This window comes from Pleurodeles waltl, chromosome 7 (genome assembly GCF_031143425.1).
Source record: "Pleurodeles waltl isolate 20211129_DDA chromosome 7, aPleWal1.hap1.20221129, whole genome shotgun sequence".
In the NCBI taxonomy this organism is placed as follows: Eukaryota; Metazoa; Chordata; class Amphibia; order Caudata; family Salamandridae; genus Pleurodeles; species Pleurodeles waltl.
In genome coordinates, this window is record NC_090446.1 from 301946727 (window position 1) to 302210250 (window position 263524).

The 263524-nt window shown below is 43.9% G+C and overlaps 1 protein-coding gene and 1 pseudogene across 2 annotated transcripts; both read right to left on the bottom strand.

Annotated features, from left to right (window-relative positions):
- Positions 1-52868: 52868 nt before the first annotated feature.
- On the bottom strand, positions 52869-181692 carry GHRH (growth hormone releasing hormone). 2 transcript variants are annotated; one of them, XM_069201978.1, is made up of 7 exons: positions 181350-181692; positions 108239-108346; positions 91671-91796; positions 79560-79664; positions 70954-71085; positions 70789-70863; positions 52869-55006 (listed from the first exon to the last, which is right to left on the bottom strand). In XM_069201978.1, the coding sequence occupies exons 2-6, from the start codon at positions 108316-108318 to the stop codon at positions 70794-70796; spliced, it is 513 nt and encodes a 170-aa protein (XP_069058079.1). In that variant the 5' UTR covers positions 108319-108346; positions 181350-181692; the 3' UTR covers positions 52869-55006; positions 70789-70793. The 2 variants fall into 2 exon arrangements, with proteins under 2 accessions (XP_069058079.1, XP_069058080.1); XM_069201979.1 differs by lacking the exons at positions 108239-108346; positions 181350-181692 and adding an exon at positions 100076-100207.
- LOC138246873 (nuclear factor 1 A-type pseudogene) lies at positions 124642-125317 on the bottom strand (annotated as a pseudogene).
- Positions 181693-263524: the final 81832 nt, after the last annotated feature.

Below are 263524 nucleotides of genomic sequence, written 5' to 3' on the forward strand. Positions count from 1 at the left end.
CCGGAACAGGAGCTCAGGAAATTGCTGCTGATCTGCACCGGGACCTCTGAATAGTGAGCACGTGGAGATGGGCTGGCTCCCTTATATAGAGTCTGGCCCAGCCCACAAACCACACCCAGTCATGCTGCAGGGAAAGCTTCTAGAAGGGCCTAGAATGGGACCACACCCTAACACATTCAATAAGCTTGCAGCAATACATTGCAAATGAACAGTTATTGCAAACATCATTAATAGTGTTTTTCAAGGTTAAAGTCTTCAATGCAAAAGGTTAATATACTGCATATAAATACAATGCATGAATTATACTCTTGCATAAAGGCTGGGTTTTTGCATTTTCGTCGCCCGTAGAGCGCGCACTGTCCTGATGTTGACATCCACAAATGCAGAGCATGGGAGCAGCGCAAATACAGAAGATTGGTCTTTAGTTGGTTCAGATGCAATTTCTGTACTTATTACGATGGGTCCGCTGACACCACTATACACACGTATAAACAATAGTGGAGTGAATTCTTTGATTCAAGTTCAGAATGGGATTTTGGAAAAATCAATTCCTAGACAAGGACAAACACTGATTTAGACTAATTCTCTAATAGTTTGGCTCCTGTAGAGAATTCTGGGATCAGATCTTACAATAATCAGGGGGAGAGATTAATGTCTCTACAACAATGCACAAGCATGGCACAAGAACGAGATTTGGGTGCACAGTCTGTTTGGAAGATTTACGTAATTTAAAGACCCTAGCGAAGAAGTACAGGGAAGAAGACACAATAAGCAGAGTGAGATTGTCAATGGAAGGAAATGAACTTCTAGAAGGGACCATTGGCTTGAACAGACTTGAGTCTTATACTGAAGCTCAATATAGATATTTGTGTAAAATAATTTCCAAGGGAGCAGAGAAAGTGCACCAGTAGTTTCAGGAAATAGCAGATGAATATGACATTGATTTATCAAAAATGAAAAGTCTGAAAAGAAGTTACAGATTAAACATGGACAAGGAAGATTTTACACATGAGGTCTGCAGGGATGAAAACACATCTTAGAAAATTACTTTAGAGAGTACAGGTCTGGAGAGCATTAGATAAATAGGAAGGCAGATGGGTCAAGAAAAGAGAATGACCAAAGAAGGATGACATGACACAGGCAGGAAACTCAGTGAAAATGTTGGTGAGGAGAGAAACGCCAGGAGGAAATTTGTACATGTACAATGGAGTAGAGGGGATATCTTAAGTTTTACGAATGATTACCCAAGGTTGAGAGAAAAGCCAGTGGAGTGGTACCAGCAGACAGGTTTGAGAAGCTTGCAAAATGTCTGTGGGAAGACCTGAATAAACTTTTTGATATTGTAGTTCCGGCAGATTTGTGGATTGAACGCAAAAGGAGTGTGGATTGGCCAACCAGTGAGCCGCAAAGGGATTTGAAAACAGGTGCACCATCTCCAGAAGTAATTAAATATTACTATAAGGTTATTGAGTTTCTGAAAACAAGGGTTTCGCCGGAAAAATGTTAATTGACAACACATCTATAGGACAGCACAGGAAGGGAAGGAATTGGTTCATGCATACTATGAAAGGTTGTTGAAGGCGTTCAAACAATTTAGTGGTGTGGAAACAATTCAGAAAGAGAGCATGAGTCATTTGGTGTTTGTTGAAGGATTAAAACCATGAAATTAATCAGATGATTCAGAATTATTTAATTTGCTGGCAAGCCAAACCGATTAATGAAGTGTTACAGTATGCAAAATACTGAAGTGATGAGATTGAGTAGAAAAAAGTTGAAAGAGAAAGCAATGGTGATGTAGATTAAGGCTGCAAAGACAGGATTGCAGGGAAATTTTCAGCAACTACCACGAGGGAATGGTATGTTCCAGAGTCAAGGCAGGGGTCAAGATGGAATTATGCTTCCAGTGTTCAATAGAAATGTGGATTTGAGTTCAGTGGTGATGCAAGATGAGCAGCAAAGGTGAAAAGTGTTACCTTGTCTTAATTGCGGGGTATTTGGACATTGGAAAAGACAGTGTCCAATGTTAAATCAAGGTGGTGTTGTGCAGCAGACAAACTGTGTCAATTCACATCAGAGCATGAGAGGACCTAGAATGGGGGGGGGGTCAAAATCAGAATTTCAAGAATAATATGAATAGTATGCAAGTTTTCCTGCCTTTCCAACCAATACAACAGATATAGAATGCACAACCATAGGTACAACAAGTACAAATGACACAAATACAACAAATGCACCTGTACAGCAAATGCATATGTCGAGACAGGTTCAAATGATAGAGTCCTATGGATCAACAACATGTAATGATTTCGCAAGTCGTCACGAATCAGAAAAAGAACAAAAGTGAAAAAAACAGTTGACCAGTTTCCTTTACACTGGGATGATGAAATAAAAGATGAATGGTCATTGGATAGTTCAGATGAGGAGGAGTATGTGATGGCAGCATCATTAGAAGTGGATCAGAGAGGTTCTTATGTGAATGGTGAAGTACATGGTCATGAAGTTAATTTTCTGGTTGATACAGGAGCAACACGTTCGACAGTAAGAACTGTAGAAGTTTTAGACATACCGATTTCAGAGAGAACAGTTCAGATAGTAGGAGTTGCGAACAAACACTTGACTAACACACTTACAGAACCAGTTCTTGTGAAGGTTGGCAATTTTAGAGATTTTCACAGTTTTGTCATTTGTGATTCTAGTCCAGTGTCATTACTGGGAAGAGACTTGCTGTGTAAGAGAAATTGTTCAATTTCATATTCACGAATCAGAAAAAGAACAAAAGTGAAAAAAAACAGTTGACCAGTTTCTTTTACACTGTGATGATGAAATAAAAGATGAATGGCCATTGGATAGTTCAGATGAGGAGGAGTATGTGATGGCAGCATCATTAGAAGTGGATCAGAGGGGTTCTTATGTGAAGGGTGAAGTACATGGTCATGAAGTTAATTTTCTGGTTGACACAGGAGCAACACGTTCGACAGTAAGAACTGTAGAAGTTTTAGACATACTGATTTCAGAGAGAACAGTTCAGATAGTAGGAGTTGCGAACAAACACTTGACTAACACACTTACAGAACCAGTTCTTGTGAAGGTTGCCAATTTTAGAGATTTTCACAGTTTTGTCATTTGTGATTCTAATCCAGTGTCAATACTGGGAAGACACTTGCTGTGTAAGATAAATTGTTCAATTTCATATTCAACTAAAGGGATTGAGACAAACGGTGATGGAGAGGAAACAACTATTGCTGTCGAAAAGGAATTAGTATCTAGAGAGTTTCCTCTGATTAATTTTGATGATCAGACAAATGAAAACAAACAAACAAATGAAGACAACAATTCAGTTGACTTAATTGATTTCCTTCCAGTTTTTGGAATAAAAGCTCTACCAGTTGACTTACAGGAGATGGTCAAGTCAAAGGTTTGGGATTTATCAGGAAAAGACATTGGTTTAATTAAAGGAGTTGAAGGAGTCAGAGTGGCAGTGAAAGAGAATGTGGTGTTTCCACAAACTGCACAATATCCTATGACAAATAAGGCAATTGAAGGGATGAGACCCTTAATTGAACAGTTTTTGGAACAGGGAGTTTTGAAGGAAGTGATGAGTAGTCAGTGTAATTTACCAAGAAATGTTGTCCGGTCGTGCCAAATCCAGCTGTGCTAATGTTTCAGATTCCGTGTGATGCAGAAAGGTTTACAGTGATTGATTTGTGTCAAGCATTCTTTTCTGTGCCTCTACATGAGGGCAGTAGATATCTCTTTTGTTTCAAAATTTTGACCAGAGTCTCTTGCTGGTGTAGAATTCCTCAAGGGTTTTCAGAGTCACCATCGATTTTCAGTCAGATCTTGAAAAATAACCTGGAGTCATTGGTAATGCCTTGCCAATCGACATTGGTGCAATAAATTGATGATTTATTAATTGCATCAAAGACAAAAGAAGGTTGCAAAGAGGATGCAATTGCATTGTTGAACTTTTTAGAAGACAATGGTCATAAGGTATCTCCTACCAAGTTGCAGTATTGATAGCGAGAGGTAACATTTTTGGATTATTTGATTGAGAAAGGATCCGGGAGAATTTCGCAGGAAAGAGTAGCGACAATTATGAGAATGAAAATACCAAGCTCACAGAAAGAGTTGAGGATGTTTCTGGGAATGGTAGGATATTGTCGTCAGTGGATTCCAAATTTTTCAGCCATTTCTAAACCTTTACAAAGGCTGACGCATAAGGATGTTTCAGATCCCATAATGATGGATGAAGAATGCATGAGAGCATTTACTGAGTTGAGAGAAAGTTTATGTCAAGCCCCAGCTTTAGGTATACCTGATTACACAAAAACTTTCCTGTTGCTTTGTCATGAACGTGATGGATGTTCTTTGTCTGTCCTGACACAGACACATGGTGGTGTCAATCGACCAGTAGCATATTTTTCAGCTACTTTGGATCCCGTTGCAGCAGCCTTACCAGGATGCTTACGAGCAGTTGTAGCAGTTGACCAGAGTATAACTCAAAGTGAAAATATTGTACTGGGTTATCCTCTGACAGTAATGGTACCTCATTCAATAGAAATTCTATTGACACGATCAAAGACACAGTTCCTGACCAATGCAAGATTGACACGTTATGAGACAGTGATTCTTGAGGGACCAAATATGACAATCAAGAGGTGCACAGTGCTTAACCCGGCAACGTTGTTACCAGATGAGAGAGATGATCCAGATAAAATATACGACGCTGAGCATGATTGTTTCAAAGTGACCGAATTATGCACAAAACCAAGAGATGACATTAAAGATACTTGTCTAGAAGTCAATGATCAAATTATCTTTGTTGATGGTTCCTCTCTAAGAGATAACAGAGGTGAATTGAGAGCAGGCCATGCAGTGTGCACAATTACTGGCATACTAGAAGCTTCATGGCTTAAAGGAGTGATTTCTGCTCAGGTTGGTCATTACTAGAGCATGCCAATTATCAGATCAGATGAAAGTAACCATTTACACTGACAGCCAGTATGTATTCGGTATTGTAAATGATTTTGGGGACATCTGGTCACAAGGAGGGTTTTTAACCTCATCGGGTTCACCTGTAAGAAATGGTGAAAGAATACATTAATTACTACAGGCTGTACAGAAACCTGAAAAATTGCCTTGGTTAAATGCAGTGCACATCAGAGAGGACAAGATTATGTAACTTTGGGAAATGCTTATGCAGACCAGTTTGCAAAATGTTGTGCCTTAAATGGTATCTCATTTAAAGGAAATTGGGAATTAATGTCTGAAAATGATGAAGTGTATTCAAATTTCACAATGCAAATTGTTAAGACCTTAGACGAGCTGAAAGCCATACAGAACAATGTTCCAGAAGAAGAGAGTAGAGATAGGGTAAAACATAATTGCATTCAAAGAGAAGATGACATTTGGGTGACAATAGAAGGGAAAGCGGTTTTACCGAATAGTCTATTGACACAAATGGCCAGATATTATCATGGTCAAACACACATAGGGAGAGATGCGATGATCAGGTGTTTCAAACAGTTCTGGTATTATCCAAAAGTTAGGCAAGTTGCTGAACTGGGTTGACATAGATGTATTGTCTGCCAACAGATGAATGTAGGCAAAGGAAATAGTTGTCAACATAGGACACATAGGCATGGCAGGAGGTCCATTCAGCAGCATTCAAATGGATTTTATTGAGTTGCCTGCGTGTGCTGGTTTGAAATACGTGTTGGTGATTGTGTGCATTTTTAGTCACTAGATTGAGGCATATCCAACAAGGAGAAATGATAGCCTTTCAGTAGCTAAGTTACTTTTAAGAGAGTTGATTCCACGTTTTGGTTTTCCGGTCTATCTAGAATCAGATAGAGAAAGCCACTTCAATAACGAAGTGATAAAATTACTTTTTTTTAGCATTAAACATTCAGCAGAAACTACATTGTAGTAACTGCCCAGAAGCCTCAAGACTTGTAGAGTAGATGAATGGAACTTTACAGTCTTGATTGGCAAAAGTGTGTGCGTCAACAAATTTAAAGTGGCCAGATGCTTTACCCTTAATCCTAATGTCAATGAGAAGTACTCCTGACAAGAAGGCTGGGTTGTCCCCTCATGAAATTTTAATGGGGAGAGCAATGAGATCGCCAGCGATACCTGCAAATGCACTTGGGAATATTACATATGACATGGTGCTAGATTATTGCAAAAGCCTGGCTGATGTGGTTCAGTCTTTTTCTCATCTGGTGGAAGCAACAACTGTGCAACAATTACAAGGTCAAGGCCACAACTTGAGAGCTAGTGATTGGATTATCATATGGAAGCATGTGAGTAAGTCGTGTCTGGAGCCACGGTCGAAGGGGCCCTACCAAGTAATTCTCATGACAGCAACAACTGTGAAGTGTGCAGGGTTACAGAATTAGGTGCACACCAGCCACATGAGAAAGGTGAATAACCCAACAGAACAAGAAGAGGAGCTGTTGAGGTTACCAACAGCTGACAACATTAAGGGTAAAGAGCAAGAAAGTGAAGAGCTGGATCCTGAGAATGATTGAGATGTACCTACTCCTATGTCAGATGAGAAAGAACAAGGTTCAGAAGAGGCTGAACAATCTGCAGTCGGAGTAGAAGAGGAGTCAGTTCATGAAGAAAGAGAAATATTTTTTCGAGAGAAATTCTGATCAGAGGAGGGTGTCCTCAGATGAGAGTGATAAGAGACAATCGATTGAGAGGAGATCTACTCAGAGGAGGGTGTCCTCAGTAGCAGGTGGTTTGACATACCAAACTTAACAAAGGATTGACCCCATTGGGAAAGGAATTGAGGGTAGTCCCGCCCAAGTGGATTATACTCTTCCTGAACCAGTTGCGGGAACGTCAGAAGAAAAAGGTTCAAATTCAAGTGCAAACTCAATCTTGAGGGATTGTTAATGAAGAAGACATTAAAAGGAGACAATTACCCACAGAAAAGTTCAAAAGGTGGAAGAATAAAAGTAGTACCTCCAATTCAGGAGGAAAAAGGGTTGAATGAAGGAGAAAACAGTAGTGGAGAAGAAGGCAAAAGTAGTAAAAGACCAAAAAGAAAAAGAGTTGCAAGGAAACGATATTCTGGTCCAGAATGGGCATATGTAACTATAAATGAATGGCAAGAAGAATTTTTGAGTTATTGTTTTGATAGAGACACAGAATGTTTTATTCTGGCATGTGAAGAACAGCAGAGTATGTTTGGAAAGAAATTGAAACGGAAAGTTGTACTTAAAAAGAGACATTAATAACTGAAATTGACAAAGATAACGGAACTTGACAAGCTGCCTTTACCATTATTGACAAAGAGAGACTATCCTGCGTGGATGAACTAATGAAAGAAGAAAAAAAAAATTAGGAAGGGTTTTGATTTTTTACTTTGTTCGCTTTGTTTGTTTTTATTTTTTTATTTGTTATTGTTTTTTTTCTTCTTTCTTCTTTCCTAATTCTTTGGAGATCATGAGAAACCTTAGTAACCAAAACATTAGAATTAACCGCTGCAAAAAGGTAGGTATTGGTTTGGCAGTAGCGAGTGGGTTAATGTGTTTATTGTTATTTGTAGGAGTGATTGTTTATGAGACGAATGGAGTCAACCATACTGCAAAGAGTGATAATTCTTTGGATACAACTATTCCATCACTAACGAAAGACAAGTTTAGAATAGATGTCAAATACTTACATGAACAGAAAGAGCTTTCCTGTAATGCTTTCTATAGCTTATTGCGTGAGTATGTTGAGGTGATGGTTGCAAAAGATTGTTACGTATGTACACATATTCCGACTTCAGTGGAAGAAGGAGCTACTTACCATAGTTTGCCAGTGACTTATGCTATAAGCTGCAGTCTTTTACTAACGCGCTTTTATAACCATGAATATATTCAGTATTTCTATTCAAATTATGACATGGTATTTTCCTTTTTACCTGTCATTGGTTATTTGAATAGAATAGCCAAGGATAATAACATAGTTATTATGAGAGATTTGTTTGAGCCTACTTTAACTTTTGGTACTGCATTTGCTCACCGTAATAACTTGACATGTTTACTAACACCTGTGGAGAAGACATTTTTAGATAATACTGAAGATAGAAGGAGAGAAATAAAGGCAAGGACAGATAAGGGAATGATTAGTCGAAAACCCGGGATTTGATTATGCTTATACTGACATTACTAAACAAGGAAAACTAACATTGGATGCTGAGCACGTGGGAAAACTTTGTATATACAGGCCATGGAGTAAGAATGATAGAGTGTTTGTGGGAACGAGTGAGTGTAGACATGTTTATGTTTCGGCGTAAATGGGATTTTATGGTGAGTGGACAGGATCCACCAATGGCTGGTATTTATTATATTTGTGGAAGAAATGCATATTATTGTCTTCCCAGAGGATGGTATGGAACATGTTATTTAGGAATAGTCTTTCCAAAAATTTATCAGCTGGAAGACTTGAGTAAATTTCCTGAGACAATGAAAATTCAAACGAGACACAAGCGAGAATCAATTTCTAGCATTGTGGGGGACAATTTTGGAGCTATAATTCCTTCAGTAGGAGTAGTTCTGAATACTATTAAGATAAAGAAGTTGTCTACAATAGTGGATAACATGTTGACAAGTTATCCTGGGGCTATCATTCTTCTAGATACTATGTTGGCTGCTACAAGAGCTATGGCATTTCAGAACCACCGTGCGTTAGACATTCTTTTGGCAAGAGAGGGCGGAGTTTGTAAATTACTTGGTTTAAGTCATTGTGCATATATTTCTGACAATTTAGGAGAAGTTAGAGAGTTGATTAAAAACGTAACAAATAACAAAGAAGATTTAAAAGAACTAACTGAAACTACAGTTTGGGAGAAAACTGGCAAAGGAATTGCAGCTGTGGGAAATTGGTTTGGCAATGTGGGAAAAGGAATTATATTGACAATAATAAAATGGGAGTCGATAATTGTGTTTTGTTTAATTGGAATCTGGGGAATATATAAATTGATGAAATGCTTGAAAAGGAGAAGACTTGAAAAGAATCTGAGAAGTTTTGATATACAAATTACTAAATTCTATGGGAAAACAAAGGGAAAAAGGAAAATTATTTGAAAGTAAATGAGACCAGGTTTTGAATTTTGGATGATAATAAATACATTTATTATGGATTGATGTGATGACATAAATAGTCATCAGAGGAAGGATTGTGAGTGTGTGAATTTTCTAATACATTTTATTAATGATTTCCAATGTATTAATCATATAGTGAATTAAAATGTAAAAAGGGTGACTTTTGTAAATGGTTGCCATAATTCATTTTTGTTCTCTGTCAAAGCAAAACTCTAACTGAAGTTGTAGTTATTTTCCGTTGCTCAATGTTTACATAAAAGTGTGCCAAATAGCTATAATAAATGTGTACTCAGCTACCCCTAGCGGGTTGCTGCACTATGTCTTACAAGGTTAGATTTTTTAGATCATTATGCGAGTTGAATGTTCTTTTGTTTGAAATTGTCACTAATACGTGGTTTCTTCCTCGAGGATGGAAGTAAAAGTTTCAAGTTGAGAAGTTTCTTCCTGAGTTGAGAAGTTTAGACTAGATGGAACAATGGAGTCACAGACGAGACGGAAGAGGAAAAGTTACAGTTATGAATGTGTCCTGGTTATTGTAAACGTCATCGTATTTTAGGTTCTGAATTAGAGATACTATTGGTTAAATCGTAAACCATCCCATGTACTGACCAATTATAGACTTTTTGAAGATTACTATAACAACCTGGGTAGGATTTTCCTAGGGATCAGAATCCGAGAGAGGGATTCTGAAATTCTTAGCTTGAGTTCCTGATGGTGGTTTGAGTCATACTAGCGATGTGGGGTTAGCTGTCGATGTAGGCCCGATTCTTTGAAGACTTACCTGATGGTGTCCCTTTGCAGAAGTAGACTGCATGTTGTTGTTCTATGGGTAATGTATGAAATTGCATTAATATATGTGTCTCTTTTGCTGTGCAGGTACCAGCTGCAACATATAGTTTGAATGTTGCATAATAACAATACATTTTTTTTTAAATAATGTCCCGAGTTAGTGTGTCTTTTCTAAATTTGTGTTTCTAAATTCTTTTACATGAAGTCCAACATGTTGATGCTAATTTGTGGTTAGAGAGGAATTTACCTTCATATGCGCAAGATTCATATTCACACTCTTTGATTGTTTGTACCAATGTATACTTTACCCTTGTTGCCAATTCCGGTGTTATTAATCAGTGTTATGATACTTGAGATTATTTGCTTGATTGTTTTGATTAAACTCAGATATATAAGACGTTCTAATCAGCCACTATTGATTATATGTGCTTATCATTTGTGTTTGAGAGTCATTTTCGTGACATTAGCATTGTTAATCTAGGGAAATAAAATGTATAATTCTTCTTAATAAACTGGTGTGGTTATAGTTTGAGGTTCAGAATTTTGAATATATTGTTTACTGTTGATAGTCACATTACTCATTGATGACATCCCCTCAATCCTTTGTCGCGTCGATCCATTGACCTCTTGTGCAGAATCCACTATTCAGATTAAAGTAATAGCTAGGATTCTGTGGCGCTGCAGCACTCTCTCACCTGTTTCCTCCACCCTATCCTTCTACTTTGCTCTCTCTGTATTGTCTGCTTATCTCCCTGCACCCTCAATGTTACTTCCCACTATCTGTGACATCAGTGTTGGTTCTCCAACCCGCTTTTAAAAATAAAATGCTGTCTAGTGTTTTTTTTCCAAGCCATGTCTAGTCCTCACGTGCCTTTCTCAGTGCCGCAGCTCTCATTATGAGGCCTCTGATGTCCCATTTCGTCTGGTCCGTTGTCACAGAGACCCCATTGTTTAGGAGGAAATACTCAAGGTGAACTTGCAGTACTCATGTCTTCTGGCACTTTGGGGGTTATTCTAACTTTGGAGGAGTGTTAATCCGTCCCAAAAGTGACGGTAAAGTGACGGATATACCACCAGCCGTATTACGAGTTCCATAGGATATAATGGACTCGTAATACGGCTGGTGGTAAATCCGTCACTTTTCCGTCACTTTTGGGACGGATTAACACCTCCTCCAAAGTTAGAATAACCCCCTTTATCTTTAAAGGTGTTCATGAACCAACGCTACACTTGGGATGCTACAACACCAAACTCCTGCTGAAGAAGTACCGGTATATGGTTGGACAGGCTTCCCACCAGTATGTTGCTGAATAAAGAAAATGGCAACATTGCCAATGAGAGAAATAATACAATGGGAGGACACATATACATACACAAGACAAATGTATAATCCCTGTCTCATGGTGGAAATGTATTGTTGACTGTGCAATAGTGTGGGAAGGTAGCCTCTTTCTACCCCCACTTTTGGCCTGTTTGTGAGTATATGTCAGGGTGTTTTTACTGTCTCACTGGGATCCTGCTAGCCAGGGCCCATAGTGAAAACCCTATGTTGTCAGTATGTGTGATATGTGTCACTGGGATCCTGCCAGGCAGGACCCCAGTGCTCATAATGTATGCCCTGTATGTGTTCCCTGTGTGGTGCCTAACTGTATCACTGAGGCTCTGCTAACCAGAACCTCAGTGTTTATGCTCTCTCTGCTTTTAAAATTGTCACTGCAGGCTAATGATTAATTTCACCAATTCTCATTGGCACACTGGAACACCCTTATAATTCCCTTGTATATGGTACCTGGGTACCCAGGGTATTGGGGTTCCAGGAGATCCCTATGGGCTGCAGCATTTCTTTTGCCACCCATAGGGAGCTCAGACAATTCTTACACAGGACTGCCACTGCAGCCTGAGTGAAATAACGTCCATGTTATTTCACAGCCTTTTTCACTGCACATAAGTAACCTATAAGTCACCTATGTGTCTAACCCTCACTTGGTGAAGGTTAGGTGCCAATTGTTCAAGGCGAATTCCCCAAACTTTGTGAGTGCGGGGACACCATTACACGCGTGCACTACATATAGGTCACTACCTATATGTAACGTCACAATGGTAACTCCGAACATGGCCATATAACATGTCTAGGATCATGGAATTGTCACCCCAATACCATTCTGGTATTGGGGGCACAATTCCATGCATCCCCGGGTCTCTAGCACAGAACCCGGGTACTGCCAAACTGCCTTTCCGGGGTCTCCACTGCAGCTGCTGCCAACCCCTCAGACAGGTTCCTGCCCCCCTGGGGCCTGGTCAGCCTGGTCCCAGGAAGGCAGAACAAAGGATTTCCTCTGAGAGAGGGTGTTACACTCTCTCCCTTTGGAAATAGGTGTGAGGGCTGGGGTGGAGTAGCCTCCCTCAGCCTCTGGAAATGCTTTGATGGGCACAGATGGTGCCCGTCTCTACATAAGCCAGTCTACACAGGTTCAGGGATCCCCCAGCCCTGCTCTGGCGCGAAACTGGACATAGGGAAGGGGAGTGACCACTCCCCAGACCAGCATCTCCCAGGAGAGGTGCCCAGAGCTCCTTCAGTGTGTCCCAGACCTCTGCCATCTTGGATTCAGAGGTGTTGGGGCACAATGGACAGCTCTGAGTGGCCAGTGCCAGCAGGTGACGTCAGAGACCCCTCCTGATAGGTGCTTACCTCTCTCAGTAGCCAAGCCTCCTTTCTCAGTAGCCAATCCTCCTTTTTGGGCTATTTAGGGTCTCTCCTCTAGGCCATTCCTCAGATAACGAATACAAGAGCTTACCAGAGTTCCTCTGCACTTCCCTCTTCGACTTCTGCCAAGGATCGACCGCTGACTGCTCCAGGACGCCTGCAAAACCGCAACAAAGTAGCAAGATGACTGCCAGCAACATTGTAGCGCCTCATCCTGCCGGCTTTCTCAACTGTTTCCTGGTGGTGCATACTCTGATGGCTGTCTGCCTTCACCCTGCACTGGAAGCCAAGAAGAAATCTTCCGTGGGTCAACAGAATCTTCTCCCTGCCAACGCAGGCATCAAACTTCTGCATCACCGGTACTCTGGGTCCCCTCTCATCCTGACGAGCGTGGTCCCTGGAACACAGGAGCTGGGTCCAAGTGTCTCCCACAATCCAGTGCCCCTTCTGTCCAAATTTGGTGGAGGTAAGTCCTTGCCTCCCCACGACAGACAGCAAACCTGTGTACTGCGTGATTTGCAGCTGCTCCAGCTTCTGTGCACTTTTCCAAGGATTCCTTTGTACACAGCCTTGCCTGGTTCCCCAGCACTCCGTCCTGCATTGCCCAACTCTCTGAGTTGGACTCCAACGTCGTGGAACCCTCCTTTGTGACTCTGAGTTGACCGCTCTCCTCAGGTCTTCTAAGTGCCTGTTCTGGCACTTCTGCGGGTGCTGCCTGCTTCTGTGGGGGCTCTCTGAGTTGCTGAGCGCACCTTTTGTCTCCTCCTCCAAGGGGCGACATCCTGGTCCTTCCTGGGCCCCAGCAGCACCCAAAATCCTCAACTGCAACTCTTGCAGCTAGCAAGGCTTGTTTGTGGTATTTCTGCATGGATACACACCTGCATCCTCCAGCATGCCGTGGGACATCTTCTGACCAAAGGAGACAATCCTGGCACCTTCCGTTGTTGCAGAATCTTCAGCTTCTTCCACCCGGAGGCAGCCCTTTTGCACCTTCATCCGGGGTTTAGTGGGCTTCTGCCCCCCCGGACACTTGCGTGACTCTTGGACTTGGTCCCCTTCTTTTACAGGTCCTCAGGTTCAGGAATCCGTCTTCAGTGCTTCGGTAGCAGTTGTGGTTCTTGCAGAATCCGCTATCTCGTCTATACTGTCTTTCTGGCGTAGTAGGGTAACTTTACTCCTACTTTTCAGGGTCTTGGGGTGGGGTATTTTGGACACCCTTACTGTTTTCTCACAGTCCCAGTGACCCTCTACAACATACCCTTGGCCTGGGGTCCATTTGTGATTCGCATTCCACTTTTGGAGTATATGGTTTGTGTTGTCCCTAGGCCTATTTCCACCTATTGCATCCTATTGTGATTCTACATTGTTTGCACTACTTTTCTTACTGTTACTTACCTGAGTTTGGTTTGTGTACATATAATTTGTGTATATTACTTCCCTCCTAAGTGAGGGTATTCTCTGAGATACTTTTGGCATATTGTCACTAAAATAAAGTACCTTTATTTTTTAGTAACTCTGAGTATTGTGTTTTCTTGTGATATAGTGCTATATGATATAAGTGGTATAGTAGGAGCTTTGCATGTCTCCTAGCTCAGCCTAAGCTGCTTTGCCATAGCTACCTCTAACAGCCTAAGCTGCTAGAAACACCTCTATTCTACTAATAAGGGATAACTGGACCTGGCACAAGGTGTAAGTACCACAAGGTATCCACTATAAGCCAGGCCAGCCTCCTACAAATAGTAATAAGAAAACATGATATCCACCATGTTTTGCTAGAGTATCCTGTTCACCAATCTCTAAATAAAATCTTATTTTTACAGAGCACCATACAGGTCCTAGACAATTTATTGAAGAAGTGAAATGTCTTGCTATTCATTCATTACTGAGCCTAACACCAGTTAATTGCTGTGTACTGAGATTTTTGAAAAAATGTAACAACCTTCAATATCATTCCATGATTCAATTGCAAAACAGAGCATTTTAGCATATTCTAAATTGTATTGCCACTCCACCCTGTTTATAGTTAGCTGAACCCATTGGGCCACCACTGCCGGCGCCTCACATAGATAGTGTAATGTTCCCTACCCCCATGATAAAGTGGATTTTTAATTGAGGTGGATGGTAGTCCACCACAAGTAGTAATGACATTCTTGTTAGGTCCAGTAAAGATATCTGCAATTTTAACCTGTAACCTGAGCTTAATCCCTGGTAGCTGTTGCACTGAGTTGACAGTCTTAACTTAAGTACATGTGTAAAGCAAGTAAAAGTACCGAAGCAATTAAAAATGGAAAACACAACACAATAAAAATCCCTCTCCAGTTTATAAAAATAGAGAATATCTTAAAGAACAAAATAACACCAAACAACAAAAAAATCTAATAAGAGGGAAAATGGAATGAGGAATTTTTAAACTTTGATATGAAAATAGTGCCAAAATCACCAGTTAAGGCCGACCACATGAAACTGCAGGTCAAATACAAGGGCTGGGTTTGTCCTGGTCAAAAAGTTACCTTCTTTTCTTAGAAACAGTTTTGGACAGTGACAGGTTGTCTGGGTTCTTCGGCATCAAAGGCAGCAAGCTGAGGCCGAAGCAGGGCTAAATGGCGAAGGGTTGCAGGACGGAGTCCCGCTGCAATCATTAAAAATATGGAAAGGTTTAGCGAGAGAAAAGTTCACAATTCTTCCCACAAATGGCTTCTAGATCTATTGGGGTTGGTCGGTGTCAGTACCGTTGAAGTCATCAACATTTGGGAATCCCTCAGCAGAGTAAGGCTGCAGGGTGGAGCCCGCGAGGGGTTTAACATCGTCAGATGTGGTTTAGACATTGGTCCTGGTGAAGAGCATAGCTGGTGCTGCAGGAAGTCCAATATTCCCGGCGATGCACCCTCAGCGGATCAACTTGCAGCTGTGTCCTGGTCTTATGTCAGTTCTCTTGAAGAAAAGTTTCCTAAAAAATTAAAAGTCCCAGCTTTTAGTTTAGGCAAGATGAGTACACTTTGACATCAACCTAAGGTGCCAGGACTAAGGAACAGCACTTGGGGATCAGGACTGGCACAAGGTGAAGCCACAGGAACTGTCCAGGGCTGGTCTGGTTGAAACTGGTCAGCTGGGGTTTTTCTAGGAAAATGGGTTTCTTGCATCTTTTGGGTGCCAGCAGCTGAACAGAAAGTCAGCCACCTGACCCATGGATCCATTCCTTTGTCATAGGTATAATGGGAGCTGGGGTCTCCTCAAAGGTCTCAACAGCAGGTGCAGTCCTCCATTTGTCTTACTCCGGCTCAATGGTGTTCTGAAAAAGATATCAAGGGGTGCCACATTTCTGCCTGGTACTAGTTTGTGGTTGGAGTGACTCCTGGTGCCTCCATAACCATTTGGGAAAACGTTCAGAGGGGCAACCCCAAACCACTTTTGCAGTAGTTCCTGTATGCCAGGCAGCAAACAATCCCACATTGCAGTTCTCTACCCAAAACTAATATGGTAGGACCTTTCTTACACTTCTGAGAGCCCCCGTGTTTACCTAGAGGTGTGGCTATTTAGATGAGAAAACCCTACCACTGGTCATTCTAAACCAGCTCAGTGGCAGCTCCAGCTCCCAATGGGGTTGAGCCAAACTAACTAGGGAGACAAAAGGGAAGTAGGCCCAGGTGTTAGCTACATCTGACAGTGACCGTGTAGGCATTCTATGGAAGGGACTAGCTACAGCCCTTAGATCATCCTGCTCAAGATAGAAAGACATCCCACTGCACCCAAAGCTGTTTGTCCCCTGTTTGGGAGCAATCCACGTCTCACCTCAGGGGACCTATCAGGAGTCACATGACACATGGACACAGGCAAGAAAGTCTTTTGGTTTTGGGCAGGAAATAGATAACTTTCAAAAAGGGCCTGTTCCTTAATAGTAATTTAAAATCCCAATTCACCATTAAATAGGATTTAAAATTAAAATTAAATTAGTGGAAGTAGTATTTTCCTAGCTGTGGCCAATCTGACTTGAACACTTATTAAATGTGTAAGGTAAACCAGTGTTAGTACATGTGAAGCTAGCATTGCCACAGCAAAAAACAACTTTGGAGGTTTTTCGCTGCCAGGACATGCAAAACATTAACTGTAATGTTCTACCTTTAAATACCATGGACTGTGCCCTATAAGCTTCTAATTACTACCATAGGGTGACTTATAAGTAAAAAAGGAGATTTTAGGTCTGTCAAAAGGTTTCTTTTGACTGGTTGAAATGGCACTTTAAAAACTGCAAACCAGGTTGCAGGGAGACCTGGAGCCATATTCTACACTGTCAATGTAGTAGTGGTACAATAAATGTTGCAGTCCACTCATGACACTTAAATTACTAACCCTGGGTACACTTGGTAGCATATAATCAGGACTTATAGGCAAGTTAAATATGTTGACTGGGGGTTATAGCCAATTCAACATGTTTTTAGGGGTCAGAGCACCTGCACGGGGGCCTGCATAGCAAGTGCCTAGTGTACAGAGTGAAAAACTAGCAGCATGAGTCCAAATAAACGGGGGTGAACATGCAAAAAGAGGGATTTTCTTACACCCATCCAGACATATTTAAGCTTAACCACTTTTAGGGAAGAATAATATTGAAATAAGGCAGTGTCTGGTGATATATTGGACAGAACCAAGTGTATTTTTTCCAATTGTATTGTCCTCAACATTTATGGATACAATACAGAGAGTCTTTAGTTTGGATGCAGGGGCTTTTTGGGAAACTACGTTAGGAAAAATGGACAGTCTTGCGTCACAGGAAGTGCTATCCAGAGCACCCAAGGTCCTAAACTAAGAATCGTCAAAATCTTGAAGGGAGCGAAACCCATAGTGTGACTAAGAGCCCAGCAATGGAAGTTGGACAGGGGTGACTGGGTGATGCAGAGAAGTGAGTATATTCCAATAACTGCAGTAATGACCCAGTCCCAAGAAGGTGGGGGAAATCCAAGGGCTAGCACAGTTGCAGGTATATGGATGCAAACATAATGGGGTTTGGGGCACAGTCCAACATCAATAGGCTTGAGACAGCAAGGGAAGGGCGCTACCCTAATTTCTAACTTAAAACAGGTGCAATGAACACTCAAGCTACCAACTCCCACCCGGCACCCAGAAGAGAAGAGGCCAGGCAACCTGGTCAACTATGTGAAGTGATATATTTAAAAAAGTACAGAGGGTAGAGAATCAGGTAGCAGACCCGATCAAGCAAGATAGGCAGTCTCAGTAAGGTGTGAAACAAGCACCTATGGCACTATCCCTCATCCTTCTAGATGCAGGTTTACTGGAGAAGCCCAACTGCACGTTATGTTCCACAATTTGTACACAATATGGACAGAGGAAGAGCTTAGCTAGGGGTGCTATCAACTCTTACACAAAAAATGGCTACATGAATTCCACTGTGGTCTATAACTCCAGTAGGTACAATATGCGTTATCATGGTTTCAACAGTGATCTTGATTTGTCCCTTTCTTTGCTCCTGTTTGGTGCCTATTTATTTTGTAAAGCCTGGTTTGCCAAATGTCTCATAACAAACCCTAGTCTCCCTCTTTCCACTGCCAAGCTCACTTCAGAGTCAGTTCGATTGATCATATTGACAAGAAGCAAGTTGACGGAACATCTGGGTGATAGAATTGCCTATTCCGACTGTTCACACTAAGTAACATGGTAGCTGGTTCCAACAAACCATAGCATATTTTCAAGTCCTTGAAGTGTGGGAGGAAGAACATCTGGCTGTTCACACTAAGTTACATGGTAACTGGTTTCAACAAACCATAGCATATTTTAAGTCCTTGAAGTGTTGGAGGAAGGACAAATACTTATTCCTCCTAATGTATGTTTCCTGCAAAAAGCCAGCAGAAACAAATGCCTTGTGGTTCGTAATGCTCAGCGGCCCTACTGTTTGGCAAGTATGTTTACTTGTCTAGCTTGTTGATGTTGCAGAAGGCATGCCAAAATGACCTTTCAGTGCTAGCCTTCAGGGTGCATCCTGAGCAGGCTCTGTGGGTCCACCAACCTAGATGGAACTAAGAAAGTTTTCCTCAATAATTCAGGAATAAAAGATCTCAGAAAAGTCCCTATTTTGATTTGCTCCATTTCCCCTGGGACCTTACAGATCTTATATTGTCCCACTGACCACTTCTGTTGCGGAAGCTGAGTACAATACATTAAGAAGGTCCTGTAGATCTCACCGTTTGTCCGTTCTGAAGTCTAGATCTCTACCCTCTGCAGTGCCATATGTCTGTTAGGTCTGGGTGATCAGCTGTACATCAGATGCCATATGTCCGCTTATCCTGTCCTCTAACTCGTGCTTGGTCTACTAACAGGGAGGCCGCATTACACTTCTTCGAAGCACCTAATGAGTGCGTATGGTAGCAGGGGCAGATGTTATCTCTGTGCGTCCACATTCCCCTGCAGTAGTACATATATCAATTTCGGGTCCTGGTACAAATCATAGGCAGGCAGAATCCCAGGAGGGCCTGTCAGGGCATTTGTTGCAGCACATCTACCACCACGAGGCACTGAGAGGCATGGTCACCAATAAATCTATACCTGAGAAATACAAGATGCTCCGGGATAGCACCCCCGACTATGAAGGGGCACCACAAGCATATGAGGTAGTAGTGCAGTTAGCTGCATTGTGATCCTCAAGCATGGCCAATAGAATTATGCAATACTGCTACGGTGGTATTTTCAGCATAAGTATGGATTTCCCCTACTTGCCACACAATCCATCATCTCCATAACTTACAGAGTATAACAAAAAAAGCTCAATTGGATCAAAAGTTACTAAAATCTCTAACATGTATAGTGTTGAGCAGTAGCAGGTCACCTGTAATATGCTGATTGCTTATTTAGGTGTTCGACTTATATAAATAAGGTGAAATATTTGCCATTACAGTGTTAATATGTATAACAGTGACAAAATAGTACAGGGATATTGCTCCAAAATGTGCTGTATTATGCTGCATAATTTAAGTTAGCTTGCCTCATAACTAAGTAATTCCTGCTTCATTATTTAGTCAACCCTGTTGTATGATTACAGAGGCCCCACTCACAAGCAAATATATGCAGACATGGTGTGGTATGACCTGATCCTGGGGGTCCCATCATGTCATACAGTCTACGTTTCACACCTAACCTCTGCTGGCACTTCCCATGGAAAGCCCAGCTCTCCCCTGTGTGCCACACAGTAACCCTAGTTGTAGGTGTTGGTTGCTTTTTCTAGAGTTTTTATCCAGGGATGTTCTGCAGAGCCTGACTACACCCTATGACTATACTCTACAGTTAGCAGCATAGCCCAAATGAAGGCCGAGAACAGTGTCCCAGTGGTATCGCATTACTCCCCACTCACCCACCATATGCTACTTTAGGCCTCAAAAGAAGGGCATCCCCGCCCCTGTACAATTCAAATACCACTCACCACCAGAATGTTTACATACAAATCCTTCTCAGAAAACCACTACATCAATATCTCCTCTCACAAGTCCACAAAAACAAAACATAGCACACACACCAGCACATCAAAATCACACACCCTCACACTTTCATAATAGTTTCCATCTCAAATTAGAAATATACACACACTCCCAACCTTATGACCACACAAATAGCACGCATTCTAAACTATCTTTACTCCAAAATGTTCTATCTTTACCAACAACAAATACACCCTCACAATTCTCATTCAACCGCCTGTCATCCATTGCACAATTTAGAGCCTTAAAATATGACCTGCATGCTTCACCACCACCCTTAACACATACTCCTTTCCCCCTAAACAGACGCAAAAAAAAATAAACAACATGCCACTCTTCAAAACTTCGCCACTGCCAAAAAAAACACAGTCTAAACTGCCTACTAATAAACGCTTGCTCACTCACTAAAAACAAGCGCCACATCTACGACCTACTCACTGACACGCAGCCTGACTTCCTGTTCATCACTGAATCATTGTTGTGAGATGACATGGTTCTGGTGTTGTATGAAGCCATTCCTCCAAACTATCGCCCAAAATCATATAGGCAAAAGAGGAGGTGGCTAGCTGTTACACTCAAGCAAACAATAAATCTCACCAAAATTGACAACATTTCCATACAAGGTTGTGAGGCCCTCATCACCAGATGCAACCCTACATCGACTTCCTCCTATAGCTTTCTCCTCCTTGACAGACCACCAACTAGCAATGCAATATTCCCAGATATGTGTCTGGGCTCAGTTTCAAACATTATAACACTACACTCCAACCGATGCATTCTTGGGGACCTAGAAATTTGATTTGACAAACTGAATATGCCCCATCTAAAAACTTCACTGGCCTAGTCACACTGAACCTACATCAGATTGTACACAAACCCACACACATCGCTGGGCACCTCCTAGAAGTAATTTTTGCAAATCCAGAACTAGTCACTCCTCAAAGGATTACTCAAGTCACATGGTCAGACTACCATTCGGTAGCTTTCCAACATACAACACCACAAATCGACACACCCAAGTTCACCTTACATGCATCCTCCTATCAACCATGGAACAAACTCAATTTTGAATACTTAGAAACACAACTAACAGCGAACACCGATCTAGACACAATAAATTCAGTTCAAAAACTTTCAGTGGCTACAGAAATCTTTCGATATCCTCATACTTGTAGGAACAACAAAACAATACAAAAAAAACAAGCACCTTGGAGAAATACAGAACTAAAAAGCTAAAACAACAAATCAGAAGGTTGCAACAAACCTGGCTTGAAACAAACAGCAAACAAGGCAAAATTCACCTACTCAAAGTTAACAGACTATGCAAATCAATAATCAAAATAGCAAAAAAGAGGTACTATTCAGACAGAAGTCAAAATGCTAAATGTACAAATAAAGAATTTTATAAAATTCGCACAGAATTTCGTAAACATAAATGCACAGAAGGAACTAATCCTATTACTCCAGAATTCACAGACAAATTGGCAAATCATTACACAACCAAAGATCTGCACTCATCGCCATCTGGGATGACCTTAAAAACACAGTAGACCACAATGTGGTTGTTGCCCTACTACTCTTGAACCACTCCGCTGCCTTTCACACAGTTGACCATGACATCCTAAAACAAAGATTCTACAATGTCAGTATAGAGGGGACTGCTCTTGACGTGATCACATCCTGCCCTCAAAACAGAACAAATGTCATCCATACCCCCCTTTCTCAGTCAAACCATACTTCACTAAAACAAGGGTCCTTCAAGACTCTATCAACTCACCCATGCATTTCAACATCTACATGAAGTCAGGTAGATTGGAAATAAAGAAAGGAAGAACACTAACTTTGGACATTACTAGTTAATAAGCTTTGGATGGTTTATCACTACTTTTGGTTTTTGATCTACATGAAGTAATTACAGGCAATGATCCATGAATCTCATCTCAAATGCTACAACTATGCAGATGACACACCAATACTCCTTAAACTGGAAAGCCCCAAAGGCATTGGAATCTCATAAATCTTCAGTTGCCTCAGAGCCGTTGATCAGTGGATGACATGTCTGAATCTGAATGCGTACAAAAATAATATACTCATATGTGGCGATTGGAAACATAATGACCCATTCTGCGTCTGATAATCTGGGACCATCTCCTAAAGTATCTAAACAAGTAAGAAACCTTGGAATTATCATCGACTTCCAGTTAACAATGAATGCCCAAGTGGATAAATTAGCAAGATGAAGCTTCATCACCATGAAAACTCTGCAGCGCATCTTCCCCCCACCTGAGATTTCCACACAAGGTTCAGGCTACATCTCTCTTGTACTGTCTAAACTGGGTTACGCCAATGGCCTCTACCACAGATCATCTTTACCACCTATGAAAAGATTACACCAGATTCAGCCCTCTGCTGCCAGACCACTCCTGCATGTAAATCCAAAATTTCACATCTCCCCTGTCTTGAGGGCCTTACCTCTGCTCAAATTGGTACCTCGCCTCAAAACCCCACCATACAAGAAAAAGACAGGTGGTACAGCTTTCTCTGTTTAAGCTGCAAAACGATGGAATTCATTACTCACAAATATAAGATCCACGGATAACTATCTTATCTTCAGAAGACTACTCAATTGTTGGCTCTTACCTACATAACCACCAACAGCAAGGTACATCATATGACTGTATATTTAAACATTTATAATTTGATCATATGTACATACCTAGATATGTGTATTTCTTTTTACAAACACGTATATAACTATTTTTTAAAATGATATACATACTCTTTAGTCCTGCTTATATATTACTTACGGTTAAATATATATATTATTCTATACTTAAAGTGTCATAGGTCATTGCATAGTTTCTAAAAAAGTTGTGTGATTAGATGCTTGTAAGCCTGCTTTATTTACCTATCACAATAGGTAAATGTTATCATAACTATTTATCTACAAGGACTTCACTGCAACACTTGAACGTCTGTGTTTATACAATACAACTTTAAATCTCGATATATTACATTCCTTATACATAGATTTCCTTTCTATGTAATCATGCATCTATATATGTGTTACTTTACTCCTACTGAACAAGAGGAAAAGAAAAAAATACTCTCTCCAAGGCACTACTCTGTCTCACTGTATGCCTCTCTTAATCTATCCCCTATCTCCATTCTCTGACGCATACCAAACCTCATTCTACTACTATAATCTCCTAAATAGCCCTTCCTCAACTATTCCCTCCTCTATTCCTCCTGGCTCACTCCAAACATCAGTTTTCTACTATGATCTAACAACCCTACTAAATTCTTCCCTCCGGTATCTCTCTGTTGACTCATCACAAACCTCATATTACTTTTATGATCTCCCAATTAACACTTTCTAGATTCTTCCCTCTTCTATCCCTCCATTATTCTATTCAATCAAGCTACCAGATTCCCATACCCACCACTCAAATTAACTAATATTTCCCTATGCTAATTCACCACTGATGCTTTTGTGTTCCAGAGTAGAGTGCTGCTCGCCACAAATCAATTCAACGCCTCGACAGGGATATTAAGCGCCATAAAAATACAATTACAATTGCAAACATATTAAAGCAAGATAGCGCAGTATCATTTACATGCAGCACATTTTCCATTGAAATGCCTACTAAGTTTGCTCAGACATTCAGTTTATAATTGATAACAAGTGTGCAACTATAATGTCAGGAAATTGGGTTTAAGGAAATAAATGTCTTGATTTATTTTGAGTCTGTATTTCCATCACACTTCAGTATTACTAAAACATTCTTATTCATTTCTGCTTTCTCAACTGCTGATAGAATCTGACATGCTTGTACATGTCACTTACAGGTATTTAAATTGTGTTAGGTGTAAGAAACATTACATATCCTATACCTCTGCAAGATCTACACATAGTTCACTTTACAAAATCATCTTGCTTTACAGTGAGAGAACGTGAACACAAATCTCCATGCTAAAAGAACAAACAGCCATTAGGCAGAAGCTATTGCCTGTCATTGACCTCTGACTTTGAAGCAGAGACAATGTTACCAGATAAAAAACTAAATTTACAGTCACCTTCTGAACTTCAGTATGATTATTGTGAGGGTGCTGCAGCACCCATACTTTCAGCACCTATGATTCTGAGAACCACTGTTTCATTCTGTGGTAAAACTGCCATCTTTTGGATTGTTTCCCTGTTCTTTTTGCCTTCTGACCTCCTGTTTTTGATGGTATGCTGGACTTTGTTTTTTTCTGATTTATTGTCTCTGTGCACTTTACCGCTGCAGGTCAGTGCTAAAGTGCAAGTGCTCTCTGTGTAAATTGTATTGGTGATTGGTTTGTTCATGATTGGCATATTTGATTTACTAGTAAGTCCATAGTAAAGTGCACTATGTGTGCCCAGGGCTTCTAAATTAGATGCTACTAGTGGGCCTGCAGCAGTGACTGTGCCACCCACAAGAGTAGCCCTGTAAACATGTATCAGACCTGCCACTTCAGTGTCTGTGTGTGCAGTCTTGCACTGCCAATTTGACCTGGCAACTGTACCCATTTGGCAGGCCCAAACCTTCCTTTTTAATTCATGTAAGGCACCTATAAGGGAGGCCCTAGGTAGCCCCATGGGCAGGATGCAGTGTTTTAAAAAGGTGGTACATGTATTAGTGTGTTTTACATGTACTGATAAGTGAAAAACTACCAAATTCGTTTTTCACTATTGTAAGGCCTATCTCTCCCATAGGTCAACATGTGACTGTCTGTAAATATCTTTTAAGTGCAGTTTCCCATTTGGAGGCGATAAAGATTTGGACTTTAGGGTCTCTGAACTCACAATCTAAAATTACAACTATCAGTAGCATTTTTTTTAGATTGTCTTTTTGTAAATGCCACTTTTAAGAAGGGGGAATTTTCTTGCTTAACCATTCTGTGCTTCTGCCTGCCTGTGGAATCCACGTCTGGTAAGACTGACAGTTGGGCTTTTTGTGAAGTCCTCTAGACTGTGATACAAAGGGAGCGCGAGGATAGCCTGCAAATCCTGATGAGTCTCCTGGATTAGAGTTGGGAGGGAGGAGCTGACACCTGCACCTGAAAGGGCTGTGCCTTTCCTCACACAATGGAGTGTGTATGGGGCCATCCATGGGCAAGGCAAGATCTTGTGAACAACAGAGGATTTTCTTTGAAGTTTGCCAACTTCAAAGGCAGCAATGAGTATAACTAGAGGACCCAACACTTCCGGATCAAGAGGAACCTCTGCAAGGAGGAGATCTGAAGAGCTAGAGGAGGAGTACTGCCCTTTGCTGTGTATGCTTTGTTGAATGGCCTGCAGTTGCTTCTTCTGCCTTAAAGAGGACAAAGACTGGACTTTGCTGTCTATGCTACTTGTAAAGTTTCTCCAAGGGCTTGAAGTAGAGATTGCCTCCTGTTGGAAGTCTCAGGGATATCAAAGACTTCTGATTCATCTGCCTATAGCACTGGGAACTGTGTGTTTTGTGCAACAGAAGTACAACCACCATTATGCTGTCAACTACACCGCTGGCTGCACCGTGACCTGACGATGCCACACGGAGCTGTGCCCCATGTCGCACCTCACCCCTGGTCTCACCGACGATGCCACCTGAAGCCATCACCGAGCCACTGCTTTCACCATGACCTGTGGACCCCGCACTCCACATCCCCCTGCTCACAACGCAGTCTTGGCATCTCCGACACCCCCGCTCCATGCTGAAGCTGATGCAGCTGCCCGCACAGTCCTGAGGAAACCGCTTATGAGGCCCCTTCCCATCCCACACCATAGCCCCGGTCCACTGGCACCAATGCCATTGACTCCAGTATCATCATCAGAAGCCCCCATCTGCACCACGACCCATGGGTACGGCATGGAGCCGCCCGAGTCTACCACTGCCTTGGGCCTACCAAGGACAGTTCTTCAGCAACAATGACACCGCTGCCTGCACCGTGACCTGGAGACACTGCACATCGCACAGCCCCACTTCACAGCACATCCCTGGTCTCACGACGCCTTAGGATGCCCTCACTGAGCCGCTGCCTGCACCGTGACCTATGGGCACCGCACTTCACACTGGCCTGCTTCGCACAGCAGCTCCAACGCCATCAGCACCAGTGCTCCTGACTTCGGTCATCAGCCTGGAGTTCAATCTGCAATGCGTGTGACTTCAAGGGCCCGATGACCCCTGCACTGACCTCTGGACCCGACGCCTGCGACGCCAGCAACACCGCACTCCGGATCTCATTGCAAGGATCACAACGCCCTGCATTTCCAAGGTACTGTTTGCAGTCTTCCTCACACTGGAGCTGGCCCGCGATGCCGTGGCCCGCCTGAACTCTTGGATTTGTTGTTGACGATGCTTTGATAATCTCAGATGGAGCTATCAACTTCAAGGAACTGTATTTTTAGGTTAACCCTTGCAAAATTCATATCTTTATTATTGTATGTTGGATTTTTCTTTTTTTGGTCTTGTTTTACCTATGCAAATATTGGCTAGTTTTCTAAAACTGGTATGGTGTCCTTTTGTAGTGTTTTCACTGTTTTACTGTGTGTTATGTGCAAATGCTTTAAACATTGCTTCTGAGATAAACCTGATTGCTTGTGCCAAGCTAACAAGGAGGTGAGCAAGGGTTATCTGAGATGGGTATCTCCTTTATCCTGACTAGAGTGAGGATCCTACTTGGAGAAGGTGCAAATGGACTGCTAACTTGAGACCTCATTTCTTACATTGGTTGTCAACTATGAGGTTAGGATTTGCTTTTGCACCTGACCTACAGTAGTTAGTGTACACTACTACCATATTGCAGACCACTATGTGCCACATACAGGCTTTTTGTTCCTGTGATCTATGTCTGGTCTTAATTCAAGTGGAACTTCCTACTACATCATGTCTCAGTCTAGAGCATCATCAGTTGCACCCCTGGACTTGGTTTTTGAGGAGGATAGGTTGGAAACTTATATCATGAAGGAACTGAAGTCAGTTTGTAAAAGACTCAAAGTCCAAGTTAGAAGCCTCGCCAGGAAGGAGGAGCTACAAAAGGCACTGAGGTCTTGGGTAGAAATGCCAGTGGGCATTCTGAGAATCCAACTGGAGAGACCGTGGAGCTAAATGCAAGGGAAGATATGCTGAGTGTACAGGCGCTGCAAGGGGGGGAGGTAACCCCCGGACCAGGCAAGTGTGGTTCAAAGGGCCTGACTCCAGAGGAGCTGAAAGACAGGAGAGAAGCCTGGAGACATCAGATAGAGTTGGAAAGGCTACAAATGGAGGAGAAGAAGATGCTCTTAGATCATGAGCTCAGAGTAAAGGAGATAGATCAAAGGAGTAGATCCAGCAATGATGGTGGCAGCAATATCTCAGTGCACTGAGAAAGAATGGTTCACGTTCTCAAGAATGTAGGAAGGGAGTAAAGAAGGGAGATGGTATCCAGAAGTAGTTTCAAGGATATGAGGCATCTATCCACATGAATGTGGTCCCAGAGAAGAATTGAGGAGCAGGATTATAGAACCACTTCACAGAGTAGGGGAGGGACATATTGTTAGCTTTGGGTAAGGGCTACAACCTCACCTATTCTAACATGAAGGAGGCCCTTCTCAACAGAAATAGTCTCACTCCTGACAAGTACAGGGATCAGTTTAGAGGGAGTCAAAAACCTGATTCACAGACCTGGTTAGAATGTGTGGATTCTTTTTTGCAGGGCACTGGATGGTTGGGTGAAGGGCAGTAATGTCACTGATTTTCAGGGGCAATACAACCTAATTTCATGGGAGCACTTGTCTAGTCTGTGTTTTGCAGAACTACGCCATCAATTGACTAATAGTAAGCTGACTGACCCCTGGAAGCTTGCTATGGAGGCGGCCCGCTGGGTGAGTACCAGGGTCCACAAGAAGGTGTGTGGAGGAGACTCTGCCAACAGTGGGCAGGGTCTGAGGCAACAGAGTGGGGGGGACAAGGGTTAACAAAATGAGTTCTTCAAAGGGCTCTGGGGTATCCAGGGTAAACATTCTCAACGCCCAGGAGATAAGAAACCCTGGGTCTCTTCAAGGAAGCCTGCAGAGACGGGACCCAGTAAATGTTTTGCTTGTGACCAGGTGGGCCACCTGAAGGGGGGATTCCAAATGTCCCAAGCCGACACAGCCACCCATTGGTGGGCAGGTCAAGGGCTGGCCAGTACAGCACTTGGGGAGGAGTTGGTCCCAGGTGGGGTCAACTGGGATGACCCTTATCTCACTAGGGGATTGTGGGATGGTCCAGACAAACCTAATGCCTGATAACACTAAAACATACAGGCAGTGGTTGACCATCAATGGGCAAAGAGTAGAGAATCTCAGAGGCTCTCAGAGATACTGGAGCCAGTGTGACCATGGTCCGGTGTCACCTGGGGTCTGAAGGGCAGATAGTCCCTGGTGTATTCCACCAAGTAGTTACAGTGGACAACTCAGCGTGCCAGTGTACGGTGGCACAGGTTCAATTTGAGTGGTGAGGGGGGGTCATAGGTTCCTTGAGGGTAGCTGTGAGTCTCACCATGCCTGTTGACTGTCTGCTAGGCAACGACCTGGAGTCTTCTGCCTGGAAGGAGGTGGAGCTCAGGACGCACTTGTGGATGTTGGGGTTGCCGGAGTGGGCGTGTGTGAGCACCTGCTTAATGGCAACCAGTCAGGGTGATCGGAAGGACCTGGAGCCTGAAACAGTGGCCCAGTGCCTGCCAAGAGAAAAGAAAAGAGATGCAGAAAACCTGCCCCTGAAGTCCCCACGGTCCGGGAGTAGGCTGGCCTCGAGTGGGATGCCTGGCACCTACAGGGGAACAAGTGGCTGAACTGGGAGACCTATCTGAGCTGCCCCATTGGCAGCAAGAAGGGGGGGGGTCACACAAGGGAGGGATTCTGTGCAGAACAAAAGATGTGCCCTACTCTCATGGGTCTTAGGCAGCAGGCCGAGGACCAGGAGGCTGGCCCTGAGCCTAAGAATCACCTGACCTGTTGGGAGAATGGTCTCCTATTTAGCGAGCCTGAGGCTGCTGAGCATGGGGCAGCCCATGTGCTGGTGGTACCTCAATGCTTCAGAGCCTTCCCTACTGGGTTTGGCTTACGATGTGCCTCTGGCAGGACATTTGGGGCAGAGCAAGAACTTTGATAGGCCTGTCACCCACTTCTACTGGCCCCAAATGAGAAAAAATACAAATGCTTTCTGCAAGACCTGCCCGACTTGCCAAGCGAGTGGCGAAAGTAGAGGGAAATGTAAATCTCCCCTCCAACCTTTCCCTGTTGTAAGCACCCCTTTCAAGCGGGTGGGCATTGACATAGTAGGGCCTCTTGACCCCAAGACAGCCCTGGGCAACAGGTTCATCCTAGTCTTGGTGGACCATGCTACCCGGTACCTCTGAGATCGGGAACTTTGTTCAGGGAATGAGCTAGGGTTCACCTCCATTGTCACACTACCAAAGCCTTTACGATGCTCCCATAGCTGCTGTAGTGCACATGATATCGGTGAGTTAACTGGAGTATTACAAGTTCTGCACTGTTTAATTTGAGGCAGTGGTTGTGTGCACAAGGAAAACCCCTAAATGTATACTCCCCAAAATATTACCTAAATAGCTCACCCACTAATCTATCAACAGGAGACAGTGTTAAACCTCACTTTTATGAGGTAATGTGTCCCCTGAGGTAAGGCACCTCCCAACGCATCAAACATAAGGTCAATTAATTAAGAGCCCACACAGTGATGGTTCTAGATCAGGAATACATTTAAAATATCTTATTACAAAAATTCAAAAGATGCTGTACAGAGATAAAAAAAAAACACAAAGCATGAAGCCAATGCCATGAAGGCTGTCAAACTATGGCATGGCAGAATAATGTGCAAATTAAAATAATTCTAACTCTCAATTGAGCAGTAAAATCAACAGATAGCATCTCCAGTAGCATTGAAAGTTCCTTACAAAGTTCTGGCACACCCCCCAAATCAAGTTTTTAAATAAATTAGTTTCACATATTAAATCATTAAAACTGAAAAATCTTTGTGATCAGAAGTGTTGCATTCTCCACAAATAAGAGCAAAGTGTTAGTAAATGCAATATTACCTTACCACATTAATATTTATTGTGTCCACTGTATGCTAATGTCATCCATAGATAGCAGGACAAACTATGACATGAACAACTGCAAACAATTAAAATGAGAATATGGTACATTGAGCTAGCAGAAGATCCTTGAAATTTTACGTTTTTAGCACCAAGATAGAAAATTTTTCATCCAGACAAGAGCGCCGCCAATGGAAATAGCCATGACCGCTTGACCACTGCTTGTGATTAATTTCTTCCATCAGTTTCAGTTGATTATAAACTCAGTTCTTGAAATCCTCCACTTCATCTCGCTTTCTCTTTGAAGATCTTTTCTCCATTCACCCATATTTTAGAAACACCATTTCAGTAGATTTGAACAACAGGAACACCGCAATTGCACTAATGAACGCAATAATTGCATGGCTCATGAATAACCTAAACAACCCACAACCAAATGAGCAAACCATTCACCAACATTACTAAAGCCCTTTCCCATCTCACTAACCGAAGAACCTACTGTTCCCACAACTCATGCTCTTCTAAAGTCATGCTCTTCTGGACATCATGAGAAATATCAGTGATGTTTTGTACATAAGGATTAATAAACTTACTGTTATCGGGTATGAAGGTACAGCACGCTGTACTCTTTGAAACTCTGCTAACACCAACTTCCTGCATAAGAAGGATAAGTAGCACTATGCAGTTCTGCATAATCAATGCATGAATAGCTTTTAGTTCAAAACTAATCTGGGTCAGTGCTCCTGCTCCATTAGAAGCATGCTTATCCATAAGCGTAGATAGACTTATAATGTGCACATTATTCATAGCCACTTCTTTAGGTGGAACCATAGTTTACAATATATTTAACACTCTGTGCCCAAAACCAAATATCACTCTCTTCGATCCATCTGCAAAATTCAATTCACTCATGTGATAGACTATAGAAAACACTAACGCTAAGTAGCAAGTACCCACCCAGTTATGATATATGTTAAAATAAGAAGGCGTACAACACATACAATAAATCTAACTCAAAGTTAGTTCTTCACAACAGGTAATCACAAACTCGATTGACCTAACCTCTGTAGGTCCACAATGCACCATACACAACTCAGCTTTTCTTTCCTGCTCCATTCTTAATCATGAATGCAAATTCGAAAGTCTATATTCTTCCTCAGCCTCAATCAGCTCTGTTATCTTCTCGTTTTCCAATATCTCACAGTTTTCACTCTTCTCTCAATATTTGTTTCACAATCATGTGTCTCTTTACTCAAACTGCACACATTCCCCGTTTAGAATTTTCATGGTTGGTTTATGAAACGGTATTCAGAAATTTACCATAAGCTATCCCATTTTTAACACCTTCAGAAACCGGAAGATTCTCCTGCAAAATGTTGAAATGTTACAGATATAGCAAAAGCCGCTCTTGCCTATTAAATATAATAACAAACATTTTACGTGAAAGATCCCAAAATATTGGAAACTGAAAGTAGGTAGCACCTAACTGCAGAAGAAGGTAGAAGCTTAAACACAGCAATTCCTAAACGCCAATATATTTACATACTCACCCAACATTTTTGTACAGATATTGTGATTAAATAAACCAACTTAACTTTCCTTTTGTGGCAGTTTTTTAGATCCAGCCGTATTGTGCCCTGTGATTAATAAATTGGAGTGATAACTCCCCAGAAAAATGAGGTACAAAATATTGGTCGCAAGTTACAACCAGTACTTTTCCAACCAGAGTGCTATTTTGCGACCCGACCTATGTATCAATGGGTCGATTTGCAAATTATCATTTTGTAGTACGTCACAAACTAACCTATCTCATAAATAATAATGAGGTAGGTTGCAATTTGTGACGAAGTAGGAAATGCAGCCATCACAAGAATGGTGGCTTGCTGAGGTCAGCAGACACCCATGTCTGTGATTGCTTTTATAGAAAGTAATCTGTTTTTTTGGAATGCAACATGAAAAGGAAAAGGGGGCGTGTTGACAAAAAATAAAAAGTTCTTGCAAATTTTAGGAGTAGACGGTGACTCATGGAACTACTGCCTACTCTTCAAATATATATTTTTTTATATTCTCAAAGTGGAAGGGGATCCCTTGCGGACCCCTTCCCAATTGTGATTGCATTACCACTACAATTCTATAGTCTGTAAAGTATTAATGGTTTGCAACTGAATTCTTGTCACAATGGTACATACCATTTGATTCAGTATTTGGAAGGGACGTTCTGATCATGCCCTTTCCAAATACCGAATAAGAATTGGATCGCAAACCCTAATTCCTGTTCGGAAATTTGTTTTCAATTCACAGTTTGGTGTTTGCACATAAGAAAATTTATTTTTGGGATTGCAAATGGCCCAATTCACAGAATCTGTTACCTCAAAAACGGTTTGTACATCTGAGCCCTTAGTATCATTTTGAAGGAGATCCTGCTCACAATTTTACAGCAATTGCTCTATGCCATTTTCTATTGAGATAACAAACAAAAAATAAAACCATCAAGATTCAAAACCAAGCCTTCAATGGATTATTTTTCTTTCCAAAATAGTACACATTTTTTTTTTCAAATGATAAAAATATAAAAATCCAGCTTCAGGATCAACACTTTTCTTTTATCAGTTCATCAGACCATTAACTTAGTTCCTTATCATCTGGATACTTTTGCTAGGTTCAGAACTTTAACATTCAAAATTTTAGTGCCATTCAGATTTGTATAAGTTCGAGACTGCTCTTCTTCCAGATCTTTTTGTCAAAAAATGAACAGAGGAGCAGTTTATTAGACTGTAGACCTCTCTCTTACTTTCCTTCTTTCTCTTCAGGCAGAGATGCAAGATACGCCCACTTTGGTGATTCATACTTTCTATTTGGATTTCTCTTTCTTGTTGTTCTTTTATCAACTGCTGACTCACTCTCTCTGTTCTCCAAGTCAGAATCTTATTTGATAGACTTAAACTCTCATTCTGCCAGTGCTTTCTTTTGCAGGTTCCCTTCAATGCTTTGGGTGTTGTGACTAGTGCTGAATCTTTTTAACTCACTGATGGACTAGGGCTTTGATCGGCATCAAAACCTTGACTAACTGCAAACAGATTTCTCCCTCTGGGGTATTCTTGAGACTGGAATTTTCAATTGACGTCTTTCTCTGGATGGATGAGAACCTATTTCTTCTTGCTGCTGTGTGTGACTGTGCAACAACCCTTCACTCTGATCCTCACATTGAAACTGGCCACTGATCTCCAGGAGCAGCTCGCATGGCTTTGTCTGGTGGAGAGGGGGGTGGAGGGTGCGGGCGTAGGGAGGGGTGCACAGGGGGGCATGGGAGTAAATTAATGTAAAACATATTTATAATTACATAACTGATTTGCTCCTGCACTGCTCCTCTCCCATCACTGCTGCAGGCACAGGCTCCTAGCCTGCCCTGCGCCCAGTCCTGACGCTGCTCAGAGCAGCATCAGGATTGGCTGGGAGCGCCCAGCCAGGGTGTTCCCAGGCAGACTGGGAGCCTGTGTAGGCTCTCTCCAGCCCAGCAACTGCATTGCTGGGCTGGAGAGAGCCCTGTGCGGACGTGTGTTTTGCCGTCCCGTGATAGCGAAGCCGCACCTGCTGGTATCCTCATCAGGGTCTTTACTTTCACTTTCCTCAGCAGCTACTTCAGGAACTGGTGAAGTTTCAAATTTTTCTTCACTCCCTCCCCTCTAGATCCATGCTGCGAACTTCACAACTTGAGCTTAACTCTGTGAGTCAGTGGTTGTGTTCACCACTTTTTCAACCGCTGCCTTCACTCTTCTTGTGTGATTAGCATGAATCCATTTTGGGACTCCCAGCACACTTCAAAGCAGTGTTAGTTAGATGTACAGCTTGGAAAGGGCCTTTCCATCATTTTTGAGACAGCTCTTGCGGTTGTGATTCTTCACAAGAATCCAGTTACCTGGTTTCATGAGATAACACTGAGTTTCCTTTGACAATGCTTTTGCCATATTCACCTGATGAGAAACAGATTTCACCATATCAGCAGACCTTTGCAGTGATCTCAGAGGATGTCATCAGCTATTGAAACAAGTGTAGCTGAAGGAATGTATGTCAATCTTATAGCTCTGCCAAGTAATACTCATGAGGTGAAAGACCTGTCTTTTTATCTGGGGCCACTCTGGGACAACTTCCATACTCATAAGGAGACGAGGAGGACGATCTGGCACTTCTGAATGGTGGATGCACACACTTGAGTCAGCTTGTTTTTTATGGTCCCATTCATCTTCTGACAATTCCAGATGACTGAGCATGATAACTACAATGGAACCTATGGTCATTCTGCAGAGAAGTACAAATCAATTTGAAAATGTTGTCTTGAAAATGAGAACCACAACCTATCCCAATAGAGGTCGGCAGATTCCTACGCCACCTCTGGGGTGCTGTTAAAGTGCTGCAAAGGGGAAAATTTTTATTTCTCCCCGTATTTCCTCTTTCTATGTAAGCTGCATTCTACAGCACACATAGAAAGAGGAAAATGCTATTAATTATTGTTTATGTGCAGGAAGGTGTCCCTTCGTGCACATAAACAATCATCCCTGCAACACAGGCACCCCTGCAGCATGGTGAATGGGTGCTTGCGTTGGTGCTAGGCAGCAGGTGGTGCGCCAATGCAGAAAGGATGCAGCACGACACATCAAGCTGGCTTACAGCGACACGCTGCGTCATTTTATTGTAAATGAGGCCCTGAGTTTGATAGAATATATTAATACTCAGGAGTGATCCACATATCTTGGTAATTCTTTTTGAAATTTTGAAACCCAACATTTCCCAACTTCTTTTCTCATCATCTGGCACTTGAGATCCCTGGGTCCACTCAAAGAAGCCTGTAATGGATTTAACTAGAAATAATTAACATTTTGGGCACTTTCAACAAGAATCCTCATTTGATTCGTTTTGTCCTGTCTCCTGAGTCGTAATTTGTTCATTCAATTTCACAGTTTCATTCTCAAGTGCAACTTGATCCACATATTTATTTCCAAGCATAATCATATGATTGTTAACCTTAAGGTCAGTACACTTGACCACTGCAGTTTCTTTTGGCTGTTGCATTGCTTCCAACAAATCAAGAATTATGAAACTATTCCTGATCTGAGATTGAGAGGACGTCATAAAACCCCTTTGTGACCACTACTAAGCAAAGTCTTGGGCCACTCCAAAGCCATACTGGTTATCTGAATAGATTGACAAGTTCAAATCTTCTGCCAGTAAACAGGTTTTTGTCAGTGCAATCAGCTCTGCTAATTATGTTGGTGTTACATTAGGCAAGTATGATCTCAGCCACCAATACCCAGGAAACGCTTCAGCTACTGAATCCAACACAGCAGATAAATATGCAATTGGCCTCATGATTCCTCCATGTTTTAGGGTCAAAATGTATGCAATCTACACCCTCATTTCTCATGACAAAAGAGAAAGAATCCTTTCTCATAATCAAGCATTCCAGGGGCGGGTGCACTACATAATGTCTCCCTCCTGTCTCAGCAGGCTTTTAAGCATTAATTACCAAATGCCTCTGAATCTCTGGTATCACTGTGAGTTAGGCTTATTACAGGCTTTGCAATCGAAGAAGAGTTTGGAATTTACCAACAGCAGTAGCCAACAATTCCCAGGAAAATCACCACTAGGTGTTTGAAGGACCCATCTTTACAATTGAAGGAACCCTTTCTTTCTTTCTTTTGAGACTTTCTTTGCTCCTTTCTCACTGTGGTGACCAAGGTAAGTCCCTTTTTATTTTTATATAGTGCTGCATCTTTGTATGTGAACTGATATGTGCATTGTCAGCTAAATAATTCAATGGCATCCAATTTACAATCTACTTTTGTGTGAGACACCACCAATAGGTCGTCTATGTACTACACTAAAACACAGTTACAGAGTAACTGCAAAATTTTCAGATTTTTCTTTAGGATCAAGCTAAAAGTTGAAGGACTTTCACTATACCCCTGATGAATTTGATACCAAACATGAACTTTATTTTGGAACTGAAACGTGAAAAGAAAGTCACTGTCCTCATGAACAAGCTTGATGTAAGTCTATGACTGTATACCATTCTGCATATGTGGTAATTTGGATTTCAGGAAGAATGGAAGAAATCAGGATTTGGTACTACCGGACAACATAGGATCCCTATTTTATATAGTTTTCAAAGATCCTCCACTATTCTCTATATACCACTCTGTTTTCTAGTGCTCAGAACAGGAGAATTGCAAAGACTACCAAACACTTCCCGCAGATTACCTTGTTCTATCATTTTTTTCAATGACAGGCTTTATTTCCTCTGCCTCCTTTGAAAGTCTGTTATGTCTATGTCTTGGGAAACCTGAATTTGGTTTTACATTTATCTTGACAGGCTTTTCTCTTTTTATCAATTCTATCTTATTTTCCCATAACTTTTCTTTCACAGCATGTCTTAAATTGAGAAGTAGGTAATCTTTTGTTAGAAATGGAAACAACTAAACTCTGGAATCATGTGATTTGATTTTAAACCCTGGGTCTTCCTTTTGGGTTTCAATTGCAACACCATGCAGTGTACAATAAATCACACAGTTCATCTTACAAAGCAAATCTCTGCCCAATAGATTAAAGGACTTGAATCACACAATATGAACTGATTGTTCTATATTGATCCTTTTTAATACAAGAACATTTGCAGTATCCTCATTAACAATTTGTTTATTGATAATGCCTACAACCTGGACTTCTCTTCCAAAGAGGGGTAGGCTTAGACCCTCCACAGAACAAACTGTAGAGAGGGTAGCTCCTGTGTCCATTGAAAATGACATGGTTGGCCATTTCCCTCACTATCTACTTAAGAGTCACTTTGGTCTACCTCCAGTACTTCACCAAGCAAGCAATCCTCCTCCCTCCTCAGGCACTGTCTTTGGGAAATAGTCTCTTGAGAAAACCAAGGGAAATTATTAATCAAAATCAATTCGTTCTGCTGGTACCCTATTGTAGGAAAGTACCATCTTGCTTGACATGTTACCCCCATTTTTCACATGTATTATAAGTTTGTTTTTGCCTGTCTTACTGGGATCCTGCTAGCTAGGGCCCCAGTGCTCATAGTTTGTGGCCTGAATGTGTGTCCCTGTGTAGTGACTAACCGTGTCACTGAGGCGCTGCTAACCGGAACCTCAGTGCTTATGCTCTCTCTGCCTCTAAAATTGTCACTATAGGCTAGTGACCATTTTCACCAATTCTAATTAGCACACTGGAACACCCTTATAATTCCCTAGTGTATGGTACCCAGGTACCCAGGTACCCAGGGTATTGGGGTTCCAGGAGATCCCTATGGGCTGCAGCATTTCTTTTGCCACCCATAGGGAGCTCAGACAAATCTTACACAGGACTGCCACTGCAGCCTGAGTGAAATAACGCACACATTATTTCACAGCCATTTTCCACTGCACGTAAGTAACTTATAAGTCACCTATATGTCTAACCCTCACTTTGTGAGGGTTAGGTGCAAAGTTACTAAGTGTGAGGGCACCCTGGCACTAGCCAAGGTGCCCCCACATCGTTCAGGGCAATTTCCCCAGACTTTGGGACACCATTACACGTGTGCACTACATATAGGTCAAGACCTATATGCAGCTTCACAATGATAACTCCGAATATGGCCATGTAACATTTCTAAGATCATGGAATTGTCCCCCCAACAATGCTGAATCCTCCAGCACTCTGTGGGACATCTTCTGCACAAAGGAGAATTTCCTGGCATCTTTTGTTGTTGCAGAATCTTCAACTTCTTCCATCCAGAGGCAGCCATTTTGCACCTCCAGGATTTAGTGGGCTCCTGCCCCCCCGGACACTTTTGTGACTCTTGGACTTGGTCCCCTTCCTTTATAGGTCCTCAGGTCCAGGAACCAATCTTCAGTGCTTTGCAGTCTGTTGTGGTCTTTGCAGAATCTCCTATCACAACTTTAATGTGTTTCTGGGGAAGTGGTATCAATTTACTCCTACTTTTCAGGGTCTTGGGGTGGGGTATCTTGGACACCCTTAGTTTTTTCTTACACTCCCAGCGACCCTCTACACACTACACTAAGACAGGGGTCCCTAAGTGGTTCACATTCCACTTTCTTAGTATATGGTTTGTGTTGCCCCTAGGCCTATTGCATCCTATTGTATTCTACAGTGTTTGCACTATTTTTCTAACTGTTTACTTACCTGATTTTGGTTTGTGTGTATATTTTGTGTATTTTACTTACCTCCTAAGGGAGTATATCCTCTGAGATATTTTTGGCACATTGTCATTAAAATAAAGTACCTTTATTTTTAGTAACTCTGAGTGTTGTGTTTCTTATGATATAGTGCTATATGATATAAGTGGTATAGTAGGAGCTTTGCATGTCTCCTAGTTCAGCCTAAGCTGATCTGCTATAGCTACATCTATCAGCGTAAGCTGCTAGAAGACTACTAATCTACTAATAAGGGATAACTGGACCTGGCACAAGGTGTAAGTACCATCAGGTACCCACTATAAGCCAGGCCAGCCTCCTACACCTATATTGTACAGCATTTTGTTTTTTATGTTTAGCTGCAACACCGGAGCTATGGTCATATGCATGCAGGACTGCCCTAGATTTTGCACATTCTCCACAGAAGCTGTTTGAGCAGGGGTTACTGACTGTGTCTTCATGTGTTTCATATGTTGTTGCATCTGGGGCACAAAATCATTTTAGATCCAATCTGGATGCAGTCTACACTTGTGCTTTCAGTGCCCGATTTAATCCCAAAAATGATAAGCAGTGCTCTTTTTGAGGAAAGCAAAATTTGCATTCACTCAGCACTATTCCCAACTCCTCTTCAGCGACCTCGCATCTGTACCATCTGATTTCCCATTCTCATGCCTTGCATCAAATGCACGCCATTCTTTCTGAGACTGCCAGATGAGACGACACCCAAATCAGAACCCATCATTTGATACTTGCCATTTCCTTGAAACAGCCTCAGCTGAACAACCATACATTTCTCTTAATATTTTTCTGTTTCATATCAAAACAGTCACTATTGTATTATGACATACTTCAGAATCTCCTCATACCTTTAGTATGCCAACACATGACTTGGTTGAAGATGCAAAATAAGCTCAGGAAAGCAGATACTAAACCACTCACGCCTTCTTTCTCAGGATCTTCAACTCTACTGCGCTTCTTAAATAAACTATATAAGCCTCTCAAAATAAGCATGTACTGACTCCATCGGGGTTTGTGTAGACCCCAAGAACTTTGCCAAGTTAATTTCCTTCTCTGGTACCTTCTTTTCAAAGGCTTTATCACTGCTCTGTACTTTTCAGCAATTACCTCAGGTGGAGCGTTACTAGCTGGCTCCTCAGTTGGCCGAGAAACAGCAATATTATATTTTGTCCACAAATCACTAGGAACAACATTCTCAAACAACGTACCCTAATGGGTCCAAAGCATATTCAAAACTGTTGTCAATCTATGAACATCCTTATACCATTACTTCGGTTCCTCTCGCAATTATTGATAATTGGATGTAGAGGCTTAAAGATGAGTTCTTATCCAAGCCTTATGCATGCAACTGCCTTCGTGCACTTCTCTCCAGAGAAATTCTGTAACTGCCTCCATTTCAGAATCACTAACTGACACCTCTGCTTTCTTTCCTGCCTCTGAAGCTTTCTTTTTAGTTGTAACCCTGTTCTTCCACCTTTCATTGTATTTCTTCAAATCCCTCCATTCTTTGATTTTCTTAACTGAAGCCTTAATGTGAGCTTGTAAATTCACCAAGCCCAATTCTTTTATTTCCTCATTGGTCATATTCATTTTATATTTTCTCTGTGCATTCCTCATTCTACTGATGTCAACCTCACACTGATCAGCTAGTTCCTCAAGCATATCCTGTGCTTCATTTGTACACTTTATGATCAAATACCTCATATCACATGCACTGGAAGACATAGGTCTATTTGTATCTATTGATCACTGTAAAAGTCTCTCCAAAGTCCATTTTTAAAAGCCCAATATTAATATCTCTCTCTAAAGAAGACTCGCAGGAATGGTAGCAGACATATCATTTAAAACTGAAGAGTCAACAGTAGAATCTACTAGTACTTGACAAAATTATCAATATATTCTCAGGTGGGGCAATCACTGATATACCAACAGCTGCAGGTGCAGTCTGTCAATGCACCTATACACTTGTACCCTCTCTTGCTGCACCCATGTCAGGTACTGAGGAAGCCCGCATCTATCATTGAATCCTCTGAGTAAATGGAGGAGGTCTGGAGTTAAAATGGTCATTTAAAAAAATGATCCTCCTCATCTGAATCCTGTTCTCCACTCTGCTTCTCCCTATCTCCCTCATCACCTTTCTTGTTGTCTGCTGTTTCTTTAACTTTTTCATGGAAGAATCTCACTCTTTCTACCATATCCTCCCTCCAACATCTGTTCTGATGATCCCATTTACATTGCAACCACTGTTCAAATAAATCATTCACTTGTTTCTTCATTTTCTTTTTTTCTTTCTCCGTGACCATCTACTCCCATTTATTCAATTCCTCAAACTGTAGGTCAAAGTTGTGGCTTCATCTCATTCATTGTCTGTCTCAGGAAATATAGCTTTCTAATGTTAAAGGTACTTTCTAAATTCACATCACTAGAAGTGTATTCATGCCTATCACAAATTTAGGTACACATATAAACCCAACTCTTGTCAGCATTTTTTATGCAGACAAACCATCTACAGGTATTCTCTGTCCCACTATAGCTGGTATACTACAGGCTTTAGGCGTTTTACACACAAAACCCACATGTTTGCTAAAAATAATCGAAAAAATGCACAAAACAAGAGAGCGACCAGCAACAAATCCCAGCTAGACTCTGGAAAATCCACTAAGACTAAAGATGGGACAAAAAGTGAACCCCTAAAGCAGAAAGGAGGTGCTCTTAATTCACAACAGTCGTCTGATGTCAAACTCTGTGGACCAGGGGGAATCCCAAATTTATACATCCTGAAATATTATCTTACTAGCTCACCCACTAATTGATGAATCAGAGATGGTGTTTCGCTTCAATTTCAAGAGGCAATGTGTACCCAGAGAAAGGCACCTCCCAACTCATCAAAAATATAGTCAGTTAAATAAGTGTCTTGCTCACTCATTGAGTTCTAGATCCCAGATAAAATGTCAATTTTTAAAAACAATACATCAAAAGATGAGGTGCAAAGATCAAAAATGAAAAAAGAGGGGAGGAGCCTAGATGGTGCAGTGAGCGGAGGTGTCTCAAAGAGCTCAGAGACAGCCTCTGTCAGCTAAGATCCTGAATGCCCGCCTCACCCCTCCAAGACCTGTTGCCGGGGACTGGGAGTTCCCCCCCACCCTTGGCCCCCCCCAAAAAGATTGTGTATCCAGAGCCGATGGCCTGGGGGTTGCAACCACGCATCCGCGCGGCGAGGAGAATACGAGGCCCGGTAGAGGAGGGGATTGCCAGGAAAGAGACGCGGTGGCTCCGCGAGCCCGAGAGAGAGCGGCTACGCCGGGGCCGTGAGTGGTGGAGACAACCTGTGCTCGCGGGGCTGCCCCCCGGAAGATGCTGGGGCCAGTGTGAGATAGGCCTCCGGTGCAGGATTAAAAGAGGCGCTTAGAGAGGGAAGAGCCCTCGCGGCCATCGGAACGGCCACCTGGAGCGGGGGCCTGCTCCGGGTCCCGCGGACGAGTGGAGGGCCCGGTGAGAGGAGGGCCGGAAGAGAAAGAGATCGGCTGTCCCCGGGGGGCCTGTCTGGCCCGGTCCGGCCCCTCCCGGGGCATTGGAAGGCCCGGTGATCAAGGAAGCCTCACGTTGGGGCGAGTGAGGCCCGCGCGCCCATCGGAGCGGCCTGCTGGAGCTGGGGCCTGCTCCGGAGCCCCGTGGATGAGCGGGGGCCCATGAGTGGAGGGACTGGAAAGGAGGAGGGTCGGCTGTCCCTGGAGCGACTGGCTGGCCCGGGCCCCCCCCTCCGGCATCGGAGGGCCTGGTGATCATGGAGGCTTCGTGCTGGGGCCAGTGAAGCCCTTGCGCTGATCGGGGCGGCCTGCTGGAGCCGGGGCCATCTCCGGAGCCCCGTGGATGAGTAGGAGGCCCGGTGAGTAGAAGGGCCAGAACGAAGGAGGGTCGGCTGTCCCTGGGGTGACTGGCTGACCAGGGACCCCCTCCCCGGTGCGGTGGAAGGCCCGGTGTTCTCAGGAACCACACGCCAAGGCCTGCGGTGCCGAGCTGTGCCCGCACACCCCCGCGGATGTACGATTCACAAACGGCGATGGGGAACACAAGGGATTAAAATGAGGCCCACAAACAGTGCAGAGGTGAGAAGACCCAGAAAGTGCATAAGGGCGGTATGAGACTAGGCACATGCTAATTAAAAGCTGCTACTCCGCCAGAACATAAAGAGGGGGGACAGCACCCTATACAAAACTTGGAATCGGCGATGACTCCATAAGATCGAGAAGAGAGGCGATTCTTGCGGTGGCGGTGGTGGATCTGGGGTGGTTGTCCCACCTTGAGACCGGGCCCCGCCTTCGCCGTCTGCCCACGGTGGTAAAAGACAAGTATTCCTGCTGCGTTTATTTGGGCCTTTCTGAAACTGAGCGATACGGACAGGGCTCTGGGGACCCCAGATGGCACGAGACAAAGACCCTAAGCCACCCCGACAGGGCAAAATGGACAGATATACAAAAGTAGTACCCCCCCCGGTGCCCACGGGAGATGCCGCGCCTGCTCCAGACAACAGCGAGCTCCTCTCGGCCATACAGGCTTCCCGGGGTCCCCTTGAGGAACAGATGGGCGAGGTACATTCAGAGGTGTCCCTCCTCCATCAGGACCTTCGCAAGGTGGTGGAGAGGGTCACGTCCGCAGAGACTCGCATCTCAGAATTGGAAGATACGGTAAGGGACTTACCAAAAGAGGTAGCAGAAATCAAAGTCATCAACAAAGATGTACTGTGGAGGTTGGAGGATTGGAGGTTGGAGGATTCCGAAAATAGAGCAAGACGCACTAACCTCCGCTTTGTGGGTTTTGCAGAAGGTGCGGAAAGGCCCAACATGAACAGCTTCCTAAATCAATGGCTCAAACGTGTTATCCCGCAGGAAAAGGTCTCGACATGTTTCATAATAGAACGTGCACACAGGGCTTTGGGGGGAATGCCCCCGCCGGGCGCGTCCCCAAGACCAGTAATTGCCCGCTTTCTCAACTATCAAGATAGAGATATGATCCTGTCAGAAGTTCGCAAGATGGGAGAAGTCAGACACGAGAACACAACGATCCTTGTCTTCCCGGACTACACAAGGGAGGTGCAGAAACAGAGACGAGCCTTTGATGCAGTCAAAGCCCGGCTCCGGGGCCTCCAGCTTGGATATATGCTCCTCTTACCGGCCATACTTAAAATCCTGTTTCAGGGGAAATCCTTTTTTTTCAGTCTCCGGAGGAGGCCTGGGAATGGATTGAGGAGAGACCCCGGCTTGGCAGTGGGAGATCTAGAGAACCTGAAAAGTCGCCCAAGACAGCGGCGGGCACGAGACCCAAATAATGGTCCCTACAAGTACACAGAGGCAGGCGGAGACAGAGAGCCGGAAGAAGCACGCCCTGGCGGATTCCCAGACACACAGATACGAGAGCGGACACCACAGTCTCGGAGGGTAGCCGCAGTGTAAGAGCCCGGACATGGAGTGGTCAAGAAGGAACAAGCCCGCGGAGGCCTGAGAACGGTTTGTTGGAGGCTAATGACAGAATGGAGGTGGAACAAGAGGCACGGATTCCGCTGAGTCTGGATGGGTAGATACAAGACAGTGTTAGAAAGAGGTGGTGAGACGTCTCAATCTTAACCCAAACTTGTAAAAAGGTTTTTACACCCCTTATAGCAGGGTGGCTTAAATACTATACCCAGTTTACTCGGTTGACAGGGTGGGGAAGGGAGAAGGGGATACAGACCTCCAGTCTCCTGTGGACTAGAACTATGCAGGCACATGCTCACAGGGGTCACCGGGAGGTGGGGAGGGGGTGCTTTAGGGAGTTTAGTTACAGTCAGTTATACATTAAAATGTTATTTCTAAGTTACATGGCAAACCCACAGGCATAGACGTGAGTAGATGAGCACCATGTGACACCAGAAAGTATCCCCAAATGACATCACAACACCCGAGGGTGCCCCAGTAGGGCCGAAAATTTCGACATTGTGACTTCTATAGAACGAGATGCCCCCTGGAAGTGCAGATAGGGTGACATCTCCCAGAAATGAAAAAGGTTTTAGTGTACTCTCCTGGAATGTCAACGGTCTTGGAGATAGAGTGAAAAGATGTCTAGTCTCCCAGTACACTAAAAGACAAAAACCAGATATAGTGCTCCTACAGGAGACCCACCTCAAAGGTACAAGATGTGTTTTTTTGAGTAGAGGCCCTTATATAGTCCTCGCGCATGCAGGATACACAGCCGGCTCTAGAGGAGTAGCAATTCTGATCCGTAAACCCCCTCCCCACTTCGGATCACCTGAAAATGGGAAGACATAGATGGTCGCTTTGTGGGAGTGGAAGGGTCATGGGGACGGAAGGAAATCCTACTGGTGAGTGCATATGCTCCCCCGAGACTACAGGGCCCTTTTCTAGACAAGATTGCGAGGCTCCTATTAGCATCCTCAGAATCCCTTCACATACTGGGTGGGGACTTCAATGATGTGATGGATATAGGATTGGACAGATCAGGAGTAAGACTGGTAACAGGACAGGCCACTCAATTACAGGGGTTCGCGGCCTCACTGGGATTGACAGATATATGGAGAAGGGTACACCCCATGGAAACAAAATACTCATACTTCTCAGGGGCACACAGAGTTTTCTCCCACCTGGACTACGTCTTTGCCCCGGCTGGGGAGGTGGGAAAGGTGACCGGGGCAGATTACCTAGCAAGTGGACTTTCAGATCACTCTCCCCTACTGGTGATGATAGGTGGGAAAGTGGGGGGTCGCGGAGTCTGGAAGCTGAACTCCTGGGACCTCCAAGACCAAGAAGTGAATAGAGGACTGCGAATAGACACTGAATTGTACTGCAAAGAAAATGTAGGGACAGTGGACTCTGCAGTGACATTATGGGAAGCCTATAAGACTGTGCTTAGAGACAGCTCCCAAAACCTAGTGGCTCAAAAAAGACGAAGAGATAATAAAAAGCTGAGTGACGTTGAAAGAATGCTCCTCGAGTTAGAGGCAAAGGTGGTATTGACGCTCACACCCGCACTTCTCAGACAGATAGAGCTAGAGAAGGTAGAATATGGAGAGACAGCAGATAGAGAGGCACGTTCCCGCCTCCTGGCGACTCCACACAGACTATATGAAACTGGAGACAAGGCGGGAAAACATCTTGCCTGGCTTGGGAAAAAAGAAAGAGAAGCTAGATGGGTTCCAGAGATTGAGACCCAAGACGGGACTAGGGTAACCGCTGACGAGGACATTGCGGAGACATTTGCCAGTTATTATGAAGACTTCTATAAAGCTAGACCGTTGGCAAACGCGGACCACATTAAGGAATACCTAAACGCTATAGATGTCCCCACTCTAGATGATGAGAGACGAAAAGGACTTGAGAGCGAAATCACGATAGAGGAAGTCTTGACCGCCATGGCATGGCTTAAACCCGGCAAGGCACCAGGACCAAATGGCTTCCCGGCAGAGGTCTTTAAAAACCTCAGAGAAATACTGGCTCCCCATTTATTGAACATGTATTTAGAGGTGCGGAAACAGGAAATTCTCCCCCCAGACTTACGAAGGGCGGAGATTGCGGTTATACACAAAGAGCGAAGGCCCAAATACAGCTGTGCCTCATATAGGCCGATATCCCTGCTGAACGTTGAGGTAAAGGTCCTCGCCACAGTGCTGGCCACCCGAATGTTAGGGGTCATCTCATTGGTTCATTTGGACCAGACCGGCTTCATGCCGGGAAGATCCACAGGACACAACTTGAGAAGAGCACATGTATGGTTAGCCACAATTATGAATCGCTTGGAGCCGCACTTAGTTCTGGCCCTGGACGCAGAGAAGGCCATTGATGCCGTCCACTGGCCCTTCTTGGAGGCCAAGCTAAAGAGATTTGGCTTCGGCCCAAAGTATGCAGTGTGGGTGAGACTGTTGTACACAAAACTGATGGCGAGGGTGAGAGTTAACAGAGTCCTTTCCTCAGAATTTTCCATAGATAGAGGTACGAGGCAGGGTTGCTCGTTGTCCCCCCTACTCTTTGTCCTTACTCTCGAGTCTCTGGCGTGCAAGATCAGGAACTCAACAGGCCTATATGGCTTTAGACTTAAAGCAGACGAAAGTGAAGAGGAACGTATCTCCCTGTATGCGGATGACGTCCTCCTCTACATCACCCGCCCTCAGTGGACCCTCCTGCGACTGTTTCTATTAATTGAGGAATACAGGAGTCATTGCATTAACTGGCAAAAATCGATCCTTTACACACCGCAGGGGGGTGCTCATATGCCCACTTTGCAGATGAGGCTTCAGTGCACGAAAGAAAGATTCTCATACCTGGGTATTTATGTTACACACGAGGCGGACAGAAGCCATATCCGTGGAAGGTGATGAGGGAATGCAGCTCTGATTTCAACAGATGGATAACTTTACCTTTGACTTTGATGGGCAGGGTCGCCATGGTCAAAATGATTTCTCTACCAAAGTTCCTATACGTTCTTCAGAACACGTATTACCAACTTCCTCCAGGCCAATTTAGAGACATAGAAAGGGACATACGACGTTTTCTGTGGGAAGGGAAACACCCACGAATAGCCCTCAAAACGCTGCAGTGTAATCAGTAAGCTGGGGGTCTGTCCCTACCGGATATCGAGGCATTTTATTGGGCGGAACATCTTATCAACGTGAATGACTGGGTATTTGTAACAGACGAACATCCCATATTTCGTCTGGAACGGCTACAATGGGAGGGCAAGACATGTAGACAATTCCTCTATGAGAAGGTGGGAGACCGACACCTCACCCCAGCCATGAAAGTGACTATAACGGCCTGGAAAAGAACTAACAAAATGATGGGGTGGTATAGAAGACCCACCTGGGAGAGTGGCTTTTTAAAAGAAATTGATAAACTCAAGGGCTACGAGGGCTGGGATAGGATTGGAATATCTGAGCTTGGGGACCTGATACATAATGGGGAACTTGTGCCCTTCGAATCTCTACAGGCAGAATACGACCTAAATAGAACTCAATACTTTCCCTATTTACGACTAAGACACGCCTGGGTAGCGAAAGGTTTTCAGGGAATGGAAATCCCAGATTGCTCCCCCTTACAGGGCCAGTTGCTATTGACTAAAATAATAGCGAAAGGGACCTCGGCAGTATACAAGACCATTAATAACAATACGCCAAATACACTGACCGGCCTACGCACCAGGTGGGAGATGGAAATAGGTCCCTTAGAGAACATAGATTGGGAAACCACTTTGATGTTTCCCAGGAAGGTCGCAATTAGGATACGACTCAGACTGATACAATTTAAGATTCTACACAGAATATACTATGACCCACAGAGACTACACCGGATGGGGAGGGCCAGGCATCCAGACTGCAGCAGAGGATGTGGTGGGATGGGATCCTTTTTTCATGTCCTATGGGAGTGTCCCAAGATTAAGGTATACAGGAACAAGGTGATAGGAATACTTGCAAGAGTCCTGACGGCGCAGATCCCCCTAGACCCTAAATACATAATACTAGGCATATCTAATGACATAGACATGCCCAGAAGGAAGCTCCTGTTCTGCGGGCTAGGGCTGATGGTTGCCAAAAGAGACATAGTACGAGTATGGGGGACTGAAAGCTGCCCCACAATAAGCATATGGAAAAAGGGCATGGATGGGTTCATGATGGGGGAAAAGACAATGTATATCAATAGAGGTTGCCCGCAAACATTTCAAAAGATGTGGGGAGACTGGATCGCATACTACTCCCTGGAGATATAGATCAGACTGGAAAATGGCCTCAAGAGAGACATGAGAGAAATAGGACCAAGGGCCGTCAATGGAGGGATCGCAACTATTGATATGGGGATGAAAAGAAACGAACAGGCTGGTGGGGCTGATCAAAGGGAGGCTGGGTGCCATAAAGGTAGTTGGGGGAAGGGGAGGGCAGTAGGGAGAGTTATCTTTATTGTTGAATATATATTTGTATTTTCCCAGAGACACTATACTGTGACCCGTATGTGTAACTTCTTGGAAATGTTATGTCTCAATTTAAAGACAAATAAAAAAAAATATAAAAAAAAAAATATATTAAAAAAGAATTAAGTCAATGCCATGAAGGTTCTCAGAATAGGGCATTACAGAATAATGTGCAAAACAAAATCACACTAAGTCCCAAGTGAGCAGCATCTCTAGGTGCATTGAAAGATCTTTGAGGAAAGTTCTGGCTCACTCTCAAACCCGGGTTTTTTTATATACTATTTTAGCATATTAAAACATTAATACTCTAAAATCATTGTGGGATTATGAAAAGTGTTACATTCTCAGAAAATCAAAACACAGTTTTGTTAGCGGATAAATACCTCAAAACACCCAAGGCAGAGAAAAGGTATGAAAACATACAAGTAGGCCTTCTCAACTGGCTGGTCTTTGGCGCCTGATGCTTCAGTGAAGAAAGCACCTTCAGAGCTGTTACTAACAACTTCTACAATAGTGGCGATGGAGCAATTTTCCAAGTAGGGGTGCTGACACACGGCAACACTTCTGCAAGGATTTAGAGAAAACAGTGTCACTGAGTAAGTGAGCAAAGGGAGATCCCTATGCCTTTCTAGGCAGACTAGATGTGTTTTCAGGGTATGAAAAGCTATAGTGTCCCTACCAATCTTCAAAATGAGTTGACATTTTCTATAACTTTTTACCCAACCCTCACTGCATTCTGTGCATTTTCACCCACTGCGATACAAGAATGGAGAAAAAAACCAGTGATGGCCTAAATTTCAAGGCTAAGGCTAGTTAAAAAATGCAAAAAACCCATAAAAAACAGCTAAACGTGGTATTATTCAATTTGAAATGTGAATTTAAAACATACTACTAGAGATGTAATTACTTGAAAGTATTTTGAAAATGTTTAAATTAATTAATTATTATCCTTAATTATTACTGCCTGGTGGTGCAAAACTGACACCTAAGACTCAGTATAGAGGATTTTTCCTATAAAGACACCATGACAGTATCAGCTGCTGGATGTCCTCTAGTTTTCTTTAAAAAAGATGGCAACCCTACCTCTGATGGTCAGGGACATGTTTGCCGGCCCTTTCCTTTTCAGTTTAAAATGATCATAAGCAAAGGAAGAGAGCAAGGGCGTTATATATGGCAATACTGTATTAAAGCTACTTTTTTCAGCGGAAGGTGTGCCGTTTGAAGGACAATGATGAATAAATCAAATGAAAAAAGGAAATGTGACAAAAACTATTTGGCATTTCCTCATGTGACAGGTCCCTGTTTTCTTTAAATATGCAGGTGCTGAGGGGTTGAAGTAAGGGGTAAAGCTAACCATGAATAACTGTTCCCCTCCTGTCCTGCTCATGTAAGATTACGTTCCTGCAGAGAATATGGCAAATTAATGCACTGCTTGTGCTCTCTCTTCCAAAAGATGTCTTTACTTTTAGGATACGTGTCACAAAATTGAGGAGGTGCTGCAGCATCGTCCACACCTCCAATAGCAGCGCCACTGTTTTCACCATATCACTGACCATTCAACGACCGATGCTTACCCCGGAGTAGACACGATCACTGTATGTGACTGCCCATGTCAGTGACTGATCATCGACACTCCTGTCAACTGTCTCTATTAAGAACCTAGATACATGTAACACATGTCGTTCACAATAAATTGAATGGAGTTGTTGTGTAGCCATTTTAGTTATAGCTTCACGCATGTTATTTTGACATACTAGGCCTGCCGCTGTGCACTTTAACCTAGATATATTTTATTCGGCTTTGCTTTATTATTTTCATAATAGCAACGTTTACGGTCTTGTTTTATTTCTCTCTTACTAACTGTTTTTGCCTAGGCCAGCACTCTGTTCTCAAACAAGACATTCTTTCTCACTCTATGCTTCTTCCAAGGCTGGAACAAGATAGGTTGCCGGTGAACGTGGTATAAGTTTAGTCTATGACATTCATAAAAAATACACATCCTTAGGTAGGGACATTTTCTCAGAACATCAGCTGTTTCATTATAAAAACATTTCCCTGTCCCTTACACGTTAGAGGGAGATTCCAGCAAGAGAATCACGACTGTATGCTGATTGCCGAAAGCTTCGCTACAGCTGTCTTTACAGACTTCAGGCCTTTGCTCAGGTGTGTGGGATGGTGTCTTCCCAGGGGAACCTGAAGGGCAGAATTAGAGCTTAACACGGTGTGCTCTATCATAGCTTAGGTAGGAATTAGTCTGTTGGCTCAAGTGACAATATGGTGGCATTATTTTTATGTTTTACTCTCCTTGTCACAATCTTAATATTGTCATGTTGTATCGTCCTGGTTATTGCAGTCCACGTGTTGCTATCTAAGATGCAGTCGCTTCACTAAAGCATTATTGAAAAATATACTGCCTCTGTTTGTCATTGTGTATGTGAGACTAATGTAACTGAGAGAACCGGATGAGTCCTGAGTGACCACGGCTTCCCTGAGAAACCAGTTATGTCATGCACTCGGCTGCCCAATCACCTCTGCCCTAGGGTAGAGGTGAGGCACTGCTAGTTAGCCAGAGGAGAACCCGGATTGGAGCGACAGGTGTCACCTGTAGTGGGTCAGACTCAGTCTCCCGCACCGCAGGCGATTCTGCCACTCAAAATCCAGTAGTCTCATTAGAATGATGACAGCCTACGCGACAGAGTCACTTTATTGCTACATAACAGGTTTTATTCACTTCAAAGTTCAGGAAAATTATTTTTTTTTAATTAAATGCTAATTAAAATCGAAGGCAGTACTAACAAAAATCAAAGCTTGCAATAGTGAACAATAACACTGACACACATAAATAACACCACAAAGAAGAGTCAGGCAAATTATCAAAATAACAATTATAAATCAATACAGCTCAGTTTAACAACAAGTTTAAAATTGGCTCATTTAAAGAAAGGGGGTGAAAGTGTTCAGCCATAGCATCAACTAAAGATTTACTGAAGAGAGGAAAGCCATTTTTTCACCCTTATTATTTGGTTTCCTTTAAGTGGTGGCAACATTTTCTATTTTTTTCATGTATACCTGCTTGCAGCTTATCAAAAAAACTATTAATAAAACCAATTGGGGAATCTCAGAATGTTATAAATATCTGAAAAATAACTAAAAGTATTAATTCAGTGGCGGTTGTCGTTTACCTATGGTACTGGCACTAAGTTCTACATTCGCAGAAGAGAAAAAGGAGGGACAAAGATAAATTGAAGACATAGGTGGCATCTTTAACTCTATTTATATAAGCCTTTTCTCTACGAGTAAAATAATGTACCATTATTGTTACACCCCCCCCAGACTCTTCCAGTTGGAGCAGTACATATTATACTACTTTGTTAAAAAAATAGTCTATATCCCTGTATCTAAAGCCAAAAACCAAACCCTGGTTTACACTGATTTGTATTGATTTTGTACAGAGTACAGGTTACTGCGTATTAGTTTCCCGTATTATATCACCTGTGGGTTCAAGGTATATTAGATAAACCTTTTTTGTTCTTATCTGATCATCATAAGGTGCTTTAGTGCACTATGTGGAAATTCTTTTGACTGGTGTACGAAATCCTTCATAGGAACTGGACACTAAAATGAGGTTAATCTTATCTGGTGAGGGAATCAAATAGACATCAAGTACACACACCTAAAGATGACAGTGTAAACCAGGAAGAGCCCAATGGAAGAAGGGGAGATAAGATTAATAATAATAGATAAGCATTGAAACTTGTGATGAATAAAGATTTAATTTTAAGTGCTGAATAAAATACGCTTGTACTGAAGAAAGGAGTGTAAACCAATAATTCCACCATAACGCCACACTGACACTTTTTAAAAATAGATTATTTTATGTATGTTTAATATATATTATTATGCATTATTCTCATGTATTTTTATAACATTGTGATTTGGGATTACGATTAATTTTATATAAGGAAGATGGAGTTATGTTATGACTTTATTATTATGTGAAAAATTAATTTTGATTTCTATATTTTTTAAAGACTTTATTTTATGTGTCAATTGTAATACACTGTGTATTAAAAGGTTATGCTAAATGGAGGATTAGAATAGCGTGTATGCAGGTCTTTAAACAAAGGAGAACTATAGTTTTATTTGGTACTTTGAACCTTGTCCCCTTTGTTACTAAGGAATTATCTATCAGTCTGTGGAAGGTGGTTAGGTTCCCCTCCTGTCCTGCTCAAGTAAGATTACGTTCCTGCCGAGAAAATAGCAAATGAATGCACTGCTTGTGCTCTCTCTTCCAAAGGATGTCTTTACTTTTAGGATACGTGTCACAAAATTGAGGAGGTGCCGCAGCATCGTCCACACCCCTAATAGCAGCGCCACTGCTTCCACTGTCTCACTGACCATTCAACGACCGATGCTTACTCCGGAGTAGACACGATCACTGTCTGTGACCGCCCATGTCAGCGACTGATCATCGACACTCCTGGCAACTGTCCCTATTAAGAACCTAGATACATGTAACACATGTCGTTCACAATAAATCGAATGGAGTCACTTTATTGCTACATAATAGGTTTTATTCACTTCAAAGTTCAGGAAAATTAGTTTTTTTTTAATTAAATGCTTACTAAAATCGAAGGCAGTACTAAAAAAACCTCAAAGCTTACAATAGTGAACAATAACACTGACACACATACTTAACATCACAAGTAAGAGTGAGACAAATTATCGAAATAACAATTATAAATAAATACAGGTCAGTATAACAACAAGTTTAAAAATGGCTCATTTAAAGAAGGGGTGAGAGTGTGAAGCCAGAGCGTTTCTTTAAAATAGCATCAACTAAAGGTTTACTCTAGAGAGGAAAAGATTTTTTTCACCCTTATTATTCGGTTTCCGTGAAGCGGTAGCAACATTTTCTATTTTTTCCATTTATACATGCTTGCAGCTTTTGGAAATAATATGAGTAAAACCAATGGGGGACCCCAGAATGTTTTAAATGTCGGACAAATATGTACCTACTTTGTTGAAAAATAGTCTATGGCAAAAAAACAAACCCTGGTTTATACTGATTTGTATTGATTTTGTACAGAGTGCAGGTTACTGCGTATTAGTTTCCCGTATTATATCACAATGACAATCATAAGTTGCTTTAGTGCACTATGTGGAAATTCTTTTGACTGCTGTACAAAATCCTTCATAGGAACTGGACACTAAAATGAGGTTAATCTTACCTGGTGAGGGAATCAAAGAGACCTCAAGTACACACACCTAAAGATAACAGTGTAAACCAGGAAACGCCCAATGGAAGAAGGGGAGCGATAAGATTGATAATAATTGATAATCATTGAAACTTGTCATTAAGAAAGATTTAACTTTAAGTACTGAATAAAATAAGCTTGTCCTGAAGAAGGCAGGGTAAACCAATAATTCCATTGTAACGCCGTAAATAGATTATTTTATGTATGTTTAATATACGTTTTTATACATTATTCTCATGTATCTTTAAAGCTCTGTGATTGTGTATTACGATTAATATTATATAAGGAAGGTGGAGGTATGTTATGACTTTATTATTATGTGAAAAATAAAAAATTGATTTTTATATTTTTCAAAAGCGTTATTTTATGTGTCTTTTGTAATGCACAGCGTGTATTAAAAGGTTATACTACTAAATGGAGGATTAGAATAGCGTGTGTGAAGGTCTTTAAACAAAGGAGAACTATAGTTTTGTTTGGTACTTTGAACCTTGTCCTCTTTGTTTCTAAGGAATTACCCATCAGTCTGTGGGAGGTGGTTAGCTGTAGGTGTGGGAGATGTGGTTCTAGCAAATTACCTTTGCTGCCTATACTGGAGTGTGATCCACAGTCTGTTCAGATACTATATTAGTGGGCTTTCCTTATTTTAGCATTCTTGCCTCCTTTAAGGGGGTGTTCTTATTTACGCACAGGGTCCAGTGTTTCAAAGTGAAATCGTTTTTAAACCTGCTTAAAGTACTAAGCTGGCGTTTGAATCCTTGAGCGTTAACATGCATTTTAAATGCACTTCCATCTTGTATTCCAGTGTTGTACATTGCCCATTTAGCCTGACCGCTCGAGGAAGCGTGTTCTTGTTCTGAGATTGGCATAGACAAGTGAGAGCTCCAGATTTAGAGGTCATCTTTGGACCATACTCCACTGTATCAACACTTCAAGGTCTTCCTGCTCGCTTTCCATGAAAAGGGCTAGGCACCTGCTCGTTAGCTGCTGTGCAGACTTTTATGCCCTATCACCTGTTCTGTTCTATGCTTGCTGTATTATGGAAACTGTATAAAATAGATTGAAAAATGGAAGTGAGTTTTGCTTTGTATGCTCCAGTAACTCAGACGGCAAAGAGCTGGTCCATTGCACTGCAAATGCTCACTAAGAACAGTTTTGCTGCTCCCTTGATTTTTGGCATTCAACATACATAGACTTCAGTGGCCTCTCAAAGTCATATTTTTATTCCACACCAGGTATACTTTGGTCTTATTGCAGACTGATAGTTTCGGAACAAAGGTGCTGGACTGTTTTTATTATTTGTTTATTCTTATGAAACATTCATTTATCTTTTACATGAATATTTTTAAAAAAACAATATACAGTTTATGTTCATCGCTCCGGTCGTCCCTGCCGCTTAATGTCGAATGAAAGGCTGAGTTGTGGAAACCTGATGCTGTGCAGAGAGAGAAGTCGTAGAAGTTAGAAAACGACATTAAACTGTTTCAAGTCAATTCCATTAAACTTAATTCAATAATGAAAAGATAATCATGAAAGTTAGACGCAAATTGAGATACAAATTATAGTTAAAATAACATTAAGTTACGGCATTGCGCAGAAGATTTTTAAAAACACTTTACAGCAAAATAGACACCTTGCCCTTTTAACATCTGCAAAAAACATAGGGCAGGTTTACAGCTTCTGAAATTATATATTTTGAGCAAAGACAAACAAAAATGATTTTTTATAAACATAATAAAATTTACAAAAAAGAGAACGTGAAGCAATATTTGATCAGAAATACTGTCACAGGGTAGCTTCTAATAGGTCAATGGAATATTGGCCTAACAGGAATGGAATAAGGATGCAAACTGTAGCAATTCTGAACCTCAAGAGTAATGCTCTTTCCCATATATTATTACATTCAGCAGGTACGGTTCGATCCTGTCAGCAGTTTATAGAATAAAATATTGTCTCGTTGACACTTTTCTGAATTCAGTACACTCTCCAGCAATACCTCTCATTTCAGGAAATTACTTATTATTCAAAGACTTTTTGGACTTTTTCTCAGATTGTTTCTCCTGGAATAAGGCCATCCTTCCCAGGTTACTCATTTAATTTTTAATTAGAGTAGCCATGGGATCTGTTATCCTTTATCACAATTAGGGCAGTTTAAGATTATTTCCCGGCTGAGGGCAGCATTAGGGTTGCTCCACAGAGATATCCCTAAGATCTGCAAGGCCAGCATAATAATTTTCTCATGATACCTGAAGCCCACTTCCGTATAACAAAAGAAATGAGAACTGTTTTGGGGAAGGGACCTATGATGACAGCAAAATCTGTTGTCTTCTGTCTGAAAATAATCCCCAAACCGCTGCACCCGACATATCACTGGGCACGCATTGAGGCGTATAAACTTCCAACAGCAGTGCTAATGGTTTGGAGCCAACACTAGAGTCAAAGTTCAATACTGTCTTGCAGAATTTCTGGCACCTAACTGACACAAGAACCAGTTATTGCCAGAGCCAGAATTGAGCACAGATAGGGGCAATGCTGAATTTTCTCGATAACATGCCTGTTATCTGCCCCTTGGTATCCCCAACACACACACACACACACAAACACACACACCACAGTGCCCTGGAGACAGCATTTTGAGAGTTATTTTAGTTGGCTCTTTGAAGACACATATTGGTATGAACCATGTAACTTTTACTACCTTATGCCCACCTGTAAGAGTGAACCCCGGGATACATTATATCAGCCAGACCCTTTGTTCTACTAACTGGAGCAAAGTAGACTCTGTCTACCTCTAAGATTCTCTATGTATTAACGAATAAGGCCTAAAGGAATCTCGACTATATATACTCTAACTTTTGAATAAGTAATGTTGTATGTATACAATTCCTGCGACAGCAGCAGAACCTGAAATGTGAGCGAACAGATGTAAAAAGTACAGATGAAATGCCAGTGACACAGTTAAAAAAAAATTGCCTGTTATCCAAGAGAGTAGGCAGCTTAGATTTCTTGGATCCATTAGTCATCATATATGATTTGGACAAATTGGTTGCCAGGGCTAAATGCTCCCTGAAAGAGACAAATGCATCTACTAGGTTTTAAGACTTAAAGAGGTACTATACATTAGAAGCATCTTCGCTTTGAAAAGAGTGGGTATAAGATTACCGCTATTCATGGGTCATCGAGCCCAAAGGAAATCAAGAACTAATAAAATGGGTGCCAGGATTTAATCCTGATGTACACCCCTTTCTAAATTAAAAGAGTCAGTATAACTGCTATTATTCTCTTATCTGGACTTTCCTGATAAATTAGGGTGTGTTGCTGCTAGAAAAATAAACTATGTATATATCCACAACCATGTGCAAAAAGGGACTCCAAATTTTCGATTTATCAACACAGCCAAATGCATTTTTGAGGTCCATGAATGCTAAATAAAGAGATCGGCCTTTAGTGATACTATATTTGCTAATAGAAGGGTTAAATTTAGACACTGCTTTAAAGTGCCCACGCTCTCCCAGGAGCCATACCGTTCTGTACCTAGAATTCGATTTTCCTAGCCCTGGATCATGTCATAAAGTATTCTGACAACACTTTCACCCTTTTTTGCATTGGTGGATATTCATCAATGTGGCGAAAGATGCAGCTATTCTTTGGCTGCATACACTATTAGCCACTTTATTTAATAAAGATCCCCAGAGATCTATTTTTGCTTTATATAAATCCATGGGCACCCCATCTGGACTGGGAGCCATACCGGAGAGGCTTTCTGTTATTTAAAGGGCAATCTCACAGCATTCAAAACAAACCCAAAGGTTCCATCATTGGGACTAAAATCTGCTCTGGATTTATTGGTGTTGCCTCCCAAATGAGGACAATAAATATTACAGAAATGTGATACCCATTGGCCTTTTGAGATATGTGCCTCCAGTCTAAAACAGGCTCCATTGCTTGCCTTCATAGAGTTAACTAATTGCCAAAATGCATTAGTGTCTTTAAGATGAAAACAGGGGGCTCTCTAGAGGAGCATTGAAGTTCAAAGTTACTGTTCTTAAATGAATACTTGTAGTTAGATCTACATAAGACAACTAATGCCTTGTCCCTTGGCTTAATGGACAGCGCCTCACAAAGTTGTCTATTAGATAGGTAGCAAGCTGCATCGAACCACATATGTGAGTTGGCATTAAGGCTATGAACCGGTTTCAAGGGCATTATTTGACAACATAATTAATATTAAGAGGTAACAATTTCAAAGGGTATATCCCTCTGTGGTTGAAGACAAAATTAAACAAATCTAAGTGATTCTTTATAAACACAGACAAAAAGCAGGGGGATCAGGTAATTTCCACACAAGTATGAAACCATTAGTTTTTGATTGATATCAAATTGCCAAACCATGGAGTATGTAAATTGGTAACAGGCAATATGAATTCAATAGGTAGGGTGTTGTGATCCCTAATATCTTTAGCTACAACAGAACTGGAAGTAGAAAACATAGGCATTTTATGGGACAAAAATAAAGAATCACTATTTTGATCGTCTTCACAGCTCCCACGATCAAAATAAGTAGGGGTACAATTGCAATCATTAATATAATAGTTAGTAAATTAACCACATTTTTTTTCCTGATCTAATTTAGACAAAAATTAGACAAACAGGGCACCATGCTTATCCCTAAAAATTGAGTATTTGCCAGAAAAAATGAAATATCCGATATCTTAGCGCTGAAATCACCACACATAATAAGATTCAAAACATTAACATAAAGTGATGACAAACCATTAAAATGATCGATAAAAGTGAATAAAGATCTAAAATTATATTTGTCCCGGCGACTAGAATCATTGCTATCAAAATAATTAAATAAAAATTGTTATTCCACCAGATTTTAAATCCCTGGATACCATGGTGCTCAGCTGCAATAGGGGAAATTAGTGTTTTTCATGGGCTGCTTAAACCAGGTAGAAAGCCTCCCACGGCTATGCCAGTAGCAGAGGGTAAAGCAAAATTAGAAAAACATGAGTAACCATCAATAAATAATTTGTCAGTGGCCAAAGTCTCTCAGAGTAAAATAATGTCAAACTGATCAACATAATCTACTATCCTTACTTTTGATTTAATTCCAGCAATATTCCAGATAACCAGCCTTTGAGTTTTTCAAATTTTCAAAATGCACGGAGTTCTCTGGAATGGTATTGAATACTCAATACCATTTTGCCAAACAACACTAGAAGCAGGGCCGGCTTTAGCGCTGGCGGTGCCCTGTGCGACAGTCTTTTTTGGCACCCTCTACCCCCATGACCATCTCCTAGGATTCCCTAACTACCACCCGGAAAGTGTGCCCCTCATCTCTCCATAGCCCCCCTTTTACATACATTCATTTGTTTTAAAGTGCTTGCAAAGACTGGCTTTACTAATCCACTCAGCTAACCACATAAAATATAGTTTTGTTTTTTGCAGCAGGCATAGTAACAATCTGCGCTACTTTATGGTGTGTCAAAGTTTCCACTAGACAAAACTCCCATCTCTCCCGCTATCAGGAACATTAATCACAAGAGGTATCTTGACATTTTAATTACTTCTTGAAGGCTGGACGCACAAGGAACTTTTCGGCAGGAGCTTTTAAATTGCAGGTTTCTAAGTTATTGCTAAACACAGCGCCCCCCCGAGGTCAGAACCGCTCGTACCGCCCTAAAGCTGGCCCTGGCTAAAAGTGGCAGGAGTGGTACAAACTTGGGAAAAATCGAGAGCATCAGCACCAGCCACATTCGAAGGTGAGAAGGAAGCACAACTGGTAATAATAATGCTAGGAACTGATAGGCACCATTCAGCGAGCATTTATTTAATTTGAAATAACTCAGACATCCTGCTTTGGAAAAAAATCAATTATCCTCTTATCAGGTGTTCCAGGTGTGTTAACAGTATCTTAAATCCTGGCTCTTGGACTGAAGCTCAGAGGACAAACGCCCTTAGCGCCTTGAGACCCTTATGAGTGAGTAGTTGCACTTTATGAACCTTGACTTGATTACCTACGGGAGCGGGCCAGGCAGCAAAGCGGACCAAATGGCGGCCCACACATAACACCTCCCTAGGGTGGGGGCCGGAAACTACAAGTCTGGAAAAAGGGGGTCCTATGATTGGTGGACATCCTTTAAAGCCACCAATCATGGAATGCCGACCTGGGGTTAACTGGGGAGCTCAATGCTGACCCCCTGCATTGGATAACCTGCAGCATTGTGGTGGATCACCATCGAAAGATTCAGCAACTTGAACCCGGGAGGGCAGTCGGAGGAGCTTGCACGAAGAATCCTTCATGGATTCACTTTGCACCCAAGTGTAGTTTGACATTTTGGTCCTGCCCCTCCCCCACCCCAGGGGCGTCCGAAGACTGCAGAGGAGGCTGAACTTGCAGATGCAAGCGGCTGATATCAACCTTGCCGAGTGAGCACGAGCATGTGCGTTAGATGTCACAAGAGTTAACGTCTTTGCACCCTCCCAGCACTGTTTAGAGGAAGAAGCATGATCAACACGGTGGGAGCCAGGCAAAGTCAGTTTCCTCATTCCACTGATCAGCTCCAAATGCTTGAGAACATCGTTGCTTAACTTCCAGGATTCCTAGTTTTTATCCTGCCCACTGCAGGCTTAATTCTCTGGTACTTGTGACCACACTTATCTCTATTTTGTAATCTGATTACTGCTGCTGCCCCCCTAAAGTTGATTGGGCTGTGGGTCAGGCATCTGCCAGTGCCGCGCTTAACATGGATTTAAAGCGTCAGCAGCATTTAGTGCACTGAACAACCGTTTAACAAATATTACTGTGAGACTTGGCCTTGGTTGGTCTTTGGTCGGGCCGGCTGATGCTGACCAGCATCCTGCTGGGCCTCGGGCCACCTATCCCAGCAAGCAGCTCTAAGGGCACAGTGACTGCTAATGCACCCAGAACAATTTAGGAGGATGGAGCAAGAAGCAAGCTACGCAGGAATGAGTATGGAGAGGAAGTGCCCTGCCCGTTTCAGGGATGAGGAAGAAAGCATGCCGTGGTCTAAGAGGCAAGCCGTGGCCAAGCCTAGCTCACTGGATGCTGACTTGGAGGATCTTCTTGCAAAGGCTTGTGAGCTATTGGCCAAGCAGTGGAAAGCGCAGAGTGCAGCTTAAGAGGGCAGACAGAGAGTACTAGAGATTTCAATAAAAAGCAAAAGGCAAATTAAGCAGCAAGGAGCACAGTGCTCCCCCCCCCAAGGCTCCAGGCACAGGGTTCATGTACCCGCAAGTGTCTCTGGAGCCCGTCGTCAGGAAGCAAAGAGGAGCACCACCAAGGTGCAATGTTGGGCCAAAGAACCGAAGCATCACGGTACTAAAGGGGCGGCAAGCTCCCAGCCCCCCAAGAGGAAGATGTCTGGTCGGTCACCACCGAGGAGGACAGTGGGGATGAATTTATGGAGACAACTGGAGCCTGCATGGCGGGAACCTCAGAAGTAAATGGACAGCCCAAGGAACATGAGGGCGAGACACAAGTGCAGCGCAATGAGATGGGGCCAAGGCATGGCGGGAAGTTATTGGGAGCATTGCTAACTAAGCATGGTTAACTCCACTCAGCAGGATACTTTGGGGCTAAGGAGTGGGTCCAGTCAGGCTCAACCCAAGCAAGGCCATCCCTGGTTTAGGGGGGTGGGTCCGTGCGTGCAGCCAACTACCTCTCTTGCACCATTTGCAGTTAACCCCTGGTGGGCATGGCCTGGCGTGGTGACCCATCACAGTAAAAGCATGTCACCATGACAGTGGCCTACTATAACACCTTGGCTCTCCCCAGCAGTAGGGGGGAACACCTGCAGACCAAACGCAAAGTGGTCCCAGGCAGATGGGGCAGGATTCCAGACCAGCAGAGTGTCTAACAGTACAACACAGACAGTAGGGCAGTATCACACAAAAGAGAAGGGTAGTGCAGGGGATAAAAAGCAAGGAGGTGAAACGGTAAAAGGGCAGGAGGATGATGCCAGGGAAAACAGTCAAGTGGAGGTGAGTGATAAGACTCTGAAAAGGAGGGCCTGACCCCACAAAGGCTTGGTCTGGTGGGGCAGCACAAAAGGGAGAGTCGGGCAAACCAGTGAGTGAATATATCAGACCTTTGCCACGTGACTCCCCCCATTATAGTCAAGGAAACAGGTCCCTCTTGCCTGACGCCACTGGTGGTCAAAGAAAGGATCAGGAGAAAGGAATATATTGGTATATTTTTGCTACTTTAAGTGTGCCAGGCTGGTTTAGATCACTACACAAGATAAGAAGGATGAGGACAGGAGGGACAAGTGCAAACCAAGGGTGGAGAGGTCCATGCAGAAATGGCTCAGGGCATTTCACACCCTGGACTGTGTATTCATAGAGAAGTTTCCAGAAAGAGCTGCAGTACTATTCCTGCATGACCAATGGGTGCATGCCGCACAGTTAGAGTATCAAGGTGATGCTTGGCTGTGTGTGCAGACCTGGCCAAGCATTGAGTAAGATCAGCAGGAGGTTGATGGTTTTGAAAATCACATGGTGGCCACCAGGGAGAGAGTAGGCAGTCACAACTATAGCTTTCGTGAGTCAGGGGTTAAAGTAAGGCAGAAGGGTTCATATACTCCACCAGGGCAAAAAAACAGCGAAGAACAGACAGGGCAAGCCCACGTCTATGGCATGTTGGAAATATGACAAGGATAAGTGCAGGTAGGGACAGGTGTGTACATTTCGACATAACTGCAGCAACTGTGGAGGAGCACACCCAGCATTCGAATGTAAGAGAGAAAAGGGGGCCTCTGAAGGGAAGGATGCCAGCAGCAAGAAATAGCATGGACCCTCGGGAGGGAGGGCACCACAGAGTACACAGACTTACTAGAGACCACCACCGCCATGGCCGGGGAACTGGGGGTGCCTCTGGCGGTAGAAAAGACTGATGGCCCATCAGCACATCTCTCATTTTTGGGGCTAGAGCTGGACACTGTCGATGGGGTCTGCAGGTTACCAGAAGCAAAGGTCTCCGAGCTAGGGCATTATATTGACTCCCCACCAGCAAAAAAGAAGGCAACGCTTGGTGAACTGCAGCAACTCATCGGCTAGGGTGAGGAGTAAACAAGGGGTTAAAAATGACCTGATCCATTGGCTCAAGTTTTTCAGTTGCTTTAATGGGACAGTCATATGATGAGAACCCAGGGTGACAGCAAGGCAGCTGGAGCTATTCACTGATGCTGCCGGGGGTGAAGGGTATGGGGTAGTCATGGGCACAGCCTCAACGGCAGCCCGCTGGGCCGGTGCCTGACACGGGAACAGGATGACGAAGAACATAACCCTCCTAGAAATTTTCCCCATAGAGGTAGCACTGTCTATATGGGGTGACAGGCTGACAATTAAACAAATCACACTATGGTCAGATAATCGTGGGGTGGTCCATGCCTCGAATCAGTATGACATGTTGCCGGGTGGTAGTATATCTCTTGTGCCACTTGGTAGAGTGTCTTATGGTCAGAGATCATAGCAAGGGCAGAATGGAAAGGAGCCAGGGACCAAGCAGTATTGGAGGGATCAAGAAGAAAACTGAACATATATATAGTGAGGGTATGCAGGTTGAACGCCTGGTGTTTTTGTGAGGCATGGTTTAATCAGTCTCAAAACAGCAGGATGCCATGGGTCGGATGGTGTGCATCTGTCAGGGGTAGGCATGGACATGTTTTTGCTAAGCATTGTAGGTGCCGTGGGGCAGTTGGGCTTCTCTTGAGTTAAAGGGGGAGCTGCATGTGGTCAGTAAACCACATAGCAGCATGGTGAAGATGGACTCGGTCGGCCAGAAGCTCGAAAGCCTAAAAGAGGCCTGCTCCAATAGGGTCCTTGGGATGCAGGGGCTTGAAGGGAGCAGGCAATAGTGGGCCACAAAAGGGTCAGTGGTGTGTGGCCACAGCACTTGCAGCCCATAGGCCACAGGGGCTTCCCAAGTAGAAGGAGTCTGATAGCCACCAGACGGTTGGGTTAACAGACAAGACCAACAAATCTAATTATGGATAGGATGCAATAATGGAACTGTTTATGACCACTACATGTGATGTTGATGTACCATGTAATGTCACTTTACAATTGTATAAGAATAAACTGTGGCCATCACCAATCCCAATGAAGGCTCCTTGGTATTACTAAGAAGAGGGGCATCAAAGAGATAAAAAGGGTCAACTGCGGGCGGCCACGGCTCTTGCAGCCTAGGGGCTGCAGGGGCTACCCAACGGTAGCAAGGGGGAGAAGACTGGTAGCCATGGAACGCTGGAGTAGCTGGTCAGGAAGGTCAGTGTTTTGAGAGAAGGCAGTGCTCCATCAATGGCCACGAGCAGTTTGGGTTAACAGACAAGAACAACAAATCTAAGTATAGATAGGAAACCTTCATGGAACATGTTTATGACCACTGGATGTGATGTTGATGTACCATGTAATGTCACTCTACAATTGTAAAAGAATAAACTGCAGTCATCACAGATCCCAATAAAGCCTCCCTCATATTATTAAGACAGGAGGGCATTGAAGGGATACCAAGCGGAGCAAGAAAGCTGATGGGTAAGAACCACATGGTTGAGCTGGGAGTCCCTCACACATATGGAAGGGGTTCTGCTTTCTGTTTTCTCATGCTTGTTAATGGGGGAAAGAGGGATGTCCCAGCCCAGCATCTTCTGGCCACTGATGGGCACAGATTGGTCTGCTGTTGGCCCAGTTTCTGCCCAGGCACAGGCCAGGCACATATCCAGGGCTCCCATTGCAGCTGGAAATGAGATGGAGGTACCTATTGCTATGCTCCACCTTCAGCTGTCTCCAGGAAGCAGGGCATTGTGGGCCTTATTGTGAGCCCTCAAAAGCAGCTTAATCCAGTGCAGCGAGAAATACAATGGAGTTATGTAGGGCCATGCCCCTCCTCCACCACCTCCAGTTGTCTCCAGAAAGCAGGGTGTTGTGAGCACTGTAATGAGCCCTCAGCAGCATCTTAATCCTGTGCTGCAGGAAACACTATGGGGCTATGTAGCACAATGTCACTCCTCCACCACCTCCAGCTGTCTCCAGCTGTCTCCAGGAAGCAGGGCACTGTGGGCAGTGTTGTAAGCCCTCAGCAGCAGCTGGAAAGCTCAGGCGTATCGGTGGTCTTATACGTTTTGTCTTGTTCTAGTGTTCTATTTGGTATAGGCTTCCTGTGAGGCAACAAAATTCAGTACTCACGTATTCTGGTGTAGTGATATGAAGTTAGCACAACAATATAGTTGTCCTTGTCATTTTGGTTGTTCCTTAATCGGAGTTCATATACAGCTATCTGCAGTTCAGTGGAGAATGACATGATACAATTCAAACCCAGCAACAAGCTTGAGCTTACAATTGACAATGGACCAATTGCCTTGAAAAAGCCCCAGGCCTGCATGCCAACTAGGGGCGAAACTTGTGTTAGCTGGCCCTTTTTCCCCTTTTGAAAATACCATCCATGTTGATATAGCAGATGTTTCTGTAATAAATCTATGTACTAAAATAACACAGTATTTATCTACATTTCAAGGGTGAACATTCAAAGATTTATCTTGAATATTCTACATATTCATAAATTGCTCTCTTTTGGTGCCTGAGCAAAATGCTGAAATGCTCAGTCAAGGGACATTATAGTATTCAAGATATTGTAATGTTTCCTGCAACAACATCCAATTAAGAAATAAGAGAAAGATTAAACTCACCCAGCCCAGTGGCTGGCTATCAGATCTACTCTGCAATGTTCAGTATGTATTTACAAATCATGACGATGATTTTTTCTGATGTTGTATTTAGGTTGTATGATGATGTCATATGTTTATATATTAATGATTTTTCAATTGCACTTTTATGGCTTATGGATGGCCGAATACATTTTTATGCTATTGTGGCACTTCTCTGCACTGACATCAAAAATGTTAACGCGAGTGCAGCACAGTGCAAGGAGGCCCATTGATTACAATGTGTGCATCACTATAACACCTGGATTGAGCAGGCATTAAAAAATGACCCAAAAATGGTGCAGCGTAATGTGGCGCAAGGGGTTGCAAAGTGGTGCATTGCATGCATTGCGCCACTTTGTTAATATAGTGCGCTGAAAATTGCCTCCTTGATCCACATTAAGGTAAAAAAAATTACACTAATGTGGCTCAAGGAGGCACCAGGGCCTTGTAAATCAGGCCCAAAGTTTGCTTGACTGACTGACGACTGAGTGTACATGTTGGATGTGTTGTCAAACACACTGGTCTTATCAAATTGCCTGGCATTCTGCAGTGTGTATAAAGTCATGTTTGAGGCCTTCCTCTAAATTGTGGTTGCATGTAGAGCAGTAACTTGTGAAACAAGAAGATTTATGCTTATTATTGATTTAAAAATTCAGAAATACTGTTGGGAAGTTCTTTTGTAAGGGGGGCATCAATTGTTTAACACTGCGATTGGGTTTGCAGTGAGAATTGGTTTTCTGGAAGGGAATTGGCTTAACTTTTGTGGCAACTGTTGCCATTTTTAGGTCAAGCGTAAGCATACTACCTCTTGTATACTTTTAAGTATACTTCTTCTGTGAGGTTCCAGCTATTTAATTTGTTATTTTCAGTGTAATTTTTAATAATCTTTGCCTTCTGGTGGTTAGTCATGCCTCTTTGTCCCTCCTTCTTCTGTGTGAGAGCAGGGACCAACTACTGTATAATTACACTTTGTCCTGTTTACCTGGTCAGTAGGGGACTTTTATTTTACTTTGTTTCCTACTCCTGTCCATGGAAGCTTTCCTTTTCATTTGCAGAGCATTCTTCCTCTGAGCCTAGCTTTAAAGAAGGCTATAAATGAGGCTGTTATCTTGGTCACATTTGGTCTTTGTGGACTCTCTGTGCCCTCTCTCAGCTGCCTGGCTCCCACCCTTCTTTGGCGTGGATTTTCTGTACCAGGGGTGCCTGATTGTGTGCTGAGAGTAATGCAGAGGATTGCTTGTAATTGCTATTAGCCTAGGGACCCAGCTCTACCAGTATCCTTAGAGACAATACCCACTTCTGCTCCATACTGGGAACCCAGTCCCAGCTCCATCAGTGTACCTCTGTTCACACACTCCAAGCCCTCAGCCGTGCCAGGAACCCCACACAGGCTGTCTGCCAGAGCACCTCAGTTCTTGCAGTCAGTACACTCTGCTGCTCCAATACTGGGACCTCGGGCACAGCTACATCAGTGCACTGCAGTTCACACACTCCAAGCCCTCAGCCGTGCCAGTGCCAGGAACACCACACATGCTGTCTGCCAGAGTACCTCAGTTCCTGAGGTCAGTACACTCTGCTGCTCCAGTACTGAGACCTCTGGCACAGCTACATCAGTGCACTGCAGTTCACACACTGCAAGCCCTCAGCCGTGTTAATGCCAGGAACCCACACATGCTGTCTGCCAGAGCACCTCAGTTCTTGCAGTCAGTACACTCTGCTGCTTCAGTACTGGGGCCTCGGGCGCAGCTCCATCGGTTCACCGCAGTTCACACACTCCAAGCCCTCAGCAGTACCAGGAACCTTACACGCTGTCTGACAGAGCACCTCAGTTCTTGCAGTCAGTACACTCTGCTGCTCCAGTACTGGGACCTCGGAAGCAGCTCCATCAGTGCACCTCAGTTCACACACTCCAAACCCTCAGCTGTACCAGGAACCTTACACGCTGTCTGACAGAGCACCTCAGTTCTTGAAGTCAGTACACTCTGCTGCTCCAGTACTGGGACCTCGGGCGCAGCTCCATCAGTGCACCTCAGTTCACACACTCCAAACCCTCAACCTTGCCCATGCCAGAACCCCACACACGCTGTCTGCCAACACACCTCAGTTCTTACAGTCAGTAAACCCTGCTGTTCCAGTACTAAGGCCTCGGGCGCAGCTCCATCAGTGCACCTCAATTTTACCCCAGAGAGGTCACATCCTTTTCTATACCGGGACCCCACTCACATACAGTTCAATTACAGCAGCTCAATTCTAATACTCAGGCCCACTGTGAAGCCAATACTGGACCCAAAAGAGCAAAATACAGCTCAGCCAGTGCACCTCAAGTCTAACATCCATAGTCACTGTTGATGGAAACCACCATGGATCCATCAAATCAATCAATTCTAACATTCAGTGCACATATCGTCTCAGTACTAAGCTCACTCACACGCCCTTCAGGACTACTTGCTTCTGTGGTTCAGAGGCAATGCTACTCCCATATTGGGCCCCCTCGCAGCTACACCAGGGCACCTCGAGGCTAGCACTCTACAACACTGGCACACCAATACTAGGTTCCACTCACAGCCCCTTTAACATTCTTCACTTCTTACCATGTGAGCCTGTTACTATTCCAGTACTGCAGCCCACATTCGACTCTGTCAGTGCACCTAAACCTAACCGCAGCACCCCATTATTCAAATACCAGCAATTACACAGCGCTCTGTTTCTCATTCCCGGCCCTTTGCCTTTCTGTTATTCCAGCACTGGGGCGGGATACAGCTCTATCTATACCCTCAATCCTGATCTGAAGTGCACCAATATTTCTGTATTAGGGTTCACAGACAACTCTGCTAATGCACCTCCTGCTGCTGTGAAGTGCCTCCTGCTGTTCCACACTCTGACTTCTGTTTGAGGACATGGGGGAGCCAATTAAATCTATTCTTAGCTCCCATCTGTATTTGGGAGGGTCTGTTTTACCTGACTCACTCTGTCCTTTTCTTTACTCTGTTTACTCTCAATGTTTTCTTTCTCACCCACTTTTCTCTTTCCAGCTCCTAAAATCCACGTTAACAGTTTTGCTTTCTTTCAACTGTTTATTTCTACTCCTCTCCCTTTTTTCATTTCACTCTTCTTCTTGTTACCCCTTCTTTCAAACTTGCAAAAACATGGGTATTTCTTTCCTTGTTTCATTCCTCTCTTTTTTCTCCATCAGGCGTGCATTCTTTCACTATTTTTTCTCTTCCCTTCATTCTTTCTTTGTGGTTTTTTTATTTGCGCTTTCCTTTGACTCGGTATGCGTTCTTTCACTTGTTTTAGATCTTCCGTCCTTCATTTCTCTGGTGTTTTTCTTATCCTTATCTGTCAATTTACGTTTTACTATAAATCCCTCTTTTTCCCATCTGTGTGTGGAAGCCACAAGTTAGCTGTCGGGACCCAAAGTGTCAAAGTTGTTTTCCCAATCTGTATCTGTGGGAAATGTGTCAGTATATACATGCTCTGGTTCTTTCGCTGTTTGTTTCTCTCACCAACTCTCTTTTTTCTCTAATGTTCATTTTTCTCTTTCTTTTCACACACATTTCATTATTTTTTTCTCTCTATCTTTCGTTCTCTAACTTCCTTCCCTTTTTCTTTTGTCTCACACGTTTGCTCTATTTCCTCTCTTAATTGTGTTTTCATTTTCTTGTTCTTTCTTTCCCTTCTTTCTTTTGTTGCTTTGCGACCCCTTCCCTTTCTTGCTTTTGTCTGTTATGTTCCTTTCGCTTCTTTTTTTGAGTCGCATCCGCTTTCTATCTTGAGGTCTAGCTATGAATGAACCAACCGTTGCAGTGGCACTAGGGCCCAAAGACCTATGGACCTCACTCAACTCTAATTACTGCTATATTTTCCTACCGAAATTGCAGGCAACCATTTTTGTTTCTCACTCCAGGGCCCATGACACTGTTACTATGCCATCTGTCCTCTTCATCTTTACTCCCGACTCCCTTTTTTCTTCAACCCTCCAATCCGTCCCAATGATATTTTTGTTATGGTGTTTTGAGTATTACACTCTAATGCCAAAAGTTTATTCCTGATAACTGTTTACATGATAATTGTATATATTTTAAGATAGAGGAGGAAGTCAAATGGAAGTGCTTTAGTTAAATGCTGGGCCACTGGAATTATATGGGGAATTATATGTCAGGAAAAAATGAAATTATGAGGCAGGGTTGACCAATTTATGTGACAAGAAAAGTCCAGTTATGAATTTACAATGCCAATAGCTCTAACTCAGGAAAATGCAAAAGCTATTGCATTGCAAATGGTTGTTTCTCCTTGCTGGAGGCACTTTTCTGGGCGCCATTTTTGAGTTAGCGCTTTGAGTTGTGAAACAAAAGAAAAGTTCCAAGTACTGATGTTTCTTAAGTAGGCGAACATGACACACTTCTGACATGAAAGTAAATGCTGTCAACATGAGCACAGTATTTTGTGTGCAGCCTGTAAGGACGGATATGCTGTGAAAGAAGGCCACAAGACACAAAAGATTCGCAGAGAATAAGCAGAGCAAGCAGGACACCTGTGCCTCTATTACAGAAAGTGGCCCTGGGGCACAATATGTTTGTGGGCCTGTTGTTTGTGCCCCTGCAGCAATTTGGGGTTCAGAAATGATAGCAGATGCCTCTGCGGGCCTTCCATAATAGAGATCGCTCAGGTGCTATTGTATACCAGTGTGATCCCAAGGTGGTATTCCCTCACCTGCGGCTCCCTCGTAAATAAGGGAATGTTTTGACTTTGCACATTCGCTGTATTGCAGAGAAGGGCAGAGACGCAAAGAAACAACACCACACACTGCCTGACTTGCATGGGGATCTTTCCCTCCCTTTGAAGGGTGGGCCAGAGAAAAGTGGACCTGGGATTTCAAGCCACCACTCATCTTGGACTTCGAGCAACAACCTTTCTCAGATCTGTTATGCGAGTGTATTTAGTGGAGGCAACACAATGGGAAAGTGAAGTCATTAACAAAGAACTTGCCATAATTGTCCTTTCACGGTCCTTGGGCTTTCCATGGTAGTTCATGTGAATGATCAGTCAAACATGGCTGATCAAATGAAAATTAAAAAAGCAAGCCTTCACAAAGTTCATTAGTTTGAATTTGCCTTTATACATTTATTTTTACCATGCCTACGGGTTGCATCAATTTCTTCTGTAGCTATAGGTCCAGGCAGACTGAAAACGCAGCATTCATTGTATCGTTTGGTTAGTTGAGGATTAAGGTGAGGAATCCTATCTGCTAGTGATTCCGCATATGCGAAATGTTGCTGTGCAGCACCTCTATATAGAGACCTTCCCAGAAGACCCCTTTTTTGTTTAATTTACAACAAACCTATTGAAGCGAGAAAAGACGCTTTCTTGCCAGACCAAAAAATGAACCTAGTTCATTCTTCACAGATATCGACACCTTCCTTGGCCTGTATTAATGACACACATCAAGTGCATGGAAAATAGAAAGCCTATTTAGTACTATACATACCTGGATTAAAGATTAAGGAGTTCTGACAAACTGGGGGTGTAGTCTGTCTTGGGGTCACTGTTGATATCTTGGATGCTAGTTGGAAGGAGACAGACATAGTGTTAGATTTTCAGTCACCCGATGGGTTTCCCTCTCACCTCCCTGGGTCTTCAGCTCTTTTTCTACCTGAGGTTGCTCAAGATGGCAGCTAGAACGTTCTTCATGGCCATTTGCTTGTGGAAGTGGCTGTCCATCAATATGCTGTCCAGCTGGCGCCTGGTCAGGACCTCCTGCCCACCTTCACCATGGATTCCCTGCCTGCTCCAGACATGTGGGGAAAAGGAAATAAATGAACAGAATGTTTATTTTTCAAATAGTCGGATGATAGTGGTGCCATTTTAATAATGCAATTTTAATCCATTTAATACATTGATGCTCAAGATTTAAAAAAAAAAAAATCTTTTGTTTAGTTTAGTTGATGAAAATGTTTTTTAAAAACATATGGTAGTAAGTTACATTAGATCAGTGGTTCTTTTCATGTGGTTCGGGGACATCTGAGGGTCCACGAAGCCTCGTTAGGGAGGGCCGTGACTGCTTAGAAAATAAATAATATCAACATCTTGAGAAAAGTGCATTAAATAAAGAGAAGCAAACTGTACAATTGAAAATTTAAAATGTTCTGTAACTGAGCAGGAATTTGAAATTAGAGGCAGAAAATTGTTAGTATTATTAGATTGATTTGTGGGAGCAGTGTAAGTGCATCAAACAGAATAAAATATGGACGATGAGGGATTCAATTAAGTTTAGAAACAATCCAACACTCTTATTAAAATTCATTAAAATTGTGATTTTTTTATATGTGTTGTGAATTAGTTAAAATAGTTCATCATTTGTGTATTTGCTTGATGAATGCTTGTTTCTGTATTTTTTTATGAATTGTTTTGTGGTTCAAGTAATTGAAAATGCTTAGGCCTGGGACCCTGGATTACAGTAATGACTTAGTGGGGGTCCCCGAATTCCAATAATGATTCAGTGAGGGTCCTCGGATTTCAGTAATGAATAAGTGGGAGACCAAAAAACATGAAAAGGTTAAGAAACACTGCATTAGATCACCAGTGTACAAACATTTGCAACTGCCTTTTAAGTCCAGCATACAGATGTTAAAATAGCCAGATAAATTCATGAAACACTGAAATGGCTACAGTAGCCTTATAACAGAGGATGGGGTAATGCTTACAATACTTGGTTACATTTTCACCCACACCCTTTTAAAATCCTTTTCCCTCCTCCTTCTCAAAAAAGTGATATTTTCATTTCAGATTTCTACGCTAAATATTGACTATGCATGTAAAATTAAACAACAATAAGCAGCCAATAGTTAGTTGAGAATGCAATTTGCATAAGTGACTGTAGTCGGTAATATTTTAGTAACATTGCACACTATCTGGAATGGTTAGTGTACTCTCTACATGCCCTGTGGTTGTAATGTTTCTTATGATAATTGTGTAGACCCTACACTGACTAAATTACACCCAATTATCACCCCCTAATTATGTCTTTGACGTTTCAGGCTGCCATCAAGTCATTTAGGTGATCTGACTACAAATTTACACAGCTTTCTGCAGACCTTCTTTTCCATTGATGCCAACTACAAAAAATATATATCCACAACCTGCACCACTGATGCAATCTGCTACATATAAATGGGGCTTCAAATGTTATGTATATTCATCTTTTGTGTAGAATGTGTTAGGATCCCCAGGGTCTAGAAACACTATACCGAAATCTGTTATTACCAAGTGGTGGTCACCACTAGGTAGTTATAATTAGGACCATCATTCCATATAAAAAGCATTTTTTGACTTCCCTATAACTTTGACGAATATTAATAAACTTTTCCAAATAAATGTTGCAGTGATTCTTGTTGCACATGGAAAGTTTTGGAATGATCTGTCAAGCAGGGGCCAAAATAAAGGGGAGGGTGAAAAAGGTTGTGTTTCCCATGTTAATTCCCACATTAGACACATCTACAGCCTTGAACTGCTGATGAAATTACAACAAATTTGGCAGAAAGCTAGCTGTCAGTATGTAGATTGTGCATTTGCTTATTTGGTGGTGCTTGTTTTTAATAAGCCCCTTTGTGGGCCAGGTCCTGGAGGCATTCATAATTTTGAATGTGGTGGAGGGGCCTCCCAACCTCCTCACAGCCGCAGGGACCACCACCTCCCAGGGGTGATTATTGTGATATATGGGGAAGACCGTGGCCCCCTTTGCCCTTGGGACCACCACCTCCCTGGGGCAAAATGCTTAAATTGTATGGGAAAGGTCCATTGGGCTTCCCCACAACCCCAGGGATCACCACCTCCCTGAAGTGATTTTTGCAATCTATGTGGGGAGGCCCGTGGCCCATCTGCCTCCCCCACAGTCCCAGAGACCACCACCTCCATGGGGTGATTTTTGTGGTATATGCAGGGGGGGGGGGGCCTTAGTTCCCGGGGACCATAACTTCCCCGAGGCAACCTCAAAAAACATAGAAAGAGAGTCAGTTTCGACCCCCTTAGCCTCTGGGACCGCCACCTCCCTGGGCTATGCATGTTGGAGATGGCTGCGTGCCCCCCCCCTCGAGGAGCCACTGTGGCCACTGCCCTGGGGACCGCAAACCTGCAGGGACAGCTCCTGCTATAGCTGTTTGCTGTGGCTTGGCTGCATCTGTGACAGCTGCAGCCAAGTCACAGCAAATACTTTGCATTCTGACAGCAGGACCTGTCACACAGGTCCCGCTGACAGAAAGTTGAGCTTTCATCTCTGTTCCCTGCACACAGGTATGTGTGCAGGGAACAGAGATGAAAGCATTGCTCCAACGTCCAGGGAGCTGCTGTTAAAAGCCGCTGCCTGCTTGCTGGAGAAAATGGACCGTGGGGTAGGCCTTGAGGCTCAAAGGGCATATAATAAAAGTAGTTAAACAAATGCACAGGGACCACAGGGGAGGCTTTGAGGCTCCTCCTGTGGTGCCGCATAGCCCATACAGGGCTAAAAAAATATATTAACATAAAAAAAGAATAGCATGAGTGTGAATGTCATAGACCTTCACACTGATCGTAGAGGGTTCAAGTGCAGGTGTATCCCTGGTCATTTCCCTCCTTTTTTTCAACTGGAAATGTTTAAGGCTCATACTGAAAGGTGATCTTACTGTTTTTGATTGACAAACAATTTATCTTTCAAATTTGGGAAGAAATATCTAATTCTAAGTATATCATCCATCAAAACCTACAAAACACGTTATCCATGTTCCTCTCACTCTCTTTTTCTCTCTCTGCCTTTTAATTTAATCTCTTTTTCCCACTCACACACCCACTCAGTCCCTTACGCACCCTCTCACAGACCCACTCAGACAATCACATACCCACTCACAGACCCACTCGGACCCTTGTGCACCCACTCACAGACCCACTCAGACCCTCAGTCACCCACTTGCAGACCCATTCAGACACTCATGCACCACTCACAGATCCACTCAGACTCTCACACACCCACTCACAGACCCACTGACATCCTCATGCACCAACTCACAGTCCTGTATGCACACTGACGCACACACTCTCACACCAAGACTGAGACTCTCACAGCCACTATCACCCGCAGATACACCCTCTTACTCCAATTCTCACACCCAGAGAGATAGGCTGCGGACAACTCTCGCTGTGCATGGCTAAACGGGCATGTGCAGAGTTGGGTTGAGTGGTTAGGGAGGGTTGGCCGCAGGGACTGGCTGCAGGCTAGGCCTTGCAGGCAGCCCCTGCTGCGCACTGGAGAAGGCGGTTCATGGTGCAAGGTTGTGTCCTTTTATGGAGATGGCTTCAGGGCTTGGCCACAGGCCAGGACTTTTGGCCAACCACCGCCATGGATTAACGTATTGTAATGAATATTACTATACGTTAAAAAACCCATATAAATTCACTGCAGCAACCAAAGGTTACAGGGAAGTTTTAGTTAGGAAATAGAATTTAATATACCATAGAAATTCACTGAAAAAGACAAAGGATACAGTGATGTAACTGTTAATTATCCAACAAATTACAGCACTCATGGCATCTTTGATAACATCATTGATAAAGTCAACATCTGCAGGAAAATTGTTGATCACATACCTGTGCATGGCAGGGGCACGAGTTATAGTTACCTTCTTAGGACATGAGTTATAGTTACGTTAGATAACTCTAACTAAAACAAGTGAATTTCTACGGTTTTGTACGAGTAAATTCAGAACCTAACTATAACGTCCCTGTAATCTTTGTTTTTTCAGTGAATTTCTAAGGTTTTTTAATTCTGTTTCCTAACCAAATGTTATAACGTCCCTGTAACCCTTGTTGTTTTCAGTGAAATATATAAATATATATATATATATATATACTCACTTTAAAAAGCAAAGGTTACTGGGATGTAATAGGTAGGTTCAGAGTTTACACACACAGACCCATAATAAGCCAACAGACTACAACTACCTACTTTCTTAGCTTTAGTGTTTAAAATCTGCACCTAACTATAACAACTATGTAACCTTTGTCTTTTAGTGAATTTCTAGGGGTATTTGTGCCGGGAAGTTGGCTGCTGGGCCTTGCCTATGGGAAGCCCCTGTAGCCGCCCTCCTGCATGCAGCCAACTTCATGTCGTGCACAGCTGCAGCCTGACCTATGGCCAGGTCCTGTGGCCAGCTCCCAAAGGCAGTCATCCGCAGTCCCCTCCTCAGTCCGTTTTTGGCCCGGGGACCCCATCCCCCAGGGCCTGCGATATGTTTTTAGGGGAGTAGGTACGTGGCCCTCCTCCCCAGGCTGTAGTAGGCCCCAGGGCCTTTCACCTTTATCTATGGGTTGGGGCACACAGCCCCTCATCCCTGGGCCAATTTTGGCCATGTGGACCCATCCCCTGGGGCCAAGCAATATCTTAAATGGAGAGGGATGAACTCAGCCTCCCTCCCCTGGTCAATTTCAGCCCCAGGGACCACATCCCTGGTGCTCTGCTAGTAGAGAGTGGGTACACTGGAGCCCACCCAAGGCAAGCACCCACTCCATCATTGTTGCAGGAGAGCCCCAATGTCCCCGCAGCCCAGGCTGGCTCCCTGCCTCCAGTGGGAGCAGGCATTGTTCCTGCCCACAGGGAGCCGCTAAAAATGCTGCTCCCTGCAGGCAGGAGCAATTATTTCATCTGGTTCCCTACCCGCTTCAGATGACAAGTCCGCTCCTGGCGGGTGGGAGCATTCCTCATGCTCTCACCTCTGGGAGCGGACTTAGTGTTTGCTCTCGCTTGGCGGAGCTTTAGAATTGATCCCGCCAAGCGAGAACAAACAGAGGTTTCCCTGACCTCACCAGTAAAAAAGCTATGGCCCAGGGGTGGGCATCCTGGGATATAGCTGGTGCCAGCTCTGGGAGATGGAATCCCCTGGTCATTAATGGCTCAGGGAGGGGCCACACATTACATGCACTGCCAGCCCCGGAGTTGGAAAACCAACCCAGGAGCAGGGCCCTGGGGGCCCCATCCCCATTTTTGCTATGACTGGGCCCCAGGGGTAATGGTCCCTGGGCCTGAAATCGGTTTGGGAGGGAAGCAGCACAGCCGCCCTCCCCATATGATTTGTACAGCCAGACCCCAATGGTGGGGTCCCTGGTGCTGAAATTGAGCCATCCACCCCCTTTGCTTAAAAAAAAAAATTCCACTAGAGACACAGGAATCTTTTTTTTAATTACATTTTTGTCCCCCGCATCATTTCTGTTGGACCCCAGGACCAGGTCTAGGAGGTCAGGGAAGTCCTACCCTGCCCCCATCTGTGCTTTATTTTTTTGTAACTCGGGCTGAGATCCAAGTCCCAAGAACGCTGCCAGCACTTCTTCGTTGGAGTGCTGGCAGCTAATCAGATCTAATTTTGAGATCTGTCAGATCTGCGGACCCTCCGCATCCTTAGATATACATAAATATTTTTTCTTTAATAAATCCAAAACTATAGAATGGATTTACACCAAATTACAAAGAGCTCTCTTCCTGGACCAAGATCTAGCTTTCTGACAAATTTGGTGTAATTTGTTTCAGCCGTTCAGGCTATAGTTGAGACTAAAATCACTATGGAAAATTGCATGGGGAAAATGCTATTTGGGACCCCTCTTTTTACTCAGCTTCCACTTGACGATTCACCCTGAAACTTCCCAAGCAGCAGCTGCAGTGAGTGGCAAACTAGTTTTGAAAATTTCGTCAAACAGAGCCAAAGTTATTAGCAAAACACGCTTTTCCTACGGAAGCTAAGTCCTAACTATAACTACCTACTCGCTCCCACCAGTTGGTTTTACACATATATATATATGTATGTATGTGTATATATATATATATATACATTTATATATATACGTATACATATACGTATATATATATATATATATATATATATATATATATATATATATATATATATATATAATCTAGTGGCAGTTTTCACTAGGTAGTTATAGTTCGGAACGTTAACTTAGAAAAAGCATTTTTTGACTTGCCTACATCTTTTGCGCCCTTTGACGAATCTTCACAAAATTTTCCAAAATAAGTGTCCTGGTGATTGTTGTTGCACACAGGAAGTTTTGGGGTGATCCGTCAAGCAGGGACAGAGAAAAAGGGAGCTAAAAAAACATTGTGTTTCCAATGTTAAATCCCATAGGACCTCTCAACACGTCTACAGCCCGAACCACTGGTCAGAATTACACCAAATTTGGCAGAAAGCTAGCTGCCAGTACTCAGATTGGGCTTTTAACTATACGGTGTAAATCCGTTCAGTAGTTTTTGAGGAAGTTAGGGAAATTCAAATTTGTATATCTCTGGCCGCGAAGTGTTCACAAACAAAGAAGAGCTCATGCAGGGAAATACACAGCTCTGATTGGCTGCCAACACTTCAATCCTGGAAGTGTTGGCAGCCATCTTGGGACTGGGCTTCATCAGAATCCCACTAAAAAAGTTTTTTTTTAAAACAGAAAAGGGGCCAGGGTAGGGACAACCTGACTCCTTAGCTCTTGGGGGACAGGGGTCCCAGAGAGAAAGCAAAAAAAAAAGCGTGGGCTCCTGGCACTTGTGTTTGATATGCCCCCGGGTGGGCCAGGTCCCGGGGGCATTAACAGTTTTGAGTGTGAGGAGGCCTCTGAGTACCTCCCACAGCCCCGAGGACCACCATCCCCCCGGGCAAATCTTTTTAGCTGTGTGGGGGAGCCCATCAGCCTCCCCCATAGCCCTGGGGACCACCGCCTCCTGGGGACTGTAATTATAATTAATGTGGGAGGTGCACGGCCCCCACACGCCCCAGGGATGCTATGTCCCCGCCTGCAGCCCTAGGGATCACCACCTACCCGAGGCTATGTTTACATATGGTGGGGGGGCACGTGCCCCCCTCGCAACCCTGGGGATCACCACCTCCCCGGGGCTAACAATAAAAAAATGCTGCAGACAAGCCACAGCAAACACTTTTCTGTTTGACAGCGGGACCTCTAAAGCAGGCCCTGCTGTCAAACAGTGGAGCTTTCATCAGGGGACAGAGATGAAATGCTTCAGCAAGCAGGGAACTGCTGTTAAAGCAGCTCCCTGCTTGCTGAAGCAATGGCACCACAAGAGAAGCCTGAAGGCTTCCCCGCAGTGCCAGATAGCCCATTGTTAAATTATAAAAAAAAGGTTTGAGTCCAGCTGTACTTATTTCTCTCTTTTTCTTTTAACTACAAAAGGTTTAAGGCTCATACTGAAAGGTAATGTTACTGTTTTTATATCACAAATACATTTTTCTTTTTACTTTGTCCAGAAATATCTAATATCTAATGCCACTCTACTCAACACCACTCCAAGTCATGCTTTGCCATCTACACTCTACTCTACTCTATGCAACTCCAATGTACACCACTCCATGACACTCCTGTCCACTCTACGATACTCTACTCCACTTCATTCCATGATACTCCACTCTGTTTCACTCTACCCCCTCTACTCTATGTCCTTCCACTCTAAGCCCCTCCACTCTGGCTCTATAGGTCAATCCACTCTATACCACTCCATGACACTGTACGCCATTCCACACTATGAAACTAAATGCCTCTCTGTGCCAAACTCCCCCATTCTACAAAACTTTGCTCTATCCTAGTACACTTTACTCCATTCTATGCTAACCACTCCACTCTGCTCCACTCTATTCCACCTCACTCTTTGCCACTGTACAATGCTCCACACTACGACACTCCATTCTATGACACCCCATTCTAACTCACACCCTGAACCTCAGCTCTTTCAAACTCCACAACACTCTACTCCACTCTACGACACTCTATGACACTCTTAGCCAGGACACTCAACAACACCCTATGCCCCTCCATTCTATGACCCTCAAGTCAACGCCCCTCCACTCTAGAATATTCCACTCTACTTCACGACATTCCACTCTACTCCACTGTATGCAACCCCCACTATTTTACTCCACTCTACATCTCTAAACTCCTCTCTATTTTACTCCATGACGCTGTGTGACCCGCCACTCTGCAACCCTCCAATGTACGACACTCCACTCTATGACACCCCACTCTACAACATCTAATCTATGACACTGCACTCTATGACACTCAACTCTATGCACAACACTTCACTATGCCCCCCACTCCAATCTACTTGTTCACTACTTGTGTACCCTTATTCGCCCCAGTGTGGTAGCTACTAGCTGTGTATTTTGGAAAGAAATACAAACTGAACGCATTTCAAACAGTATTGAATCAGTAAAGGCAATGGCTTACCCGAGCCGTTTTCCCATAATCGTTTGCAAAAATTTCCTGGCCGAAATCTGACCCAGGAACTTCCTGTATGTGTTGGTAAAGATGGCGTCGGCATGTCGTTCTGCCCTGGAACAACAACAAGTAGACTTACTGTCTCTGTTTTATGTTTGAACCTGGAGAGCAAGTTTGGAAAAACGTGTACATTTATGGGTATTCACAAACTTCTATTAGACGCTTTACCACCCTGGGTAGAGGGTGAGAGTTAGGGCCTGATTTAGATATTGGCAGACAGGTTACTCTGTCACACCGGTCAACAATATCTAAATCAGGCCCTTTGTCCACCAAAGACTGGGGTAATTCATTTCTAGAACAAAGAACCGGTCAGCTTCAAGCAAAAAGAGATGAAGGGGAAGATGTTCGTCCTCAGGGAAAATGTTTTCTCGTTGAATAAACAAGAGAAAACAAATATTCCTTTGCATACTAGGTTCAATTTCCGGGTGCTTAAATCTATGCTATGTAGAAATACACATTGTGGTAATAGGCTGAGAAATGTGCCACCATCCCAGTATTAAGCCAGAAATTCTGAATGTGGTAGAGCTTTCCCTTCACGCTATTGGGGATGTTTATGAATGCTGCACCCATTCGTAGGTGCACTATTATTACAGGTGCAGATTTTATTATTTTCCTTGTAGGTGGTCCCATCATTTGTGTAATGTTTTCTAAGAGGGAATTAATTTATGCTTCATATTGAAAAGAAGGTGTCAAAAGTACATATTTTACTTTCATTATGATAAATAACGAAGATGTAACAGTAAGGAATACTACTGTTTTAAACATAGATTTGCAAACTAGTCGAAGAGAACTGGACATGTAAGCTTTGAAGAAAATTCATAATAGCAAATTGTTCTACAGTTCTAGGGATCACTCTCATAATGGACGTTTAATGGACCCTAAAACCAGCTTGGATAATGGGCTCCCTACCCCTGGTTGAGAAGCAAACAACAATTCTGTTTGGAATGTGTACCAGTGTCACTGAAACTGGTCCTTTTGATAATAGTTACGCCCTTATTAGCCTTGTAAATTGGGAGTTTCCTTCTGAATAAAATATTCTTTATTTTTATCACCAACCTTTGGTGAAACTTTAGATGGACTGTGTGAAAATTGATTGGTGAGGGTGTAAACACTACCGCTTATCACGCCCAAACACACCCTTCCATGTGGTTTGTTACTTGCACACCATCCAGACCAGAACCTATCACTGTTCCAATACTGAATGCGCACTTGATACCTTGTTTAATTTTTTATTTCTTTGTGTCTGTTTTTTATTTTGGTTCTGTTTAGCTAATTGTTTTCTTAGTATCTGTTTTAGTCGTAGATCGGTCTACATGCTATTGTACCCTGACCTCTAAAACTGAATCGGATGTCTGTCAATTTCACGCTGCCTCACCTCAGTGCACACCTTCTATTTTAAATGTCCTTGCACTTGGTCCACACCTGTCACCTTGGTAAATTGTGGTTGAAATTTCCCTTAGATATTGACTGAGACAGAGGCGGGACAAAAGGTTGTTTACTAATTCACAATGTATGAGGTTCTCCACAGGTGACCTAACACATATGCTGAAGGTTAATAACGCCAGTTAGAAGTCATCCATTTCTGAACAACCTATCTCTGTTCGAGTGCCAGATACCAGTTGCCTTTTTCCAACCAGTCACTGCTCCGCAGACTCAAGAAGCAGGCTGGGACACCAGGACATCAGTGCCCAAATGTCAAAATGTTGCATTGAGGGTAGTCGGTCCTCTACCAAATGTTTCATAAAGACCATTCTAACCCCGGCAAATCTCTTCAACATCATGAGCTCTATTCTACATCCTGCATCAAGTATCCCAAAGCATCGATATCAGCAGCTTTGATTATTGATTGATAAGGTAACCTACCATATCGCTATCAATACAGTTGAGCCTCTCTCTTCCTCCCACTAAAGTTCACAGAACTTTGTAAAATTTCCTTCAAAAGGATCTTAATTCTTTGGTTAAATTCCATCAAAATGTATTTTTCTTTTTGGAAGATCTTAAAAATGGATGGTGTTGAATGTAGAGGCTATCTCCAGGAAAGGCATTACTTCGGGCACAGCTTTTATTTCCTCTGTCAACTGAGATGAGACGTATGCAAAACTGTCTCCAATCTTTTTTTAGAAAGTGTGAACTTGGTGCAAGGGCACTTGAACTTCTTACACGAGATCAGGTTACGTTACTAATTTCTTAGGCACAGCGTGATTAAGCGATTCTCCAAGTCTCACAGGATGTTGAGCTAAGGCCAGGACTCGATCATGGTTCCCTGGTTTTAAAATCGGTAGGTCTGGCATTTAGGTCACATCTCCTCGTTCATCTTACTGTGGTCCTTCTGGTGCACCAAAGCCTACCTCATGCACACGCTCTAGTATCATACTGTCATAATCTTTGTCAGTGGTAGTGAGGTGTATTAATGTTCCACTGCCTCCAGGACTATCTTTCCAACATCTTGCTTATCTTGTCACTGACAACTATCAGCCTAATTTCTTTTGTTAAGGTGCCAATTTACAAGCAATTGGCATTCCTCCACGAATGTCAACAGCGTTGTATTATGCAAAATAGACAAGGGGTCAGATGTACGATGCGGTTTTGCAGTCGCAAAAGGCAAAAATTGCCGTTTGCGACCACAAAATGGCCTTGTACAATGTACCATCCCTCTTTTGTGAGTCTGTATCCAGTTATTGACTCACAAAATAGGGATTGCGACTCACAACTAGGAAGGGGCTTCCCAAGGGCGTCCCTTCCTAACTGTGACTCTTAGTGGTATGTATGATTGTTTTGTGACTGTGAACGCAGTCACAAAATAATCACAGTTAACACCAATTTCAAATTGATGTTAACCCATTCACAAATGGGAAGGGGTCCCCACAGAACACTTTCCCATTTGGAAAAAGAAAGAGTAAACTTTTCATTTTTTTTTTTAAATGCATCCCGTTGTCCTTTAATGAAAACGGGCTGAATTTAAAAAAAAAAAATGCTTCATTAAAAAAGCAGTCACAAACATGGTGGTCTGCTGACCCCAGAAGGCCACCATCCCGGTGAGTGCGAAATTCCGAAATAGGTCACAAATTGTGACCTGCCTCATGAATACTCATGAGGCAGGTCCCATGAGACCCATTTGGGAATCCCAAACAGTGTGGTTAACACTGTTGTACATTTTTTTTGTGCAACTCGCATTTGCGATTCGCGAACGGATCGCAAGTTGCGAGTTGCAAACGGATCCCAAATTGCGAGTTGCAAAAGAAAAGGTCATATATGTGGCCCAGAATGTGTGCAATACCATACATACAAGTATTCTGTGTTGATCGTGTCATCAGTCATGCTTGTATTAAAAGTGGTACAATGCGATCAAAAGTGTTGCGCCACAGAATAAATGGAAGTAGGCAAGGTCTGAAAGGCATGACATTTGTACTCGAGGCACACTTTTCAGTACAAAACATTACTTGCAGTCAACCGCCCCAGGCCTATCCGTGCAAGATGTGTTATTTGGGAGAATTTACACAATGTGGGTAAGTAATAATATCAAGCAGTATTTGGTTGTCGTTGCTCGTGTCTGGTTTCATTTTGGGCTCGAATTCTTTGCAAAATCAGGTCACGCTACTTTAATACATTTCCTATGCTTAGAATACAAGTGGTGTTTGCACTGCTCCCTTGCTGTCATGCCGCATTTTCACAGATTAGTAGGATTTTGGCACCATGCACTGCATTTGGCTCTGCGCTCGCAACAACGTACAGTGCAAAAATTCCCTTCGACAGTGAAAGTCGAACAGTGCTGCTGTTTACACCACTTTGCATTTTTAAGTTGCACGCAGAATCTTTCTTTTGGTACCTAACATGCATTTTATGACAAGACCGGAGGCTCCTATTATGCGTTTCTCGTCTTGCTTTTAATAAAATAGCAGTCAAGAAAAAAACTACAAATCCCATGTGGCTAACACAGACAGCCAATGGGATTAAAAACGTAGTACAGAACATGTTAACCAATAGCAGTTCCCTCCCATGCTATTGTGACCTCGCTTGACTGCAAGCAGCCCTCTTTTCTTGCTGCTGCAGTCAAGATAAGTCACCTTTTTCTTTCCTCATGTCGTATATTGATAACAGTTATTATATATATATATTCGTATATTGTTTCATATTATGTAGTCGGCATGTTGCCGCATTCCATTCTTTAAGCGCTTACACGCGCTCGCGTTCGTGTTTTCCTGTCCTCGGTAGCAACCCGGGTGCCCCCGACGCAGGAATTACAAATAAACTATCTGCACACTGCGCGGAGCGCGCGCGCGACGTTCCACCAAGAATTTCTCTCGCGTTCAGGAACAACCGTCACTCGGTTGCCTGACGCGAGGAGAGGAAACCCTGCAAACGCGCCCCTCACCTCGAATTACTTGTTTTTCAACGGGCGTTCCTCCTGTTTTGACGGCACCGCTTTCCTTTGACCCCGCCCTCGAGTAGGAGGGTTCTTCCTTCCTTTCTCTGTGTTTTTTCTCCAGTTAACCCCCGGTTGCCCAGCAGAGATAGGAATTCTGCTAGAATTATTTCCTTTTTAATTCTGAGTCGTTTTCTAACCAAATTTTTCCCTTTTCTTTATTAATTTTAAAAATTAACATGGAAACCAATACCTCTTCTGCGGAACAGGGTGTTCCCAGTGAGATTAAGGACATAAGAAACGAATTACGCAATTTTATTAAGAACTCTGTTCAACAGGCAATGGCGTCATCAATGCAGAAATTATCAAAGAATTTGGAGTCAAATTTTTCTAACCTTTTATCCAAATCTTCGGCCCAGTCTGCGGGGGAATGCAGTCAGCGCCTGCCTGCCAACCCTATGGTTCTGGCACAAACTGAGAGTGAGTTTACCTCACACATGACAGAGGACGCGGTTCCTCATAAGGCTCCTGCCAAGGAGTATAACAATATGGTTTCTAAATCCTCTTTGAAACGTAAAGCCAAACAACGTCACATTCCTCTTCCCACTCCCTATACCTCTACCCCAAATTCGGATGATGATATCCCGGATGCGGATTCGGATATCTATGTCTCTGACAAGGAAGACACTGATTCCTTCTCACCTCCTCCTCCTAAGAAACCCAAGTGTCCTTCTGTTTCCCCCCCTCTTTTTGATGCAGAAGGTTTTCCCATGTTTGACCCCTCCAACATACTTCGCCCCAATTCCACTGAATGGCTCCCAGCTGACCATGTGGGTCGTTACGTGGCTCAGAAATTATTTTCACCCCTAGATAAGCAAACCAGAGCCAAGCTCAAGTCCGAATGTCCACGCCCCATCCTCCCACACAAGGCTACTTTCACTCCCACCATAGATGAACAGATGCTAACCTTTTTCACTAAACAGGGCAAGGACCCTCGTAAAGGAGTAGATAAGGCATGGTCGTCCTGTCAGGACAAGCTGTTGGACGTCATAGGTCCACTTACAAGAATTTTTGACAAGATTGAATCGGCCAGGCTGGATGGCAGCTTTCTAGATCCAGAAGAACTATCTTTATGGGTTCAACGTTGTTTCTGCCTGATGGGGAATGCTAACTCCTCTCTCATACATGAGAGACGAAAAGGCCTCCTGATCAAACTGGACCCTAAACTGATTAATTGGGCAACGGTCCAGCCCCAAATTCACACGGAAGGACAGCTTTTCGGGGATTCGTTCATTAAAAATCTCAGCAAGTACGTTGCCACATTCACCTCATTAGACAAAGCACAACAGTCCATGCAGAAAATGTTCAATCAACGGGTTTTTGCCAGGGCCGGTAGAGGCAGGGGCTGCTTTACCTGCCGAGGTTCCGTCAACCAAGGCTCCAGAGGATACTACGGTTCCTATCAGCATGAATTTAGACCACAGTTCTATCCCCAGCGCGGCAGAGGCTATCGTTCCAGATCCTTTAGACACTCCAAGGCCTCCAACCCTACAGGTAAGCCCTCAGCTTGGCTCTTTTCCAACTGGGGGTCGCATCTTCCATTTTCTTTCAAATTGGTTAACAATTACTGTAGATGTATGGGTTCTAAATACTGTGCAAGGTTACATAATAGACCTTTATTCCACCCCAGTACAAACATTTTACACTCCTCCTCCCCAATTCTCCACAGAAATGACCCAGTTAATATCTCTAGAGATAGATTCCCTCTTACAAAAGCAAGCAATTTCAGTCACCCAGCCCCACCCTTTAGGGTTTACCAGCCCAATCTTTCTAGTTCAGAAGAAGAACAAAAAGATGCGTCCAGTCATCAATTTAAAACACTTCAATCGATTTGTGGTATACAGACATTTCAAAATGGAAACAATTCTTCACCTCAGGGATATACTTCTTCAAAACGACTGGATGGTCAGACTGGATCTGCAGGACGCCTATTTAGTGGTTCCGATACATCCAGACTCCAGGAAATTCCTTCAGTTCCAATGATTCGACCAAACTTATCACTTTACCTCTCTGGCCTTCGGTCTATCATTTGCCCCTTGGTGCTTCACCAAGCTACTGAAGCCTGTGGTAGCTTTCCTAAGGTCCCAGGCCGTAAGGCTCTTAATTTATTTAGACGATATCCTAATTTTAAGTCAATCTCATCAAATTCTTCTACTCCACTTACAAACAGCCTCTTCTCTTCTAGAGAATCTAGGCTTCATAATAAACAGAGAAAAATCTCTCCTAACACCATCCCAAACCATAGAATTCTTAGGATCTCAAATCAATTCCATCTCAGCTACCCTACTTCTGCCTACGTCAAAAATAAGATCCATAAAGTCAGAAATCCTGCAAATCCTTCGCAGCTCTCTCATCTCCCTCAGGACATTAGCTCGAATAGTAGGCCTGCTGTCTTCTTCTATCCAGGCTATTTTTCCAGGTCCCCTTCATTACCGCTCCCTTCAAAGACTGAAGATTCAACACTTGAGGAAAGGTCTATCATATTCCGACCTCATTCCCTTAGATGTAGAGTCCCGCACAGAGCTTCAATGGTGGATAGACCATTTGGACGCTTGGGACGGGAAAAGTATATTTCCATCAGCCCCAGATCTTGTCTTAGAATCCGATGCAAGTCGTCTGGGCTGGGGGGCCCGATGTGGTCCCATATCGACTGGAGGTACATGGTCTTCAGAGGAGTCCAAATTGCATATCAATTGTTTAGAGATGCTTGCCGGCTCCTTTTCAATCAGAAGCCTAGCAAAGCACAAAGTTCATTGTGAAATACTTCTCAGGATGGACAACATCTCTGCAGTCAGGTACATAAATCATCTTGGAGGCACAAAATCAAAACCTCTGGTGGATTTGGCCAAGAGTTTTGGGGAATTTTGCCTTTCAAACCATCTTTCGGTTCATGCAGAGTACCTTCCAGGAGCTCTCAATTCAGTCGCAGATTGGCATTCTCGTTATCTCCGAGACTCCAGCGATTGGAGAATTCATCCTTCAGTTTTCCGCAAGATTAATTCCTTATGGGGTCCGTTTTCCATAGACCTGTTCGCATCTCGACTGAACACACAACTTCCCCAATTTTACAGTTGGCGTCCAGATCCATTAGCCTTGGCATCAGATGCTTTCTTACAAAATTGGTCTCTCTCCCTCAATTACGCCTTTCCCCCCTTTATCAGGGTCCCCCCAAACAGGGTCTTAGCTCATGCCAGACGACAGAATGTCTCCCTTATTCTCATCGTCCCGTTTTGGCAATCCTAAGTATGGTTCCCTACCCTATTAGAACTCTCAGTGGACTTTCCCTTGTTAATTCCGCCCTTCCCAGACTTATTGTTGGACCCTTTTCAGTGTCCCCATCCCCTCATTGTAGACAATATCCTCACTCTGTCCTCCTGGAAGATCTCAGGAATCCCCAATATTCCCCTGTCATTTCGTCAGAAGCTTCCCAATACATCTCAAATTCCTGGGCCCCTGGTACCAAGAAAGCCTACAAAGCAGCCTGGTCTTTATGGGACGACTGGTGTTTGGGAAGGCAGGTTGATCCCTTTTCAGCAGATGTAATTTTTGTAGTTAATTTCTTAGCCGCAGAAGCCATTAAAGGTAAGGCTTTCCGTACTATCAACCTTTATAGGTCGGCTATTTCTTCTAATCATATCCAGGTCAATGGGAAACCCATAGGCGAACATCCGCTGGTATGCAGATTATTAAAGGGAGTAAAATTTTCCAAACCTCCTCTACCAAAATATAATCAATTATGGGATGTTAACGTTGTTTTAAAGTTTTTTATTTCATTGCAGGACAACCCGTTGTTATCTCTAAAAATGTTATCTGCTAAGTTAACAATGTTATTATGTCTAGTTTCTATCAAACGTTTATCAGATGTAAAGGCACTAGACGTCTCCAACCGTCAGTTTACCCCTTCGGGGGTATTATTTTCAGTTGTTCGACGTACCAAAACCAATTTATCGTCAGTTTTTTATCCTTATTTCCCGCAGCAACCAAAATTATGTGTGGGCCAATGTCTTAAAGTTTATGAACGAAAGACTGCAGATTTGAGACCATCCTCCTCCCAAATTCTTATTTCATTTAGGAAACCTTACCATCCGGTTTCGTCTGCCACCTTAACTCGTTGGGTGAAATGGATTATGTCCTTAGCTGGTATCGATATTTCCAGATTTGGAGCTCATTCTGCCAGAGGGGCAATGGCCTCCAAGGCTTTCTGGGCGGGCTCCCGTTTAGAGGATATTCTAAAATCTGCAGACTGGTCGAATGACCATACCTTTAGAGTCTTTTATTGCAAACCTGTTGATAATGTTTCACTGAATGTAATTAATATGCTTTAAACTCGCATAATAGGAGCCTCCGGTCTTGTCATAAAATTTAGATTTTCCTAGTTCATGACGGAAAGTCTTAATTTTATTAAAGACACGGAGGCCAGTATTATCCCACCACTGGTAATAAACGCTGTTTTTTCTCCCTCCCTTTCTTCCAGCGCCAGTTTCAGCCAATCAATCAGCGTCCTAGTAGGATTTCCTCACATCATGGGAACCCTTCGTTCATTGCAAGTTCAGGATCGTTTCCTCCTGATTTGATGGAATACTCCTTCATTTGTAGAATTTTGGACTTTTCTTCTGATGTGTTTGCTTTCCTAATGGCGTTGTTAATTCTTTGTTCTCTGTTCCCACTTTTATTCAGCAATTGACTTTATTTGCAAGAAAAGAGGGCTGCTTGCAGTCAAGTGACGTCACAATAGCATGGGGGGAACTGCTATTGGTTAACATGTTCTGTACTACGTTTTTAATCCCATTGGCTGTCTGTGTTAGCCACATGGGATTTGTAGTTTTTTTCTTGACTGCTATTTCATTAAAAGCAAGAAGAGAAACGCATAATACTCGCCTCCGTGTCTTTAATAAAATTAAGACTTTCCGTCATGAACTAGGAAAATCTACATTTCAGATAACTAAACTTAAACCTTTCACAGTGAAAGGGGACAAAGACCCAAGAGGGATGGGCATCAGAAGGACTAAGTTGCTTGATACTGGATTTCCATCCCTGAAATCGGTCAAGCCTTCAACTGTTGTTCAGAAAAGATTTAGAAAATGACATTGAAAATTCTAATGGTGGCATCAGAATCAAAGGTAGGTATGGCTTGAGAGGACAAAACAAAAGCTGTTCATCACTATAAATGTTGTTTCCACTTTTGACCTCTCCTAATATGGCATGTGGAAATAGATTTAAGAACCAGATCAACCAATCCAGGCTCCAAGTGCTAAACATCTGCATCTGGGAGCTACAACTCAGGATCTGCACAGTAATGTGTTAAGGACTGCCGAGTCATACCCACATCCATCTAATAAGAATATCATCCTCTATGCCTAAGAACAATCCAACATTCAAACTTGCAACAGAGAGCCATTTTGAATATGACGTAAGAGTCAATTTGTATTGGTCCTCAAAACAGCTCTTTTATGTCCAAAGAAATGTATTAAACACTTGACTTTGTAAACAGTTTGTGGAGTGTCTCGGCTTATTCTACCAGTCACATGAGTGATGGCTTACGATGTTATGGAAAGCTAGAGTAGGTCATCAGAAAACTGCTTTCATTAAAAGAAGGAAGATTAATCCTGAGATTGGCTGGGCAAGACATTTACTACAGAAGCATCCCCCAAGTATACAAATTCTCTCCCTTCCTGCTTCAAAGAGCGATCCTATTGTTGCTTGGGCAAGGCAGATTGAAAGCATCAAAATGTTGCACCTGCCCTCTATTTGAAATTAGGAGTGTGTTCTGCCACCATTTTTGGAAGACCGGCAAAACCTGAATAGCCTTTGCTATACCAACATGCTCAAAAGAAATTAATTGAATTTTGTTTTGCTATTGCCTAGATATTTGGTACTATTGTGAATGAGAACGTCAGTCAGTTCAAGATTGGCATCAACAAGGCTTAAGTACATGTGACTCATCTTCACTCGTCCTTCATGATCTTATAAAGCTGCTGATCGTTCCGGGAATTCAGAAGATTTAAACAATTAAATTCCAAAACAAGATGATGGTTCTTAGTTATGACACAAAGCCCTTGTCTGCCAAAGTGCAGAGGAAGAGGAATTCTGTGGGTTCTTGATCGACAGCACTGCAAGCTGTACTCCGTGACCATGCCTCTCTTGCAATAGGAGGGTAACTTGCGTCTACTACTCAACCAGTGCAGTGCCAACATTATGTGAGGTCTGTGAGATGTGGAGAACTTGAATGCAATATTTTCTTCAACGTTCTCACAACCCTGAGCTTTACTTCCCCAAATGGAAGATTATTAAACACTTCTGACTGAAATATGACAGTTCCTGTGGCTGGACGCCATGAAACCCTTTACCAGAGGACTCCAAAGTTCATTGCTTCTTCACTATTTCTGGTCGACATCAAATCACCCAGAATAACATACTAGATAGTGTACCGCAGATCTATTCAAAGTAGAAGGGCCTATACTATGCCTGAAATGTAAACAAATATGCAACTGTCTTCATGCGTATGGCCTGACAGACATCCTTCCTGATCACTCCAAGCTCTTCCTAATCACACCTAGGATTTTTTAGTCAAACCATGGCTTTCTTATTGAATAACAGTTTTCTCCTCTTCCAACCCTATCCGTTCTGATGCCCCTAAAGACCACAAACATGACCATATAAGCAAAGCAGTCCCTGTACTTCCATCTTTTCTCATTTTCTGAAGGCCTTCATCCTTGTTCATATGTCACCTACTCCTTCCAACGTCGCCTTTGATCAGCAATTTCTTTGGTGTGTTACCTCCTCAGTTTCTCCTGCAATCATCAAATTCCTCATTCTAATTATGGTCTAGTTTTGCTATCATGGCTTTCTCCATTTCTCTTCCAAGGTCTGGTGTGTTTTTTAAGCTGGACATCTTTATCTATGTACAGTTTGCTTGATACCTTTGACTCTGGGCATTCATTTGCAAGGGGCTTTATCAGTACTTAACTAGTAAAAGAAACATGGGCCTAAAGTGCTTTTCAGGAGCACACCATCAGTATTCCTAAATGCCCGCATTGCTGAATACCAACAAAAGATACTTTTTAATTCATGTCATGCCTCTTTCCACTGCCAGACACTTCCTTTGCCTTTATCTCACTATTTCAAATTATTTCCTGTTCCTGCTTTCTTTCCATTTCACTTTTTAACTTATGTTTCTCTTTTTCTTGTTTTTTTCTCCATTTTCTGCCTTTCCCTCCATTGCTCTTGGTTTTAGTACAGTGATGAAAAGTAAATCCTGGTCCCCAAAGATGACTGCCAGTGCCAGTGCACACCACCTGCAGCCGCAGGCACAAATTAAGCACTGGAATTGACGTTGTGCTCAGGTCTTTCTTGGGCTTCCATATCCTACCAACTAAAAACATCTTCATGCATTGCATGTTGCCACAGTCTTCCTCATCCATCCCTTCATTGGTTCAGTCAACCTTGGCTTCTTTTCACACACTCATGTCACCATTCATCTAGCCAATAGTTCCTCGTGCATCCAAAACCCAAGCTATCCATCTACTGCTTTCCTCACCCTTTAATTGTGTTTTATACAGCAGTACCTTTCCATGAACAATCACTGCTCTCCTTGTATGTGTACAAATGTTGTCAGAGTTTAGAGACAATGAACTCACCTTTTCTCTGTGGGGTCACTCAGGAAGTGCTCCTGCTCTTCCAAGGAAAGATCTCGACTCTGCACCGGGTCTCTCTCTTGAAGTTGGAAGCTCATGGCCTTCCTAGAGATGGGAAGCTGGTCATAACTGAAACAAAGAACTCAAGCTAGTGCTTTGAGAAGGAAACACAAAGTAAATTCTTACTTCTTCTCCCCATAAGTGGTCGCGCTCTAGTGTGCAGGACATGCCATAATACTCCTATTACCCTTCACTCTTTGTGTTAGTTTGTTGTTATGAATACTATATTATCCTTATTGATATTGTTGGTTTATGTTTAGATAGGTGTGATGGGTGTGCCCGGGCATGACTCCCTTTCTCACTGTGCCATATGCCTCATGATGCACAGCACATCCGAAACTCATCTGGAGTTGCTTGTGTTTGCTTTTGAGGGGGCTGGACTGACTGGTAATTGAGGGTTCAAAGTTTATTTTGGAGCAGGAGCAAGTCTAATGTGTATGTGTCAGGTCTCCATTATGAGTGACATAGTCAGCAAGGAAATGATGGGCTTGAATACAGCTCCAAAAAGCTGCCAGTGGCTAAGACTTTTTTCAAGCTCTCTTCCTGTTATGTTTTGTATTTTTCCCATTGCAATGCCCTAAGAGTAACAGGTATGTGTACACATGAATGCTTTGCCACAGGAATCAAGCCACAGCCTATTGCAGAAGTTAAAATGAGCAGGATTATTTTAAGTCTTTTGACCAAGACAAAATTGTTGCATGTGATTTTAGGGTTGTCTCAGCCTCAGAAGAAGACTTATTTTTAAGTCTCAGAGTATGTAGTTTTCACCCAGGTGCAGCCACAGTACCCATGAGTAGACAAAAGTAATTTTAAGCAGCTTCCTGACAACTACTGAGGATACCCCAACGATAATCCTAAAGTATAGAGGTGATCCAGATCTGTCCTCCAAGTCCCATCGATGCCTGGATGGAGAAAAGCAACATAGCTCAGAGTGGTACTGCCAGGCAGCCGAGGTGCACATTTTCTACTAAGTAACCCAGTGGCCAAGGAGGAGCTATGCTTCCTGGGCAGCATCGTTACAAATTTCAACACTTGTCTCCGGACCAGGGCCAGGCTATGGTGAGACATAACAAGCAAAATCATTGCCATTTCAGGTAGTGAGGATGATGACATCAAAAAGCAGATAAGCAACCAAACACTGAGGGCCTCTGCAAGCTAATATGCGGTGTGGGGGAAACCAAGGACAAGACTGAGGAAAACCCACCAACCCCCAATACTTTTATTGTGCCAGTGGGTTTAAGAAAAGAATCTCCATAAAAAGGGATATGTAGAGTCCCAAAATAACTTCCAAATTCAAAACATAATCCATGTATTAATTCACCACTACAAATGTAGTATTGACTAACATATTCATGTATTTTCTATCAATGTCATGATATTAAACATGTTAATACATAGTTCTGAAACTGATTTCCTGCCACCCTTCCCACTTTACCCCACTAAATCTCACTTCACAGACATTCACATACATGTTCCCATCTCACTGATATCCCCTATTTAAAATGACACTCAGCATTCAAAGGGACTAGATTAATGTATGCAACACCGTCTATATATTCTACCAAATAATAATACTAGGATATATTTCTAAACACTTAACTCTTGCTGGATAAGATGTAACACACAAAAATCCAAAACAGAGCCTAATGATTACATAACGTTTTTCTAATTTGCTGTAGCTTTCAAAACAGATGTTGGTACCAATAAACAAGTCCTAGATGTCAGTAAGAGTACCTTTAAGTATATATCCAATATTTTTAAATACCACGTCTTTAGATATGAATAAAATATCAAGAATCTTCAGATGCTGATGCATGTTTTGGTGAACCAAGGCCAGCAGGCCATATTCCTTCCTCAGGGCATCCAATATGTTATACCCATGGTTAAAAACTTGGGAAACAAGTAGATTGGGTACAAACCAAACGTTTGGAGATATACTCGTTCAAATGTACAGCACAGGCGATCACAATGAATGTTCCATTAAACATTAGATCCCTAAACCTTGAAGTGAGGTTAGTGATGGAGAATAGCACATCTGATGAATATCCAAAAGAATTCCTGTATTTTTTATAGGTGGACCCTATCTCTAGTAATACATGGAGTATGCAAGCCAAGACTCTGAAATCCAAAACGTTGCGTTCATGGTTATGCATCTAAAACTCTCTCAGGTCGAAACGCAACTTGGCAACAGGGAACCGATTTCAAAATTATGTATCAAATATATTTTTATATCATTAGATTTAGAGAAAGTATGGGAATATGTTTATAGGAAAGTCAATATTCAATTTATAATGGTGAATTAATAAATTCATTATGTTTGGAATTTGGAGCATTCCTTTTGGGATCCTCATATCCCTTGTTGTATTTTTTATTTAAACTAGTATAATAAAAGTATAGGGGTTTGCAGGTTTTCCTCAGTTTTGAACATACCGTAGGGATGCGATGCTGCTTCCAACAATAGAATGAGAGCCTGACCAAAGCTGGTGATTTCCCATCACAGCAGAACCACAGTCCTTTTGTACAGAAGGTTGTCCTGTTTGGCTAGTGTAATCCAAATTATTGTGGATGCCCTTTGGTTAAACCTAAGCTGGGGCCAGTATTTTCAGGTTGATATTCCATGTTTACTGCAACACCAGAAGAGCATTATCAAAGGTTATCCCAAGTGTTGGGGTGTTAATGGAGACGCGTATAACAGTTAAAAAGAAAAAGTGTAAATTTATGACTGACATGGTCAATTACTTGGTACACACTATTACACCTGATATTAAGGACCCTAAAGAAGATTTTAATGGGCATATTTAAGAGCCCCTAGCCCCACTGGAGCGTTACTTTTCATGATGCTCCGGTGGCTCAATGCCCTGCGCTGTATTTACAAGGTAGCGTTAAGCCACTTTTTCTGGCTTAACGCCACCTTGTAAATATGGCCCCTTCATATGCAGCCCTTTGCGTGAAAGGAGCGTGGAATGGGTGTTTCTGTGGGCGTGCCACAGCAACACCCATTGCATTTTGATGCTGCCTCAGATTTACGAGTTTTTGTAAACCTGAGGCAGCGCCAAAGTCTAACACTACCCCAGGGTTGCGTTAGCAAGGTGCAATAAGGGGAAATACTTTTTATTCCTCCTCGTTTTTTGCTTTTTCTATGTGTGCTGCATTCTGCAGCAAGCATAAAAAGAGCAAAATGCCAGAAATTATTGTTTATGTGTGGGAAGGTGTCCTGTCCCGCACATAAAAATCATTTCAAAGTGATGCTTTCCACTTATGTGTGTGCTGCACTCTGCAGCACACACAGAAGTGCCAAATCGCCATTAGTGATTGTTTATGTGCAGGGACACCCTTTCCTCACATAAACAATCAAACCCTTCAACATAGACATCCTTGCACAATGGTGCAAGGATGCCTGCATTGGCACTGGGCAGCTCAATTTAGCCCGGAGCAGGGGGGAAACGTAGAGGTGCGCCGAATTCTAGTAAATACGGTGCATCCCTGCATTTCTAAAGTGACACAGCGCAGAACTGCCAATTTTGTCACAGCACTGCGCTGCGCCACTTTTTAGTAAATCTGGTCCTAAGACTGTAGTTCTACCTTAAAATAAGGACGCATTGAGATATTTTCTAGAGCCTCAGTGAGATTTGCATGCAGATATGCAGCTGTTGTTAAACCTTTTGTAGCCATAGTGAAAGAAAAAGTTTGTTGAGAGGCGACCAGGAAGGAGGAGGCTTTTAGTATTGTGAAGAGCATGGTTTTCAACGTAGCTGAATTAACGCCATTTAAGAGCTGAGCAAAATGTACTGGAACTGTTGACACTAGTGCAGCCAGTGGTGGGGCTGCGTTATGCAACAGTTAATAGTACAGGACACACTCTAACTTTTATAGCGTGTGCGAAGAGTGGTTCAGAGGATCTGCTGCACCCTTGCGCGTTAAGGATTAGTTTGCGGGTGGGCTGTGGAGAAGTTAAAAATATGGCTATAAGGCTCATGTTTTGATCTTTTTACTTATCATAAACCATTAGTGTACATGATGCTTATTTATGGTATTGATAAGGCAGTAACCAAACTGGAATGACTGATCTCACATCTGCAGGAGTTCAAATGTAATATATGTCTCTGGGGGAAGAGTGTGCAGGCGGATTGCCTTTCTAAGTTGGCTGGTGAGAAGACTGTGGAGAGTGAGGATGGTGAATCTGAACAAGAATGTGCTGTGGCAGCTGTAGATGCTGTGTAGGAACGATGACTTGTTGGACGCCTGTCAGAGTCACCCAGTTTTTTGTGAAGTAAAAAAATACACTGTTAATTGATGACCTTCAGGCAGAAATTGATGTAAGAAGTTATGGTGATTTGCCCAGATTGCTTTTGAACTTTCCATTGAAGTTGCTATGGTATCATGGCCGGGGTTACATATACCACGAGAGGTGCTGAGGTTCAATTGATTTACATTGCAATAATAAGGACACTCTGGTGCCTCAGCTACACAACAGTTAGTGTATATGTGCTACTGGGGACGTCCCTGGACGCGAAAGAGTAAAGACTTAATAGCACGTCCCGAATGCTTGCCTGAAGGAAGCCGTGGAAAAATAAAGAGAAGCCACTGCATCCAGTTCCTTTGCCAGACGTGCCTCAGGAGAAAGTGATCTTAGATGTTTTTCTCACTCTACTGCCAGTCCATACGATACGTATTCATAGTCATAAAATGTTACTAAGTGTATTTATCATTCTTTTTTGGTATCAGCTCCCACTGACATGGTGTTAAAAAAAAATCACTGTTTTTTAATCAGTTTAAAAAGGTGCATCGAAGTTCCTAGGAAATTTTGTGATTTTGTAATCTACCAAAGTTTAAAAAAATACCAAGACGAAATACGAAAGGTTCTATCCATTATCTAGGCACGACCGGCCTATATGACAGTCTGGCAGTGCCCGCAGGGCTGGGTGTTGACAGTTCAGTGTATGTGTCAGCTTTTTAGAAGTTTGTGGACCTGTTTTATGGCCTGGTGGGCCAGGTTTGACTGTTGATTTCCTGGATATTACCACAAGCATTGCTTGCAGCACAGACAAAAGCCTGCAGTCTCCATATCTTTTAAAACACCTATACAGCTTGTCTTTACAAGTTCAAAACTTGGCCTGATTTACAAATTGGGGAACTCCTTTTAGCTATTCAATTTGCTAAAGAGGGGCTATTTTATTTTGGTACCCCAACCTAATTTTGTCCCAGTCCGACTCAATACATTATCTATAGTTTTTCACTTTGTTTTGTTTATGAAGGAACAACTATATGTTGTATATATATTGCATATTTTAGATTTCTTTAATGCTTAGATATTGTCCTCTGTCTTGTTTAGAGTATTTATATTTCTCGAGGTGCACTTCTGGTGCATGTGATAGGTTGAAGCGTGTGCAATCTGAACTACACTGTCAGTAGGTTTACTGGCTTAGTTGGCATCACGTGCCTTCATGAGCTCCATAATTGTTCGTCTGGGCTCTGCGTTTTCTTTCAACACTCCCATGTTATGACAATGGACCAAAACATTGATCTGTAGGAGATGCTGTTATCGCAGTAACAGGAGGTGTAAATAACGTGTCAGCCCATCACAGTATCAACAGGTAGCCAGTGTGTTTTGTAAAGGGAGATCAAACCACACACAGGTTTTGATGAGGCATCTTTGAAATATCCCAAAAGCGGAGGTGTAACTGACCAATTGCCCGCACTGAGTGTGGCCATCTGTTATCTACTCAAAGAGTTTAGAGCCAATAAGGGATAGCAGAATTGGTGCGACCTTCTTTGAGAAGGAATCTTTGACAATCTATGACCAGGATACCAGAAGCTCTCATTGACCTTCTCAGTTTTGGATTGCAGCCTCATTGAGTCAGGCAAAAGGTGCAGCCAACCCTGGCCAGCAGCAGTTTATGTAACTCCACCGAACTACGCTCTACACAACTCTGTTTTTCGACAATCACATTAATGCTGCCTTTAACACTGCCGTGGGAACCTACCTGTCTGAATGTGACCACCATGCCATATCCAAAGGACTGGCCCTTTCAGCCAAAGGGACAATTCGAAGATCTGATGGCAGTGTATCTGTTCCCAGGAAAACTAAAAGAAATCTCCCAGTAACCGGGCATTCCCGGTGCGCACTATTTACAAGATAGATAATACCAATGTGAACTCTGAAATGGCTGCAAAGCAACATGTTTTAGCGCTAAACAAATCCCCCTAAATAAATGAACTAATACTGAGACTCCTCGCAGCTCAGTGATGTTACCTGTGGAATTCTCCCTGCAAAATGAACTATGCGCGATGTATCTGGTTTGTAAACTTTTCTGCTATTTCATTTTATGCTTACCTAACTATAATACAAGTGCAGAGGGATAAACCGACCAGTAAACTCACCAAGAAAGGGGCTTAGGTGACTCTATGGATAAAAGCCTGCAGGGACTGGAGATTTAGAACTCCATAACAGAATGTGAGCACTGCGACTCCATTTTCACCAACACCAATCCATTGACAAAATCAACACAGGGACAAAACTGTTCTGTTGTATTAGCAAAACTAAATAAAAATATTGCTGTGCTTGACACCTGCTATGCTGCTCCTTCCCCATCCCCCAGTTAACCAGCCACATAAATAATGGGGTATGCTCTGAGTTTAGAAACTGGCCCCGGAACATTTTCCCCCCTGGGATGCTGGTGGTATCCTAGGCTGGCATACGTCGGACTATTGTATACAGAAATATCATTTAACAAAAATATAGTGTCCTAACTATTTCTCTAAAAAAATCACTCCACTGTGTGTAGATATTCTAGTGTTAACTCCAATGGACCAATTTATTTGTAGACAATATTGAGGACACAATATCAAATCTGCCAACTCACACTGTGCCACCGTGTGTCACACAGTATTGGTTCTCTTCACATAGATATGAGGTGAAGACCTGAAATCACACAGTAAGCACCAAGTTAGCTGGAAACCACTACTCAGAGTCAGTGTTTTGCCTGTTTGTGGAGGCTCTGCACTATCACAATCCCTAACGGATTTTGCAACCTTCACAGGATACATATAGAGGCAGCCTCAAAATTATTATTTTGTTTACCAAGTTACAAGTGGCCACCCCCTCTCAAGGCCCTACCCCCTCCTATGTCCCTAAAGGGCATGTCAAAGCTGTAACTTCCTGAAAGCCCCTCCTGCTTTTCCCGACCGGACCGCTCCGGGCCCAGCATTCTCTCTCACACAGAGAAAAATGCTTCCAAGTTGGAGAGCTACAATATTCATGTGAGACAATTTTCTGACAATGATATTCTGATATTGCACCTCCACACACACAAATAAACCAGGTTCAGATGGGAGACGCCTGATTCTTGAAGGCAAAAATGGCTTTATTTTGTCTTTCTCCCACCTCAAATTGCCTCTCCTTCAATAGAAGTCAATGGGGGAAATACATTCTCCCAAATATTTTTTAGAAATCTCCCTCTTTCCAGTTTTAAAATGCTTGTACATATGCACTTCTTGGTCAGCCCATGCCTTGTTGTGAACTATGGCCTTTACAGAGCAGAAGGTGTAGAGTATTGCACTTATTGTGCACAAACACAACCAAGTGCCTTTGTCACCAAAGAAACTCAAAGATTGACCAATAGTCTTCTACAGCTATTAAACAGCAATCCACATGTCTTGCCACTGACTCCTTAACAGCATTTACCAAACTTTCTAAAGCACTTGGCCTGTCCTGACGATTACTCAAGAGGCCACTGCAACCCTGACACTTCTCAGTGATAGAACACTGTAAGATAATGTTTTCAGAACCACCTTTCATAACCATCTCAAAGGCAACCAGTGCACCAGGTGCCTAAAATTGTCTTAACGTTCTTTACTACACTAAGGCTACATTGAGGAAGCCATTGGATCTTATTTGCATTTTGAGTTCTAACTAAAATATTAAGAAAAGCCTTCCCCAACCAGTGAAAAAAACAAAAAACTATTTGTTTCCGTATGCAATCAATTTCGGAGATAAGTAATTAAGTAAGTGATGATTCTTTGTACTTTAAGAAGTAGAATAGTCACTAATGCATTACAATAAAAGCACTCCATAACAGGCGGAATGTTACACAAAACATTTCCTAGCATAAGTTGAAAAGAAACACTCCTCAGGGAGGAACCAAAGCATGTGTTCCATATTTTAAAGAATAGAGAACAATAGGTTTCAGGCAGGTACACTATCAAGCCATCTCTAAAAATGAGCGCAATTCTGGTTACCAGGGATTCATTAATCCTATTCACCCTGCAAGGAATGATACGTCTCATCAGTGACGTAACGAAAAAGGATGGCCCCTCCTGCACAATGTAATGAGGGGCCCTGGGCCTACCATGTCTCCTCTGGAGGGTTGCTGGTCCCCCCATTCGCTGTATGGCCTCCGCTTATCATCCTTCCAGCGTGCACAAACACGTTCCCGTGTCGATTGTCTCATTACAAGACGTGCAAATAGGCGTCTTTCTCGTGCTCAGCACGCGGGGTGATTTGGCCTGTCAGCTGAGAGCTGCTCATAGCAGCCCGCTGAGTAGTTGACAGCCTTATCAGTGTAAAGCCGAACAACAGGCAGTAAGCTTTTCTTATTACAGCAATCCATTTCACACCCAGCGGGGTTAGACAAGGATATATGTAATCCGATACTAAGCGTATTCCATTTTGTATTGTTGTGCATTTTAGTGTGCAATTTTTTAAAACTTTTATACCGTCATTTCTATTGAGTACTTGTTTATATATTTTGAAATATCATAAAAGTGTTGCCTCTTTTAAAAACAGTACGCCACCTAACCAGAAGATCTGATTGCTCGCCCACCTCTATCTGGAGAGTGAAGGAGGCTTGGCAGGACAGCTTTCTGCTTCCTATCACAGAGTGAGTACCCAAGGTCCTGGATGGTGGAGAACATTAGCACTCTCACCGTGGATAGTGCCTGATCGGGGTCGGACTGGCCTATAGGCAATATTGCAAAGTCTCAAGCGTTGGTCTGACTCCTTATTTTATGCCTGTTTGTGTACACTGGGTTTGGTCTTCCTGTCTGGAAGAGGTAAAACCTCTTTCATTGGCCAGCTCTTTGTGTTCCTGCCTGAGAGCCATTCACAAGTCCCTGCAGAAAAGTGGATGGTTGTCATCTGACCAGCAACTGTAAATGATCACTGGAAAACTTTTCTAAAGTTGCCATTCACTTAAAAGTTACATTAAATTCTACTTGGGCATTAAGTCAGGTTTAATGTAACGGTTCTTGGGGTACCTTGAAATACCAACTTTAGTAGTCCCATTAAGAAGTTATAACAGCTGAGTTGTCATCATATTACTTTGCCTTTCTACAGCAAAAACAACAATGTGGGGTTTTTACTGTTAGGACATATAACACGCATTGACAAAGCCAATAGGTCTCGGTGTGGAGTGTTCTAGAGTGGAGTGGCATAGAGTGGTGTAGAGTATTCTATAGTGGACGGGTAGAGTGGAAGAGAGTAAAGTGTTTTTGAATGGAGGGGTATAGAGTGGCGTAGAGTGTGATGGAGTGGAGTATCGTAGAGTGTAACAGAGTGGAGAGGGATAGAGTGGAGTGGAATAGAGTTGACTGTCATAGAGTGTTGTAGAGTGGTGTATCATAGAGTGGAATGTCATAGAGTGGTGTGACATAGAGTGGAGTAAAGTATCGTAGACTAGAGTAAAGTCTCAGAGTGGAGTAGAGTGACGTAGAGTGAAGTAGAGTGGAATGACATATTGTGGCATAGAGTGGCATGGAGTGGAGTAAACTGTCATGCAGTGACATGGAGTGTCATAGAGTAGTGCAGAATGGAGTACATTAGGGTGGCACTGAGTGTCGTAGAGGGTCATAGAGTGGTGTTCAGTAAAGGGTCATAGAATGGATTGCCACAGATTGGAGTGTCATAGAGTAGTGCAGAATGGAGTACAGTAGAGTGGCATTGAGTGTCGTAGAGTGGTGTAGAGTAAAGGGTCATATACTGGAGGGACAAAGAGTGGAGGGGCATAGAGTAGAGTTGAGTAAAGTGTTGAAGAGTAGATGGGTATGGAGTTGAGGGGAGTAGAGTGGAGGGGGGTAAAGGGGAAATTACTTAAAAGTTACATTAAATTCGACTTTGACATTAAATTGGGATTGATGTAATGATTGTTTTGATACCTTGAAGTGACAATTTTAGTAGCCCCATTAAGACGTCAGCACAGCTGAGATGTCAGTGTGTAACCTTGTAGTCACCTATGGGGCTACTAGCCTTTCTACGGAAAAAACAACAATTTGGAGTTTTTACTGTTAGTACATATAAACATTATGTCATACTTTTTAATATACAGCACCGTACCTTAGGGCTCGATAGCCAGGCATTAGAGGTGAAATATAATTTAAAAAGGAAGGTGTGGACTTTGTCATTAGTATAAATGGCGAAGTTTATTTAGCAGTTTGAAAACTGCTCTGCCTGCCAGCAGTGGCAGGCTGTGAGTCTTGCTTTGTTTTGTCATACATGGTGGCACATCAAGTGTTGCAGTCCATGAGGGACACTTTAAATGACAGGCACTGGGATTCTTTGTTACCTTATACTAAGGACTTATAAATAAGTTTACTTATGCCAATTGTGGGATAGACAATCAGACATACACTTTTCAAGGGTCAGCATCAGGCCAAAACTTTGGGGGTGATGATGCAAAAATAGGTATTTCCTTACAAGTGCTGAACGCTAAAAGGGAATTTTACTAACTTGCTTGCAGAATTCACATCAAACATTACATATACCTCAAGCATCCTTCTTGCTCTGTGACATGAAAAAATCATTAACTCCCCACTGCCTGGGTAAACTGCTTAATAGCGGACGAGCAGAGAATTGTATATGTATGAGCGATGCTATTTCCAAACCCTTCCAAACCCAAAATGAACTGGCCCTTTCCTGGATGTTCTTCCTGACTTTCAGCAAGTCCAAGTGTGAGCAGGGAAGAGGGTGTCTTTACCAGGTAAAATTATGCACCTAGTAAACTTGTAATAGTGCGTCCTAGTGTCAGTGGTTATACTACTCTGCACGACTTGTAGTCAGCTCCTGGGAGTATACAAATATCTCTGGAAACTTCATCCTGCACTACGGAGATGCAGGATGAAGTTTCCAGCATTTGCTGAATTGTGGTTTGGCCTCATTCCAGACTGGGATTTGCTAACCAGTTGCTCTCCAGCTACCTGTTGGTAGCTCTCCTGTGTGCTGCCTTTGAACTAAATTACAAGATTTTGTTTGGTTGAGTTAATATATGTATTAATGTATGCATACCAAAATTAGAAAGTATATACTTGAGACAAAATTTGCATGTGTTCAGGAACTATAAGCTGATGTTTGGAGAAAAATAGTTACATTTCCAATATATATTAAAAGCTGATATTTGAGTGCTAAAAGGCAACTTATTGCTAATATTATTGAGTTGCATTAGGAGAATAGCAGCTGTGGCTATTATTCACTACCCACGTAGAGGCACTTGGTTTTTGCAAAGCATTTTTTACATTATTGCTGGCAACCTTGTCTGATGCACTGAGGTGATCACTGTTTGTAATCTTGCATATGGGGGCCACTAATAGTCTTGTCTGATGTGGTTACTGTCAGATGTCTAACAATGTTAGTAGCTCTGGAGGATTTTCATTGAACATAAGTAGCTCTTATTACAGAAAGGGTTAGAGACTGCTGCTCCAGGCAATGCTGTTCTCCACATAAATTGCACATAAATTGCTGCACATAAATTGTTCTTCCTGCCCCATGAGAGGTCCTTGCAAATTTAGTCTTCAGAAGAAAATAAAGCAGAGAAGCAGCCAAGCCTGAGAATTGGGCCTTTGTTGAGCCCCTGTATCTTAGGGGGTGAGACACCTGTGAGAAGGAGTGTTTGAAACCAGGGTCTACAAAAGGAACCTGGTAAAAGCACACACACTGAATGTAACCTGCAAAATCAAAGAGGCAGCTGACCCCCAGAGGCCTCGACACTCAAATCTTCAAAGATCTCACCACAAAGTGAACTCAATTGCTTCCTTTCAACCGTTCTTGTAGCTTTGGAGCTGGTACAGTTGGTCATTATTTTCTTTTCTATTTGGAAGAAACAGTGGCGTGTTGGTAACAGTTCTTCAGTCACAACTTAGTGGGGGTTTACCAACCACCTTGCAGACTCCTCAAACACACTCAAGGGAGATTGGCACTCCTGAATGCCTCTCACTCCTCACATAATCAGTAGGGATTGAGGTGATTAATAAAGTCATCTTAGAGGAAGAGACTCCTGAAACCATCATCTTAGTAATTATGTCTTCTTTTTTTCCCAGAGTCAGATTGCATTTGACGGAAGATGCCCACTATAGCGTTCTACTCACTGCAAAGCACTTCAATGCCTCGTCAGGGGTAGGAGGCACTGTATAAATACAATTTGGAATTACAATTACTAATCAAAGGCATGAATTATTCCCTTTGTAGAATAACAGTGTTGTCTAATTGGAGTTTTCCTCTTACAGCATTGGTTCTCCTAGAGTTTGCATTTAAAGTTGTGCCTTTTTTATGCATCAGATATTAGGAGCACACTTCCTTTTTCAACAGTACATGCCATCTTGTGCATTTTTATAGAGGTGGTGACTTTGTGCTTTCATTTTTGTTCATTTAATTAAAACTGTTCTTAAAGCAGCGCTTGCTACCTCAATTTTGCCGTTTCCTAGCGCGGTCAATAACCACTGTTGATAGTACTCAATTTGGTGGTGCTCAGGTTATTGACCTCAAATGCGGAAAAGCTGAGTGGGTGCTTCAGGCATGCAAACATGCAGCACACGAGTTATCAAAAAGATTAGCAGCAAACTATACATTCTCAACACTAAGACAGCAAAGCTGTGTCTCTGGTTAGGCAAATCTGTACACGCTTAGAGAGCAGAGCTATAGCTCAGTACATATCTTTTAAAGGCTCAGAGTGCAGATATATCCCTTAGGTTACAACGGCAATATAGCACAATACAAATCTCTTTTACCATAACATAACACATTCTCAGATCTCAGGCTTCTAGAAATAAGAAGGTAGACAAAATATTCTTATAAAGACGATATCATGCCTCCAGAGGAGACTGTAATCACCACTGTGGAGCAGTGCTTAGTTTGAAAAAAAAGTAAGTACCAAAGCCCTTCTCAGGAGGCCACTGCAGCCTGCACCACCTATTGCCCCTGCCGGCACTGCCAATAGCAGTTGCCGATTGAACTACTAACCATTTGTAAAGAAATGGCTCCCTGTTGCAGTTACCCCCCACTTTTTGCCTGATACTGATGCTGACTTGACTGAGAAGTGTGCTGGGACCCTGCTAACCAGGCCCCAGCACCAGTGTTCCTACACCATTGCACTCGAAATGTGACAATTCAGCCTATTCTAGGCCATCCAAAACTATAATAATGGTGTGAGTGGCAGGTAATGTTCTCTTCGTTAATGTGTATTGACTTGTTAAACCCTGTTGTTGTAATCATATCAAAATTAGACACAGAGTGCCACCATGTGGTGGACTGTCACTAGAGCCAGTGCTGACAATTAAGTGCCAGTGCTGAGCACCGGAAACCACTGGTTCAAATTGAGCCATGTTGCAGCAAGAAAGTATGATGTAAGTCACAAATATACCACAAAATCAAAAATCTGTGTTACCCAGTCAGTTACTTTGGAACTGTGATAAGGTTCCCCATACTATCAAAACTTCATTGTCCATAAATACAGAATAAACTCCTTCTTGCTGGAGGTTTAGAGCTTCTATTCCTGGGGCCTTTGTCATCAATACCCACCTTGAATTAAATCTGTCTGGGGAAGTGGTTGTAAGTGCAAAACTTGTTACACTAGTGTGGTCTTAGGCCCTTCATAAGGTGAGTGGAAGGGATGGAGGACACATTACTCCCCAGATCCTATGATTTTTGTCAGGGTCCAGGCTCGCGCTGCAATATTTAATTATACATTTTAAAACAAAACTACCCTATTTTTTACTGATGAGGCATCTAACACAGCTAATAACACTGATGGCACCAAATCACGGATCTGCAATACTTTCTCATTTCCAGTAGGACATAGTTTATAGACTTCAAAACGTGTCCTCATCCTGTGACAGACCCCACTTCAGTTTGTTGATCTAGGCCCCACAAAAAACATCTGACATGCTCCTGTGGTCTCAAAGCCAGAGGTGAAGAAGCAGCGTGGCTTTTGTAATCTAGCTCGATTGGAGACTGCAAGAAGGAAGGTAGGGTCCCTAATTGGATGACACTGGCACAGGCTAGCTGAGGGGAGGGATACAAGAATACAGGTTCTCCAAACAGACTGAAAGAAGACTCGAATGGCAGGAAGCATCTGATGGCCCTAATAATAACGGATGATGATTTGTTAGATGGAAGATAGTTTTGTGTCCATGATTATTTCCACTTTCTTGACCTTACTGCTGTAGATGGAGGGCTCCAAAGTCTATTCGGCCTTCAGGTCTCTGGCTCGAAGAAGGACCCACATGTGTGAGTTTCTGTTTTTGATGACTTGAATTTGATGTGACAGGTATTCATCTATTTGTCATCTTCTACCAGGCAGGGAGTCTTGAGCCTAAGTCAGCCAGTTTCTCTAACACCATGTTGATCTGAATTACTTGATCTGAGCAGTTACTTGAATTGTTTGAAAAAGGTGTACATTTCCTGGTCACATGTGGGTACTCAGCTTTGATTCTTTTTTCAGTGATGAGGTACTCTGGAATGAAGAGTTAGACTGGACAGTTACTTCAGAGGGTGATCTCAGGTGGTGTTTCTAGAAAACATTGATACTCAGCCCAAACATGCAACTATCGCTGTACTATTCCAGGCTGTAGCACCTTGAACCAAAGTCACTGGGATTTAGAGAGTTTTGCTGCTGTTGGGCCCTCCTCAGTGACCACCAACCCTCAGTTTATGCTTTCTTCCACCTCACTAATAGATGAGTTTGGAACCTCAGTTAACAAGTAGTTCTTTACAACTTGAACCTCAGTTAACAAGTAGTTCTTTACAACTTTCCAGGTACCTGCATTTTCAAGTTTATGGCAAGCTTACACTTTGATGTCAATGTCACAGGATCTATGATCACCATGGAGGCAAACAAGCTTATTCTAGAAGCAACTGTGACCAATAGTAGGCTTCTTTAGCTCTTTGTAAAGACGGATTTTGGAGGCTAAATAAGTTCAGAGATGTACTGTACATTCAAGATCATAAGGCTTATTCCTTTAGTATGGTTAGTGAAGTTGAAAGGATATAGAATATCATGGGATTGTCTCCAAAGTGTACATCAATATACTGCCTTTAGGGGAAATTTCTCATGGGAGTTGCCTTCATTACCACAAAGGTAGTTGTCGATGACTAAGCTCAAAACAGCACTAACCATGCGATGGCTTCGCTGGGTAAAGATAAACATGAGGAAATATTACAAAATCTTGTTGATCAGTTTTCTGGAAAATGTATTGTTGAAATGTTGTTATAAATTGAATTAAATCAGATTGATTTTCGCTACCACCACTTATTCCAAATAAGGTAGATTTAGGCAGAATAAGGTGATGCCATGTTCAGGGTATCATAGTCCAGCTGAGCGGGGGCAGCACCTATGACACTTTCATTGTATGTAAGGCTTTTAAACCAAGTTTTCTACACACCTCACATGTGCAGGGCAGAGCACTGAACTCTGGTTCAGTACTCAATTTCTTATGCTGGTGCTCCACCATAGTTCTCGGAGAGATCCTGGTAGCAGTCTCTAAAGTGAGTGTTGTGAGTATTGCTGTCACTATTGATGACCTAAGTCCATGCCTTGCTCAGTGTTCATTAGCTACCACAGCTCTATCTCATGCGTGTTGCTTCCCATCCAGAATGTGGAGAATGATGGAAACAACATCCCCAAAATGGCCAGCTCCAAAAGATGTTGCACAAATCTGTAATGCTTAATGTATGCTGATGATAGCAGGCTGAGGGTACCGGGACTTCTTTGACCCAGAGCAAGGCTGAAAAAGGCAGGGAATAGAGACAGAAGAAGAAAGAGAAAGATAGGAAAATAGTATCAGAGAGTGAAAGAAGAGATGAAAAATAACCTACAAGAGTGAGATAAAGAGAAAGAAGTGTAGGGTAGTGTGGAAGAAAGAAGCATGAGATGGAATAAAGACTAGTCAGCCCCAGTATTTAGCAATGCCGGTCATCATTTTCTAAGAAAAACAATTGAGACCCTGCACTTACTAATTTATTACAAGTTAGGAACTGCAAATCTCTACAATAAAGCACAACATTTACCGATAAACAATAGGGACATCCATTTGAATTCACAGCGCCGCCCCCACCTATAGGGACAACGTCTCTAGAAGTTTAACTTCATTAAAAATACAAAACATGTACAATGTTTTGGCTTGTCAGTCTACTTCCTTCCATTAACACTAAGATAAGAAAAGGGACTTGCTACTCCCATTGGCACAAGCTCCCTGATAAGAGGGCTATGAGAATAGTAAAGTAATAGAAAAAAAGTTGGTGGTCTCACCTGAATGCTGGGTAAAGTGGGGAACAGTGGGAACAAGTCACCAGAAGAAAAAGCATCAGGCAAAGCCACCTCTCTGGCATCTTTCGCTCAGCCCTTCAGTAGTCGACACTAGGAAAGAAAACCAAGAAAATTACAAATTGTTTAAAGCATTCTGAGGCAACGTACCTACTATGGTGCTCTTTAGCCTTTTATGCTTTTGAGTAAAACAGAAAAAGATTGGTCACTCCTCCTTCCAAAATAAAAAAACTCCAAATATTTAATTTACAATCAATTTGTAAAATGTCAAATATTGACCATCTTGCCAGACTTCAGCCGTGTTGGACATCTCTCCCTCTTGTCTATTAGGACACTAACTTGATCATTCTATATAGAGTTGCCTATGTCCTACTAAGACTTGGACAGCCTACCTTCACAGATGGCAATTACATTGTGCTGACTTTGCAAAATGCTTACATTGTTATTTTTTGAAGAAACTTGACCTTTGAAGTAAATCTAGCTTAACAGTCGTGGGTATCAAAGGCCCCAAGAAGCACGTTTTTCATGGCATTGATATCTTACTCATTCTTTAAACAAACTGTGGTCACAAGCATGCCCTTTATACTCACAGCAGTCTGCCCCTGAATCCAAGTGAACTTATATACAGCAACTACACGTATGATATCTTCTTAATAAGCAAGGTAATCTATGCACAGGCACTCCATTGTTTATGGCCTGAAATCCTATTGCTTCTTCAAATTCCAAAGAGGTTTTGTCCAGAGGGCCTACAATTGAGTGACAAGGTTGTTTGGTCCATGGAATTTTCACAGTAGATTGACTTCACATACCGTTTTGCTTGGGATCGAATGGCTAAGACCATCACCCCTGATAATTATTGCTGTAGTGAACTGGGTTTTTGTTGGAGTGAGCCATGCCTTCCCTCCCCTTTTTGCCTGATATTTGATGGAGCTTTGACTGAAGACCAGGTCCACAGTGCCAGTGTTCTTTCCCCCTAAACTGTAGAATTGTTTCCCCAATTTGCAAATCCTTTAACATCTGCAGTAAATCCCTAGTAAATGGTACCCCTGGTACCTAGGGTCTGAGGTGATAAAAGGGTCCCTAAGGGCAGCAGCATGAACTGTGCCACCCTAAGGAACCCCTCACCAAGCACATGACAAGCTGCCATTGCAGGCTGAATGTCTTGGTACAGACAAAAGTAAAAACATGACATGATACACACCCTGTGTCATCTGGAGGACAAAGCATCTTTCTCTCAATTGTCGAAGTCCACAGGCAAGATGACAAGGTTGGGGTTAAGTCTGCCAAGGGTCTTTAGTTCTAGCCTTTTGCTTTTCTGGATTGTCCTTCTTGTTCAGGCCAGCAGGGATCTGCTTCTCTGGTGCAAAATACTGAATTTAGGGGAGTTTTGGGTATGTAGTGTAATGGCCAATGGGCTACTGACCCTAGGAGGTCACTACGCCTCCTATATCCTGTGGGAAGTGGGTATAACCCTGTCCCAGAATCCCTAAGTATGCCATCCCCAAAATGGCTACCTCTGGAAAATCGTGTCTACCTTTCAGTAGCCCAGTGTATGGGGTGGTACTGGCCTGGGGGTGGCACGCCTACCTGACTAGCTAATTTTTGCATCCCTAGCTTCAGTGAAGCCATCATGTAGCTGGCAAACTCGTATTGACCAGTGTCAGCACATGCATGTAAAGTGGCTTCCCTCTTCACTTATTATGTCTAAGAATCAACAAAGACATAGCAGGGACATATCTGCTCTTGCAGATATGCCCTCACATGTAATATAATGCACCGTGCCTTAGGGCTGTAAGGCCTACTGAAGGGGTCCCTTAGAGTGGCACATGTTAAAGCTGCAGCTCTTAGGGGCCCTCTTTTGTACCTTTGCCCAAGGTACCAGAGGTACCGTTACTAGGGACTTAGAAAAGGTGTTAAAGGCCTGGTCATTGGGGGATCAGGTGACCAGTGGTCTTATTTTTGGGGAAGTAATACCAGCACTTGGAACCTTGTTAACAGCAGCCCAGTGCACTTCAGTCAAAGTTAAATAAAAAACAGACAAAAATTGTGAGGCTTCTGCAACGAGAACCTGATTTCCTACACAGGGTGATAATTATCACCTATTATGTATTTTTGGGGTATAATATGCACCAGGATTGTGGTGCTTACTGACCCAAAATTTTGATATTTCAGTGTATATTGGACAGTTTATCCCTGATAAACATTGGCAGGTTTGGCCTGCCAATAATTAACACAAAATGTATAATTCCACTATGAGTAGTAACACATATCAGAATGTTCAGCTCACTAATAAACAGGGTCTTAGTCTGAAGAAATGGAAGAGAAGGTTTATGGGCCCGTCAGACAGGAGAACATGGACACAGCCCTGTGGCAGCACAGCCAAACGCTAAACACTGATGGTGTTTAGAGGTGGGGCTAGAATAAAGAGGGGGTGTGGGTTGTGCCATTTCCTGTCTCCAGCACAGTGAGGAATGAGAAGAACAGCTAACATGGATTGGCTGGTCAACTCATCTGGTCTGGTTTCAGGCCATCTTCTTGCAACTTCTCTGCAGTGTTTGGGTGCGTTAGTGTGGTTGATATCCTTAAACAAGTAATTGATTATTGATGATGTTCAAGGAGGAGAGACATCCCGTTCACCATGTATGGGAAGAACACCACCCCAGGGAATAATGTGTACAACACCCAAAGGTGAATGGCTCTAGAGAATTGGATAGTATGATGCTGAAAGTGGTGGGTGGGGGGCCACAGAGGCTGATGATGCATGTGGTATCCAGATATAGAGGACACTTTAAAAACTTTAATAACATTAGCACAATCCTGTGTTTTTAACTGTTGAACAGATTCTTAGGCTAGAGAATTCAAAAGAAAGTTAGAGTTATCTTGGAGTTGTTACATAGACTAGGCAAAAGGACTTGAATCTCTACTGCTACCTACTCAAGCATATGATTTATTGTATCTTTTATTGATGGCTGTTGTCCATTTGGCTACGTTTGTGCTATGGAAACATCACAAATAACTCCACTACCCCTAAATCAAAACTGAGGAAAATAGAGCAAGAATATCTTTGATAACCTGAAGTCAATAGAGTTTTACAGTATCACTCCCTTAACTTAACAACAAGAACAGCTTTTGATAATCCAACACAGGGAAGAACAGGACAGAAAGCGGAGGAGACTTGGGCCTCTCTGCGCACACCACGGCATGACCCATCAGGGGGAGGAACAGGATCGAGAGAGGAGGAGAATTAGACCTCTCCCCTGCACCAGATGGGAAATGAAATAGGTTGTCTACTCTTCCAGTTCCAGTGCACTTCATACTCCTGTGCCCTCTATTGAAAAGAAACAAGACATTTCTAATTTTGCAAAAGGAAGGCAGATTGGAATTTGTCAATAGTGCGATGTTTGTGAGGAAACAAAGACTTCCCATTCACTCATATTTCTGTTAGTGGGATCACAAAGTATACGAAGAGCCACAGGGCCTTATTTAGAGTTTGAAGGGTGTGATACCGCATTAAAACGTGGTGGATAGCCAATCCACAATGCCACAAGTATCATGGGCTATAAAGCATTTGCAATACGGTGGGTAGGGTTCTTCCACATTTGTGATGGGCTATCTGCTCATCATGCTGTAAAGAAGGTCATAGTGATATCTAGATAGACTTCCTCACCGCACCCCGACTATATGTATGATCACGAATCATCTCTTCTCCTTCTTCAGTACGTGCATCATGCCATTGCTTGCTAGCTAGCTCTGCACTCTCTCTACATGTTATGTTTTGTTATCAGACATATGTATAGTCCACAGTCACCATTAATTTGGCCTCTTAGCAATCTCTGGACTTGTTCAGTTGTTGCAGGTCGATTTGCATGTGTGGTTTGTAGAATGTTTGAATGGTGTATGTCACAGGGCTGTAAGGCCTACTGAAGGGGTCCCTTAGAGTGGCACATGTTAAAGCTGCAGCTCTTAGGGGCCCTCTTTTGTACCTTTGCCCAAGGTACCAGAGGTACCGTTACTAGGGACTTAGAAAAGGTGTTAAAGGCCTGGTCATTGGGGGATCAGGTGACCAGTGGTCTTATTTTTGGGGAAGTAATACCAGCACTTGGAACCTGGTTAACAGCAGCCCAGTGCACTTCAGTCAAAGTTAAATAAAAAACAGACAAAAATTGTGAGGCTTCTGCAACGAGAACCTGATTTCCTACACAGGGTGATAATTATCACCTATTATGTATTTTTGGGGTATAATATGCACCAGGATTGTGGTGCTTACTGACCCAAAATTTTGATATTTCAGTGTATATTGGACAGTTTATCCCTGATAAACATTGGCAGGTTTGGCCTGCCAATAATTAACACAAAATGTATAATTCCACTATGAGTAGTAACACATATCAGAATGTTCAGCTCACTAATAAACAGGGTCTTAGGCTGAAGAAATGGAAGAGAAGGTTTATGGGCCCGTCAGACAGGAGAACATGGACACAGCCCTGTGGCAGCACAGCCAAACGCTAAACACTGATGGTGTTTAGAGGTGGGGCTAGAATAAAGAGGGGGTGTGGGTTGTGCCATTTCCTGTCTCCAGCACAGTGAGGAATGAGAAGAACAGCTAACATGGATTGGCTGGTCAACTCATCTGGTCTGGTTTCAGGCCATCTTCTTGCAACTTCTCTGCAGTGTTTGGGTGCCTTAGTGTGGTTGATATCCTTAAACAAGTAATTGATTATTGATGATGTTCAAGGAGGAGAGACATCCCGTTCACCATGTATGGGAAGAACACCACCCCAGGGAATAATGTGTACAACACCCAAAGGTGAATGGCTCTAGAGAATTGGATAGTATGATGCTGAAAGTGGTGGGTGGGGGGCCACAGAGGCTGACGATGCATGTGGTATCCAGATATAGAGGACACTTTAAAAACTTTAATAACATTAGCACAATCCTGTGTTTTTAACTGTTGAACAGAATCTTAGGCTAGAGAATTCAAAAGAAAGTTAGAGTTATCTTGGAGTTGTTACATAGACTAGGCAAAAGGACTTGAATCTCTACTGCTACCTACTCAAGCATATGATTTATTGTATCTTTTATTGATGGCTGTTGTCCATTTGGCTACGTTTGTGCTATGGAAACATCACAAATAACTCCACTACCCCTAAATCAAAACTGAGGAAAATAGAGCAAGAATATCTTTGATAACCTGAAGTCAATAGAGTTTTACAGTATCACTCCCTTAACTTAACAACAAGAACAGCTTTTGATAATCCAACACAGGGAAGAACAGGACAGAAAGCGGAGGAGACTTGGGCCTCTCTGCGCACACCACGGCATGACCCATCAGGGGGAGGAACAGGATCGAGAGAGGAGGAGAATTAGACCTCTCCCCTGCACCAGATGGGAAATGAAATAGGTTGTCTACTCTTCCAGTTCCAGTGCACTTCATACTCCTGTGCCCTCTATTGAAAAGAAACAAGACATTTCTAATTTTGCAAAAGGAAGGCAGATTGGAATTTGTCAATAGTGCGATGTTTGTGAGGAAACAAAGACTTCCCATTCACTCATATTTCTGTTAGTGGGATCACAAAGTATACGAAGAGCCACAGGGCCTTATTTAGAGTTTGAAGGATGTGATACCGCATTAAAACGTGGTGGATAGCCAATCCACAATGCCACAAGTATCATGGGCTATAAAGCATTTGCAATACGGTGGGTAGGGTTCTTCCACATTTGTGATGGGCTATCTGCCCATCATGCTGTAAAGAAGGTCATAGTGATATCTAGATAGACTTCCTCACCGCACTCCGACTATATGTATGATCACGAATCATCTCTTCTCCTTCTTCAGTACGTGCATCATGCCATTGCTTGCTAGCTAGCTCTGCACTCTCTCTACATGTTATGTTTTGTTATCAGACATATGTATAGTCCACAGTCACCATTAATTTGGCCTCTTAGCAATCTCTGGACTTGTTCAGTTGTTGCAGGTCGATTTGCATGTGTGGTTTGTAGAATGTTTGAATGGTGTATGTCACAGCCGAGACGAGTCAGTGAGGTCCTAAGTGGTGCCTCAAACTTGTCTCTGTGAGCTTGATGCTACCAGCAGGTGTCAGGAGTCGAGAAGTGTGTGAGTTGGACTAATTTGCACTTGAGTTACTGGCTAGCTCTGGTCCCTCTTCGTTGGCATGGAAGCGTGGTGATATTGCCCTTAGATACAATGTCCCCTTGTGAGAAGAGTTGATAGGGTGTGTGAGGATCCGAGCGGTGTTGCAACCTTATTTTATTGCTGCAACCATGACACTACTGGCAGCCTACCGGGGTGGTGGTCAGTGTGGATGGGTTGAACACCTGCTTTTATAATACCCTTCTGGTACTAAAAGGATGCCAATGCCAAAGATCGGTGACATGATTTGAGTTGCCTACACGCAGGGAAATGAGCAGAACCAGGTTTTTATTGCTTGCTACAGTATAATATAGTAAGTACGTTTTTTGATTTCATCCTGAGGTCAGTGCTTTAAAGGGGCGGGTAATGATAGGAACTAAGTATATGCACTTCTTTAATTTGAAAATGAGACTACCTGCATCTCTTAGAAGGGTTTCAATACTTTCGGTGGGAGAGTACCGACACTTCTGAATAGCACACATGTACTCTGAGACAGTCAGCTTTCCTTTGCAACCATTGCCAGAAGAGTGCACACCCACATACTTATATGCATACTAAGAGGTCGCATTGGATATCCAAACCTGACGGTTGTAAAGTAAAACTTATTTTTATTTTATCATTAACATATTGCATGTCAGGTGAATTTCTTGACACAAGGAGCTCCTAACTTTCAACGCGTCTTCCTCATACATGTAGATTTCATATACTTGTCATTCTCCTTGGACTTTTCATGGAAAACATTCAAAGCTGTGACACCCTGAGGCTGCTTGTTAGTGGGTGAGTCACTCAAGGTGTGTAAAGGTAATTGATATCACAGTGTGCCCTACATTGCTGTCACCATTAAATTACATCTTCGTTTCGATTGCCATTGAATTGGCTGATGGACTTTAAAAGGCCTCCAGCCCCAGCAGAAAGCAAGAGGCGTGCAGGTGAGTCACAGACACAATGGAGAAAGGCAGGATAAGCGGTGTAAAAAACACCACTGCAGGCACCATTACTGCAATGGCACACACACACATGTTGTGTTATTGGTTCTTTATATAGAACGCATACCGCCCAAAGACCATTGGAAAGAGATGCTAATCAGGACACCGATGCACTGCAGCTTAATTGTTCGTTTATTTGGGTTGGTTGATGGGCCAGCACTGGGACATAAATGGAATTCATCAACAGTATACTATCTTCTTTTACTTTATAATTGCTTTTTGATCAGTGCTCTGTTGTTAGCAGTAAGTGGTGTCACAGTGGTGCACAAAATTGCGGGAAAAGCCTTATTAGCAAACAGAGGCCAACGGCTCGGAGGGAGCGGTATGACTGCAGCATGGTACTCTATGAGCTGGAAATTGACTTTCCTGTAACATTTCTCACAACCCACTGCCCTGTCCTGTCCTGCACGAGATGAGCGTTCTGCCCAGTACTATGGAACACTGTTTGAAGTTTCTTTCAAACAAAACGTGTCAGTATATTTTGAAGCTGCAGTTCTATCTTGGCAAGAATAAGAGCTGCTCCCAAGACATGAAGAAGTATTTATATGTCATCTAATTCTCCATATAACCTCTATCAACGCAGCCTTCATTGTGAAGCCATGATGGAATGGATGACCAGTGAGATTGATGTTCAGTCCTCTTCTGATGTTCCACAGGTCAAGAAAGTGTCCTGAAGAGAGTGCCCGAGGTTGTCACATGTATGCTTGCCACTAGCTAGTGGGTGAAGGTGAATCTTGGTCCCACTCTAACCTCTGATCAATAGGGTAAATGTTCCCAGGCCCTAACCAACCTAGTTTTGCAAACAGATCTAAAATGCAATGTGGCAGGACAAAGCCAAGATTGGGATGATCAGGAACCACACTTGTTCTCTGAGACTGTGAGTGGGAGGTGCACTATATTGATCCTAGTGTCCTCTCACTTCTAACACTAAACTCTAGTTCGAAACAGGCACCCATCAAACCCTAAGGCAGAAGACTGGTAGGATGAAAGCACATGCTGCCAGGTCTGTGGGCAGGTCCCTGTGCAGACCCTACCCAGGCTGGGATGTGCTAATTCACCTAATGGCCTTCAGTAACCAGACAGGGAATCAACAAGAATTGTCTTGGCATTATATTCTCTCCCTTACTTCACCATAGAATTGGCTTTGTAATAACTATTAATAAAAGTGGTTTAATTATTTTCTGTTTGTTCCCTTTCTCGGATTATCAGTGTTGGTGTTTTAATATTTAGTCCAGTTTTCTACTTAGAACAGATAAATCTGCCACAGTGAAATTAGCTCTGGGGATTTATCAGTGTAGGTACATTGTAACATACATTTTCTACTTGTTCCACTTTTAAATACAATGTAACCTGCTGATGTTACTGATATTTAAAAGAAAGATTTTCCCTGGTAAAAAAGGTTAGTTTCAAAGATCGTAGTTGCAAGGTCTACACTGCAACAGTGATGCTTCAAAGGGTTGTCCTGAAGTCATGTTTGCCCTGCCACTATAGCGGATGGCACAATAGGTGCTACAGTCCACTAGTGACATTTAACATCCAGTCCATGGGTGCACTTTTTGCACCACATAATGGGGACTTGTAGACAACTTAAATGTGACAATTAGGAATGAACCAATTCTCCATTGCATGAAATCTAATTGTGGCTTCTCGGGCGGCTCTGTGCAGCACCCCCTCCTGCAGACCAGTGATGCAGGGATCAGATTAGGGGGGTGAAAACCTCCCCCGGCACCGTGGGAAGAACCTGTTGTGACAGTATTCTACCCCCACCCCGCCCCTGGGAATTGTGTTGGCCCTGAGGTGAGCGTAGGGCGCTGGGCAGCCTGTGGAGTGGAAGAGGACCTGATATCCCATGGCTGCAGGATCACCCTCTGAGCTTGCCCTGCTACTGGGGTGCACCAGCCTTCTTTGGCCCTGAGGACATGCACCCCAATGTTTTCTGTTGCCTCTCCCCTTGGGCATGGGAAAAGCCAGACTGGGGGAGACAGACCCTTGCAGTGCGACACAGCCAAGGGGATTGCATGTGTGTCCGTCTGCACATGTGCCATGGCCACAGGCATGTCCCTTTGCAGCCCTTACCGTGGTTTGGATGTGCTCGACCCTACTGATTGGGTCCAGTGCGACACAGCCAAGGGGATTGCATGTGTGCAATGTGGAAGCATGCAACATGAACTGACCATCGGGAGCAGTAGAGACAATCTGCTGTGAGTGGGGATAGGCCCAGGAACCCACCCTGCCTCCTGTGGATGACTAGTCTCTGCAACTCCTGAGAACCCCTACCCTGAGTGCCCCACACATCAAGTTACCTGCATCTCTCGGAGTTAGTAGGATGCCAGATTGAGGTCTCCTGCATTGCAATAGTTGTGTGGTGGCCGCAGGACTGAATCTGATTCCTCGTGCTGCTAGGAACGCTGATGGGTCTTTACCACATGGAGCCTTCATTTAGTGTACTGTTACACTGACGACTGCCGAAGCACAGCAGCACCTGGGGACCCACGGCCTCTATATACTGTGACTTCCAAGGGAACAACATGAGGAACTCATGCACAGAAAATACAGATACATTTACGCCCCCCCCCCATACACCACCACCAAATCTGATGGCAGCAGTGGTATATCCACATTGAGATCCAGCCCTCCAGATACCTTGGAGATCCTACATGCTAAACAAACATTCCCGATGCTGCTGGATCCTAATAGGCTATTTTAACGAGGAGTTTGTGCTGCTGTTGCGTAATTGTTTTGATGCAGCTCAGTGCTGGCTCCATTATTTACAGCGTGACACATTTGGCCAAATGCGTCACTTTTTCTGGCCCTGAATCAGAAAAAACATGTGCTAGATGAAGTTGTTTTTAATGTATGCAGAGTGGGCGTTCTGTCTGAAAACGTCATTTACAACTGACGCAGTGATATTTACAAGATTTTCCTCATTTGATGCTTCTTCTAGATGTGTCATGCATATCCTGCTATGCGTCAGAACACCTACGCCATCATAACCCAGGCATGAGGACTGACGCAGTGGCTTTAAAACAAGAATCAGGCCATTTTAAGTCATGTCATACCCTGGAATATGTCTGTTTTGTACCTCCACACTGGTTGTAGTAGGCCTACACATGTGCCAGTCATGTTACAGTACCCCTCGACTAACCTGGGACCATGGCACCAATGATCCCATCATCCATGGCAGCAAGGCACTGTGACGTTGTGTACTTTTTGCGAGGGACAGGCCAGGATTGTCACTTCTCTATGGAGGAAGGGGTCCCGATGTCCAAGACTTCATACTTCAAAGGACAACAGGTAAGTACTCATATAAGATAGGTAATACATGTATTTCCACTTCACATTCTAACAAATACTTGTATTCACTTACATTACACTGTCACTCACTATGTCACACATACTCAGGTCTCTGCAGACACATATGTAGACTGTGCCCATACGTGACACATAGCCATACTGCATACATTAGTTCATACATCCAAGACCAATGTAAGATTTTAGATGGTGATATACCACCATTTTACAGTCAGTCTTTACTGACGCATTGCCTCAACTTTTGACATATTGCTGAAGTTGCGTCGGTTCTGATGCTGACTTCAGCAATGCGTCAGTTTTTGAGTGGATGCTTTGCAGCATTCTTCCTTCGGATGCATCAGTATTTCTGATGCATCCTGGAAACCTACACCATGGAGCAACGTATTGTAAATATGACGCATCTATGGTGTTTTAAAGTTTTTTGATACTGTGTAACTTTTTTTGATAATCGCTGCTGCAATGCAGTGATGAGTCTGTTCTTGTAAATGAGGCCCTAAGATCAGTGAGGTAGGGATGACGTAGCCCTCCTACTACTAGACATGCACAACGTTGTTGGCCGAGTGACAGGTGTGGAGGGGTGTACCTATGATTTTGAGGACTCCGTCAATTCCCTCAAATAAAGATAGCCCACCTGATGACGACATCCTGCATTCTGGAGGATCATATAGAAGATGCCAAAAACCAAGGCAGGTGGAACGAATTGATATTTGTGGGCTTTCCTGAGGATGTTGAGGGGGCATCTCTGAAGAAATTTTTGGAACAATAGATTTTGTTCTGGATCCCTGAAGGTCAAATTTATCCTGCTTTATCTTCGATGTGGCACACAGATCACTTGGGTTGAAACCACCTCCGAGTGCATCTCCCTGTCCAATAATTACCAAATTCCTAAGCTTCAGGGACAGAGAGAACATCCATCATTCTTTCAGGATGAAAGATGTGCACGATTCCGATCCTCCAAGATTATATCTTCCTGGACTACACTCGGTTAGTTCAACAGCAACATACATCGGTGAGGTTGTAAAGTAAAAACTGATGATATTTAGTATCAAATATATGCTCATATTTCTAGCCTGGCTTAGGGTCATTTACCCCTCCAAATCCTTTTTCTTTGATACTCCATATGGGACATGGGAATTGATGGCAAAGCAGCGGCTCCTGAATGGCAATGCCCCCCACCTTAGTGCCTGCCATCTCAAGAGGGACAAAGTATAGGTGGGGCTCATCCCAGAGGCTGCAACAAACAAAGTGAATCTCAGAAAAAGAGATCCAGTACTGATGGTTCCTCAGCCTCCTCTGCCACAGGCACAGATAGCCCTGAGGATAAGTACCCTTGATTCAGTAAAAGCTGAATGGCTAGAGCTCCCCAGGGGCATTACAATGGTGGGAGGGGACTTCAACAATGGTGATACCCGTGCAAAGAGATCGCTCAAAAAGGGCCAGAACTGGCCATTCTCTGGCTTCATGATTGGTGAATGGGCATCCACCCTCAGGCTGTGTGATGTCTGGCAGGTCTGGATTCTGGACACATTGGTCTATACTCGCACATCAGCTACACATAAGACAAGGTCCTGTATTGACCTATTCTTCATGCGGCCACTGACATACTTCATACCATGGGCTCATGCATCCTCCATAGGTTATTACTCCCTGGTGTCAATCTAGATTGGGAGGACTCAGCCCTCTGAACACCCTATCTGGTGCCTTAATGCATGGTAGCTGACGAATAATGAGATTACAGATTTCCTCTCATGAGAACTGAGAACTGCCCTGTATGAGGGCTCCGTAGATCATCTGGGACACTGTGGGTGGCTGGTAAAGCAGAAATGCAAGGAAATGCCCGATCATACCCTAAGGCAAGGGTTAGACAAATCTAGTACCAGGTGGAAGAGATTGATGCCCACATGGCTCATGTGGAAGAATGGCCAGAAAAGGAAGAAATTTAATCCCACCATGTTGAAATTGACCGAGCATCACTGAGGCAACTATGCCTTGATGAGGCATGGTCTTCTGGATTGCAGAGCAGAGTCTATGGGTGGGTAGTTAAATTCAGCAAACTCCTCTAATGGTTAGCCACAAACAGCTCAGTGGAGAAAATTACCCTGTACATATTGGATGTGGAATGAGGGAGCGTTGTGATGGGCTGGGCAATTGTATCCATGTTCATGGAGTATTATCTCTCCTTGTATGCAAAACAGGAGTTTTCCATTTCATTGATAGTAGATTTACAGCTGTCTAACATACCAGCATTGGATAGGGCTGATCTAGAACAACCGATTATTCTTGAAGAGATAAATGAGGCTTTTTCCAGTATGGACTTAGACAAAACACCGGGTTCCCAGTTGAATACTAGCAGAAACTCTGCAAGTCACCCTATAATGAAGCCATAGTAAAGGGCTACTTCCCAGAAGGGCTTCAAATGGAAACCATAGTGGTTCTGCACAAAACTGGATGACCTCCTGAGCACTGTGTGTCCTACTGCTAATTTTTCTCATCAACAATGAACCCAATCATTGACAAGGTCGAGTCCAGACTCTTCAAGGTCATTCACAAGCTGATTCATTTAGATCAAAGTGACTTTATGCCTCAATGTTGTAAGCAACACTGCATCCGCAGGATACATGTGGCTGTGGCATATCAACATCAGCTCAAGGACCCAACACCTTCCTACTCATAGATTTTGAAAAAACCTTTGATTCCCTTGATTGGGATTTCCTGGGGATGCCCTGAGAGGCTTAAGGTTCGGACCTTGCTTTGTGTCATATGTGCCGGCACTGTACGCTGGCTTGACACCACAGGTTAATGGGGTCTTGTCACAGACTTTTCTGATACAGCCTTGCACCATACAGGGGTACGGAGACCCTCCTTTTCACCCTGGCAATGGAGCTACTGGCGACATGGGTGTGGTACAATGCACAAGTACAGGGATTCCAGTGTGGGGGACGGCATAGAAGATCCAATAGCTCCATATGCAGACAATGTCTTGCTCTTTGTTTCCAACCCTGGGCTCCCAGGACTGAGACTACTCCACATGTTAGAACTATATGGACTGGCCTCGGGCCTTCTTGTCAACAGGTCCAATCCCTCCTGCTCTCCTTGAATGGGGTTCCTATAGAGACAGCATGGCAGATCCAAGTGCTGATCCGCAGAATAAGCTTCTGTCTGAGCATTTATATATCCCTACTCCCAACACTCCCTAGGTTCCTTAATCTGACACCACTGGTCCGTAGGATGCAGGGAGATCTAGAGTGGTCCATGGATCATGGATAGGCTAATTGGAGGATAGTGAATTGAGGGAGGCCCTTGTGGCACTGAGAGAGTTGATGATACAATCTAGGTTCCGCCTGGTTTAGTTGAATTTATTGCACACCACGTATCTTACACCACTATATCTTTGGAGGGTGAGCTGACAAAAGTCGTCCACATGCACACCACGTGGAGTGGAGGCATCCAACTTCTTCCATGTGGTCTGGGCCTGCTCGTCAATTGGGAGATACTGAACCTCTATTTTTCAGGCATTGTCCCAAGTGCTGATTCGGCCTATTGACTTATCTCCCCGCATTGCTCTCCTTGGCTTGATGAAAGATCTAGTAGTCAGCAGGCGTGACCGCACGTTAATGGGGCTGGTGTCTTTGGTTCCCAAAAAGGACATAGCATAACTGTGGAACCCAGCAAACACACCCGTGGTTGTGTTGTGGCGTGGCACAAAGCTATGGACTAGTATGCGAAACTGGAGGGACTAGTCTATGCTGCATGAGGGTGCCCTCACAAATACAAAAAGATTTGGGGGAAATGTTGGGATTACTTAGGGTTACAAAGCACTGTATGTTACCTGCATATGTGATAATCAGTCTGCAATTGTCACGGCTCATTTGCACTGGATGGTTCATGGTCTGTTTTGCTTTGTTTATAACACCAATAAAAACTAGTATATTAAAAACTCACTCTTCAGAGTATCACTATAGCATAGATATAAAATTGAGAGCTTGCTTAAAAGTGGGCTAGGCATGAAAACAGATTTTGAATTGTTTATTGAATTTTCAGAAACGTACTGAACCTTTCTAAAAAACTTTAAGGCAAGATAACATGAACGTGGAAGGTTTTGTGGTTTGACAAACGTAGCAAAAAATATTTTGAGTTAATATCGCCCTCATTCCAGATTTCAAAGCTGAGTGAATGGATTATAATACATAATGTTATGTTTGAGTGAAGCGGTGACAGGATTTAAAAAGAAAAAAGAAGATTTTGATAAAAAAATGTATTTCATCAGTTTTACAGAAATTGACTTCTGGGCACTGAGCGAATGTAATTGAAATAATTCAGACCTTAAATAGGGCTTGAACGGCTCACTGCCCTAGAAGGCGCAAGTGCATTCCTGACAACATGGTATGGAGGCCAGCCTCTTAGCTCAATGCACATGGCTGATTTCTACACATTACAGAAAACAAAGAGATGGAAATAGTTCTAGAAAAATTATCTTGTAACTGAAATTAAAAATATAAGATTCTTTCTGGGCTTCATTAATGTACGTGCTTTGGAAAGCATATATCTATCTTGCTTACTTATTTGAAAAGCAGCAACTTACCCAAGTACATTTGGTACAGAAACCATTTTCTGATTGGAGATGCTGAAATAATGATTTTACTTTTTAATATTAATGTTACGTTTCGAGAAGAAAGAGCCAAGACTACATTACCAAATGAAACAAAGGATGCAGGCTGTAAACAGCGGTTCTTAACCTTTTGACTTCTGTGGACCGCCACTGAATAAGAGTAGAAAGCTGGGGAGCAAGAAGAACAGTCTACTATTCTAATCTCAAAACAATACACAGAAATGCATAAACAACTACACAGCAAACATTCACAAATGTTTTTTTTAATTTAATTCATAAACAGAAAACATGCATAAATTTTAATTTTAATGAGGTTTGGACCTTTTCAAAATATAGTTTTATTTCTGAAAGATAAACCAATATGCTAAATTCTAGCATATTTCTTTGTCTCATTTGCTCCTAATGATTGCTGTCTATTTGTTGGCACATACCAGTGTTGCTTCAATTGAGGGCAACAGTCGTCTATGCTAGATTATGTTTGCAGAACATGCGCTGCTCCCCCGTAACAAGATAAGGATAACAACTTAATTTTTAGCTCCCAATTTCAATTTCCTTCACGTTATAGAGTGCTTTAAAACTTTACATTTTACTTTTTTTATTTGTGTGTACTTTATAAATCTGTTCATTTTGCTGACTCCCTGAGAAGGCTTCAGTGACGCCCAGGGGACTGTGGCCCACAAGTTAAGAACTTCTGCTCTAGAATTCACCTCCTAGCCACTCATACTGATTGAGATGGTAGGCTACTGGTTATTAGGTTTTGCCTGCACAACGTGTGCATTGTGCTTGTGAAATCTATTGTTTTTAAGATAAATCTTAAAAGGGACTTACATCCCGCTCCCTTGCTTTCCATTGATTCTTATGTTTTCCACTAACTTTTCCTCTGTTTCCATCGTCTGTTTCACTATTTCCTGCATTTACCAATGCTTTTTTCCTAGTGTGTTTGTTGTTATCGGTTTCCCAAGGCTATATTACTGTGTTCATCCGCTTTGGTTTCTTTGCATGCACTGGCAGTGAAAGAGTAAATACTGGGACTAGGAAATGATTTTTATCAAGCACTAAACAACTTTTCTGCAGTTTCAAATGCTCTGTTCCTGAAATACTTACACTGTTGAGTCATCTAACTTCAAAGAACCCTGTTCGCAACTGTACTCAGCAGTACCCCCAGGTTACCACGCACTCACTGAGGCAGAAACAGGCACCCACTCTAGTGCTCCCTTTTGTTGCGGAGGCAGGCGCTTGCCATTATTTTCTTCTGGGCTGTGTTCTGCGTGGCAGCTCGTTGCTGCAATGTGTAATCGTGGGACGTATGGCCCTTTGGCTCTCCCACCCCTTAGGCATGTTGTGACGAACACTGTCCCTCTTGCATTGCAAGATCTCCAGGTGTATGCATTCCTCCTCTCCTCTCATGGCTCTGCTGTTCGGGCTCAACCGCCCCAATTTTGGTCTTGCCACGTCTTCTTCTCTTTCGACCCAACAATCTCATCAGCTTGCTGGCTCTGAACAGGGCGTTACTATAGAAGGCTTCGCTGGGTCCAACCTGGGCTCGAGGCAGATAAGCCAGGTAGAGGTCAAGCTCACAAACGGACACATCGATGTGTCGGGGCTGAGCACAGAGTGCTAGGCTACGGCACTGGGGTCTGAGTAACAGCCACTTGCCATCTGTGCTTTCTAGGGGAATGCCCTTGAACAGAATGACCATTGCCAGGTCCATGACCTTGGCGCTGGCAGTCTATGCGACGCATCTTTCCACATTAGTTGGGGTTAGAAAGAAGGCAGCATGGTGGCTGATGACCAGTTATGATCAGCACCAGGTCCTGGTGGCTCTGCAGGATCAGGTCCCGGCTTAGCTTGGCCAACAGCCACGAAGCGCAGGTCTGCTTCCTCAACATGCGTGGCTTGTACTGTTTCAGGTAGCACATTTTACGGGCGTACAGGTTCAGCCAGGTATAGGCCAGCGCATGTACGTACGGCTGCAGGACCTTGAGTCACGGATGGTACTCATCCATAGCTTACAGTACTGAAAGATCTGAGGTTTCTGCAGTATTTTATTTTCTAGGTGTGCACATGTACCTCCCTTTTTTTACAGTTGCATTGTTGCAAATGTCCAGCATGCTTAACGCACTAGAATTGAGAGGCAATAGCTTCTCAACTGGCCCTGCCTCAACACTCAAAGTCAAATCGCAGGGTAGATCTTCATGTTGTACCTTTTATTAAGTAATTTATACACAGACTCCTTATAATTGTAGTGCATATTAACGACTGCAAGCTTATTCTTAATCATATAGGCCAAACCATTGCATTTACCAATGCTTGTTAAGCTTCCTGTAGCCTACTGTTTAGTCAAGACGTTTTTTCAGGATTTTGATGTTGATGCTGGTCTACGATTGGATCAGATAATAGTGACTTTCAAGCCTGTGCTGTGAACGCCTTTAAGTTGCACAAAAGACAGGCTTTTATTCAAAACAGTGTTCTTTCATGACATACTACAATTATGATTTTATCCCTGATTCTGAAAGTTTCCCATCACTACCTTTAAGACAAAGGGCTGGAAAATGTTTCGGCTTTTAAAACCTTCTCTTTGAAGGCTTTTTTCTGGACCTTTTAATAATGCAAAGACCAATCTGACAATCTTGCAGTTACTAGTATGTTACCAACTAAACCAGCATTTGGAACAAATAGGCTGGTCACAATCGTAAAAGCTCACTCATTTAGAGATACAATTTATTTTTAGTGACATTATCTTTGTTTGAAATCATAGGATCATTCCCACATTCCCTCTGATCCAGATCCGATTTCATGTCATGTGATTTCCTCTCTGTTGACACAATAGTGTTGAGTTGTCATTTTTGATTGAGTCATTAGTATGCTAATTAGATATTTTGACACTTGACAGTCTTACCTTTTTATGTGCATAGAATGCTGGCAAGTGTGACATTATATAGTGAGTGAGTAAATGTGACTGAGAAAAATGTTATGGTAGACAAGAGCACTTATAGGGGTTGCATGTCAGAATATTTGTAACATCATTACCGACCTGTGAAAATATTGTGGCCAAATATCAAATACCACGATATTATGAAGGTAAGTATCTAAAGGTAAGTTTACGTATATTTACTCCACATCTCCATATCTATCTATCTATCTATCTATCTATCTATCTATCTATCTATCTATCTATCTATCTATCTATATATCAATCATCAGGGCACATATCTATACTATATCTATACTTACCTTTATTTACATATTATTATGTAACTCAATGTTTTAGCCACAATATTTTAGCAGTTTGATATTGTGGGTGAAAACATTTATAGCAGCAGGTCCTGTTCTATAAAAGAGAAAAAATGCAACTTTGAAAGTATGTGGTACACGGTGAGCACGCATTAGTTAGATGAGTCACAATGGAACATTCTTCCCAAAAAGATATGTGAAATGAATGTTGCTGTAATTTATTGGTGTATTGAGTGGTATACTTTGATCTGCCCAGTGATGAATTGACACAATTTGAAGAAAGAATTCTCATTGCCTAATATGTTTTTAAAAAAAAGTTTTTTTAGGTGCTCCCTGCTAGTGCTGCTGGATGCCGGGGTTGCCAAGTACCACGGCTACCTAGTCTCGATTTCAACACATACTTCTTTCATCCACTACACACTTTTGCTGATACTTTTTCATCCATGCTTTCTTCATTTGTCTAGTTTTCCTATCTTTCTCTCCCTCGCTTTCTTCCTTCCTTTTACTCTCTTTTGTTCTGTGTCAAATGATGATGAAAAATATGCCCTGGTCCCTAAAAAGGAGGCCTGGTATGAATCACCTACAAGCACTGGCACAAATTAATCCCTGGGAATCGAATCAAGTTATCTTGTGATGACTCATTGGAAAGCAGATCAGGAAAGTAAGGGCTTCTAAAAATACAAGGGTAATAAGGAGAGTTGAGCCGTGCTAGATTAATCACCTGTGCCAATATCTTTATCAGTATTCATGGGATCCATGCATGTCTGGGCCTCCTCACTCCCCCTACGGATACCAGGTATTATCGCCTTCTCATCTGTGAAGTTTCCCTGGAATGTGACCTGTACTTGAGGATGTTATGTCCTGAAGACACAGTAGATGGATCGGGGTAGATAGCAGCAGTGCTTCAACCAAGGGTTCTATAGGATACGGCTATGTGCAAGAATCCACACCTCTTAAACTGAACATTGCAAAGGGAACAACAATTGATAGTCTTTCGGTTTGATTTTATTATTAAAAGAATATAACTTGATTCGATATGGCACTTCTGAGGTTTCTCGTGTCTGGAATTGGATGGTACGCAAATCACCGTTCAATGAAGACTGAGAGATGGCTTTTGCCTGGCCATGATGTGCAGCTATGACTAGAAATGTAGTAGCGTGTAGTAGCGAGAGTTGTCAGTGAGGCGAGCTTGTCGACTAAATGAGTGACATTCAGCTCTCATATCGAGTGGCGTTTCAATTTCCATTTTTCAGGTGCAGTAATGATCACATATTAGGAGTTTTTGGCTAATAACTTGCACATTCTGGAGTTTACCATTTAAAAATCTGCATATCACAGCAATTACCTGGCACTCTTCCCCTAAATTCCAGTAGGCTTGACCTGCCGACATTTGACTGTGGACGTTTATTTTTATCGCACTATTACCATGACTCTTTCAACCTGAGGAAGTGTCAATGAAATTGATAAACATTTAAAAATATGCACATACTATACTTTTTTAAGTCGATAGAGTCTTGCAAACTTTATTTTGAGATGAATAAATCATGTCAGTTTTTCAATTCGCCAGTGGCTTTTCTTTAACACGGTCTAAGAAGTCAGTTTCAGCGACTGACGAAAATACTTGAACTAATTCTGAGGAACAAGTTAGGTTCACTCACTAGTCTGCAGGAGACCTACCGCTACCAGCGAGATGGAAAATATGGCCATTTGGGAATCTCTTAATCCCCATCTATGCCAACCTGGCCGTGGTGACATTTTCAGACCAGCACTTGACAAGTGCCTCCATGTCATCTGATAAAAAAAGAACTATGTAATTAAATGTAAAGCATGGTGAAGGAGGGGCCGTATTCAAGGCCGGGCTCGTTTGTGGAGCGCGTGAGCAATTAGGAGTGTAAATGACTCACAGGTGCGCCAACATGTTCGTTAACAGCAGGGTCTGCATGCACAGCACAGCGTGCACCACGGAGGTGCCGCCGCAGCTTTAAGCAGCAGAGCCCTTCAGCCAGTGAGGACAAAGGGCAAGGGTGAGAGTGGACGAGTCTTCTCTCCTCTCTGATGACAGCAACAATTACAGACAATTGCAGGTATGCTTGACGTAATTATGGGTCTTCCGGGAACTACTCCGAGTGCCAAAGGTCACTAATGCACCACTGCCTGTCATCACAAGAGAGGAGGATACAGACAGCGGGCTGAGAGTGGAAAGGTTAAATGCGCAAGTGGGGAGTAATCATGGAGAAACCTCGAAGTAAAGCAATTATATGGAAAATATTGGTGATGGCATCACAGGCATATGGGTTGGACATGAGTGTGACAGACAAACAGAAGTATACTCGACCGAAAGTACAAAATAAGGCATGTGCTAGGAAACAGCGGCAGCTCCTCCGCCATGGTGGAGGAGCGCCCCCCACCTCCGCCTGTGAGCAGCAGTTGCTGCAAACCTTTCACTATAAAACAATAAACTTTATTATCGTTTCATTGCTCAAGGGGTGGGGCCATGGGGATTGACAGGGACAAAGAGGGAGTGTACTCCCCCTCACTGCGCATGTATGTCTGGCAGGCCGTCTCGGGCTCACACATGTGCACTGTACAATCCCAAACCTGGCACTGTGTTGCTGTGCTGGAGATACTAGGTTCAGGCTCCCAGTTTACCTGGGAGCGCCCAGCCAGGGCGCTCCAGCCAATCCTAACTCTGCTTTCATGCAGAATTAGGATTGGCCACAGGGCAGGCTGGGAGCCTGTGCCTCCAGTGACCAGGAAAGTGGAGTGGTGAGGCGGTGAGGCGGCGAGGCAGGTACGTTTTTTTTTTTTTAATTAAATGTTTATTTTGTCCACCCTGCAATGCACCGCCCTGCCCCTTCACTGCACAGTGAGCCACGACTGCTAGGAAATTATTATCAAACGGATAAAGCTAGGTACACTGAAACAGAGAAAAGGCGTTTAATAACACAAACACGCAGAGGAACAATCTAAGTAATAGACAAACCAAAATAATTTTTTAAAATGAGATCCAGAAAAATCACAAGAGAAAGTGGAAAGGTCAGACACAGCAGAGATCATGAGACAAATGCATAGAGAGAAAGAGCGAGAGACATACACACGCACAAAAACTATAAAGGTACAATCACACAGAGACAAACTCAAAGAAACAGAGGCAGATTGAGACCAGACAAATGGATCAGATTGATGGTAATGAATAAGAGAGGACCTTCAAAAGCAGTTTAATGGGCGTTCAGAGGGGCAGGCACCTGAACCTTCCATGACCAAAGTTGTTCCCTCCTTAATGTGTTCTGTGTTGCTGCCTCTGTTGGGATTCGGTGAAGTCACAAATGCAGAGGAGATGTGGTATCTCTAAGAGTGACTGTTGCGGATAGGTGCGTATCCTGGATAAGGCCATCATGACAAATGTGAGTTTCCCAGGCAGACCTGCCAAACTTTGTATAACTTACACCGTGTGATTATACAGGGCGACCAGGGCGGGACTTTGGAGAGGCAACTGGGCCATCAAGAGTGGCCTTCGGACTCCCAATCTGTGAAGCTTAACCTCCCTCATAGCAGGTATGCAACGATTTGGAGTCATCTCTCATATCCTGGGAGTGTTTTAATTAGAGCCCAGATGTACAGAACGTTCACACCAGAGCTGGACCCTATTCTGTGCAAGGGTTTCCAGCCTCATTGTTTTTTGACTGGGTGACCATGCCATTAAAATTAGGCTGCCACCAATGTATATCTTTAATTATTAGGTGCGTGTTGGAAATGTTCACTTTTTGGAAGAGCAGCCCGTATTTTTTTAATGTTCTTTTTGCTCAGTCCTATTTTTGCTGGCTATGGAACCCTGTGCACCCTGTGCACCTAACGCAGTAACGTCCCCACTTGAATATATTATGCTTGGCACAGGCATAATGTGGGGCAAGTGGTTGCACCACTTTGTAAATCTGGTGAGGCGATTTTGGCCTTGTTGGACCACATTAGCGTAAAAAAGAAAATGGTACTGCAGCGCAAGGAGGCGCTAGACCCTCTTAAATATGGGCCAAAGTGTGTTACTGATTTCCTGCAAACCTAAATATGGCTCCAGCTTTTAATTCCAATCATACATGTCACGATTCTCAGGTTGAGACAAAGCATAGGAAACTATAGCACGAATAAGATGATCTGTTAAGTGAATTAAATTAACCTTCTGAGCACTGTGCAAATTATTTCCTGTCTTTGTCATGTAGGATGCAGACTCATAACACATAGCAACAAGGTTTACCCAGCTTCTGAAACACATTGTTTACAATTAAGGCAATTGTAGCAGAATTACACTTATGAGATACATTGATGTCAGCTAAGGCTGAGTGGTGACCCTTTTCTTCATTCTCAGTGTAATATGGGACCAATGTTCCAATGGCTGTGTCACCATGCAGCTCTGTATATATAGCATCTAGGGATTTGCCCAACTACAGATGCCGAATTAGTCGACCATAATTAGGCAAATAATTGTGCATGTGTGACTATATATATATATATAGAGAGAGAGAGATTTGCAGACAAATCTCTCGCTCCCTATATATATATATATATATGTGTGTGTGTCTGTATATGGATATCAGGAAAGGTATCAGGTCGTAATGCGCCACTATGTTTGAATGTGCCTTAATTACTCCCATTGTATTCTCTGCTGATTAGAAAGTAGGAAAGTAGGTGCCGGGGTGCACAGCCTCCACCATGTATTCTTGAAACTTTGTTTGGCACATTTCAAAAGCAAATGCAGATGGCTCCCATCAACTACACTTAGATACCCTGCCACTTTCTCACCTTGCAGTGCTCCTGACAATTCTGAACTCTCCTCTTCTCCTTTGTTCTGGCTATCGCCACTCAGCTACTGGCGTTTTATAGACACTGTGATAGGGAGGAGACTGGCCTTCACAGTCAAAACCAATTAGTGAAAACCAGCTCAGGCTACCAGTACCTTTCTGTTTCTAGTTATAAAAACAGAGACAAGAAAAATCGTTTTCCATATATATATATATAATATATATAAATATATATATATATATATATATATATATATATATATATATATATATATATATACATATGGCAGAATTATGAGATACATTGGATCCAGTAGCTTCTTCATTGTTTACAAAAGCAAGGTAGTAGTGCCATATTTCCAAAAGTCTATATATATATATATATATATATATGTATATATATATATATATATATATATATATATATAAATAAATACATATATATATAGATATATATATCCTTTAAAACAGAAAACCAGGAGCCTTAGTTATGTACAAGCTTTTCAGTCACCTGATAAAGCTCACACCACCTTTATGTGGGTGTTTGTTGTGGTCTCCTAGGGCCAGCGGATACACGGTTCTCTTCACTGTCCATACCACCTGCTTTACACCCTACTTCAACTGCCAACTGTACAGGTATATCCCATCTACGGTCTTCCCCCAAAGAAGGCTGGGAGGACGATTTGGTATCGACTGCGGACAGTCAAGGGGAGATCAAGATAGGAGTTCTCTTTCCTATCCAATGCCAGTAACGTGGAGGCAGGTTAGCCCTTTTTGCAATAAATTGGGAGTTAATTTAGAACAACCCTTGGGTGCGCCAATCAGTTCAAGGGTTTCAAATAGAACTTTATGTCACACAAGTACAGACCAGTTTTCCTATTTTAATCCATCTCTCTCTAGATGGGATATATTTAATTTCCCTGGAAATGCAGGATTTGCTCCGGAAGGGGGTGATAGGGCCCTGTTTTGTACACCCCAAATGGATTGTAAGTAATACATTTTTGGCTCAAAAGAAAAACAAAGCTTTTCAGCCCTGATCAGTCTAAAATATCTCAACTAGTTTTTTCTTTAATGACATTTCAAAATGGAGATGTTATCAGCCTCAGAGATGTTCTTCTCTCAGGGGACTGGGTGATGTGTTTAGTTTTGAAAGATGCACATCTAAACGGCAGCAAATTTCACAGTCACAGAAGAGCCCTGCAGTTATCCTGGCAAGGACAGGTGTACAGGTTCAAAACCCTACCATTTGGTCTAACCTTCTTTCCCTGGTTTTTCACCTAGCTGTTAAAATCATTAGCAGCAGCTCTCGGGTACCTAGAAGTGAGCATAGTGATTTACCTGGATGATATATTTCTCGGTCAAGAAAATAATTATTGCTTGGATAATTACATGCAGCCATAGAATTAATTCAAATGTTGGGTGTTATCATAAATGTAGAGATGTTAGCTCTTAAACCCTCAAAAACAAAAATGGAATTTCATAGGTTTGTAATAGGCTCAGACAGGGAGGTTTTCCTACCAACAGACCCAAATTTGAAGGTATTCAAGCAGTAGCTAAAGATGACGTTGGCTCAACTACAACTTTCTCTCCGGAGTTTGGTGAGACTAGTGTGCCTTCTTTCATCTTTCATTCAAGCCATCATTCCAGGACACTTTATTACAGGCAGCTCCAGAGATTGAATACAAGGTACTTACAAAGGGGTCTAGGATACCGTGTTCTAGAAAGCAATCTGACCCTGGTTGAATGAAACCTCTCAGATTGTTTACAGACAGGTCAGGCTTTCAGAGTTTTATTCTAGATATATCAAGGCCTCAGTAACCCGGGGCACAATTAGGATGCACAAGTTAGTATGAGAGTGTAGGAAAGTACCATCTTGCCTGGCATGTTACCCCATATTTCACTGTATATATGTTGTTTTAGTCTATGTGTCACTGGGCCCCTGCCAGGCAGGGCCCCAGTGCTCATAAGTATGTGCCCTGTATGTGTTCCCTGTGTGATGCCTAACTGTCTCACTGAGGCTCTGCTAACCAGAACCTCAGTGGTTATGCTCTCTCTGCTTTCCAAATTGTCACTAACAGGCTAGTAATCAATTTCACCAATTCACATTGGCATACTGGTGCACCCATATAATTCCCTAGTATATGGTACTGAGGTACCCAGGGTATTGGGGTTCCAGGAAATCCCTATGGGCTGCAGCATTTCTTTTGCCACCCATTGGGAGATCTGACAATTCTTACACAGGCCTGCCAGTGCAGCCTGAGTAAAATAACGTCCACGTTATTTCACAGCCATTTACCACTGCACTTAAGTAACTTATAAGTCACCTATATGTCTAACCTTCACCTGGTGAAGGTTGGGTGCAAAGTTACTTAGTGTGAGGGCACCCTGGCACTAGCCAAGGTGCCCCCACATCGTTCAGGGCAAATTCCCCGGACTTTGTGAGTGCGGGGACACCATTACACGCGTGCACTATACATAGGTCACTACCTATGTATAGCGTCACATTGGTAACTCCTAACGTGGCCATGTAACATGTCTAAGATCATGGAATTGTCACCCCAATGCCATTCTGGCATTCGGGAGACAATTCCATGATCCCCCGGGTCTCTAGCACAGAACCCGGGTACTGCCAAACTGCCTTTCCGGGGTTTCCACTGCAGCTGCTGCCAACCCCTCAGACAGGTTTCTGCCCTCCTGGGGTCCAGGCAGCCCTGTCCCAGGAAGGCAGAACAAAGGACTTCCTCTGAGAGAGGGTTTAACACCCTCTCCCTTTGGAAATAGGTGTGATGGCTGGGGAAGAGTAGCCTCCCCCAGCCTCTGGAAATGCTTTGATGGGCACAGATGGTGCCCTTCTCTGCATAAGCCAGTCTACACCGGTTCAAGGATCCCCCAGCCCTGCTCTGGCGCAAAACCGGACAAAGGAAAGGGGAGTGACCACTCCCCTGACCTGCACCTCCCAGGGGAGGTGCCCAGAGCTCCTCCAGTGTGCCCCAGACCTCTGCCATCTTGGATTCAGAGGTGTTGCTGGCACACTGGACTGCTCTGAGTGGCCAGTGCCAGCAGGTGACGTCAGTGACTCCTTCTGATAGGCTCTTACCTCTCTTAGTAGCCAATCCTCTTTCCTAGGTAGCCAAACCTCCTTTTCTGGCTTTTTAGGGTCTCTGTTTTGGGGAATTCTTCAGATAACGAATGCAAGAGCTCACCAGAGTTCCTCTGCATCTCCCTCTTCACCTTCTGCCAAAGGATCGACCGCTAACTGCTCAGGACGCCTGCAAAACCGCAACAAAGTAGCAAGATGACTACTAGCAACCTTGTATCGCTTCATCCTGCCGGCTTTCTCGACTGTTTCCAGGTGGTGCATGCTCTGGGGGTAGCCTGCCTCCTCTCTGCACCAGGAGCTCTGAAGAAATCTACTGTGGGTCGACGGAATCTTCCCCCTGCAACCGCAGGCAACAAAACACTGCATCATCAGTCCTCTGGGTCCCCTCTCAGCACGACGACCGTGGTCCCTGGAACTCAGCAACTCTGTCTAAGTGACTCCCACAGTCCAGTGACTCTATAGTCCAAGTTTGGTGGAGGTAATTCCTTGCCTCCCCACGCTAGACTGCATTGCTGGGTACCGTGTGATTTGCAGTTGCTCCGGCTCCTGTGCACTCAGGATTTCCTTCATGCAAAGCCAAGCCTGGGACCCAGACACTCTAACCTGCAGTGCACAACCTTCTGAGTTGTCCTACGGCATCGTGGGACTCCGTTTTGTGACTTCGCATGGACTCTGGTTCACTCTTCTTCCAAGTGCCTGTTCAGGTACTTCTGTGGGTGCTGCCTGCTTGTGCTAGGGCCCCCTGACTTGCTGGGCGCCCCCTCTGTCTCCTCATCCAAGTGGCGACATCCTGGTCCCTCCTGGGCCACAGCAGCATCCAAAAACCTTAACCGCGTCCCTGGCAGCTAGCAAGGCTTGTTTGTGGTCTTTCTGCGTGGGAACATGTCTGCAAGCTTCTTCACGACGTGGGACATCCATCCTCCAAAGGGGAAGTTCCTAGTCCTCTTCGTTCTTGCAGAACACCAAGCTTCTTCCACCCGGTGGCAGCTTCCTTGCACCCTCAGCTGGCATTTCCTGGGCTGCTGCCCAATCTCGACACTGTCGCGACTCTGGGACTTGGTCCCCTTGTCTTACAGGTACTCAGGTCCGGAGATCCACTGTTGTTGCATTGCTGGTGTTTGTTCTCCTTGCAGAATCCCCCTATCACAACTTCTGTGCTCTCTGGGGATAGTAGGTGCACTATACACCTACCTTTCAGGGTCTTGGGGTGGGCTATTTTTCTAACCCTCACTGTTTTCTTACAGTCCCAGCGACCCTCTACAAGCTCACATAGGTTTGGGGTCCATTCGTGGTTCGCGACTTTTGGAGTATATAGTTTGTGTTGCCCCTATACCTATGTGGTCCTATTGCAATCTATTGTAACTTTACACTGCTTGCATTACTTTTCTTGCTATAACCTGCATAATTTTGGTTTGTGTACATATATCTTGTGTATATTTCTCATCCTCGTACTGAGGGTACTCACTGAGATACTGTTGGCATATTGTCACAAAAATAAAGTACCTTTATTTTAAGTATATCTGTGTATTGTGTTTTCTTATGATATTGTGTCGGATGTCAGCTCCCTCCATTTCTCGGCAATTAACTTTTCCCCATTGGAGGTCTATTTTACCATTACAAGGCATACCAAGAATACTTCCATCTCCATTGAACCTGAGAACATCCACCCTGCATTTATTAATTTTATTACATAAGCCATTTACCCTGGTACCCTCTACTACCTTATTCAGTTGGGTGAAAGGGGTGATAGGCCTGGCGGGAGTGGACAGGGGGTGTTTTTGGGGTCAATCTGCCCGAGGGGCAATGACCTCAAAGGTATTTTGAGTGGGAGCTAGGTTGGACCACATCCTTAAATCTGCTATTTGGTCTAGGGTTTCAACATTTCAGATCTTTTGTTGCAAGGCGATTCAGCATTTGGCAATAGCAGTTGTAGAGATGCTTTGAACCTGCATATGAGTGCCCTGTCTTGTAGTAAAATTGCAGATTCTCCTATTCAGTGATGAACGAAAGTCCTTATTCTATTAAATGCAAAAGCGACGATTATTATTCCACTGCTGGTTTGTATGGCCACCCTTGTGATATTTGGTAACACATGATAGTAATTATTCCTAATGCCACTCTCAACAAATTAGATGATGGTCTGTACGCCAGTATATTTGTAGGAATGCGTTCCTATTGATGGAAGGAAAGCTCATTACAGGGGTTCATCAAGAAAAATAAGAAGTTATATGGTGGCTTCATGGCTTTTAATTGCTTTTGACTTTGTTTTGGTTCCTTCATGGACTTTAGGTTTAAATCGTCAAGAAAAGGGCTTCTGTATTTATATTGTTTTATGTATTTCTTTTGTGTTGTTATTTAAACCCAGGACAGCAGGATAGTGGGAAAAATACTGTACTTTAAATATGCTTCTTACACAGCAGAGACTGTAAAATACATCCTTTGTCTTTTATAAAATCAGGACTCTCCTTCAAAACTGGCTAGGAGAATCTGCAATTTTACATGATTGTGGAAAATGAGGCCCACGTTGTCTGTTCACTCATGATTTGCCACAAACACTCTGCCAACACAAGTGATACACTGCTATGAACCACTGCTAAGGTTGCTCAATATCAGGTCACCTGCTGAGTCTCCCCCATATCCATAACAATTCACTGTCCCTTATTGCCTAGATTGTGATGAGAGCATAACTGAATTAAATCATGGGTAAATACACATATTGGATTATTAGTTTAACTAGGAGAGATCCAACTCTTAAGAGTCCAACAGGTAACTACTACAACCATCTCTACTGAAGACGAATGGATCAGGAGGGTATCACACTATAGGATTATTCAGTCCATGCCACAACGCCCAGCATGTTGCATGAACTTGCTGGTCCTCCCCATAACATTTGACAGAAATAAACCCTAAGGCTCTGATTATGAGTCAGGGTGGAGCAGAATTGCCATAGAGAATCCAGCTCTGCTTGATTCAGAGTTAGACAGTGTTCCCGCACTCAGTTTTTGCTGGTGTGGAAACACTGAACCTCATTTTTCTAGGTGGTAATATTGTCTGGAAAAATTTAAAAAATAACATGAGACTTTGGCTGCAGTAGCAGCCAAGTCCCATTTCATGTTTTTCCTGGCAAGGGGGAGATAGAACTTTACCAGAACTGCATCAACTTTACTTTTCCTTCCCTTCCCTACACCCAACACCCACTTACCTCCACCCCCACCCACAGAGAGAAGCCCCTCATGCATTCACCACCTGCTGAGAGCAGGTGGTTAATATATGTGTTAAACCCCACTAGAATGGGAATTATGTGTGGCTTTACAACCGGGAAAGTGTTTTTACAGGAAATTCCCTATTCTATGGGACTTAGGGCCATATGTATGTACACATTTTCCCATAGACATAGAATGGGTAAAAACCTTTGATACATCTGGCCCTTAATTTGTAAAGGGTTTGTATTTGGGTGTATTTATTACACCGTAATGGTAAATTCACTTGCAAATTTGCCATTCCCCAGTACTATACAAACAACATGTACTAAACAGTCTCAGACAAACCAGTCTAATTTCCATGCATGTACTTACCATCTCACAACTTTCTGTTATTAAAGCGGAGATGTCTTTCCTGTGGATTTTTTAAAAACACTCTAAAAGTAATAGTATCATCTACAAAAATCACAGGGACCCCAGTAAGTTCTGATGTTCTATTTAGTGATTTTCCCGTTGACACTTCAGAAAACTCTTCTATGGAAAGGTACAAAAGAAATTTACTTTTTACAGTGGCGACCCACATATTGCATAGAGCCAGATATTCCAGCCCTCAGCAGTGAAGTTTGTAGGTTCTTCCCCAAGGATTCTTTTTAATAAAATGGGTTCAGATATTAGGTTAGGTGACTCACTATTTTTGAAGCACTCTTTTCTGCCTTAGATACAGCCATGTAGCACTATCATCTGTGTGTGTGTGTGTGTGGGGGGGGGGGTATGTTTTCATACAGATGTAATGCAGCGGTTCTTAACCTTTTAACTTCTTTGAACCCTCAATGAATTACTACTGGAAGCTAGGGACCCTGATTTAAGCAATTTCTACTTTCCATTACTCAAACCTCAAAACAATAAACAAACAAACAGAAACAAGTATACATGAAAGCATATGTCAATTATGAAATATTTAATTAACAAACAAAAAATATACAAAAAATTGTAAGTGGAAGATTGGACCTTTACTAAATTTGTTTTTGTTTCCAAAAGATAAAGTAGTATACAGAACTCTGTCAGTTTGTCTCTTTTGATCCGAATGCATGCTCACATTTTATTGATGTATACATATGCATCAGAGAAGGCCACCAATTGCATTTACTATATTCAGTTTGTTGTACTTGGGCTGCTCCCGTGAGTCAAGCTAAGGATACCAAGTTCAACTTTCAGCCTCCAATTTCACACTATTTCATGTTTAAAGAGTATGTTACATTTTTGAACTTTAAATTTAACTTTTTATGTATATATACTTTATAATTCGGTTAATAATATTGAATTTTCCAAAGAATTGTAAACCCCTTGAATAGGCATCATGGACCCCCAGATGGTCCAAAGACACCAAGTTAAAAACCATTGATGAAGGATGGGCTGCTGTGGTTGACGTAATCAGTGTGGTGCAATCTCCATTCTCCTTAGTTATGCCTACTATTCAAATTGTCTGTGTTTGTATTTGTCATTTTCAATTCCTCTGTTTTTTTCAGACACTTTTTTTTCAGTCACTTAGAAGCTCCTGTTTCTTTCCCCTGTGTTTGTGTCCTTGTCACCTGACCTCTGGGTCTGTGCTTCTGTCTGCCATGTTTAACGATGGCGTCTCTCAGTCCCAGTGTCTGCCCCAATCACAGTTTTACATCTCCCACTTCCAGTGTAAAAAACAATGTAACACCTGAAAAGCAGAAAAGAAATGTCTCCAGAAGCATAGATGTAGATGTTTTTGTGGCCATGATTCATATCCATCCTGTGAAGTCTGTGGTGGGTAGCCTGATGTACATGATTGTGCTCGGAAAGATAGCTGACCATATAATCCAATGAGACAGTACAAGAGAAAGTGAAGTTTATTGAGAAAAATCAGAATTTGCATATATACCACCTAGTAGCCTCACAATATGACCAGAGGACTAAATAGTGCATCAACTATTGGTTAGGGGAAGATATTGGAATGCACTGCGGGGCTCATGCCAGTAGACGATGCTACTGCCACTACATCACCCAGTTCGGCAGCCATATTAGGGCTATCAGTGGTGAATTCAATTTCCCATTAGTGAGTATCTCAGTTTTGGCAACTATATTTTTAAAGGTGCCCACATTTAAGGTCAAAATGAACAGTGGTTCACTCTTGAGATTTCTGAAGTGTTATGAACTTTTGAGAGTCATTGATGCTGTTGCAGCAGACGTGGCCAAAGGGTTAGAAGTCCTGATAGAGGGCTAAAGTATTTGTTAAATAGTAATAGAGCTACCATGGCTCTCATGCTGTGTAATTCAATGAATATGCATTGGTAGGTAGGAGTAAGAGGGCGAAACTATCTGTGATCTCTCCAAAAGTAGACATACAATCCAGTCCAAAACTGTCTCTTGGCTGCCAAAAAGATTTAAACGGTCATTTAGACTCTGAAACAAATGCATGTTAGCCCCACTTGTCAGCGGAGGCCATGGCCTCCACTTTTCTGCTCAGTTTAGAAATTTTAACTTGGCTTGAGGAGATCTCTAAGCATACAGTGGAGGGGACACAACTGCACTCTGAAGTCACTAAAATGCTGTTCAAGCTCCATATTGTTTTCGCCCTGCCCACACTTCTATTTTTTTCACCCAAACAAACTCCGAAAGACGAAGTCTGTTTATATAAAACAAATAATCAAAGATCCTGAGGCCGGTGTGAATTTTTTTAAGTTATGGCAGGCCCAGGCATCGAAATTTATCATCAGTCACACACCGTAAATAGGGTAAAGCCATAGTCACACTGAAACTGGTAGCCCAGTGACACATAGGTCATCAGATGAAGGCTTTCCATTGGCAAATCCAGCTGAGACTCTGTTGGTGAAAAGACTGCTATTCACTCATGTCTACATGATGTGAGAAAACCACAAGTTTGGTGGGGTGGGATGTACCACTCCATCAGGCCTATATGACCCCTTTGCCTTTTGACATGTACTAAGCTGTACCTTACTGAAGGCCCTAGTGAAGCCCATGAGTGGTACAGTGACCAGTCTGTTTCTTTCCAATGTACTATTGAGGTACTTTAAGATGATGATGTTTAGAGTTAGACTATCATCATCTTAAAGTACCTCAATAGTAGAGTTAGAATCCCTCTATGGAATTAGACAGAAGGTCAGTCTGTTCCATAAATTGTGACATGTGACATCTGCTGGTTTTTCAATCAGTTTTGCCTGGAATCTGCCCTTGGCTACTCAGTAAGTAGTTTCTTGGGGCAGATATAATTTACCTTTTTAAGGGTGGTTTAATATGGAATGTTTTTAGATCCTAAGTGAATATACACTCTTCGAGGGAGTCCTTGACAAATATTCTGAAGATGGTAATTGCCAACAAAGAGAGAAGGCTAGCTTTGATTTTTGCTTTAGAGCCAATGATTGAAGGGAGAGCCTAATTTACTGCCAGACACTACAAGTGCCTGAAATCCACACTCTGACAGTGTAGGAATGAAGACACGTGTGGGTGACAATCCAAGGCAAGTTCTGCTATTTGCAGGAGGACTCTGAGAAATAGGAACATACAGTGTTCCTAAATATAGTTCAGGAAGTGTGTAGCTAAGGGTTCTCATAGACACTGAAGTAGAATAGAGACCACCGAAATCACTAAAAAAAATCAAAAATCCAGGAATGATTTTAAATAGTTCTATTAAAGAGCAGTTAATGGAGGGTTTATACATCCTAATGTGCTGGCGGTAATTTGATTGCCAGGTTGGCCCCCTTCCTTCTATTCAAAGTCTTGCTTGAGGAATTGAGGGATACCATTCAAACAATCTATTCATATGGTGATTAGGGATTGTGTGTCTATTCCTGAGATGTAAGAAATACTCAAAGTTCCTCCATGAAACATTCCTGTACACTGGCAATAGTAGATGCTTAGTGAGTGATACGCTCAAGGGAAAGTACCATGGAGATGAAGTTTTTTAGAATGGTCAGTGAAGGGCAGTGGCCTTCATTGACAGGTGGAGTTTTCAGATCTAATTATACTACAATCTCTTTCCATACTTGGTAACTGAACACTAAAAGGCATTGTATGGTGGTTGCTCCATGGGATCATGGACTGATTGGGGATGAAAACGGAATTCTCTGTGGCAAAAATATCAGTCAAAATGTATCTAGGTGTTTGAGTAGGACCTCATATATGTCTGTGTAAGTACAGAGACCACTGTAGGCTGATAATAAGACGTATGGAGCTTCACATACTAAAAATGCATTTTATTGAAGTTGTCGTACCTTGTGCACTGGCGTTCACTGAATTTGCTGGTGTTTTCAGAAACAAACTATGTTTTAATAGTTTAGTTCACAAAATACCAAATTGTATTCGGTGGAAATTCCACCTACTTCATTTACATTAATGAGGCAGGTTACTAATTGCGACCCACTATAATTCACTGCATTACAGGAATAGTGTTCTGCTGTGTCAGCGGACCGCCATGTCTGTGATTGTTTTTAAATAAACCAATGTTTTTTTAAATGCAACCTGTTATCCTTAAAGAAAAATGGATTGTGTAAAACAAAAAGGAATTGTTTTACAATCATTTCCTAGGAGTAAGCAATGGTCCCATGAACAACTGTCTGCTCTTTAAAATGTTTTTTGTCAACATTTACAAAGTGGAACGGGTCCCCTGGGAATCCCATGCAATCTAATAAAAGGTTACCACATACTTTGAAGAGTTACTAAAATAGTAATGTCTTGCGACCAGATTTCAGTTGCAAAAAATTATTATGTACATAAGGAATCAGTATATGATATGAACACCCTTAACATATCCTTTCCAAATACTGATTCGATATGATTTCTCAAACTTATTTATTGATTCGAAAAATCATTTCACAATTATATGGATTTAGTACATTATAAAAAGGGTTTTGGCAATTACAAATCCTCTGATTTGCCGAATCAGAGAATTTGCAAATGCTATAATCCTTAGTATATGAAGCCCTTAGTTCTGAACACATATACCTTGTCACAACATTTGTTAAGTGTCCAATGATGAAGGGATCAGAGTTTCCTAGTCCGAATGAAATGAGCTGCCACAATCTTAAACAAAGACTGAAGAAGAGTGTGGTGCAAGTGAGCAGGAATTTGATGTGGATCTACTAGAAATATTCGTTGATAAAACTGGAACTAACAAAGAACAGCAGACTCAACCCCACAGAGGATTCACTCTAATCTGTGGAGCAGTAAAGAATAATTCCGCCTCAATGAAAGACACAGACAAGTGACCTTTAGGAGAATCACTTCCGAGTATTGGTTAGTGGCAGGCATGCAGATGTAAGAATCAAAGTTATACTTGACAAGAAACCTTAGAGATAAACATTAATTGAATATTTCATTTAATCTGAAATGAAGGTAACAATAGTGGGCTCTGCACAATATGAAACCTAAAAAAAAAAAGTAAACAAGGTGGAAAAGATAACGATCCAAGCTTAGGCAACCTTCCAAAGCAAATCTTGATACACGTTATAACGTAAATCCCACCACAGCACTTTCCACTGGGTTTTTGTGACTTTTCTGATGCAAACCATGCGCAAAGTGTCAGTAAATTTGAGCCCTTATTTCTAATTAAGCACATAATCTTATGCAGTGATTTATATTAAATAGACGTCTGATAATTAAATATTATAAGAGTCTCATAAATTATTTTAGTGACCAATCTATTGCTATACCTCAATAGCTATTAGCTGCTCCTGGAGCCAAGCCATGAAATTCTGAACTCCCTTGCCCCCACGAATTACTGTCAGCCACCAAGTTTAAGTGCTGTGCATGTACCAACAGGTGTGGATGGAGGTCTGGCATCTTTGGATGCAAATGCAATAGATGAGCCACGCAGTGCCAATGCCTATCATATAGCCGTGTGCCAGTGCACTGCAGTTATGGATAGGGGTTGCAGCCAGTTTGGTACTACCAAGTGGGCCACATTAAAGGGCAGTTACTTTGGCTGTTTTTTTTTTGTTCAGTCATGGCCCCTGTGACCACAAACGACCCCCGCACAGGCTTTTTCAAAATGGGACATCTAGCAGTTCCAGACTGCGGGACTGCCCAAAAGGCCAGTCCAAACCTGTTGCAGTACAGATGCCAAAGAGTGCAGGTGCCAGTGGGTGCGAGTGTAGCGCTGCTGTCAGAGGATTGTGGCTCAGGTGTAAACGAGTGTAGGTTCAGCTCTGTTACAATGTAGGTACCACTGAATGCTGATGAAGGGGAAGAGGCGGAGCAATGCAGACGGCAGTGTGAAGGTGCCAGTGAGTACATGCACATTAGACCTCAGGTGTGCCTTGTTGAAGGTGCACCGCAGGTGTCAGTGGGTACATTCCACATCTTGATGGAGAGGTGGGTACATTCCACATCTTGATTGAGAGGTCCCCTGGTGAATGTGCAGCGCACGTGTCAGTGGGTACATTCCACATCTTGATGGAGGTGTCCCCTGGTGAATGTGCAGCGCAGGTGTCAGTAGGTACATTCCACATCTTGATGGAGGTGTCCCCTGGTGAATGTGCAGCGCAGGTGTCAGTAGGTACATTCCACATCTTGATGGAGGTGTCCCCTGGTGAATGTGCGGTGCAGGTGTCAGTGGGTACATTCCACATCTTTATGGAGAGGTCCCCTGGTGAAGGTGCAGCGCAGGTGTCAGTAGGTCATTCCACATCTTGATGGAGTTGTCCCCTGGTGAATGTGCAGCGCAGGTGTCAGTAGCTACATTCCACATCTTGATGGAGGTGTCCCCTGGTGAATGTGCGGCGCAGGTGTCAGTGGGTACATTCCACATCTTGATGGAGAGGTCCCCTTGTGAATGTGCAGCGCACGTGTCAGTAGGTACATTCCACATCTTGATGGAGGTGTCCCCTGGTGAATGTGCGGCGCAGGTGTCAGTGGGTACATTCCACATCTTGATGGAGAGGTCCCCTGGTGAAGGTGCAGCGCAGGTGTCAGTAGGTCATTCCACATCTTGATGGAGTTGTCCCCTGGTGAATGTGCAGCGCAGGTGTCAGTAGCTACATTCCACATCTTGATGGAGGTGTCCCCTGGTGAATGTGCGGCGCAGGTGTCAGTGGGTACATTCCACATCTTGATGGAGAGGTCCCCTGGTGAATGTGCAGCGCACGTGTCAGTGAGTACATTTCACATCTTGATGGAGAGGTCCCCTGGTGAAGGTGCAGCGCAGGTGTCAGTGGGTGCATTCCACATCTTGATGGAGAGGTCCCCTGATGAATGTGCGGCACAGGTGTTGGTGGGTACATTCCACATCTTGAAGGAGAGGTCCCCTGGTGAAGGTGCAGCGCAGGTGTCAGTGGGTACCTTTCACATCTTGGTGGAGAGGTCCCGTGGTGAAGGTGCAACGCAGGTATCTGGGTACATTCCACATCTTGATGGAGAGGTACCCTGGTGAAGGTACAGCCAGGTGTCAGTGGGTACATTTCACATCTTGATTGAGAGGTCCCCTGGTGAAGGTGCGGCGCAGGTATCTGGGTACATTCCACATCTTGATGGAGAGGTCCCCTGGTGAATGTGCGGCGCAGGTGTCAGTGGGTACATTCCACATCTTGATGGAGGTGTCCCCTGGTGAATGTGCAGCGCAGGTGTCAGTGGGCACATTCCACATCTTGATGGAGATGTCACCTGGTGAATGTGCGGCGCAGGTGTCTGGGTACATTCCACATCTTGATGGAGGTGTCCCCTGGTGAATGTGCAGCGCAGGTGTCAGTGGGCACATTCCACATCTTGATGGAGATGTCCCCTGGTGAATGTGCGGCGTAGGTGTCTGGGTACATTCCACATCTTGATGGAGTTGTCCCCTGGGTAATGTGCAGTGCTGGTGTCAGTGGGTACATTCCACATCTTGATGGAGGTGTCTGCTGGTGAAGGTGCGGCGCAGGTGTCAGTGGGTACATTCCACATCTTGATGGACAGGTCCCCTGGTGAAGGTGCAGCACAGGTGTCAGTGGGTACATTCCACATCTTGATGGAGATGTCCCCTGGTGAATGTGCAGTGCTGGTGTCAGTGGGTACATTCCACATCTTGATGGAGATGTCCCCTGGTGAATGTGCGGCGCAGGTGTCAGTGGGTACATTCCACATCTTGATGGAGGTGTCCCCTGGTGAATGTGCAGCGCAGGTGTCAGTGGGCACATTCCACATCTTGATGGAGATGTCACCTGGTGAATGTGCGGCGCAGGTGTCTGGGTACATTCCACATCTTGATGGAGATGTCCCCTGGTGAATGTGCAGCGCAGGTGTCAGTGGGCACATTCCACATCTTGATGGAGATGTCCCCTGGTGAATGTGCAGCGCAGGTGTCAGTAGCTACATTCCACATCTTGATGGAGGTGTCCCCTGGTGAATGTGCGGCACAGGTGTCAGTGGGTACATTCCACATCTTGATGGAGAGGTCCCCTTGTGAATGTGCAGCGCACGTGTCAGTAGGTACATTCCACATCTTGATGGAGGTGTCCCCTGGTGAATGTGTGGCGCAGGTGTCAGTGGGTACATTCCACATCTTGATGGAGAGGTCCCCTGGTGAAGGTGCAGCGCAGGTGTCAGTAGGTCATTCCACATCTTGATGGAGTTGTCCCCTGGTGAATGTGCAGCGCAGGTGTCAGTAGCTACATTCCACATCTTGATGGAGGTGTCCCCTGGTGAATGTGCGGCGCAGGTGTCAGTGGGTACATTCCACATCTTGATGGAGAGGTCCCCTGGTGAATGTGCAGCGCACGTGTCAGTGGGTACATTTCACATCTTGATGGAGAGGTCCCCTGGTGAAGGTGCAGCGCAGGTGTCAGTGGGTGCATTCCACATCTTGATGGAGAGGTCCCCTGATGAATGTGCGGCACAGGTGTTGGTGGGTACATTCCACATCTTGAAGGAGAGGTCCCCTGGTGAAGGTGCAGCGCAGGTGTCAGTGGGTACCTTTCACATCTTGGTGGAGAGGTCCCGTGGTGAAGGTGCAACGCAGGTATCTGGGTACATTCCACATCTTGATGGAGAGGTACCCTGGTGAAGGTGCAGCCAGGTGTCAGTGGGTACATTTCACATCTTGATGGAGAGGTCCCCTGGTGAAGGTGCGGCGCAGGTATCTGGGTACATTCCACATCTTGATGGAGAGGTCCCCTGGTGAATGTGCGGCGCAGGTGTCAGTGGGTACATTCCACATCTTGATGGAGGTGTCCCCTAGTGAATGTGCAGCGCAGGTGTCAGTGGGCACATTCCACATCTTGATGGAGATGTCCCCTGGTGAATGTGCGGCGTAGGTGTCTGGGTACATTCCACATCTTGATGGAGTTGTCCCCTGGGTAATGTGCAGTGCTGGTGTCAGTGGGTACATTCCACATCTTGATGGAGGTGTCTGCTGGTGAAGGTGCGGCGCAGGTGTCAGTGGGTACATTCCACATCTTGATGGACAGGTCCCCTGGTGAAGGTGCAGCACAGGTGTCAGTGGGTACATTCCACATCTTGATGGAGATGTCCCCTGGTGAATGTGCAGTGCTGGTGTCAGTGGGTACATTCCACATCTTGATGGATATGTCCCCTGGTGAATGTGCGGCGCAGGTGTCAGTGGGTACATTCCACATCTTGATGGAGGTGTCCCCTGGTGAATGTGCAGCGCAGGTGTCAGTGGGCACATTCCACATCTTGATGGAGATGTCACCTGGTGAATGTGCGGCGCAGGTGTCTGGGTACATTCCACATCTTGATGGAGATGTCCCCTGGTGAATGTGCAGCGCAGGTGTCAGTGGGCACATTCCACATCTTGATGGAGATGTCCTCTGGTGAATGTGCGGCGTGGGTGTCTGGGTACATTCCACATCTTGATGGAGTTGTCCCCTGGGCAATGTGCAGTGCTGGTGTCAGTGGGTACATTCCACATCTTGATGGAGGTGTCTGCTGGTGAAGGTGCGGCGCAGGTGTCAGTGGGTACATTCCACATCTTGATGGAGAGATCCCCTGGTGAAGGTGCAGCGCAGGTGTCAGTGGGTACATTCCACATTTTGATGGAGATGTCCCCTGGTGAATGTGCAGTGCTGGTGTCAGTGGGTACATTCCACATCTTGATGGAGATGTCCCCTGGTGAATGTGCGGCGCAGGTGTCAGTGGGTACATTCCACATCTTGATGGAGAGGTCCCCTGGTGAAGGTGCAGCGCAGGTGTCAGTAGGTCATTCCACATCTTGATGGAGTTGTCCCCTGGTGAATGTGCAGCGCAGGTGTCAGTAGCTACATTCCACATCTTGATGGAGGTGTCCCCTGGTGAATGTGCGGCGCAGGTGTCAGTGGGTACATTCCACATCTTGATGGAGAGGTCCCCTTGTGAATGTGCAGCGCACGTGTCAGTAGGTACATTCCACATCTTGATGGAGGTGTCCCCTGGTGAATGTGCGGCGCAGGTGTCAGTGGGTACATTCCACATCTTGATGGAGAGGTCCCCTGGTGAAGGTGCAGCGCAGGTGTCAGTAGGTCATTCCACATCTTGATGGAGTTGTCCCCTGGTGAATGTGCAGCGCAGGTGTCAGTAGCTACATTCCACATCTTGATGGAGGTGTCCCCTGGTGAATGTGCGGCGCAGGTGTCAGTGGGTACATTCCACATCTTGATGGAGAGGTCCCCTGGTGAATGTGCAGCGCACGTGTCAGTGGGTACATTTCACATCTTGATGGAGAGGTCCCCTGGTGAAGGTGCAGCGCAGGTGTCAGTGGGTGCATTCCACATCTTGATGGAGAGGTCCCCTGATGAATGCGCGGCACAGGTGTTGGTGGGTACATTCCACATCTTGAAGGAGAGGTCCCCTGGTGAAGGTGCAGCGCAGGTGTCAGTGGGTACCTTTCACATCTTGGTGGAGAGGTCCCGTGGTGAAGGTGCAACGCAGGTATCTGGGTACATTCCACATCTTGATGGAGAGGTACCCTGGTGAAGGTGCAGCCAGGTGTCAGTGGGTACATTTCACATCTTGATGGAGAGGTCCCCTGGTGAAGGTGCGGCGCAGGTATCTGGGTACATTCCACATCTTGATTGAGAGGTCCCCTGGTGAATGTGCGGCGCAGGTGTCAGTGGGTACATTCCACATCTTGATGGAGGTGTCCCCTGGTGAATGTGCAGCGCAGGTGTCAGTGGGCACATTCCACATCTTGATGGAGATGTCCCCTGGTGAATGTGCGGCGTAGGTGTCTGGGTACATTCCACATCTTGATGGAGTTGTCCCCTGGGTAATGTGCAGTGCTGGTGTCAGTGGGTACATTCCACATCTTGATGGAGGTGTCTGCTGGTGAAGGTGCGGCGCAGGTGTCAGTGGGTACATTCCACATCTTGATGGACAGGTCCCCTGGTGAAGGTGCAGCACAGGTGTCAGTGGGTACATTCCACATCTTGATGGAGATGTCCCCTGGTGAATGTGCAGTGCTGGTGTCAGTGGGTACATTCCACATCTTGATGGAGATGTCCCCTGGTGAATGTGCGGCGCAGGTGTCAGTGGGTACATTCCACATCTTGATGGAGGTGTCCCCTGGTGAATGTGCAGCGCAGGTGTCAGTGGGCACATTCCACATCTTGATGGAGATGTCACCTGGTGAATGTGCGGCGCAGGTGTCTGGGTACATTCCACATCTTGATGGAGATGTCCCCTGGTGAATGTGCAGCGCAGGTGTCAGTGGGCACATTCCACATCTTGATGGAGATGTCCTCTGGTGAATGTGCGGCGTAGGTGTCTGGGTACATTCCACATCTTGATGGAGTTGTCCCCTGGGCAATGTGCAGTGCTGGTGTCAGTGGGTACATTCCACATCTTGATGGAGGTGTCTGCTGGTGAAGGTGCGGCGCAGGTGTCAGTGGGTACATTCCACATCTTGATGGAGAGGTCCCCTGGTGAAGGTGCAGCGCAGGTGTCAGTGGGTACATTCCACATCTTGATGGAGATGTCCCCTGGTGAATGTGCAGTGCTGGTGTCAGTGGGTACATTCCACATCTTGATGGAGATGTCCCCTGGTGAATGTGCGGCGCAGGTGTCAGTGGGTACATTCCACATCTTGATGGAGGTGTCCCCTGGTGAATGTGCGGCGCAGGTGTCAGTGGGTACATTCCACATCTTGATGGAGATGTCACCTGGTTAATGTGCGGCGCAGGTGTCTGGGTACATTCCACATCTTGATGGAGATGTCCCCTGGTGAATGTGCAGCGCAGGTGTCAGTGGGCACATTCCACATCTTGATGGAGATGTCACCTGGTGAATGTGCGGCGCAGGTGTCTGGGTACATTCCACTTCTTGATGGAGATGTCCCCTGGTGAATGTGCAGCGCAGGTGTCAGTGGGCACATTCCACATCTTGATGGAGATGTCCTCTGGTGAATGTGCGGCGTAGGTGTCTGGGTACATTCCACATCTTGATGGAGTTGTCCCCTGGGCAATGTGCAGTGCTGGTGTCAGTGGGTACATTCCACATCTTGATGGAGGTGTCTGCTGGTGAAGGTGCGGCGCAGGTGTCAGTGGGTACATTCCACATCTTGATGGAGAGATCCCCTGGTGAAGGTGCAGCGCAGGTGTCAGTGGGTACATTCCACATCTTGATGGAGATGTCCCCTGGTGAATGTGCAGTGCTGGTGTCAGTGGGTACATTCCACATCTTGATGGAGATGTCCCCTGGTGAATGTGCGGCGCAGGTGTCAGTGGGTACATTCCACATCTTGATGGAGAGGTCCCCTGGTGAAGGTGCAGCGCAGGTGTCAGTAGGTCATTCCACATCTTGATGGAGTTGTCCCCTGGTGAATGTGCAGCGCAGGTGTCAGTAGCTACATTCCACATCTTGATGGAGGTGTCCCCTGGTGAATGTGCGGCGCAGGTGTCAGTGGGTACATTCCACATCTTGATGGAGAGGTCCCCTTGTGAATGTGCAGCGCACGTGTCAGTAGGTACATTCCAAATCTTGATGGAGGTGTCCCCTGGTGAATGTGCGGCGCAGGTGTCAGTGGGTACATTCCACATCTTGATGGAGAGGTCCCCTGGTGAAGGTGCAGCGCAGGTGTCAGTAGGTCATTCCACATCTTGATGGAGTTGTCCCCTGGTGAATGTGCAGCGCAGGTGTCAGTAGCTACATTCCACATCTTGATGGAGGTGTCCCCTGGTGAATGTGCGGCGCAGGTGTCAGTGGGTACATTCCACATCTTGATGGAGAGGTGCCCTGGTGAATGTGCAGCGCACGTGTCAGTGGGTACATTTCACATCTTGATGGAGAGGTCCCCTGGTGAAGGTGCAGCGCAGGTGTCAGTGGGTGCATTCCACATCTTGATGGAGAGGTCCCCTGATGAATGTGCGGCACAGGTGTTGGTGGGTACATTCCACATCTTGAAGGAGAGGTCCCCTGGTGAAGGTGCAGCGCAGGTGTCAGTGGGTACCTTTCACATCTTGGTGGAGAGGTCCCGTGGTGAAGGTGCAACGCAGGTATCTGGGTACATTCCACATCTTGATGGAGAGGTACCCTGGTGAAGGTGCAGCCAGGTGTCAGTGGGTACATTTCACATCTTGATGGAGAGGTCCCCTGGTGAAGGTGCGGCGCAGGTATCTGGGTACATTCCACATCTTGATTGAGAGGTCCCCTGGTGAATGTGCGGCGCAGGTGTCAGTGGGTACATTCCACATCTTGATGGAGGTGTCCCCTGGTGAATGTGCAGCGCAGGTGTCAGTGGGCACATTCCACATCTTGATGGAGATGTCCCCTGGTGAATGTGCGGCGTAGGTGTCTGGGTACATTCCACATCTTGATGGAGTTGTCCCCTGGGTAATGTGCAGTGCTGGTGTCAGTGGGTACATTCCACATCTTGATGGAGGTGTCTGCTGGTGAAGGTGCGGCGCAGGTGTCAGTGGGTACATTCCACATCTTGATGGACAGGTCCCCTGGTGAAGGTGCAGCACAGGTGTCAGTGGGTACATTCCACATCGTGATGGAGATGTCCCCTGGTGAATGTGCAGTGCTGGTGTCAGTGGGTACATTCCACATCTTGATGGAGATGTCCCCTGGTGAATGTGCGGCGCAGGTGTCAGTGGGTACATTCCACATCTTGATGGAGGTGTCCCCTGGTGAATGTGCAGCGCAGGTGTCAGTGGGCACATTCCACATCTTGATGGAGATGTCACCTGGTGAATGTGCGGCGCAGGTGTCTGGGTACATTCCACATCTTGATGGAGATGTCCCCTGGTGAATGTGCAGCGCAGGTGTCAGTGGGCACATTCCACATCTTGATGGAGATGTCCTCTGGTGAATGTGCGGCGTAGGTGTCTGGGTACATTCCACATCTTGATGGAGTTGTCCCCTGGGCAATGTGCAGTGCTGGTGTCAGTGGGTACATTCCACATCTTGATGGAGGTGTCTGCTGGTGAATGTGCAGCGCAGGTGTCAGTGGGCACATTCCACATCTTGATGGAGATGTCCTCTGGTGAATGTGCGGCGTAGGTGTCTGGGTACATTCCACATCTTGATGGAGTTGTCCCCTGGGCAATGTGCAGTGCTGGTGTCAGTGGGTACATTCCACATCTTGATGGAGGTGTCTGCTGGTGAAGGTGCGGCGCAGGTGTCAGTGGGTACATTCCACATCTTGATGGAGAGGTCCCCTGGTGAAGGTGCAGCGCAGGTGTCAGTGGGTACATTCCACATCTTGATGGAGATGTCCCCTGGTGAATGTGCAGTGCTGGTGTCAGTGGGTACATTCCACATCTTGATGGAGGTGTCCCCTGGTGAATGTGCGGCGCAGGTGTCAGTGGGTACATTCCACATCTTGATGGAGATGTCACCTGGTTAATGTGCGGCGCAGGTGTCTGGGTACATTCCACATCTTGATGGACATGTCCCCTGGTGAATGTGCAGCGCAGGTGTCAGTGGGCACATTCCACATCTTGATGGAGATGTCCCCTGGTGAATGTGCGGCGCAGGTGTCTGGGTACATTCCACATCTTGATGGAGATGTCCCCTGGGCAATGTGCAGTGCTGGTATCAGTGGGTACATTCCACATCTTGATGGAGGTGTCCCCTGGTGAAGGTGCAGCGCAGGTGTCAGTGGGTACATTCCACATCTTGATGGAGATGTCCCCTGGTCAATGTGCAGTGCTGGTGTCAGTGGGTACATTCCACATCTTGATGGAGATGTCCCCTGGTGAATGTGCGGCGCAGGTGTCTGGGTACATTCCACATCTTGATGGAGATGTCCCCTGGTCAATGTGCAGTGCTGGTATCAGTGGGTACATTCCACATCTTGATGGAGATGTCCCCTGGTGAATGTGCGGCGCAGGTGTCTGGGTACATTCCACATCTTGATGGAGGTGTCCCCTGGTCAATGTGCAGTGCTGGTGTCAGTGGGTACATTCCACATCTTGATGGAGAGGTCCCCTGGTGAATGTGCGGTGCAGGTGTCAGTGGGTTCACTCGACATCTTGATGGAGGTGTGCCCTGGTGAAGGTGCGGCGCAGGTCTCAGTGGCTACATTCCACATCTTGATGGAGAGGTCCCCTGGTGAAGGTGCAGCGCAAATGTCAGTGGGTACATTCCACATCTTGATGGAGATGTCCCTTGGTGAAGGTGCAGCACAGGTGTCAGTGGGTACATTCCACATCTTGATGGAGATGTCCCCTGGTGAATGTGCGGCGCAGGTGTCAGTGGGTACATTCCACATCTTGATGGAGGTGTGCCCTGGTGAATGTGCGGCGCAGGTGTCTGGGTACATTCCACATCTTCATGGAGAGGTCCCCTGGTGAATGTGCAGCGCACGTGTCAGTGGGTACATTCCACATCTTGATGGAGATGTCCCCTGGTGAATGTGCGGCGCAGGTGTCAGTGGGTACATTCCACATCTTGATGGAGATGTCCCCTGGTGAATGTGCGGCGCAGGTGTCAGTGGGTACATTCCACATCTTGATGGAGGTGTGCCCTGGTGAATGTGCAGCGCAGGTGTCTGGGTACAGTGCACATCTCAGTGTGGGTGACCCTGATGAAGATGCAGTGCAAGTGCAGCACATTTACCTGTAGGTACCGGTGCCAGACAATGGAAGTGCCATAGACTGTGGGGACAGTGCATGTTCCAGTGAATATTTGCCTTTTGGAGTGAGAGGATAAGACGGGTGCGACAGGGATCACAAGATACAGTTTCATGAAGATAACAACAGCTGAATGCTTGCACCAAAATAAAACAATAACAAGTAAAGAGCTGTATATATTCGTTAAAAAAATCACGTTGTGAGCTGCAGAGCTCTTTTTTCGCTCTGGTTTTTTATTGCTGCGTGTAATGTTACAGTATGTTTAGAGAAGGAATAGTGTGCACTCCCGCCTCTCCGTTCTCCTGGCACTAATAGGGACTGATTTGCAGCGCTGATTCGACCTTGCGTTTGTTTTTTCAGTCTATTATATGGCCATAGACTCACACTCGGGATGCTTTTCTTTTTCGGCGCCCTGGCAGCCTTCTGGATCATGCGCCCCGAGGGGCTGAAGGTTTTGAGACCCAGGTTGCGCAAGACTTTCTGGTCTTGATTCTACCTCACGCCTCATTCTTCTTTCCACCACCCCCTTTCACTTTGTTTTTCTTTAGCTCACACTTGCTGTCTTTTTCGTTCCTGTTTTCTTCCTTCCCATCTTTCTCCCTTTTCTGCCTTTCGCTCTTGTTCTGGGTTAAAGTCTGATGATGAAAATGAAGGTATCTATCCTCAAACAACTGAGTGCCAATAACCACCTGCAACCACTGGCACAAATAAAGTCATTCCGTGGAGCCAGTGTGAGACTCAGTCTGCCATGGATTCCTGAGGCCCTGGCACTTGAACAGGAAGGCTGAGGGTTGTAGGGTTCCATGAATCGTGGTAATTGTGCTCCTGCCCTCAGGACTATGGGGTGGGTGCAGCCATACAAAAAGGAACTCCTCTCATGTGGAATGATGGCAAGGAAGGGGATCCACCCAGATCCCCAATCCAACAGCTATTGTTAAGCTGGATCCAAGGTCCGCACCAGCACCATTGAAGCTCGCTCAATTTGTCCCTGTGTAATTTGCCGTCACTGGGACACGTTCATCAGAGCCACAATGTCTGCTTTTTGTGTCCTGTTTTCACTTCCAGCTGGGCACAACATAAAGGCCTCACTTCAACAACCATCAGCCCTCCTTTAGATTGCTTCTCATCCTTCCTGGGAGTTATTTCGAGCCTAACACCCAGTTAGCAGTACAAAAGAGGGAAACAAAGGCACTCAGCTTGCTATCACTTCACAAGTGCTTCAGATTAACTAAGATTTGGCAGCAGGTTTGCAACATTAATCAATCTTAGTGTGTAGGAGATATGCATGCAAAGAGAATCACTTTTATCTGTCTGAATGAGTGACTGCATTAATACCAATCTGATGAGTACTCACTAATAGTTTTGATTCAATTGCTTTTATAGTGCTACTCATCCCAATGTAGGGTGTCAGAGCAATTTACATCATGCACGCGAGCGTGCGCACACACATTATAAGAGAAAATTAATCATACAAGTGCATAAATTAATGTACAGGAAAATTGTTGCATAACACAAAAATGGTAACAAGGTATAGGAGCCACATCTTATCCATATTAAGCATTATATGTTAAAATTGCTTAGGCAGGAGAAACACAAAGTCAGTATTCAAATGTAATAGTGGTTGAGCTTGTCTTCACTAATAAGACTTTATTTAGCACAACCCAATGGGGAACGTTTTTTGCAATCTTAGAATAATGATTGAGAAAAAAAATTCTAAACCTATTTCTTGCAATTTGCATAGAACACCCTGGCTCACTGCACTATATTAGAAGGATTATGATTTATGGACTGCAAATAACTATGGGTTTCTGTGACAAAATCATTAACCAACCAAGCTATCTACATAAAATAAAAATCTGTTATCTGCGTGTAAAACGTTGAGCTTTGCAGCAGGTGCATTAACCATCTCTGCTGTCTTCTTACAGGTTGAAAATGTGAAAAATGACAATTCAGCTCTCTCCAGAAGGTTCATTAACCACCAGAGTTATCCTACCATAAATATTATTCACTGAAAATAGTTGGGCACACAAAGATCTCTGTAGCAGGTGCTTTAATCATGTATGATATTTTAAAATTCAGCCTTTTTCTGATCTATTATGTAAAGCAGAATAGATCTACTGTCACATTTGTCTCGTTGCCAGTTTCTTTACGAAGAGTTTTTAAAAAAATGCACAAGCTCATTGTAAAGAGACTGCTTTTCATTTCCCCACCTCTAGTAACTACACCTCCTTTTTACTGCCACAAATTGACCCTTAATTTATAGGATCCGGGAATATCTTTTTCCAGTAGAATCACTGCTCATGAGTCATATTTGTTCCTCCGAATCTCGCTCAAAGATGCCATTGTGATGTCAGAAATATTTTGTTCACAATATGAAAACCCACTGAACTTTAAAATGAGTTTCCTGCCAGTAAATAGATGTAGATATTTAGGGAGCATTTATTGTATAATCAACTGCCTTTTACAAAAGCTTCTGGTATCAGCCACAAATGACCATTGTAGACTAGTGGTCCAATTACACATAGGTGGATTCAGGCCAGATATAAAGTGAGGCCGAGAGTAACATTTCCAGACTGTACCTCAGACCTAAATGCAGCTATTGCACGTTAATTCACATGTAATGGGTAATAATTATGCAGATTGAGATTTTCCAGGTCACACTTCATCTAGAAGTCCAATTTCAGTTAGTATTAATGTATTAAAATCTCTTAACACATAGGATATACAACACAGGGATGATCCAGGGTTCCTCCAAACCCTGTCACTTTGTTACCTTTGTGCATACCAGTGATGTGCACACCTGCCTGAGTGTAATTGGAAGTTTTTTATTACATATGTACATCAGTGATATGCACACAAGATACAGGGGAAAGGTGGAATACTTGGGCCACGCTGTATCTGAACAAGGCATTGAACCAAGACCCGGGCTAGGTGAAGCTATTGTTGATGCTTTGCCACCTGATAACAGAACAGGCCTTAAATCGTTTACTGGATTGTGTGAATTGTATTCATGATTTATACATGATTAAGCTTCTAAATTCAAACCGTTAGCTAGTATGTTAAGGAGCAACACTGCATTTGTGTGGAACAAAACCTGTCAGGAAACTTTTGATTGGATTAAATCTCAATGAGCTGGTTCAAGGATATTGAAACCATTTGACCCGGAATTACCATGCATCATCACCGTTGATGCTATCAGCTTTAGATTAGGAGACATTCTTACCCACGTGGAAGATGGGGTGAAACACACAATGGAGGATGCCTTATCCTCGTTGCCAGCATAATTGTAGGAAAATCTCTCATGTGATATACGAAGAAATCTTGAGATCATTAGTACATAACAGAAACTGCAGTAAATGAGCTTGTTATCTGATCACCATCAACTCTCTGTGTCCACACCATTACTATTCAAACCCTCATCCGCATTCTAATGTTACATGGTGACCTCTCAATACATATGATCTCACATCAATAACACTTTACAATTTCTAGAGTTGTCTAGAACACTACAATAAAGCCTACCTGTGCACAGTAGGTGTGGGGCATTGGGGGGAAGGTGAGTCTTGGGCTGGCAGGATGAGTACAACTAGCTTATCTAGATTTTGCGGTGTCCAGGAGAAATTACACAGTGTAATTTTGTGACTGTTTTCGAAGTAAAATAGAAGGAAGAAACTTGCCACTTCCAGGTAATGGAAAATTCTTTGAAATAAAGAACTGAGAGTACAGGTGGTCGCACAGTAGTATAATCCTTAACACTGTGAAACAAGGGCCCATGTTTTCAATGCAAGAGAGTCATTGCGCTGACTCCTGGTTTGAGAGAGAATGAGGTTTAAATTAGTTTGTATTCCGGCTTGCCAGTAAATTTTGTGGACTTGGGTCAAAAATGTAATGTGGGATATCCTTAGCTACTCTTCTTTGTATACAAGTTGACTTGCTTTTCAAGCAGCATATCCAGCTTCAGGTGCCATCTGTTGTTTTCGAGGTGTGTAACTGCTTTACTGACAATAAACATGCAAGGTTGCTTTAAATCTATAAATAAAAATTCATAGTAGGGTAGTGGGCCATGCATTGGCATGTAGCCTTGGGCATAATGCCGCCTCTGCCCTCACCTTTTGATAGCTGTGAGTGTGTTATTTATAGATGTCTTAATTATATACTACGCTACAGATACCCTTGCACTCACCTTCCACAAATCTCAACAACAGATAATTTGTTCTTTTAGATGTTTCCTACATTAATCATAACCCTAGAAGTGGCTGGACCACTGCCATTCATGTCCCTTGCTAGTGGAACTCACCCCCTACCTTGCATGGTGTCATGTACAGACATATAGGGGCATATTTACAAGAAAGTGGCGCATTGGTCCCAATGCGCCACTTTTCTTGCATTGCGCCTGCCACACATAACTACACCATGGTTGCGCCATATTTACAATATGGCACACCAGGGCAGTAGTTAGAACAATAGCGTCAACATTTTTTACACTATTGTGGCACTTTGCTGCACTAGCATCAAAAATGTTGACGCTCTTGCAGCAAAGCCACGAGGCCCAATGATTAAAATGGGTGCGTAATTTTAATGCGGTGCAAGGATTTACAAAGTGGTGCCATGCAAGCATGGTGCCACTTTGTAAATACAGTGTGGGCAAAAGGTCTCCTTAATGCTGCCTTAGTGTAAAACAAATGACGCTAGGGTGGCCCAAGGTGCAAGGTGGCGCTAGGGGCTTGTAAGTATGCCCCTAATTGCCTTAAAAAGGTGCTCTGAAACTCTATTTATTCCAGATAACATTTTTCAAGGCCCATGAATAGAGAGCTCCAGAGGCAGCGAGCATGTAACAAATGAAGTCAGTCTGTCAGTCACTCTTTTCTATTTCTAGTTCATGGAAGTGCTTTCTACATGAAAAAGAACGAAGTTTAGCAAGAGTGAATCCTGTGTGAGAACCTCCTAACTTTTTCAGTTCCTGACTGTAATTTCTCTATTGTGCGGTCGTTCTGCAAGTCAGTGTTCTTTCTTGAATACTGGCAGCTACTAGCCTGAGCGGAGGTTATGGCACCCAACGCAGACATCACAAGCATCTTTTATTCTGCCCAAACAGATCTGTTTTCAGGACTCAGCAGTATGAGGAAGGATAAAATTCATCCTCATGCCGAAAAGCTACCTGAGCTCGACAACAATGTTGGTTCTGGTCCTGCACAATGGGACACCTGGACTACTTTTGGGAATTTTACCCTGACCATAAAAAACCTTAAGGCCACCTACACCTAGATTGGAACTTAATTTGGAAGTGGATAGTAATACGACAGTTACCGATGAGTGGAGATGTATTGTCCGTCCACCTACCACATCCCCCACCTCCATTTAGAATGTGAAAATTAGCTTTTTCCTGACTATGGATCCTGACAAGAGTCAGGATACCAGTGGTCAGACCAAAAAAGGGTAGAACGACATTTATGAAGCCACCCTCTTGATAGCTACCCAGCAGATGCCCTCCTACTGGCTTTTTTTTTTGTTGTGGTCCCCCACTGTGCACCACGGCTATCCTGTTGAGGAAAAGCATGCAAATGCCCTTAAATAGCTGGGTGAAAACACCACTTTATATTTTATTCCTGTGAAAGGACCACAGGCTGGGGCATCCTTTGTTCTTAAAAACCAGTGACGAAGAGCACACGCCATGCCATCATTACTTTGTGGAAATGCTGTTAATGGTATTTTGTGATGAGCCGATATCACCATGGAAGTAGGAACTGCTTCGTAGGGAAAAAAGACCACAGACATGGCAGCTGTATAATGGCATGCCATGTGTGGCTGGGCCAAAGGAGGCCTCTACCCAGGAGTGCAACAGCCAGCCGGCCAAACTCTAAATGAACTCTTAGCTTTATATATAGTAGTTCGACCATATAATCCCTGGTGGACCCTTTATGCATCTTTTTGCCATTTCTGCAGTTTATGATCCTTTGGTAATAATATTTTTTATAAAGAATTGCGTTGGTGTTTAACATATAAGACAAATCACGTCAACAGTAAAATCATTCACCAGATAAGAAATCAGTGCATGTAGTACGTGTAACACACAAAAAGTTCTTGTAAAGCATTACATTGCAACTTAGTGTTCCTGCCATGAATCCCAAATGTTGGCATGGTTTGGCTGGCATCCATTGACTAAATCAATTGGATTTCTAAAGCTATGCCTTTCTACATTCCACACAGCCCTCTGGTGGTGGCCCTTCGGTTTGGGGCAATGTCACACAAAACCAGGACAAGGCCCAAGTGCAATAAGGCCGTTGCCCACCAGTTTTTATCCAATTCATCAAAAATGTAAAGTAAGGCTACCTTAGGAGAGCGTGGAACTGGCCAGCCTTTCACTGCTAACAATATGCTGAAGGCTTCCTCCCAGAAGACATGAATCGCGGGCAGCCCCTTCTCGGCTCTAATTATAAGCTGCACAGTAGTGCACTGATGGTAAAATTGCCTGCAATTTTTCAATTACTGAGCTGTAATTCGGCACCAGTACCATGCAATTATTACGTGGGACTGTTTTTTCCTGTGAGAACCATGCGGAATTCGCTATTCCTACCTTTTTCCTGCTCTGAGCGCAGGTGATAAATACCTGCATAGGCCCGTGGTTGGGGTTGAGTGGGGTCTGAAGGAGGTGAGAGACTAGGGGAGGGAAGAAGAAAGTATAATCTGATTTTTTGGTGAGGTTTTATCGCTTGGAATAATCGGGTCAGAATCGCTTACATTTCATAAAAAACGGGGATGGAAAAACCCAACTACTCGGAAACGGAGTGGAATTTCATGAGATAATTCTGCTCTCCTGAGTCATATTCAGGCCAACTGCATGAACAAGGAGTCTATGCCCATTACGCAGAGCCTGGCGAGAGTATAATGGAGCTACATAAAATGAAGATACATAAAATTAATTAGATGGATGTGGCTAAGAGAGCCACCTCTAGGGCGGGAAGGGCATTGGGGAGGGCATAAGAACATTCTGTCAGTCTTCGTCATGGGGGCTTCTCACATCATCCTCCCAAGCCTCTCCCCGGGAAGAAAAGCAGTAGGGGAATTGGGATCCAAGGATTTGTCCAAGTTTTGGTAATACATTACCGGTTTTTACGTGCATGAGCTGTATGCATCTTATATTGCTCATGAAGTTGAATATTGCTTTATTACATGTGGTGGCTCTTCCACCTCTCACAGACTAAACCTTGCTTCCGACCTAACTGCACAAAAGGCAGATGAATGTCCCTCTACAGAACCTTTAGCCCAAGTTCTATAAACTGCTATTTATTTAATTGTTTTTGGTGAATAAAGTCATAACAACAAGTACATTCCAGATATGATGATGTATGCCATTAGTGCATAAAGCCCTCCTAGTAATACAGTATCTAGGATATAATACGTGTGCCATGCAACTGTGGGTCACTCCCCTCCTCATGCCCGTGTAAACAAAAACTACAATCCACTTATTGGAGGAAATTAGGACATAGCAATCAGCGATGGCTCTGTGCATTTTAAGGAGTCAGATGATGGGTCCACTGGTTCGAAACAAGAGGGTTGGTCATCGTTGGCGAAGTTTAGCAGATACGTGTGAAAGGACACCCAGATATCCTAGGGACCGTGGGATGGTACCTTCTAAGCTAGAATTCGACCCATGTGACAAGTTGTTCATTACAGTGCATGAGGTAAGCTATCCTAGAAGCATGAGTTGGCAATGTCCCCTTGCCCCAGTGTCATGCCAGTTGATATTTGGCAAGCAGTAGGGAAATTGCCACCAATTTGCAAACAGTTTTAGGTGTTGCTTGTATCTATCCCATTAGAGTCAGCTTTAACTCTGGTGGTATCGGTTCCCCCACCATGACCTCTAATGTGTAACTTCAGCCCAAGACTATTGATCTTGACTGTCGCAGGGGAGGTGGAGGAACCCAGCCTCTGGAGCTCCACATCTTGCACAATTGGAAGTGGGCCACCATCCCTGCTTCCATAATGTGAGTAGTGTGTGATATAAATAAAGAAGGAGGGAATAGGGAGATTATGGGTCAGTGTACGTTCTCCCTAATATAACCAGTAATAATTTATGAAGTACGTTTTCCTTGACTGTTTTCACTTTTCACAAGCACAGTGGTTACTTACCTTAGCCATATGTTACCTCAAATCACTTGTTCGAGACACAACCTGTTCAGCAGCATGTGTATTATTGATTTTTATATTCTACAGGGCGACTTCCTGACCATGACTGACTTTGACGAGCAGTTGGCATGAGTAAATTATCAGTTATTGTTTACTCTACTGTATCCTAAATTGCGTTTGGGCACTACTATTAGGAGAAGTTATATATTTTTTGGTCCTGAGGAAGTGTCACTGGATCTTTTTTGGCCATTTAGATGCAAAACATGTCGACTTAGTTCTATAGGAATCTGGAGATTGTTCATTTTCCTTTCACTTACCGTGTGTGAGTGCGGTTGAGCATCACCTCTACAAGCACTCCCTTCTTTTTTAATCTTGGCCTGAACCATCTTCTGAACTATTAAAATATGATGGTTATAGTTTAGAGACAATTTTATGTTTCACTTTTTTCTCTCTCCTACACACATTTCTAGCTTGTGTCTACTATGGGCATAGTCACCATGAGGAGTAAAATCTTCGGCTAAGAGCCACCTCCTTCTTTGAAAGGGGAGGCCCGTCAGACATTGCAGTGCCGGTCTGATGAGGAGCTCGCCCAGTGATGAAGCTTGACATCCTATTGGATGTGTGAGGGCTGTCCTGCTCCTGACTATTCTTGCCTTTTTGTAGATTAGTTGTGTTTCTTTGGGACAGTGTACTTCATAAGTTATTACTAGTGTGTGATATAGTCTGTGCAGGTAGCAAAAGTGAGTTATGTGAAGTCTACTGTTAGGCAGGAAGGCAGCTGTTTGTGAGCAGCAGAATTCCCATTGCCTACACCTAATGTGGGTCTGAAGTTCCTGCATATGTGAACAACACGCCTCTGCTTGTACAGCAGTGTAAAGAGTGGTTAACAGATGTTTAGAGGACTACGAGGCTATTAAAACCTCCAAGGGTTTGAATGGTACCGGCTCCCGTGGGAAAGATGGCTGTAAGCGATCTGAACATAGCCTTCAAGCAGTAGTAGAGGAACCAGTAGCGATGTACAATTAGGTCTAGTCGTGACTGTGCTAAAATCAATAAATTTGCTGTTGTGATACAGGTGTCCGCATTTTGTAAAGCTCAGAGACGATAATTGGGCTTGAGCTTTTGAATCACCTGTTAGCGGCATGTCAGGTGTCCTGCCAAGTGGTCCGACGGCAAAAACAGCAGTCTAGTTTGCTCTGCACCTGCTCTGCACCTCAGGGCATCCCAGGCTCTCGCAGTACTACGTCAGGTAAGTATTGCCAAGTGTTGCACATTGGTTGTCCGAATAGGACTGTAGTAAGTGGAATAGGGTTGCCTTATCTGCTTCCACAGCTAGATGCGTCAGGTAGGATTGAGGTTAATACCAGTAGTGAGCAAATGTGCCTGCACGCATGGATAATAAAGTTCAAGGTTAGGAACCACAAACCCACCCTGTGCATTAAAAAAGGTCAGCATCTCCCACTTGAGTCAGAGCTGTTTACTGACCCAAGTGAATTTGATTAGCATGGAGCGCACTGTACTAAAGAAGGACATAGTGCAATTCTACTCGCCAGGGATGGGGTGTCTGATCCAGCTGCTTATCTTATCCTTTAGCTTGGATATTGCACAACCATAGTTTTCCTTCAAAATAGTGTCAGTGTTGTGACCCACCGTAATACCCAGGTATTGTATTGGGCCCCTATTCCACTCTGGCTGGACTTCTGAGGCAAACTTGATCATGTTAGAAGTCAGCGGAAAGATAATGAACTTGCCCCAATTGATAGTGATGCCTGAAATATGACTAAATTCAGAAACTCTCTAAGTATCAGGTTTAAACTTTTGTGGGGTTTGCAGAGATACAGCATAATATCATTTGCATAAGGTGATATTAGTAGGCGGTGAGATGTATAGAGGAGAGTGTGCTCTGCGTGATGCTGATGCAGCTTGACTGACACTGGTTCTAGCACCAGGACAAATCGGGGATAGAGAGCATCCCTGTCTAGTGCCTCTGTGAATTCGAAAAAGCACAGTGAGCAGCCCATTCTGCCAGACCCAGGCAGTTGGGTTCTTGTGCAGGAGATGAATCCAAGTTATGAATTGCGTTGGAAAGCCAGTACGCTAACGTGTAGGGAAAAGGCAGGACCATTCCACAGAGTCAATTGACTTAATGGCACCAAAAAAAGTTTCCACAGCGTCTATATCTGGGTCTACCAGGTGTAGGAATGAAAAAACAGTGCGTAAGTTATAGAAGGTGAAGCACTCCAGCACAAATCCTGCTTGGTCTGGATGCCCTAGTTCAGGTAGCAATAGAAGCAAGTATTTGGCCATCAGTTTAGCTAGTATTTTCATATTTGTGTTTATAAGTAATAGTGGTCTGTAGGAGTCAAAGATGTCTTGAGGTTTACCTGGTCTTAGTGCAGTGATCAGGAGCAGCTCTTGCAGCTTTGGGAGAAGAATATCTTTCCTGTAAGAGTCCTCAAACAATGCCAGTAGATGGGGGCCAATATTTCAGATAATTCCTTATATAATTCTACAGGTATGCCATCTAGTCCTGGGACTTTACCCATCTGGAGAGCTCCAATAACAGACACTATCTCTCCAGTCATAAAGGGCTGGTTGAGTACTCTTGATGTGAGTCATTCAGCCAGGCTATAGGAGTTTATTGTACTCCATTACCTTATCCTTTGTTTGAAGAATCATTGAGGGTATAGGCACAATCCTCCATTCCCATTCTAAGTTTCTGATGTCTGTTTCTAGCATGTGTAGTTTGGCTGTCAACAAATACAGATTCCCTTGTTTGGCTGTTGGCTTGCTTAAGCCCTCTAATTACTGCCTTAAAGACCTCCCATATTGTACCTGCATGAGTCACTGAATTTAGATTTTATGGCAAGAACGGAGGCTCATATTATGCTTCTCTTACTTGCTTTAATTTCAATAGGAGCAGTCAAGACACTACAACTCCCAACAGGCTTGGAACCACAAAGCCAATGGGAGCAAAAAACGAAATAACCAATGAACCAATCACAATCCTTACAGGTAACCTATGTCACACTTGACTGCGACCAGTCCTCTTTCTTGCTGCTCGCAGTCAAGATAAGTCACGTTATATTTTCTCTTTTTCATGTTTGTGATTAATGCTTGTTTTACTTAATATTTTATAATATATCGTTGGCTTTAGTGTTATGCTCGTTGACTAACTGCATTTTAAACCTCTGCTTAATGCGCGTACCGCGCGAAGCGTTTTTTCCGGTCTAAACACCGGTTTCGGCACAACGCGCTCGAGCGCGTCGGAGGCAGTGCTTCTGCCTCCAACGTTCTATCGGACGCGCCCTTCATTCGAAGAGCGTCCGCTCCTCAGCGTGTTCCGATATTCTTGTGCTTACCGCTCCGAGGCTAAACTCCTCTTCATTTCGAGGTCCCGGCTTGTTCTTTTCGGTGCCGGACCTCGTGTTTCCAGCGTAGATATTTCCAGCTGTTTTTTTCTCTCAGGTTCCTGCTTGACCACGCCTTTTGGGCGGGTCTTTTCTCTCTCCTCCGGCTGGGCTCAGCTTTAACCCTTTCTAGCCCAGTTTTTTTCATACATATGGAAGGGCAATCTCCCTTTTCAGATTTTTCCACCAGTAAAGATGTGGGAGCCTTTATTAATGAGGCTGTGTCTAAGGCTGTTTCAGCCTCCATGAGTAAAATGTCGAAGAACTTGGAAAGTTCAATGCAGAATATGGTTTTCCAATGCTTTTTGGCCCAGTCTGCGGGGTATAGCAGACAAAGAAAAAATAAGGATGTGGCAAAACAAAATGATGGCGCTTTGGTTGGTGAAGTTTCTTCACCCTTGATTGAGGATGATATGCCTCCCAGGCCTCCTTTGAAGGAGGGGAATATTGTTAACGCTTCTGGAAAGCGTAAATTAAAAGTAAAGAATACGATTACAGCGCCACAACAAGTGGTAATCACTCATATTTCTGATACCGATGAGGACATCAGGGATATTGATGAGGATAATGAGGATTCTGACGCTTGGGGCTCGCTCTCTCAGGCTTCCCCCCATAAAAAGCCTAAACTCGAGTCTTCTACCCCTTTTTCTGCAAAATTAATTCTTGACTCTGACGGTAACCCCGTGTTCGATCCCGCTTACCTCCACCATCCTAACTCTACTGAGTGGTCCCCTGCGCGTCACGTGGGACAATACATTGCGTCCAGGTTACGGTTTCCCCTGGACAAGCAGACGAGAGCCAAGTTAAGATCTGAATGCCCCAGACCATCTCTCTCCTCAAATATTACTACCACTCCAGTGATTGACGAATCACTTTTGACGTTCTTTTCAAAATTTGGCAAGGATCCCCGTAAAGGGGTGGATAAAGCTTGGTCGAATTGCCAAGATAAACTTTTGGATTTGGTAGGGCCCCTGGCCCGTATTTTGGATCTGGCGGAATCAGCCAAATCAGACAATGCGGATATTGACCTTTCAGAGCTCTCCCTCTGGACTCAGAGGGCTTTCTGTTTGTTGGGTAACGCGAATGCAGCCATTACGCATGAAAGAAGAAAGGGGTCACTTCTTAAATTAGATCCTAAACTCTCTAATTTGGCGTCCATGGACCCTGGAGCCAAAGCTGATGGTTGTCTCTTCGGAAAATCTTTTATCAAAGATTTAGGAAAGTTTGTGGCAACGTTTTCCTCTATTGATAAAGCCCAGCAAAATATCAAAAAAGTTTTCAATCAGCGGGTTTTCACCAGGGCCGGTACAGGCAGGAGCCGCTCTACTGGCCGTTTCTCTCATCCGCAAGGATTCAGAGGCTCCTCATTTGCGTACTCCAATTACGGATACCAATCATACAAGCCCCAGTTCTACCCTCAAAGGGGCCGAGGCTACAGAGGCCGTGGACAACGAGGATACAGATCCACCAAAAACCAAGGTAAGCCTTTCCTCTGGTCCTCCTCCAGTTGGAGGCAGACTCAGGTTTTTCCTTCAAAAATTGCACTCTTTAACTTCCGATCCTTGGGTCTTGAATACTATTCAGGGGTACCAAATAGAATTCTACGCGCAACCTCTCCAAGTTTATCTCCCTCCTCCGCCAGTGTTTTCGGCGGAAATGTCTCTTCTGATTTCAGAAGAAGTAAGGTCGCTCCTTTCCAAAAACGCGGTCCAAATCTCAACTCCAGATCCCTCAGGGTTCCTCAGTTCGTTATTCCTAGTACAAAAGAAAAACAAAAAATTCAGACCAGTCATAAATCTCAAGTATTTCAACCAGTTTGTGGTCTACCGACATTTCAAAATGGAGACAATTCTTCACTTAAGGGATATTCTCCTCCCGTCCGACTTCATGGTTCGGTTAGATCTACAAGATGCATACCTCTCGGTTCCCATCCATATAGATCACCGCAAATACCTTCAGTTTCAGTGGCTCGGTTTGACGTACCAGTTTTCTTCCCTGCCATTCGGTCTCTCGTCAGCACACTGGTGCTTCACAAAGCTGATGAAACCAGTGACGACTCATCTCAGATCTTTGGGCATCAGACTGTTAATCTATCTCGACGATATTCTTATTCTACATCAGAATCGCGACACGCTTCTTTCTCACCTAGAGATAACTTGCTCTCTGTTATCCCAACTAGGCTTTCTCGTGAATGTAGAGAAGTCAAGTATGATTCCTTCCCAAAGACTTCAATTTTTGGGTTTCGAGATAGATTCCTCTTCCTCTACCCTCCATCTTCCTCTTCAAAAAGTAAACACCATCAAGTCAGAGATTCGGAGAACTCTTCGGAGATCCCAGATTTCTCTAAGATCTCTAGCCAGGATAGTAGGCCTCTTATCCTCTTCAATTCAGGCCATCTTTCCCGGCCCTTTACATTATCGGGCCCTTCAAAGACTGAAAATCCGTCATCTCAGAAAAGGCCTAGCTTATTCGGACATGGTCTTTATGGATCAGGAATCCCGCCTCGAACTCCAATGGTGGACAGACCATTTAGATGCCTGGAATGGCAGAACTATCTTTCCATCAGCCCCAGACCTTGTGTTAGAATCCGATGCAAGCCTGACGGGCTGGGGCGCCCGCTGTGGACCAATCTCGACTGGCGGTACATGGTCATTACGGGAGTCCAGATTGCACATCAATTATTTAGAGATGCTTGCAGGTTCCTTTGCAATAAAGAGTCTGGCAAAAGGCAGGGTCCAGTGTACCATCCTCCTCCGTATGGACAATGTTTCGGCTGTCCGATACATAAACCATCTGGGAGGAACCAGATCGAAGCCGTTGGCGGACTTGGCAAAAAGCCTGTGGGAATATTGTTTAAACAACCAGATTTCGCTCAGGGCGGAATATCTTCCCGGTTCTCTCAACCAGACAGCGGATTGGCATTCCCGTTTCCTCAGGGATTACAGCGATTGGAAGCTTAATCCCTCAGTTTTTCAATCTATCCTCCACAAGTGGGGTCCCTTTCAGATAGACCTGTTTGCCTCCCGCCTAAACGCCCAACTTCCTCTTTTCTTCAGCTGGCGCCCGGATCCTTCGGCGTTGGCTTCAGATGCATTTCTTCAGGATTGGTCCCAGACGACCAATTTCGCCTTTCCTCCTTTCATTATGATTACCAGAGTCCTGGCCCAAGTCAGGCGCCAAAGAGCGACGCTGGTCCTTGTGGCCCCCTTTTGGCAATCCCAGATTTGGTTTCCCCCTCTTCTGGAATTGGCAATAGATTGTCCCTCTCTACTTCCCTCTTTTCCTTCCCTTCTGCCAGATCCCTTAGGGAATCCTCATCCCTTGGTGATCAGCAACATGCTCACTCTATCGGTTTGGAAGGTATCAGGCATTCCTCATCTACCATTCCAATTTCGGAAGAAGCTTCTGACCTCATCAACAAGGCATGGGCCCCCGGTACCAGGAAAGCATATTCTTCCGCATGGTCCCTTTGGTCTAGCTGGTGTTTGGGAAGGGACCTCAATCCCTTTTCAGCTGATATAAATTATGTAATTAATTTCCTGGCGGCTCAAGCTAGCGCAGGTAAGTCCTATAGAACGATTAATTTATATAGGTCTGCTATTTCCATGCATCACGAATACGTCAACAACAAACCGGTAGGGGAACACCCCCTACTCTGTCGCCTGTTGAAGGGAGTAAGATTTTCTGTTCCTCCATTACCTAAATATTCCAAGTTATGGGATGTCAATTTGGTTTTGAATTTGTCCTTTCCTGGCAGGACAATGCTGATTTGTCGTTAAAAATGCTTTCAGCGAAACTAACTATGTTACTTTGCTTAGTCTCTATTAAGCGTTTATCGGATGTTAGAGCACTCGATGTTACTTCTCGGCAGTTTGCCCCCACAGGGGTACTATTTTCCATTAATAAACGCACCAAAACCAATTTACGTACAGTCTTTTATCCATATTTCCCAGACCAACCTAAGCTCTGTGTGGGGCAATGTCTTAAATGTTATGAGGAACGGACAGCCGATCTTAGAAAGCCCTCAGTTTCCCAACTTCTAATCTCTTTCCAGAAACCTCATAATCCAGTGTCCGTGGCAACTCTGGCCGGATGGGTTCGTTGGATTATGTCCCTGGCGGGTATAGATACCTCCTTCTTTGGGGCTCACTCAGTCAGGGGTGCTATGGCTTCCAAGGCCTTTTGGGTTGGTTCCAGGTTGGAGGACATTCTGAGATCGGCTGATTTAGGACCTTTTATTGTAAACCAGTGCATACAGCTACCTAAATAGTGATTAATATGCTTTAAAATAGCATAATATGAGCCTCCGTTCTTGCCATAAAATGTAGATTTTCCTAGTACATTATGACGGAAAGTCTTAATTTTATTAAAGATACGGAGGCGAGTATTATCCCGCCTCAACAAGGAGATATTTTGATTTGTCTTGTTTCTTCCCTCCCTTGCAGCTACTTCAACTCCAGCTCAAGCCTCTACTTGATCAACTGAAGAGTTTGCCCCATGCTGTCACATCGTCTGGAGGTCCAGTTTCTTTCCGAAGCATTCCTTCCTCTTCTCTCCGGATTTCGGCTTCTTTACGATTCTGCATCGCATTGATCCAAGACTTTTGTTCTCTGACTTTAGCAATTGCTATAATTTTTGCCATTTTTCCACTGTTCTCTCGTAACTACTAGCCTTCTCGCATCAAGAAAGAGGGCTGGTCGCAGTCAAGTGTGACATAGGTTACCTGTAAGGATTGTGATTGGTTCATTGGTTATTTCGTTTTTTTGCTCCCATTGGCTTTGTGGTTCCAAGCCTGTTGGGAGTTGTAGTGTCTTGACTGCTGCTATTGAAATTAAAGCAAGTAAGAGAAGCATAATACTCGCCTCCGTATCTTTAATAAAATTAAGACTTTCCGTCATAATGTACTAGGAAAATCTACATTGTTCTGAAAATATTCCAGAAAAGTCTTTCGCATTTCACTCCGGAAGACATTGTCTGTCAACACAGTTGGGTTGAGATGCCACATTCTAGTCGCCAAAGGCGACTCCAGGATCCCCCGTGGTAACAGGACCGGAGCTTGATTTGCGAATGTTTAGACAAGTGTTACATGTCTGACACCAATAAACTTGCATTCCGGGTTGCCACTTAATAATCTAACCTGGACCATGTAGAGTTAATTGTGGAAACGCATGTACCCTTAGTTTCAGCGGTGTTTCTTTCCCTAAAAAACTGCTTAATTAAGATCTCATAGACCCAGGCCGTAAATACCTTTGTTCTAATGCCCCAACCTCTCTCCAAACAGTTTACTGCAGCCTATATTTTGGACAACTATGTGCATTCTTTTTTTTTAATCTTTCTCCTAGGGGCTGAGATCCTTGTGATATCGGCACTATACACTTACTAGCACACAGTGTGACTTGTGGACTGTTGAACAAAAGTGTGTAAATCTGTCATTTGTAGTCTTCCATCGACAATTTGCACAGATTTACGAATTTCAGCTGATTCTCAAAATCAAATTGCTGTACCAAAGGTCATCTTTCTAAATCATAGATTTTCAGGCATCCTTCATGTCCAACATGCATGCTTCACAGACCTATTAGTTTGAGGGTATTCATCACATTTTCAAGGGCGAATCTCAACACATGGAAAAAATACTTCGTTAAGCCTGTCCCTGCAATTATGTCTATGGACAATCTGCTGTATTAGAATATTATCTACAGCACTGAGTGTGTTTTTTGGCATCAAATATCCACTGATCTTGACATAATGCCCACCCATGTATCAGTTTTTTGTGCATAGTTATGACTTAAATTGGGCTGTTAGCATACAATTTGCATGCTGATGAAAGAGAAGTGCATACGGATTCACCAGAGGCTCTGCCTCTCTTCTCCCATATATCACATCAGAAGATGTACCTGCTTGTGTAACATCAGTTATGAGAACAGATAAATCGAATTACATTACATGAATCGAAACACTGATAAAAATCTCGGAGTGTTCGGCATTGCACTACTCATGACATCAGAAAAGACATTATCAATGGTGTCAAAGGTGCTATAAATAGCCTCATTTATTCTAACACATATACATGCATGACATCACCTACGATGGCACGATGGCACTATGTTGAGATCGATAGTTGGTTTCTTTGTATTATTGTTTCCATCACAGTATCTACCTAGCGCTAATAACCAGTGCATTCACTTTTACTTCCCTTGCGATGTAATAGTTAGGTCGATGTAACGAATGCAATATAATAGTCAAGCTATATTGTGCATCTGATGAAGAGGGGGGTTTTCCCATATGTCCCATATTACTTTACGCGTATTTGTCTCTATCCAGTGTGGCTTGTCACTGTGCCTGTTGCTTCACTTATAAGCCTAGCTGAATAGACTTTTAGAACTCTCTGTTTAAAGCACATAGACCAAGTTGACTTTCTACAGACACAAGAGGGTTTGGCAGGTTGTAAACACAGGTTGCACTTGGGCCAAGTCATATTTTGCATGGGTTGGTGTGACGTATGGTTTGTACTTCAGAGGCTTCCGTTATGGTTTGTTTAGCTGAGACTGGTCATTTTCAATGGATTTTTGGTTTTGTCTAGGGATCATAACTTCACTTTCACAGCTGTGCATGCCCGCTATGGTGATGCTCAAGGGACCCAGTGGAATGAACAGATACACAAAGCAGATCACCTGCCCATAGATACATATCTGTGACCAGAGGACGGGTACCCATCTTCAGATTTTCAGCTATTGTGACTTCTGAAGTTGTCAGGTTTCCTGCCTTGTGCAGAGGTGTGCTCCTTGGCTTGGAAGAGCCAAGTAAAATGACGGGTTTTTAGAAATAAAAGCAGTAACCTTGTGTGTGGTCAGGCCAGCCAGTCAGAGTTAGGAAGCTAGGCTACCCAATTATTATTAGGCTGTGCAGATGATGGAAGTGTGTAATTATAATATGTTTCCCTGTGGGCCTGGGGTTGTCTTTTTTAGGCCAAACCAGCATTATGAATTGACTTGCACAGTGACTGCATTAGCATCTGTGTGCTTCCATACCCATTAAAAATGTATTTCTGCCTGGGATATGACCACTGAGGAGAATCAACATATCAGGCTGCCTTCCCTCTGAAATGTTTCTGTGTGAAGGAACTGGAAATGAAAAGTGACGTTTACCTTGTCAAAAACAAAACTAAATACAAATGCTCCACAGGCAGTGTTGACAAGCCAGGAGGGGCGATAGCGCTTTGAAATACACAAAAACATTTAGTTGTGATGGTTTCCCTATGGTACTATGGCTGATAAGCATCATCAAATGAGTAGTACAGTGTAAACAGTGATTCTGCCATAATTTCCTCATACTCTATAACTACATGCTTGGAGGGCCAGGCCACAACCTCTAGGAAAGCTCACATGAATTTCGATTTTCCTGAATGACATTAAGGACAACTATTTTTATGGGCTTGAAGTTTGTCTGCTTGATAAAGCCAACAACATTTTGCATAATTGTATTAATTTTTATTAAGTTTCTATTTTTTGTTTATAGGGTCAGTGTACAACCAGACATTGATGGCTAGTGTGCAACAATAAATACCATGAATATGCCTGAAAACCTGTATAGTTTAAATGGGCGAACAACATTACAAAGTGGTGTATGCCTTTCAATTACTTAACACCAAATATTTAAAAAATGGTATCCCACAGACATATGCAAGGACCCCATAACAGAACGTGTTCTGATTTCTCCAACATTTAAAACATCAAATGCAAGGACCCCATAACAGAAAGTGTTCTGATTTCTCCAACATTTAAAACATAAAATTCCTTCTTTCTAGTCCATCATTGTTCAGTGTGCACTCTAAAAGTGTTATGTATTTTACTATAGAGGTACGTGTTGGGCTCTGATGTAATGACTGTTTTTTCTATGGTGTGTTGAGTGCGACATGTTTTTCAGGCTAGTGGTGCATTGTTGAGGAGTGTGTTTAGAGAGTACATTGTGAATTTTTCGCTTTTAGGTTGCCCATGATGTAGAGCTATGGAATATGAGATAGAGAAGGTGATGGTGAAGTCGTTCCTTCTGTTCAGTGCTAGAACCAGATTGTGGGAGAGGTTAAAAGGATCTGTTTGATTGCCTTGCCTTTGGAGTGAGTTGACTGGGTGATGTGCACTTGTTTCCATGATGTGCGCCCAATGTCAATAATAGTGAGGAGACTGTAGACTGATTCCTTCATTGTCTTTGTAGTAGAGTCAGCAAATAAATGGAAATGTGTTAGAAATATAGGATGGGTGTTTAGAACAGAGGAAAAGGTGATGAGATCTAAGATTTCTTGCATTAAGTTCTGGTTGAGTCTGTTAGGTTTGTAGAGCATATGGAAGGAGGAGCTATGTGAAGTTGAGAGGAGTAAGCCTCAAGTGAGGTGCTCAAACAATCTGGGTGTTGTTGGGCTGGTAAGGGTGTAAATCCAAGAGAACGTCTGGATAACTGTGAGTCCCCCTCCTGTTTTTCTCCATACAATCTATTTATTGGAACCTGCAACCTGCAAGGAAGCTAGGCAGTAGGAGTGAACCATGCTTCTATGATGAAGAGTGAGTTTGGGTTGTGTTGTGTGATGATGTCTGCTATGTCTGAGTATGAGTTAGTGGGCTTGTGCTAGTGGTGGTGTATATGTTCTGGTTAGTGTCATGTGAACGAGATTGCTGGAATTATGTGTGCATATAAAATGTTTGTGTTTGAATGGTCTAGATGTAGTTTGAGTACATTGCTGGCTGTAGCATGTGTGTGGGGGATGGACAGATGTGATGTAATTTATCTGGGGTGCAGGCGGTTTGGACCACTTCAGCCCCTTCAAAGGCTCAAATAGGTGATGTCCTTGTCTTCATCTGTTCTTCACTGAGCTTACCCTTTCTGTAGGCATGCAAATCATTGTAGGGATGGGGATGTGTATCTGTGGACTCTGGGGCACTCCTCTGCCTCCCTGAGTGATGACTGACAAGGTATACAGGAGAGCTGGGACATAGGAAATCAGCAGCTCTTATCTCAATGGCTGTTGGCTTTGATGACACAACCAGCCAGGAGCGAATGGTCAAGATTTTTATAAATGGATTGCCTTAAAGGATTTTTCTGGGAGTAGGAAGTCTGGTACATAAGGCATATCATGCTAGGGTAGATGCTGAGAGGGGAATGCCATGGTTAGGAGATTCATAGATTATATGGTAATGGGTTCCTCAAAAATGCGGATGACTCCAAAGACAGAGAGATGTGTAATTTGTTCCACTTATTAAAACCAAATGTTATGAAGGGGTTCCACGTACTGTGTGGTGTGCCGCTGAGGTGCATTGTGTACATGTTTAAGTTTTGAAGGGAGCACATATTCCAGCTTGTTATATAATATTATTCTTTGCCATTCATAACACTCTTGGCTGTTGCAATCAACCAGGGTCTTACAGTCAGCTCCACCCGTGGAGTTATGTTCTCACTGGCTTAGCAGTCACTTCAGAAGCTATGCCTCTGTCATAAATTATGGCTGTGTCTAGTACCACCAAAATCCTTAAAGTGGCTCCACAGTAACGTAGTAAAAGGTGAATATGACCCATGCATGGATAAGACGAAGACCCACAGTTTACATGGGACCGGCTTTCACTGCCTACCGCCTACTGGATAGAAAGAATGCATTCAGCCTTTATAACACTTTGGAGCAATAATACAGAGGTTAAACAGTCTTGGTACAAAACGTTGTCAAAAATCCTGTAAAAAATGTAATGCACTACTATTATCATTTACAACAAAAAAGAACACCTGCTCAAATGTTTGAATATTAAAAATAAAATACAAATGTTAATGACAGTAATAAATGTATGTTATTGTTGTGGGGGAGGGATAAAGTAAGAATTAGGATTTAGGGGTAGGGTATGGGAAGTTGTCAAGGATGGTGTTAAGATTAGGGTTAAAGGTTAGGCTTAAGGGTTTTGGTAAGGTTAAGGGGTGGGGATAAAGGAAGGATAATAATAGGATACAGCAGATTAGGATTAAGGTCAGAATCCACTATAACGAAGGTTGCATTCCTCATTCCTCATTCTTATTATAAGGTGTAGGATCGCAGGAAATGCTGACAGATCATCTTGCTGGTTTTTGTTGAAATATCCATTGCTGTCCTCTATACAACCCTGAGAATCCCTTCCTTCTGCACTTCCATTCACCTTACTCTTAAAAATCTGGAGCTCAAAGACAAAATGCCCATTTAGGTCTTTAGTAGATTGACTCAGGCAACCAATCCTGGAATTGAGAAACACAGTGCTCTTTCTTAGTTATCTAATTAGAGTTTTTGTTATACATGTCACCTTCGAGCACTGTTCAAGCAGGTGCTTCTTCCACTATGGAGCTTACGTTCTCCTAAATCTCTTTCCTGTGAGACCTCTTGTCAACTCTCAATCAATTTTCCATTGTTCATGGTATTGAATAAAATACACTACTCAATATACCCAGATCAATAACAATATCACAACTTCCATCCATAAGGGGTGAGGAAGCACACTCCCTCTCGTCCCTGCACAGTTCACCCCATTGCATCCCGGTAAATGCAGTACACTTTACTTCAAAGTTGCTGTAGGTTTTCACCAAAGTTGGTGCATGTAGTGTTGTTACCTCTAGACATGTGTTTCTGGGGTTAGCCCTTCATCAGTAGAGAGAGAGCAAACACAGCAGGGAGCAGAGAAAATCATCTGGGGTTGCTGGATGCTGACTAAGTCTTCACAGGTCACAGTACCACTCCACAGGCACACAGGTGCATCCCAGGTGAGCTTGTCAGCTCATTGGCTCAAGGGAGCCTTTCAAACACAAGGGGGAGGGAGCACACTGCCTCTCATCAACTTCCATCCATGCCTGCTCTTTCTGCTTCTGTGTGGCACCCAGGTGACAAGCTCAGTGTAATCATTCCTGTCTGTGAGGTGTTCTTCCATCACACCAGTACCCCGATGAGCAGGTGTGTGACCAGAATAAAGTTTACTTACACCTCATCATCCTCTCTAGTACATAAAATCTGAGGGGCATAGAGCATAGACCCCTTTGTGCCTGGCTTCGTCTATTTCATACTTTCCACTTCACAATACCTTGATTTCAAGGTAGAGTATCCCATCCTAAGAGCAGTGACTAGTGTCCCTTCCCATCATTCTCCATCCATCTGATCTCCAACAGTCCGTGAGCTCACCCTTTCCTGTCAATCACACACCACATATACATTCATCACTAAGGTGCAACAATGCACAGTGCAACTGTGAGCGGTCGCAGTAGTTATGAGGAGTCAGAAAAAGGAAGAGGACTCCAAGGGATTGGCTGTGTTTGAAAAGTGCTTTCCGTCACTGAAGCAAGTAGATCATGTTTAATTTAGTGATTAAAAAAGCAAAAACTGAAGAGAGAAATCAATAAGGGAATAAATCTTCACACTCATACCATCACCACATAACCATTGTCATTTGTATTTCTATGGTGCACTGCTGCTATGTGTATACCTTTTGGTGCAGTTAGGTGAAAGTATTCATTTTATTAAGATTTTATCAAACGATTGGCAGAGGTATTCTTAGAAAATATAGAATGTGTAAGACCGTAGATCCAATGTTGTGACTAAAAAGTAGTCATTTATAATAATTGATAATATTCAGGTTTGGATTATACTGCATATTCAACAAACACAAATAAATGTAACCAACATTAACAAAATCAAGGGGGTGACATTAAACAAGATAGATATGGTAATAGAACCCACATAAGAAATTCTAAACATTGACAAATACAAAGCTCACATAAAAATAAATTGCATGTAACATCTTGGGGTCGTATTGTAGAAGGTGCCCTGGCAGTGCAGCAGGCATTAGCCCCCACGTTTTTTACCCCGGGCATTTTAGTGTTAGAGAGGGGGCTGCAGAAGCTTGCACAGACCCTTCTCTGATACAAACTGAGCTATAGGGGTCGTTCCTTCACATGCACGGAGGTGTGGGCCCATGCAAATGAGGGAATCCTTTACTTTTGTTCCCATTCCATATTATGGACGATGGTGCAGAGCCAAAAATGCTGTCTGGAGACAAAGTAACTGTGTGCCACGTGGAGATGGCACTCAGATAGTTCACGTCCTGATGGTGCGCCTTTGTAGGATAGTGGAGTATTATATAGTGAGGCTGGCTAGGTCTCACTGTGCAGTACTCTCATAATGCCCACCAGGATCCTTTGGATTCACAATAATAAATCCCTAGCTCAGTCCTGGTAGTGTGGTACAGAGCTGTCAGGCTTTGCTAGAGGAACATGTGTAAAGCATTTCAGAGCACCATCATGAACGATAAGTAATTGACACGACTTGAAAGAACCCCCACACTAAGTTATAACAATAACAATTTTTATATTAATGTATACTTCAAAAGGTACACCATCTGATAGGTACAACCAGTGTTATGGATTTTAAAATGAAAAATAAATCAGTGCAGTTCCTACTATCAAAGTTAAACACTGCAGTCAATGGAGAGAACAGCTAGTGATAATCGGTCTCTTGCAGGTTGAGTCCAGTGGAAACCACGGAGTCTTAAGGTGATGCGGTCCTAGGACCAGGATTCATCAGTCAGTACAATTTTACCTGGCTTACAGGGCCCAGGTGCAAAGTTGTCCTGGCTGTCCTTGGTGCTGAAAACAAGCGTTCTGGTTGCTGAAAAATACACTTGTGACACTTGTAGGAGGAAGGACTGGCTTGTAGTGAGTACCAAGGGGTACTTACACCTTGCACCAGGCCCAGGTATCCCTTATTAGTGTATAGGGTGTCTAGCAGCTTAGGCTGATAGATGATGGTAGCTTAGCAGAGCAGCTTAGGCTGAACTAGGAGACGAGTGAAGCTCCTACAGTATCACTAGTGTCATATGCACAATATCATAAGAAAACACAATACACAGATATACTAAAGATAAAGGTACTTTATTTTTATGACAATATGCCAAAAGTATCTCAGTGAGTACCCTCAGTATGAGGATAGCAAATATACACAAGATATATGTACACAATACCAAAAATATGCAGTATAGTATTAGAAAACAGTGTAAACAATGTATAGTTACAATAGGATGCAATGGGGACACATAGGGATAGGGGCAACACAAACCATATACTCCAAAAGTGGAATGCGAACATCACAGTACAAACCCACACTGTTCTAACCAAGCAAAACCTACGGAGTAGCCTACTGCCCTTCCACTGAATGTGCTTTGGTGCCTGGTCAGGGTATGAAGCACTATATGCATGCCTCTACCTTACAAAACATAGACATCTACTAGGATACATGTGCCTCTCAATCAGACCTGTTTCACGTGCAGTTTCAGAGTTTAAATACCCAGCTGTGCTCAGTCCATGGTTGCATTATGGGATATCAAATTGATCAGAAATGTGCAGCATACTAAATCAAGTCATTTGGGGACAGGTGTATTATTTTTTGAACAACTAAGTGGAGCAACCAACATTGCTGTGCTGCATTGCCCAAGGGGGAGAAAACAGAGGAAAGCCCTATTTACTATCAAGCACTGGTGAACGCGAAAGGTCTCGCCTGTGTGACCTAATGTCCCTGCCAATGCTTTTTGTTCATGCAGTAAAGAACTCCCTCAATATCTGAGAATGTTAGGAGGTCAAAATCAGATGAGTCTATGAGTGAGGTAAAGAGAAGGAATAAAAGACGAAGTTGAAATCTTGAACTTAAAAGCTGGTCAGTAAATTCTATTTGCTTCTCCAGTTGAGGTTAATAAAAGTGTTAGCATTAAAATTGTATCCTCAATGAGAAACTCTGTATAAACTCTATACAAGTGGATTTTGTATATGTTTATTTTGCTGATGTTGCGCACTCTGCAAAATTGAATTGCTTCTATGAGCCGAGTAAGTGAGTTGGACTCCATGATGGCACAGCAAATGTTACAATTAGAGATTTGGGGTGAGTCTGAGGGAGAGATGCGTAATTCAGGGATTTACCAGAAGTGGATTAATTTAATATATCAAGCTGTGTATATGAAGCTCTACTATGGTTGGAGCGATAGAACAGCAAGCCTGCATCCCCATCCTTCATTCACGGGGTGCCCACACTTTGCTTTTCAGTCCTTAAAACAAGTTCCTGCTTTGCAGCTCTTTCTTAGTGTGAAGTCAATCTTGAACCATAAAAAATTACCCTAAAAATCTTGTCCTGTGAGACAAGCTTGAGAAAACCAATATATGTGTCCCCTGCCCGAGGTCAGTGGTACTACTGTCCGTGGATGCTGAATACCAAGGCTGCGTAGTCTTGATTCCACCTTATACCGCTTTCATCCACCACTATATTCTCCCGGACCCTTTATCTCGCTCATGCAGGTTAGTTCTCACCCCAGCTTTCTTTATCACTGTTTTTAAGAGTTCCTATTCCTGCATCTTTCCACCTTCTGGTTTTTCCTCTCTCTGGCTCTAGATCAAATTCTGATGAGTTAAAATAAGCGCTGGTCCCCAAAAATGAGTGCTGGTGGGCACCACCTCCAACCACCAGACAAAATGAATCATCCTCTGGGGACAAGAAGCATAAGAGACAATGTTACCGTTGTAAAATGAGATTATTTCCTGGGAGTTAGTCATGGTTTGTGGAACCAGAAGGGATGATTTTAAATTCTTAATTCCCCTGCTTGGGGGAAATTGTGTGACCCTCGACATATCAAATTATCTCTGTAGAACTCTGCTCATTTACAGGATAAATTGGAAGCACTTAATACATGCTGAAAGCCATAATTAAGAGTGATTTGCGGCAAAAAAATATTTGGTTCCAATACACAAAACGTTCACTGTCACCTTGCTTATAGACATGCTGGCAAACATTTAGAAGCTATAGTAGCATCCAGGGCCCCGGTGCTCCTGCACTGACTGCAGTAATGAATAATATTCCCCTTCTCTCTGGTTAACTAGCGAGCTCACAATGTATTTTCCCCTTATTCTCCAGAAAATTCATACACCTAAAATAACCCTTCCTTCCTCATAACCTAAGACTACATTACCATCATTTATTCTGAAAAGCTCTAAAATTACCTAAATAAATCTATAAGGTGGTTACCTTTGAATACCAGCCTCACAGGATCTCATCTTGGACACAAAGGTCCCGAAAATAATAATATTAACAGCTTGTTTTGTAAAGCGGATGATACCGTACTTCTGTGTTTCTAAGCGCTGCCGAGAATGACAAATACTAGTGGAACTAGGCGCTGCTAGTCAAGTAAGTAAAACAGAGTTACGAGACGCATTAATGGCAAAGATGGCAGCCACTTAGCCAGACAATATATGATGCTTCAAGTCTAGGATTGGCATTATAGCTCAATTCTTCCGAAAGTTCTTAACAGTCTCAAAAGCTTTCTATTAAAGCGGGTGGGATGGGATCGATCATACTCCGACCATCATAGTAAGACAGCCCCGGTCCCTATGGGAGTTGATCAACCTCACAGGTTCTTACCTGAAAACGGAAACTCCCGAGAGTTTATAAAATACCCTGACATGAAAAGATTCAAATTAGTTCTTTAAAAAAAAATCCTAAATCTAGTCAATACCAGGTGCAGAAACACCATTCCATGATTTATTTATGTATAAAAATGAACATCAAACATCCCTTAAATCATCTTCCCAGACATCGTCAAAATGTGGTTCCATTTTGGGAAAAATCTGAAACTGGCCCTCTAATACTAGGACAGAATGCATCCTTAGTTGAATACTTTAATACAGTGCTTCCTGGCACTATCTTGACATTTCACAGCACTTTACATAACGTCTTACTGATTCCACACGTAATGAAACTCGTTTTAACAACTCTTGTAGGATGAAAGGCTGAACCAGTCTCTTCAAAATGTTAACATGCGACCTTCAAAATGAACAAACATTTCTCATACACTTGTGGCCGCTTTCTGAGTTGGTCTAGTGCCTCAGTGGACAACCACGAATTTCGGTGGGTTAAACATCCGCTATCTTTTGATAGCGCTATGAAGTGAAATGTACATTACACAAATATTGAAACTTAGGAAAAGCGGCGAGACACCTGGACAGTCCACTGAAAACCGAGACTTTTCGGGGAACTCCGTGACGCCTGTCATCCTAGTTTTATGTTACTGTTGGATTAATACTCTCAACCCCGAAGTGGTAAAATTGTGAGAGAAAACTTACATTTTCGTGTGCAGGGGTCTGCGTGGGGCTCTGATGAATTCTTGGTGGGACGCTCGCCCTCGTCACAGAGGATGGTCCCGTGCTGCCCTCCGTCCTCGGCCGTGCACTGCTCCTCTCTGTAGCAACGCCGGGGCGCGAGAGGTAGAGGGAGCTGTGACTGACTGCAGGTGTCTTCCAGGCGCTCTCTGCGGCTGCCAGGGATTCCTCCTCTTTTATCCCTGCCCTGGCAGCAGGTCGGGGCGGCTTCTCTGCGTCAGTGGAGCAATTTGCTGCCATTCAGGTAAGAAACAAAGGGCTGCGCGAGCGATCTCTTGACAAAGTAAGGAGCCACTTAAAGGAGGACAATTATCCGTCGGCGCAGACCATGTAGTCAACATCCGGGAGCGCAACGGTGGGCGACAGGAGAGGCCCCTGTAATGTCTGCTTAAATTTGTCTCACATCATTACCGTTTTTTTACATTCATATACTTCAAGTGTATGTTGGTAGAAGGAGTCAGAAGTTTGCTGACCATAATTGCTGTATATTACATGCTGGGCTGTTAAGGTAAAACAGCAGCGGTAAAAAAATAAAAAAAACATATTTCTCTGGCAACCGGTTCATTTCAGTACATTGTTATCGATAATTTGGGTGGATGACATCACCACCATGAATTACGTTTTTCAAACAAGGGGAAGTGTAGCAATTATTATAGCATAGTACACTATTTGTGATATTACTTTCATTGAAAGCATTAATGTTTAGAAAAACAACGGTCACATGCAAAAATACAAAACCAATAATGGCGAAAGATGGCACAATCCGTCTGACGACCTTAAAAACCGTTAGATCTTGAGGCTTCTGGTTTCTCATAATCATGCCACTAGAAATATTTCATGGCGTTTTTCTTTTAATAAAAAGTAGCGTGCACAGCCTTTGTTACATGAGCGAAGCCTCACCTAGATATCATTTATTGATCTATCACAGGGGTCTTCAAACTGGGGGGCGGCCCCCGTCGGGGGCGTCAAGTGATCCCGGGAGGGCGCCAGACTCTGGCCAAAAGAAGCATTACACAGATAACAGTGTTTTGTTTTAAGCAGAGACATGCTATTGCATTTTTAAAAAGGTAACAGTACTTAACTGCAATGTTTAAATACGTCTAGACAGATTTAAACATCGCCATCTTTATAAAATATTTGTGAAAAATTCTGAGGGGGGCCCCAATGATTTTTATTTTTCAACTGGGGGCGCGGCATTAAACAGTTTGGAGACCACTGTATCAGTAGTTAACAGAGTTCCCTACCTTGATGCCACGCCACAGCTGTCCCCGCAAACTTGCAATATTTCCTTCTAGTGGAGCTAGTGTTGAAAACACAAGTGCCATTTTCTCGTAAGTTTACTTTAAAGCCGCTCACCTTGCATCTTTGAAACCAGACGGATGTTGAAAATATATATTTTAATCCCAACAAATTTAGGGCCAGATGTATGAAGAAACGACTTTGCGAATCTCTAATAGCGATTTTTAAGAAATAGCTATTTCTGATTCGCAAAATGGTATGTATCATATTTGCTATTCGGTAATAGCGATTTCTTAAAAATCGCAATTGCTATTACCGAATATCAAATTGCGATTCTGAGCCCATTCGCACCTATGGGCCTGTAGGCCCATATTTGCAAATTTTGTGCATTTCCCAAATTGCGAATTCCTAACTGGAATTCGCAATTTAGGAAATGCAAAACCCCAGGGTTCTGGGGGCCTAAGGCCCCCTCTGCTGCTGCCCAGAAAAGATTTCACGACATGTAAGGCGCACACATGCCAAAGGAGCATGTGTGTGCGTTACATGTCAATTTTAAAAATGCATTTTTAATGCATTTTTAAAATTTGCACATGGTTACCACCAAGTCTTACTTGGTGGTAATTGCGATTCCTTAATGCCCAATTCGCATTAAGGAAAAGCTTGGTACATGTGCTTAAGAAATCGCAAATAAGGATATCTTATTTGCGATTTCTTATTTAGAGAATCGCAATTTGCGATTCTCTAAATTGCCTCGCAATTTTAAGCAATCGCTATTTTAGCGATTCCTTAAAATTGCATAGCAAATGCCTTTCATACATAATGAAAGGCATTTTTGCATTCCCAAACGGCCATTCGCACCATTTGAGAATGCAAATTCGCTTGATACATCTGGCCCTTAGTTTGAAACTAAAACCCTGCATGAAGAAAACGCTGTCACCTCCAGTTAGTTTTCTAAGGGCCTGATTTTGAGAGTGAGGGAAAGAGATGTGGTATTTACCGCAGAACGAAAACACCTACCCAGTGGTTTATTTGTGCCACTGGGCATCACTGGCACTTGTTTTGGGGGCACACAGATGCCAGATGATGGTCGGAACGCCTATTTGTGACCTTTCCTCCTGGCCCCCCTCGGCTGCCTGTTCTATGCACAGCAGCCACCTGGTGACAGTCGGTGGTGATGTGACTTCACAGCGATGCCACCGACTGATTCCTGGCCTTTGTTGGTTTCTCTTTCAATCAGTGCTTTGTCATCTCCTAGCTGATCGACAGGAGTCCAAGAAATCTCCTCACATGCCAGTCAAAGTCTAGATGGGTCTATTAGGAAAAACTACCATTTGGTGAACTTTCTGAAACAACCGGCCAAAACCTTGCTCAGTACACCTAGAAGAAGCATGTTTGTTGAGCGAATGAACAGCACACATTCATATACTAGTGCTCTTATGTTTCGAATAGGGTCATCTAAAAAAACATACAAGCAGGTGCCTTTCTGAGATCATGAGAAAAAATGAAGACGACCTTCAAATTGTGGCAATAATATGAAAGAATATAGGTTGACGAAGCTAATCTTAGTTTTCTCAAATTAGGAGTCAAGGAGTCAAGGAGTCAATTAGGAGTGGGAGCAGCTTAATGTCAGAAGCAGGCACCGTTAGTGTGAGCAAGTAAACATGGCTGAAGAAAGTTACCGTTACACTAATGTAATAATTATTTTCCACAATTCCTTCTTTTCGCGCTATTATATCACACTTGTTATACTTTATTACAGTGGTTCCCAACCTGCGGTCCGGGGACCCCAGGGGGTCCGCAAAGCCTCCTCAGGGGGTTCGCGGCTGCTTAGAAAATTTAATAATATTTACAGATTAGGTCCCCAGCTTTCAGTAATGACTCACTGGGGAGTCCCCTTATTCCAATGGTGATTCAGTGGTGGTCCCTGGGTTTTAGTACTGATAAAATGGGGGTCCACAGAAGTGGAAAGGTTGGGAACCACTGCTCTATAAGGATACTGCCACTTCCAATTATACATGTCAACTCATAGGCAGTAACAGTAAAGTAGAGAGGAGGGGTAACATCTGCTAGTTGCCCAAGTGCAGATCCTGGCCTGAAAATGGGATGAGAGTGGCAACATTCAGCAATGAATTGCCCATGCACATGCAGCTGATTGCACTGTTCCTCTTCATTAAACAGGATTTGGAACATGGAGACTCCTCTATTCGAATCTGTGGGCAAGTGGGCACATATCCAACATGAGGAGAAGATGTTTTTCGACTTGTGCAGGTCTAGAAAGTGAAAGAAAACATTGTCTTTGTTGAAAGAATGCTTGTTCCAGAAGTGGCAGCAGGCTTGATGGAGTTCATTATCTCTTTTGCACTTCCTGCCCTTTCATGCTCAGCCATGTGGTGAACCGAGCAAGCTTGCAGCAGAGTTCACCAGCTAGACCCAATGCAGGATCAGGTAGATTGCAAGCGTCCTACTACGTTGTCACAGGCCGGAGCCATTGGCAAAAGTAAGGGTTGCATCCTAGTGACGCTGATGCAGAGCAACGGCAGGTGCACTCTGGTCTGTTCGGACAGCAAACTCTCGGGTAGCAAATCCAGGAACTGTGGAGTGCAAATGCAGCATCTCTAGTTCAGTGGTCCGTTTGCAATTGTGGTGTGGATCTAGGATTGTTTGTGGTGAGTAAGGTTTTTTTAGAGGCAGTACCAACGGTGCTGAAGTGTTGATTTCACTGGTAAATTTCAACATGGATCTAGTGTCTGTGCTGCATGTCATGATAGGCCTCCAGCAGGCCTGTGAGAAGTGCAGGTTGGACCTGAGAATGAAAGCTGTTGCAACGGAAACTGGTTGTTTGCAGCATTCTAAAGCCACATCCTCTTTGACTTGGAAATCAAGCAAAGCTGGAGACAGTGGACGGGTTTCAGGAAATTATTGTAGCTTAATCCATTATATCATATGGACTCCACTTAGACCTTTGATTAAAGGTGGTTTGAATTGTCCAGAGTGCCAAAGGCAGAGCATGGGTCACATAAGCCTTGTTTCACTACAAATCTTGAATACTTTGTCTTTCAGCATATTGTTAAACCTCTCTACTTTTCCTGAAGAGTGTGGGTGGTGTGCAAAATGAAAATGTTGCCAATCTCTTCATGCCTTATTTAGAGTTTGATGGATGGTTTCTCCATCACAAACGTGACGGAGATCCCATCTGCAGTATTATAAATGCCTTGGATATAAAGCACGTGTAATACATTGAATGGGGCCTCTGTCACATTTGTGACGGACTAACACATCCGCTAAACTCTAATGCAGGTCCTAAAGTAAGACACAAAGTGAATTCCTTATTGATACATGATTTGATGATAGATTCCAGATCTGGAAATAAAGGCCCTCATTACAACTCTGGTGGTGAAAGACCACCAGGGTTGTTTTGACAATCATACCGCCAACAGGCTGGTGATACAAATCGCAATACTAGCGCCGCGGTCGCACCGGAACCAGCGGATTTCTGCCATCGTTGTACCGGTGGTTTTAATCCGCCAGGGTAGCGCTGCCCTGGGGATTATGACTCCCCTTCCCACCAGCCTGTCCTTGGCGGTAGAGACCGCCATGGAAAGGCTGGTGGGAAGGGGAGTTGCGGGCCCCTGGGGGCCCCTGCACTTGGCAGGGGCCCCCAGGCACAGCCCCACCCTGCATTTTACTGTCTGCACAGCAAACAGTGAAAAGCACGATGGGTGCAGCTGCACCCGTCGTCAAGAGCCGGCTGCAATGTTACGGCCGACATCCCCGCCGGGCCGGCGGGCGGAAACTCTGTTTCTGCACGCCGGCCCAGCGGGGATGTTTTAATGCGACCGGCGGGTTCGCGGCTGCATAGGCGCCCGCTCGGCAGTTCAACCTTGGTGGGCAGCCTCCTCCGCCCGCCAAGGTTGTAATGAGGGCCAAAGTCTTTTTGTAGATATTCCATTAAAAAAATTGGAGCTCTCCCTGGAGGCCTACAATGAAATCACATTTCTTCTCACAGGCTTCTTGATGTGCGATTATCTTTCATGTGAACTTCTAACTATAAAACCCGGGGACAGATTTAAGAGCCCCTTGTACAACTTTCAGGCCACCTTAGCGTCATTTATGTTACGCTAAGGCGGTGCTAAGGGGGCCTTTTCCCTGCGCCATGCATAATGTATGCATAGGGGGAGTTCGGGCACAAGGAGGCCCGCAAAAATGGCGCAATGAAATTCACAAGATTCCATTGCACCATTTTTGGCATCAATTTGAACGCTTGCTGAAAGGAGGCGTTAGAAGGACGCACCCATTGTAATCAATGGGCCTCCTTGCACTTTGCTCCACTAGCGTCAACATTTTTGAAGTTAGTGGAGCAAAGCGCCACAATATCATCAAAAGGTTTGACGCTATTGTTTCTAATACTGCTCTGGTGTGCCATACCATAAATAAGGCCCACACATGGTGGCGTTAGGGGGGTGAAAGAAAAGTGGCACTGCACTGGATGCAGCACAACTTTTCTTAAATTCAGCCCCCAGTTTCTAAGATTGCTCATCCAGGCAAGCTCTGGTTCCTCACTAGTGGAAGAAGTAACTGGCGTCAGTGGTGGAAGTGATTCGTACCAGTTGTGAAAGTGGTCAGTGGCCTCCTGAGAAAAATAACGGACGCCTGCATTTATGTTTTTACAAATTAGGCACTGACAATACCTCAGTGTGAGATATTTACTGGGCACAGAAAATGCCTCCTATTACAGACGGTGGCACAGGAAATGATGCATCACATGCAAAATCAGAAGTTATTGCACCAAAACACAGATATTTTGCCTTTTTAGTTGGCCTTTTCCTCAGTACATTCACCAGATGACACAGTCTACCACACTAATGTCCCTATTCTTGTTAGGTCCATTAAAGGATTTAGTAATTTAAACATGAGCTCAGCCCCCAGTATCTATGGCACAGATAAAATATGCATACCTTAGGAAAACATTCAAAGCATTTAGAAATACCAAAACATTTAGAATGTTGAAAACACAACAAAAACCACTCTCATTTATAAAAATAGAGAACATTTTAATGAACAATATGAGACCAAAAAAACAAAACTCCAATAAGGGAAACCAGAGATAAGAACATCTAAAAGTTTACATAGAAATAGCACCAAAAAGGGTTAAGTGCCAACCACAGTCATCTGGTTGTGCTTGACAGGTACATAGGTGCAAGTTAAGACCAACAGTGATGGAGCGCAGGCCAGATACAGAAACCAAGTCCGTCTTGGGCAGAAGTTTTATCTTCTTTGAAAGGGAAGTTAAAAATCCTTAGTGGGGCAAGGACGCAGGCTGTGGCTTAGATGGGTTCCACGTGCCCGCATAGTTATCAGATGAAGTCCCAGTGAAGCCATTGACTTTTGGAGGGAAAGCTCAGAGCTGGAAAAATTCAAAATTCATGCTCAAGGAAGGTTCTTCACCAGCCAGATACCTTTGGCACTTACACTTGGTGAAGATTTCTACCTTCAGACATAATTATTGTTTTGGAGCTCATGTTCCTCCAGGGGGGCAAAGATGTAAACTGTAGCTGAACAAGGCTCCACAAGGCCGGTTTGAATCTCCACGATATCCCACTGACCCTGATTTGCTGACACAGAAAAGCTCCAAGCAAAGGCAACCTGAATGTTTAGCCCAGTGGCAACATTCCTTCTTCTGACTGACCTAACAGGTTTGTCCTGGCCTACTGGTGATTCTCCAGGAAAAAACATAATTGAAAACATTTCTAAGGCTTAGCTTTTAGGGTTAGACAGAAGGAGTTCACTCTGACACTGATATGGAGGCCACAGGACCTTAGGGATACCACATAGAGGTCATGACTCACTCCAGTGGAAGCCACCAGCAGCATCAAGGGTGTTGAAATTGAATATACAGTCCTTCTTCTGTCTTCCAAGGGTCCATAGGTGGGCTGAGGAGTGTACTGGGATTCTAACTTTATGCCCTGTGCCAGGTGCTGAGTTGGGGGAAGACCTTACTACTCTCTAATCAATGTATAAATGTTCACAGTGTTGCCGCCACTCACATTTGCAGCAGGTTTTGAGTGTTTTACTGTAAACTATTCCACAGAATACCTCTTTCCCTAAAACCAACATGGCAGAACCTTTCTTCCAAAGCATAGAGCTCCCTGTGCCTATCTAAAGGTGTGGCTATGATAATGCGCAAACCCTACCTTGTGGTTACCTCAACCCAGGTCAGGGCAGTTATGGGGTAGCTTCCACTCCCACTGAGAAAATCTGACGATGAAGACAAAAAGGAGGCAGGCTTAGTGTAAGCTACATATGCAAGTGACAGGTTAGGCGTCCTTTCAAGCTCAGGAAGGGGATGGGAACAGCGCAAAGGCCATCCTCGGCACAGAGAAAGCCATCTATCCACACCCAAGCCCTTTGTCCACTGTCTGGGAGCAATGCACATCTCACAATAGAGGGGAGCCATCAATAGTCAGGTGGCAAGGAACACTGCCAGAAAGGCACATTTATCTTAGGCAGGGAAATAACAACTTTCTAAAAGTGTCATTTTCAAAATTATAATATAAAATCCGACTTGACCATTAAGTGCAATTTTAAATTACAATTGAAATGTGTCCTGAATCATTTTTCTAGCTATTCACATAAAAACATTAGCATTACAAAGTGTCATAATGTAACCCATTATTTTTCTATTGAACAGCCAGGCTTTCTACAGTGAAAAACGACGTTAGAGGTTTTTCACTGCCAAGACATGTAAAATATAAGTACACATGTCCTACATTTTAAATACCATGCACCCTTCCCTACGGCATTCAGGGTCTACCTTAGGGAGTGATTTATAAATGCTAAAAGGAAGCTTTAGGCTTGAAAAAAAATATTTTGTCTGGTTGAATGGCTGGTTTCAAAACCGCACACCCAAGTTGCAAGGGCAGGCCTGAAGACATGTTTTGCATTGTCACTTTAGTGGTGGCACAATATGTGCTGTTGCCCACTTGTGGCATTTAACTTACAGGCCATGGGTACACTTTTGTATGATATACTAGGGACATATAGGTAAGTTAAATATGCCAATTAAGGGTATACCAATAGGACAAGTTTTAGGGGTCAGAAGACATACACTGGGCACTGGAAAGCAGTGACCCAGTATGCAGGGTCCAAAAACCAGTATGAAAATCTATCAATAAGTGGAGGTGATTATGGAAAAAGGGGCACAAAAAGGGCATTTTCCTACACCTGGCAAAATCTGTCATGGGAAAATATTGAGGGTGGATGAGAATTGATGCACAACTCAGTATTCTGATCCCTATGCAAATATCTGTGCAGGGCATGGAATATAACTCCAACCCGTGATCAGGGCAATGTATTCACAATTATTGTGGGAAGCTTCAAAGAGAAATAAATCATCACGCTACACACAGACACATACAAGGTTACCTTTTGTGTATCCTCTGTATAAATCATCAGGTGCATATAATTCCTATATCCTCTGTATAAAGCATCAGGGGCATTTCATTCCTCCGTGGAAACCTGTAAGTAATTGAACTGTTAAAGTATACTCCTCACGTATAACAAGACCATTTATAGCATCAACACTCCACTATGATTATTTATCGCAGTTAAGTGCTGAATTCATGAAGCCCGCTACCAGCGCAGATTGTAAACATCCTTTCTCTCACCACTAAGCAGATGCCGCTCAAACGTTTAAATAAACTAGTTTATTTTTCAAAATCCTTTCAAATGAAGCTGCTTTGTTATTTCACAGTCATTAGAAGTCATTGTATTATGAAGAGGCCTCAGCTGAATAATAGCTCTGCTGGATTTCAAGGCAGCAAAGCGTGAATCTATCTTAATACAGGCGGTCAATGCAATTTCAAAGCAACTGATAAAAAACTGCTTAAAATGTTTGTTAGTAATTCCAGGCAGGAATGTGTTTAGTTTTGGTTATTCAGTATGTATTCCGTTTTTTTTTATCTGCACCCGAACATTCTCTGCATCTGAACATGACATTATTGGCTTCATCAACAGATGAATGGTAACGAGAAATTCTATTATTTCTAGAGGGAGTGCAAAATCTAGAGGAAATAAAACTGTTACTAGGTTTTCTTCTGGATTCAACTCATACTCCAGAAATTGGATTTATTATCATTATATGGTGAGCAAAGGTGTAAAGTTTAGAACAACTTCATAAATACAGGGATGTTGACAACTTCTTGGAGTGGGAAGCCATGAAGTTCCTGCTGCTGCTCTTGACAAAGAGTAGGACGCTTGCCGGAACAAAATAAAACACAGCCTTCAGGATAGTGCACAGAAGTTGAACATGCGTTGAAAGCAAAAATAGCCCGCTAGCATTCAAAATAAGAAAGGCAATTGCAGTTTTAAAGGACCAGAGCTTCACCCTGCGTCAGTTACAGTATGTAATGCTAAAATATCAGAGGCAGACTTGAGAAATGTGCCCCTTTTCTTGCGCTCCCTATGCCCCTCCTTCCGCCACCATGTGTGCACCGTATTTATAATACGGTGCACCATGGTGCAGAGAATGTTGCAATAGCTTCAAAATCTTTGACGCTATTGATGTACTGCTCAGGGTTAGCAGCAACATTTTGTAATGGAGTACTCCCTTACAGTTATGGTTCTACCTTTTGTACAGATTTTGCTTACACACACTTGACCACAACAGTTGACCAATAGCAGGCTGACTCGTTATGAACAGGTGATACTTCTCACAGAGAACATCACTCTGAGGAGGTGCACATGTCTCAACCCCCCAACATGGTGCCTTTGCCTATGCCTGATAAGGATGAGCATAGGGATGACCATGACTGCCTGGATGGTACTGAAATGTGAACCAAGCCAAGACCCGACATCCAAGACATACGTTTGGAAGACCCTGATTGTATGTTCATTTGTGGATGGCTCTTACTTAAAGATGAACAATGACTTTGGAAAGGAGCTTATGCTGTCTGCACATTAGAAGGTGTAGTACAGGTCTCCTATTTGTGAAACGTTATCTCCACACATCTGGCTGAACTGATCAATCTTCATAGAGATTGATGTTTCTTTAAAAATCTAAATGTGACCATCTATACTGAAAGTCAATATGGGTTTGACGTTGTCTATGACATCGAGGAGTCATGGTCCCAGTGGGATTTCATGCCCCCTCTGTCATGGGAATTATGTAATGGATTTATTGGAAGCATTACAGTTGCCAGCTGAAATAGCTGCTGTGAAATGTGCAGCACACAAGAGTGGATATGATTTCATGACTGCTGACAACCGTTAGGTGGATGAGATGACTAGATACTGTGCTCTTGAGTCTTGCACATTGAATAGAGATAATTCAGATGATTCAGAAAATTATGTGTGTACAGGCCTTTTGTTGACTATTGCTGATACATGGGAGGAGATCAAAGGTTTTCAGGAGGAAGTCCCCGAAAGCAAGCAAGAGAGATGGGTCAGAGCAGGATGTGCGAAAAATCATGATGAGATATGGGTGTCAAGAGATGGGAGACCAGTCTTGCTGGGTACTATGTTGTCTCACATGGCTAGAAATTTCTAAACCCATTGCTTTATTCCCCGTTTCCATGCCACTGAAGAAAAATGGTGCCATCAATGTGTCATGTGCCAGTGGTTAAATGCGGGTAGAAGAACAAGGTTTTTGCAATGAGTTCTATAACAAAGTGAGGTGGTCCCTTCAACTGCGAGCGATTAGTCTTTGTCGAGATGCCAATATGCAGTGGGCCTCATTACTTCCTAGTGGTATTGTACATCTTATCCCGTTGGGTGGGAGCATACTCGACTACAAGGAATGATAGTCTCACTGCATCCAACCTGTTATTGAGAGAAGTGATCCCTCATTTCGGCTTACCTGTTTCCTTGGAGTCATATCGGAGGACACATTTTAACAATGTATGCTGTGTATAGCCCTGCAGGTGGACTAACGGGTTCATTGTAGTTAAAGGCCTAAGGATACTGTTGAGGAAATGAATGTCATTTTTCCAGATGATTCTGAACAACGAATTCCGGCAAGGGCAAACTTAGGAGAACATGTCTTGCACTTGGCACATAGGTATGACATTGACTTGGAAGGTATGTGATCATTCATAGTCTTTTTGGTTTTTAGTTTGTTATTGTGTGCACAAGGTGAAATGTTTAAATAAGTAATTGTTTGCATCAAACCAGCTTCAAAAATGATTAACTCTGTTGGGACTAGGAGCACTGAGGGTTTGATTATAAGAGACTTTTGAGATTACAAGGGTGAAAGCAACATTTTTTGGGATAGGAGAAGGGGAGCTCAATTGAAATCATCCTGTTCTTGGCTGAGCTGGGGTTAAGATCCATGGATTTCTTCTTTTGGTGTGCCCAGCCCTGCTAAGGGATTAAAGAAGCAATATACCAATCTGCTTTGGTGATTCAGCAGCAGAGAATTGGGAGTAGTGCTACTAAACCCCCACTGCATTGTTTGCTCTATGCCATTTTACAACCCACACAGCATTGTTCACATGGGGGCAATGAATTGTATACCCTGGGGCGGTGTTACCAAACTCCTGCAGCATTGTTTACATAAGGTTATATAACCATATAAACAAACCCACACTTTGGCCCTCATTACAACCCTGGCGGCCGGTGTTAAAGCGGCGGTAATACCGCAAACAGGCATGGCGGACAAAAAAATGGGATTACGACTGTGGCGGAAACAGACAACATAGACAGCCACTTTAACACTCCGACCACCACGGCAGTACGAACAAACAGCGCGGCGGACACCGCCAACAGAGAGGCGGAAGACAGTGTACCGCCCACCCTATCACAACACATCTATACGCCACCTTTTCCAGGGCGGAACCAACGCGAAAAAAAACACGGCGGAAACAATACACAGAAGGGAAAACAGTCACCTCTCCACATCCCACGAGGAACCAGGATGCCATGGAGCCAGAACTGCAGATCCGGCCGGCGATAGTCTTCCTGCTCCTCTATCAGGAGCTCCAACGACGGCGGCGACGACTACGGTGAGTACTGCACCTACAACACAGGGGAGGGAGAGGAAAGAGAGTGACACCCCCACCCCCACCTTCACCCACAACACCATACACACAAATACATGCCGCAACATTACATATACACCCCCCCAACTCCCCTTGAATAACGCAAGGACAAAAGGAAATGATTTGAACGATTGTAATAAAAATCCATCAGTCAAAACTCAAAATCCAGTATATACAATTATGTACACCAAATACACACGCCCGGATAGTGCACCAATCATTGTCCATGGACCACTGGGTCCAAAATGCATGGGCGAGGCTGTCCTGCCATTTGATTAATTTTGTTTGACCAATGACTTTGTGTTTCACCACTGCGCATATTAGTTGCTTAATGTTCACCAGTAGCACATTGTATGTTTTGTTCAGTTTAGCCGCCTATTGGCTTTGACATGGCATTAGCCATTACTTTCTGTATCCAGTTTCGCCGCCTATTGGCTTTGACATTGCATTAGCCATTACATTCTGTATTCTGCCTATTGGCTTTGACATGCTGTATTCAGTTTAGTTTCCTATTGGCTTTGACATGATGTATTCAGCTCAGCTGCCTATTGGCTTTGACATGATATTAGACATTGCATTTTGTATCCAGCTTAGCTGCCTATTGGCTTTGACATGATATTATACATTGCATTTTGTATTCAGCTCAGCTGCCTATTGGCTTTGACATGATATTATACATTGCATTTTATATTCAGCTCAGCTGCCTATTGGCTTTGATATGACACTAGACATTGCATTTGATATCTAGGTTAGCTGCATATTGCCTTAACGTGGAGTTAGACATTACAGTTGAGAATCCAAGCTGTATTTTTCCAAGCTGTGTTTTTGCACAAGATGAACCAAGATGTTTTATTCTCACAGTAGACTAGACCTGATAAGAGAGGGTACATTGGTTGTTTTTCCTCTCCGCTTGAGCTTGGGAAGAGGAGTAGTCTAGGAGATCTGGCCAGTCTCCAAAGGCTTGCGTAGTTTTCCTGAGTCTGAGAGGAGGGGGCACACCTTTGTAACGAATGTCACAGGCTTCAGAGAATCAGATTCGAATCTGCCTGACTTCGTGCTGGAGCTTGGCGCCAGTTGCCAGCATCCCGTGTGGGTAGATAAATCTCTTTCTCGCAGCTGACAGGGAGTCATCAGCTTGCAGACCCTAGAAAGATGAAGCTGTAAATAGTTTCTCACACGGTGAAGTATTTGTTTCGCTTTGCATTCAATATCTTATAAATATAACCTGCTGTGTATATTGCAAACTGTGCATTAACGTGTGCTTGAAATCTACTGATTCATTCATAAAAATTGCGGTTGGGGAAGAATTAACAACAATAAAAGTCTTCTTTGAACTCAGAAGTGCATTCCTGGTATGTTATGTAAGTGCTAAAAACTAGATAAGAGCAAAAGCACTACATTTGGTACCAGAAGTGGGGCTCGAAGAGGCGGTTAAGAGGCCGTTAAGAGGTGGTTAAGGGGTTTGACGAATTGGTAGATTGCACACTTTAAAAGTGTAATTGTTTTTGTTGTTTGGAGAATTACAGAAATTGTTTTCTGTTTGGAGAATCACAGAAGCACGGCAGACCATGTTTGAAAATGCATGTGTTGTTAAACTGCCCGATGGTGCTATGAAAAACTGTGAATTGATTTCTGTTGTTTGGAGAATTACAGAAGCACGGCAGACCATGTTTGAAAATGCATGTGTAGCTAAACTGCCTGATAGTGCTTTGAGAAATATATGTTGTGATAGAGCATATTTAGAAAATGTGCCTTTTGGAAGCAATGATGACAGAAAGGTTTGGATACCTTTATCTGCTTACAGAGAAATGCAGGAGAAATGTAGGCAGTTGGAACATGAAAATGAGAATTTACGTGAGCAAATTAGCCAGAATACATTAATTCAAGATAATGCTGAAAGTTATAAAAATGCTGTTTTAGAAGAATCTTTCTTTTCCCATTCCAGTAATGAGGGGGTTAAGACAGCTTCCAGCTGCTTTGAGCCTTCGTGTGAGCCAGGGTTTTTGGCAGCCAAAATGCATTCCTTAACTGATAACACGGACGAGAACGAGAGAGCTCAGAATGTGATTTACGAGTTACCGTTGCAAAAGGAAGTAAAAAGAAAGATTTTAGGGTTGTTTACTGTTTGCACTAAGCAAAAGACACCGAGTTTCATTAACTTGTTTGATTTTTGGAAACAGAATAGCCCTCATTTGAGTGAAATCCTAACACTTTTGTATATGGTCACTGTGAAAAATAATATGCAGTTGCGCGCTTGTGATTTGGCAAATGAAATAATGCAGACTTTAGGTTTCTGCGCAGTGCACAAAGGAAATACTTTTGTACATGTAATTCAGGAACAGGGAAAAATAGTGCCCCTAGCTAGGATCATACACTGGATCTGGTACTTGCAAGACAGGGCTAGAGTTCCACAGGTAAAAGAGTCACTAGTGAAATTGTGTGCACCATTTGAATTGTGTCCACTGAAGATAAAAAGCATGTTTGTTTTACTAATGATTTATTGACTGCAATGTTATTTTATGGCACAGGAGAAGGAACAGCGTTGTACAATGTGTGCCAGATTTTAAAGCAAGAGCTACGTGAGATGTGTCATTTTTATGCTGATTTTTGGTTTATTGCTAATGTTTTAGCTGTTTGTTTTTCCACATGGCTTGCACCTAACTGGTTCAATTACCTTGCAGATGTTAACGAGAAAAATTCAGAGAGAGAAGTGTACACCCAGAATTCTGCCTTAGTGGGGATGGCTAAGTGGGTGCCCCAGAAATGTGAACAGCTGAGAGAAAAAGCCACTTACAGGTGGGCAGAGATGAGAGAGATGCCCATTCCCCTAGATTTGATAAAAACTGTGCAGCACGCACAAAAGCAATCTCTCATGCAAGCAGTCACAGAGCAGTTGGGGAGAGGAAATTTACCAGGACAGAAATGGCAAAGTGATCAGGTTTTAGGGAGAGTGATTGCTGCAAATAACCAAGGAGAAATCGAAATTATGCTGATACCTAGAAAATAATCTGATTTATTGATACAAATTGGAGACAGAATGGCCCAAATTGGCAAAAATGCAGTGAATGGAGGTTTGGTAAAGAATGAGTCTGCCCCAGCCCTTCTGACAGTGCAAGAAAAGGGAAGCTGTGGCGCAGCAGATAAAAACCTCAGTGCTGATGGTGGGCTGAAGCCCTAAGTGACCCTCCAGAACCTGCACAAATTATAACAAAGGGCCCCAAAAACGTCCTGCTGATTATAAAACAGGGAAAGAAAGAGGAAGGGTGCAGTTTAAATGACAAATGTTATTTGCAAGAAAAGTCATACTTGTTTCTTTTGCAGATCCTACCACGTTTCGCCACTGTCCCTAAGTGTGCTGTGTGGTCCCCCTTCCGGTGTGTGCGTGAGAGGTCGGGGAAGGGACCGAACCCCCAACCTGAACCTGGCTGAGTAAAGTGCCAGCACCATGGATCCATTTTGCGCAAACTGCGCCTTCAGTTCAAGTTCAACTTGTTTGATTGCATTCTTCCACTGGAACTAAGCTGTGGTTTTTTTTGTGTTTTTTTTTTCCCTTCTCGTATGGAACTCTGACTTTTGCTTATCTTCCAGCAAACCTTTCAGGTGGACCGTGCACCTTTACATGAGTAGTACTCATGCTACATCAAATTGCTAACAGTGTTGAATTAGAGACACTCAGTCTTTTCTGTGTAGATGTATCTGATGTGAAAGGTTATGAGATCTATATGTTAATCCACTTCTATTGCTTTACAGGGATTGCTTTGATCATTCAAATCTGACTTGCTGATAATGTTTTTTGTGCGGATGTTTTTTTGTTTTTTGTTTTTGTTTGAAACAAGAGATATGTGAAACAAAAATTCATTGGTCAAAGGGCGGAATGTCCTGCCATTTGATTAATTTTGTTTGACCAATGACTTTGTGTTTCACCACTGCGCATATTACTTGCTCAATGTTCACCAGTAGCACATTATATGTTTTGTTCAGTTTAGCCGCCTATTGGCTTTGACATGGCATTAGCCATTACTTTCTGTATCCAGTTTCGCCGCCTATTGGCTTTGACATTGCATTAGCCATTACATTCTGTATTCTGCCTATTGGCTTTGACATGCTGTATTCAGTTTAGTTGCCTATTGGCTTTGACATGATGTATTCAGCTCAGCTGCCTATTGGCTTTGACATGATATTAGACATTGTATTTTGTATCCAGCTTAGCTGCCTATTGGCTTTGACATGATATTATACATTGCATTTTGTATTCAGCTCAGCTGCCTATTGGCTTTGACATGATATTATACATTGCATTTTATATTCAGCTCAGCTGCCTATTGGCTTTGATATGACACTAGACATTGCATTTGATATCTAGGTTAGCTGCCTATTGCCTTAACGTGGAGTTAGACATTACAGTTGAGAATCCAAGCTGTATTTTTCCAAGCTGTGTTTTTGCACAAGATGAACCAAGATGTTTTCTTCTCACAGTAGACTAGACCTGATAAGAGAGGGTACATTGGTTGTTTTTCTCTCCGCTTGAGCTTGGGAAGAGAAGTAGTCTAGGAGATCTGGCCAGTCTCCAAAGGCTTGCGTAGTTTTCCTGAGTCTGAGAGGAGGGGGCACACCTTTGTAACGAATGTCACAGGCTTCAGAGAATCAGATTTGAATCTGCCTGACTTCGTGCTGGAGCTTGGCGCCAGTTGCCAGCATCCCGTGTAGGTAGATAAATCTCTTTCTCGCAGCTGACAGGGAGTCATCAGCTCGCAGACCCTAGAAAGATGAAGCTGTAAATAGTTTCTCACACGGTGAAGTATTTGTTTCGCTTTGCATTCAATATCTTATAAATATAACCTGCTGTGTATATTGCAAACTGTGCATTAACGTGTGCTTGAAATCTACTGATTCATTCATAAAAATTGCGGTTGGGGAAGAATTAACAACAATAAAAGTCTGCTTTGAATTCAGAAGTGCATTCCTGGTATGTTATGTAAGTGCTAAAAACTAGATAAGAGCAAAAGCACTACAGAGGCCCACACTAGATACCTGACTCCAAATAGAGAGAACACTGGAGGGGCATCACACAGAAAATATACAGGCACCTCAGGGGGAGGGGGAGGGGGCACCTCAGCCTGATGAACGCATGACGCCACTGCTCCATGAGAGGGCTCCATGCCCATTGATGTATCCTGGCAAGTGCAAAGCCACAGTCTCTCAAGTCTCTCCAGTGGGTGGTTTGGCCACTGCTTCTTCGTGGGGAGTGCAGAGCCACAGTCTCTCAAGTCTCACCAGTGGGTGGTTTGCCCACTGCTGCATCCTGGGGAGTGCAAAGTCACAGTCTCTCAAGTCTCTCCAGTGGGTGGTTTGCCCAATGCTGCATCCTGGGGAGTGCAAAGCCACAGTGTCTCAAGTCTCTCCAGTGGGTGGTTTGCCCACTGCTGCATCCTGGGGAGTGCAAAGCCACAGTCTCTCAAGTCTCTCCAGTGGGTGGTTTGCCCACTGCTGCATCCTGGGGAGTGCAAAGCCACAGTCTCTCAAGTGGATGCCTTTCTCCATTGGTTCTGGAGGGGGCTTTGTGCCCAGAGTGCTTCATCCTGCCAAGGACTGAGGTAGTGAATGTATCTCTCCACTGGTGGTTCTGGAGGGGGCTTGGTGCCCAGGGTGCTTCATCCTGCCAAGGACTGAGGTAGTGGATGCCTTTCTCCACTGAAAGTGATGCTTCATGGAAGCTGCCCAGGCCCCTGGAACTCACCACCAGCCTCGGATGACTGACCACTGGGATGGCAGCCATGTCTGCGGTAGTGCCACTGGCTCAGGATGTCGCGGTCCGCTGGCGGTGCTTGCAGCGGTGTCAGTCGTGGCGGGCTCTGTAGCGGCGGTGCTGGTGGCAGGCTCTGTGGCGGTGGTGCTTGCGGCGGCCTCTGTGGCAGCGGTGCTTGCGGAGGCCTCTGTGACAGCGGTGCTGGCGGCGGGCTCTGCGGCAGCGGTGCTGGTGGCGGGGTCTGTGGTGGTGGTGCTGGTGGCGGGGTCTGTGACGGCGGTGCTGGCGGCGGGTTCTGTGGCGGCATTGCTGGTGGCGGGGTCTGTGACAGCGGTGCTGGCGGCGGGGTCTGTGGCGGTGCAGGTGGTGGTCTTTTCCGCCGTACAGGTTGGCGTCGATGTGGAAAGAAGGTGTGACACTGGTCCCTCAGTCGGTGCCACCATGCCCTCTCCTGACCTATCCTTCAGTTTCTGTCTCTTCCCCACCTTTGATTGTGGCGCAGCTGTATTGCCACTATCCGCTTTAGTTTTCCCTGACCCCTTGGTGGCAGGTGTTTTCTACTTCTCCTTCCAGGATGTGGGCCACTTTTTTAGCTTGGCAGGTGGAGGAATGTCCTTGCCCTCACTCCGTGGCACACTGGCAGCCCTGATGGTTGGCGCACACCAATAGCCCGCAGTTGCTGGCACCACTGTGGCTGGGGATTTGGTGGCTGAGGTGCTGGGTTGGGACCTGGAAAGCCTGGCCCTAGGGGACGGACGGGGGGAGGTGTAGGGAAGAGGTCAATATTAGCTAGGAAAAGATTTTTAGACACACTGGGACGGGTAGATGGAGGGGGTTTGGGAGTGGAGGAAGAGGTAGTGGTTGTAGGAGGTGTACGTCTGCTGAATTTGGGTGAAGGTGCATGGGCTGGAGGCTGTTTTGAGGTGGATGGCTGTTGGGTGGGTGTGTGCCTGCGTTTGTGTACTTTGGGAGGAGGGCTCACTGACACACTGGGAGAGGACACAGGGGTTGTGTGAATGGTGGTGGGGGTGGTGAGTTCATGTGGGCGGTGTGTGGTGATGGATGTGCTGGTGATGGAGGTAGTGGCTGAAGATGTAGTGCATGCAGGTGTGAGTGTAGACGAGACTGGGAGGGAGGAGGAAGATGTGAAGATGGGGGACACAGTGGAGGCAGTGGATGTTGGTATGTCTGCATGGGTATGATGCTTGTGTGAGTGCCTGTGGGATGTGTGGTGCTTATGTTTGCCTGAGCCACTTTTGTGTGTTGAGGTGTGTGCATGCTGGTCTGATGGTGTGCTTGGGATAGGCTGAGGCACAGGGGATTCGGTCTGGGTGGAGGAAGTTGGAGGGGGTAGGCTGGACACAGGAACAATGGTTGCCATCAGTGCTCAGGCCAGAGCCTGAAATGCTCTCTGTTGGGCTGCTTGGCCAGAATGAAAGCCCTCCAGGTATGCATTTGTTTATTACAAATGCCTCTCAACACCCTGGATGGCATTCACAATGGTAGACTGCCCAACAGTGAGGGATCTCAGGAGGTCAATAGCCTCCTCACTGAGGGCAGCAGGGCTGACTGGGGCAGTGCCTGAGGTGCCTGGGGCAAAGGAGATGCCCACCCTCCTGGGTGAGCAGGCACGGGACACATGCTGAGGGGCTGCTGGGAGGACGGTGCTGGTAGGGGGGGCGGCGGCTGTACCTGTTGATGTGGGGGGCACAGAGGGGCCCGCCAGCGCAAGGGAGCTCTCATCAGAAGAGGAGTCGCTGTCACTGCTGTCACCTCCTGTCCCCTCCGTGGAGCTCCCCTCGCCCTCCGTCCCACTGGTGGCTTCAGACTCCGTTGCTTCGCCCTCCAGGACCAAGTGGGATGCAGCTCCCTCCTGCGCCGGTGCCACTGCTCCTCCGCCTGATGATGCTATTGCACACAAGAACAGGAAGACCACAAGAAGGGGGAGGGAAAGACAGAAGAAAGACACGTTCAGTGCATGCAACACCACTTCCATTGGCGGACACTACAGACAAAGGAGCCCTCTGCACTACGCCATGCACTTATAGTTCCTAGATTATTCACATGCCCATGGGGTACAAGGCCTAAGCCCGATTGCTGCACACATGGAAGTCACAGGAGCCTGACTAGGTGTAGATGGCACTAACCACGAGTGGGGTTGGGGTTCCACTGAACGTGCCTCACTAGGGACCTTGCCTACCAAGCTCGCCCTGGCCTAGGGGAACCCACTGCCCACCTCCCCCACCCAGACACCTCGTAATGCGCGCAGAGTCAGATGAATATGACTGTCCTCCCCCCCTTGTGGCTGCTGTGATGCCCTCAAGTGCCCATCCAGCTCCAGATACTCCACCGCCAGGATCCGTGACACCAGGGGGGTCATGGTGCGACGGGCACCCCTCCCACGTTGGGAGGCCATCCCCAGCTGGGCCTCCGCCGTCTTCTTGCTCCAGCGGCGAAGGTCCTCCCATCTTTTCCGGGAGTGGGTGCTCCATCTGTGGTGGACCCCGGAACCGGACGTCCTTGGCGATGGCACGCCAAATATCCTTCTTCTGGTGGGCGCTGACCTAGAGGAATAGTACAGGGGAAAAGGAACATTTTTACCCGTCCGGACCGTCATACTCATTGGCCCACATTCCCACCCTTGCCCTGACGCACATACACTCACTGTCCGCTCATGCATGCCTCATCCCCCCTCCTCCCCCATATATCTTCCATCCACACCACTCCAAACAGGCATTGCCCATGCAGCATGCTCAGAGTATACTCACCTGTTTTTCTGGAGGACCGTACAGTTGTGTGTACTGGGGGAGGACCCCATCCACTAGTTTCGCCAGCTCGACTGAAGTGAAGGCAGGGGCCCTTTCCCCAGACACATGAGCCATCATCGCTTCCAGACTGAGGACACAGCAGCACTTGCAGTGTAGGTCCTCTCCTGTTCAAGGTCAGGTATCAAGTGAGTGAACAGACAGAAAATGGCGGTCACGTCCGCGGCGGTGCGTACCGTCACTGCCGGCGTACATCGTCATTGGCTCCTGGGACCCATAGGGTCCAATGTTAACCAATGCAGGAATGCGCCACGGTCTTTGACCGCCTACCGCGACGGTGTAGAACACCAACGCAGTTACCTCATATCCCCTTGTCCCACCTTACAGGTCAGGCAGCCACCATTTCAGGGGGCCACATGGCATTAATAATAACTGTGTCACACCTATCTAGGCCTTGCATACACACAGTAACAGGCACATTGCGGATTAATAAATGTGTGCAAATGATATTTTGGGATACCTCAGTGTTGGCTGACTCTCTGCTCGCTGTTCTCCTGCATAGGGCACGTCCGCTGGAGCAGGTGATGAGATGGCGGCATCCTCCGGTGTACAGACCGCTGGTGGACCTGTCGACAATGGAAGACTTGATTGTGCAACAATCCATGAACTGTGTGCCCAGTTGGAGCCAGACCTGATGTCAGCTATCCGCCATCCCACAGGGATACTCCCTCTAGTGCAGGTCCTGTCAGTACTCCATTTCCTGGCAAGTGGGTCTTTTCAAACAACAGTGGTCATTGCGTCAGGGATGTCCCAGCCAATGTTCTCGTGCTGTCCAGAGTCTTGTCTGCCCTGCTGAAACACATGCGCAGCTACATCATTTTCCCTCCGGTGGAGGATTTGCCTACAGTTAAAGGTGACTTCTATGCCGTGGGGCATATCCCCAACATCATAGGTGCCATTGATGGGACACATGTGGCCTTGGTACCCCCACGCAGGAGTGAACAGGTGTACAGAAACCGGAAGAGCTACCATTCGATGAATGTGCAGATGGTGTGTTTGGCCGACCAGCACATCTCCCGTGTGAATGCCAAATTTCCTGGCTCAGTGTATGACGCTTACATTCTGAGGAATAGCACCATCCCTTATGTGATGGAGCAACTCCAGAGGCACCGTGTGTGGCTAATAGGTGAGGACAAGGACCTTATACAGTGTGAATAGTTGTCTGGGTATGGGGTTGTACCTACGGGTTAGTGTGTGTCTGACAGTTGTCCCTCAAAATTTGCAGGTGACTCTGGGTACCCCAACCTGTCATGGCTACTGACCCCAGTGAGAAATCCCAGGGCAAGGGCAGAGGAACGCTACAATGAGGCACATGGGCGAACTAGGAGGGTGACCGGACTGACCTTCGGCCTCCTGAAGGCCAGGTTCCGGTGCCTCCATATGACAGGTGGTTCTCTCTACTACTCACCAAAGAAGGTGTGCCAGATCATCGTGGCCTGCTGTATGCTGCACAACCTGGCTTTGCGATGACAGGTGCCTTTTCTGCAGGAGGATGGTCCAGCTGGAGGTCTTGTGGCAGCTATGGAGCCTGTGGACAGTGAAGAAGAGGAGGCAGAAGAAGAGGATATTGACAACAGAAACAACGTTATCCAGCAATACTTCCAGTGAGACACAGGTAAGAAGATGTCACTGCCTCACACATCTCATACTATTGTTTGAGCTATCATAAGTCTGTCATTTTCACTCAGTGTATGGACCCTGACTTGCCACTTTGCCTTTCCATTTAACAGATGTGGGTCCCACTTTGTGACCTCTGCTATACTTCCTCCAGCCCTACAGCTGTGTTTCATCTGTATGTGGACAATTAAATTGACATTGCTATATTCCATAGTTATTGCAATTGCACATTTGTGAAAGCACAGACTGACTCCAGATTGTTTTGTGATTGATGTGTGTTTATTTCTGTGCAAATACGTGGAGGGGGTTTGTAGTCCAGTCTATTTGTTTCACAGGTGCATTGTCCAGAGGGGCATAGGAAGTGGAGCAAGGGCAGTTGAAGGATGGACAGGGTAACAAAGTGGGACAGAAGGGTGACATTTAGGGGGGTCTCATTTCCTGGCGGGGTCTTGGCAATGTTCTCTGTCTTGTTCCTGGATCTCAGGGACCGTTTGCGGGGTGGCTCTCCATCTGCAGGGGGTGGGGTGCTGGTGTCGTGGTCCTGTGGCAGTGCCTCCTGTCCACTAGCACCGGCAGAGGTGGAGGGCTGTTCATCATCCAGGCTAGCGTCAGGGGCCCCTTGTTGTGCCACAGTGTCCCTCCTGGTGTTGACAAGGTCCTGCAGCACCCCTACAATGGTGACCAGGGTGGTGTTAATGGACTTAAGTTCCTCCTTGATCCCCAGATAGTGTTCCTCCTGCAGCCGCTGCGTCTCCTGAAAGTTGCACAGGACCGTTGCCATCATCTCCTGGGAATGATGGTACACTCCCATGATGTTGGAGAGGGCCTCGTGGAGAGTGGATTCCCTGGGCCTGTCCTCCCCCTGTCGCACAGCACTCCTCCCAGTTCCCCTGTTTTCCTGTTCCTCTGTCCCCTGAACCGTGTGTCACTGCCACTGCCCCCAGGTCCCTGATTTTCTTGGGTTGGTGGGTTTGTCGGGGTTCCCTGTAGTGGTGAACACACTGCTGCTTGATGTGTCCTGGGGACAGAGGGATGGGCCCGCTGGGTGGGTGGTGTGCTGGTGTTTCCTGAGGGGGGAGGCTCTGTGGTGGCTTGTGCCAGTGTCAGGGGAACCGACTGCCCCGAGGTCCCAGATGAGCCGGGCTGGTCATCTTGATCCAGTTGTGCAGAGCTGCTGTCATCACTGTGGGCCTCTTCTGTGGGGGGACTGGATATGTCTGGAACCTCCTGACCGGTGACGTTGGGGAGGGGTCCTGCAGGGGTGTAAAGGCATGATTATTGCATGTGTGTGTGCCATCGTGTGCAATGGCTGAGTGACCCTGTACTCCAGTGCTTGCATTCTTGTCCAGGTCCTTGTGTGATATTTGGTTTGGGGTCTGTGTGGGTATCTGTAGTGGACATGCTTTGTTGATGGGTGTTCATGCTTTGGTGTTGCATGCAGGGCTTGGTGTTGGGATGGGTGGGTTGTGATAGGGGGACATATGTGAGGTGTTGGAGTGATGGGGGTGAGGGTGGGGGCATGTGATGGCATGCAGGTAGGGTGGGGGATATAATAGTTAAGAGTTGACTTACCAGAGTCCATTCCTCCTGCTACTCCTGCGAGGCCCTCAGGATGCAGTATTGCCAAGATTTGCTCCTCGTATTTTGTTAGTTGTGGGGGAGGAGGTGGGGGTCCACCGCCAGTCCCCTGTACTGCAATCTGGTGTCTGGAGACCACGGAACGCACCTTCCCCCGTAGGTCATTCCACCTCTTCCTGATGTCATCCCTAGTTCTTGGATGCTGTCCCACTGCGATGACCCTGTCCACGATTCTGTGCCATAGCTCCATCTTCCTAGCAATGGAGGTATGCTGCACCTGTGATCCGAATAGCTGTGGCTCTACCCAGATGATTTCCTCCACCATGACCCTGAGCTCCTCCTCAGAGAACCTGGGGTGTCGTTGAGGTGCCATGATGTGGTGTGGGTGATGTGTGAGGTGGTGTGTGTTGTGATGTGTGAGGGGATGTCTTGTTGTGTGTTGTTTCAGGTGCGTGGCTGTTGTATGAGTGATGGTGGGGTGTGCTTGTGGATTCTGGTGTAGTGTTGGCTATTCTCTCTCTGGCCTTCTTTCGAAATTTAGGTAGTAAGGGTTTGTGGGTGCTGTGGGTGTGTGTTTTATATTGGATTGGTTGTGTGGGAGTGGTGTGTGTATGTGTATCAGGTGTGTGTATTTCGAATTGTCCAATGTGGTTGTGTTTTGTAAATGTTTGTGTATTTTGAGCGCAGCGGTGTGTACCGCCAATGGAATACCGCGGTTGAAAGACCGCCGCATGGATTCGTGGGTCGTGATACTGTGGGCATATTCCTGTTGGCGTGACGGGGTTGGTTTTGTTATCACCAGTTTATCACTGACCTTTGGCAGACTTGTGTGGGTGTCTGGATTATGGCGGATTCCGAGCTGTGGGTCGTAATAGCTGTAGCGGAATTCCGCCGCCGCAGCGGTGTGTTGGCGGTCTTCTGCACGGCGGTAATCGGGATTTTCCGCCATTGTTGTAATGAGGGCCTTAATGTTAGCATGGGGACAATCTTAACAAAGCCCACAACATTCTTTGCATAGGGGAAATCTTGCCAAACCCTCACAACAATGTTTGCAAAGGATCAATGTTACTAAACCCCTGAGCAGTGTTTGAAAGGGGGCACTGTCACCAACCCCCTAGTAGCGTGCCACTTGCCGAAAAGCACTTCAACACCGCGTCAGAGGTAGTAAGCACTATATAAATACCATTTCAATTCAATTCAATCGTCGACCAAATCAACGGGACACTGAAGCCCCGACTTGCCTTGCAATATGGTTTCTTCTAAATAATAGGACCTTGTATTAGGACGACAGAACTTCAAAATGTGGGGACTGAGTCCATGCACACCATCAGAAGCCCAAATCCTGGCTAGCTCACAGTGCCTCACTCAAACTCCTAACCTTACCATCGTGGAAGCTGAATATGGCTACATGAACATGAAACTCTGATCCCCATGAGACTCATGAAAACAGAACTTATCCTTTTGTTGTATTACTGATGCATTCCAGGTGAAACACAAGAAAGATACCAGATAATTTTTCAAATCATTTACTGAAAAAATTGTAGACTTGAATAGAGAGAATGAGCTACAATAATTAGGCAGATAAAAAGAAGCAAGATTATCAGCACTATGAACATGGTAAAGAGAGTAAACAGTACAACCATCACAAATGATTTCTATAGATTCCTACTTGTCACTAACTTTACACTAACAGCATAGTGAATGTAGTGTCTGCCTTTGCCCGATCTAAGAGGACAGCCTTAGCTCCCATACCTGAAGAACTGATTCAGGAATTGGCCTGTAGCAGTGATGGCAATCCTTTATGCAAACTGGAAGATCAGAACCAGCAGAGCTGCTCGTCAAAGACAACATTTGTCCCAGGACAGTTGCGGCTGGAGTGCTCCTCTGACCACCCTGCATCAGTCCATTGCTTATATAATCAAAGCTTCTCTGTGTTAGAGGCACAGCTTTGATGCAGTGCTATGTCTAGATGTTAGAAGCTTTCGCTGAACGGGCAAAACAAGCACTAGGATATCTTTTACTGTATTCATAACCTTGAACAGAATGTACTGATTATATGTCGAGAAAGGCTAAATAAAACAAGCAACTCGTACATTGTATTTGTGGAAAAATATAATGCAAGCAAAGTGTGTAGAAAGTCTCCGCTAAACGCAATATGAGCTAAAATATGTAAAGTGTAAAATATAAAACAAAGCTGAAATGGAAAACAAACCTAGGTTCAAAAGGGCCCCATGACAGCCCAAGTGTGTGCACCCACAACACTCAATTGGGCTGACACCATCCTCATAGATGATTTTGCGTCTACGATGCACTCAGGATAGGAGGACAGGACTGTCCCCCACAAGATGGAAAAAACATGTAACTTCCCAGAGTACTGGAGTGCTTGCAGTTTCACTTGTCATTATTACAAATGATATGGTCCCTGAATACTGCACAGGACTAGCTAATGTGGTGCTTTCTATCTCTCACCAAATAGGAAGGATCCTGCTGTTCCTGGAGTTTATGATTTTAGGTGGGAGGAATGCTTATTTTCATCTTCCTGTAAATTGGATAGGTAGCTGCTATCTAGCTGTAGTGTTTCCTAAGGTTTATCATGTTGGTGAGCTAGATGATAAGGCAGTAGTGCTTCACAGAACAACTAGATGTAGTGCTTTACAAGAAGTTGGTGACATCCTTGACAGTATAATTTCTTTTGTAGGAGTAGTTTTAAATTACTTGAATACTACAAAGCTGTCTTCATTGGTGAAGCGTCTTGCCACCAATACTGCAAGTGCCCTTACAGCTACTAATAAAGAGCTTGTGGCAATTAGGGTAATGGTTTTGTAGAACAGGTTTGCTTTAAATAACTTATTTGCAAAAGAGGGCAGAGTCTATTGTGTGCTACATGTCCAGCAATGCTTCATGTAACAAGAGTAGTGAGATTAATAAGTTTATTACTAATATCTCAGATGGTCCTAAAGATTTGAAGAAGCTGGAAGCAACATAGGGAAAGTATTTTCTCCATTAGTGGCACCGACAATGGACTATTATGGACTATATTATCCCCCATACTAATCATTGTCTTTTTTACAATATGCTTGTATCAAGCACTAACCTGAGATTCTTGAACCAGAGGGTGGGCTGCAGGTTCCCTACTCTGACAATGGGCACAAGCCACTCAATCAGTGATTCAAACAAGTTAATTCTAGCCAATGGGGTAAAGAGGAAAGGGTGTAAAGGCAATATTCTGGTTCTTGGCATTCACATGGTCTCCTGTAGGGTGGATGGTTATAGTTAATCCCTCTGATTCAACTTTCTGTAAAACAGGACAACCTGGTAAGTTCGATGTGAAAGTACTGTGATTCCCCTTTCTTATCCCAAGTAACAAAATATACCTGCACCTTCCCTCTCCCCACCTACACTAGATGTCCATACACATCATAGGTTGTCACTCGGTTAGGAAATATATATATATTATTATATTATATATATATGTGTGTGTGCATTATATATATAAATTATATGATATATATATATATATATATGTGTGTGTATATATATATATATATATATGTATATATATATATATATATATATAATGCATCCCTTAGTTATGACAGCAAACTGCGTAGATACCACAAGACCTACCGCCTTGTACCTAGAAACCAAAAAGCCTTTAAAGAATAAGTTATTTCAAACCTATATTTAAAGCTCTGAAGCTCTGAAGGGTAACTCAGTAAGTCAACAGCACTTACAGAAGCTACTAACATACAGAGCTTGAAATCTTAGAAAACTAACAAGTAATAAAACCTCTAATAGTAAAGACATTAAGCAAGTCATGCAAGAATATCAAACGGTTTGTGGTTCTTCTGATTTGGGAGAACTGTTACATATATGGCATTATCCAATGTTAGCAAGTCTTTTGTTTAATTATCAGTTTTCACACTTCACTTGCGGAGGCAATTCTAACATGCAGCACTCAAAAGGACAGAAAACACAAGCCTTAATCAAGATAAGGATATCACTGGCATGCGCTGATAACGTTACCTCCTCAGGCACTGTCCTCAATGTTAATCATCTTTCTTTTGTAGGTTCCTGAATTAAGAAATGCGGCATCAAGAGCACTGCGTCCCAAACAGCAGGAAAGCCGCAACCGAAGACGCTGAGGAATCACCAGCAGCAGTTGAGTCAAGTGCGGAAGCTGAAGTTCCACAAAAAGTCTGGAACGACAAGCAGAGTTCTTTAGTAACTTGTGGCTTTAGTAGCCATCTACCTGAAATATGGCCATCAAGTCTTGAGGAACAAAACGCGATGTTGGCCCTAACGTGCAAATGCATCAGATCTCCTCCTGGTTACCATAGAGCTGTGCCTGGGCGTACTATGCCCTTGCAACCCGCAGGTCAGTGACTTTGCCCAAACACGGTTCGACGGTTAGGGCCAGACAGGCCTGAAAGCTTGTTTCTTTTTATAGGTGGAATACAGCTGATGATTGCATGGCTATATCAAAATATAAGGAGTAGAACCGGTGACAAAGGGAAATAGGAGGCAAAAGAAAGAAAGAAGAGGTTGAGCTGGAGGAGTTGCAGAGTCACATTTATGTCGAGTTAAGCCATCTATGGGAGTCTAGATGTAAATAGCAAAAGTCAACAACTGACATTTAAAATTCAGTCACCAAGGGATAAATGAATGTAATGTGTGACGACTCTCTGAGTTACCAGAGGGGGGATATGATACAGATATTTCATTATTTCACGCTCTGCAAAGCACTTGAATTAATCGTTACTTCAGATGCACATATATAAACTGTGATTTTCATATTAATGTTGCTCATCGTTAATATAGGCATCAGTTTCAATGACTCATGTTAAAATGGGAATGAGCTGAAACTGGTTTATCGGAGAATGTTTAAACCCAATTGGTTATCTTCATTGGAACCATAGGGAGTTAGTTTTCACTAAAGATTTATACTGTTCAATTGTGCATTTCTGAGTTAGTCTCTTACCTAGTAGTGGTAGGTAGTTAGGAAAATATTTAAGAGCCCCTAGCAGAGTAGCAGAGCAAGAGTAGCATCAATATTTTGCAGAGTACATCAATAGCGTTAAAAAAATGACGCTATTGCCCCCTACCCTGCGTCATGGTGCACCGTATTTTAAATACGGCACACACATGGTGGCGGTGGCGGGACGCTAAAGGGTGCAAGAAAAGTGGTGCTGCACTGTGTGCAGCGCTACTTTTCTAAAATATGCCCCTTAGTCTCTTACCTGACTGAATTTTCATTTGGTTCAGCCTTTACAGGATTACTTGCTGACACCTTCTGTTTGACTTCTTCCCAATTACCGGACTCTTTAGTTTAGCATTTTAGGTTATTTCCTTTCATGGGAAGCTGAGCCTGCTCAATTTGTTCTATGACAACTTTAATGAGATGTCCTAATGTTACACCTCAGTCTGGTACTAAAACTCCACCCGCTCAAGTGCAGATTGTATTTGAGTTTGCATCAAAGATCTGCACAATGCAAATCTTGCTGCAACACCTTATAAAGGAACTTAACCTTTTGATATTTTTTAAATGTTCTCAGAACATCTCGGTGACTGCCATATACATGTATTATCCTCAAAGGCTTTTACTTTCAAGAATAGTGAGGTTGAACATTTGAGGCTTACTAGTTAGGCCTTCATCACAAGTTAGGCAGAATAGAGTGGGGTGTTTACCACACCTTTTAAATATCATTAGGCCCGGGTGAGGTATTGTCACGTGTGGTAAATACCTCCTATCCTGAGTTTCCCCCTTGAAAACAAGGCATAACGTCCAGAATTGGTGTTTAACGCAATGAATTCTGCAAGTTGTGCCTTTTTTTTCCCCAAAACAAATGTCAACAAGTTTGATATGCCTGAAACGATCAGCGGAAAAATGTGAAGGTGTGATAATTATCACACAGCTCATAATTCCAATCCCTGGGTGCAAATTTCAATTAGTGCAGGGATCAGAATTTAGCCCCAAATTTGTAATGAGGACTTTACTAGTCGTTGTGGGGTAAAAACCCAAACAGAGTGCACAGGAGTAAAACGCAGTAAATTAATTGCTTACACCGTGATATCAGTGTATACAAAGTATAAGACTTTTATTTTCTGTAAATTCAGTACGATAGCAAAAGCAGTATTGTGCCATTAAAACGCTTTTCTGCCTTCAGGGATATTGAATTGCAAATGGGTGCAGAAACAGTACGGCTTAAGTGCTGCATGTCTGAGTCACCGAGGATAGAATTTAGGGGGGTTTTATGTCAAGAATAGAGTTCCATCCGACGAGGTGGGGTAGGATTTTACGGCAAGACTAGCGGCTTCCATTGCGTGTTACTTTTCCCGCTTTCTCATATGACAGCCAATTTAAGACCACCAAATTACACTGCCTTGAAGCCCAGGGAAGTGAGAACCAATGAAAGACAGCCCTAATTGCACCAATCAGAACGCCGGTGTCTCTAGAACGTGCATGATTGCAACCAAAAAGTCATCTTTCCTTGCTGCTGGCAATTGAGTCAAGCGCTTGTCTTCATTGGGCTTATTTAATTATGGGGCTGTCGATTTCTGTATTATTGTGGTGCATACATTATCTTCGGAGGCCAGTTGACTTTTGCTTTCTTTACTTCCATTGTGCGCCTCTCCCTGAGACATTCACGTGCTTGCACCTTTCGCCTCGAGCAGTGATAAAGCTTGGTTTTATTCTGTGCGTCATCAGTACACATGTATTCCTGTCAGAGCGATGGTGCCCCCTCAGCCCTCCCCATTCGCCTCCTCCCGTCTCCATCGCGTTACTTTTACCCTTACTAAGGCCCACAGATTCCTGTACGGATACAAACTTGCGCCAATCCAGCCCATCCACCGTTATCCGACTCTACGTGTGACAAGGGATTTCCTTTTGGCAAGATTGTTGCAACGTACTGCCTACAGCAGTGGTTCCCAACCTTTTGACTCCTGAGGACCCCCACTGAGTCATTACTGGAAGTCGGGGACCCCCAAGCAACTTGTACGATTTAAATTTCAAACATTAAACAGTAATTTGCAAAAAATACACAAACAAGTGCACACCAAACAAACGCTCTAATTACTAACAATATAATTATTTTATATTGGAAAAATATGCAAAATTGAAACATTTTAATGGGAAGGTTGGTACTGAATCTCAGCATCTAACTTCTCAATGTTTAGATTTATTTAGGAAAGCTGAATCCTCAGGTCAGATTCAAAATTTCCCAAGCGAGTCCAGTTTATATCTTTAGGTACTATAGATCTGAGAAAGTTTTCTCACATAAATGTGTGGTGGGGAAAGGAAGTAGAATCATAAGAGCCTCTCATCTCTCCGTAGCCTCTCTATCACATGTAATTGATTTGTTTTATAGCACCTCTCATACCAGTGTAGGGAGTCAGAGCACTTTACAGGGGAAAACAAGGTGTAGGATTCACGTCATCCACACTGGTAGGCATTTTCTAAGAGTGCTTAGTTTGGAGAAGCACAAACTCAGGATTCAGAACACAGCACAGTGGTTAGCATTGACTTTAATAATAAGAAAGTATTTCTAGGCAAGCAAACCTTATTTAGCAGTGCAAGGAAAATGAAAGTCTAGGTAAAAAAATAACTTTCTAATTTGTGCCTTGCAGTTTGCATGCAGCTCCTTAATGGCAGTTCATAGCTCACTGTGCTAGATTATGATTGTGACTTATGTACTGCACAGTAAGAAAAGAACACAGAAGCAGTAACCCACTGTGCTATACACATAAAATACTGTTCTATGCCTGATTCAGGTTCTATGCAGCAGGCATATGAACCATCTGTGCTACCTTTGAGTCAATACTGTCACTAGACAAAACTCCCTCTCTCTCTCCAGCAGGGACATTAATCACTAGAGTAATCTTGAAGCTTTTTTTGTTCTAAAGCTGCTGGATGTAGGAAGAAGTTTGCAGGGCTTTTAAAACTGTTCAATGGAAGCAGTAAATATTAAAAAATGCAAGTGTTTGTCAGAAGAGACCTTCCTCCCGACCCAGGTCTGCGGACCCCCTGGGAATGTGTCACGGACCCCTGGTGGTCCGCGGACCACAGATTGGGAACCACTGGCCTACAGCCATGACGATGAAACTTAGGGGGCCTGAAGGAGGAGTAAAATTAGATACTTTTAACTAACTTTAAGTACAACTTCAAAAGCCTGAACTATCAATGCCACTAACTACACTGTCATTCTCTACAGAGTGCCCTCCTATGCTTAATTGGTCCATTATTAACAAGATTCATTGATATGACAGAAGAGGTAAGGTTGAATGAGACGTTCAAAAACGGATCCTGTTTCCCTTTGGGCCGAACATGTAGTTTGCCTTCTCAATATGTGAATGTGAAATCAGAAATTTCTCAGGACAAAAGGAAATAAATGCCTCACCACGGAACACTTGTGATAACCTATGAAGCCTAACACACGCGTAATGCAAAATAGCCAGAGGGCAATACAAAGTAATGCATGGTGATTGCCTTTCAATGAACCAGAGCTTCACCTTTGATCAGCCGGAGTATGTAATTCTATATTCTTAAAACCAGGTCACAAAACAGAAATGAAATGTGAAGACAACAATAATGAGCAGGTTCCCAGGATCTTATCCTGGGGAATATGTGAGAAGTCCTGGAGAGATGACACAAGTAACACTAACAGGAGTAGACACTACTACTTCTACACTCCGTGCTTCATTGTACCACCTTGGAATGGAACTGTGCTTTACTATCACATTTCAGTAAATGTGCATTGCAGAACATGGAGTTTAATAGTTACAATAGCTAAAAACGTGTGTAAATGTGTAATAATATGAAGATTTTAGTTGCCTGCAAGCAGGCATCTAAATGACATAACACATGGTATACATAATTCAGACGTGCACATTGAGGCACTTAGGAGTGTAGTGTCCTCCCCAGCTTCAGAACCCTTCACGGAATACGCCACACATGGAGCTATGTATTACATTTTTTTTTCATCTTCCTGTAACAGCGAACTTAACATTGTAAACCTGCCTTCACTTCACCATGTTTAAACTATTACGCCAGGAGCCAAAAGCGTTCCGTCATTCACACTCACACAACATTACATCTCCCCCTCTATTAAATAAAAAATAATTTTTTTGCAAACACAGCACCATCATAACTCTTCAATAAGCCTTTTTGGCGTGTTGATGAATGACTCATCCCATTCATTTCATCAGGAACTTGGAATCAACAACAGGAGTGACCATGATCTGCGCTGGTGATGGAGGAGCAACAGCAGTCCAGGGTTTTTCAGTTGTCTTTTCTGAAGCAGTCTCTACGTTGACATCAGTATATGACGAGCTATGAGCCACATGTCTAAAGTGCGAGGAATCTCGTGTGATAGATTTCCCAGGATGTTGGGTAGTCACCATGCGTCCTTTGCTGGTTACAACATGCATCAAATGGAGCATCACACATTTTCTCAGCTAATGGATGAGCACACAGTCTCCTCTTGTGAAGACAATGTCCTTTGAATGTCGCCTTTGGTTAGTAGGCCTTAATTTTCTTTTTACGACCCAAGTCTGTTGTGCGTGTCTCTCCATCAGTTTTTTTAACTGGTGTTGGTCCATTGAGGTAACTAGGTCGTCATTGCTCTCTCGAACATCAACAATGCAGGGCTGTCACCTGTGGTCGAGTGAGGAGTTGAACTGTAAGCTCGTAGGGTAGAATTCAAGACAGTTTTAAGGTCGAGCTTTTCTAATACAGCACACTGAACAGCGTTCTTTGGTGTACTAATGAAATGTTCAACAAGGGCATTAGCCTGTGGCCAAAGAGGTGTGCTCTTCTGATAATTCACATTAAGCAGATTGAGAAAGTCTCTGAATTCGCGAATATTGAAAGATGGGCCATCGTCAGATCTTAAAATTGTAGGAATGCCCCATGTCATAAAGATGCCATCTAATCTTTCAATTACTCTTTACTGAGTGATAGATGAGAGATCTTTGATTAATAGAAAGTACGGTATTGGTCCTCAATCACCATCAGGTGATGTCCATTGTCAAGTGGACCGAAAAAGTCAACAGCAATTCTTTCCCATGCATGCTTTGGCAACTCTGACATAATTAAGGGGTGTTGATTGGTTTTCGATGACAGGCAGTTGCATAGATGACAAGCATTCAACTCTTTCTCAACTCTTTTATCAAGATGAGGAAACCAAACTAGATCTTGTTTTGTGGCAAAACTTATGCAATATCCTTTATGGCCACTTCAATTATCTGTTGTCGCAGACTCTCCAGAACGACAATTCTCGAACCCCTCAAGATAATGCCTTCTTGCGTTGCGGACAGTTCATCTTTGACATTTTTAAACTTCTGGTAGTCACAACCACTGGAAAGGGGTTGAGTATGTTTGTTCTATGACTGATGTGTAATAATGTCTTTCAGTTTTAACCTGATACTATCATGGCAATGACATTTTGTGCCAACAAAATGGCAGCTGGTGTGTTTGATTTCATAATGAAGTTTACGTAAGCCTCAGATGTTTTAGATGGGGTACCCTGACACTGAATAGGCGCTCTGGAGAAGCAGTCTGCAAGGTTTTGATCTTTCTGTGGACAATACAAAATTGTGTAGTTGTACTCTCTTAATCGTAGACCCCAACATTCAATGTGTGAAGGCATGTTGACTTTTTGATTGCCAAAGATGGTCCGCAATGCTTGAGGATCTGTCACAAGCATGAAAGGTTTTCTGTATAAGAACACACAAAATGTTCACAAGTCCACACCACTGCTAAACTCTCTTTTTCAGGTTGTGAATAAGCATGTTCAGCCTGGGACAAACGTTGGCTCACATATCCTACAATATGTCTTTGAGTAAATGATCTGCCGTTGTGCTGTGCAAGGATTGCACCAGACCCAACTGGACTAGCGTCAACAACAACTTACTTATGTAGCTTTGGATCAAAATATATATTTTCAGTAGCATTTTCAATAAGTTGTTTGATTCTCTTAAGAAACTTTGCTTGCATTCTTGTGACCAGTGAAGTGAAACATTCTTCTTGGTCAACTCTCTCAGTGGAGCACTTATAGTGGCAAAGTCTTTTTTGTATCTGGAACAGTAACTGGCCATGCCAAGGATTGAGCGTGACATGGAAACATCTTGTGGGGGACTAGCAGCTGACAATGCCTGTACTTTAGCTGGATCTGCTGTCATGACCCTATCAGAAAAGGTATGGACAAAGAATTTTAGCTTTGTCTTATTGAATTCACATTTCTCAGCATTTAGTGTTAAACCTGCTTCTACGAGTAAATGACACACTTGCCTGAGAGCTTTATTGTGCTCCTTCTTTGTAGCTCCGATAAGTAATATGCCATCGCTATAGTTTAAACCATTCACAACAAACTGTATGATATGTCTAATGACATCTTGAACAATCTTTGCAGCCAATGACACACCAAAACTTGACTTTTTGTATCAATACAGACCAAAATGTGCAGAAAAGGTAGTAATGTAGTTCTCCTTGAGTTCCAACAGATGAGATCCTTTATTCAAATCAAGGAGAGAAGACCTTCGCACAATTCAATTGTGCTATCATGTCTGCAATGCACTAACCTGTATGTTGTTCTCTTTCAATTGCCTTGTTCACTTGAGGCATATCCACACAGATGCCTACAGCCCCTTTACTGTCCTTTTTGGGCACTACCACAATGCGAGAAATCCATGGTGTCGGACCAGTAGAACACTCAATTATGTCATTCTGAAGTAATGACGAGTTACTTTTCAACAGCTTCTTGAGAATGAAATGAAATTCTGTGTGTTTATGCAACGAGGCGGACAACCTCATTAATGTGCAATTGTACTTTCATAGTCTTAAACTTTCCTAATCCACGAAAAAATAAAGGGTACTGACTTGCAATTTCGTGATAAGCATTCATATTGGAGTTCACTGAGATTAGTCCTATATCATCAGCGGTGCTGAAAATGAGTAAACAGACACTTGACGCTGTACCTTGAAGCATTTGAGTGGGCCCGCCAACTTTTGCTTTCTTGTGTTTCATAGTCGCTATGAATAATCTTTTACTTTTTTAAGGCTATGTGTGTTCGAGCAACAAGGCAGACATCTTCATTAATATGCAATTGTACTTAATAGTCTTAATTTTTCATAATCCATGAAACGTTGAAAGGAACTGACTTACTATTTCCTGATGCACCTTAATAGATATACAGCCCAGGTACAGTGGGGTTACTGGGCCTCCCCTCATTGGTGTAGATTACTATTTCCTGTTGAGCATTCATATTGGATTTCACTGAGATTAGTCTCATATTAGCAGCTCTGATGAAAATTTGTAAACAGATATTTGATGCTGTACCTTGAAGCATATGAATGGGCTCTTCCACTTTTGTCTTCTTGTGTTTCTTAGTCGCTACGAATTATCATTTATTTTTCAAACGTGTCGAAGCAGCCCATGTGTACACTTTGTTTTTTGATAGCATCAGTCATGGCAATGGAGATAGTTCATTATCTTTCTCCTTAGCCATAAAAATATTTTGGCACTCCACTGTCAATGAGGAAAGGTATTGAACAACCATTAGTCCTCAATGTATTCTTCAGACAATGTTTGAATGCCTTGGGTGCTTTTTCATATTGATTTTTCTTTGACTGGTATTCTTCTTCACATGCAACCAGTCCAACATATGTATATCTTTTTGAGGTAAACATTGACATTGCACAATAATCTTCTTCACTTTCACTTGACACTGATACTGACAAGCTTTTCAACGTTGATTTAAATGATGATCGGCTTGGTTAGGTGTTGATTTGTCTCAACTGAAGTTGCCTCTTCGCCTTGTGGTGTGCCTCGAACGTCACTTCTGGAACATTTATTTGGCCATTTTGTCTTCTTGTTGTGACACACTTTCTATTTTGCCATGCAAACCATTACAAATGGGTTCTCTTTACCACAGCCTTTGTATATCTGTCCAACAAAGGACATTTACATTTGTGTGAAAATGATAATCCACATCTGAAACACAACTTCTTTTTCAGTGGAGACATCACCTCGTTTCCTTCAGCTTTGTGTTTTTGCTTGCTCTTCATATTCATGCCTGACTTACTTTGGGCACATATGGCCTCCATGTCAGCAGCTTGTCGATCAGCATGCTCTTCAGCTCTGGCAGCCATGAGAACTCATTCCAGACTAAGAGTTTCTTTTAGCATTCGTCATCTGACAAATCTCACAGGAATCCATCAATAACTCTGAGATGTATTGCTTCTTTGTTTATCAAATCATTGAATCTACTGTTTTTGATGAGCATATCCAGTATATCAGCAAATTCATCTGTAATTTAACCTACTCTTTGCTGTTCATGATTGAAAATGTATCTTTCATGATCTACATTTGGCATTGGACTTGAGATTCAAGCCTTTAATTTGACAGTATGTAACTTTATCGGTTCACAGTATTTTCTTTATGACTTCTTTTACACCATCATCAACAAGATTTTTGAAGTATTTGATCGACTTTTTGTTATCCATTTCTTCTACTGCTTCAATAAAATTATCAAATGTTTCTGTCCAAGCAGTCCACCTATCACCAATATTTTGCTTTTTGGGGAAGGGCAGTGGTGGTTTCAGGAAAGCTGAATTATAACTGTTCACAGGATTGGCTGACTGTGACTGGAGCTCTCTCTGATTCAATCAGGTGCCCTTGGGGAATTTGTTCATGGACACCACCTCTTAGGCCTTGTGACCTGCTGGTCATCTTGGACAGTCTGTTGAACTGTGACCTCTTTGTTGGTCTTTGTTGGAGCCATTCACTTTCTGGAGACTTCTGGAGTTGTGCTGAGCCACTACCCAGCACCTTTGGTGGTGTGTCGCTTAAGATATAGGACAGCTCAGTAAGCACAACCCCTGTGCTTCTTCTTGGGTCTCCACCCCGTCGCTGACGTCATTGAGCTCTTCTTGTCAAGGCTCAGGTAAGTGTAACTATGGTATGCTTTGTTATCAACTGTTCTGTCAGCTAGCACTCTTTCCTGTATCTGTTTGTGGCACCCTTTAGCGTTATCACTCCGTGCACGGCATAGCTTTATATTGCATAATATAGCAGTACTTTTCAGTATGGTCCCAGTCTTTTTGCCAATGATGCATAGACTTCTCAGTGAAGCTTTCTTTTTCTTCAAATGCTTCACATCGGCAGGAGTTGCGCTTTGACTCAACACACGCCAAACATCGATTCTGCACTTTGACAAAGTCACAGGAGGCACACACAAGCAGTTTGCTTCGGCCACAGCAAACTCTCTGGGGGAGCCCTGTTGGTCCTTGGGTTACTTATTCCCTATGTCGTCTTCACTTGTAGTGTCCTCCTCAGACATGGTACACGCTAATGAATGCACCAGATACAGAGCTATATTTTACATTTCTTTATTCTTTTGCCTGTAACCGCAAACTCGCCATCTAAACCTGCTTTCACTTCACCACATTCTAAAACTTACATCATCACTCTATGGAGACTTTCAGGAGCCAAAAGGGTTCCGTCGTTCACACTTACATGACTCTACAAACAGCATTAGCATTTTCATTGTAAACCTGTACATAATAAAATAACATATATGGGCACATTCACTTTCTCACTGGTCCTGAAGTCAATGGCCTGTTGCTCCAAGACTATATCATTAAAGAGCTGTCTAAATTACATCTGGGAAGACGCTTTCGCTGGCTTGCTAGGTCTTTGCTATTGTTTTGTGTATATTAATTTTGATTGATGACTCCAAATCGGCACACAAGGAAAGAAGATTTTCTGGACACATTCTGAAAAATTCTTTGGGCACCTGACTGGTGGAATTAGGACTATTTTTTTATTGGTACTGAGTTCCGGAAGTGTAGTTTTGTTGTGTTAACCTGGCTGCTACACAGTAAAGCAAGAGAAGAAAAGCTTCTACATGCTCCGTGCCTTTAATAAAAATCAAGGTTTTACAGCTCTTTTTTACTTTGGAAAAATAAGAATAATGCAAGAGAAACAGTTTTATTGACCACTGAAAGAATAAATGTGGAGTCAATGTGCAGGGATGTGAATCTCTGAATGTATGCAGTACATACATATTTAAAGTAAGAACGTAACATATTTATTTATTTATTTATGTATATTTATAGAGCGCACTTATCACCAAAAGGTATCATGGCGCTGGTAGCCAAAAGTACTGGGAACAAATAGCAAATATACAGCCAACAGATTAATAAATGCTTACTGAGGGAAAAGCCAAGTATTTAGCGCTTTCCTAAAATGAATGCTGATTCCAAAGTTGGGCTGCTTTTACTACAAAGGCTCGGCTTCCTTGTCTCATTTTCTTAAATTTGGTAATGCAGATAGAATTGGCTGATGAAGAATGCAGGCATCTCCCAGGAGAGTATTTTTAAGAAACAGTTCTGCAGAGAAAGTGGCCCTAGGCCTTGAAATGCCTTGAAGACAATACAAAGGGATTTAAAAACAATTCTCTGTTTGACTGTGAGCCAATGCAGTTCCTTGAAAGCATCGGAAACCCAAGATCTTCTGATCCGATTGAGGGGCAATTTGGCCAATGCAGCTTGCACTCTATGGAGTCTGTTTATTAACTAGTCAGGGGCACCCAGAAGGAGTGAATTACAATAATTGAACGTATTCAAAATCACATTGCGCACTGTAGGAAGTTGGCTCTGTATGCACTATTTCAAAGTAAGGAATAGTATGCACAGAGTCCAAGGGTTCCCCTTAGAGGTAAGATAGTGGCAAAAAGAGATAATACTAATGCTCTATTTTGTGGTAGTGTGGTCGAGCAGTAGGCTTATCAAAGGAGTAGTGTTAAGCACTTGTTGTACATACACACAGGCAATAAATGAGGAACACACACTCAGAGACAAATCCAGGCCAATAGGTTTTGTTATAGAAAAATATATTTTCTTAGTTTATTTTAAGAACCACAGGTTCAAATTCTACATGTAATATCTCATTTGAAAGGTATTGCAGGTAAGTACTTTAGGAACTTTGAATAATCACAATAGCATATATACTTTTTACATAAAACACATTTAGCTATTTCAAAAGTGGACACTGTGCAATTTTCAACAGTTCCTGGGGGAGGTAAAGTAATGTTAGTTCTTGCAGGTAAGTAAACCACCTACGGGGTTCAAATTGAGGTCCAAGGTAGCCCACCGTTGGGGGTTCAGAGCAACCCCAAAGTCACCACACCAGCAGCTCAGGGCCGGTCAGGTGCAGAGTTCAAAGTGGTGCCCAAAACGCATAGGCTTCAATGGAGAGAAGGGGGTGCCCTGGTTCCAGTCTGCCAGCAGGTAAGTACCCGCGTCTTCGGAGGGCAGACCAGGGGGGTTTTGTAGGGCACCGGGGGGGACACAAGTCCACACAAAAAGTACACCCTCAGCAGCGCGGGGGCGGCCGGGTGCAGTGTGCAAACAAGGGTCGGGTTCGCAATGTAAATCAATGGGAGACCAAGGGGTCTCTTCAGCGGTGCAGGCAGGCAAGGGGGGGGCTCCTCGGGGTAGCCACCACCTGGGCAAGGGAGAGGGCCTCCTGGGGGTCACTCTTGCACTGAAGTTCCGATCCTTCAGGTGCTGGGGGCTGCGGGTGCAGGGTCTTTTCCAGCCGTCGGGATTTTAGAGTCAGGCAGTCGCGGTCAGGGGTAGCCTCGGGATTCCCTCTGCAGGCTTCGCTGTGGGGGCTCAGGGGGGACAACTTTGGTTACTCACAGTCTCGGAGTCGCCGGAGGGTCCTCCCTGAGGTGTTGTTTTTCCACCAGTCGAGTCGGGGTCGCCGGGTGCAGTGTTGCAAGTCTCACGTTTCTTGCGGGGATTGCAGGGGTCTTTAAATCTGCTCCTCTGGATACAAAGTTGCAGTCTTTGTTGAACAGGGCCGCTGTCCTCAGGAGTTTCTTGGTCTCTTGGAAGCAGGGCAGTCCTCTGAGGATTCAGAGGTCGCTGGTCCTGGAGAAAGAGTCGCTGGAGCAGGTTTCTTTGGAAGGCAGGAGACAGGCCGGTAGGACTGGGGCCAAAGCAGTTGGTGTCTTCTTTCTTCTTCTGCAGGGGTTTTCAGCTCAGCAGTCTTCTTCTTCTGTAAGTTGCAGGAATCTAAATTCTTAGGTTCAGGGGAGCCTTTAAATACTAAATTTAAGGGCGTGTTTAGGTCTGGGGGGTTAGTAGCCAATGGCTACTAGCCCTGAGGGTGGGTACACCCTCTTTGTGCCTCCTCCCAAGGGGAGGGGGTCACATTCCTATCCCTATTGGGGGAATCCTCCATCTGCAAGATGGAGGATTTCTAAAAGTTAGAGTCACTTCAGCTCAGGACACCTTAGGGGCTGTCCTGACTGGCCAGTGACTCCTCCTTGTTATTCTCATTATCTCCTCCGGCCTTGCCGCCAAAAGTGGGGCCGGGCCGGAGGGGGCGGGCAACTCCACTAGCTGGAGTGCCCTGCGGTGCTGGAACAAAGGGGGTAAGCCTTTGAGGCTCACCGCCAGGTGTTACAGCTCCTGCCTGGGGGAGGTGATAGCATCTCCACCCAGTGCAGGCTTTGTTACTGGCCACAGAGTGACAAAGGCACTCTCCCCATGTGGCCAGCAACATGTCTCGAGTGTGGCAGGCTGCTAGAACCAGTAAGCCTACACGGGTAGTTGGTTTAAGTTTCAGGGGGCACCTCTAAGGTGCCCTCTGGGGTGTAGTTTACTATAAAATGTACACTGGCATCAGTGTGCATTTATTGTGCTGAGAAGTTTGATACCAAACTTCCCAGTTTTCAGTGTAGCCATTATGGTGCTGTGGAGTTCGTGTAAAACAGACTCCCAGACCATATACTCTTATGGCTACCCTGCACTTACAATGTCTAAGGTTTGGCTTAGACAGTGTAGGGGCACAGTGCTCATGCACTGGTGCCCTCACCTATGGTATAGTGCATCCTGCCTTAGGGCTGTAAGGCCTACTAGAGAGGTGACTTATCTATACTGCATAGGCAGTGCGAGGTTGGCATGGCACCCTGAGGGGAGTGCCATGTCGACTTACTCGTTTTGTTCTCACCAGCACACACAAGCTGGCAAGCAGTGTGTCTGTGCTGAGTGAGGGGTCCCCAGGGTGGCATAAGATATGCTGCAGCCCTTAGAGACCTTCCCTGGCATCAGGGCCCTTGGTACCAGGGGTACCAGTTACAAGGGACTTACCTGGATGCCAGGGTGTGCCAATTGTGGAATCAAAAGTACAGGTTAGGGAAAGAACACTGGTGCTGGGGCCTGGTTAGCAGGTCTCAGCACACTTTCAATTCAAAACATAGCATCAGCAAAGGCAAAAAGTCAGGGGGTAACCATGCCAAGGAGGCATTTCCTTACACGCACAATAAGGGTTTTGTATGAGGCAGCATCGTGCGAAGTATTTTTTTGCAACCCTCGCAGGAGCAAAAAGCATGTCTCGGCTACTTTTGTGATGTGAACTTCAAGGGGTTACTAAAAATGACCCCCAAATCATGAACTGACTCAGATGGAGTCAGTTTGCTGTCAAAGGTCAGATGTTAGTGGGGAGGTCAGGAGGGATTTTATTGGCAGAGGAACACAAAAACTCTGTTTTATCTCCACTGAATTTTAGGGCGCTAGAGTTCAGCCAATTAGCGATGTCCTTTACACAGTCATGAAAGCCATCAATTTCTGTCTGGTAATCACCCTCTTGAGACAAGATCAGTTGACTATCATCTGGATAATTCACTAATTTAAGATTATGAGATCTAATGAGAGTCACAAAATTTGCAGATTACTTGGACTAAGGGTAGCCGCATGCTTGATTGGAGGCAACGGACCCTCGAGGAACTCCATGTATCACCTCCATAATGGCATATCTAAAAGGTGACAGGGCAACTGCCTGACTATGCTCAGATAGAAAGAGCTAATCCAGTGGTCCGCAGCCTGTGGTCCGGGGACCCATGAGCGCCTGCAAAGAAAAATAAATATTGGTAACAGATTAGGTCCTCATCTTTCAGTAATGTGGGGGGGGGTACCTGGATTCCAATTATGATTCCGTGGGGGTTCCAGTAATGATAAAGTGGGGTCCAAAGAAGTGAAAAGGTTGGAAACCAATGAGCTAATCCACATCAGTGCTGACTCACTTATGCCAGCCGATACAAGTTTATCAAGTAGGATGCTATGATTACCCGTATCGAACACAGCAGATAAATCAAGAAGATTCAAAATTACTGACTGGTCACAATTGACTGACTCTGGAGCAAATCCATGGCTGTAATTAAAGAAGAGTCGGTCCCATGGCCTGGTCTAAAACTAAACTGTTCCTGCTTTAATAATGAGTATAATTCCAGAAAACAGGAAACAGGAAAGTTCTTTGCTGACATACCGTTCCAAAAGTTTTATAGGGAAGGGCAGCAAAGAGATTGGACTAAAATTTACTGAGGACCAACGGATCTAATGAAGGTTTTTTTAGAATGAGAGAAACAATAGCTTTCTTCCAGGTCTTTGGAAATGTCTGTGGAAATGTACTGGAGTCCAATGATTGATTGAATCTCTGATGGAGGAACAGGAAAGATTCTCCCGCGTACTTTTCCAAATTATATGTGGTAAGAGGTCAAGAAGTGATACAGAAAAGGATGATCTTACTAAACAGAAGAAACAGTCCTCTGGGATAGCTTCAAAGCTATCCAGACTGAGCTTGGGATTATCTCAAGTATTAGCTATTGTAGGTCATGTACAGGGGCGGCTCCTCCACTATGGAGGAGGAGCGTCGTCCTCTTTCGCCTGCAGCAGCAGCAAATGTTTAATAATAAAACGATAACAAACTGTGTTTATTATCGTTTTATTTTTAACTCCTTGGATGCCCAGGATGAGGTGGCGCTCAGGCATCAGGGACCTAACCACCTCATCCTACTGGCCCTCTGGGAAAGCGCTAGCACTTCCCCTGAGGGCCGAACACCCCCTCCCATTGGCAGGGATGGAAAGTGAATTGCTTCCCCTTGCACCCTTCACCCACGTTTCCCCCAGTGATGACTGATGACGTCAGCGCGCGATTGCGCGCTGACCTCATCAGAGGCCACCCCCACTGCGCTGGAAGCTCAGCTTCCAGTGAGGATCGGAATAGAAATGCTTTGCATTTCTCTTCAGAACAGGGGCTGGGGGCAGGAAGAGGCATCAAAGGAAAGAAAAGCCTTTCCTTTCCTTTGATGTCTCTTTGAGCATTTCCGAAGCCCAATCGTGAAGCAATCGGGCTGCAGAAATGCCCACTAGACACCAGGGATGTTTTTTTTTTTAGGTTTATGATGATGGGGAGCAAACCCTAGAAAAGGGTCGCTCCCCTTGGGGGCATTTTTTTAATTGTAATTAGGCCGATCTGCCCCGCTGGGGGGCCAGAAACCTCTAGACGCCAGGGATCTTTTTTTAGTTTTTTTAATTGTTTACATGTGGGGAGCGACCCCTTGGGCAAGGGTCGCTCCCCTGGAGGGACAATTTATTTTCGGCCATTTCTGCCCCCCTTGGGGGACAGAAACGACTAGTCACCAGGGATTTTTTTTTTTATGTCAGTCACACACAAGGGTGGGGGGGGTGACCCCTTAGTCAAGGGTTGCTCCTCTGGGGGTGCAAATTTATTTTAGGCAATTTCTGGCCCCTTGGAGGCGAGTTGGTCTGTTTTAATTAGGCCGATCTACCCCCAAGAAACCACTAGGCACCAGGAATAAAAAAATAAAAAAATTACCAATGGGAAGCGACCCCTTAGGCACGGGTCGCTCCCCTGGGGGACAATTTTATTTTGGGCCATTTCTGTCCCCTTGGGGGCAGATCAGCCTATTTTCATTAGGCTGATCAGCCCCATAGAGAGGCAGAAACCACTAGGCACCAGGGATTTTTATTTTTTCAAATTTGTTACCAATGGGGAGTGACCCCTTAGGCAAGGGTCGCTCACCTAGGGGGCAAATTTATGTTATGCCATTTCTGCCCCCATTGGGGGCAGATCGGCCTATTTCTATTAGGCTGATCTGCCCTCGGGGGGGCAGAAACCACTTAGACACCAGGGATTGGTGTGTGTGAGTGTGTGTGTGTTTTTTGGGGGGGCCAGTCCCTTGGACAAGGGTCGCTCCCAATGGGGGCACATTACTGTTGGCCATTTCTGCCCCCAAAGAGGGCGGATCGCCCACCAGAGACCAGGGAAGATTCTTTTGAAAAAAAGAGGGTGGGGGTATGGCCATACCCCCATTGCAAATAAATGGGGACAAAGTTGTTCTGCCCACAGGTGGGCAGATGGGGTAATTACCCCTGATCCACTCCCCAGGGGAGGGGGCCAGAAAGCTTACTAGATGCCAGGCAATTAAAAAAGAAAAATAGTGGGGTGGTAGCTACCAACCAGTATGGTCATTGTTATGCCCACCCCAACTGAACGGGGTAACAGTCTTTCAGCTCTCCCCCTGCAAACTAAAACATCTTATCCCACAACAAGCAAGAGGACATTTGATTATTTCAGGTTTTGGTTTTACATTTGGGCCATGAGAGCTTGTCTAACTCTCAAAATCGTCCCACTTGGAATGGTGAGGCTGCACTTTTTCGACTTTGGGACGCTGCCATTTAGAAAAATCTACGAGACTTAGACACACCTGAAAACGAAACATCTGTGTGAGTCCAGGGTGGTGTGTTACACATGCACCCCACACCATTTTCTTAAGCACAATGCCCTGCAAACCTCCAAATTTGCTTGAAATCACACATTTTCCCCACATTTTTGTGATGGAACCTTCCGGAATCTGCAGGAATCCACAAAATTCCTACCACCCAGTATTGTCTCATCTATGCCGATAAACATTCTGCCCCACTTGTCAGGCAATTTTTTTTTATTTTTAAACTGCCCATTTGGACCCGCTTTGGTTCTCCCTCATTTTCAACATGTTTTTGGCTCTTCCCTGTCGCAGGTTCTTGGCCCATCTACACAAGTGAGGTATCATTTTTACTAGGAGACTGAGGGGAAGGTTGGGGGGTAGGAAATTTGTGCCGGTGCAGTGATTCCACACAGAAATGTGGGAAAATTTGATTTTTTTAAAGCTAATTTTGAGGTTTGCTGAGGATTCTGGGTGAGAAAACAGAGGGGGATCCACACATGGGTTCTCCCTGGACTCCCTCGGGTTTCTAGTTTTCAGAAATGTTTGGGTTTGGTAGGTTTCCCTAGATGGCGGCTGAGCCCAGGACCAAAAATGCAAGTAGTTTTGTTGTGTCCACATAGTGTTTTGGGGCATTTCCTGTCACGGGCACTAGGCCTACCCACACAAGTGAGGTACTATTTGTATCCGGAGACTTGGGGGAATGCTGGGTGGAAGGAAATTTGTGGCTTCTCTCACATTCCATAACTTTCTATCAGCAAAATGTGAGGAATAAGTGTTTATTTGCCAAATTTTTAAGTTTGCTAGGATTCTGGGTAACAGAACCTGGTGAGAGTCCCACAAGTAACCTCATCCTGGATTCCCCTTGGTGTCTACTTTTACAAAATGCACAGGTTTGCTAGGTTTCCCTAGGTGCCGGCTGAGCTAGAGGCCAAAATCCACAGCTAGGCACTTTCCAAAAAACACGTCAGATTTGAATGTAAAAATGTGATGCGTCCATGTTGCATTTCCTGTCATGGGCATTAGGCCTACCCACACAAGTGAGGTACCATTTTTATTGGGAGACTTGGGGGAACACAGAATAGAAGAACAAGTGTTATTGCTCTTTGTCTTTCTCTAAATTTTTTCCATCCAAATGTAAGACATTGTTTAAAAAAGATGTCTGTTTGAGAAATGCCCTGTAATTCACATGCTACTATGGGGACCATGGAATTCTGAGGTGTGCAAATAACCACAGCTTCTCAACACATTAGCTTGTGCCCATTTTGCAAATACAATGGTTTGCTTGATACCTATTTTTCACTCTTTATATTGCAGCAAATGATACCCGGTACACCACGAAAACCCATTGCACGGTGCAGCTCCTTTATTGGCTCTGGGTACCTCGGGGTCTTGATGAATATACAAGCCCTATACATCCTCTCTGAAGAGCGTCATGATTGGCGCAGGGCAGGCTGGTAGCCTCTGCCTGGAGTGCTGCGGCGACCTTAAGGTAAGTTTTAATTTTTTTAAATATATATTTATCTGTGGTTTGTTTCCCCCGCCCTGCCACTGTGCCCAGTCACCAGCCGCGATAGGTCATGTACAGGAGTGACGAGGGAGGACATCCCTAGAGGGACAGTTTTCAGGCAAAGAGGTACCTGCAGAAGAGCATCCTGGTAATCAAGCATTGATGATGTCCCTCAGAATCAAATTACTCTTTTCCTCGAAGAACAAGGCAAGATTGTCCGAAAATTATTGGGATGTGTGTAGTACCAAGGCCTCTTTCACGATTTCAAAATATTGTTGGGTGTTGTGAAAATAGCAGTGGCATAATAGTCTGCCTTGGCTTTATTAATCTCCTTTTTGTGGTCATGCAAAGAGGATTTAAGCTGCAGTTTGTCCTCCTCTTTAGAGGACTTAGGCCATTTCCTCTTATATTCTTAAACTGACTGCAAATTAATGTCAACTTCTATAAGTCAGACTTGTACCATGGAGCAGAGAGGTGATTACGTTTTTTTTCTCATTTTGGCAGGAATTTCTTTATCTAAAAGATCAAGGATTTTGCCCTCCAAAGAATTATAGTTTTCCTATGCTGATTTATCACGGTCATGCAAATTTATAATAGTAGACAGTCCAGTGAGAAAGGATGTGCCCAGTTTGTGCCAGGCCCTGCCCATATGCCAGGTAGTATCCCCCTTTTTTGCCAAGTTAAGAACCTTAGCAAAGAGGTGGAAGGATATTAATGCATGGTTTGTCCAACAAAGAGGAAACGTATCTGCCACAGGGATCATGCCTTCAGGGGACAAAATAAGATCTAGTGTATGGAGTGCTTTGGGCCGGAAACAAGCTGACTTAGACCTAAAATCTTACAGGAGTCGCAAATTCTCTGTAGAGGGAAAAAGAGGATGACGCTTCAGCCCACACATTAAAATCTCCAAGAATGAAGAAATTGGAATGTGTCAACTCCATGTTTGAGATGGACTCTACCACGGATTAAGAGTATGAAGCTGAAAGACCGCTGGGTCGATAGCATAAAATACCAGACGTTAAGGATCCTTGTTTAGATTGGAAGGAGAAACCCATCATGTCAGTGTCTGAGGGTTCATGGTGATATCAGATTCCAGCAATCTAAATATACTTCTGGCCCCGCCAGCTTTCTTGGAAATATGTGGTTTATGAAACGTATTGTATCCTGAGGGTCAGGCTAGGCCCAAACCAAGATGGCTGCTGCTGCAAATTACCTCCAACTGCAAAAACCACCCACCCTTTAAAATATTTCACTCGCTAAAATCTAGTAAAATCACCTAGTGACTGGCCTGTAATGCAGGAAAGGACTCGGTACGGCAGCGTGGACACATCTGCATCTGATACCAATAGTCCCCTCTCCAAATGAGAAAAAAAAAGACGAGAGCAGTAACCAAGATACCTACTACTACAAATGACCCGCTTTTAGAGATAGGAGTAAACACAGAAAAACGTTAAAAACAAGACGCCAAGCAATCTCAATAGAAGAACCTCCCTCTATCAGTAAAACCTGCCACTGCCAAAACCTCCCATTCTTTAAGTTATTTCAGTCACTAAAATCAACTAGTGAATGGCCTGTAATGCAGGAAAGGACTGAGGTATTTAAAAAATATGAACATGAAGAAAATGTAATATGTGAAAACAAACCCAGACTTAGACGTTACAACATTAATAGGGATAACCCAGTCGATGTTCCTTTAGAGTGAACTGGTCGCTACCCAGGATTCAACGTACCTTATGGCCTGGAGTGCTCGTGATCTTTCATAGAGGGATCATCTGGCAGACAGAGGTTCCTTGAGAACTAATCATGCTCAATAAATTTTATGGCAAGACCGGAGGCTCCTATTATGCTTTTTGATCTTGCTTTATTTTAAATAGCAGCAGTCAAGAAAACTACATTTCCCATGAGGCTGAAGGAACAGGCAGCCAATGGGAAAAGAAAACGTATCGGCAAGGTCACCAATAGTTACACTCGAACATATTATAAACAGTATACTTCACTGCGACCAGCCCTCTTTCTTGCTGCTCGCAGTCAAGATAAGTGTTCTAAATTTCTTTATATTAACTGCGTGCGCGCGTTTCCATTGATATTCATTTATTATTGTATTTATTGTGCTTTTTACGCCGCTTTACTGCCGCGCGGCTGTGTGCCTTTGTTATCGTTTGCCCTTTTAGCACTTCCCTGCTCATTATTACCCCCCCCCCGCCTCGCGCCGGCCTTTCTGAGGATTCAAAAAATCACGGTTTCCTCGTTCCCAACCTGCTTGCGTCGTTGCCTGCTCTTCTTCTTCGTCCACAGCCAGCCTCCTCACACCGGTAACGCACCCTTGGGCGCGTTCTTTCAGATTTCTGCCTCCCACAACATTCTGAGATCGGCTGACTGGTCCAATGATTATGTCATCAGAACCTTTTATTGTAAACCAATTCATACAGCAACTTCAATAATAGTTAACATGCTTTAAAAAAGCATAATAGGAGCCTCCGGTCTTGCCATAAAATGCAGATTTTCCTAGTAATTTATAACGGAAAGTCTTAATATTATTAAAGACACGGAGGCGAGTATTATCCCATCTCAGATTCTCTAATCTTTGTCGATTCTTCTTCCCTCCCACAGCAACAACAAACCAACCTCAGAACCCTTCCTGATTGCCGGTCAATACCTCCAACATCACCAAGTTGGATCACCCATCTGCCCAAGGTTCAACACAAGCTACACTCATCGCCCTGGACCTTCTCGCTCCTCAAGTCATGGATGAACTTTTGCCAAGAACTTTGTTCCTTAATTCTAGCGGTTGCCATAGTTGTTTCTATTATTCCGTTATTTTCTCACACAGTCTAGCCTCCTCGCATCAAGAAAGAGGGTTGGTCGCAGTCAAGTAAACTGTTTATAATATGTTTGAGTGTTACTATTGGTGACCAGTCCAATACGTTTTCTGTTCCCATTAGCTGCCTGTTCCTTCAGCCACATGGGAAATGTAGTTTTCTTGACTGCTGCTATTTAAAATAAAGCAAGATCGAGAAGCATAATACTCGCCTCTGTGACTTTAATAAAATTAAGACTTTCCGTTATAAATTACTAGGAAAATCTACATTAATAGGCATATTTATGCAGAAAAACCGGAACCCCTATATTACAGACTAAGCTTACCGACAGTAAGGCTCCTCCAAGATGGGTTCTAAGGCTAAGGACATTCTTGAAACATAGCATTACATTTTATATTCATTGATACAATGTTTAGGTATTACTCGATTATTCAAATTCTTAGTGCTTATTATGGTGTTTTAAATTGTATTTACATCAAAATTAGGAACATCATTTATGGAGACATAGCCATATAAAAACATGAAAATATTTATATTAAAAAAATAGGATTGTGAATTATGCAGCTGTAAAAAATACATAACGCATAGCATAAAATCATATATGTAAGGGAACTTAAAATGCATTATATAGGTTTTAAGGAAATGGGTACTGATGGGCTCTGAGAGTTGGCACATTGGATCTGGTTAATGGTGTGTTGGACGTAGCTGAAAGCAAGGTAGAGCCCCCTGATGCTGTGCTGAGGGTAGAATACTACTACTTAGTGACCCAAAGACCTACAGCAGGGTGTTTCTGGTTTAGAAGTTTCCCAGGACTAGCTTTGCATATCTGAGAGCTGTCCAAAGGCCGAATGAGGCTGTTCAAGGTTTGGCTCAATGTCAGTAAGGCCTTTTTACAGATGTCTGCAGATATTTGAGGTCCAACTTAGAAGCAGCTCTGGTTGCATTGGAGTCAGAAGGTGATGTCTGAGGGCCAGTTTGGGTTACAAAAACTAAACTTTAAAGGTCAAAGTGTCTGAGGGCTGAGTGACAGTCTAAAACAACACACTTTAGTCAGGATGCAGCTGTCAGCGAGCCAGCTGATGGTCCTCTGACAGACAGATGAGTGTCTGAAAGCTGAGGAGAGGTGTATTAGGGTGTCCTGTGGCTGGCTGCAGCAGCCTCAGAGCTAGAAGTGTATCAGAATGCTGTAGGGCTGGCTGCGGGTGTCTCAGGTCTTGAAGCGTCTACGAGAGCTAGCTGAGAGGCTGTGAGGTACAACTGGTGTACTAGAATGGCAATTTAAAGAATCGGAGCCCCTGTTGTTGATTTGAGGGCTATGCAGTTTAATTACCTTAAATCTATTACCATTAATTTAATTACATTGTCTGGCCCATGACTCTCATGTGTTTTTGATTTGTTTGCTTGAGTACTGGGGGAACTCTTTTTAGGAGTTGCAGGGAAACTAGGGGCTAATGTGCTTGGATAATGACAACCCATGCCATTTACCATTGGCACTCTGAGGGCGACCTGTAAGAAACAGGAGTGTTAATTGAGTGGGTGTTGGTACCCACCTCAAGTAATAATTACAATCCTTCTGTGAACTCGCAAAGCTACTAAAAAAAACTTGAGTTCAAATGCCTAGTATCGATGGCACAGAGCAGACAGACTTAGAGACAATGTGTAAAGTATTTATGCAGTACCGAAACAGTCATAAACACAAAATGCAAAACAATAAAAATCCTAAAATGAATGTGAAAAATAGAGTAAAATTTAATAAACAAAATGATACCAAGATGACAAAAATAGAATGAGGAAGAGAGAGATATGAGTTTTTTAAGGTTTTAAGTGGAAGTTGTGCAAGAAGCATAAAGTGACAATGATAGTCAATCATAGCGGTAGAACTGGACCAAGGCACAATTTGAAAATGACCTTCATTCATATACTAACTAGATTTGTCGTGGTCAAAGATTTTACCTTCTGATTTTGGTCCTTTAAGTCCTTCTGAGAAGGCACTCAGAGACTCTTTGGTGGCAGGCAAAGGTCAACAGCCGGGACCAGTCCAAGTCCAGTTGCCACTCGTCAGCTGAGCAATTGCAGGAAAAGGCCTCTTGTAGCTTGTACTGTCCCTGTAGCTTTAAAAGGAGGGCAGTCTTTTGACCATTGAGATCCACGTCTTTGTTCTGGGTTCAAGAGGGACAGGAGGCCCAGTCTTCTAAATTCTTCTCAGGTCTTAGACAAGAGGTTCAACCTGCTTCTGATTTTCTACAGGTCCGAAGTGTTCTTAAGTGGGTGCCCGGAGGTGCCACATTTATGCCTGGCACAAGCACGAGCTAGTGGGTGAGAAAGACCCCTGCGGATGCCCAATCTAAGAGGGTAAATGTTCCTAGGTCTTATACTCCCTACTTTGAGCATTTTGAAGACAGACAAAGTCTTCTGCCATTCTAAACTTGCGCGCTGAGGGCTGAGGATATGTGTGGGGAGTGTACAATGCTAATTCTAGTGTTGTTCCACGTTTATCACTAAAATCCATTTTTATGCAGTCCCTTTACCCCAAAAAACCTAGAGACAGAAGTCTGGCAGACCAAACCTGAGTTTTTACCGTCGAGACAGTGGATATACACAAACTGTTTTGGCACTGTGTTCGTTCCTTTGACTTACGTCCTAAATATTAGATGCAACCCAGCAGAACAGTTAATTTTGCTGTTACACTGTCATGTCAAAAAGAGACCCACTGTGATTGTGGCCTGACTGGCTGGTGGAGGGACAGCAAAAAGGACCCTGCCTATGTGTCATCTAACACTTGCATGTGACACATCATGTGTCTTTGAAGCAACCACCAACTATCATACGAAATACCCCAGTAGACCTGTAAACCAGGTCTTGACACTCCAGTGGGATCTGGCAATGTGATGTCAATAGAATGTCCAGTGTGATGGAGGCTGTCTGACTGTGGGAACAAAATAATACTGCAGGCCTGGGTGTTAGCTACATGTGCTTTGATGGGGTAGGCCTCTCTAAAGTTGATCAGGTCCTTCAGCCCTGCCCACAGGCCATCATCTCAAGGGCACAAGACCCACTTCCCACTCTCAAGGCCTTTCCTTTTGTTCATGTACTAGGGCACATGAACACCTCATTCACACCTTTTGGAATGCTCATTACTTGCTGGCAAAAGTGAGAGAGCAAAAAGTACATTTACCTTCCAGGCGCATCAGGCAGGGCAAATGTAACATTTTAAAGTCATCTTTCCAAAATATTATTTACAAATCCAACATCATCAGTGAATTTGGGCTTGTAATAAATATTTCAAAAAGTCCAAAATTTAAATTTGTAGGTAGAGACAACATTTATTAAACTGAATATTGTATCTCAATGCTTTCTTATTGAGCAGCCAACCTTGCTACAGTGAAAATATGTTCTAGGTTTTTTTTTACTGTAAGGTCATTTTTAACATTAAACTTTTACATGTCCGACTTTTAAATATCTTGCACCCTACTTTATAGGCAATACGGCTTACTTAGGGATGAGTTTTAAATATTTAAAAGGAAAAAGGAGATATTTTGACAAGTAATCTTTGCAGTTAAAACCTGCCCAGCCAGGCTACTGTTGTCAGGTCTGCAGTCATGTTTAGACTGTAATTGTAGTGTATAGCACAATGGGAATGGATGTAGTGTTATGACCAGAGCTGCTAACTTTAGAGCTGAGGAACCAGGTTTGAGTCTCAGCATCAACTCAATATCCGATGGTTCTAGGCAACTCACTTCATCTCCCTGTACCTATAACAAACAAAACAAAATTAATGTGAATGTGTAATGCAACTAGCTGTCATGTAAATCACTTCAGTACCTGTAAAAACCAAACATATACTTAACTTAGATGCTCTGGCTATACTTTGGGACCATAAACTAGGGGCCTAAAGGTAAATTATTTATGCCAATCAGGTGCACCAATTTTTAATGTTGAAAGAAGGAGCAAGAACATTTTACCACTGATTAGCAGGGGTAAAGTGCACAGAGTTCTACAGCTAGCAAAAATAGGCATCAGCTAAAATGATCCAGGTTGATCCTGCAGAAAGGGGAAATTTTGACCATGGTTGGAATTTTTCTTTTCAAATGGTGAGTAATTGGCTAAGCTGCAACCACTACTGACTCCCAAGGGCACAAGTTGTGAATTGTTATAGGTGCACTGCTAAAGCAGGTATGCACATGTCCTCTGACGCACCCCCAGGCAAAGGCCACCAAAAAGGAAATTAGGTATGTATAGTGGAGGGTAGGGGGCAGGACCCCATAGCCTGAAGAGCATGGTCTTATGTTTGAAGCCAAACAATCATATCTCTCTGGCAAGGGGGGCTCCATCCATGCGAGGCACCCACGAGGCAGCTGTCAAGTGCAATGATAATCCAGAGGCGGTACGGGGAGGGTGACACTCTTCCAGGCAGGCAAATCCAGTTCACCCAGAGTCTTGCCATCCTGCCCCTTCTTCTCGGGGGAAATCCATGAACACCTGACCATGCTTAACACCCTTCCGCACACTAAGGGCAAACACGTCCAGCTAAAGATACGCCCCCCCTTTGAAAGCAAGAGGCCTGCAAGTGTTGCCAATGATGGACAGAGCTGGGGCACTTCGCCAATTGGGGCACCTGATGAGCCCCCCCCACCTGAGGATATCTGCTGCTTAATGTCAGCAAGGTGGAACAGTCTTTGCACAATTGATTTTATGATACACTCCATCCCCAGTAGACTTCACTGTGTGCGGTAAAAGGTGGATAAGCATGATGGCCACTCCAGGCACCTCGTAAATAGAATCTCTGAAACCAAGGACACTGTCACATCCCACAAAGAACAATTATTGCAAATGGAAAAAGTTTGAGCTGACATCAAAGCCAAGAACGAGGACCTCGAAGAATGCGCACGGTGCAACAATGTGTGCATTCTTGGCCTGCCAGAGTCCACCACTTTGGACAGCATGGAATTTTTCATTGAAACAATGTTATGTTCCTTCTTTGGCGAAGCTGAGATGGTGATGCTCTCTGTAGAGCATGCACAACACTCTCTAGGCCGGAGACCCCCTCTGGGTGTGCAAGTGTGAACCATTTTCACCTGCCTTCTGAAATATAAAGATCGAGTCACTATCCAGAGACTGCCTTGAGAACAAAAGGAAATTGACTATTCCAGGAACCCTATATCTACCCAACTTTTACCCTTGCAGTCCAGGATGTTCGACAAGAGTTTCTACCAGCAAAACATCTTTTGCTGAAGGCTGGCATCCAATACGCACTGATGTATCCTAGCAAACTGAAAGTCAGCATGAAAAGCAAGTCTCAATTCTTCATGGATCCTAAAGCAGCCATGCCATTCTGTCACAAAAATGTTTGCTCCCTGTTCATGAAGGGCACCAGAATGGAAGATGTCACTGGAGGTTGACTCACTGAGTGAATCTTGCCACATTGGTTACCGTGGGATGCTCTCTTGGTATCCTCCCAACTTTTCCTGGGAACTGCCATTGCCTTGCCCAGGGGGGCTCCAATAGGGCCACCACTCCATTGAGATGGGGACCTACGCCACCCTGGCACTCCTCTTATTTGCTGCTGTTGAACACTTATCTCTGCTATTACGTATACCTGGGTGTCTCTTTCACACTGCCACCTTGACCACCCAGCTCCTTGTGAGTGGGGATGTCCACATGGTTGTCTGCTTATCCCTGGGATCAATTCTGATGACTACTTTTGGGTTATTTGTTGTTTTGTATTTGGGATTTGGGGAGGGGTGAGTATGCTTCAACTAGCAGGGCTGGTTGGAGTGGGAGGTGAGTGTGATTCATTTTTACGATGTTCATTGAGGTGCCATCATTAATCAATGTGTGCTGTGAGCAATTGGCCTACTTGTGACGTTTAAGTCTTTGCATATTAATATAGCCCATGGCACTGCTCTCTAGGTTTATAGTCTCTGTGACTCATACATCTAGCAGGATTCCATTAAATTCTTGCCCAGGAATATATGGGGACTCAAAGACTTTCTCAAAGTGAGACATGTGTTCTCACTCCTTAGTCAGAAATGCATAAACATTGGACTGCTTCAAGAAGTACACTTGATGGCTACAAAACCTCAGGTGCATACAGGGTGGGTGCCTGAGTCACATGTTTCTCCCTATTCATTTTATGCTTGCGGACTGGTGATAGTGATTGATAAAGAGATTATATGGCATACTGTTGCTGTCACTTGTGACAAAGAGGGTAGATATGTAATAATCAATGAGACACTCCATGGACAGGCTGTTACTATCACCACCGTATATGGGCCCAATGTGAATAACTCTACCTTTTTTTTAGGCGCCTGGGGACAGATACTTAATACTGGACAATACTGAAATATTGGACCAGGAGCATTTTCTGGGGTGGGACTTCAAAATTGCACTCAATGTGACCTTAAACAGTTCCAACATAAACAGCAGACCAAACCCGCAGGTGCTACTTTCACTTCACAATGTTATATCACATAATGACCTTATCAATATCTGACATGAGAAATATGGTGACACCTGCAAGGGCACTTGCATCTCCAACACATGCAAGTCCTGGTCCCGGATTGATTTAGTCTCTAGAGACATAAGTTTTGCAACGATGAGAGTGGACCGCGGGAAGCGGACACTCTCTGATCATGTGTCAGCCCTACTGGTTGGTTGGCTTCAGCAATCAATTTATTACCTGGTTCACTCTCCTTTGAATTCTATTGAATTGTTTGTAAATGGTTACCACACTCTTCACTGAGCGAAAAGATCCATTGACCTGAGGAAAGAAGGAAAGGGAGAGTTTTTTTAAATCCTGCAAATGATATGGAAAACGCGTTAGTAGTCTGCTCTCTGTCACCCATTCTGTTTATAATAGCCATGGAGTCTCTGGCGACTAGGCTACATCAACACAACTCCAATAAAGGATTAAATTACACAACCAGGTGCAAAATTGTCTGAGTTTGCGGACAATGTCACCTCCCCAATATTCAGGGAAGTCTCTGTATTTGGCGGTCTCAAAAATGTAACTATTATCTGGTCCAAGTGAAAGCTCTACGTCCTTTCCCCTAAGAAGAAGCAATAGCAGTGATGTTGCACTGTCAGGCGCACTTTCCACTAATTTCAGACTGCTACTCATTCACATCAAATCCTAGATAGGATGTGCTGCATTCCCATGCAAGAAGGGTCTCATTAGCAGTACAGCTGCACTTGATGCAGCACTAATGGTGCAGGCTTCTTGTATCTGGCATGGAATTTCCCAGGCATGGCTAGGTAATTGTCAGTCGTCTATGACATTATCCATCATATAACTGATCGCAACGATCCCCACTGGTAGTGCTTCTGGGCTCATGGCTATGCTGCTCACACTAGCGAAGCACAAGATGGTGATCCATTGTGGATGTGGGCACTACCTCAGACACATGACTAGCTCAGGTATGCCCGCATATTACAATGAGCAGCTTGAGCATTACTGGGAACTCATGCCTAGTAAATTATGCCCTAGGGTCATGTGGGGCCCAGTTGTGCATTACTTGGCACTGAAGCAACAATGTGAGTCCCGAGTATGGATTACGATTCATATACAGGGAGCAGGAGCTCCTACATAGGTGTATCCCCATTGGAGTTGGGTCCGTCTGGTCAGTGGGAAATGAGACATACAGCCCCCGAATAATGGATTAAAACAGTAGACTACCTCTTTGTTGCCCATCCACGTACCTATACACATCCGATCAACTATGTATGTTCTAGATGGAGAGGAGATTGTCACTACTGCTTTTGCCTACTGAACTGCTGTCTTGCCTCTCTGGACTTGTATTGAATGTCACAGTTGCCAATGTAATGCTATGCATAAATGTTTTGTCTGATGATCCAATCACACCTCAAAATGTCAACTACTGTGCACTGCTCATGTATGGTCTTTTAAAAAAATAAGGGAAAAAGTGCTCTGGATATAAGTGTCTTTTTTTCGTAAAATGGCATCCATGAATGGTTTACTGAACTAAAGTCACCATCTTCCCAGCTTTCGGAAACAGGCAGAGCTGATTCGAAAAATCTAATTTTGTACCACTGTTTTGGCATTTTTCAAAGCAGTAGACTATGGGCCAGATGTAGGAAACTGTTTGCGACTCGCAAACGGCAAAATTTGCCGTTTGCGAGTCGCAAAACGCAGTTCCCTATGCAGAAATGCATTTTGCAAATGCATTTCCGACTCGCAAATAGGAAGGGGTGTCCCCTTCCTATTTGCGACTCGCAGTGGGATGCAATACCATTTGCGACCGCGTACGCGGTCGCAAATGGCATCGCAGTTACCATCCACTTCAAGTGGATGGTAACCCACTCGCAAATTTCCAGTTTGTGACTGGACCCAAAAATATTTAAAGGTTTCGTTTTCCTGTAAGGAAAACGGGCTACACTTAAAAAAAAAAAAAACTGCTTTATTTAAAAGCAGTCACGAACATGGAGGTCTGCTGACGACAGCAGGCCTCCATGTTTGCGAGTGCCTATACTCGCTATGGGGCCGCAATTTGCGACCCACCTCATGAATATTCATGAGGTGGGTCATTGCGACCCCATAGCGAGTCGCAGTCGGTGTCTGAGACACCGTACTGCATACCAAATTGCGAGTTGCAATTTGCGAGTCGGATGGACTCGCAAATTGCAACTCGCAATTTGGTTTGTTGCTACATCTGGCCCTATATTCCCTATTTTTTGTGCTTTCAACCTACTCCTAGTTTGTGATGGAAACCAGTGTAAAATCCATGGGTGATTCAGGAAAGCTATATATTTCTGAAAACTAGACAAATTCCAAATTCAGTAAGGGGTCATATGTGTAGATCCTTCAAGGTTTTCCCAAGGAAAATAACTGTTGAATTAAAGACATATTGAAAATTGGTAGGAAAAAACTGGCATTTGTGACATTTTCATCTGTAACTTTTTGTCACAATTGAAAATTGATAAAAGCAATGTGCCATTATGTCTGTTAGACCCCTCTGGTTCCGGGGATATATAGGATTTGTAGAATCTCCAATACCCGAAGTTAACCAGAGCCAACAACTGAGTTGCACCATACAAAGGGTTTTCATTGAGTATCGAGTATAGACCAATTCTTATAGCGAAATAGGCAGAGTGAAAAATGGATATCGAGAAAACTTATGTATTTCTGAAATGGGCACAATATATAAAGTTTCAGACGGAGGTTATTTATACATTGCTGATTTTGTGGGTATCCGTATTAGCGCATGATTTGGAGGTTATTTTACAAAATGTCATCTTTCCTATCCACTGGTTTACATTTGAAAGGCACAATTGCAGTGAAATCCAATTAGTAATAATAAATGTTATACTATTCTATACTCCCACAAGTCTTCCAATACAAATGGTACATCATGTGTGTGGGTAGACCTAGTTCCCGCATCATGAAACAGCCCAAAACGCAACATGGATGCTGTGTATCTTTCTACCCAAAACAGACCCTCTTTTTCCAATGTGAGTAGCTCTAAATTTTGGACCCTGGCTGAGATGGAATCTAGGGAAACTTTGCCAACCGGTGCATGTTTGAAAACTAGACACCGAGGGTATCCAAGATGGGATGACCTATGTGTCTGTCTCCACGTTTAGTTATACAGAATTCCTTGCAAACCTCAAACTTTGACTAAAAATAAATTTTGCTCACATTTCTGTTATGGAAAGTTCTAGAATCCGTGGGGAACTCAAACGTCCATCCGACCGGCATTTCGCCAAGTTTCCCCATAAAAATGGTATCTCACATGTGTGGGTAGACCTTGTGCCCGTGACAAGAAATTGCCCAAAACGCAACATGGAGGCAGCACATTTTTCACCCAAAACTGAATCTCTTTTTCCACTGTGGGTAGCTCTAGATTTTGGACCCTAGCTCAGCTGGCATCTAGTGAAACTTAGCCAACCAGTACATTTTTAAAAATAGATACCTAGCGGTATCCAGGGTGGCTTGACTTGCGTGGTTCTCTGGCAGGTAGGTTCAGTTACCTAGAATCCCTTACAAAACCTCAAACTTTGCCTAAAAAAAGACATTTTCCTCACATTTCTGTGATGGAGAGTTCTAGAATCAGTGGGATGCCACAAATTTACTTCCACCCAGCATTCCCCCAAGTCTCCTAATAACAATGCTACCTCACTCGTATGGTTAGACCTAGTGTTTGTGACAGGAAACGGCCAAAAACGCAACATGGAGGCAGCGCCTTTTTTCACCCAAAACTGACCCTCTTTTCCCAATGCGGGTAGCCCTAGATTTTGGACCCTAGTTCAGCTGGCACCAACGAAAACCTAGCCAACCTGTACATTTTAGAAAAGCAAACACCTAAGAGTATCTAGGGTGGGCTGACGTGCGTGGCTCTCACTACGCTTAGTTACCCAGAATCCACGGCAAACCTCAAACTTTGACTAAAAAAACACATTTCCTCACATTTTTGTGATGGAAAGTTTTAGAATCCGCAGGGAGCCACAAACCCATCCACTAAGCATTCCCCCAAGCTGCTGCCATATTCCTCTCTTTATTTTGTTTCTTTTAGGACTCGGACCTCGTGGTGTCATTTATTTCAACTTAAGATACTTTTTTCTGTGCTTAATAATATTAACCCAGCATTTTGTCTGCTCTATAACATTACTCGCGTCCAAATATCTTTGCCTTTTTACCACTCGATTTTGGTATTGCCTTTCACTGTAGTTTTTGATTGCTTTAACCTTTTGACTGCTCCAAGATGGCCGCTGCCATAGTCTTTCTTCCCTTGTTTTATTTTGCGATGGACGCGACCCGGATTTCCTGGTCCCGTCTTTCTATTTAAGATATCCTCTACCTGGGCGCCCGTCCGTTTTACTTTTTAAGACCGGCACAATACTGGTGTTGGCCCTGCTCACACTACAACGTTCGCTCGGACCGTGTTATCCTATATTCCAGACGTGTTTACCGTGGCTTATAGCCTCTCCGGTAAGATGGCTTATTTCTCTTTTTTTTCTCTTTTACTTCTGTCTTGCTTTGTCTTACTGCGATTTCGCTCCATGCTTTGGAGCGTTCATAATTTTATTTTTATACTAGATTCACTGCACTCAGCCTTTCATTCACATATTACTTGCCTACAGACTCGTTTTTGTCTGTACTCAGTTGTAATTTATTTTATTTCGGTTTATACTCTCCCTTGATGGTGTCACTCAATTTTATGACTTTTCGGACGTCCTCTTAATAATATTTCTCTGTGTTTCTATTTTTTTTTTCCCGCTTCACTGGTCTTAGGTGTGGACATTGGGCGTCTTTGTAGCCCTTTTCCCTTTCCCTTTGAATATACTCACTACGTATTTTACACTACATGTGCTTTTGTGTGGCGGTGCACCGCCTCTTTTTTTGTTTTCCGAGTAGGGCTAGTTTAGCCTTTGAGGCTTCTTTTGCAGCAGGAGCCTTGGTTGAGTTGCACGCCCATGCTGATGATATATCAATACATACATACTTTGTCTTTGTGAATTAACAGGTACTTAGAGGGTTAGGTGCGTTGTCCATGAGCTTGCTGCAAGTTGACCCTTTCTGCACAGACTCTGCAAGCCACGAAGTACCCCCTGGCTCTTCCCTCTCGTCCCGGCACACGGCGTCCTATCACAGTGGGTAACCCTAGATTTTGGACCTTAATTCAGCTGGCACCAAGGAAAACCTAGCCAACCTCTACATTTTCGAAAAATAGACACCTAAGGGTATCCAGGGTGGCCTGACTTGCATGGCTCTTGGTAGGTTTCGTTACCCAGGATCCGCTGCAAACCTTTAACTAAAAAAACACATTTTGCTCACATTTCTGTAATGTAAAGTTCTAGAATCCAAGGGGAGCCACAAACATACTTTCACCCAGCATTCCCCCAAGTCTCCCAATAAAAATGGTACCTCTCTTAAATGGCTAGGCCTAGTGCCTGGAGCAGAACAAATCAAACCAAGGTCAAGGAGGGTCCCTTTGCGAGGACTCCCATTGATGTTAATTTGATCAGTTCCTGTTGCTGGCACTAGACCCAGCCACACAAGTGGGGTAGCATTTTTATTGGGACAACAGGGTACATGCTGGGTGGCAGCATTATTGTGGTTTTCTTCTAGTTCTGTGAGAACATGGCACAGAAATGCAAGGAAAATGTGCGATTTTAGTCACATTTTGAGGTCTGCAGAGCATTGTTAGTAAGAAAACTTGTTGGGATCCACAAGAGACACACTGTAATCCCCTGAGTGTCTAGTTTACAGAAATATCTGGCATTGGTAGATTTTCCTTTGACACAATGTACACCCTGACAGAGAAAGCAAGAAAAGACTAATATTACTTCACAACCATATATTCCTCAGGTATGCACACACACACACACACACACACTAATTGGATTTGGCAAGGGAGTGAGTGAAGGTTCAAAATGTAAACTTTTATTAACAACTTCACAAAAATGAAATGCACTGTTAATAACTGAAAGGTCAAAAACAGAACCAATGACTCACAGCTTTGAAGCTGTAGAGCCGCATCAAGGCACCATCTACTTTACAGGCCTTTCACACACCTTTCATGCATGACACATAAGACCATTCACACTGCCAGGCATGGGCCCAGCACTAAACAATACTCACATCAACAAACATCGCCATTCAAGGGCATATCACTTACATACGCCCACATGACTGACACAGCATCCACACCGGCTGGCCACTGACAAAGTGTGTGGACTGGTGTTTGGCTAGCAGTGTGTAGTGACCAGCGGCAAGTTCTACTCACACACCTCCAGCTAAATACCAGCTCACACACACGTCCAGCCAAGCGCAAGTCAATGCACACCGCCAGCCAAGCACCAGTCCATGCACACCACCAGCCAAGCACCAATCCACGCACTCCGCTATCACATTTTACTAACTAAAAAACATAAAGTAAAACTATACCTACACACACAGCAGCTCTAACTAAATACACCACACTAATACCAATCGTGAAATCTGGAAAAAAATGATAAAGACCAATCAGTTCCCTTTATGCTCAAGGTTGCTTTCAATAACTCTGTTGCCTGTGGTACAATTTAAAACATGTGGGCACACATAGTCCAGTCTTAGAAGGACACTCGGGCAGTATATACAACTCTACTTCACCGTGCCTCTTTGGATACAGACTCTACATCTCCTGGAGGGAAAGTGTTTATTGGGTGTGGTAGGGATGTAATCAGGAAATTGGTGATCTTTCATTCTAGCCACGTCCTCCACCACTCCAACTCTAGAAGCACTTGCCTTTTCCACTAAACTAGGCCGTCTATCATATACAGCTGAAACTGAACAAATGTCATCTTTGAATCTTGGGAACAATCCTTGAATACCACAAAAGCACTGAAGGTGCTAAATGGAACAAATGGATAGCCAATTTCGTATACCTTATGAACACAGTGTAAGGTTCCAACCTCGTTTCTACTCTATCTACATCATCCATGTGCTTATTGTATTCTAAAATGGACACAGGATTCACAGTTCAGCAACCTCATCCCAAACAGTCACAGGTGACGTACTTTCACTGTGGATGGTTCCCAGCATGTAGACATCTCTCCTGTCTGCAAATTTTACAGCTAGAACTTCATCTCTCACATTTTTTACAAACAAGCGTTTTAGGGTAAGCTTTACAGTTAGTCTGGATTGTACCACAAGCATCAGTGTCCACTTTGAACACTTCACTGAACAATTGCAGATCAGTGTAGAAGTGATCTACATATAACTGGTGACCTGTGTTAAAAAAAAGTCATCTACCAAGTTCCCACCCAATATTCTCACTAACTTCAAAAGTGGACAGACAACCAGGAGGTGTTAATAGTGGACTCCGTACCAGTGTACACCCTGATATTATAGACATATCCAGTGCCACTCTCAGGCAGCATATACATCCTAATTCCATAACGTGCCCTCTTGCTAAGGATTTACTGCCTAAAAACCAAAAGGCCTGGAACAGCACTATACACTTTTCCACACCTATTTCTTTCCCTCGAACATAGATCTCTGAAAATCAATCTATAACGTGATCAAAGACATGCCAAATCTTAAAAAGATGGTCATAGTCAGGGTGATCTTGTGGCAACCCTGAAGCATTATCAACAAAAAGCAGTATCTGAATCAAAAACAAATGCCGATCACGACTCATGGTTTGCAGGAAATATAGCCGTTGCCATCAAGGGACTGGTACACCAATATGAAGACAGCAACAGCTTCCTTCTCAAGCACATCAACAAAGATTAACCCAAGAACTTCTTCAACTCATCCAGATTTGTGGGAGTCCACCAGGTAGCTCTAGAGTGGGGCTTAAGTCTGGCACTGTTGTCTTTCATACTGTTCAGCATACAAATTAGGTCAACAATCTCATCCAAAAATACATTGTCCATAAACAACTGAAAGAAATGTATGGGCAAAAGGTTTTCTGTATTCACTCTACACCCTGCACCACCAGTAAAGACAGGCAACGCTGGCTGCACCAGGTTTGGGATAAAATAGAGTTCAGCACTTCCAATGGAAAGTCTTTCAGCCCTAGTTTGCAATCCAGATGCCCCTTGCACTATCGGCACATCAGTGTCTTCCTCTAAAAGAGGCACTTACTCCACACTGAGAGTGGCTTCATCATCAGATGATTCCTCTAAGATAAACAATTCACTGCCATCGGTCTCATGTGCAGTGTCAGTCTCATAATTATGGTCAGAGGAAGATCTGAAAAGCATACAACAATCTGCTGAGCGGTAATCCTGTTGTTAGCCATAATCCTAATAAAAGTAACTTGATAAATAAGTCAACAAAAACCAGCACAGTGTAAAATAAGTAATAAACATAGTGTGGCTGTAAGTAGCTGGGCTCCAGGTGCAGTACCCTCCCCACAACACACACTTTTGGCTGGTGACAAGATGCAACTTCCACTGACGTGCACTAGGTTCCTTCTAACTAGGTCCCCAGTGCCAGTGGTCTTTCCCTAAAACAAGACACCTGGTCACTTGATCCCCAAGTGACCTGGCCCTTCAGCCTTCTATATGGCCTAGTAAATGGTACCCCAGTACCTTGGGGAATGGTACTGGTACTGAAGAGGGCCCCACAGAGCTGCAACACAACCTGTGCCACTCTGAGGGACCCAGCACTAACCTTATGCAGACTTCCATTGCAGGCTGCGTGACAAGGTGCTCCCAAAATTAAAAACACGACATGGCACAAAGCCTATGTGCCGTGACCCCTAATACTGCATGCAATATATGTACATCACCTCTCTAGCAGGCCTTACTGCCTTAACGCAGGGTGAATTATATTACATATGAGGTCATATCTGCATGAGCAGATAAGCCCCAGCTATATCTTTGTCGATTTTCAGATATAGTAAGTACACAGCAAAGCCATTTTAAATGCATGTGCTGGACAGTGGTCATTAGGAGTTCCCCAGCTACATGATAGCTTCTCTGAATCCTGAGATGTTTGGCATCAAACATCTCAGAATAGTAAACCCTCACTGACCTCAGTGATGGATTAATTATAAAATGCACACAGAGGGCACCTTAGAGGTGCCCCATGAAAAACTACCAACTACTAGTGTGCTGACTGACTAGGCCTGATCAATTCAGCCACCACAGACAAGTTTCTGGCCCCCCATGGTGAGAGCCAGCGCTCTCGAGGGCCTGAGACAAAAGCCTGGGCAGAAGCGTGAGCTCTTCTCTCAGACAGGATGGACATTCCAGTGGAAGTGGTCATAAGAAGGGTGTAGTTACCCTAGAGGTGGCCAGCCCATTGGCTACCACCTAGCACTCCCTGCATTGCCCCTACATTCTGTATTTAGGTAGCACCCCTGAACCCTAGAACTCAGATTCCTGGCAGTCCAAGAATAGCTGGACACTACAGAGTCGCACCAGCAGGGAAGATTATAGACACCAACTGACTTGGCCCCAGCCCTACTGGCCTTTCTGAATCCTCCAATGATCCTGCACCAAAAGACAACCTGTCTCACAGCCCAGCGACCTCCAAGCTTTAAGAGGACAGCCTGCCTTCGACAAAGATCAAAATCTCCTGAGAACAGCAGAGCTGTATAAAAGAAAAGAACTCTGCCCTGAGGAACCACAAAACCACCTCCAAACCCACCTGTGCACCCAATGCCCACTGCCCAAGTCCAAGCCCACTGGTCCTGTGAAGGTTCCCCAGTGTTTCTGAGTCTGAGTCGACCGTTGGCTAACCCCTGCCGGACTCTGCCTCATAGCCTGCAGCCCCAAATCGAAGACTCACCCTAACCGTGACCTGCCTGGTAAGCTGTACCAGATGCCAAACGACACCCCTGCACCTAGAGCCCCAGGTCCTTGGAGAGGTAGACCGTCAGTGTCCCTACACCCCCTAGCATCAGAACTTACCTGGGCAACTATGGGTTTTCTTCCTTCATCCTCCTGGCCCAAGCCTGCAGCCTTTTTCCAACATGGATCTACCCCATTGAATTGCATTGGGCACCCAACAGTGTGTTGGCACTCTGCACCCATCTGCCCCTGTGCTGCTGAGGGGGTAAGTTTTGGTGCTGCCTTGTGGCCCCCCTGGGTTTACCTCAACCCTAGAAGAACGACAGCTGAAACCAATTTACTCACCTGTGAACAGCGCATCTTTAGTTATTCCCAGTCTCTATTGGTTAACATTGGGTGCCAACTTTAAAAGAAAAGAATTCTGCCCTAAGGAACTGCAAAACTTCTTCCAGACTCACCTCTGCACCCGACGCCCATGGCCCGAGTCTAAGTGGCCCACCGGTCCTGTGAAGGTTCCCCAGCGATTCTGAGTCCAAGTCCACTGTGGGCTCACCTCTGCTCAACTCTGCCTCAAAGCCTGCAGCCTCAAACCGAAGACTCTCCCTAACCGTGACCTGGCTGGTAAGCTGTTCCAGGCACCAAAGGAAACCCTTGCACCCAGAGCCCCTAGGTCTTGAGGAGCTAGACTGTCAGTGTTCCTACGCCCCCTAGCATCAGAAGTTACTTGGGCAGCTCCGGGTTTTCTTCCTTCAGCCTCCTAGCCCAAGCCTGCAGCCTTTTTCTAAAATGTATCTCCCACATTGACTTACATTGGGTGCCCAACGCTCGGTTGGCACTCTGCACCTGCCTGACACTGTATCGTTGAGGGTGTAAGTTTGGTGCTGCCTTGTGGTGCCCCCCCCCACCCCCACCAACTCCAGGAAATCGACACAGGAATTACCTGTGAGCAGCACATCTTTGGTTACGTACAGTCACCATTGGTTATCATTGGTGGCCTGACGCTGTGTTGGCACTCTGCACCCAGCCTCCTCAGTCCCACTGAGGGTGGAAGTTTGGTGTAGCCTTCTAAGCCCCCTTGTACTTACCTTAACCCCAGGAGATTGACCCCTTACACCATTTTACTCACCTGTGAGCACAATCTTCGTTCACCCCTGGTTTCCATTATTTAACATTGGGCGCCCAACTTCGAATTTGAAATCTTTACCCGGCAGCCCCTGTGCCACTGGTGATGCACTCTTGGTACTGATTTGAACCTTGCTTGGTGTTGACCTAAAGCCCCAAAGACTGGATTTGTAAGTCATGTACTTAACTGTAAAACTGCATTATTGTCTTCCTTCCATAGGTTAACATTACTGAACTGAAAAACTGCACTGGGTTCATTTTTTGAAACTGCAAAGTGTTTATTCTTGAAAATCTACTAACCTGATTATGACATTCTTAAATTTGAAACATATATAAGAAGAACTATAATTTTTCTATATTGGTCTCGGATTTATTCTTTGAGTGTGTGTCTCATTTATTGCCTCTGTGAGTACAACAAATGCTTAGCACTACCCTCTGATGAGCCTAACTGCTAGTCTACACCACCTCAAATAGAGCATTAATCCTATCTGTTTTTACCTTTGCAATACCAATTGGGGATCCACTGGACTTGCTGAAAAGTGTACTTCATTTTAGTGCAATATATAGAGAGCTAGCTTCCTACAGTTGCTTTATCAAACAGAGAGTAATACTTCTGCCATACAGTAACCTGGAAAGAAAAGTCAATCAATACAAAGCACACAAAAACCTATATACTCAAATATTATACCACTCACTTGCCTAAGACAACTAGATTCAAGATCACCTGTACCTATTCTCCACAGACACAGCAAGTATGAACGATATCCCACTTGAAGAAAAAACAAAAGATAATTACACACAAAACACAATACACATTGTACTCAAATCCAAGGATATTTTCACACAAAATAAAACAGAAGCTAAATATAATGCTATTACACCATTTACAAAAAAACACATCCAGGTAGGGCAATGATACTCATTTGCAATTACACAACTGCACAAACTGCAGATCTAGCAGTGCGGAAACCACAAGCAGGAGTCACGGCAAAGGAGATAAAAAGCTTTGCACTAGAATAAAAAGGAGAAATAAAACATTACGATCACAAATTCAAATGATGACAAGAAATAAAACAGATAACTTGATAAAATACTATGGCCCTCATTATGACATTGGCGGTAAGTCCCGCTTACAGCCATGCTGACTGTAGCCAACATACTGCCGACGCGGCGGTTTAACGCTACCCATATTATGACACACAGATAGCAATCCGTCACTATACAGACACACACCTAAGTCCGCCAGCCCAAAGGTCACTGATAAAATGGCGGAAGCAACACCCACACCGTTATGTCAATAGAACTACGCCCACAGCATTATGACCCACGAATGACCGCAGCGAACATTTAACCCCGGTAAACCACTGGCTGTACATACCGTCTTGCTCAAAATACACACACACACACAAAACAACACCACATTGGACAATTTGAATAACACACACCTGACACACATACACACACCACCCCCACACACCCACATCACTATAAGACACACACAAACGTTCCCACAACCCTTTACTACTCAAAAAAATTGCCACTAGAGAGAGATACAGCAAAAGCACCCACACAACCAGAGCCACAGAACACCATCACCCATACACCATCCATGCCCCTCACAGCACACACCCCAACACATCACCCACACCCTCACACACACAACTCACACTACACCCGTGGCACCACAAAGACACCCCAGGTTCTCAGAGGAGGAGCTAAGGGTCATGGTGGAGGAAATCATCCGGGTAGAGCCACAACTATTCAGATCCAGGTGCAGTAGACATCCATTGCTAGGAAGATGGAGCTATGGCGGAGAATCGTGGACAGGGTCAACGCCGTGGGACAGCACCCCAGAACAAGGGATGACATCAGGAAGAGGTGGAACGACCTACGGGGAAAGGTGCGTTCCGTGGTTGCAAGACAACAGATAGCTGTACAGAGGACTGGCGGTGGAGCCCCACCTCCTCCCCCACAACTAACAACATGGGAGGAGCAAGTCTTGGCACTACTGCATCCTGAGGGCCTGGCAGGAGTAGCAGGAGGACTGGACTCTGGTAAGTCAAATCTCTATTACTATCACCCCATACCTGCATGCCATCACATCCTACCATCCTCCCCCTCACTCCCATCACTCCACCATCTCACATACACCACACCATCACAACCCACCCCTCCTAATACCAAGCCCTGCATGCAATACCAATGCATGGACACCCATCACAGTTGTGCATGGACACCCATCACCAAAGCATGCACACTTGAGACAATCACCTATCCAACCAAATCACCACTCCCACAAGCCTAAGCTGCCAGTGCAATACCAGCCATACAGGGCAACACACCCATGCACAAGATGGCACACACAGAAACAATAACACTGCATTTACATCCCCACAGGTCCCCCATACAACGTCACCGGAGAGGAGGTGCCAGCAACATTCAGTCCCCCCACAGAAGAGGCCAACAGTGATGACAGCAGCTCTGCACGCCTGGATCAGGATGACCAACCTGGCTCATCAGGGACCTCCGGAAAGTCGGTTAACCAGGCATAGTCCCATACCACCACAGAGGCTCCCCCGTCAGGAAACACCAGCACATCACCCATCCAGCGGACCCATACCTCTGTCCCCAGGACACGTCAATCAGCAGTGTGTCCACCACAACAGGGACCCCAGTTCACACCACAAACACAGGACGATCAGGGACCTGGGGTCAGTGGCAGTGGGCACACGGTTCAGGGGGCAAAGGCACAGAACAACAGGGAAGCTTGGAGGACTGCTGTGCGACAGGGGGAGGACTTGCCCAGGGAACCGACTCTCCACGTGGCACTCACCAACATCCTGGGAGCATACCACCATTCCCAGGAGACGAATGGCCAGATACTGGCCAAGTTGCAGAAGACCCAGCGGCTGCAGGAGGTACAGTACATGGGGATCAGGGAGGACCTGAGGGACATCAACACCACCCTTGTCACCATTGCAAGGGTCCTGGCAGACACGGCCAACACCATGAGGGAGGCAGTGGCACACCAACGGGCACCTGACACTGGCCGCATCGATGAACAGCCCTCCACCTCCGCTGACGCTAGTAGACAGGAGGCCCCGCCACAGGAACAACAGGCCACCAGCACCCCACCCCCTACAGAAGGAGAACTACCCCATAAACGGTCCTTGCAATCCAGGCAGAAGCCAGACAACATTGCCAAGATCCTCGCCAGGAAATAAGACTCTCCTGATTGTCACCCTTGAACTGGCCTTGTTCCACTTCCTGTGCCCCCTTGGGCAATGCGCCTGTGATACAAATAGACTGGAACTCTTACCTGGACTCTCCTCCACCACCCCCCAGCCTATAGCAATACCCCATCCACTTATTAGCACATAAATTAACATCCTTGTAAAAAATACAAGTATTGACGCTGTCAATTGATTGAACTATGTATTTGTTTAACAATCTGTAGACATTGCAATTCAACTGTACAGTAATGTATACATACGTATGACCTGTATTTTGCTGCAGTCAATACACCAGGAGCCAGAGTGCGGCACAGATATCTGTAAATAGACATGTCAAAGGGTACAGTAAGTTGCCATAGTAGTGGGAATATCAGCCTGCCAGTAAAACTTTACAATACAAATCTGCAATGGAAGATTAAGTTACAGTGTTTTACCTGTGTGTCACTGGACGTACTGTTGTATGACTGATGTTCTATTGTCCACATCCTCATCCTCTCCCTCATCTTCGTCACTGTCCACAGGCTCCACCGCTGCCACATGCCCATCTCCAGCCTCATCCTCCTGCAGAAAAGGCACATGGTGATGTAAGGCAAGGTTGTGCAACATGCAACAATGATCTGGCACACCTTCTTGGGTGAGTAGCACAGGGAAAAACCTGTTAGATGGAGGCACTGAAACCTGGCCTTCAGGAGACCTAAGGTTAGCTCTATAAGTCTTCTTGTTCACCTGTGTGCCTCATTGTAACGCTCCTCTGCCCTTGTCCTGGGATTCCTCACTGGGGTCAGTAGCCATGAGAGGTTGGGGTAACCAGAGTCACCTGCAAATACCGGGGGATACCTGTTAGCCAGACACTAACCCTTAGGGCCAACCCTATACCCATACACCAACTATACATATACCTATTAGCCACACCCTGTGCTTCTGGAGTTGAGCCATCACATATGGGATGCTGCTATTCCTCAGGTTAAATGCATCATGCACAGAGCCAGGATACTTTGCATTGACATGGGAGATGTACTGGTCCGCCAGGCACACTATCTGCACATTCATCGAGTGAAAGTTCTTTTGATTTCTGAACACCTCTTCATTTTTCCGGGGAGGGGGGGTACAAATGCAATATGTGTACCATCCATTTCCCCAGTGATGTTGGGGATATGTCCCATTGCATAGAAGTCAGCCTTCACTGAGAACTAAATCCTCCACTTGGGGGAAACCAATGTAGCTGCGCATGTGTTTCATCAGGGCAGACAACACCCTGGTCAGCACTATTGAGAACATTGGCTGAGACATTCCTGCTGCCAAGCCCACTGTCACTTGGAAGGAGCCAGTTGCTAAGAAATGGACCACAGATAGGATTTGCACAAGAGGGGGGATCCCAGTGGGGTGACGGATAGCAGAGATCAGGTCTGGCTCCAATTGGGCACACAGCTCTTGGATTGTGACCGTCACGTCTATAGGTGAGGATAATTTGCCTGTCCTCCATTGTTGCCAAGTCCACCAGGGGTCTGCACATGGGGGGATGTATCTGCCTATCCGGACACTCAGACTCTTTCACCCAGAATAACGGCCATCCATATGCAGATGCTTCACATCAAGATAAGTTCAGCTGGTGAAACGCCTTGCTATCAGCAATGGAAGGCTTCAACAAAGACACAACTGCAGCTACTTACAGTTGGACTATTCATGCTATAAAGAAGAAACAATAAACCGTTTGATATTTGCTTACTTTTTTGAGCCAGGAATTTTAAGGATAATTCCAGCTACGAAACATAGAAGGACTGGATCCAACAACAGCAAACTGATGCTGAAGAAGGATCCCCCCCCCACCACCACTCCAGTGAACAAAATACATTTTTGGACCCTCTTGTTGTACTAGCCAAAAACATGTAACTATCCATTGCCAACATCAAGTAAAATGTGAATCAGACAAGGAGAAGTTTAGGATGTTGTGAAGACATGACTAAATGCGTATTACCAAACACCTTTTCTATAAGGTGTCATCTTAAATTATGCACTTACACTTGAGAATTTATGGTAGCTATTGTGACAGACAAAGGAAGTAAATAATCATTTATGATATCTCCACAATGGTGCTGGTTGTGGTTGGTAGCAAAAATGAAATACCTTCATTGTCTCCATCTCAATCCTTATTTCGGCTTGAGCTGAATTCTTGCATTATGAACGTATTTGCGGATTCCAGGGTAAAATCCTGAGAATGAGATGGCTGTTAAGGAATTCACATCAACTAGTATACTTGTTCATAATGGCAGACACCCTCTGTTTTTTCCCCACGTTTCCCCATAGAGTTCTACATTTTCTGTGACGAACTGCTTATTGGACTAGAGGTGAGTATAGCACTGTTTATGAAACAGGTTGGTCAAAAACAAATGAATTATGGCATAGGGAGGAGCAGGATAACTGAGCCAGGGACTTCCATCTCTGTAGGTGTCATTAAGGCTGTCACTAGGTGTGAGTTGAGCACACTTGTCTCACATTGGAGAAAAATGTAAGACTCCATCACTCTGGAAATGGGATTAGCCTAATTACAAGCACACAAGCATCTCCCGTTGTTCACTCAATGTATATAAGCAAGTGGGTATGCGGCTTCTTTGCTTGCGGGGGCACAATAGGGAGTGCCTGCTGCGCAGCGGATGCAGAGGGGAGCCTGCTGCGCCGGGGTTGGAGAGGCGTGTTGGCCGCGGCCCGGAGCAGGTGAGTTCTTTGTGTGGGGGGGTGCGAGGGCTGCGGCAGTGGGTGACAATCGCGCCGGTCCGCGGCTTCTTGCTGCTTCGCTGTGTGTCGCTGTGGCTGGTCGGGTGGCCTGGGGATGCTTCGATGGATATGCTCTGTTGACCTGGAGGCCGAGGTTCGAGGGCCGCAGTTGCTGAAGGGTCGCGTCGCTCCGGTGAGCGGTCCCCTCGCAGCGAACTTCGGTCGGTGGGAGATGTCTTCGGTCCTCCTGGGTCCTGTCGTCTGCTCCTTGGCTGCCCGGTCTCTTGTGTCAGCTTTGGTCCGGGCAGCCCCTTTTTAAACCCAGATGTTGCCCTCAGGGTGTTCCCCGTTTTTAAAAAAAAAAGCGATTCCCCCATTGGGCCCTTTGCCCTGTTGCTGCCCGCCTTCCTTTCCGTTTCCGCCTAACGTTTTACCTATGATGCGGGCGGAAGGTGGTGGTGGGGGGGTGTTTGCTTATCTGGGGGCACTTCCGCCCCCCCTGACCCAGTGTCTCTTGCGCGCCAAACCTGGCGCGTTTTTTTGCTTGGGGCCGCGGTGTGGTTTCTGCTCCGGCCTCCTCAAGCTCCCGGTGGTCACGGGCCTTCGCCCCATATAAGCAAGTGGGTGATGTCAGTAGTAGGCTGCAGACGTTGGTCACTGATAAAATGGAACAAGGCCTCATATCATTTGACACCATGCATTATGATAATAAGGACGAGGCGGAGAGACTCAGTCAGTCAGTCAGTCAAAGTACTTTATTTCGATAAATAAATATCATAAAAAGGCATAAAAAAAAGTACAATCAAATATTACAGGCAATCAACAATTTATATTATCTACAATGTTCAAAAAGGGGGGTCAGTAAAGTAAAACATCCTAAAAACATCATTTAACGTGAAACATTAATGTTCTCCCAGATTCGCAGAAATTACATTTCCTATAAAAAGTTAATTAATCACTCAATTCATTACAATAAAATAATCGGATTGATGGCGAACTTCTTTTTCTTAACCCTAACAGCTCCCACTAAAAAACTAGCAACATGGAACATAATCCTAGGGGTCTGTAATAACTGTAAGAACAAGAGGGCAGGTTTGACCTGTATAAACCCCTCCTCCTTTAAAATTGGGAACAAATATTTATTTCTTAAGGCCGCGTAATGGTCACAGAATAACAGAAAATGCATTGTATTCTGGATCGAAAAATTATCACAATTACACGGCGTTCCTTTTTCCGGAGGAGACCAGGTTTGAAAATGGCCAAGAGTTAGATGGATCAGGTTAAACCGAAAGCGTTTGAGTAGAAACCGGTGAAAGGGTTGATTTACAATAGACAAATATAATTCAGGGCCCACATAAGTACTCAAAATTATACTGGCCGGCACCTATGGTTTCTCATATTCAACTTGTTCTCTTTCTAGACATAACAGATCTTTCATCATGCTTTTAATCAGTCCAATATCTTTAACAGTTATTGATTCCGTGGAATAAAAAAGATCCGCTCTCCCTAATCTAACAAAACAATTTTTGATATAAACTAGCCACGCTATTTTATTTACTTTATCCAGCTGCAGGCAATCTTTTAAAATGGAGTGGTTGAGCGGAATTTCTTGATTCAGCCAGATCTTTAGCCAGGCTAGAACGGGGGCCAGTTTGATCAAGTCTGAAATGTAGCCCACACCCAATTCAGTATGGACAATGTGTGTGGAAGTAGACTGTGGAAGAGAGAGAACCGATCTTAGAAATGTATTTTCCGTGATCTGTATACTTTCCATAGAGCAATAGCCCCATATCGCACTTCCATACGTTGCTATTGCAAGGCATTTTGCTTCATAAATTTTTAGCAAACTAACAATTGGCCTCGCCCCGAGTTTATTCATAAAACCCCGAAGAGCAGAAGACGACTTTGCAAGGGCAACATTTCTATTTTTTATCTGGGGGCCCCAGGAGCCTTTCTCATCGAAAGTGATCCCTAAGTATGGAAATATTGCTACTCTACACAATTCTTGCCTCCCACAAGTAAAAGTTTTGGAGAGTTTATTTTTATTACCCTTACCCATGATCATAATCTGGGACTTTTTAACGTTGATCTTTAAATCCAAGGAAGTCATAAAAACCTCAAAGGCGTCCAATAATCGTTGAAGACCAACACCAGTACGAGAAAGCAGGACAGCATCGTCCGCGTATAGGAGAACCGGAATACCGAGTTCTCCTATCCGTGGGGTGTCCTGGGTAGCATCTTCTAGTGTAGATTCCAAGGCATTTATATAAATAGTAAAAAGAAGGGGAGCCAGAATGCACCCCTGCCTGACTCCCCTTTCTGAGTTAAAGTGGCTGGTGCATCGCCCCGCAGTAGTAACTCTAACAGAAGCTGTTAGGTCAGTATGTAAATCTACTAAGAGGTTAACAAGAGCCTTGTCCAGTCCCATGTCAAGTAAGATTTTCCATAATTTAGATCGATTTACAAGATCAAAGGCTGACGAGAGGTCCATGAACCCCAGATACATGGAACCCTCCTTTGCCTTCGTGTATTTCTCTATTAATAAATACAAATTCAAGCCTTGATCTATAGTACTCCTTTTAGGTCTAAAACCATACTGCACATCTGCTAGGACCCCTTTCTCTGTTAACCAATCGTTCAATTTATTTAAGATAACTCGACCTAAAATTTTCACTGAGGAATCAATCAGTGAAATCGGCCTGTAACAAGATGGGTCTTGCCTATTACCCTTTTTAAACCCTGGTATAATTATAGATTTCTTCCAGGAAGACGGAATTTTATCAAATGCAAGATTATTAAAAACCTTGCATAATACCTTAGACCAAAATTTTGGAAAACTTTTAAAAACGTCCCCAGGTACCCCATCTGGGCCCGGGGCTTTGTTTTTTGTGGTTAGGTCTATAGCCCTTTCAACATCTGCAACTGCAAAAATAACTGCATCCTTGTCAGGGGAGATTTCCCCAACTTCATCTGCTAAAATTCCACCAGGAGGACCAATATTAGAATATATCTGACTAAAGTGTTTTATCCAGCCCTCATCTGGAATGTTTGCCTCTAAAGGAGTATTAGTTTCATCAGAAAAAAAGGGCTGATTTATTATTTTCCAGAATAAACCACTGTTTTTTAGGGTATCTGGATCCAAGAGTTGAGCCAAGGCGTTATCTTTCAGAGTCCTTTTCCTCTCTAGAATAGTTTTTTTATACACTTTCCTAGCATTTACTATTTTTGATCGATCTTTAGGAATAGTTTTTAATGCCTTAAGTAGTACACCATGTGCTTTAGAGCATTCCTTATCAAACCATCTATTGCCCTCTAGCGCCTTCTGGCTAGATTTAGCCTGGAGACTACGATTAATTTCTAAGCAAATCTGATCAAATGCTACTATAACCTCCTTAGGATCTGGATTTTCCGCTAGACATATAGAGATTTCATCCTCCACTTTGGATAAGACCTCCTGAAAAAAAGTTTCAGGGACTATTTTTGTCCACTTCAACCTTCGATTCTGGTCTTTGACTTTAAGGTTCAAGCCCCCACTCTCTGCGACTAGTTTGAGAGAAATCAGTTCAGTGTTCTTAAAAACAAGTACAACAGGATTATGATCACTAAAAACTGACACCTCAGTACAATAATTTAAAACACTATTTAACAAAAAAGAAGACAAATAAATATAATCTATAATAGTACCATTTTCTTTGCCCTTAAACGTAGGGGACCTGCTATTCCCGTCTCCACAGCCAGACTCATATAAATTCCATTTAGCAAGGAAAAGCTCAAGATAATCCCCCTGCCTAGTATGTTCTGGATGAGCAGTTGAGGAAAAGGGAGGGCCTTCCTCATCCCTCCTAATACATGGTAGGGTACATGGATGTATGTTAAAGTCCCCTAGTAATATTAACTCAAAAGTATTAACATTTATACTATAGACTGACAAAAATGTATCCAAGTCATCCAGGTTTTGACTGGTGCAATCATTAGCATGCGAATTATAAAAATTTATAAAAAGGATCTTACCCTTATCCTGGGTGGAAAGCTCAACAATTAGACAATTTACTGAGCCCGAGGGGCATTGAGTTAAGGTACCTTTCATATCCAGTTTGAAAAGGCTTAATAGTCCCCCTTAGGTCTTCCTGCCACACTGTTTGTAGCTGGAATGCAAAAATGACAAAAGCCATCTAAGGAAAAGCTATTCGTTTGATCCCAAGTCTCCTGTAAAGCAATGATGTCAAAAGATTTTAGTGTCCTTTCCCATTCGGCTATCCCAGACTTGCTCTTTAAACCAGCAATGTTCCATGTAGCAATCTTGATGGACGATGCTGAAGACTGGGAAGAATTTCCCAAGACATTTGGCAGTCAATCATTTTCCTCCATAGAAGATAAGGCAGCATACCGATTGTGAAGAGGTAAAGTGTTAACGGTCTGCCTGTAAGACAACTGATGACGACTTGGCTCCCCCCTAATTTGAGACCGGGACATATTTACAAATACATTCGGGGTACAGACATCCATACCTCTTCCGTTCTCATTTGAACATTGCCCTTGCACATACGACGAGCGACATTGAGTGTTGGTCCCATGATTTTAAAAGAAGCCAAGAGGTCTAGCATGAACCGCATTTTCTAGAGTTGGCAAAATTGCAGCTCTCAGAAGCACTGTTGCCACGTGTTGTGGGTGTTTAAAATATATAATAATACAGTCTCCACCTCTATTTTTAGGGCCATTGCCAATCCAGCTAACTCTGCGGGTAAATAAAATGTCATTTGCAAGGGCACAAGGAAATCCACAGTTCTTATTCAACCAAGCAAGTGTCTTGTTTTTAAGAGCAGGATACGTTTCTATCCCAGAACCATTCAGGCACAAGTCAACCTCTGGGACATTTGTTAGAACCACAGTATATGGTGCACATTCTGGCGGGAGATTAATAGAATTAAGTCGCCTAGTTATACTTCTTCTATCAATGACTGTCCCTCTTATAGTGTCCTGAGTACTCCTTTGTATTGATCGTGGTTGACTAAATGTGTTTTGTGCACTAGCCGACCCTACTGGCAATGTAGACGAGGATGAGGCGGTCGGCACACTTACAGTCGGTGGGGCCTGAACAGTAGCCCCCAAGCCTTCCACCCTATTACTGACTATAGAGTGTGTAACTGAACCCACTGGGCGGTTATCCATAGAGCCTATTGAGTCTAAGTGGGTACTCAGTGGAACAGTGGACCGAGTCAAACAAGATTCTACAAGGCCTTCCAGTCTAGTAACCCTAAGAAGCACTAATTCTACCTTGGCCACCAGGGGACTGATCAGTACTTCCAATTTAGATTCAAGAATTGTGACCAAAAGATCAATTTGACTTGAGTGCAGACTAGCCCCCTCAATAATATTGGTGGGCTCAGGGACATTTCCCCTATTGGTAGCTGTTGGGCCAGCTTTTTTTGGCTTCCGACACCCTGCTTTCTTGACAGGCCCCTTCCTACAGGCACGTACCGCTCTCCTAATGGGAGATTGAATAAGAGGAGACCTTGATGGTAATGTCCAATCCTGTACTTGAATAGGTTCGGAACAACAAACCTGCTCTACCACAGAAGCATCAATATTTAAATCGTTCTCATTGTTGGAAATAGTCGAGACACTCTGAGACAGTGATGTAGAGGGTAAGCACTGCCTTATGGGAGATGTTTCTGGACTAACCCTACTTAATGATGATCTCCTATCTTCGTTAATTTTACTAACTACTTTAAAAAGACTGTTATCCAAGGTCTTTGAGTCATTATTTGTAGCCATTTTAGAGGACCTCAGTTTGGACATGATGGGAACAGCGGAGTCGTCGATTATCTGAGTTTGCACGTACTCTTTCCAGTTCACCCTACAATGTAAGGCTCCTTTCCAGTACTATATTGTTTACACAATCTTCCCGGGAAACGCCCGCCAGTGTTCAGACAACACTGGATAGGGTCAGTGGTGTGTCAGGGTCACAGGGTTCCGACACTGCGCGGGACTCGAGTCCGGCTCCCCTTCCACAGTCTGCAGCTCTGACCTCGCCTCTTCCCGTGGTCTCACCTCGTGTCCGCTTCCCCCGGGGTCTCAGGAGCCGCTTGTGCCCTCGGGCCGGAGCCGTAGCCTGGGGCCTGGCAGCAGGGCACAAGCTGCGGCTCTCCGCGGCGGCGTGTGCTGCTCGTTGGCCGGCTGGGTGCTAGCGCTCTCCCCTGGCGTGCTCTGCAGCTGCTGCTGGCTGGAGGGGGTGTGTGCGCAGCGTGCTCCGGGCAGCGACTCGGCAGCGACTCGGCACTTACTGTCTTCAATCCAACTGCTCCTTCGCACCCTGTAGATCCCAGATGAAAGACATGCCAGTCGCAGAGAAAGTCACCAAAGAGGAAGCCACCAGCAAAAGCACTCCTTTTGGAGGGCGGATGCACGTTTGGGAAGACCACACCCGCGAACGACGAAACCACTCAGTCCGGTAACTTGGAGCAAGCAGCCCCTGGAGAGACCATCTAGAGTCGGGGGAACGGCCGATCCGAGCACCTCAAACGGCACAGTCCAGGCGCTAGCTCCAGAGCCTCTCCCCCTCGGGAGCCCAGCGCCAGAACCTTTCACAGAGCAGTGCCGGCGGAAGTGGGGCCGGGGCAGGCGAGGGTCTGTCGCGGCGGGTGGGGGTCCTCGCCGCTCTCGGACTCCTCACCCGGGGCTCCTGGCGCCGGTGACACACTCCCTCGGTCCCCTGTGGTGGGAAAGTTTTCCCGCGGGTCCCGCCGGCCACGCACCCGGGATTGAGAGGGCCGTGTCCGCCGCGGGGATGCCGCAGAGATGCCTGTGGGTCCAGAGAGCTGCAACGCGCCCTCTGCTCCCTGCTCCCGGAAGTACTCATAACCTGAAACATGAATGGATTCCAGAGACAAACCTTTAAGAAACTATGGAAAGAAAAAATCGATAGGCGTCATTCTGATCTGTTGCCTTGAAAGAGCATCACAATAAATTATAATCCAAATACCAAAGGGATATGAAAAGCTGTAGAACAATTTCATGCAACATTTGCTGTGTCTTTTGTCCACTGTATACTGTGAACTGAGTTGCTTCTACATGCCTGGGTAAGCGCAGGTGATTGGCTGTGCATTACGGAGCAAGATTAATAGTTCCGTGGTTGTGGCTTGTGACAGTAGAAGTTTATCAAAGTGCCTCTCGGTAGTTTATAAAGGTTTTTGTGGTCATCATGGCAGTATAAACAGAGCGATGGTGATACAGGTGGCAAATGTAATTACCGTTTAATGTGAAAATACGCGAATGAGTTACACTGTTGTTGAAATATTGACAACACTAAAGGAAAAGAAAGTACTATGTTGACAGATGAGGAGAGAGAGAGAGCTCTGGAGTGTACCTGGGATGTATGAAAGAGCGTGGATGGTGTGGTGATGGGGAATGACTTACATGTACATGGGTACATGTAGAAGGTCAGAGTGAAAAGATAATGATGGAGAGAATAGTAGATGGTGCATGAGATGGGTAGATGGAGGATTTCATGCAGATGTCAAAGGAGTAGATACTTCAGAGGAAAGTTGTCTGAGAATGATAGTAATTGAGACACTTCAAAGACCACTACTGCTCTCACAGCCGTTGGTAATGTTTGGGTTACAGTCTCACTTTCAGACTTAAAGCATTTTCAATTTCGATTTGAAATCACGTTTTAATACATACCCTTAATTACATAGCCCAATCTCTTGGACAGCATTCCTCGTTGTGCTTCTTGGGCCAGGCTTCTTTTAGTGACCACCCATCTCCACAGCCACAGCTTTTGCATTCAACCTAAAGCACTGGGTAGCAGAACATTGTTCAGACTGTTCCTAAATGTATCATAAATGGCATATAGAGCGACCGCCCTTGAACCGCATTGGTAACTATGAATATGTCCAACTTTTTACCAAAACGTATCAGTCAGGTCAGTTTTTGATCTAAAACTGCAATTGGTGGTGGGTATTTTTTTCTTCAAATGACGGAGCTCGCTGCACTGGTCCAACACCTCTTCCTCGGTCCTCACAAGAATTGATACACCCCCAAAAAATGTAGCTCAGGGTAAAATAATTGCAGTGAGAGAAAATCGTCACTTACTTTCGAGCACGTAGTCGACAAGGTCCATTGAGAAGAGTGCAGCTTGTCAAGCTATGGCACATCAGTGCACCACGTTGGTTTGAGCACCTGGTGTTCGTTTAGGTGTGCATGCCTCTCCTTCGGTGTCATGAAATTTGCAGCTGACAACTAGGAAAACAGATAGGTTACAAAGCAAAATAAACCTCATTTTAGTGTCATGAAGAGTGTGGTGGCATTGGAAGAAAAATATAAATTAACTTTAGCACGACATGAAAAATGTAACGTTTGTGGCGGAACAGAGTGTAAATGGCAAAATAGCCACAACGAATTCACTTCATAGTATTGACCATTGCTGCATCTTACCTGTCTTACTTTGCAAACAGCGGCAGATGGCGCAAGAGCCATGGGCACATCGTATCAGCAGTAGCTCAAGTTCTATATTTTACCCAGTTGTCTTCGCCGGGCGCAGTGGCGTGTGCCTGTAATCCCAGCTACCTGGGAGGCTGAGGCAGTCGGATCGCTTGAGTCCAGGAGTTCTGGGCTGCTGTGTGCTATGTCGATCGGGTGTCCACACTAAGTTCGGTATCGATATGGTGACTCTACGGAAGCGTGGAATAACCAGGTTGATTAAGGAGGGGTGAATCGGCCCAGGTCGGAAACGGAGCAGGTCAAAACCCCCGTGCTGATCAGTAGTGGGATCGCGCCTGTGAATAGACACAGTAAACCAGCCTGTGCAATACAGTGAGACACTGTCTCTTTTTTGCCCCCCATGTTTTTCACATTTTTGTATCAATTGTTAAATGTGTCATTTTTA

Excerpts from the sequence above, each read along its gene's own strand:
- GHRH (XM_069201978.1), bottom strand. The coding sequence starts at position 108,318 with ATGCCAGAGAGGTGGCTTTGCCTGATGCTTTTTCTTCTGGTGACTTGT. Across the intron at positions 91,797-108,238 it reads CCACTTTACCCAGCATTCAG|TTATGACCAGCTTCCCATCT; the intron begins GTGAGACCACCA and ends TCTTTGTTTCAG. Across the intron at positions 70,864-70,953 it reads GCCATCTTGAGCAACCTCAG|CATCCAAGATATCAACAGTG; the intron begins GTAGAAAAAGAG and ends CCTTCCAACTAG.